The 280248-nt window shown below is 42.6% G+C and overlaps 1 protein-coding gene and 2 pseudogenes across 1 annotated transcript; 1 reads left to right on the top strand and 2 right to left on the bottom strand.

Moving 5' to 3' along the window:
* Window positions 1–27711: 27711 nt before the first annotated feature.
* On the bottom strand, window positions 27712–211686 carry LOC126272524 (cytochrome P450 6k1-like). The gene is made up of 8 exons (XM_049975440.1): window positions 211396–211686; window positions 138987–139213; window positions 111152–111390; window positions 97039–97301; window positions 85868–86061; window positions 81810–82031; window positions 56523–56774; window positions 27712–28294 (listed from the first exon to the last, which is right to left on the bottom strand). Exons 2-8 carry the CDS (start codon window positions 139204–139206, stop codon window positions 28128–28130), a joined length of 1557 nt encoding a protein of 518 aa, XP_049831397.1. The 5' UTR covers window positions 139207–139213; window positions 211396–211686; the 3' UTR covers window positions 27712–28127.
* LOC126274344 (5S ribosomal RNA) lies at window positions 166661–166778 on the bottom strand (annotated as a pseudogene).
* LOC126274475 (5S ribosomal RNA) lies at window positions 209213–209330 on the top strand (annotated as a pseudogene).
* Window positions 211687–280248: the final 68562 nt, after the last annotated feature.

Consider the following 280248-nt stretch of genomic DNA (forward strand, 5'->3'; position numbering starts at 1 on the left):
TGCGAATGGTCCTCGCCGATACCCCAGGAGCAACAGTGTCCCTAATTTGCTGGGAAGTGGCGGTGCGGTCCCCTACGGTACTGCGTAGGATCCTACGGTCTTGGCGTGCATCCGTGCGTCGCTGCGGTCCGGTCCCAGGTCGACGGGCACGTGCACCTTCCGCCGACCACTGGCGACAACATCGATGTACTGTGGAGACCTCACGCCACACGTGTTCAGCAATTCGGCGGTACGTCCGCCCGGCCTCCCGCATGCCCACTATACGCCCTCGCTCAAAGTCCGTCAACTGCACATACGGTTCACGTCCACGCTGTCGCGGCATGCTACCAGTGTTAAAGAGTGCGATGGAGCTCCGTATGCCACGGCAAACTGGCTGACACTGACGGCGGCGGTGCACAAATGCTGCGCAGCTAGCGCCATTCGACGGCCAACACCGCGGTTCCTGGTGTGTCCGCTGTGCCGTGCGTGTGATCATTGCTTGTACAGCCCTCTCGCAGTGTCCGGAGCAAGTATGGTGGGTCTGACACACCGGTGTCAATGTGTTCTTTTTTCCATTTCCAGGAGTGTATATTCGGGCTGTTTGCCCTCGTTTTTGAGCATGAGCACGACCTTGGGGAATAAGATTGCACGCATTCCCATATATACTGTCACATCATCGCCTTGTCTGTTGTTTTATCTGTCTCTGAAACGCGCAGACATCGAGACTTCGATAGCCGGAACGTAATGGTCGGCTTCAACCACCTCTCCGGCGGTAGTATGGCATGAAAGCTGTGGCCCTGAAATGTGCATGGGCTGGTAAAGACCGTCTGTTTGCACAGCGAGCTGTGTCGCAAATCTTTTCCACTGTAACGCTGCAACTAGGGGCAACGGCTACCCTGGCCCCAGAGCCAGTGTCCCGCGGTATGTAGGCGTATGTGAGGTATGGAGGGTGGGGGTGGGGGTGGGCAGAGAGTGAAGTAGATATCTAAGGGACTGGAAAAAGAAGGGCTGTTCAAGACCGGGTACACTCCCCTAGCACAAGGCGGGGAATGCAGTACGAGTCCAGAGGGGAAGGAAGTTGTGTGGAGGTATGGCTGAGTATAGCGATGCCTGTGGAAACAATCGATGCCTAAGTCCGTAACGTTTACACATAACTACAGACGTCAATAATAGACTCTCTTTCTCTATTTACAACAGTCTGCCAGCGCTGAGGTATTTCTTCATTTCTGCGAGTGCAGAAATCACATGGTTTTGAGGCGAAGAACGCTTCGAACCACGTTCGGAGCGCATTTTGATCCGGAAAGGAACTTCCTTGAAATATGTTCGACAGACAGTGCAAAAAAATGAAAACCGTTGGCGCAAGATCAGGTCTGTAAGGTTGGTGTGGAACGACTTCCCAACCGATCTCTGGCACACAATTTCTTGTCTATCAGAATGCGGACCGGCGTTATCGTGGACTAGCATCACCTCAGTCAGCCTTCCTGGTCGTTCTTCTTGGATTTCGTCTGCAAGACGTCTCGGTTATTGACAACAAATGTCAAAAATGATGGTTAAAGCTCGGGGAAGCAATTCATAGCTCACTACAACGTCGCTGTTTCAACGGATGGATGACATTATCTTTTGTGGATGCGTACATTTCTCTGCTGGTTGGTTGATTTTGGGGAGAGGACCAAACAGCAAGATCATTGGTCCCATCGGATTACGGAAGGATGGGGAAGTAAGTCGGCCGTGTTCTTTCAAAGGAACCAACTTACCATTTGTCTGAAGCGATTTAGGGAAACCACGAAAAATCTAAATCAGGTTGGCTGGACGCGGGTTTGAACTGTCGTCCTCTCGAACCGGAGTCCAGTGTGCTAACCACCGCGGTACCTCTCACTGTGCAGGTCCTTGTACGGGGAATTCCTCTCTTTTCCTTATGTTAACATAAAGACACCATTTCTCGTCACCAGTAACTATATATGATATGAATCGCCTTGTACGGGAAATTCCTCTCTATTCCTTATGTTAACATAAAGACACCATTTCTCGTCACCAGTAACTATATATGATATGAATCGCCGGTGTTGTTCGAGCCAGTTGGTGACGAGCGAGCAGAGATGTACATATCGCCACCTGCTGTTTTTTGTGTTTTTGGCCTAGAGAATCCAGTACCCGTACAGCCGATTTTTGAAGCTTCCACATGGCATGCAAAGGTCGCACGATGGTGGTATGATCACAGGCCATCACATTTGCTAGTTCTCGAGTATAGTGAAATGGATCATTGTGTATTAATGCGTTTAAACAATCTTCATCAAATCCCGAACGTCTTCCTCAAAGTAAAGAGTCACTAATGTCAAAACGATCCTCCTTAAAATGAGAAAACTATTTTCTTTCCGTGTTATGTCAGGTGGCATTATCCCAAATACGGCAGTAGTGTCCGTGTCTGCCTCCGTTGCTGCCATCCCTCTGTTGGACTCAAACAGACGAATATGTCGGAAATGTTCACATTTCTCCAGTTGGCGCTCCATTTTATAGCGTCCACAGCTCCACTCATTATCACAAAGCGACAAGCGACAAAATGTCAATATATAAACTGAGATAGCGACAGTCAACTGCAAATAAAAAATGACAATCGATAAATAAACCCTTAGCAACCGGAATATCAACACGAACTTATCGACTAACCTAATAGTTTGTGTATCGTACAGTTCAGACGGGAAAAGAGAAGTGGATGAGTTACGAGGTCGATGTTGCCAGCAGAAAAAATAGGTTAATATCGACAAAATCAACAAAGAAAGGTAACGGTTAAATTATAAATTACTAAAATAACAGTGACTGCAATTTTGTTCTTGTTACTTTAAACCAAAAAAGGTGAGTCAGTAATATAACTATTACAAACGCACATGGAACGGAACAACGACAACAAATAATTTTATGCTTGCCAAAGGAACGCTGCGACGTACGCAGTCCCGCTTTGCACGAAGCACCGCGATCACCTGGACAGATGCTATTAGTAGGCGAAATGTGATTGCACAGCTGAATGATGTAGTGAACTATAACTGACTAATTTCAATGTAAGTCTTTCGGCGACAAGTCTGTGTTTCTGAACTTCATTATTGTGAATTCAGGCGGTTCGGGTAGACTTGATCTTACACAGTATTCTGAAGGAGTCGTGTTCGAATCTGACGTGAATCACAGATTTTAACACTTATCAAAAGATATCCTTTAACTCTGTCGAAGCCAAGTGAAGAACACCGGGCTCGTTGTTCGTAATCCCATTTGAACATCGTGTCTTCATGCTGCCAACTAGAGTTAAGTCTGTTTAGGTTACACCATGACAGAGCTGCGTGTTGCAGCAAATGGAAACTCCTTCAGAAGGAACTTAATTCTTATGTCATTACTGACTAACAAGGAAATTTAAAAAAAATCATTATCTAAAGAGATTCGTTTGGTGCTATGCAGTTCCGTTGCTTGTCTTAGTATTCAGATTCTTTCAAGGTTGCAGGATAAGAAGGTGAATGACTACAATAATTTCTCTGCATTGTTTGCGACGCTTCGGTATTACTGTAATTAAATATCCATATTTCTTTGTAGGACCAAAATCCAGCGAGAAGTGTAGAGAAATGCGACGAATACGTGATAAGGGCAGGTCGTGAACCATCAAAGGTTGAGTTTGCTGACCGATATTACGTCAGCTGGTCTGAATTAGTAAACAAGCTTATCTTTCGACCAGTATAAGCTCTGAGCTGTCATTTTAGTTAATCGTTTCTGTAAGAATTTGGCCCAAGTAAGCTATCATATAACTAGCATGAATCATTTAATAAAATGCCTATTTTGGATCAATTAGGTGCTGCAATAGATTGTCAACATTTTTAGTTGTTGATATTAATATATGGTGTTATACAAGTTGCGGGCTGAAAGTTTTTACTCTCATTTCAGGAATTAGAAAACTCGTTTCTCTTTTACTTTGACTCTGTAGAGGAGATTTTAATAAACTAATAGATTTTGTAACCTGTGACTCAAAGGCACAAAAGAACTGAAGACATTAGCTGTTCGAGGGCACCGATTTATATCAGTGGGGCAAGTTGAAAATTTCTGCAAGACCGGGATTCCAACTCGGGTCCCCTGCTCACCAGGCAAAAATACTGACCTCTACGCCATCCGGGCACAGCGGTTACCACATCTGCACAGACTACACAAGCAAGCCTCCTGTCAGACCCAAATTCTCAACTTATACCACGCACTATTGATGTCGTGTGCCTGCTCAATAGCCTTATTACTCGCGGCATCTCGACGATTCCCGCAAGAGTTTGAGCTTGGTGTGATCTGAAGTTGGCTCCTCATTTTTCTTTGGGTACCATTAGAACGATTGTTTTCACAGTGATCCATGACACCTGGTAGATTATGGTGTTGCCCGCATTTCGTGGTCGTGCGGTAGCGTTCTCGTTTCCCGCGCCCGGGTTCCCGGCTTCGATTCTCGGCGGGGTCAGGGATTTTCTCTGCCTCGTGATGGCTGCGTGTTGTGTGTTGTCCTTAGGTTAGTTAGGTTTAAGTAGTTCTAAGTTCTAGGGGACTGATGACCATAGATGTTAAGTCCAATAGTGCTCAGAGCCATTCGAACTATTTTTTTTTATTATGGTGTTAATAATGTATCTATAAAGGCAATTGTCAGCAATCGCCGGCCGCAGTGGACTATCGGTTCTAGGCGCTCAGTCCGGAACCGCGCGGCTGCTGCGGTCGCAGGTTCGAATCCTGCCTCGGGCATGGATGTGTGTGATGTCCTTAGGTTAGTTAGGTTTAAGCAGTTCTAAGTTCTAGGGGACTGATGACCACAGATGTTAAGTCCCATAGTGCTCAGAGGCATTTGAACCATTTTTGTCAGCAATCACATCACAGCTAGTTTATATTTGCCTTACCCTTCAATTAATATTTTAGTTGTTACGTCTACTGTAAGTATTAAAGACTAGTGGAGACGATAATCTACATCCACATCTACAGCTATACTCCGCAAGCCACTTGACGGTGTGTGGCGGAGGGTACCTTTGAGTACCTCTATCGGTTCTCTCCCTTGTATTCCAGTCTCGTATCGTTTGGGGAAAGAAAGATTGTCGGTATGCCTCTGTGTGGGCTCTAATCTCTCTGATTTTATCCCCATGGTCTCTTCGCGAGATATACGTAGGAGGGAGAAATATACTGCTTGACTCCTCGGTGAAGGTATGTTCTCGAAACTTCTACAAAAGCCCGTAGCTAGCTACTGAGCGTCTCTCTTGCAGTCTTCCACTAGAGTTTATCTATCATCTCCGTAACGCTTTCGCGATAACTAAATGATCCTGTAACGAAGCGCGCTGCCGGCCGGTGTGGTCGTGCGATTCTAGGCGCTTCAGTCTGGAACCGCGTGACCGCTACGGTCGTAGGTTCGAATCCTGCCACGGACGTGGATGTATGTGATGTCCTTAGCTTAGTTTGGTTTAAGTAGTTCTAAGTTTCAGGGGACTGATGACCACAGATGTTAAGTCCCATAGTGCTCAGAGCCATTTTTTGAACGAAGCACGTCGCTCCCCGTTGTATCTTCTCTATCTCTTCTATCAACCCTTTCTGGTACGGGTCCCACACCTCAGAACAGTATTCAAACAGTAGGCGAACAAGTGTACTGTAACCTACTGCCTTTGTTATCGGACTGCATTTCCTTAGGATTCTTCCAATGAATCTCAGTCTGACATCTGCTTTACCGCCGATTGATTTTATATGGTCATTCCATTTTAGATCACTCTTAATGCCTACTCCCAGATAATTTATGGAATTAACTGCTTCCAGTTGTTGACCTGCTATATTGTAGCTAAATGATAAAGGATCTTTCTTTCTATGTATTCGCAGCACATTACACTTGTCTACATTGACATTCAATTGCCATTCCCTGCACCATGCGTCAATTAGTTGCAGATCATCCTGCATTTCAGAACAATTTTCCACTGTTACAACCTCTCGATGTACTACAGTATCATCCGCAAAAAGCCTCACTAAACTTACGATGTTATCCACAAGGTCATTTATGTATATTGTGAATAGCAACGGTCCTACGACACTCCCCTTCTGCACACCTGAAATCACCCTTACTTCGGAATACTTCTCTCCACTGAGAATGACATGCTGCGTTCTGCTATCTAGGAATCGTGCAATCCTAGCATCTGTTTGAGCCAGTGAGAGCAAACTGACACGCAGTACTCCGAAAATTGTTAGGCCCTGTGACCTCTATTGACTGGTAACAAAGCAGGGTCCGTCTTGTGTGCCCTGACTACGAATAATATTTGCTAGTACTGATCCAGCTGGTTAGCAGCTTCCGTTTTAATTAAATATTTGACAGTCAGGAGCAACAGGAAAAAAATTATCTTTATCTTAGTGCAGCCGCAAGTGCTATATTTAGACATAACATGGTTTACATGCATACATAAAGTCATGTTAATGCAGATACAGAAATATGCCCACAGCAGTCTCATCATTCTCTGAAGTATTATTATCTGTATCTTAGTGACACACCAAATGTCCTTCTCCACAGTGTGGTGTGATCAAGGAGAGAGATAAACTTGAAGTACTCGCTGCTCTCGACAGCTTGCTATCCGCAATCTGATTCACGGAATTCCATGTGGTGTATATGAGGCAGTTTGTCTGACCTGTACATCCCAAGTCTTACTGCTGCATTCTTTCACTCAGACTACCGTGACTGAGTTGTAGGGGAACATGCGTCACTCGTGAACAGCTTAAAGCGCTGTGAAAAAAAAAAATGAAGATCTGTTAGTGTATCTGTTTACGAAATCCACATCACATACTCAAAACATCGCGCAACATTGGTGCTCGTAGGCGACAATTTTAGTTTCACCTCCTATAGTTCAAGAAAATGGGCCTTTTTGTTAAACAGTTTTTGCTTCATATTCGTATCTTCTAATGTCCTGAATTCGGTCCAGTTGGCATCTTTTTTTGTTTTGTTTCTACATATACATATATACTCCACTAGCCACCAAGCGCTGTTTGGCGGAGGGCACAATTTGCGCCAAAGTCATATCCGGGGGAAAAACGACTATCTGAACGCCTCAGTATGTGCTCTAATTTCCCTTATCTTTGAATGGTGACTGTTTGAAAGTTGGTGGCAATAATATATGCTCTACATCCTCAGCGAAGATCGGATTTCGGGATTTAGCCCGTCGTCTATCTGCAATTGTGTTCCACATCAAACTTTCTATTAGATTTGTACCGCTCTCGCGATGTCTAAATGTACCAGTCATGAGTCTTGCCGATCTTCTTTGGACCCCTTCAACCTCTTGAATGAGACCCAACTGGTAAGGGTCGCATACAGACGAACAATACTCTAAGACTGGACGAACTAACGTATTGTAAGCACTTTCCTTTGTTGAAGGACTGCATCATTTCAGGATGCTACCAATAAACCGCAATATAGAGTTCGCCTTGACCATTACTTGTGTAATCTGATCATTCCATTTGAGATCATTTCGAATAGTCACACCTAGATACTTGACGGATGTTACCACTTCCAAAGACAGTGAATGTAGTTTGTACTCGTACATTAATGGGGATATTCGCCTTGTAAGACGCAGTAGGTTACACTTACTAATATTGAGAGATAACTGCCAGTCATTAAGCACGCATTTATTTTCTGCAAATCCTCTTTGATTTGTTCACAACTTTCGTGTGATACTACTTTCCTGTAGACAACAGCATCATCGGCAAACAGTCTAATGCCGCTGTCAATACCATAAAACAAATCATAAAAAGGAGCGGACCTATTACGCTGCCTTTGGGCACATCTGAAGTTACGCTTGTTTCTGTTGAAGTTACCCCATTCAGGACGACATACTGCTCTCTGTCGGTTAGAAAACTTTCTATCCAACCGCATATATCATTGGATAAACCGTACGCGCGCACTTTTTGGAGCAAGCGACAGTGCGGAACTGAGTCGAAAGCCTTTCGATAGTCGAGAAATATTGCACAACCTGGGAGCCTGTATTTAGAGCCTGTTGTATATCATGCACAAAGAGGGCCAGCTGAGTCTCGCATGACCGCTGTTTCCTAAAACGGCGCTGGTTTCTGCAGATGAACTTCTCACAGTCTAGAAAGGTCATTATATCTGAACACAAAATATGTTCCATGCTTCTTCTATAAATCGATGTCAGTGAAACTGGCCGGTAATTATGTGCGTCCGATTTTCTATCCTTTTTATAGATTGCTATAACGTGGGCCTTCTTCGAGTCCTGTGGAACTTTCCGCTATTCCAATGATCTCTGTTCCCGCAAGCTGGACACACGTCAGATGACAGTACTATTTTGATAGGATTGTGTCTCCTAGCCTGTTATGCTGTATAACATACAGTTAAGCTCTGCAGGTCAGCATACTGAAAAGGCGATAGTTCTCGCTTATTCTGTCTCTTACTTACAGGGTGGAGAAATACACTCCTGGAAATGGAAAAAAGAACACATTGACACCGGTGTGTCAGACCCACCATACTTGCTCCGGACACTGCGAGAGGGCTGTACAAGCAATGATCACACGCACGGCACAGCGGACACACCAGGAACCGCGGTGTTGGCCGTCGAATGGCGCTAGCTGCGCAGCATTTGTGCACCGCCGCCGTCAGTGTCAGCCAGTTTGCCGTGGCATACGGAGCTCCATCGCACTCTTTAACACTGGTAGCATGCCGCGACAGCGTGGACGTGAACCGTATGTGCAGTTGACGGACTTTGAGCGAGGGCGTATAGTGGGCATGCGGGAGGCCGGGCGGACGTACCGCCGAATTGCTGAACACGTGTGGCGTGAGGTCTCCACAGTACATCGATGTTGTCGCCAGTGGTCGGCGGAAGGTGCACGTGCCCGTCGACCTGGGACCGGACCGCAGCGACGCACGGATGCACGCCAAGACCGTAGGATCCTACGCAGTACTGTAGGGGACCGCACCGCCACTTCCCAGCAAATTAGGGACACTGTTGCTCCTGGGGTATCGGCGAGGACCATTCGCAACCGTCTCCATGAAGCTGGGCTACGGTCCCGCACACCGTTAGGCCGTCTTCCGCTCACGCCCCAACATCGTTTAGCCCGCCTCCAGTGGTGTCGCGACAGGCGTGAATGGAGGGACGAATGGAGACGTGTCGTCTTCAGCGATGAGAGTCGCTTCTGCCTTGGTGCCAATGATGGTCGTATGCGTGTTTGGCGCAGTGCAGGTGAGCGCCACAATCAGGACTGCATACGACCGAGGCACACAGGGCCAACACCCGGCATCATGGTGTGGGGAGCGATCTCCTACACTGGCCGTACACCTCTGGTGATCGTCGAGGGGACACTGAATAGTGCACGGTACATCCAAACCGTCATCGAACCCATCGTTCTACCATTCCTAGACCGGCAAGGGAACTTGCTGCTCCAAGAGGACAATGCACGTCCGCATGTATCCCGTGCCACCCAACGTGGTCTAGAAGGTGTAAGTCAACTACCCTGGCCAGCAAGATCTCCGGATCTGTCCCCCATTGAGCATGTTTGGGACTGGATGAAGCGTCGTCTCACGCGGTCTGCACGTCCAGCACGAACGCTGGTCCAACTGAGGCGCCAGGTGGAAATGGCATGGCAAGCCGTTCCACAGGACTACATCCAGCATCTCTACGATCGTCTCCATGGGAGAATAGCAGCCTGCATTGCTGCAAAAGGTGGATATACACTGTACTAGTGCCGACATTGTGCATGCTCTGTTGCCTGTGTCTATGTGCCTGTGGTTCTGTCAGTGTGATCAAGTGATGTATCTGACCCCAGGAATGTTTCAATAAAGTTTCCCCTTCCTGGGACAATGAATTCACGGTGTTCTTATTTCAATTTCCAGGAGTGTATTATGTCACGAAATTTTAACCCTAGATAGCTGATGCCAGTAGGAACCAAAATTACTAATGTTGCGCAGGCCGACAACGCACGATTTTTTAACTGCGAGAACTTGGCGCCTCGCGCTCCGAGTGGCCGCTGGATTGCGCTGTTGCCACATGCTCTGGACAACGCGTGATCGCGAACGCTTTGCCTGCCAGAGATCGCGATGTATCCGCAGCGGCCCGTACGCTTGGTTGTAGTGCGCCAGCCTTCCACTCTGGTGACCTGGGGCGAATCCGTCTGGGTCCCAACACATCCATTGTAGTTTCATGACAAGACGTATGGGGACAAACCCGTCAACTGCTGTTAGTTCACGCACAGAAAGTCTTTTACAAATTGTGTCGGCCCTGGAAAGGTTTTTTTTTTTTTTTTTTTGATAGCCGGGACATTGTTTACTTAAAGCAGGTGCTCGAACTGCGATCCTCTGACGCGACACAAGCTTGGTAACGTCGAACGGTGTTTTGTCGAGCTCCTTAGAAGATTCCTGGCATTGCCCTGATGTGATTGGCGGCATGTTGAATGCAATCCATAAATTCCTCTTCGTTTCTAGGTGGTTCGTGTCTGGGTGGGTGAACTAGAACCTTGAAGAATCCCCACAGGAAAAAGTTCGGGGGCGTCAGGCCTGGTGATGGCGGGAGCCACGTCCTACGATCACCTCTGGCAATTATCCGGCCGTCGAAGAGTTCATTTAAATATCAGCACACAGCACGACTGTTATGTGCGGGCGCTCCATCGTGCTGCAACCACATGCGTAGCCGTATGTCCAGGGGAACATCTACCAGCAAGCTGGGTAGAGTTTCTTACAAAAAGTGAAAGTAATTTGCTCTGGTAAGTCGAGGAGGTAGACGGACCGGCCCAATGAGATTGTCACTCATAATGCCTGCCCTAATGCTGAACGAAAATCGTTCCTGGTGTTCAAGGACGTACGTGACTTGACAATTTCCTCTTGCACAGTAATGAACGTTTCGAGTGTTGTAAAGGTCATTATAATGGAAGGTGCACTCGTCAGTAAACAACACAATGGCGGGGAAATCGGGATCTCGTGCAACACGTCGCAGAAACCACCGACAAAACCCGAGCCTGTGTTCATAGTCCGCCACAGGACTTAGACCTTAGGCAGGGTGGAAACTAAATGGATGTTGGCTGTCATCCCTCGAAAACTCGCAGACTGACCGATGAGTGACTCCCTTGTCGTGTCCAGCCGCTCGAGTACTTGTCGTAGGTGCTTCCGCGAAGGGCTCGAGAACAGTCTCTTCAAATTGAGCACCCCGTTTTGTTCGACTTCTTCCAGCATCACCATAATATCCCGCTAACGAGCTTGTTTCGCCAAGTTGCCGGTGAATTGCTGTAAACGTTTACAGGTGTGAGTGGCGTCTTAGTGGGTACCGTTCCTCATCCAACCGTCAAGCTTCATGCGTATTACCGTCGGTTAGTCCATAAACAAAAACCATATCTCGTTGTTCTTCAGATGAATACTGTGCCGCCATGAATGCTGTATGACTAAATCACAGGTGATGTGTGTGTGCTTCGAAGCGAAGCTTACCTGTGAATGCCTCTGACTTGGGGTGGAGACAAACAGCAAGACCTATTCGACACGTGTGCGTACCATGTTGGGGCAATGACGGGGCGAGGGACGTTTGTATGTGTGAGCTAACAACCATAGCTCTGCCCGTCAACCGACGAACGGCAACATAGCAATCCCACGGCCAATCGGAGCGCGTGGCGCCAAGTTTCTGTAGTTTAAAAATGGTGCGTTGGCGACCTACACAACATTAGTAATTTTGGTTCCTACTGGCATCAGCTATCCAGGGTTAAAATTTCGTTCAAATGGTTCAAATGGCTCTGAGCACTATGGGACTCAACGTCTGAGGTCATCAGTCCCCTAGAACTTAGAACTACTTAAACCTAACTAACCTAAGGACATCACACACATCTACGCCCGAGGCAAGATTCGAACCTGCGACTGTAGCGGTCTCGCGGTTCCAGATTATAGCACCTAGAACCGCTCGGCCACCATGGCCGGCTAAAATTTCGTGACACAACTTTTCTTCACCCTGTATAGTTATTTTGCTGATCATTGCCACTTGAGAAAGATTTGAAACTTTGGGTTGCTGTAGCTTACTGACGTGTGTTAAGATATGGACGCTCAAGATTCTAAGACAGCTGATCTTGAACTGAACTGTGTGTGAATAACTTTGCAGAGGAATGAAAAAGTAAGTTAAGCAGTGTTGTGTTCAATATTTAATGCGAGTTCATCACAATTAGTAACAACACAGAGCGGATTAAAGCAGAAATTGGGAGGCAGAGGACATGAAACAGTTTGGTAAGTTACAACTATTGAGGCATCTCAGGCTTTTGTCACTGGGGCTGCAAAGTGATTGGATTCTTTCTCATCCATCGGCGTTCTCATCTGTTCCGCCTCGTCTACAGCTTACAAGAAAACTCTACTCCTATATTGATTAATGGCTACTGCGCTTCAATGCCTTGAGAAATCACTCGCCAGATATTGAAACCCTTCACATGATTGACGCTGTTTGGAATAAGGGGAATCCCCGCCCTCGCCAATCACTTTAAGGTTGCCAATGCTATTCCGGCTGATAAGCAATTTATAATGCCTCATGAAAATCCTGCTGCTGTTTGCGCAATGCAATTGAAGCACCTCTGCACTGAATAATCTCTTCTTTGATATCTGTCTCTGCCGGCTTGGAAAATCTAGAAGACAAAACTCTTGCGAGACCTTATAACAATTCCGCCGAAAGGGCAATGTTACGTTGATCTCCTACAGTTCCAACCATACTTTGGCCTTTCTCAAACTGCAGGGAAAAGTCCCTATTTTGCTGAACATAACTACTGGGTGATCAAAAAGTCAGTATAAATTTGAAAACTTAATAAACCACGGAATGGTGTAGATAGAGAGGTAAAAATTGACACACATGCTTGGAATGACATGGGGTTTTATTAGAACAAAAAAAGTTCACAAAATGTCTGACAGATAGCGCTGGACAGCAAAACGTCAGTGACTGCGCATGACTCAGTCCGTGCGATTATTGGCTTTGGGGTTACCTGAAGTCGCAAGTGTATCGTGATCGACCGATGTCTATAGGGATGATGAAAGACAACATCCGACGCTAATGCCTCACCATAACTCCGGACTTGCTTTACAGTGTTGTTCATAACATTATTCCTCGATTACAGTTATTGTTGAGGAATGGTGGTGGACATATTGAACATTTCCTGTAAAGAACATCATCTTTGCTTTGTCATACTTTGTTATGCTAATTATTGCCATTCTAATCAGATGAAGCGCCATCTGTCGCACATTTTTTGAACTTTTGTATTTTGTTGGTTCTAATAATACCCCATGTGTGTCAATTTGTACCTCTCTACCTACATTATTCCGTGATTTATTCAGTTTTCAAATTTATACTGACTTTTTGATCACCCAGTATATTGCTTTCATAATACTGTGATATTTTTCAACGAAAATTATACGTTTATGCAGACAAAAAGGCTGTAATTTGGAACAGACATTTACGTTTGGTTTTCTTATTTGTTCCACGAAAACGAGTATTGGAAACACATAATGTCTGAAAACCACATATCTGTCACAAATTGCCTTTTTTCACAGTGAAACTTTAACTCAGCCAAAAATCCTCACGAAACCCGATCTAATACAGAACGTTCTATATGAAACAATAGCAAATGACATGATGTGTCACTACACACATATTTATGCACCCACATCTTATTGGTGCCCACAGCTGCAACTCTGCTTCACTATTCGAATCTTATAAAAGATTGTGATAATTAGATATAACATTTTAGAACTTGACGAACTATTGTGTATGACTATCGACACACGCAGCCACAGGAAAGAACGAACTCAATGAAAATATTTTCAGCAGTGTGTGTCACATACCAGGCAAGACACTAAAGAATATTGAGCTACCTAAAACACTAGAAAGCCTTAGACTACTACGTGGACCTGAAATCACTGTTGTTCTTTCCAAGTGTTTAGCACTCCCTGAAAATTTCAAGCTTCACGAACTCTGGATATCTGAATGCCTGAATGCCGCAAGCAAGACATTGCTTTCCATATCCATTTACCCTCCCTTGTGTTCTTTATTAGCTGATAAACTCCCAATATCCGTTCAGACTCCCGGAACACCTTCTCCTGTTATGTCTCCCATAAAATCAGAATTTCAACCTCGCACTGTATCCCCAGTCATTAAGAACTCTGCCCTCTTGACGTACATCTACCATCATGTCCCACCTTCCTCACACGCTCCAAGTGCTTATCCACGCTAATTTCAACCGCTTCCTCTCACAGACCATGAAATTATTCCTGAGAGCTATCCAGCCTACCAACTGTGTCGAATATGCCATATATATATATATATATATATATATATATATATATATATATATATATATCTTATTTAGCCTGACCATAAATAATAACTAGCAATCATAATGATTGCCATACTAATAATGATGATAAAATAATGGATAAATTAAGAATGATATTGATTAGTTTAGCACTTTTTAAGTCTTGTTTGGTATTAGAAGTGGAAGGGATAATGCAATATGAGAGGGCTGAAATTAAAGTGACAATGGCCGCTAGGATAGAAGAGAATTTCAACAGAAAACTTTTTAGACATAGGGAGGGAAAAGTGATGGGGGAGGGAGGTTTGATGAAAGTGAGAGTTTGATGAGAGTGAGCTGCAAGAAGAGGTAGCTGTTGGCATAAAAGGTGTGCCATTAGCTGTCTTTTGAAGTCTGAAAGGATTTTAATTTGTCTAATATTTTGAGAAATATTGTTCTAAAGTCTGGTTCCTGATACAGAACCTGGTAGTGTTGTTTAGTGGTACAGTGAAGATTTTCTGTTTTGAGAACAAATATTTCTGCTGTGTTGTTCAGATAGTAGTGTCAGGATTGATGATAAATAGGAAGGAGTGCGATGATTGAAAAGACGGTACAGCAAACACAGGGTGTGATGATCTCTACGCTTGTCGGCATGTATCCATGATAATTATTCTGTGGCAGTAGTGGTATAGTCTAAATAGCGTACATCACAAATGTATCGCACGCAAACATTCGTCGTCAGTTACAGCCAATGTGAGCTCACGTGTCAAAGCCCTAGGAGAATAGGATCACAATATTCGAGAATGGAGAGTGTTAGTGACTCTACAAGTTACATTTTAAGCTGGAGAGGAAACCTTTTTTATATTTCTGTAAGGGATGAAGTGATGCTCACAACATCTATAGAGTGCAGTTGCGTGTTCAAAAAATGGTTCAAATGGCTCTGAGCACTATGAGACTTAACATCTGAGGTCATCAGCGCCCAAGACTTAGAACTACTTGAACCTAACGAACCTAAGGACATTACACACATCCATGCCCGAGGCAGGATTCGAACCTGCGGCCGTAGCGGTCGCGTGGTTCCAGACTGAAGCGCCTAGAACCGCCCGGCCGCACCAGCCGGCAGTTGTGTGTTCAGTCCAGTGTAGGTGATGCTCCAGTAATATCCCCAAATTCCTCACAAAAGAAAGAAAGGTGATTTCTGCGGTGTGTAGGATTAAGGGTAGAAGAGATTCTTTGAAATAAGGAGTAATAATTTTTCTGTGAGCAATTAAGATTGCTTGAGTTTTATATGGGTAAGTTTCAAACCTATGTCCTGCTCCCATGCTGATAAAGCAAGTTAAGTTAGTATTTTCATTCTGGACGGCTACGTTCAGATTTACTGGGCTTGTAATTAGCTATAACTGAAGGTCATCAGCGTATAAATGATATTTTCAGTTGGGGACAATAGTGGGCACATATTAATACATAATGAGAAAAATAAGGGTCCATTGTTGATGGTTATGGAGCCTCAGATACCACATTCTTCCACTGTGACTTCTTTGTTTCGCTCATTACTCACTGTTGGCGGTATGTAAGGTATTAGTGGAACCACTGTACAGCATTTGAAGCAAAGTTTTGACTTTCGATTTTAGCACGTAGAATATCAAAGACGATAGTGTCGAAAGCTTTGCTGAAATCCAAAAAGCACACAATAGTCGCCTATTGTTTATCCATAGCTTATTTCAATTCGTCAGTTACGTTTATGAGTGCTGCCGTCGTGCTACGATTTTTCCTGAAACTGGTTTGGTATTCATCCGGAAGGTTATAAGATCTTAAGTAACTGGTAAGCTCGTCAGGAACTATGTACTCTAAAGCCTTAGATAATTCTGGTAGAATGCAAATGGGCATGTAGTCGGAAGGTTCTTCGGCAGATTTCGTTTTGGATGGAGGTTTCATGAGCCCCTTTTTTGAAGCTATTGGGAATAGGCTGGAGGCCAGAGAATTGTCAAGAATATACGTTATTATCGGCAGTAATGGATCGACGAGGAAAGGGATCATTTGTATTGTAATATTGTCGTGTCCTGCGCCTGCAGAATGAATTCATGCAATTGACTTTCTGCCCGTGTTAAGGGTTACCGGGCGTAGAAAAAAACTGATTTGTAACGAGCGTAGATACTGCAAGGGATTCGATATATTGCGTCCTTGTGCATTGGTCAAGTAGAGATGTAGGCTTGGCGGAATATTCGTTTAGATCTGCAATAGGAACGAGAGGTTCAGCTGCAGATTGAGGTTTGCATATTCCTGGCCCTTCTAGATTTTTCCACAAGACGGAAGGACTGTAAAAGTAGTCGCTTGTAGGCGAGATGATTCTCGGAGTTAGGGTGTGCTGAGTCTCTGATACTCATAAGTTCTTTGAGTTGAGGTATGGTGCAGGTTTTCCTTTGACTCATACAGTTTTTATCGGAGAGGGTTTATCATATTAATTGCTGAGTCTCTGAGTGAAATTAGGTACTTCATTAATTTAGGACAAATTTATTTCATGCCGTTTGCTGCCAAGAGGTATCAACGGCGTCGGCTTAAGCTCAGACATGCTTATGCTTAAAATCTCTAAAAATGACCAACTGTAGTTTGTTCTTTGGACATTGCAACGAATAAATGTCTCTGAGCACTATGGGACTTAACATCTATGGTCATCAGTCCCCCAGAACTTAGAACTACTTAAACCTAACTAACCTAAGGACAGCACACAACACCCAGCCATCACGAGGCAGAGAAAATCCCTGACCCCGCCGGGAATCGAACACGGGAACCCGGGCGTAGGAAGCGAGAACGCTACCGCACGACCACGAGAAGCGGGCTTGCAACGAATAATTCATGAATATTACATCATGGGAAGATAAGTAAGGTACAGAAATTTGATTTGTTCTAATTACTCTGGAGAGTTAGTTGCGAAAATATCGATAGAGTTGTGAGTATCTGCTGTATGATGAGTCGGAAAGTGGAAGCAGTGTAGGATTTGAGCGGGGAAGTATACGAATGAATTTTGAAAGTGCAGGACTGTTGCTTACAAAATTTATGTTTACATCTGCGGCTGAGATTATGTGTTCGTACAAAGATTCAGGACCTGAGAATGCGGATGCAAAGCTAGAAAACTGTCCACTTTTGAATGGATTGTATGTTACACGGATAAGACACTTTCTATTCAGATGCTTAATTTCAGGTCCTTTGTCCTCGTTTTTGGAAGTGAGCACGACATTGGGGAGTATTTAGGGTGTCTCTCCGAAGAGTCGCCAGCCGCTTTTTGTGTTTCGGCGGATATTTCCAATTTCGTTTTTTCCAATATGTAGCTAGAGGCGGCCCAAACAAATATTGTGTCGACGGAAAGCGTAGGTTTGTTTCCTGTTACAAACGGAATTACTTTTAAAGGGGAATTTTATGTACCCAATCTACAGAGCAGTGCAAAATTAGTCTAGTGCGTTATTTGTTTTATGGATATGTACGGGGTGTTCAAAAAGTCTCTCAGCAGTGCCGTATGATTGTTAGCCGCGCGTACCGTATGATTGTTCGCCTGTCTGTGTTAACTTCCCTACAAGTGGACTCTCCCAACTTTCCACCGTTTCGTTTATCTCAGCCAGCGTCAGTAGTATCGTTGGTGTGTGTCGTTAGTGTTGACGTGAACGTTTGAGTTTAGTTCCTTTGTTCGTTTGTTTCGTTTTTGTCACTGTTAAAATGCTAACCATTGAAGAACGAGTGTTTTAGTCGAACAAGTGTTCAAAGCTGGCGGTAAATACATAGTTGCAGTTCGTCAAGCATTTAATTCAGTTTTCCCGGAGACAACACTCTCACACGCGATACTGTGCGAGATTTGATTAACAAATTTCGAAGTACGGGTTCAGTGACAGAGGTGCCGAGAAGTAGTCGTCCTAGCGTTTGTCTGAGGATTAACTACTCGATTTTTCTGATAAAAATGTCCTTGAGTCCGAACAAATGGTTCAAATCGTTCTGAGCACTATGGGACTTAACCTCTGAGGTCATCAGTCCCCTAGAACTTAGAACTACTTAAACCTAACCAACCTAAGGACATCACACACACCCATGCCCGAGGCAGGATTCGAACCTGCGACCGTAGCAATCGCGCGGTTCCAGACTGTAGTGTCGGAACGGCCCACAAAGCTGCAAGGAAATATTTAGAACTTTACCTATACGAAGTGAAAGTCGTGCAAGAACTGAAAAATAATAATCATGGGAAGAGACTGCATTATTGTCAATGGTTCAAAAATTTCGTTCAACAAAATGGAAGGGATATTCTTAATGAAACGTTGTTCACTGATGAGGCGTGGTTTCATTTATCACGGTACATGAACTCGCAAAATTCTCGTATGTGGAGTACTGCAAATCTATTGTGTATTCATGAGGAACCACTTCATTCTGTGAAAATAGGACTTTGGATTGCAATTCCTAGACGTCGGATTGTGGGGCACTTATTTTTCAACGAAACCATAAACGCACAACGATACTGCAATGATATTCTGTACCCATTCATAGGAGAACTTGTGTTAAGTCAAATGCTGAACGGTTATTTTCAATAAGATGGTGCAACCGCGCATACAGCTCGCGTTTCAATGTCACTGCTTGCTGATGTTTTTGGTGATCACATAATTTCACAGGGACTTTGGTCTCCACGATCACCTGACCTAACACCACCTGACTTTTTCTTCTGGGGTGCAGGGAAAGCAACTGTCTATAAAAACCGTCCAAAATCCATCGATGAATTGAAAACTGCAATATCCACTTTCGCTGCTTCTGTTACAGCTTGTGTTTTGGAAACATGATTAGACGAATTGAATTGTGTATTCAACAACAGGGGGGACACTTTCAACATTTAATGTGAAAATTTGTAAGTAAAAATGAATATTCAATAAATTAATAACTTGTATTTCACTGAGCTTTATTTCGGTATTGTTATGTTACGGTGCTCGCTTATTTCCAAGTCCGTATCGATCTTAGTGCTGAGTTTTCACTCAGACGGCGCTTTGGCGTTAGGCGGTTGTTTCCGCGTGTGATCGCTGGCGGCAGCTTAGCTGGAGGTGTATGAAGAGGAAAGAGGTGGCTGCCTTGGCGTGGAGTCAGTTTGGCTCGGCGGGGGTTTGTTTGCGTCTGTACGCCGGGTGGGGCCTGATGGGAAGACCGGACCGTCCTTTTACGGTTAATAGTGTGGACAGCGGCGTGGTGTGCCGTTTAACTTGGTTCGCAAGGGGAGCAAAATCTCGCCTGTTGTAGTTTGTCGCGCCTGAGTTTGAAATACCTGCTATGCGCGGCGAGATGTCATTTCGTTCTCCTGTCTCTCCGTCGCTGGGATTGCTATCCTCGTTTACCGTCCCATGGATGTATATCGATGCTCTCCGTACTCTACTAGACGCTGGTGATGGAAGTGCATCGTTAAGCCGCACGTCAGTCTGGGTGCTTTATGTTTGATCTTCAAGTGCATAGTCTTCGAGTGGCACTCCTTAGAGTTTTCCTTGCGCAGTTAGATTGGAGTTTATTTTGTCTTGTGGTGCTTCCGCTTTCCGTTAGCAAGGGTTAAGCTTGTTTCGGCACTCCATACGACGCTTGGCACCTCAGCAGGCGGGTCGAAGCCACCATCGTGACTAAGCGAAAGCTTTTGGACTGAGAGGTCTTGTGTTTTGCATATTGTTCATAAATTGTCGTTTTGGTAGTAAGTTGGCTGAGGTTTCTTATGGATATCCCGGCATTTGGTCTGTTGTCTGGCCCAGGCTAGGTCTCATTATTTTAAAAGTCGGTCCTTGTTTTGGCTTGGCACGATTTTGGTTTACTGCCTGGTGGTTCTGATAGTACGCTGGGTCACTGTGGTTGTGTTGCATTTTGTATGGGGCTGTGTGCTCGGAGCCGTGGAGTACCATTTGTGTGAACTGCTTCACTCGGGAGTACTGATCGGGCTATTCTGGGTCATTTACTGTATGAAATGAGTTTATTATTATTTTGAAGTAACATTACCACTTAAATGATTTAATTCTTGTTGCATTAATTGCAACTTGGGCACTAAGAAATTTAGTAGTGTAATTACGGAAGATTTAATAGTGGCACATGCCCCTTTACCTGTTTTGTAATCTGTTAATTACCGAAAGACCTAAAGCTCATATGATGTGATTTTCTTAAATTATTGTATTTTTATGTCATGTTATTGTCTTTTTTTAATTTGCTGATCACTGGTGTACTGTTACAAGTATTAAAATGTTTCAGGTAGCTATTACCTGGGTGGAACACGTGGAACCGCAACGGAATGAGTAGTTTCGTGCCTTACGTGTCCGTTGTTGGCGCGGCCTAGTGTCTGTTGTTTGTTTTGGTGCACCTGAGTTAAGTATTGTGTTGCCTCCTCCCTTGCGGACCCGTCGTGTTCTTCTCATAAGCATTTCCTTCAAGGCATTTTAGTTAATTTTTTTCTAGTATTATTTTAATTTCTTACATTGCTAAAATTGTGCTGCCTTCATTATGCACACTGTTTGTCATAGCAGAGTTGGTGTGACATTGTAATTTATTAAACTCCATTGTATGTGCCCTTCGTGATACATATTGTATGTCATAATAGACTGGAGTATGCCACTTGTAATGTTTCATATATCATGATGTGCATGTGTAATGGTGCAGTAAATGAATGATTGTTATTTCTCTTTTGGCGCCCTTCATGCCTCCTTTCTTGTCCCTATTGGTACGCTATCTTTGTACATGTGTTGGTAATCCACATCAGGTATATTCACTGCGGCATACGTCACGCACGGCTAGTAATCATACGGCACTGCGGAGAGACTTTTTGAACACCCCGTATTAACGGGGACAGTAAAACACGGATAACCAGTACCTCCAGAAACGACAGAACCACCCAGACTCGCACTGCTACTGGCATGCAGCAGCGCTGCTCATTCCTTGCTGGAGTACTGATTATTCTTCATGTTTTACTATCCCCGTTAAAGAATATCGATAAAACGAATAACGCACTAGACTAATTTTGAACGGCTCTATCTATTGGTCCCGCTTTAATAATCGTTTTGTTTCTAACGTGAAACAAACCGACGCTTGCCCTCGACACTCAATGTCTCATAAAAGATTTTAAGAGCAATATTCGTTCAGGCCTAATTAGTAGCTACACATTGCAAAAACAAAATTGAAAGCATATGCCGAAGCACCAGAGAAAATGTATGTGCCGACTCTTAAATTACAACGTAGCACTCACCACATTCATCTACATCTACATTTATACTACGCAAGCCACCCAACGGTGTGTGGCGGAGGGCACTTTACGTGCCACTGTCATAACCTCCCTTTCCTGTTCCAGTCGCGTGTGGTTCGCGGGAAAAACAACTGCCGGAAAGCCTCCGTGCACACTCGAATCTTTCTAATTTTACATTCATGATCTCCTCGGGAGGTATAACTAGGGGGAAGCAATATATTCGATACCTCATCCAGAAACGCACCCTCTCGAAACCTGGACGGCAAGCTACACTGCGATGTAGAGTGCCTCTTGCAAAGCCTGCCACTTGAGTTTGCTAAACATCTCCGTAACACTATCACGCTTACCAAATAACCCTGCGACGAAACGCACCGCTCTTCTTTGGATCTTCTCTATCTCCTCTGTCTACCCGACCTGGTACGGATCCCACACTGATGAGCAATACTCAAGTATAGATCGAACGAGTGTTTTGTAAGCCACCTCCTTTGTTGATGGACTACATTTTCTAAGGACTCTCCCAATGAATCTCAACCTGGCACCCACCTTACCAACAATTAATTTTATATGATGATTCCACTTCAAATCACTTCGTATGCACACTCCCAGATATTTTACAGAAGTAACTGCAACCAGTGTTTGTTCCGCTATCATATAATCATACAATAAAGGATCCGTCTTTCTATGTATTTGCAATATATTACATTTGTCTATGTTAAGGGTCAGTTGCTACTCCCTGCACCAAGTGCCTATCCGCTGCAGATCTTCCTGCATTTCGCTGCAATTTTCTAATCTCTGTATACTACAGCATCACCCGCGAAAAGCCGAATGGAACTTCCGACACTATCTACTAGGTCATTTATTTTCAAAAGTAATCACAACACGCCTTAAGACATTTATTCCATTGGGAGACGAGAAGATGAATTCCTGTTTCGTAGCACGCCGTCGACCGCTTAGACTGCTTGCACATAACACGATTTTGTCCGTACGGGGAAAACCCGTACAGGTTTAAATCGTAGTCGGTTGATTTTCACACTGAACGATTTTAAACGTCAAACAAGAACATCAGTTCCTTTCAAAGTGTGACCTGGTATAGTTCTTACTAAGGATCGTGAACAAGTCATTGCGTTATGGATACTGTATCGACGTCGGAGAAGACGAAGGCGCAATCGCCTTCATTTGGTTCATCCAATTAATCTGAGACGTGAGGAAGTCGGGGTTTTCCACACATTATTTGCAGGCCTGAGAAACGACAACAGAAAGTTTTTTAACTATTTTCGTATGGCTCCTTCGATGAATTACACAGGAGTCTGAAGAATGTTCTGCAATGCGCAATTCAGAAACTGTATACAGTCTACTGAAATTACTTTAAGGTAAGTTTTTAAATACAGCTTTTTGTTACTGGTGTTTCAACAAATATGCCATTGAAGCTAAATAATGTCTAAAATATAATTTGTCAAATGTGAAACAGAAGACTATATGAAGTGTCTCTTCTGCAGATAGAAAATCAGTCTACTGTAGCCTTCGTGAAATAATTTGCTTTTTTAAACTTTTAATACTGTTTTATTTAGTTAGCCTAGTTATACCTTGACCACTTTATATTGAGGGAATAAGTACCCCACGTTTTTAATTATTTACTTATTTTTAATTATTTGCTTAAGAAAATTTACGGAACTAACTACTAGATGGTAAAATTATGGGTATACCAACTACACACGGCCGTAATTCTTTATAAGGAAAAGTAAAATGTTATTCAGCTATAATACAAGTAAGTCTTTGCAAATAAGTATTTACGTTGCTTAATAGGAAGTACTTAACAAATGCGTTTTTTTCTGTATCACTAATGCTCTCAAAATGTGGATTGAGTGCTGAACATACCTCTTCACAGGCTTTTCTTGTTGCGTTTCTATGCTTATAAATAACTAAATTTTTGCCCCATAATACAGGTTTTGATTCAACTAGCGATATCAAAATTTCAGCGTCAATTCCTCCCATAATGTGAAAATAAGCCAGCGACACACAAACTGAAAGCACGGAAAATCGCAACCTGTTTGAAGAAATAAAAGAATGGTTCATCATAAATAAAGTGAAGATCAATGAAGAAAAAACCCAACATTTGATATGCAGTCTAACCAACATTGAAGAGCAAGAAAACATGGAGACTGTCAGACTACTGGGCTTCAAGATTGACAGCAGACTCTCCATGAATGATCACACAGCATATGTATGCACCAAACGTTCTCGTGTAATATACCTCCTGAGGAAGCTGAAGAGGGTAATAACTGACCAGTTTCTCACAATAGTCTACCATGTACTCTTCCACAGCCACATTAGCTATGGACTGTTGTCGTGGGGACACTCCTCAGGCTGCAAAGATGTGTTGCTATTACAAAAAAGGCCATCAGGATCATTTCCTCTAACAAAAGATTGGACCACTATAAGCCTATTTTCACCAGGCTAGGCATAATGACTGTTTTTAGCCAGTATGTGTTTTTCTGCCTCATTTATATAAAAAAAAGTCTAAGGAATTTTAGCATAAGACAAGAAATACATAATCATGACACTCGCTGTAAGAGGAACATTGAAGCGCCAAGGTGTCGCCTATCAACCACACAAGACAGCTTTCCAACAGTCGCCCTAAAAATGTACAATCAACTGCCTCCAAAAGTGAAATCCCTGCCACCTGAATTATTCCGGAAAAAAATGCTCGGGACTTGAAACAACATCCACTCTTTTCCTTGGAAGAGTTTTCAACAGTGGTTCTAGTGAATGGAAAAAATAATAAATATTGCTATGTTTTATATATAATTTTGCCTAAATTTAATCTTCTTTTTATGTTCTCAGTTAACTGCACATTTAATTTTGTGTTTTACTTAAAGCACATATTTTGCCAAAACGAAACTTTATGTGTGTGATCTACATGGTTTGTAAACATTTTGCTTTATGGCATTTTCATTTTCTGCTATGAAGTTTTACTTTCCTGTTTAGTTATATTTCATTTTCTCTATGTTCTATGTGGTTTTGTGCACTGCATAAATATTTTCTATTATTTGTAATATAAATTTTGTATTTAGTGTTGTATAAATGTTAGTTGATAAACATTGTATTTGTGACGCAGTCTGTCCAGCCATGGCTGGTAAACGACGAAGATATAGAATAAAGTAATAAAATGAACGGAGTGGAAATAACACTGGGGCAGCTCCCGTACGACTGAAATCGTGTAGTGTGGGCGGCCACTGAGCCGAGAGTACGGCACGGTGCCGTGTGGCGGCAGTGACTCTGGACGGGTGCAACACGACTAAAAATCGTGCCCTTGTTGTAACCGTACAGTGTAAAGGGTCTCATGCTCTTCAACAGTCGACAAAGAAAATTTGCCCGTACGGTTTTTGCCCGTACGGGCGAAATCGTGTAATATGCAAGCAGTCTTTACGGATATGCAGCCGCATCCACTCTTGCACCTGCTCGTCAGACTGAAACCGACGCCAACGCGTGCGTTTCTTCAGGCTGCCAAAGACGTGAAAATCGCACGGTGAAAGATGCGGAATGTGCGGATGTTGTTGCAGCGTTTCCCAAACAAATCGCTGAAGCTTAGCCCACGTCCGATTGGCAGTACGGGGGCGGGCGTTATCATGCAGGAGGATGATTCCCCCGACAGCATTCCTGGGCGTTTTGATTTTATGGAACGTCGCAGTTTTCGCAAAGCGTCATCATAACGCTGCACACTGGTGTGGTCCCATACTCGAGGAACGCAAAGAGTGGAGGAATAATCCTGTTGCAATACAACGGCCGGCAGTACACTGCCAACCAGATGAATCAGTGATTTGGTTGGGAAACACTACATCATCCCTACAGATCGTTCACACTGTGAATTTCACATGAAGAAAGACATGCGTAGACGCTGGTTTCAGTCAGACGAGGACGTCCAAGAGTGGATGCGGTTGTGTATCAGTGGAATATTTCCTGAATTGTTGAAATATGCTGAAGTTAAGCCACTGTTTAAGAAGGGAGATGGCATCAAATCTCCGTCCAATTTACTTTTGCAGCATTCTCAAAAATTTTTAGAAAGACTAATGTACAATCGGCTTTATAACCATGTTATCTCAAATAACATACTGTCAAAGTCGCTATTCGTATTTCTAAAAGGTTCTGATATTGAGAAGGCTATCTACACTTACAGTGAAAATATGCTTAATTCATTAGACAAAAAATTGCAGGAAACTGGTATATTTTGTGATCTGTCAAAGGCATTTCAGTGTGAAAATCACAATTCCTTTTAAGTAAATTAAAATATTGTGGTGTAACAGGAAATTCTGCGAAATGGTTCAAATCTTATATCTCTGGCAGGAAACAAAGTGTGTTATTAGGAAAGAGATATGTATTAAGTTATCAGGCATCATCCAACTGGGAACTAATTACATGTGACGTCCCACAAGGTTCCTTTTTCTTGTGTATATCAATGACCTTTCATCAGTAACATTACCAGACGCCAAGTTCGTTTAGTTCGCCGATGATACAAACATTGGAATAAATAGCAAATTAAGTGTAGTCTTAGAAAGATCAGCTACTAAAATATTTGTGGACATTAATCACTGGTTCCTTGCCAATTCTTTGTCACTATGGAAGAACACACGACATGCAGTTCAGAACTTGTAAGGGGTGTTCCACGAGTATATGCCTAACATACGATGATAAGCAGATAGAAGAAGTGGACAGTGTTAAATTCTTGGTATTGCAGCTTAATAATAAATTCAACTGGGAGGAGCACACCACAGAACTGCTGAAACGTCTTAACAAATCTCTATTTGCAATGCGAATTGTGTCAGACATAGGGGATATAAAAATGAAAAAGCTGGCATACTATGCTTATTTTCATTTCATAATGTCATATGAGTTTATTTTTGCGATAATTCATCAAACCAAGCTAAATTTTCCGGGCACAAAAACGTGCAGTAAGACTTATATGTGGTATGAACTCAAGAACATCCTGCAGAAGCCTGTTTAGGGAACTTGGGATACTAATTCCTGCTTCCCAATGTATTTATTCATTAATGAAATTTGTCATTAAAAATATATCACTTTTTGAAACCAACAGCTCAATTCATGGAAGCAGTACTAGAAATAAGAATCATCCTCACAAGGATTAAAAGTCACTTACTCTTGTACAAAAAGCTGTGCATTATTCAGGAACGCACATTTTCAATAACTTTCCAGCAGCCATAAAAAGCTTAACAACCAATGAAATTCAGTTTAAGAGGAGCCTCAGTGTGTGTGCGTGTGCGTGTGTGTGTGTGTGTGTGTGTGTGTGTGTGTGTGTGTGTGTGTGTAAGTAAGTACAATCTAACTTCTGCACAATTTGAGTGCAGTAATCAGTAATGTGTTCATTGTAAATAAGTATTACAGTAGTTCTTTTGCATGTTTATTACCTTATAAATAAAAAAAACTTTTTTATTTTAAATTCAGTGCATTAGTGTTTGTAAAATGATTCTTTCGTACAGTGTTCATTAAAAATGACGATCATTCCACTTGGGACTTGTGGAAGGTACATTAGCTTATTTGTTTCTGTTGTAAATATTTGTCATGTATTATTGTTTTTCTGAGATATTCTACGTCCTGGAGGACCTCCTCACTACGGATCAATTGGAATGAAGGTAAATCTTATCTAATCTAAAAGCGGCCAACTGCGTTCTACGAAGCAGGAATTGGTCGTCTCATCTTCCAGTGCGATAAATGTCTTAAAGTGTGGTGATTACTTTTGAATGGACGATTCCAAGGTCCTGTTGTGGCAAGCGCTCGTTTTTCATTTGACTGCCCTTTATATGTACCTCTACACTTACTATTTTTCAAGGAATGAGAAGTCTTTATTTTACGTTTTGTTGCATGCCACTCCTGACTTTTTACATCTGGTTAAACAGCGATGTAACACGAAATTCGAAACTGCTAATTTTGAAAATAGTAATTTGAACGTATCCACACCTCAAGGTTTCAGCTCCGAAAAGGCAGACAACGCTAAAATTTTAATTTTTTTGTTTTTCAGAGCGTCTAACACTGAAGTCTAAATGACGAAACATTCTAAAAAGAACTTGTCATTACTGGTTCCACGTGATAACATCCAATTCTAATTCACTATCAGACTCAAAACAGAACAAAAATTAAAATTTCAACCCAGAGATGGAGCATACTTCTAACGCATATCTTCATATTGATGTATACTGAAATCTATGCATATTCTTTCTTTCGCATCAGAGTACATTACATATTGTTTGCAACCTTTATTTATAAACAAATACAAACAGTCTATAGATTTTTTTGTGTATCTGATCGTAATGAATTTGAGTACATGTCTATAATACATAGGTATCATGGTTAAAAAGTGTTTTTAGTATTTAGAATGTCTTGGCAGAGCACAATATACACATTGTTAATTATTGTTAAGTCTAACCTGAAACAATTTGTCAGATCATAACAATAGTGCGGGGTCGACTCAAATTAAATCTTGAGGTGCTCTTTGAAAGTATAGTAAAGTATTACACAGTCTGACAATGTTCTGGTTTAGGTCTTTCGCGCGAATGATTCCTATAGAGGTATCACAAGTCACAGTAAGTTCACAAACACAAGCGTTAATTTCAGGGCAATATCAGACTCCAGTAAAACAGTTTCCGTGTCCCTGTTGCTAGCACCTCTTTTCCAGTCGGAGCTGAATGCCGCCGTTGGGTACGAGAATGATGCTCCTGGCGTTGAAGTCCAGGTCCACCTGAGTGGCCTCTGTCGTCCGCACGCTGTACTTGGACAAGATGTACACCAGGCCAACCTTGGTCTGCAGCAGGCCCAGTCTCATACCTGCAACATTATTAGAGAAATCCAAATAAAATCCATTCCCCTATTGACACAAAAAGTTCTTAATAAATATTTCTTCTCAATATTTTTGGCGGCAACTGGTTTCTCCTTGCCCAGATTAGTTAATAAATTAGCTTCGGGCATTATACTTTTTCACCATAAGAATAAACTTGATGTAAACGTTACGCCATGTATTCTACCGTATTTGCTCGAATATCATTGGATTTCTTTTCATGTGGAGCGGAAGCCAAGCTATGACCAGTACAGTCAAGTACGACCATAAGGATAGTGTCATGCTGTGTTACACACACATAGACTGAGCGATAATGCGGGACAACAGCTTCATCGGCGCATTAAACTTGGGCAGCACAGGCCACCCAGCTGGTCCGACTAACCTGCGATGGTGTGAAGAGTTGCAGTTCAGACGGAAAAAGAGACGAGCAGAGAAACAATATAGCTTCGAATGTCATTTAATTTTTAAAGAGAATGAAATAATATTCGAAGAAACTCCAGCGCGCTTCTTAGGTGACCAGAGGGAAAGCATTAAATGCAGTCGTTCTCAGCTGATATAGTATTTTTCTGAGCGAGCTGTGTGTAATGTAAGAGCATACTGCAGGGACTTCACCGTTCTGTTGAATACTGAAGCCACTGAAGGTATTAATTACAGTCAGTCGTCTGGTAATCTCTTGGCTCCTTCCTTGGCCGAATCCGGAAATACATTTCAGTTCTGGAACTGTTACCTGCTACGCTGATAACGAGCCTACCAACAACAGAATCCACAAAGCCAACCAGGCGCCGCATTTTTTCTTCCTCTTTTATGATGAGCCGTTCGATATCCCACCAGCGTTCGGTAGTGACATTTGAAAAAGCAGTATGCGTTAGTCCAGTATGTCTGGCAGCTTAACAGTCTTCTTACTTTTCGGGCCAAGTCCCGCAACTTGGCTCCAGATAAGTTCTGTTGGGCTCATACTGTAATTATACAGTAGCAAATGCAAAAATACAGCATTTGTATGATGTGCTCGATGCTGTGAAGATGATAGTTTTTCATGTTTCTACGATCCTTATCTACCTCTGTGGTGTAAAACGATGGACATAGTCCAAATAATGAGGATTTGGTTTTTCATTTTTGCCTTAAAATGATTATTTTTTTAAAAATTTAAGCATCTTTTATGAACAGTCTTTTATAAAGCATCTATAATTAAGAATTTGTTTTTGAAATGAAAACACGAATTTCGCGTCCAATATGTAATTAGAAACAAGAAGACGTGCATTATTCACAAAAATGATGATGAGGTTTATAATTACGAGAGGTAGGTATTTCAATTTGAACGAGAAAAAAAATGATGACGAGGGGATTCGAATCTTCAACCGTTTATGTATAATATCCCATTACGCTACCGACTGCGCTAAACTTTCAACATTAAGAGACGTATCAATTGTATTACATACAATAGCTTGGAAAACTTCCAGCCTGATTATCTCCATCAATTTATGACAAACATTAAAAACAGCCTATTTCTCGGCGCTTATTTCACAGGCGTGTTTCACTACGCAACAGAAAGCAGCCTCAGCCATTTTCATACTGCGCAGTTACAGCGAGACTATCAGATCACAACGATGCAGAGGCTGTGACTGTACACGACTTCTGAAATAAAAACTACGCACCTAAAGTGTGATTAGGAAAAACATTGATGGCTGTTAATACATTTGAATACCTTAAAGTTTCATTTAACGTAACTTAATATACCTAATACATAAGTAGAACCTACTTCCAAGAGCGTGACATCACCAGCGTACGTGGGGATTCTGACCAATCATCGCCTTTGTATTTACAGCAGGTTTATTCGTATGATGAATGGATTATAGTTTCTTCTGGCTTTGCAACAAGTATTAAATGTGAGTTTCGTCGAGAGCCTTACGGCGAAAAAATTAGTAAGGGGAGGTAGAGCCATACACCATTGACCGTTCCACTTGGGCAGTTTGTTGGCCCAAATCCAGTCTCTGTGATCTCAACCTCTTACTAACACATTAAAATACTTGGAATGAACGTTTGAGGTTAAACTAACGTGGAGTGCACACTTCCATACCAACATGAAGCCTGAAATCAATTACAACTACTACCATGCTACACTTGGTGTTTACATACGTCTAGCAATATTCTCACATGTAAATAAGCGAGTGTAGGGACGATATAAGAGCGCTCAAGGTCACGTGCCGTTTACAAACATTACGTAACACGCTTAATAGCCTCTGAGGCCAATGCTCACAGAATGTACAACACGGATTCGCCACCCACAGCACCCCCTAACTAAACCACCATAATACATTTGTCAATAGATACTCTATGTCATCAGGATACTGTGTTGAGAACCATGCGGCCCAGAGAACCCAGGAGCCCAAAGGTGCTACCAAAGAAAACAAATCACTTGTCAGCCATTGGCAAGATAAATGTCTGTTTTTACTAACCTTTATTATTCACTTACAGTAGATAAATGATACATCACCAAGAACCTTAATACTTTTACAATTTAAATCACTTTTAAACCAAATATAAACTGCCTCAGACTCATTTATCTTATGACGGTTCCTAGTCCTCAAACCAGAGGCTGCTTATCCGTTCCTCCTGAATTTTTCAAATTCCTCTAAAGCCTCGAGAGAAATTCACTGTGACCGGCCTTCTAAATTCATCTGTCTTCGGCAGTTCGCGTCGTATTTCATTTCAACCACTTCCAATGTGTGATCTGATATTACGGTAATTTCAGTTACCAGAGACAGATAATGTTCTGATGACTCTAGTAAATGTCTAATACGTCATTCTTTTCGAATCTTTTTACAGTGCCGACATATTTCTAAAGTGAGAAATTCTATCTACAGTTATACACTAAAATTGAGCAATGATTACTTAAATCGCCTCCTTGCAAACTGAGTACACTTAACACGGCCTATCAGTGCCTTACCACTGTTTTAAATCGGCCGCGGTCCGTTAGTATACGTCGGACCCGCGTGTCGTCACTATCAGTGATTGCAGACCGAGCGCCGCCACACGGCAGGTCTAGTCAAGAGAGACTCCCTAACATTCGCCCAGTTGTACAGCCGACTTTGCTAGCGATGGTTCACTGTCTACAGACGCTCTCAATTGCAGCGACGACAGTTTAGCATACCCATCAGCTACGTCATTTGCTACGACCTAGCAAGGCGCCATATTCAGTTACTATTGATATTGATATTGTGAATCATGTACCGTCAAGAGCGACGTTCATCATTAATGGATTAAAGTTAAGTATCAAACTAGTTACGTCAGCTTTCTGAATTCTAACTCCTTGTCATGTTCCAGACCTCACGTCAGTACAGTTCTTCCCTCCTCACGCCAGCCTGCGTGAGCTAAAACGCGTGCCTTTCGGCCTCCTCTAGTAACATGGTGTTGGCTCTCCTGCCAACACAAAAAAAAAAAAAAAAAAAAAATGGAAACCGGTGTGAATTTTTTCAGTTTTTTGACACAATCTTCGTAATAATAAAGTGTAACAACGTCACAAATTAGTCTATGATTCAACACAATATAATTTTAGTTGGTCCAAATGGCTTCAGTTGGTTTTATTTAATTCCAATGCAAAATGAACAAATGTTTCTGATGTAAAATAGGTACAGTTGTATCTTGTCTAGCTAAACAAAAATACTTCTATTGTTATTTATTAATAGATGCGACTGTATATTACGAAATTTAATATTTCGTAATTATATATAAAACATGGGCTTCATTCGGGAGCGCCAAAGATGACCTCAGTTTGCAAGGGATTCTGTGACCATATGGCACTCGTATACAGGGTGGTCCATTGATAATGACTGGGCCAAATATCTCACGAAAAAACTACAAAGAACGAAACTCGTCTAGCTCGAAGGGGGAAACCAGATGGCGCTATGGTTGGCCCGCTAGATGGCGCTGCCATAGTTCAAACGGATATCAACTGCGTTTTTTAAAAGTGGGAAGCCCCATTTTTATTACATATTCGTGTAGTACGTAAAGAAATATGAATGTTTTAGTTGTACCACTTTTTTCGCTTTGTGATAGATGACGCTATAATAGTCACAAACGTATAAGTACGTGGTATCACGTAACATTCCGCCAGTGCTTCGTGATACATTATCCGTGTTAAAATGGACCGTTTACCAATTGAGGAAAAAGTCGATATCGTGTTGATGTATGGCTATTGTGATCAAAATGTCCAATGGGCGTGTGCTATGTATGCTGCTCGGTATCCTGGACGACATCATCCAAGTGTACGGACCGTTCGCCGGATAGTTACGTTATTTAAGAAAACAGGAAGTGTTCAGTCACATGTGAAACGTCAACCACGAGCTGCAACAAAGATGATGCCCAAGTAGGTGTTTTAGCTGCTGTCGCGGCTAATCCTCACATCAGTAGCAGACAAACTGCGCGAGAATCGGGAATCTCAAAAACGTCGGTGTTGAGAATGCTAGATCAACATCATGTATCTATGCAACAGGAATTGCATGGCGCGGACTTTGAACATCGTGTACATTTCTGCCACTGGGCACAAGAGAAATTACGGGGCGATGACAGATTTTTTGCACGCGTTCTATTTAGCGACGAAGCGTCATTCACCAACAGCGGTAACGTAAACCAGCATAATATGCACTATTGGGAAACGGAAAATCTACGATGGCTGCGACAAGTGGAACAGCAGCGACCTTGCCGGGTTAATGTATGGTGCGGCGTTATGGGAGGAAGGATAATTGGCCCCCATTTTATCGATGGCAATCTAAATGGTTCAATGTGTGATGATTTCCTACGTAATGTTCTACCGATGTTACTACAAGATGTTTCACTGCATGACAGAATGGCGATGATGGATGTCCGGCACATAGCTCACGTGCTGTTGAAGCGGTATTGAATAGCATATTTCATGACAGGTGGATTGGGCGTCGAGGCACCACATCATGGCCCGCACGTTCACCGGATCTGACGTCCCCGGATTTCTTTCTGTGGCGAAGGTTGAAGGATATTTGCTATCATGATCCACCGACAACGCCATGCATCAGCGCATTGTCAATGCATGTGCGAACATTACGGGAGGCGAACTACTCGCTGTTGCGAGGAATGTCGTTACACGTATTGCCAAATGCATTGAGGTTGACGGACATCATTTTGAGCATTTATTTCTTTAATGTGGAATTTACAGGTAATTACGCTGTAACAGCATGCGTTCTCAGAAATGATAAGTTCACAAAGGTACATGTATCACATTGGAGCAACCGAAATAAAATGAACAAACGTACCTACGTTCTGTATTTTAATTAAAAAAACCTACCTCTTACCAACTGTTCATCTAAAATTGTGAGCCATTTGTTTGCGACTATTACAGCGCCATCTATCACAAAGCGAAAAATGTGTTCCAACTAAAACATTCATATTTCTTTACGTACTACACGAATATGTAATAAAAAATGGGGGTTCCTATTTAAAAAACGCAGTTGATATCCGTTTGACCCATGCAGCGCCATCTAGCGGGCCAACCATAGCGCCATCTGGTTTTCCCCTTCAAGTTAGACAAGTTTCGTTCTTTGTAGTTTTTTCGTTTGACGCTTATTTCGTGTGATATTTGGCCCGGTCACGATCAATGGACCACCCTGTATATTGGACAAACAGAGCGCACCGTCGAAGGTCGATGCCGAGAACACCAGCGGCACACTCAACTAATGTATCCTGACAAGTCTGTTTGGCTGAGAATCATGCAATGGAATGGGCATATACCAGGATTTTTGCACAAACTTCGAAATACTGGGACAGCATCGTTATAGAGGCTATCGAAATTCGCTACAGGAACAGTTTCATCAGCTGAGACTGCGGCTATCGTCTCAGCAACAATTGGGAATCAGCACTGTGTCTAATGAAGAAGACAGCTAATACAACGATCTGGCGACTAGGGCGGACGCAGCATATACAGTGGCGCTGGTGCTACTACCGCCGACGTCGACGCCTCCCCTCCGCAGTCGCCGATACGCGCCCTGGGATGCAGAAGGCGGCGCTGAGAACGGTTCGCAGGGCCAGGGGCTAATATAAATTGACCGCGCACCCCCAGAACCTCAGTTCGGGTTCGCACCTGACGATGGCGACATGTCTGATGGTCGAAACATTGTGCCCTCTGGACACTTTGGACTGGCGGTACACCTATCGACTGTTAGATCAATGTTAAGTTACGTCCTTTATCAGAGTTGATGCGAATTTACATGAAAAGGGGGGTGTTATCAATGTTATGGGCCATCATTAATAATGTTCACGTTCTGTAGTAAGTTCTTTACTGAAATTAGTTTTCCGTGTCGTTCTAGGCGCTTCAATCTGGGACCGCGTGACCGCTACGATCGCAGGTTCGAGTCCTGCCTCGGGCATGGATGTATGTGATGTCCTTAGGTCAGTTAGGTTTCAGTAGTTCTAAGTTCTAGGTGACTGATGGCCACAGATGTTAAGTTCCATAGTGCTCAGAGCCATTTGGACCAACTAAAATTAATTTTATATTGTGTTGAATCATAGACTAATTTGTGACGTTGTTACACTTTATTATTACGAAGATTGTGTCAAAAAACTGAAAAAGTTCACACCGCTTTCCATTTTTTTTGTGTTGGCAGGAGAGCCAACACCATGTTACTAGAGGAGGCCGAAAGGCACGCGTTTTAGCTCACGCAGGCTGGCGTGAGGAGGGAAGAACTGTACTGACGTGAGGTCTGGAACATGACAAGGAGTTAGAATTCAGAAAGCAGACGTAATTAGTTTGATACTTAACTTTAATCCATTAATGATGAACGTCGCTCTTGACAGTACATGATTCATAATATCAGTATCAATAGTAACTGAATATGGCGCCTTGCTAGGTCGTAGCAAATGACGTAGCTGATGGGTATCCTAAACTGTCGTCGATGCAATTGAGAGCGTCTGTAGACAGTGAACCATCGCTAGCAAAGTCGGCTGTACAACTGGGCGAATGTTAGGGAGTCTCTCTTGACTAGACCTGCCGTGTGGCGGCGCTCGGTCTGCAATCACTGATAGTGACGACACGCGGGTCCGACGTATACTAACGGACCGCGGCCGATTTAAAACAGTGGTAAGGCACTGATAGGCCGTGTTAAGTGTACTCAGTTTGCAAGGAGGCGATTTAAGTAATCATTGCTCAATTTTAGTGTGTAACTGTAGATAGAATTTCTCACTTTAGAAATATGTCGGCACTGTAAAGAGATTCGAAAAGAATGTTTTATCTGAATAAAAAAAAGCACATCCCATATACGTCAAAGGTCGAGCGGGGTAGTGGCGCGGTCTATAGGCGCCTTGCCACGGTTCGTGTGGCTCCCCCCGTCAGAGCTTCGAGTCCTCCCTCGTTGTGTTGCCGTTAGCGTAAGTTAGTTTAAGTTAGATTAAGTAGTGTGTAAGCGTAGGAACCGATGACGTCACATAGGAACTTACCACAAATTTCCAATTTCCTATATACTTCAAATAACTTATGAGATGTTACTGATACTTAACTTGCAGTTCTTAGAACAACTAACTTTTCCGTTATCGTTGTTTATTGCCAAGGTCCTCAAATAGTACAAACGACAATAGAGAGTTTTGAAATATGGTGTTACAGAAGAATGTTCGAGATGAGAATGGCACAGGGATGTAGTAGTACAGAGGCGCTGAATGGAATGTACGATAATATAGCTTAGTGGCAGAACTAGACTAAATGAATGGGCATGTCGCTAGGACACATCTTTAGACATCAAGGAATCGTTAATTCGGTAATGGAGGGGAGCGTGGGGGTAAAACTCGTAGAAAGATACGGTTCTAGGCGCTTCAGTCCTGAACCGCGCTGCTCCTACGGTCGCAGGTTCGAATCCTGCCTCGGGCATGGATGTGCGCGATGTCCTTAGGTTAGGTAGGTTCAAGTAGTTCTAAGTTCTAGGGGCTGGTGACCTCAGAAGTTGAGTCCCATAGTGCTCAGAGCCATTTGAATCATTTTGTTGTGTACTACCTCTAGTTCTTCATCGCCTCAAAACTGCTAACGTCGTTTCATTACCATAGTTAATTGAAATGTTTTACATCTGTTACCATCATCACCGTTATATCCTAATAGTACCTCAACATGTTTTAACGGTATTGTGAAGTGACCATTTGTATTAATGATTTGTTAAATTATAAACTTTGGATAATTGCTAAAACCAAATTAAGGCCGTACTTACTTTAATGATAGAAACTGAAGAAATGGACAAAAAAACTGTGCCATGGCCGGGACTTGAACCAGGGTCTCTTGCATACTAGGCAATTTATCTAATCTTTTTATTTTATACGTCTAGTTCTGTAGGACCAAATTGAGGAGGAAATCTCTAAGGTCATGGAACGTGTAACATCATGAAATTACAACGCGAAATTAATAACAGATAAAATAGAATGTTTATGAACCCAAAAAAAGACAAGACAGAAGATTATGGAAGTGCAATCAACAATGTAACACAGGAATCAGCTTAATTTTTCTAGGCACTCCTCGACAGAATAGAAGGAATGACCCAATGACCCATGAAGAACTCTTCAACTTCAATTTGAAAGCCTGTAGATTACTGCTCAGGTTTTTGAATTTTGTGGTAGCTTATTGAAAATGGACGCTGCACGTCCTTCCGTGCCAAGAGTCAAGGAAGTCCGATTCAAATGCAGATTAAATTTCTGCCTAGAATTAACCGAGTCAAAACTGCTAATTCTTGGTTATAAACTAATAGTGTTAACAAGAAACGACAGTAAGGAATAAATACACACATCAAAAAAAGTTTTGCTTCATCTCGGTTCCGATTGGAATAGAGATCAACATAAATATTATTTCCGCCCTTTTTATTGCTCATGAAAACCACACATTGCATGTTGTACCACCATATAGCGAGACCTTCAGAGGTGGTGGTCCAGATTGCGGTATACACCGGTACCTCTAATACCCAGTAGCACGTCCTCTTACATTGATACATGCCTCTATTCGTCGTGACATACTATCCACAAGTTCATCAAGGCACTGTTGGTTCAGATTGCCCCACTCCTCAACGGCGATTCGGCGATTTAGCGTTAGTTTATTTTCTACAAGCCATGAAATTATGTCTTGAACTGCACTATTTGAAACAGTGCCAGCCTTGCACACAACATCCTTTACTGCCAAGATAGTGTCATCAGCAAACAGAAATATTTTAGGATCACCTGTTATACTATAAATGTGCTAACCATTACACCACCATAGCAGCAGGGCTAACACGGCTGCATGAACTACCTGAGTCCAATGCTCTCCCCAACACAAACTTCAACTCACACCTACTTAATGGTTAGCACATTTGTCTGGTAACCAGGAGACCCCGGTCAAGTCCTAGTTGTAGCACAAATTTTAATTCATTTCTTCAGCTACTATCATTATCGAAGGTAAAGTTGAGACTCATATGTCTCAAGGAAATTGTAATTCCATCAGCTCGCTCTTTCCTTATTGTTTCGCGTTATTCAAACGTCTAAAACATGTTGCACTGCAGAATGATTTTATCACTTATCAAGCAGTACCTTCGTGAGGTGCTGGAAGAAGCAAATGGCGTCTCAAAAAGAATGTCAGAAATGTAGATAAGACGATAACAACAGGAGGGCTAGGAAGATTTCATACTTGCCAAAAAGTGTACAAGATTAAAGAAAACTCTGGGAACCAACATCGAGCTATTTTACATGGACTTACGCCTGGAATTAATTCATGCTAGCAACAGAAGTCTGCAAATTTGCCAACAGGTATTGTTAATGTTCACTTATTTTTCCACCGCAAAACTGCCATAGGGGTCACAACTCTTCATCAAGAAGAGTGCATAACTACAGTCTGAAGGTGTCCTAGTAAAGGGGGAAACTGGTTAACTAAATAAATCAGTGTCGTAGAACATACAGATTTTTGTGCTTTTGATTTACATAATAGATTTTATTGACTAGAATCAACTACATTAGTGCGGGAGTGCCAAGAGAATGCAAGGCTTCAAACATGTTTCCCGGACTGGATATTAGATGGGAGCAGAAAAAGGGCAACCACCTCATATCTACTAGCAGAGGTGTTTGTTTAAGAATTACAGCGACACAGCACGTATTTTGTCTCATGAAATTTGTTGTAATAATCGATGCTCAAAAGAAATAATGACGGCCATAATTTCACTACTAGAAGAAAAAAAATGACCTTTAGTGATACAGATATCAGGTCAGAAATGCGTGAATACCACTGCTACCAAAAACTTTTATTACTTATCCACTGATATTATGTCTGATACACTTGACAGTAAGCTGAGAAAGTTCCTTCTGAGCAACTCTCTCGACGCCACTGAAGAATTTGAACTTAAAAACCAGTAGTTTAGCTGGCGACGAAAATGTTACATGGTTAGGAAGGCTAAATATTATTTTCTGTTATATGATCTCATCAGCTAACCAACAACATGCAGACATATTTAAATACTAGTTGTGTTAACATTCTGTAAGCCGGCTCGTCCACGTCATTACGAAATATGGCGCAAAGTGACCCGCAGAACATGCACAGGGTGACAATTATTGACCTATATGAAATAAAGTCGTTATAACTTCTGAAAGGTTTGCACCAGGAGGTTCAAACTGCACTGTTGGCCGCAGGGCATGATGGTAATTAATATGGTTTGGTTTAGCGACGAAGCCCACTTTCATTTGGATGGATTTCGTCAATGCCGCGCGGGATTAGCCGAGCGGTCAGGGGTGCTGCAGTCAGTGACTGTGCGGCTGGTCCCGGCGGAGGTTCGAGTCCTCCCTCGGGCATGGCTGTGTGTGTTTGTTCTTAAGGATAATTTAGGTTAAGTAGTGTGTAAGCTTAGGGACTGATGACCCTAGCAGTTAAGTCCCATAAGATTTCATACACATTTGAACATTTGGATTCGTCATTAAACAAAACTGGCACATTTGGAGGACAGAATCTGCATTTCGCGAACGAGAAGTCTTTTCACCCTCAACGGGTGACTGCGTGGCGCGCAGTGACCCGTCATTGAATAATCGGTGCGATATTCCTTGATGGCATGGTGCCTACACAACAGTACTTGAAGATTTTGGCAGATGATTTCATCTCCGTTAGCCAAAGTCAGCCTGATTTCGAAAAGAGGTGGTTCATGCAAGACGGAGTTCGAACGCATCGGAGGAGGAAACTGATGTCCTGGAGGAACACTTTGGGGACAGCATTCTGGCTCGGAGGTACCGAGAGGCCACTGGCATGGGCCTCAGTTGGCTGCCATGTTCTCCGGATCTAAACACATGCGACTCCTTTTTGTGATGCTATAGTAAAGACAAGGTGATCAGCAATAAACCCAAAACCATTGGCTTAGCTGAAAACAGCCATTAAGGAGGTCAGCGACAGCATCGATGTTCCAACATTTCAACGAGTCATGCAGAATTTCGCTAACCGCCTGCGCCACTCGTCGCCTATGACGGCAGGCATATCGAGCATGTTATAATCTAAATCCGAATATCTGTAGTGAAGTTTACATGTTGAATAAAGTGTGTGCACTCCGTAGTTTGTAACTAATTTTCGTTTTTTTCATACTGTTCCGCCGGCCAGAGTGGCCGTGCGGTTCTGGCGCTACAGTCTGGAACCGGGAGACCACTACGGTCGCAGGTTCGAATCCTGCCTCGGGAATAGATGTGTGTGATGTCCTTAGGTTAGTTAGGTTTAATTACTTCTAAGTTCTAGGCGACTGATGACCTCAGAAGTCAAGTCGCGTAGTGCTCAGAGCCATTTGAACCATATTGTTCGTAATTGTCAGTCTGTAACTAATTAAAGGAGGTAGCAGAATATTTCAGAAAAGTTACAGAGGAATAGAAAAGAGAGGAAGAACGGAATTGGATACGATCTATAGTTATAAATATTGGTCAAATCCACAAATATTGTGTTTCTTGAGACTTTTCTGATGATATTGAAGAAATGGTTATCGGGCGAAACATTAACTGTCATCATGAAATCACCTAAGCACTTCATCAGCACAACTGACTGAAATCTTTAGGTGTGACGAACGAGGGAGGTGAAAATCACATACGGGCTTCCGTTAACAAGACCTTGCTTCACTGCCAGGCCACCTGTGGTGCTGAAAGTTTATCAATAAATCATCTCAATTTTTTACTGACTGATTTAAAGTGTTACATATTTGTTTTCGTTTAGTAACTAACAGAAGCTGGTTTCATTACGTTGTGTTCCTGATTACGACTTATTGTGCGTATCAAGCTCTTTGAATTATATTGTGAAGTTGTTGTTCGTGTTCTGCATTGTATTTGCTCGCACCTGTTATATTGCGTGGAGGAAATGATTCCATATTTGTCTTTGTTTCATGTAAAACAGGAGCTTGTTTCGTCAAATAATGTTCGCTGGACATTTAACCCTTCATACGGATCAGCGTATGTTAGTGCCCATCTCAAATGCGTTGTAATTTTATCATTCCTGTTCTACTTCATTTTATATCGCATCCTTCTTTTGTACTTTCTCGCTTTTAATGAAGAACTCCATGTTAGCAGCTTTTTACAGAATTGGTATTCAGCTTTATTACATCTTGTCACGGAATGAGTGTGTATTTATTCTTTGAATGGTGTTGCCTCTTGATACCTACTATGCCTAACAGTGTGGCAGAGAACTTAGTTATTCCACCGGGTACTGTTATGCGTCCAAAATATTCTGTACTGAAGTGCATTTTTGTACACTGAACCGTGGGGTGTAGTGTGAAAGTACTTCCACGTTACTGATCGCTACTGCATTTATTAAACGCTAGTTATAAAGAATTCAGTAGTAGCTACAATGAAGAAAGCACGGGAGTGTGTATTAATTGCTTCTAAATCTTAATTTGAATAGGAGAATGAGTGTGGTACACTGATTTCTGTTTACATGTTATTAACAGGTACTACAAGCAAACGGAATGTGTCTTACTGTCTAAGCCATTCTTCCTCGTGAATGCTAAGAACAGAACTGTAGCTATGCAAATACGTTTAACAGAAATCAGCCATTCTTCCTCGTGAATGCTAAGAACGGAACAGTAGCTATGCAAATATGTTTACATGTTATTAACAGGTACTACAAGCAAACGGAATGTGTCTTACTGTCTAAGCCATTCTTCCTCGTGAATGCTAAGAACAGAACAGTAGCTATGCAAATACGTTTACATGTTATTAACAGGTACCACAAACAATACATTTTAACATATTTGCATAGCTACTGTTCCGTTCTTAGCATTCACGAGGAAGAATGGCTTAGACAGTAAGACACATTCCGTAGCGAGAAGTAATACCATTCAGAACAGAAATACACACTCATTCCGTGACAAGATGTAATAAAGCTGAATACCAATTCTGTCAAAAACTGCTAACAAGGATTTCTCCATTAAAAATGAGAAACTGCAAAAAGCGGATGTGTACTAAAATAAAGTAAAATACGAACGGTATACTCAGGACACATTTAAGTCGAACAGTTAACGCACGGATTTGTAAGCAGGAAGTTCATAGAACACTAAGTGAAGAAACCAGTTTTTGTCAACTTACTTCACCCAATAACATGGATGCGATCAAATATATAGCAGAATACGAGCAACATATTCAAATGCAATTAAAAAAATGGTTCAAATGGCTCTGAGAACTATGTGACGTAACATCTCAGTTCATCAGTCCCCTAGAACTTAAAAGTACTTAAACCTAATTAACCTAAGGACATCACACACATCCATGCCTGAGGCAGGATTCGAACCTGCGACCGTAGCAGTTGCGCGGTTCCGGACTGAGCGCCTAGAAAAAGGCAATTCGAAGAGTGTAATACACACAAGAAGTCGCAATCAGGAGCAGAATGCGATGAGACCAGCTTTTCTGCGATATCATGCCAGACGATCTTTGGGTTCTGACATGTGTTAAGGCGCAGTTATTTCCGCTTGACAACGGCCACATGGTTTTACAAAGAAATACTTATACAGCCAAAAGGAGACCACGAAACAATTTACAAAATTTTACATGTCTCTTAATCCCAGCTGCAAGAAGTTAATCTTAGTTACTGGGCCGTGTGGTTTGAGGCACCTTGCCACGGTTCGCGTGGCTCCCCCCCCCCCCCCCCATCCCCCCCGTCGGAGGTTCGACTCCTCCCTCGGGCATGGGTGTGTCTGCTGTCCTTAGTGTAAGTTAGTTTAACTTAGATTACGTAGTGTGTAAGCTTAGGGACCGGTGACCTTAGCAGTTTGGTCCCACAGGAACTTACCAGAAATTAAAAAAAGATTAGTTATTGGTATATTACTTTGCAAAGTCAAAAACCTTCAATTTGCAGGCACGCACTTTACTATCAGAGTACGAGACCCAACCATAAATTGCAAATGAAGAATATTGTCATCTAAGTGGCGTATTTACAATTTGAAATACGGACTTCCGTCGCATGTTTTCTCGTATTCATAATTAACTGCCAGACCACTAGAAGCGCTGCTGACGTTACCTGCTTCCGTATCGTAACGCGGGTCTTGTGGATTGTATATCTTGCTGTCCTACGGGACAAACACACTAGTGAGTAATTATTGCAGCCTCCCGTTTATGACAGTCTATGTAGAAAACGCGAAGGCGTGAAGACACCAAATTCGCCGACCAATAGCGTAGAATTCTTGATCGGTAGCTGAAGACCACTATGCCACCAGACTGACTTCAGCCGCGGCCTTTGTCACTCGCGGGAAGGGCGTTCGTGCTATGCACTGGCGCCACATATCATCAGCGGCCGGAGTAAACCAACCGAAGCGCCAGTCGTTGCAAAATGAAAAGTATGTCTCTTCCGTGATTTTAACGTACACTGCGAATAAAGTCAAATATTTGTGACACGGAAGAGATGAAGGTTATTGCTTCTAGAATCACTCGCAACAATTTAAGCTGTCCTCTAAGGTTCCTGCCTTACCATACACTCGGAAATCGCCACATATTAGAAAAGAAACAGCCAAAGACACTGAGGTGACAAAAGTCACTGTATACTTCCTTTTGCCGGTGGTAGTGCAGCAATTTTGCGTGGCATGGACTCAACAAACCCCTGCAGAAACATTGGCTTTGCTGCCTCTATAGCCGTCCATAACTGCGAGAGTGTTGGCGGTGCAGTTTTTTGTGTTCGAACTGAGCTTTCGATTGTGTCTCATAAACATTCGATGGGATCCATGTCGGGGGAACTATTTGCTTGAACTGTCCTGAATGTTGTTCAAACCAATTGCGAACAGTTATGGTCCGGCGACGTGGTGTATTTTCATCCTCAAAAATTCCATCGTTGTTGGGGAACATGAAGTCTTTGTATGGCTGTAAATGGTCTCCAGGCAGCCAAACATAACTATTTCCTGACAATGATCGGTTCAGTTAGACCAAAGGACCCACTCCATTCCTTGTAATCACAGACTATAACATTATGGAGCCACCACCAGCTTGCCCAGTGCCTTGTTGACAATTTGGGTCCATGGCTTCGTGTGGTCTACTCCACACTCGAATCCTGCCATCAGCTCTTACCAATTGAAATCGGGACTCATCTTACGAGATCATGGTTTTCAAGTCGTCTATGGTTCAGTTGATATGGTCACGAACCCTGGAGGGCCGCTACAGGCGATGTCGTGTAAAGACACTCGCATCGGTCGTCTGATGCCATAGCCCAGTAACACCACGTTTTGCAACACTGTCCTCACGCATACGTTCGCCGTACGTCCCACGTTGATTTCTGCTGTTGCTGGCCGCTGTGGCCGAGCGGTTCTAGGAGCTTCAGTCTGGAACCGCGCGACTGCTACGGTCGCAGGTTCGAATCCTGCCTCGGGCATGGATGTGTATGATGTCCGTAGGTTAGTTAGGTTTAAGTAGTTTTAGGAGATTGATGACCTCAGATGTCAAGTACCATAGTGCTCAGAGCCACCTGAACCATTTCTGCTGTTATTTCACGAAGTGTTGCTTTTCTGTTAGCACTGACAACTGCACGAAAACGCCTCTGCTCTCGGTCGTTAAGTGAAAGCCGTAGGCCACCGCGTTGTCCGTGGTTCTCGGCTCATTCTTGACATTGTGCATCGCGGTATATTGAATTCCCTAATGATATCCTAAATGGAATGTCCCATGCGACTAGCTCCAACTACCATTCTGTGTTCAGTCTTTTAATTGCTGTCGTGTGAGCATAATCACGTCGGTAAGCTTCTCACATAACTCACTTGACTGCAAATGACAGCTCCGTCAATGCACTATCATTTTATAGCGTATATACGCGACAGTACCGCCGTCTATATATCGATGGTAGACAATGAAAACCACATAACTCCATCTGTGGGCCGGCTGGAGTGACCGAGCGGTTCTAGGCGCTGCAGCCTCGGGCATGGATATGTGTGTGATGTCCTTAGGTCAGTTAGGTTTAAGTAATTCTAAGTTCTAGGGGACTGATGACCTCAGAAGTTAAGTCCCATAGTGCTCAGAGAGATTTGAACGATCCATCTGCGTGAAAACCTCTAATTCCAATAACAAGTAACTCAATTATCAAATATAGATTTCAAAACGGCTGGATTTCTCTCTTCCGTCAATAACTTGGCTTCTACTGTTTAGTTACACATGTAGGAATTTTGTCAATATCACTTCATAATTTTTTTGAGAAACCGTTTTAGCTTCTCTTGTAAAATTTTGCGAAACCGAGTAACGAGGTTTTCATTGGCTACCATCGATATGTGCATATTACTATCCCATGAATTTTGTCACGACAGTGTATTTGTTTCACCCTTCGTTTCCAAATAAGACGAAAACGTACATAACGTCGAATATTGCAGACGATATTAGCTACATTCGTAAGGAAGTCACAAAAAATGTTAAAAAATCCAAGATGGAAAAAAACAACTGGGAAATAACCAGACAGAAACCTACTTCACTCGACTCTCTAATCCATATTCACTTCGCTAAGCCAAAGTCATGGATTTTTCGTCCTTTGTCTCTGTTATCATATACTCTCATGAAGGCTTATATCATAGATGCATCATTAACTGACATTTACTGATAAGGGTTACGAGCTTGCGAAAAATCCTCAATGCACCACTGTCTTGAAATGGCATACTACTAGTTATAATACAAAACAACTGAATACGCCGAAATGGTGTCGGTGTAATCGAGTCAAAGACAGTACCAGTACGGTGTAAATAGTCTGTGACCCTAAACGGAAGTGGTGTAATTCTGCCGTTAACTTGTACTACTGGCACCAAGGCGCACCAGCCTCCGCTATTGGGAGCCGCATGGCAAACTACAGTATGCATCTCCGGTTGCGTGTGGCCAACCTCGCCACCATCACCCGAAAAGTTAACTTGCCAACAACCCGTCTTTCTGTAATGATACAGATTCCCATTTGTACACATAGTAATTTTGTTTTTGTGTTACGTACATTACCATACTTAAAGTACACCACTGGCCATTAAAATTGCTACAGGAAGAAGACATGCAGATGCAATTTCGGTGAATAGATCCTGAGAAATCATTACCCAGAACAACCACCTCTGGCCATAATAACGGCCTCGATATGCCTTGGCATTGAGTCAAACAGAGCTTGGATGGCGTGTACAGGTACAGCTGCCCATGCAGCTTCAACACGATACCACAGTTCATCAAGAGTAGTGACTGGCGTATTGTGACTAGTCAGTTGCTCGGCCACCATTGACCAGACGTTTTCAATTGGTGAGAGATCTGGAGAATGTGCTGGCCAGGGCACCAGTCGAACATTTTCTGTATCCAGAAAAGGTCCGTACAGGACCTGCAACATGCGGTCGTGCATTACCCTGCTGAAATGTAGGGTTTCGCAGGGATCGAATGAAGGGTAGAGACACGGGTCGTAACACATCTGAAATGTAAAGTCCACTGTTCAAAGTGCCGTCAATGCGAACAGGAGGCGACCGAGATGTGTAACCAATGGCACCCCATACCATCACGCCGGGTGATACGCTATCAGAATGGCGATGACGAATACACGCTTCCAATGTGCGTTCACCGCGATGTCGCCAAACACGGATGCGACCATCACGATGCTGTAAACAGAACCTGGATTCATCCGAAAAAAATTACGTTTTGCCATTCGTGCACTCAGGTTCGTTGTTGAGTACACTATCGCAGATGCTCTTGCGTGTGATGTAGCGCCAAGGGTAACCGCAACCATGATCTCCGAGCTGATAGTCCATGCTGCTGCAAACGTCGTCGAACTGTTTGTGCAGGTGGTTGTTGTCTTGCAAATGTCCCCATCTGTTGACTCAGGGATCGAGACGTGGCTGCACGATCCGTTACAGCCATGCGGATAATATGCTAGTGATACGTGGGCGTTGGGATCCAGCACGGCGGTCCGTATTACTCTCCTGAACCCACCGATTCCATATTCTGCTAACAGCCATTGGATGACCAACGCGAGCAGCAATGTCGTGATACGATAAACCGCAATCGCGATAGGCTACAATCCGACCTTTATCAAAGTCGGAAACGTGATGGTACGCGTTTCTCCTCCTTACACGAGGCATCACAACAACGTTTCACTAGGCAACGCCGGTCAACTGCTGTTTGTGTCTGAGAGATCGGTTGGAAACTTTCCTCATGTCAGCACGTTGTAGGGGTCGCCAGCGGCGCCAACCTTGTGTGAATGCTCTGAAAAGCTAATCATTTGCACATCACAGCATCTTCTTCCTGTCGGTTAAATTTCGCGTCTGTAGCATGTCATCTTCGTGGTTTAGCGACTTTAATGGCCAGTAGTGTACTTTAAGTTCCTCTGTATTAGCAACTAAGTTTGTAGAGTCTTAATAGAATTAAATAAAGTGGCGTCTAGTCTGTGCTGCTCCCTGTAGAGAAAATCGTTAACTTCCTATTAATAAGTAAAATATATAACAATTTGTCCATTTTATTTGGACTGTTGAGCTCCGTGGCCGTGGATAATGATATTTCACTGAAAAAATACGGCAACCAGCCAGTTTTTAATGCGTTTTTTATTTACGCCAATATGCATTTCGGGTTTGCACCCATCTTCGGCTGGCAAATTACATGGATCTTCAGTTATTACAGTAGTATAATCTCGACAGCAGTTTGGATGCTGCAGCAAGCCTGTGCAAAGCAACGACTCCTATCAGTTACTTCAATTTCGCGAGTTTAAAGTCACACACTATCAGCTGTTCATTTTACTTACTTTCTCCTCTCCTTGTTTTTTCCTGGCTTTTCTTCTTTTTTGCAATGACACAAACACTTTTTATCACGTATTTTGCACAGGCGCACTGCGTTATCCGCCATGTTGTCGACTGACAGTTTTTGTTTACATACAAATGGTTTATCTATGGACAGAGTTATATTATTACGAAAGTTTTGAGGTTCTAAGATAAGCTATTGTTTTCTAAATATTGACTTGGCTGATAGAAGTAGTCTAACATAACACATTTATACAAAGCAGTAATTCATACATTTACAATATAACAAAGATATAATTAAGATATTAGAATTAAGATTTTTATGTTTTTTACATGCATTTGCTGGGTTTATAACAGATTATGTTGTTTGTTGATTGTGCTTAGTAAGTGGTTTGATAAGTAGAGTGTGGAAGTTTTTTAGAAATATTCGGTTAGGCAGCTCTGTTTGGTCGTTAAGTATGTCAGAAGGGGATGCATGTTTATGTGAATAAATTTCGATTTCTTCTAGGAGGTTCATTCTTTTTCCTTTGTTGGCTAAGTGGAGAACTTGTAGGTTATGGGATATGTCTGTTACTTGATGTTCTTCTTCTGCTACATGTTGGGCGAATGTGGATTTATTTAAGTTTTTTAAACGAAGAGCATCCATGTGCTCTCGAAACCGTATGCTGAAGTTTCTCCCTGTTTGGCCTATGTATGTTTTTGGACATGAGTTGCAGTTAAGTTTGTATATTCCTGATTGATTGTACGGTTTGGTATTATTTTTAATGTTATGGATAGCTTTATCCTTTATTTTGTTATTTGTATAGTAGCTGATTTTGATATCTGTTCCTCGGAACAAGTTTGATATTTTATATGACAGCTTTCCTACAAATGGCAAGCTTACATATTTTTCTTTTGGCTGTGTTGTGGTATTCTTTAATGTAGTTTTGTTATTGTGTTTGTTTACATGGGGATTTATCTTAGAGTTTAGTTCATCTATTAATTTTGGATTGTGTTTAGTTCTTCTATTTGGTCAGCTGGTTGTAGTGGTATTTTGTGCATTCTGTTTAGCATTGCTCTGTATGAAGCCGTCTTATGTTGATCTGGGTGGCAGGATGACTTATTAATTGTGTTATCTGTGTATGTTGGTTTCCTGTATACTTGAAATTTGTGTTTGTTGTTGGAGCTACTTATGCAGAGATCCAGAAAATTGAAACCTACTGCTGTTTGGTGTTCTACAGTGAAGATGATGTTCTGATGCATTTTATTCATTTCTTTTGCAAGGTTATCAATTTCTTCTGCTGTGCCATCAAATAAGACTATTATATCATCAATATACCTTCTGTAATAAATTATCTTGTTTACCATCTGGGGGTTTTCTTTAAAAAATTTACATTCTAAGATATTGATGAAAATATCTGCTAGCAAACTGGCAAGGCAGCTACCCATAGCCAGGCCCTCTTTCTGCTGGTACATTTTGTTATTAAAAGAAAAATAGTTGTGTGATAGTACTAGTGTTAATAGATCAATGAATTCATATATTTCTGGTAATGCCAAATTTTTATGTTTAAGTAAATTGTTTTTAATTATTTCTATTGTTTCTTTGACGGGTATGTTTGTGTAGAGGTTTGTGATGTCAAGTGATGCAAACCTAGCAGTATCAGGAATCTGAATTTCCTTTAGACAATTAATAAGTTCATAACTGTTCTTTACTGTGTATGTCTCTTCAAATTTGAATGTGTTGCTAAGGACCTCATTTAGTTTCTTGCTGATTTTATAAGTTGGGCTGCTCCGAGAATTAACAATTGGACGTATGGGACAGTTAACTTTATGGGTCTTAGGTTGTGCTCGTAGACGTGGTGCATAAGGGTTCATAACAGTGCATTCATGTATATCTTTTGCATTTAAGAGGAAATTACTTTTTTTCATCATATTTTTAAGTTTATTCTGTAACTTAAGAGTGGGATCAGACTTAATGTCTACTATATTATTATTACTGAAAAATTCAATGGTTTCTCTCATATTCACTTTCATACATTACAACAATAGCATTGCTTTTATCTGCTTTTACTACTAAAGCTTTACTGTCACTTAGTTTCTTATTAACACTTTTAAGTATTGTTCTGTCATGGTGCTTTATACTATTATTATTATTTGCTTTCTCTATTTGTTTGGTGATAAAATTTTTAACTTTGTGGCCTATGGCAATCTGATCATTCTGAGTTAGTTTTGCAGTATCACAGGCTATTTTGGTGCCTACTATTAATTCTTTAATATTATTTTCAGTCAGAGATGGGGTGATATTATGTTGAAGCCCTTTATTCAGCAAACTTACTTCTTTATCACTGAAGATGATGTTAGTTGAATTTACTAGACGTTTGGAGAATTTATGATTAGTGTTAGGTAATTTGTCATTCACCTTTGGAATTTGTGACATAAGCTTTTTCAACTTATTGTTATGCCTACATCTGACTTTATGCTGTTCTTTCATAGCTATTATAGTGACAAAATCTAAAGCATGGTTGAATTGTGTAGGAGTAAGTTGTTTACCTAGCTCTAAATGTAATCTATATAACTGGTGGTTTAAAAACTGCTTCTTTCTGTGTTGGTTTCGGACTTCAGATTGGAGCCATATAATTTCACTTCTTTCTTTAGCTATTTTCGCTGCTTTGCTTTGACTGTTGATGTTCACTTTCACATATTTTGGAGTTACATTCGCACTTAAACACATTTTATTGAACTTGATACTAAGAATTGTTCTTTCTAACTTAATTTTGTACTTTCTGAAGTCATGTAAAGCTCTTAGTACCTGGCTAGGTAGTGTCAATAACAATTTGTCCATTTTATTTGGACTGTTGAGCTCTGTGGCCGTGGATAATGATATTTCACTGAAAAAATACGGCAACCAGCCACTTTTTAATGCGTTTTTTATTTACGCCAATATGCATTTCCGAGGAACAGATATCAAAATCAGCTACTATACAAATAACAAAATAAAGGACAAAGCTATCCATAACATTAAAAATAATACCAAACCGTACAATCAATCAGGAATATACAAACTTAACTGCAACTCATGTCCAAAAACATACATAGGCCAAACAGGGAGAAACTTCAGCATACGGTTTCGAGAACACATGGATGCTCTTCGTTTAAAAAACTTAAATAAATCCACATTCGCCCAACATGTAGCAGAAGAAGAACATCAAGTAACAGACATATCCCATAACCTACAAGTTCTCCACTTAGCCAACAAAGGAAAAAGAATGAACCTCCTAGAAGAAATCGAAATTTATTCACATAAACATGCATCCCCTTCTGACATACTTAACGACCAAACAGAGCTGCCAAACCGAATATTTCTAAAAAACTTCCACACTCTACTTATCAAACCACTTACTAAGCACAATCAACAAACAACATAATCTGTTATAAACCCAGCAAATGCATGTAAAAAACATAAAAATCTTAATTCTAATATCTTAATTATATCTTTGTTATATTGTAAATGTATGAATTACTGCTTTGTATAAATGTGTTATGTTAGACTACTTCTATCAGCCAAGTCAATATTTAGAAAACAATAGCTTATCTTAGAACCTCAAAACTTTCGTAATAATATAACTCTGTCCATAGATAAACCATTTGTACGTAAACAAAAACTGTCAGTCGACAACATGGCGGATAACGCAGTGCGCCTGTGCAAAATACGTGATAAAAAGTGTTTGTGTCGTTGCAAAAAAGAAGAAAAGCCAGGAAAAAACAAGGAGAGGAGAAAGTAAGTAAAATGAACAGCTGATAGTGTGTGACTTTAAACTCGCGAAATTGAAGTAACTGATTGGAGTCGTTGCTTTGCACAGGCTTGCTGCAGCATCCAAACTGCTGTCGAGATTATACTACTGTAATAACTGAAGATCCATGTAATTTGCCAGCTGAAGATGGGTGCAAACCCGAAATGCATATTGGCGTAAATAAAAAACGCATTAAAAAGTGGCTGGTTGCCGTATTTTTTCAGTGAAATATCATTATCCACGGCCACAGAGCTCAACAGTCCAAATAAAATGGACAAATTGTTATTGACACTACCTAGCCAGGTACTAAGAGCTTTACATGACTTCAGAAAGTACAAAATTAAGTTAGAAAGAACAATTCTTAGTATCAAGTTCAATAAAATGTGTTTAAGTGCGAATGTAACTCCAAAATATGTGAAAGTGAACATCAACAGTCAAAGCAAAGCAGCGAAAATAGCTAAAGAAAGAAGTGAAATTATATGGCTCCAATCTGAAGTCCGAAACCAACACAGAAAGAAGCAGTTTTTAAACCACCAGTTATATAGATTACATTTAGAGCTAGGTAAACAACTTACTCCTACACAATTCAACCATGCTTTAGATTTTGTCACTATAATAGCTGTGAAAGAACAGCATAAAGTCAGATGTAGGCATAATAATAAGTTGAAAAAGCTTATGTCACAAATTCCAAAGGTGAATGACAAATTACCTAACACTAATCATAAATTCTCCAAACGTCTAGTAAATTCAACTAACATCATCTTCAGTGATAAAGAAGTAAGTTTGCTGAATAAAGGGCTTCAACATAATATCACCCCATCTCTGACTGAAAATAATATTAAAGAATTAATAGTAGGCACCAAAATAGCCTGTGATACTGCAAAACTAACTCAGAATGATCAGATTGCCATAGGCCACAAAGTTAAAAATTTTATCACCAAACAAATAGAGAAAGCAAATAATAATAATAGTATAAAGCACCATGACAGAACAATACTTAAAAGTGTTAATAAGAAACTAAGTGACAGTAAAGCTTTAGTAGTAAAAGCAGATAAAAGCAATGCTATTGTTGTAATGTATGAAAGTGAATATGTAAGAAAAACCATTGAATTTTTCAGTAATAATAATATAGTAGAAATTAAGTCTGATCCCACTCTTAAGTTACAGAATAAACTTAAAAATATGATGAAAAAAAGTAATTTCCTCTTAAATGCAAAAGATATACATGAATGCACTGTTATGAACCCTTATGCACCACGTCTACAAGCACAACCTAAGACCCATAAAGTTAACTGTCCCATACGTCCAATTGTTAATTCTCGGAGCAGCCCAACTTATAAAATCAGCAAGAAACTAAATGAGGTCCTTAGCAACACATTCAAATTTGAAGAGACATACACAGTAAAGAACAGTTATGAACTTATTAATTGTCTAAAGGAAATTCAGATTCCTGATACTGCTAGGTTTGCATCACTTGACATCACAAACCTCTACACAAACATACCCGTCAAAGAAACAATAGAAATAATTAAAAACAATTTACTTAAACATAAAAATTTGGCATTACCAGAAATATATGAATTCATTGATCTATTAACACTAGTACTATCACACAACTATTTTTCTTTTAATAACAAAATGTACCAGCAGAAAGAGGGCCTGGCTATGGGTAGCTGCCTTGCCAGTTTGCTAGCAGATATTTTCATCAATATCTTAGAATGTAAATTTTTTAAAGAAAACCCCCAGATGGTAAACAAGATAATTTATTACAGAAGGTATATTGATGATATAATAGTCTTATTTGATGGCACAGCAGAAGAAATTGATAACCTTGCAAAAGAAATGAATAAAATGCATCAGAACATCATCTTCACTGTAGAACACCAAACAGCAGTAGGTTTCAATTTTCTGGATCTCTGCATAAGTAGCTCCAACAACAAACACAAATTTCAAGTATACAGGAAACCAACATACACAGATAACACAATTAATAAGTCATCCTGCCACCCAGATCAACATAAGACGGCTTCATACAGAGCAATGCTAAACAGAATGCACAAAATACCACTACAACCAGCTGACCAAATAGAAGAACTAAACACCATCAAAGCAATTGCTTACAATAATGGTTACAATCCAAAATTAATAGATGAACTAAACTCTAAGATAAATCCCCATGTAAACAAACACAATAACAAAACTACATTAAAGAATACCACAACACAGCCAAAAGAAAAATATGTAAGCTTGCCATTTGTAGGAAAGCTGTCATATAAAATATCAAACTTGTTCCGAGGAACAGATATCAAAATCAGCTACTATACAAATAACAAAATAAAGGACAAAGCTATCCATAACATTAAAAATAATACCAAACCGTACAATCAATCAGGAATATACAAACTTAACTGCAACTCATGTCCAAAAACATACATAGGCCAAACAGGGAGAAACTTCAGCATACGGTTTCGAGAACACATGGATGCTCTTCGTTTAAAAAACTTAAATAAATCCACATTCGCCCAACATGTAGCAGAAGAAGAACATCAAGTACTGTAACAGACATATCCCATAACCTACAAGTTCTCCACTTAGCCAACAAAGGAAAAAGAATGAACCTCCTAGAAGAAATCGAAATTTATTCACATAAACATGCATCCCCTTCTGACATACTTAACGACCAAACAGAGCTGCCAAACCGAATATTTCTAAAAACCTTCCACACTCTACTTATCAAACCACTTACTAAGCACAATCAACAAACAACATAATCTGTTATAAACCCAGCAAATGCATGTAAAAAACATAAAAATCTTAATTCTAATATCTTAATTATATCTTTGTTATATTGTAAATGTATGAATTACTGCTTTGTATAAATGTGTTATGTTAGACTACTTCTATCAGCCAAGTCAATATTTAGAAAACAATAGCTTATCTTAGAACCTCAAAACTTTCGTAATAATATAACTCTGTCCATAGATAAACCATTTGTATGTAAACAAAAACTGTCAGTCGACAACATGGCGGATAACGCAGTGCGCCTGTGCAAAATACGTGATAAAAAGTGTTTGTGTCATTGCAAAAAAGAAGAAAAGCCAGGAAAAAACAAGGAGAGGAGAAAGTAAGTAAAATGAACAGCTGATAGTGTGTGACTTTAAACTCGCGAAATTGAAGTAACTGATAGGAGTCGTTGCTTTGCACAGGCTTGCTGCAGCATCCAAACTGCTGTCGAGATTATACTACTGTAATAACTGAAGATCCATGTAATTTGCCAGCTGAAGATGGGTGCAAACCCGAAATGCATATTGGCGTAAATAAAAAACGCATTAAAAACTGGCTGGTTGCCGTATTTTTTCAGTGAAATATTAGTAAAATATATTTCTGAGTAATTGCATTATTTATTTTTGTTTTGTATGTGGAAACTTAATATGGGTTTCATGAAGTATTGCAATACATGTATTTACGTAATTTGTATGAGAGGCAGACAATATCGTTAAATATAGTCACTGTAATTGATTAAACACTGGCAGCAGTGAAGGAACTGTTACAGGAACTCTGACGATGTTGCTGTGAGTAGAACTCGGAGTCGGGGGTCGTGTTGTATGAGTGAGGAGCGAAGAAGTCTCCACAGACAGATTTAGATTTGAGAAAGCACATTCTGTTGTGATATCACTACTGGAAAATTCCTGGTATTACGTACAATGACAATGAAAAGGGATGAAGAGCAGAATAGCAGGCTTAAGCTGGAATGATTGATTTACGACATAGGAAAATGGCGTGATCTCCAACACAACTGTTATCAGGTGATATCTGCGTTCTATTAACTGTTTTCAAATGGCTTCTAAAAGTCAGATACTGTAAGTGCAACCCCCAGTTTAAATTCTTCTTTTGGTGTAATTGTGTATAGTAACTCAGGCAAAAGATGTGTATTGAGATGTACCTTATGGAGAATTTGAAAACCTATTCTTATTTTCTTCTAAGAGTGTTACGTTTTGAAAAGACGGTATAACTATTGTGGTTACTATTTCCTCCATAACTAAACATACTAATGACAGCAGTGAACTGAACTAGAATGTATTAATGAGCTGCTTTATTTCATAGTGTGCTTTGTTTGTTTTATACCATTGTCTAATTATTATAAGTAATGAAATCATGTGTATATTAAATCTCTCAGTGCTATCCGTCCTGTAGTCTATGAGTAAATGACGGGTCGATTAGGAGAGTGAATTTGAGATTTGTAATTTAACTGGTATCTTAGACTGGGGAGTAAAGATAGTGAAAGAATTTCATTTGCACCTCGTAGTCTAATTGCCAGGTCATTATACAAAACCATCTTGGTCCACAATAGAGAGATTCTTAAATCAACGTATCTTTGCGTGATGGGAGATTCGTTGTCTAGTTTCTGGCTGCACGAAGTGGACCATATTTATTTGGTGAACCAAACAGCTCGTGATCTCGCGGTAGCGTTCTCGCTTTCCGAGCACGGGGTCCCGAGTTCAATTTCACGGGGGGGTCAGGGATTTTCACCTGCATCGAGTTGACTGGATGTTGTTGTGTCGGCTTCATCATCATCATTCATCTGCATTACGGTCGGAGGGAGGCAATAGCAATCCACCACCACTAGGACCTTGCCTAGTACGGCGGTGTGAGTCTCCCGCGTCGTTCCCCTACGCTCTGTCAAGGAGTATGGGACGTCATCATCACACAAGAAACCTGTATCTCTGTTTACAAGGTTTGTTCAATCGTGAATTTCGACCGCTTCGTTAATTACGCTGTACCAGTACAAAAGTCTGGACGGGAGAATTTTAGTAATCATGTACAGAGACAATGAATTGTCACTGCCGCTTTCTTTGGATGGTCCAGGCATATGCATCATCGATGTCCAACATATCTGTCTCCCACGGTGCAAGTATGTTTGACGTTACCACGTGCCGCAGCTACTACAAATATTATAAACACTAGGCCTTCTGAGGGAAAAGTGTCCTTAAGCGAACCTAAAAGAGCTCTAAGTTTCGTAGGCGGAATGAAAACTCGTTTAATTCTTTGTTCCATCGGTAAATATTGTTGTACCAAAAAAGAAAATATTATTATACGAGAAATATGTATACTTGTGATTGAGATTTCTTTGTTCCTTCGGTAAATATGGTTATGCAAAAAGAAATAATGCTATACCAGAAATATGTATACTTGTGTTCGAGAATGTGTCAGTCATGTAAGATAAAGAGACAAGAACAAAACAACTGCATGCAATAAAACGTCAAGTAGATACCGACCTATGCAGTTGCGTGGTCCTTCTCCGAAAGGTAAGTAGACGTAAGGGTGTCTGTGGGCCTTCTGCTCTTCGCAGAACCTCTCAGGGTCAAATCGCTCTGGTTCCGGGAAGTACTTGGGGTCGTGGTGGAGGCCCAGCACCGATATGGAGATCGGTGTTCCTTTCTCCAGCACAATGTCGCTGTCTGGAATTTTGTACTCCTGGTTGCACTCGCGATTCAAGAGTGGCAGTGCCGGATACTTCCGTAGCGTCTCTGCAATTTCATAAAAGATTGGGGTCTAGATTAGATTAGTTGTATTTTTTGTTTCCATAAATGAGGAAATCTACAAAGACGTCGAACATGACACAGAACAAAACACATAACAGATTCTTACCGAAAAAAAGAGATTTTTAAAATCTCTTCCCCTGACAGATGTGGCATAAACCGAAAATTGTTTAAGATATTCTCATTTAAGAAGAAATAATAAACTTATCACAAAATATGACTGAAGTGAATATATATCTTAGGCAATCATCAAAGAGAAAATCAGTTCACAAAACTTATTTACACACATTATATTATGCCGCTGAAGACTTGCACAAATAATATATTTCTGCAACACTCATTTTATTTGACATTCTTAGTAATCCATAAACATCAATCAGTTCTGCTAAGAAATTCGCCAAAGAAGTCGAAGGAGTTGGCCTCAAATCAATCCTTTAGGCTTCTCTAAAACTAATTATCAGTACTTAAACTTTTTTTGGTTGCTGCCAAATTATTGAAAATGTGTTCTCGAATATTACACTGGTTTCTGGACCAAAATAACTGACTTCAGAGTAGATATTCAGTGGTAACTCTGCATAGTAGTTGACCCTTGACCCTAAGGTTTCCCACATTCATGGCCACACATTAATGACTTACAACCTTTTACTTTGACCTTGATATCGACTTCATGGCATAACCACACCCCTCCCGCCCACCCCCCCTGCCATCCTACTGTCTCCAGCATATCGTAGCGTAATACTAAAATTGAAATGACACATCAAAAAATCCAAGATGATGGCAACAGCGCAATTGTGTCAGCTGGAAATTAAAAACCTGTCCTCCCCAGTTCTTCTCTTATTGCCAACCAATAGTAATATAATTTTTTACAATTTTTGCTGAAACCTATGTGATTGCCACTATTGAAAATACCCACTTTCTACAGCTTTTCAAGAATCATGCCACGTTTGCCGTGAAACAGATTAGTTATAAATTGCACAGATATGTTTAAAAGATACCACAGAACAGTATTTAAACAAATACACTCTTATTACATACCAGTTTCACTATGTGGACAATGGGGATTATTTTGCGCACATTTGATTAGTATCAGTTGCACTGTAAACAAAGTACACAGACATCCCATGTTTCCACATTCAAACAATTCCCCACCACCCAGTTGTCAGCCCACTGCGTTAGGACCCGAACAATGGTCTTTATATGAATGTGTGGTGTCCGTTCTACTGGACATATCCGAAAGAACAGATACCACACTGAATCCGCAGCTGTGATACGTATGTGTAAATTGAGGGTGGAGGGGGAAGAAAGGAAATGAAGGAAAGAAAAAGAAGTATTAATGTCAGCTACATCGCAACTTTATGCGGAATCAGCAGCGAAGAGTGAAAATAAGTGCTCGACTGGGATTCGAACCTGGATCTCCTGTTTACGAGGCAGTTGTGTTAATCACTGCACCAACAGGACACAGTGCTTATCGCAGTTGCACAAACTATCTCGATATGTCACCCAGCGCCACCTATCCACAGTCCCCATACATGTCCTCCATGCATGCTACCTTGATATTTATGGAGAAGGTCGAGCGTAATTGTGGATCCGCACTGAAGGTGGTGGATTCATTGCCCATCGGAGCGGATCAGTTATATTAATGTACGAAAGAATAGACACCATGCATTCGTATAACTGGTTCGCCACATCTTCTGTGTGGATGTCCGCAGTTCGTGGTCTTGCAGTAGTGTTCTCGCTTCCCACGCACGTGGTCCCGGGCTCGATTCCTGGCGGGGTCAGAGATTTTTCCTGCATCGAGATGACTAGGTGTTGTAGTGTCATCTTCATCATCATCATTCATCCCTATTACGGTCGGAGAAAGCAACGGCAAACCACCTCCACTAGGACCTTACCTAGTACAGCGGTTCGGGTCCCCCGCGCCGTCCCCTATACTTCTCGGAGTATGGGACCTCATCGTCATCAGTGTGGATGCACAATTACATTCTACCCCCAGTGGGAATCTCAAAGTAGCGAGCATCGAAGGCATGGACAGGGAATGAGGTAGGTGGCGCTGGGTGGGAATGTGGGTCGTCTGGCAGGCGTTCCGAGACAGTCTATGCAACTGCGATAAACACTGTGCCTGGGTGAAGTAGTGGTGAACGCAACTAGTAAACAGGAGATTCCAGGCTCGAAGCCTAGTCCACTCACCGCTGCTGATTCTGCATGAAGATCCGATTCAGCTGACATCAGTTTACAGAATAACGTTATTACACTCCTGGAAATGGAAAAAAGAACACATTGACACTGGTGTGTCAGACCCACCATACTTGCTCCGGACACTGCGAGAGGGCTGTACAAGCAATGATCACACGCACGGCACAGCGGACACACCAGGAACCGCGGTGTTGGCCGTCGAATGGCGCTAGCTGCGCAGCATTTGTGCACCGCCGACGTCAGTGTCAGCCGGTTTGCCGTGGCATACGGAGCTCCGTCGCAGTCTTTAACACTGGTAGCATGCCGCGACAGCGTGGACGTGAACCGTATGTGCAGTTGACGGACTTTGAGCGAGGGCGTATAGTGGGTATGCGGGAGGCCGGGTGGACGTACCGCCGAATTGCTCAACACGTGGGGCGTGAGGTCTCCACAGTACATCGAAGTTGTCGCCAGTGGTCGGCGGAAGGTGCACGTGCCCGTCGACCTGCGACCGGACCGCAGCGACGCACGGATGCACGCCAAGACCGTAGGATCCTACGCAGTGCCGTAGGGGACCGCACCGCCACTTCCCAGCAAATTAGGGACACTGTTGCTCCTGGGGTATCGGCGAGGACCATTCTCAACCGTCTCCATGAAGCTGGGCTACGGTCCCGCACACCGTTAGGCCGTCTTCCGCTCACGCCCCAACATCGTGCAGCCCGCCTCCAGTGGTGTCGCGACAGGCGTGAATGGAGGGACGAATGGAGATGTGTCGTCTTCAGCGATGAGAGTCGCTTCTGCCTTGGTGCCAATGATGGTAGTATGCGTATTTGGCGCTGTGCAGGTGAGCGCCACAATCAGGACTGCATACGACCGAGGCACACAGGGCCAACACCCGGCATCATGGTGTGGGGAGCGATCTCCTACACTGGCCGTACACCTCTGGTGATCGTCGAGGGGACACTGAATAGTGCACGGTACATCCAAACCGTCATCGAACCCATCGTTCTACCATTCCTAGACCGGCAAGGGAACTTGCTGTTCCAACAGGACAATGCACGTCCGCATGTATCCCGTGCCACCCAACGTGCTCTAGAAGGTGTAAGTCAACTACCCTGGCCAGCAAGTTCTCCGGATCTGTCCCCCATTGAGCATGTTTGGGATTGGATGAAGCGTCGTCTCACGCGGTCTGCACGTCCAGCACGAACGCTGGTCCAACTGAGGCGCCAGGTGGAAATGGCATGGCAAGCCGTTCCACAGGACTACATCCAGCATCTCTACGATCGTCTCCATGGGAGAATAGCAGCCTGCATTGCTCCGAAAGGTGGATATACACTGTACTAGTGCCGACATTGTGCATGCTCTGTTGCCTGTGTCTATGTGCCTGTGGTTCTGTCAGTGTGATCATGTGATGTATCTGACCGCAGGAATGTGTCAATAAAGTTTCCCCTTCCTGGGACAATGAATTCACGGTGTTCTTATTTCAATTTCCAGGAGTGTATTTAAAACAAACAAAAAAATGTGAGGAGGAGACCACATGTGTCATCGTGTCTGTGATCGCGCTTGCCTCTTCCAGATGTCAGCCGCGGCTGCCAGGACAACACCATGTAACAGATAGCTGTGGTCTAATGGCTACCTGTTTGCTTCTAAGGGGGCGACCCAACAGCGTTCACGTGCCGGCCACACGTGTGTACACTTATCACTCGCTCGGGAGGAGAAGCAGCGGACCTCTGTCTGTGGTTGTACAGACAATCGATTCAGTATGCAGCATGGTGCTGCTCGTTTAAGGGCAAAGCACTCTACAGGGTGCGACTCTAATAAATGTTATAACTCTGGTATTAGTTATTGGGGACATTTCGATAAATCAGGCTTTATTAACATTTCTTCACCCTGACATTTTTTTTCTGTGGCAGGACCTGCCCAGTAATAATTTTTACGTCAGCTGTTCCATGTACTAAAAACTCGTCATTCTCTTACGGCATACTCGCACACTATCCAATCAGAAGCGTCCTGATACCTAATAGCGAACATTGGATGAGGGACTGCTAGGGACATGAGACTCGGTACGACAACATGCTTTGCAGTGTTTCCTTGTAATGTGCTGGGGGAAGGCAATGTAGCTGTTACAACATCCTGTTATGGCGTATAGTCAAGCACCGGCACGGCAGTCGGGAAGGACAAAGCAGAGAAGGCTGTGAGAAGAAGCCAGCCATTCGCACGTTGACCTTCCTCCAGGACGACAACGCAACAGCAGCGGCCAGTATGTGAAGAGGACATAATTTTTGTTAACAATATTTGCAGATTTTATATTTATATACCATATATATTTAAAAAACATGTAGCTTACGTACGTAGTTTATTAGAGTATAGTATAAAAATTCGAGTTACATCAGTCAAGAACTTTTCGAGACTTTGGTAACAAAGTTTCCCCTTTAAAATTTACATATACATTATATATATTAAAATATATATATATCCTGTGTCTGCCTGAATGTTCATTAGAGTATCTTGTAAAAATTTTGGTAACACTGTTCCTCAGTTATACTATTATGTAGTACTGGACGAAAATATACTCTTCAGTGCAACGATATATATTAGAAAACCTGTACATTATCGTATAAAAGTATATAACCTGTGTCAGTCTGAATGTTTATTGGCCAAGATGGTTTTGAAATTTTTGATAACAACGTTTCAATTTATACGCTTTACACTAATAAACATTCAGACTGACACATACCATATCGTTTTATGCTACAATATACAGGCTTTCTGTGAATGTCGTTAAAATCTGAATTAAACTGATCAATGTACTTCAAATTTTTACGCTTTACACTAACGAACGTTCAGACTGACACATACTATATCGTTTTATGCTACAATATACAGGTTTTCTGTTAAAACTGACTGCGACAAAGAAAATGCTATGCTGTGCTGAGAAAATGAGCGGTTTCGATTTCTTTCTCGCAGTCAGTTTCAATTATGATTGGAGGGACTAATTGTTTCTCCTTTGTACGGGGTGTTCCAAAACTTCAGGAATAGATTCCCCATATAACAAGAAGGAAAAAAGTCTGGCAAGCATGGGCTCTAAAATTCATATCTCAAGTGCTATCAGCATCTCTTCATTTTCGATACTGTGAAGCAAGCAAGCTCTTTGCTTTCCGTATTTTGAGAGGAGGTAGTGTACACCGAAACAAGAAACAGATGTTCAGTAAACATATGCTCAAAAATGCGTAACTTAATAGCTATGTGAGCTGGCTGATTTTTGCTACTGTAAAATACACTCTTCTATTGAACAAGTACTCACAGCTGTCAATGTATGCGTTTTAGAGCCAACGTTTAATGGACATTATTTTCTTGTTTTGGTTCATATCACGACCTCCCCAAATACTGAAAGCAAAGAGCCTGAAGTAGAAGCGCCGTGCTTTACAGTATCGAAGACAAACAAGTGCTCATACTTCGTAAAGCATTTTAGAGCCTACGTTTAATAAGCTTTTCTTTCTTCATCTTGTCGAGTTCTGAAACTCCCGTACATTCTTATTCCTTATATACAATTTCAATCAAAAATTATATACATGAGACTGTGCTATTTTGTTTTCTCCCACGCTGTCGATGTTACAGAAAACACGGAAACCGTATTTATGGTTTATCGGTTTATGATTAGAATGCCACTACAGAATCTGAATCGTTCGAAACCTTGTAATCCTACCCATTTGCGTACTAAAACTGAGCAGAACACTGCCTCTGAAGTTATTGTCATCAGAGGCCTACCAGCTGGACGGGTCTTGCTCATACCTCGTATACCAATGATCCCAACTGATTACCCATTCATATTAAGCGACTTCAGTTTCCAATCAATATTACGTTTGCAATTGCAATAAACAGGCCTTACAGTCAGAGAGAGGAGTAAGAGGACAGAGAAAGGTGGAGGAAACGGAAATAGGCTGTGGGGATCACGCACGGTGAAAACGTGAGCCAGGAGGTGTTCAGAAAGGGAGGGAGAGGAGGAGGAGATGGACAAAGACTGGGGTGGGGGAGGGGGGGCGGGGAAGAACTGGGTAGGGAGAGAGAGGAAGTAGTTTATGATGTACGTCCAACGAGTTAAATATTTAGCAACTGTGCAGCATTGCCTGGTTCACCAGTTACGCACTGAAGAGCCAAAGGAACTGATACACGTGCCTATTATCCTGTAGGGCCCCCGCGAGCACGCAGAAGTGCCGCAACAGGACGAATAATGTCTGAAGTAGTGCTGGAGGGAATTGACGCCATGAACCCTGCAGGGCTGACCATACATCCGTAAGCGTACGAGGAGGTGGAGATCTCTTTTCAACAGCACGTTGCAAGGCATCCCAGATATGCTCAATAATGTTCATGTCTGGGGAGTCTGGTGGCCAGCGAAGTGTTTACACTCAGAAGAGTAAAATTACCAAATAAGCAGCAACCAGTCGCAAAATTATGTTTTCTTTATTTACTTTTGCAAATCGATTTCAACTGATAACAGCCATCATCGGTGCTTTCAACGAATATGCCGCCTGACTAGTAACACTGTCTTAAGAAGAGGTCAAACATAAAGGGAACCACATGGAGCCCACCATTCACTCAGAAGAGCGTTACTGGAGCCACTCTGTAGCAATTCGGGGCGTGTGGGGTGTCGCATTGTCCTGCTGGGAATGCCCAAGTCCGTCTGAATGCACAATGTACATGAATGGATGATTAGACAGGATGCTTACGTACGTGTCACCTGTCAGAGTCGTATCTACACGCATCAGGGGTTCAATATCACTGCAACTGTACTCGCCCCACACCATTTCAGAGCCTTCACCAGCTTGAACAGTCCCCCACTGACATGCAGGGTCCATGGATTCACAAGGTTGTCTCCATACCCGTACACGTCCATCTGCTCGATACAATTTGAAACGACACTCGCCCGACCAGGCAACATGTTTGCAGTCATCAGCAGTCCAGTGCCATTAACGGGCCCAGGTGAGGCGTTATCCTGTGTATCGTGCACTGCTTTGTGTCGTGGGTCCACGAGTGGGCCTTCGACTCCAAAAGCCCATATCGACAATGTTTCATTGAATGACCCAATATTGAAATCTGCTGCATTTTGCGGAAAGGTTGCACTTGCGTCAAGTGGAACGATTCTCTTCAGTCGTCGTTGGTCCCATTCTTGCAGGATACTTTTCCGGCCGCAGCGTTGTTGGAGATTTCATGTTTTACCTGATTCCTGTTATTCACTGTACGCTCGTGAAATGGTCGTACGGGAAAAACCCCACTTCATCGCTAACTCGGAGATGCTGTGTCCCATCGCTCATGCGCAGACTACAACGCGACGTTCAAACTCACTTAAATCTTGATAACCTGCCAATGTAGAAGCAGTAACCGATCTAACAACTGCGCCAGTCACTTGTTGTCTAATATAGACGTTGCCGACCGCAGCGCAGTATTCTGCCTGATTACATATCTCTGTATCTGAATACACAGGCCTATACCAGTTTTTTAGCGCTTCAGTGTATATACACACAAAGAATTGTTGCTGTTTTTTAAAATGAGACATCACACATTGACAGTCTTTGACACGGATAATATCTAGATAGGTCAGTATAATTATATCATGATCTTAACATTCCTTGGAAAAAATCAGCCCACGTTAAGGAATCACGACTTTAGTGCTAAACTGTAAAACTAACAGACAACACCACGATTTGTCGATGCGGAAGTTTCTCCACGGCGTTAAAAAGACGCAAACTGTAATCCTCAGACAGAAAGAAAGGTAAAGCGTTGAGGACTGTATCAGCTGTTAACAAGTGCTTTGCGCTGTGGAACAGCCTGCCAGAGGCAGCTTGTACTGCACACTGCTCTACAATAGTAGCGTCACGTGTGTGTCTCTCGTCACGGAAATGGAACCGCATAATATTGTGCAACGGTGTGCCATTTCTTTTTGCATTAAATTGGGTGAAAACGCGACGTCAACTTACGGTAGCTTCAGAAGGCTTTTGGAGAGGAGGTTATGACAAGAGCTCAAGTTTTTCGTTGGCATAAAATGCTTAGTGAAGGGAGAACCAATGTTGAAGATGAAGACCGCAGTGGACGACCATCGACCTCACAGACAGATCTCAACTTGGCCAGGGTACGATCTGATCGCAGATTATCCGTGAAAATGATTGCAGAAGAAATTAACATCAATCGAGAAACGGTTCGTCTAAAAATAACTGAATATCTTGGTATGAGACAGATTTGTGCAAAAATGGTCCCCAGAAATCTCACACCACAACAGCGAGAAACACGGAAAAATGTAGCAGCCGATGTGTTAGAGCAAACGGAAATCAATCCAGAACTGTTGAGCGGTGTTATCACTAGTGATGAAAGTTGGTTTTTTCAGTACGACCCACAGACAAAACACTAAAGTTCGCAATGGTGTTCAAAGGGATCGATCAAAAAAAGCTCGCATGCCAAAGTCAAAAGTGAAATGCATGCTTGGGTGCTTCTTTGATTGCAAGGGAATTGTTCATAGAAAGTGGGTGCCTCCTGGACAAACAGTTCACCAATATTACTACAAAGAAATTTTAGAAAGACTTCGTGAAAGAGTTCTTCGTGACCGTGCCAACATAGCTGATAATTGGATTCTGCATCACGATAATGCGCCATCCCATAGTGCTCTGTCAGTACAGCAATTTTTAACCTCAAAACAAATTTCATTACTACCACAGCCACCTTATACACCAGATATCGCTCCGTGCGACTCTTTTCTATTTCCAAAAGTCAAAACGGTGGTCAAGGGACACCATTTTCAAACAACACAAGATGTCCAAAAAGCTGTGACGAGGGTCTTGGAAGATATTACAGAAGATGAGCTCCAGAAATGTTACCATCAATGGCAGAAGCGCTGGAAAAAGTATGTGCAATCAGAAGGAAACAACTTTGAAGGAGACAACACGGTAATCAAAATTTTTTTCACATGGGTCTCATTATTTTATTGTCACACCCCGTACACTTAGCAAAAAGTATTATACAGAGGGAGTAATCGGAATTACTGGATTAATAGTAGCAGTTGTAAATCTTAAAGAAAGTACTGGACTTATGAGAGGGATGTGTTTTAATAAAGGAAAGACTCTCCTAGAGACATGGTGTCAAGACGAAACATCCATATACCCCCATGTGGGCAGTCCTGCATCAACAATAGGCATAGTGGAAAAAATTTAGCAGTGTGCCACTGACAATCATTTCGTGGAAATATAAAAATCCCATAGTTATGTCACATAAAGTAGGGTTGGCCGTCGTTAAAAAACATTTTCTTATGGGTCATGTGCCTGGAATAATCTATCAGCTTCATATAAATAATTATCACCGTAAGGATTTGAGAATAATGCAAGACTGATGGGATCTTTGAGAAAATGGAGATGAGTGACTACCTAACATTAAACCATGACTTCTGTATGCAAGAGGAAAACTATCAAGGGAGTAGTAATGATGTAAAGAATGATGAGACTGTTACATCTTCTTTCGATAAAGATCATGGTGTTATCATACTAGAAGCTACGATTTCTAACTATGGAATCGACTGTGTGCTTGGCTCTATAGAAGCCTGCGTAAATGTACTAAATAGTAAGAACTATATTTCTTCAAAGTGTGCTTACGATATTTGATACCAGCCATCCTTCATCTGTTGGCGTAAATTATAATGCAGACTCCAATAAAGTGGAGAAAGGTGAGACATGTATTATACAAAAGAGTCATATTAAAGCTGGAGAAATATATTTTTTCATGTGAGGATACTGTTCTCCACAATACTATCAAATAAAAATATTACCAAATTAGGACTGGTCTTACAAACAATATTATTCTGTGGGGCTTAAGAAAAATAGACCAATTAAAGCATTCCATATTAAACATTTCGGCACAGAACGTATACGTAACACCAATATTATTCTGCACTTTGTCTACAAGGGTAATACAAATACACGTAGTTTGATCTGTATAGTAGTAAACCTTCCACACAATCACGACTAAGCAAGAGATATAAACTATGCTCTGTCTGGGTACAGTTTTAATTATTTACTTGTAAACCTTACATAGTCCCCATCCAGTTCCATTGCTCTGCTTGAGTGTTGGCTATTCTTTGTACGCAAATTGTATTTCAAAATCAGGATAATGGAAGTTGTCGGCTGTTAATGGCAACAGTCATTACTTAACAGCAGTACTCTACTAAAGTAGGGGCCTGATAGGCGTAGCGTAGACAATTTTGTTGGCATAGACTCCTACATAAATGCCATAGGTATTACACATAAGTGCTATATTAAAGTTGGGGAAGTATAATTTTCTCAGCCCATAAATCCGTTAAAGTGATGTATCACAGATCAAGATTTTACATCACCATGGATAACACATACATGAAAGATTGGGTCGAGCAGACATAAAGCATTCTTTACTAAGGATATTGTTCTGCAATTTGTCTACTAGGGGGTTAAAAGGGACACATGAAAGATGACAAGTGTAGGAGTACATCTCCCAGACAATCAAGACTGAGAAAGGCTTATAAACTATGCTGTGTCTGCCTATAGTTTTACTTCTCTAACTGTAAACTACAAATATAGACTACAATAAAGATGATATATGTATTATGCATAATGGCATACTAATTCTGATGAAACATATTTCTCTCTATGCATGACCTTGTGAAACTGACATACCACTACCATAATTCTGTATGGGTACAGGTTATAATTAAAGGAACCGATGTGTCAAGCAGACTTAAACCATTCCTTATAAAAGATTTTCTTCTGCGAGTTGCCTATGGTTGGGTAATACGGATGCACGAAATTTGACTGTTGTAAAAGTACACCTTCCAGACAACGAAACTTGAGGAAAAGGTTATAAACTATGTTCTGTCTACCTACAATTCTAATTCCCTACGTGTAAATCACATAGAGGTTGTTAATACATCTCTGAAAAAGACAATATCTGTATTGTACAGAAGTGTTGCATATTAAAGCTGGAGAAACGTATTTTTCTCAATCTAGGATATAATTCTCCACAGTACCGTCAAATATAAAAGTTGGAGAATTGTGGGTGATTCATGTTATTCTACATATCTGAAGAAAAAATATATCGAACAGACTTAAACCATATCCTAATTTAAAAAACCAAAACTGAAGTATGTGGCGAAATTGGTTTCCACGAAGGAGGAATATAAACTATTATTTGAAAAAGAAGAAGCTTTTGCAGATGTGCAGGCAAAGTTCAGATACATATGGGAAAAGCCTGGATATGAGGAGTGTATACAAAATATCGGCGTTTACTTAAATAGGGATGTAAAGTAGTCATACATTCGTATTCTCACAGAAGTCATTAAATCATTAGATTTTACTATATTAAAGGATACACGAAGTTTTTGTAAAAACATAAGCACCCATTTGTATCGGCTTAAGAAGGGTGGTTATATTGAATCTAAATGTGGTCGACTGCTTTTTATGCATCATGCAATAGAAGTGCCTTTCCGAAATTGATAGAATAGCTATATTTAACAGCCATTTGTTTGGAAAAGTTGGAAACTTAATGTTTTCAATGGGAATTCCTAAATAATGTGGACTAGAACAGCTGCCAACACACATGCAGGTAGAACTGGAATGTTTCAACAGTAGTGTAATATAGGAAATAAGAGACAACATTAAATATTCCTGAATGCTGCTGGCTATAAGAACTGCAAGAAGTAACAGAATTGTTAAATCCACAAAAGAGATACTATACAGAAAAAATTTAGATAAGTATTATAATTCGAGAATATACATGCACTGTCTTGTCAATTTACTAGTTGGAAAAATACTATATGATTAGTATTTAATGTTATATCATAAGTAAAAAATTAAGCTCGATATTGTTGAAACTACATCAAGCAAACATAAAGAAAGAGTTGTTTTCGGCATGTAGCTGTAAATGCAAAAATTAATAAAGTTTTTGCTCCCTGATATTTGATTTTTTATTCGGTAACCTGCCAAAATAAAAGAATCCCTAAATGTGTCCTATTTACAATGATGTAGATGTGTCTATTGGATGGCTACGTTGCACAGTAGTGGAATGTCAGTTCTTAGAACCAAATGCAGTTGTTTTCCTACTATCTATGAAACTTGGCATCACTCCTACAGTATAAGGACTGTTTCACAGCCAGAGGAAAGTAACCAATGTATAATTAAAGGTGTCGCAGCGAGGCTTATATGATCATTGATCTGAAGAAACGGTAATCTGCACCCCTTCCCTCCTCATATTATCGCCACTAAAAAGTTATTGTGTTCCAGATATACAATATTTCTCTTTCTGAAATTATTACAGTTTGGCGATTGTCTAACAGTGTATACATCCTCTACATAGTGACAATTACTTCACACTTCAACGCTCCATTTAGCATGCAAGCAGCCGTAACATTCGAGTAACTACTGTGACTAGAAGAAAGTAATCCATAAAAAAAGAGGAAAAAAAAAACAAAGAAGAACGTGAAGCGTTGTAAGATAGTTTGATGTCATTTATAAAACATACCAATTAAAGTAATTTTGCGTATTTAAAACACGATCTGCAGTATTTTGTTTCACTCAACTCTAGCTACAAATTGAAAAAACGAAATTGTAAATATATACCAAATCACTTGAAGAAATCCATCTGATAGCTCTTATGAGGGATACTCTGTATCTGCGATCAGTAAGATTACGGTAGGTGTCTGGATCCTTTTGATAAGATAGCGTGTTGCACTCCATCTATGGGATGTTGTAACAGTTACAGTGCCTTCCTCCAGCACAATACACGGAAACACTGGAAAGCATGTTGTCCTGCCGAGTCTCACATCATATCGGCAGTCTCTCATCTAATGTTCGCTGTTAAGTGTCGGGACACTTCTGATCAGATAGTGTACAAGTATGTTCAACGAGCTTCATCCCTGTGGCTATTGTATGAGCAAGACTCTGTTCCTTGCTGCATTATTTGTAACGAGTCTTCGTACGTTTGGAGAAATACAACCTAAGCAAATCTTCTCTTTGCTTTGTTAACTTATTCGCTAAATATTTCTGTTCATGTCCATCTTTCCTACGATGACAGATGCCATACCACTCTGCAGCCCACCTCTCCTGACCGTTATATATGAAGTTGTACACAACACATGCCACAAGTACTTTGCCACCCAGGTAACCGCTTTCTTTGTGTGGTTCACGCCTTCGTCATTGAGGGGATCTTTACAACTCTCCAACCAATAGAGGAGATCAGGAAATTCGTATCAGAGATCGCCGTAGAATCGTCCTAGCCTCTGATTTAAACCCTCCACTCGGTTCCAAACCGGAGGGCCGCAATCGACTATGGCTACGATCCTGCAAATACTGAACTGTGCTTGCATCCCACCTGTGATGATAGCAGCCTTCGTCCACCTATGCAACCGCCTGAAGTCACCGAGGATGGCGACATTCCACTGAAACGTGCTACAGTTAGCAGCTGACTGCACCCGTTGCGTTCAACGGCCACCAGCAGAGCCTCCTCCACTTCTCGGACACGACCTCCCAGCAAACATATCAACTCCCAGTGACCAGCATACCCACTCTCTACGCTTCTCCATACACAGCAAGAAAACCAGCCACTGGTTCAACAGATGAGGCAACACATGGTGGCTCAGATGTGTTACCAACACAAAACAACACCTCATACCTGCCGCTGAGGCCTAAGCAGGCAGTTGTGTGTCCAAGTTCCATGTTCTCCCTCTGCTCAGAGATACGCAAACGTGCTACTATCTGGCACTCACCTCTGAGTGAGGACAAGCTGATTAGATACTGCAAATCAAAAGGTGCAGTCACAGTCGGCTTTCCAGCTAACTTCAACGACGCCAAAAGAATCACAGATTTTTTCATTCATGATTCAACGTCGCTGCAGCTTAAGAGCATCAGCCTGAAGCTTGCCAACCACGGCGAGTGCAGCTGTTTCCGGGCAGCGACTGGTTCTCCTTGAGTTCGCAGACTCTCATTGTGGTACTCGTTATCACAGTACGTAAAGCTTCAGAGAGCTTTGAACACGCATTATCATTTCTAAATACGTAAGCACGTTACTTCCTTATACACTGAGTCTGCTTAACTATTAATTAAACTAGGGCACACTCTTCATCAGTACTCTATATCTGCTGCTGGGTATGTTTTGGGCTCGAATTTCCGATTTCGGCATCTGAGGGACCCCATGTGTAACCCAGCTGTTATCTTCCAGTATCTCCTGGTTCTTGCACTTATATCTCCATTTCTGATTTTGAAATACTACATTTACTATTAAGATGTGATACTCATCGCAGAACTCAAGTAGTCTTTCTCCTCTCTCATTCCTATTGACCTATCCCATATTCCCTCTCACATTAGCCTTCCATCCCTTCCTCTACAGAGTTCAGATTTAACATGGTTATTACATTTTCATTATATTTTATACAGTGAGTTACTCTTTCATTTTCCTCATGTGCTCTCTCTATCGCATCATATTCTGCTTGCGATGTCTTCATACAAACGTGAACTATAGTTCTTGGCGAATTTTGTATCGATGTTGATGAGAATAACCTCGTCGTTCAACTACTTGAAGTAACTCACCCTTCACCTCGCTTTCCTGTACATAACGAATCTTACTAACATTTTACAATTTCCTGATACTGTTGGTATTATCCTGTATTCGTTTGACCAGAAATCTTTATCTTCTTTCCGTTTCACTTCACAGAGCCTTACAATTTCTAAATTTGGACAATATTTCTCTTTTAGATTTCCTAGCTTCGTTACCATGCTTAGAGTTACGACATTCCACATACTTATTTTCAGTGTATTACGATTTTGTTGAGTTTTCGGGTTTTTTCCCGTGGTCACCTTCCAATTTACGGTCCGTTCCCAGAGATCTGAATGGGGCTCAAATCTGGAATCTTCTACCATTGGAAAAAAATGTCATAACATTTTTTCCCTCCTCCCATGAACCATGGACCTTGCCGTCGGAAGGGAGGCTTGCGTGCCTCAGCGATACAGATAGCCGTACCGTAGGTGCAACACAACGGAGGGGTATCTGTTGACAGGCCAGACAAACGTGTGGTTCCTGAAGAGAAGCAGCAGCCTTTTCAGTAGTTGCAGGGGCAACAGTCTGGATGATTGACTGATCTGGCCTTGGAACACTAACCAAAACAGCCTTTCTGTGCTGGTACTGCGAACGGCTGAAAGCATGGGGAAACTACGGCCGAAATTTTTCCCGAGGGCACGCAGCTTTACTGTATGGTTAAATGATGATGGCGTCCTCTTGGGTGAAATATTCCGGAGGTAAACAGTCCCCCATTCGGATCTCCGGGCGGGGACTACTCAGGAGGACGTCGTTATCAGGAGAAAGAAAACTGGCGTTCTACGGATCGGAGCGTGGAATGTCAGATCCCTTAATCGGGCAGGTAGGTTAGAAAATTTAAAAAGGGAAATGGATAGGTTAAAGTTAGATATAGTAGGAATTAATGAAGTTCGGTGGCAGGAGGAACAAGACTTTTTGTCAGGCGAATACAGGGTTATAAATACAAAATCAAATAGGGGTAATGCAGGAGTAGGTTTAATAATGAATAAAAAAATAGGAATGCGGATAAGCTACTACTAACAGCATAGTGAACGCATTACTGTGGCCAAGATAGACACGAAGCCTACGCCTACCACAGTAGTACAAGCTTATATGCCAACTAGCTCTCCAGATAACGAAGAAATTGAAGAAAGGTAGAATGAAATAAAAGAAATTATTCAGACAGTGAAAGGAGACGAAAATTTAATAGTCATGGGTGACTGGAATTCGGTAGTAGGAAAAGGTAGAGAAGGAAACGTAGTAGGTGAATATGGATTGGGGGTAGGAAATGAAAGAGGAAGCTGCCTGGTAGAATTTTGCACAGAGCACAAGTTAAAAAAGCTAACACTTGGTTTAAGAACCATAAAAGAAGGTTGTATACATGGGAGAAGCCTGGAGATACTGACAGGTTTCAGATAGATTATATAAGACAGAGATTTAGGAACTGGGTTTTAAATTGTAAGACATTCTCAGAGGCAGATGTGGACTTTGAGCACAATTTATTGGTTATGAACTGTAGATTAAAACTGAAGAAACTGCAAAAAGATGGGAATTTAAGGAGATGGGACCTGGATAAACTGGAAGAACAGAGGTTCAAGGAGAGCATAAGGGAACAATTGACAGGAATGGGGGTAAGAAATACAGTAGAAGAAGAATGGGTAGCTTTGAGGGATGAAGTAGTGAAGGCAGCAGAGGAAAAAGTAGGTAAAAAGACGAGGGCTGCTAGAAATCCTTGGGTAACAGAAGAGATAATGAATTTAATTGATGAAAGGAGAAAATACAAAAATGCCGTAAATGAAGCAGGCAAAAAAGAATACAAACGTCTAAAAAATGAGATCGATAGGAAGTGCAAAATGGCTAAGCAGGGAGGGCTAGAGGACAAATATAAGGATGTAGAGGCTTATCTCACGAGGGGTAAGACATATGCTGCCTACAGGAAAATTAAAGAGACCCTTGGAGAAAAGAGAACCACTAGCATGAATATCAAGAGCTCAGATGGAAACCCAGTTCTAAGCAAAGAAGGGAAAGCAGAAAGGTGGAAGGAGTATGTAGAGGGTCTATACAAGGGCGATGTACTTGAGGACAATATTATGGAAATGGAAGAGGATGTAGATGAAGATGAAATGGGAGATACGATACTGCGTGAAGAGTTTGACAGAGCACTGAAAGACCTGAGTCGAAACAAGCCCCGGGAGTAGACAACATTCCATTAGAACTACTGACAGCCTTAGGAGAGCCAGTCCTGACAAAACTCTACCATCTGTTGAGCAAAATGTATGAGGCGGACGAAATACCCTCAGACTTCAAGTAGAGTATAATAATTCCAATTCCGTAGAGAGCAGGCGTTGACAGATGTGAAAATTACCGAACTATCAGTTTAATAAGTCACGGCTGCAAAATACTAACGCGAATTCTTTACAGGCGAATGGAAAATCTGGTAGAAGCCGACCTCGGGGAAGATCAGTTTGGATTCCGTAGAAATACTGGAACACGTGAGGCAATACTGATCCTACGACTTATCTTAGAAAATAGATTAAGGAAAGGCAAACCTACGTTTCTAGCATTTGTAGACTTAGAGAAAGCTTTTGACAATGTTGACTGGAATACTCTCTTTCAAATTCTGAAGGTGGCAGTGGTAAAATACAGGAAGCGAAAGGCTATTTACAATTTGTACAGAAACCAGATGGCAGTTATAAGAGTCGGGGGACATGAAAGGGAAACAGTGGTTGGGAAGGGAGTGAGACAGGGTTGTAGCCTCTCCCCGATGTTATTCAATCTGTATATTGAGCAAGCAATAAAGGAAACAAAAGAAAAATTCGGAGTAGGTATTAAAATCCATGGAGAAGAAATAAAAACTTTGAGGTTTGCCGATGACATTGTAATTCTGTCAGAGACAGCAAAGGATTTGGAAGAGCAGTTGAACGGAATGGAGAGTGTCTTGAAAGGAGGATATAAGATGAACATCAACAAAAGCAAAACGAAGATAATGGAATGTAGTCGAATTCAGTCAGGTGATGCTGAGGGAATTAGATTAGGAAATGAGACACTTAAAGTAGTAAAGGAGTTTTGCTATTTGGGGAGCAAAATAACTGATGATGGTCGAAGTAGAGAGGATATAAAATGTAGACTGGCAATGGGAAGGAAAGCGTTTCTGAAGAAGAGAAATTTGTTAACATCGAGTATAGATTTAAGTGTCAGGAAGTCGTTTCTGAAAGTATTTGTATGGAGTGTAGCCATGTATGGAAGTGAAACATGGACGATAAATAGTTTGGAAAAGAAGAGAATAGAAGCTTTTGAAATGTGGTGCTACGGAAAAATGCTGGAGATTAGATGGGTAGATCACATAACTAATGAGGAGGTATTGAATAGGCTTGGGGAGACGAGAAATTTGTGGCACAACTTGACTAGAAGAAGGGATCGGTTGGTATGACATGTTCTGAGGCATCAAGGGATCACCAATTTAGTATTGGAGGGCAGCGTGGATGGTAAAAATCGTAAAGAGAGACCAAGAGATGAGTACACTAAGCAGATTCAGAAGGATGTAGGTTGCAGTAGTTACTGGGAGATGAAGAAGCTTGCACAGGATAGAGTAGCATGGAGAGCTGCATTAAACCAGTCTCAGGACTGAAGACCAGAACAACAACATTTTTTCAGTTAAGGTCCACATTCTCTGTGCACACGCATTTGTATCTTTAATATTATGACTTTTATTGCCGTCTACATCCTCCTGTTGCTGGTTATTCCTCATTCTTCCGTCTTCATGGGCACTTCCCACCTAAAGGGGTAATTGGTGCCGCCTGACAAGGCCGTTGGCAGAATGAGAGGCACTGCAGCGCGTATCAAAAAAATGATCTGATTAAAAATCTTTATATGTATTGACGGTAACACCTTGTAATATACTCACAAAATTTTAAAGCTTTTAGTTAAATTACTACAAATTCTCTACGTGCCCACCAGTAGCAGCATGGACCATATCTAGGAGACAGGTAACTTCATCATAAACTGTATGTAACACATATACATTGACACAAGTCACTTCAGCTCTCACTTTGTCCTTCACTTTATCCAGGTCACGAGGTAAACTGCGGATAAAAACACATTCCTTCACGTTTAGTCTCAAGAAAATATCATATTGGTTCATGTCCGGAGATCTTAATACTCCAAGAATGTAGTACAGTGTCTTGGGGTCCCATGCGACATATCCAACATTTGGGCACCGCGTCACTGAGGGATTCTCGTAATGTGTCGTACGTCGGAGTTCCATCCTGTTAGAATTGAAGTCATTAGAGCCCTTTCAGGTTGAGGGGAAATCCAAATCTTCAGTATTCGATGATTCTTTATTCCGGTCATTGCGTTTTCCTAAGAAAATGGCGAATCATATACTTTTTTCATAAGAAACGAAACAAAAGAGTTCACTTGACGCGAGTTTTTTTCATGCTCAACAATTACGTGGTGGTTCTGAGGTCCCCACATGCACACAATCTGTCAGTTCGTTTTACTGCTAACATGTAGTGCAGCTTTATGACTGACAGCCAACTGTGATAAAAATCTACCATAGTGCATGTCTTCCAGGAGAGTATTGATGAAGGTCTACAAGTTTCCCTATATCACCAACCTGAGTAGCTTGCACTAACTGCAGCCCTCATGATTTATACACAAAAGGTCGCTTTGACACTCGTCGAACAGTTAGTTATATGAGGAACTGCAAGTTCTCTATTTGCACGGTGAGTAGACTTCCCTGGAATTTGCGCAAACCTTTGTCAAATTCTGTCTGCCTCTCGTTTACCCACCTGCAGCATTATGTGGCTGATTGCAGTGGGATAGTACTATGGAACGTACTACCTTCTTTTCAGAAAATCTAAGACAAGACATTCGTTTATGGAGCGCTGGCTCCATTGGTTAATAATTCGCTCTGCCTTCCATAAGAATGAACACGCTGCTGTATATTGAGGATCACAAGAAGCCGTCTGATTTTTTTGCCATTCTTCGAGTATAGTTGTAAAGTGGGGTATAAGGCGTTTCTTAACTATAGTGGAACAAATTTCCCGTTACAGTTTTCTTTTCTTAACCTTTAACTCGAAACACGGTCTTTCAGACCAATCACTCATTTTAAACACCAAGTGTGGTAGCACTGAAAAAAATCGGCCCCTCTTTTTCAGTATATTCGTCTTAATACTTGAATTTTCATTCAAGACTTTCTTTCGCTGAATCATTGCATTTTCTATGTGGTAGTTCTCTTCTACTGCGAGTTTTTAATAGAAGCTATTGCTTTCTCTGAGTATCTTAAGACCAGTCTCAATGTTGTTTAGGTGGTGGATTTCGAGTATGAGATGATCTGAAAAGTGGAGTTCGTACTGCCACTTTTTAAGGCTCTGGGTTGTTAAGGGTATCTCATTTCAAAATATTTGCATAGTTAGTCCGGGTAGAAACATTTCTATTAACAACTGGTTATCTGACAGAGAGTGCAGCTCTGGAGAATTGGGTTATCAAGATGTTTCTAGTGTTTAGATTTTCCGGTACTGTGTTGTATGTGTGGAATGACATTTGTAGTGCTTGTTAACTCAGGATGTTCCTCATCCTGTGGAGGTTTTTATTGCTGTGTGTTAGTATGTGCCACTCAGTGTTCTCTGTAATGCATTCTGGCAACTTTTCGTCTGCCAAGTATTCATGTTCCTGGTTCTATGCTGTTGCTGGTAATTTGCTCATGGTTTGTTCTTTTATGCTTTGATTTTTAATTTGTTATTCAGCTTGTTTATTATTTGTGTGATGTGCCCATTCTCTCTGGCTGTTCGGTGGATTGTGTTTAGCTACTGTGTGTAGTTGCGTTTGTCCAGTCGAGTTGTGTTGAGCCTGTGTTTATGTCACTGTTAATTGTTTTGTCTGGATGGCTGTTTTGTCTATCAAGAAAATTATGTTCACACAACAGTGCCAATATACAGCCTTGTATTGTTTCGGATATATAATTTAATTGAATATTCGTATTTTGTTTTTAGTTTGTTTCAGAAATGTGTTTACAAGTAGACTACTGATGGGTGAGCCCATTGGAAAGTCTTCTTTTTGTAGACGGAACTCTTTGTTGATAGTGAAGAAGTTCTGTTCTATTATAATCTTTGGGATGGCTTCAGTTTCATCTATGTGTGCATTTGTTTTGTTCCCTTGTTTCCGTCGTTGTTCTCTAATAATATCACATCCATGTACGCAAATGTGCCAGTGGTGTCAAGAGATGAAAGGTTTGAATTTGATGGAATATTTAGGTCTTTTACCTTTTCTATTAATTCCTTGGTGTTTTTTATGTTTATGTTGTTTGTGAAAGTGAACAATTTCTGTGGTATGGTACTGTATGTGGATGGTTTAGTAGGTGATAAGATGGTGCATTTTCGAAGGTAATTACCATTGTAATTGGACATTGGCGTTTATGTATTTTGTTAAACTATTTAGATTATTTCTTTGGATTCTTTTGTGTCATATAGTTTGCTTGAGCTTCTGTGATGGCGATTTTGAGGGTGTTCGGAAGTTTCTGTACATTTCTTTCATACCTCATGGTAGTAACTATCACTCGTTAATTTAAGGATGTTGCTCTCTTCTATGAATTCTTCTGTTTTGTTGATGTCTTCTGTCTCACTCACAAGAACCTGGTACTATCTTTATCCACCTCAGTGATGACTGCTTTGAGTTGTTGTAGTTTTTACTTTAATTTTTTTGGATGTGTTTTGTTCTGTTATTTTTGAGGTGGTATGGGTCTTGTTCTTCTTGATTACCTGTTTTCTCATTTCTGCTGCTAGTTCCCTTGTCAAGTTGGCACTGAAACTGGGGTTTTCCAATTTATCTTGTTGTGTTATATCTTATGTTTCTTATACTGGGTTTTCTATTGTGTTTATGATGTATTTGTAGCTTTTTGAGTACCTCTTTTTCTTGCTTTGTTAATTCTATGTCAATAAAATTGTCGTATCAGTCAGTCATGGAACTGGTGTTGAGGACTCATTCTGTCTTCTTTATTCTCTGGTGTTGGAGATTCCAAGAGCTGATTCAGTTATTTGAGCTTCTTTCTTACTTTTTTTAGTGTTTCTGTGTGTGATTTGATTCCTTCTGTGTCATCGACATGTTTCTATGAGATTAGGTAATTTAGGTTGCGTTTTACATAACTGAACACTGAGCTGCTATTTTTCAGCAAATAGTAAACGAATTGCTTCTTTTAACCAAATAATTTCTTCTTTTCTTTTGGCTACTTGTCAAGAAGGTAACTTGCTGTTTACATTGTCTTTTAGAAAACCAGGCATTATATTGTTACTTAGGCAGACTTTGGTATCCCTTATGTTGAGGATAGTTTTGTGCAACTTTTGTATCCTTTTATGCGTTGTAAAGCTTCGTCGGAACTATTTGGCATGGCTCTGAGTGAATGATCTTGCTCCTGCTGACATTTTATTTCGTATTTGTGATTCAAATTCAGGGTTTTTTAAACTCTGCCTTGTGCAAAACAAAGTTTATTTTGTGTTACACAGCAGAAATCTTTTGAGACCTATATATGTCATCTTCTGTGGATCAAATTTATTTCTATAAAACATAACACAAAGTCCATTTCTGTTCATCTATTTTTGCCTGAAAATTATAATGTGCATTTTATTCAGTTTGTTAAGATTATTCATCTGAAAATTATATTGCTAGTGGGAATACATTTTTATAGAAATGCTTTTTTGTTCCCCTTTTTTCAGGTGAACAACCGAAAAAACCAAACAAAATGCACATGTCATAATTTTATCGACTAAAAGCGTGACCTTGCTATCATGTTTACAGAAATAAATACGGAAATAAATGTTGACCCAAAGAAGATGATGTATAGGTGTCGAAAGACGTCTTGTGAGTAAAAAAATAAATCATGTTTTCAATAAAGTGGAGTTTAAAAAAACCCTAGATTTCAACTGCAAAAAAAATGAAAAAAAGACGTGAACAGGAGATTCTAGCCCAGCAAGATAATTCTCTCAGTGTAATGCTAAGCATTCCCCAAGAAGCTCTACAAGAAATTAAAGAATATAACAGTTGCACAAAACACTCCCCAACATCAGGTTTAACAAAACATGTCTGAGTAATAATATAATTCCTTATTTTGTAAAAGTCAGTGTAAACAGCAACTGCGCCAAAAGAAATTACTTGGTTAAAAGAAGAAATTCGCTTCCTCTGTGCTGTAAAAAATAGCAGCTCAATGTTCAGTTACATAAAACGCAACCTGAATTAACTTATTTCATAAAAAGTCAGCCCATTTCGATGACAGCATACAAGAAACAAAATAATACACAGAAGCACTAATGTTAAGGAAGAAAGAAACACAAAATAAAAAACTGAATCACTGTATTACCACCTGTCTAGACACATGTGTGCAGTACTGAACTACAGAAATAGCACACTTTCACGTGAAATGGAAATGTATGAAACACCAATGAACTGTTACAAAAAAAAGATCTAAATATACCATCAAATTTAAACATTACATCTTTTGACATCACATTCATGTACATAAATCTGCCAGTAGGACAAACAATCAGCTTTGCCAAAGCACTGCGGAAACAAGGGAACACGACAAATACAAACATAAATGAAATTTAAGCCATCCTAAAGATCGTAACAGAAAAGAACTGCAAGGAATTTTATCTACAAAAACAAGGCGTACCAATGCGTTCACCCATCATTGGTCTACTTTCAAACATATTTCTGAATCACATTCAATGAAGTTATAAATGCAGAACAATACAAGGTCATATACTGATACTGTTGTGTAGACATCATTTTCCTGATGGACAAAACATTCACCCAGACAAAACAATTATGCACTGACATAAATACAGTTCACATTAAAGTAAAATTCACAATTGAGACAAAGCAGAGACGAAACTTAATTTCTTACAGATCACTACACACAGAAAAGAATGTAATTGTGGAATATTCAGGAAACCTACAGCCACAGGTACAACCATTCACAACCTTTCCAATCACCCCAGGCTCAACAGAACTTCACTGGACAGTCTCAGGTACATTCATGAATGAAGTACAATCCTCCAGATAACCAGAGCAAAAGGGGAACAGGACACAAATAATAAAAATGCTGAACAACAAAATGAGAAACAAATTATGGAAGAAAAATCATGAACAAATTACCAGCCACATAATAGAACCGGGAACACAAACATGTGACAAAAGCAGGGATCCAGGAAACTTTGTGAAGAACACAGCGTGACACATACTGACATACAGCAACGAAAATCTGCACAGGATGGGGAACATTCTGAAGAAATAGTGACTATGAATATTATTTCACATTCAGTACAGAAAAGGTTAATCACAAGAAACGCCTCCACGGACAAATTCTCTGAAAGAGGAATCTATCTGCTAACTATAGTTTACACCAGTCTGTCTATATAGCCCAAACATGCAGAAATTTTAAAACGAGATATTCTGCACAACTCAGAGCCTTAAGAAGTGGCAGTACAAACTCCACTTTTACAGATCATTTCGCACAAGAAAACCACCACCCAAACAACACTGAAACTGATATTAAATTCTCATAGAAAGCAATACTCTCTATCAAAAATTCACAACAGAGTAGAACTATCACATACAAAAGCTTGAGCAGCAACAATAACAGAGTGTCTCTCAGTGAGGATGGAGAGAGAAGCATCTGCTCAAATCACGTTTTCTGATACACGTGAAGAAAAAATTGAGAATGAAATTATATTAAAACGGTGTGACAACAGTGTACACAATAGCAATAGAAAAACATATCCATCAGAGATACACAACAGGACGGAAAATGTAAGTACAGTAATGTAAATAACCACTACCTGCAAAACGGTATTTGGAAAATGCACAGGATTCTTCTTGACAAGTTTGCAGATGGCACGCTGACAAAACGATAAGAACACGACATAAAAAAGCCGATCTGTAAACGTAACTTTTTACTCGCAATGTAATATTCAGGTGAACAACCCCAACAAACAAAACAAAATACATGCATTATCATTTTTAGTTATGGAATTTTACGAAAATAAATGTGATAAATAGAATGTGACACTTGGATATTGATACATGTCTGGATTAATAACAAAAAGCAAATTCTGCTTTGCATAAGACAGAGTTTAAAAAAAAAGACAGTCATGACTATGAGCCTGCTAACGCAAAGTACAGTGCCTGCTCTACCTCAACGCCAACACTAGAGCAATGAACTAACTATTAATTTAGTGGGTGACAATTTGAGTACCAGAAACAAGTATTAGTGTTCAGCATACTTACCAGATACTACCTTATCAAGGTAAGACATTTTGGAGAGAGCATCATAAGTGATATCTCTACCAGTTTCTTCAAGAACAGAATCGATTTCGTGTTGCAACTTCGTTTGGCAATGAGGGTGGAGTGCCAGTTCATGGAGAGCAAAGCTCATAGTTGATGAAGATGTTTCAAAGCCCGCTCCAAAGAAGATAAACGCCTGTGCAGCCACATCTTCCATTGTGAGCTCTGTGGAAACAACAACGTAATGCTCAAACATTCAAGATCACAGACACCAAAATCAAGCAAATTATTTTGAATCTATGGTATTGTCTCATAAACAGCACGTGCTATATATTATTATTGTTATTAGAAAATTAATGATAAAAGTTCATCTTTTGTCTTCTCAAAACTTGTCTTTGCAATAGCGTGTCTTATGCAAGAACTCCTCAATGTTCAAACATAAATGGCAAATTTAAAATTATCTGTATATCCTATTATAATGTTTAGATCTATTTACATGTATTCATTTAAACTCCAGTGCAGCCTTCACGTCACATTAACATCACAGTGAAGGTCAAGTCTGCTATGAAATTTACATTTGTAACACAGTAAGATACCCTAGAAACATAAGAGGGACTTTATCAATCATTTTTCAATGAATTCTACTGTCCCAGTTCATCTAGAAAAGCTATGGGGCCACCATAAAATTTTATTACAGTTACTTAGATTTAAAAAAAATTACTGTTCTAATCTCTTGAATGCATCCAAAATTAGCAGGAAGCTATGTTTAGGAACATAATGAAATTTACTTTTATTTTAAATTCAATATTTCTAGCTCTGTAGGACCAGACTCAGGAGTAAACCTCCATGAACATGGAAAGAGTCAATACATGAAATTTAACCACAGTTAATAACACATAAAATAAAATATGCATGAGTCCTCTGCAGACTGTAAGCTGCTGTGTAGATATATGTATAATCAACTTTACAATACTGAAATTAGCTTAATTTTTCCCATGAAGATCCCAGCAGAATAGAAGGAGTGAGTCGTGAGGAAATTCTACTGTTCAGACTTTAAAGTGCCAAGATTACTGCTAACATTTTTTTAAAAATTATTATGGTAGCTTATTAAAAATGGATGGAGCAAAATAATGCACACCTATTTGTAGGGGAGTCAAGGAGGTGCGATCCAAATGCTGACTGAATTTCTACTTAGTTTTAACCAAGTGAAAGCTGCAAATTATTCCGAATAAGCTTATATTATTAATAACAAAGTACATTAAAGAAAATAGGTTTTAGGAGCCAATTTCACAATTTGCAGACTCCTGAACAGGGAGTTGGCAAACTTACACCACATATTATCCGAACTGCCCATTTCTGAGCCATTGGTGTACTTTGTGAATGGGAAGAGTTTCCCTAGAATATAATGCCACATGTCAGATGTGAATGAAAATTGGCAAATTAGACTAACTTTTTTGTTGGACCCTCATTTATTTATTGCACGTACTGTTCTAAGGGAAAATATAGCAGCATACAGTTTTTGAATTAGATGTTGAATATGTACATTCCATGACAGCTTACCATGTGTCTGAACATCTAGGAATATGTGTTGTTCAGACTCACTAATCATATGCCCACTCTCTTTAATCAACATTTCAGCTTTGATAAAATGGTGTTTAATGGAATCTTAGTACGATTTAGCATAAATTTACTTTCTACAAGCTATATGTCTTGATCTGCATTATCTGACATTATCTATTTTGCATTCAACATCCTTCACTGTCAAGCTAGTGTCATCACAAAAGAAAATATTTAAAAATTATCTGTCATATTGTAGCGATCTCAACATTGGCCCATGATGCACCTCCCCAAACAGACACCACCCCAGAGTCAGTATTATTACTGTGGAGAACGACGTTTTGCTGCCTGTTCTTAATGTATAAGAAGAACCAGTTGTGAGTTACTCTTCTTATTCCATAATGGTCCGATTTCTGCAGCAATATTTTGTGATTAAAACAATCAAAGGCTTTTGTTAACCCAAAGAAGACGTCTAATATTCATCACTTTTTGCTTATTCTGTCCAATGCCTGACACATAGAAGAGAATGTAGCATTTATAATTGTTAAACCGCTTTTGAAACTGGACTGTATGTTTGCCCAAATTATGTAAACCAAAAAGATCACTTATCCTTATATATACAGTCTTTTTAACAATTTTTTCGATTAAGAATGGCACAGAAAAGGCTCTAAATAGTCCAAATTACACATTCTCCATTTTTATAAAGTGGTTTCGTTATTGAGTATTCTTATCGTTCAGGAAACTAACAATTCCTAAATGAAAAATAACAGATGCAACTAAATTCTGGACTAACATCTACAGCACAGTGCTTTAATCTCCTGCTAGATACCCAGCGATATCCATGAGATACGAATAACCGAACATCACCCACTGGGATATTTTGTGAGCTCTCAAAGGCTTTTGATTGTGTGAATCATGAAATTCTTCTAGATAACTGGAAAATGCAGAAGGTTGAAATTAACAGTACATATAGTCTACAAAAACCAGCAGAGTCCTCTAACTGTGGAGGTATAAAGAATGGTGTCCCACAGGGTTCAGTCTTGGGTCCCTTATTGTTCTTAATATTTATTAATGACTTGCCACTCTATATTCATGAAGTACCAAAGTTAGTTCTTTTTGGTGATGATACAAGTATAGTAATCACACCCAAGAAGCAAGAATAAGGAGAGGAAATTGCTAATAATATCTTTCAGAAAATTATTAAGTGGTTCTCTGCAAATGGACTCTCACTAAACTTTGAGAAAACATAGTTTATACAGTTCTGTACAGTAAATGGCATAATATCGTTGATAAATATAGACTATGAACTGAAGTCTGTTGCTAAGGTAGAATACTCAAAATTTCTGGGTGTGTGCATTGATGAGAAGTTGAATTGGAAGAAACATTGATGATCTGCTGAAACGTTTAGGTTCAGCTACTTATGCTATTAGGGAATTGCAAATTTTGGTGATAAACATATCAGTAAATTAGCCTACTATGCCTATTGTCATTCACTGCTTTCATATGGCATCATATTTTGAGGCAACTCATCATTAAGAGAGAAAGTATTCATTGCATAAAAGTGTGTAATCAGAATAACAGCTGGAGCCCACACAAGATCACTTTGCAGACATTTATTTAAGGAACTCAGGATTCACAGTACCTTCGCAATACATATATTCACTTATGAAATTTGTCATTAATAACCCATCCCAATTCAAAAATAACAGTGAATTGCATAGGTATAACACTAGATGAAAGGATGATATTCACTTTTCTGGATTAAATCTCACTTTGACACAGAAAGGGGTGAATTATGCTGCCAAAAAAATCTTGGGCCTTTTTCCAAATAGCATTAAAAGTCTGACAGATAGCCAACCAACATTTAAAAGCAAATTAAAAGAATTTCTCAATGACAACTCCTTGTACTCAATAGATGAAGTTTTAGGTATGAAGTAGTAAAAAAATAATTAATTAATTATTTTATGTAAAGAAAACTTTTGTTAAAGTGACATGTTCCATATCATTATAAAATGTTGTATTCATGATCTATGGAACAAGGATTAATGTATGTATGTATGTATGTATGAGAGCCTTCAGCAGTTTAATTACAGACTTAATTTTTCTCTTGTTTTAATTTTATTCTTGATGATAATTTCTTATATCATGAAATGACCGCCCATGTTCGTAGTTCGTATGGCAATTGCTAATTTAGAATAATTGTTTGTGTGGTAGGCAGTTTTGTGTTCATTGTACCTATACTCCCAGATTAGTCAATCTTATTTCTTCTTAAGACTGTGGTGGGAAGATTGTTTAGTATCTGTGATTGAAAAATAATAATTCATGTCTTTCATTGATACCACTGATGTTTTACAGGTTGCTAGTGAAGGCATGTGAAAGTAGTCACTAATGTCTAACAATAGAGTAGGTTACAGCAACGCAGGTGGACCTATTCTATGAAGTGTAACGTAAACGAAGGCTGTAAAGAGATAATACGTGATTTCTACCTCATATAACATACTTACTCGTAGGGGACACTTCCTTGGTACCGCCCTCTCCATTCTCTGGCTTTTCGTCTTCGAGATACCCCTTGTTTTTGAGTTGGATCATAAGATCCATGAAATCTTTCCTGCAAACGTTGTTCTCCTCCCTGTATGCAACTGTCTCCGCTACCATACGTCTAAAATACGTACTGACAGCAGCGGTTCCGTCTTTGAGTCTGCAAGGAAATGACAATCGTGAATCGATAACACACATTGGAGTAAAACAGAACAGTTTTGGCATTTTACAGTATGATGTGCATAGTGATGAAAAAATGATGAAACTTCTGCACATAATTTAGTTCATGATTCTTCGTGTGTTAGCAACCATAATTTGCCACTTAATCCTATCCCACTACAGCACAGAATGTGTCAGTCAGCGCCCATAGTGAACTCAGTAGCTGCAGGATGCCGCAGCAGTAATTCATAGGAACTTCTATTAAACTGTAAAGAAGAACAGTGCAAAATTTTTCTTCAGTAGACTGCTAGCAACTGTCTTACATATAACTGGGTATGACTCCACTTCATTCATCCAGCACTGCAAAGTTTTTCGTAGTACTTTTAAAGTAACTACTTTGTACCGCACTTTTCTTTTCTTAGCCGCGCGGTCTGGGGCGCCTACTCACGATTCGCTAGGGTCCACCCAGCGGAGGTACGAGTCCTCCTTCGGGCATGGATATGTGTGTTGTCTTTAGTGTAGTTAGTTTAAGTTAGATTAAGTAGTGTGTAAGCCTAGGGACCGATGACCTCCGCAGCTTGGTCCCATAGGAACATACTACAAATTTAAAAAAATCGTTCTTTCAAATATGTGTTATCAACAAATTAATTGATTTTTGTGATAATGTTTGTGCTTCAGTGACGGGAAAACACAAATAAACATAAGAAAGAAATGTTAAATATACTATAATAATAATTTAGTGTCTATCAAAGATGAAGTGCAAGTCTTTCGATTGGATGTCACTTCATTGAATTGTGTGTCCTTAAACTACGCCAGTTATCCAACCAGGGAAAAGGGAGCTACAGTTTAACGTGAAGTCTGATCCATGTGTCGCTTCTAGCGAATCTCCACATCACTGAAAGTTGAATGCTAGGGTAAAATGCAGACTAAACAATGCGTGGTGCGAATGGGATCCGGTCCTGCAGTCTTTGGGTTTCGCACTTTACCGCTAGACCATAAGGATTCTGCAGGACGTCCCACAAGTGTTGTGACAAACTTCGAGGGGCTGTAGAGGGTGTCTAGAGGAACAAATCGGGGATAGGGAACCTGTGTCCAGAAACGTCATCCAACGATACTACAGAGTGTCGGAAGTCAAAGGCACAAGCGCCTGCCACCAGGCTACCCATTCGGCAGCAAACATCACACTGTACGCTTGCGGACCATGGGTGGAACATCTCGCAATGTTCTTTTTCTTATTACGTGATCGTGACTGATTGCCTCGATCACCAGTGGAGAAGACAGGGCTCTGCTGCTTAGGCAGACCATGTTTCTTATAAGTGTGATGCTCTGTTGCCTTGGTGGGTGGCGGCTTTGAACATGGGGCTTCCATCTGCAGTTTATTTTTCTCCTGTGAACCGAAACACAACGGAGATTTCAGACGGTTCCCTGACAAAGATGAACTGGAGATGGAAACTCTTTTTCGTCATACACTTTAAAGTGTTATACTTGTGCATCCCCTCAGTGGTCGCTGCTAATAGCGATATGTACTGTATGGGAATCTCACAACTGTGGCACCTCTGGTGGCCCTCACATCTTGCCCCTCCCCCCCCCCCCCCCTCCCCTACTAGCAGCTTGTGCTGCATCGGCCTTAAACCTGCGCTGAACATAGCGTAGCAGAGCAACACCACCCGGACTGTCGCTAGTAAGCCCTGCACACGCTGAAAGTGATAAGGGTAGTAACTGCCGGTGGGTGTGGCCGATCGGTTCTAGGCGCTTCAGTCCGGAATCGCGCTGCTGTTACGGTCGCAGGTTCGAACACTGCCTCGAGCATGGATGTGTGTGATGTCCTTGGGTTTAGGTTTAAGTAGTTCTAAGTCTATGGGACTGATGGCCTCAGATGTCGTCCCATAGTGCTTAGGGCCATTTGAACCTTTTTTTTCTGTGGTAGTTACGATTGTCATGGAGAATGTTCCACACGATCGTCTGGTTTACCCTGTAGTGGCAGGCCAACTGCCTTGCACTGACACAGCAGTTGCCTTTCGCAGTGTTAATCACATCTTCCTCCAAATACCTACTTCACGATTTCCTGCTTACTGAAACGGCCCTCTCCCAGACAAGCGGCGAAAAACTGTCACGAACATGGAATGCTGTGGCTGTTGTCGGCGGGGATAGGTCTCCTGATACACCCTGACGGCAAACTGTCGATTGGAATACGGAACCATTGTGTACAACGCTGTATCACATCCATTACGAGGTGAGTCAGCAAGAGAAGTGGATCGGACAAAACATTAAAAATTAATATGGCAGTGGGCGCTAGGGCGCGACGTACGGGGGACAGTAACACCCTCATACTGTACCTGTGGCTGCATGGTACAGCGCGTATTAGACCGCAGTCTCTCTAACACTGTATGATTGAATGTATGGTCTCTACCATGGAACCCATGCATTTCCGGACATAACTTCATTAGACCTTTTAATTCCGTGTCCTCTATTGATCAATCCCGAGAATTTGTATAAGCCTGGAAAAAGTCACCCTGTAGATATAGATTAGCGTAGTCACATAACTTACGTGACCGCAAGCAGTCTGATTGGACATATGAAACACTGACACTGGGAACCAGAGAAATGCTGCAGATGTAACGCACATAAGCAATCACAGTTAGTTCTTACCATCATAATAGCGGGCTTTGTTAGATCAAGTGATTGCGAAAGTTGACGTTTCACATCCTGTGGAATATAGAGGTAGCAGAGGCAAGCAGAAATCTTTCGCATGTAGTGACAATATTTTCCAACTAACTGAAGCGCGGCTATGTCAAAACTCTTCGGCGTTTTCTGCTGCGGTATTGGGATACCGTCGAGAATAACAGCAGAAGTATTTAATTTCTTACGGGATACAAAAATTACATGGGACTTTTTGGCGTTAATTCATGTCCTAGATTTAGCACCCATCTGACCACAGAAGACAGACAGTTATTGATCTGGCCTTTACAAAGGAAACGAATTTGAAGGGAATATTATAGAAAGGGAAGAGGAGTTAGAGAAAGATGAGGTGGGAGGCATGATGCTGCGACAGGAATTGACAGAGCACTGAAAGATTTAAATCAAAACAAGGCCCCTGGAGGAGATGAAACTTTCCAGAGCAGCTAAGAGACTTGGGAAAGACAGCCATGACAAAATTATTCGACATGGTACCGAAAATATATAAGACGGACGAAATACCCTTAAACACCACGAAGAACGTAGTAATTCCAGCAGCGGAGAAAGCAAGTGCCGATAGGTGCGAATGTTACTGGACTATCTGTTTAGTAAGCTATGATCGAAAAATATTGACACAAATTATTTACAGAAGAATGGGAAGACCGGTAGAAGCTGAGCTCGGAGAAGATCACTTTTGGTACTGGGGAAATGTAAGAACACACAAGGCATAAAGACCCTTCACCCTATCTTAGAAGATAGGTTAAAGAAGTACACACCTACGTTTATACAGGATGTTTCCGTAAGAGCGTGCAAAAGTTTAACAGGACATAGAGGATGCTCCACTGAACAATTTGAGGTAAGGAATCTGGGGTTAGAGAAGTCAGCTCCGTACTTTTCTATTTACATTTGTTAGTGTTAACTGAAAATACAATCACTGACAAAATGGAGGTTCCATTTATACTGTATTTTACAAAATGTATTGAAACTGACAGCCATTAACCTCAATGCAAGCATAACATTGGCGAACCAGATTATGACGCACCGTGACAAATATCCCCTGGTGTGTTTCGAATGATTCAAATGGCTCTGAGCACTATGGGACTTAACATCTGAGGTTATCAGTCCCCTAGACTTAGAACTACGTAAACCTAACCAACCTAAGAACATCACACACGTCCATGCCCGAGGCAGGATCCGAACCTGCAACCGCAGCAGAAGCGCGGCTCCGGACTGAAGCTTCTAGAACCGCTCGGCCACAGCGGCCGGCCCCTGTTGTGTTTCGAATTACATCACAGGCAGCTACAAGTCTGGCAAATATTTCCATTTCCATATCCACTGGCGTCTCACAAACAACCGACTTTAGATATCCCCGAAGCCGGCCGGTGTGGCCGTGCGGTTCTAGGCGCTACGGTATGGAACCGAGCGACCGCTACGGTCGCAGGTTCGAATTCAGTCTCGGGCATGGATGTGAGTGATGTCCTTAGGTTAGTTAAGTTTAATTAGTTCTAAGTTCTAGGCGACTGATGACCTCAGAAGTTAAATCGCATAGTGCTCAGAGCCATATCCCCGTAGGAAATAATCAAGGAGATTCAGGTCAGGTGACCTCACAGGCCATGAAATAGGACCTCCCATTCCAATCCAGTAAATTAAACACAAACTGCATTCGTGACCTCCTAGTTAGGCCCGTCCTCCTTGTGTCCTTGCAGGAAACAAAGAACATACATGTAAATAGACAGCACAGGACGTGTAAACTTGTATGCATGTTAGCAGTAAATACGCTGGAAAACAGTAATGATAGACAAAGCGGCAGACAAGTTTAATTAACTATATCCTTAAGCTGCCTTCTCCGATCCCACGTTCCCAACCTCAAATTGTTCAATGGAGCATTCTCTACGTCCTGTTACATTTTTGCACGCGCTTACGGGAACATCCTGTAGAAATAGGTATTAAGTGGGGATTATGAACAACAATGACCTTGAAAACTGCAAATGTTCGAGCAAATTTCCTACATGCAGGGGAAATCTTATCTGTGATGTCATCACCCTTATCGGTGATAAACCGTGCTCCCTTTCCCACTTCCTGTTACCTCCCCTTTCTTTCCCCCTATCTCCAACCAGTCACCACTTCTTGCAGAAATATATTGTGACGTCTGTTCTTCGACTGATACGTAAGATCAGCGACCTTTTAGGTTCAATAAAGCATGATCGTCGATTGCATAAGATTGTTGTTTACCGTATTCCTCGCAGTTATGGCATTTCATATAGTGGTCAGATTATCAGGACCGTGTACTGAGCATAAGCGCCACACATGTTTACTACAGCGGATAGGATCTGTTACAAGAAAACATTGTCTTGGCACCAGTCATCCTATGAAATGTAACAACGTGGAGATTCTGGCATGCGTTCCAGCTATTGGGATATTAAAGCAGCAGTTGAGATAAAAGTAACTTGATAAATAGCGACGCGGGGTTTTTGTTCAAATTCCATATGGGATCCTGCTCTCTCCCCTGTGAAGAAACCGAGGGGCAGATTTAATGCTCCTTCCTCCTTGCTTACTAATTTTTCACTCTCGATAACTTCTGATGCCGGTTATCTTTGGTTTGTGATGGTGCTGGTATGTCTGTGTGCGTGGTATCTTTCAGGAATTGGTCTGTAAAATCCCCTTGCGCATTGCTTACTCGGAACAGTTTTGCACTGAGCGTGACAGGATGTGCACTTGTTGAAATATCAGCAGCAGTCGACGACGTCAGGCGGCTAAATTCTCATAACTTTTTTGAACAAGTTATCACTGTTAGCATTCAACCGCGATTCTTATATTTTAACAACGCGTTTCAAGAGACAATGCTCTCATCATCAGGTTGTAAAGTCTATGTGATGGTATTTTGTCTTTTTAGTCCGTTTAATTTCATGACATAGACTTTACAACCTGATGATGAGAGCATTGTCTCTTGAAACGCGTTGTTAAAATATATGTATAAGAATCGCGGTTGAATGGTAACAGTGACAACCAGTATAACGGCAACTGCTACCTCGACTCCATAATGGATTATATTAAATTTTTTGAACAACATTTCTTGTTTAAAAAATGACCTGCGGCAATTAGTAAACGATGGGATGGCAACAGGTGCTCGGTGGCTGTCAGATAGCTTTGCCGCCCTGATGTGGGCGACAGGAGTGCTCGTGATTGGTGCAACTCTGGAAACAAAAAATGGTTCAAATGGCTCTGAGCACTATGGGACTTAACATCTGTGGTCATCAGTCCCCTAGAACTTAGAACTACTTAAACCTAACTAACCTAAGGACATCACATACATCCATGCCCGACGCAGTATTCGAATCAGCGACCGTAGCGGTCACGCCGTTCCAGACTTAAGCGCCTAGAACCGCACGGCCACACCGGCCGGCCTCTGGCAACCGTCCAGAGCCACAAGACTGCGGGAGTCCATAGGTAGGCACCGGAATGAGTGATGTGCTGTGGCGTTGCACATTGACGTGACAAAAGTCATAGGATACTTCCTAATATCGTGTCGGACCTCCTTTTGACCGGTATAATACAGCAGCTCAACGTGCCAGGGAGTAAAAAAGTCGCTATAAGTCCCCTGCAGAAATATTGAGCCATGCTGCCTCTATAGCTGTCCATAATTGCGAAAGTCTTACGAAACTTTTTGCGCGAACTGACCTCTCGTCCCATATATGTTCGATGGGATTTATGTCAGGCGATCTAGGTTGGAAATCATTCGCACGAATCGTCCAGAATGTTCTTCAAACCAATCGCGAACGATTTTGACCCAGGCCACAACTGTTAGCGCCAAAGGAAGTGGTATAGGCATGCGTATTCAAATGCAGAGATGTATAAACAGGCAGAAAACGGCGTTGGGGTCGGCAACTATATAAGACAAGTGTCTGCCGCAGTTGTTAGCTCGGTTACTGCTGCTACAATGGTAGGTTATCAAGGTTTAAGTGAGTTTAAATGTGGTGTCACAGTCAGCGCACGCCATTTCAAGGGTGTACCGTGAATATCAGGAATCCGGCAAAACATCAAATCTCCGACATCAGTGCGTCCGGAAAAAGATCCTGCAAGAACGGGACTAACGACGCCTGAAGAGAATCGTTCAATGTGACAGAAGTGCAACCTCTCCCCAAATTGCTTCAGATTTCGATGCTGGTCCATCAACAAGTGTCAGTGTGCGAGCCATTCAACGAAACACAGTCGATTTGGGCTTTCGCAGCCGATGACTTGAAACATATTACCTGGTTGGACGAGTCTCGTTTCAGATAGTATTGAGCGGATGGATGTGTACGGGTATGGAGACAACCTCATGAATCCATGGACTCTGCATGTCAGCAGGGGCTGTTCGAGTTGGTGGAGGCTCTGTAATGGCGTGGGGCATGTGCAGCTGGAGTGATACGGGATTCCAAATAGGTCTAGATTCGATTATGATAGGTGAAACTTACGTAAGCATCCTGTTTGATCACCTGCATCCATTCATGTCCATTGCGCTTTCCAACGGACTTGAACAATTCCAGCAGGACAATGCGTCACCCCACACGTCGAAAATTGCTACATATTGGCTTCTGAGTTTAAACACTTCTGTTGGACACCAAACTCTCCAGATATGAACATTATTGAAGATATCTGGAATGCCTTACAACGTGCTGTTCTGAAGAGGTCTCCACTCCTCGTACTCTTACGGATTTATGGACGGCCCTGCAGGATTCGTGGTGTCAGTTTCCTCCAGCACTACTTCAGACACTAGTCGAGTCCATGCCACGTCGTGTTGCTGCACTTGTGCGTGCTCGCGTTACGCTACACTATATTAGGCAGGTGTACCTGTTTCTTTGGCTCTTCAGTGTATAATCCTACAACGTCATACTCCTCTAAGGCAAACTTACAGTGATATCACTGTTTTTTAACACGTTGATAACCAGCGGGTAATTTTCTACTTGACTTGATACTTTTTGTCGCAGTGTACTATATTTTTGACTTGGGATATGGATGTATTTGTTAAAATGACTCACTGTGCTATTTGTTTAACGTCTATATCGGTGTATTTGTTTAAATATTGCATTGTGCTAATTGTTTGATATGAGAATTTGTTGTGTTTATGTGCTTCTTTGACTGATGAGCTTGAAAAGCAGGTATTTGTGGAATACTCGGGGGAAAATAGGAAAAGAAAAGATGTAACAAATTCTAAATAGCAATGGGAGGCAGTCATTCATTGGAGTTCTTACAGAAAATTTCATGATATCATTAACTTGCATTAATTCAGCTGTTCCCCAGTCAGTCACTACAATGTCAAAATGGCTTACTTCATTAACTGTGATAGTATTATGCCAGAGTTACGTATGTGCACACAATTATAAAATGGCTCTGAGCACTATGCGACTTAACTTCTGAGGTCATTAGTCGCCTAGAACTTAGAACTAATTAAACCTAACTAACCTAAGGACATCACACACATCCATGCCCGAGGCAGGATTCGAAACTGAGACCGTAGCGGTCGCTCGGCTCCAGACTGTAGCGCCTAGAACCGCACAGCCACTATGGTCGGCACACAATTATAAATTGACACCATTTTTCCACATTATTTTAATACTTTGCTGTGACTGGTTGGAGCTGAGGAGGAAGGAAGTTGGTTTTTAATTTCCCACTCACACAATTTGGCTATTTTTGACATCTTTAATTTTTTGTTTGGTTTGTTCCTTTTTAAGACATCACCGTGATTAGTTGGAAATGGGGGGTAGGGAGGGTTTTTAATTTCTCACTAATGCAATTCGGCTATTTCTACCATCTTGAATGTTTTGATTTGTTCTTTCCTTTTTAATAGTTTGCTGTAATTTGTCAGAGACAGGGGAAAGGGAGAGGCAGATAAGGAAGAGCGCGGAAAGAGGCTGCGACTTGTCAGTCATAAGGATGATGACGTCACTCATAAGATTGTTCCTCCCTGAAGACAACTGTCTCGAATACTTCCACTTTTTAAGATCATTTTAAGTCTGGGATGCGCACTTAATACTTTTATGTACCACCTGTAGATTTAGAGGAATCTTCTGACAGTGTTGAGAGGATGCATTCTTTGAGATTTTGAAGGTAGCAGGCATAAAATAAAAGTAGTAAAAGTTTATTGATGACTTTTACGGGTAGGAAGCGGTAAAGTAAATAAAATAAATTGCAGAAGAAATCAATGTTAACATAGAAGAAATAAAAAAAAGTTTGCCGATGATATTGTAATTATGTGAGAGAGAGCGTCTTGGAAGAGGAGGAAATAGCACAGTAAAATTGGCAGACGAATGCCACTATTTGGGTAGCAAAATAACGTCATCATGGCTAAACTATATAGGACTGATTTTAGCAAGAAAAGCATTTCTGAAAAAGAGGAACTGTTAGAATGTGATATGAATTTAAGTGTCCGGAAATCTTTACTGAACATGTGTTCTGGAGAGTAGCTTTTACGGAAGTGAAGCCGGCCGCGGTGGTCTCGCGGTTCTAGGCGCTCAGTCCGGAACCGCGCGACTGCTACGGTCGCAGGTTCGAATCCTGCCTCGGGCATGGATGTGTGTGATGTCCTTAGGTTAGTTAGGTTTAATTAGTTCTAAGTTCTAGGCGACTGATGACCACAAATGTTAAGTCGCATAGTGCTCAGAGCCATTTGAACCATTTAAATGGAAGTGAATGGGGACCAGTAGCAGTTCAGGCGAGACAAGAACAGACGCTTTAGAGATATGGCGTTAGAGAAGAATGCTGAAGAATGGATGGATATACAGGATGTTACAAAAAGCTGCGGCCAAACTCTCAGAAAACATTGCTCACACACAAAGAAAGAAAATATGTTATGTGGACATGTGTCCGGAAACGCTTACTTTCCATGTTAGAGCTCATTTTATTACTTCTTTTCAAATCACATGAATCATGGAATTGAAACACGCAGCAACAGAACGTACCAGCGTGACTTCAAACACTTTGTTACAGGAAATGTTCAAAATGTCCTGTTAGCGAGGATACATGAACCCACCCTTCGTCGCATGGATCCCTGATGCGCCGATGCAGCCCTGGAGAATGGCGTATTGTATCACAGCCGTCCACAATACGAGCACGAAGAGTCTGTACATTTGGTACCGGGGTTGCGTAGACAAGAGCTTTCAAATGCCCCCATAAATGAAAGTCCATAGGGTTGAGGTCAGGAGAGCGTGGAGGCCATGGAATTTGTCCGCCTCTACCAATCCATCGGTCACCGAATCTGTTGTTGAGAAGCGTACGAACACTTCGACTGAAATGTGCAGGAGGTCCATCGTGCATGAACCACATGTTGTGTCGTACTTGTAAAGGCACATGTTCTAGCAGCACAGGTAGAGTATCCCGTATGAAATCATGATAACGTGCTCCATTGAGCGTAGGTGGAAGAACATGGGGCCCCAATCAAGACATCACCAACAATGCCTGCCCAAATGTTCACAGAAAATCTGTGTTGATGACGTGATTGCACAATTGCGTGCGGATTCTCGTCAGCCCACACATGTTGATTGAATCGAGGAAGTACAGTACATACTGACGAAACTAAAATGAGCTCTAACATGGAAATTAAGCGTTTCCGGACACATGTCCACATAATATCTCTTCTTTATTTGTGTGTGAGGAATGTTTCCTGAAAGTTTGGCCGTACCTTTTTGTAACACTCTGTTTAGTTAATGTAAAGGTACTAAATCGACTTAAGAGAAAAGAATTTTATGGTAAAACGTGACTTGAAGAAGCATGAAGGAATCGTCAGATTGATATTAGAGGTAAGTTTCGGGGGTGGGGGGAAGGAGGGGGTTAAGGGCAAAAAGTATAGAAGTGTGGAGTGAGATCAAGGGATCAATTCAGTAAGCAGATTCAGAAGGATGTAAGTTGCAGTAGTTATTCAGAGATGAAATAGCTTGCACGGGATAGAGTAGCGTGGGCAGCTGTATCAAACCAATCTTCTGACAGAAGATCACAACAACAACAAGTATGCAGTCTGTTGATGTCAAACATATTCCAGGGCTTTGGATGCAACGAATAAGATACTGGTTAATCAGTAATGACTTCGTGATTGTGGGTCAGGCTGAGCCTATTTTCCATTGAGTGAAATGTATTGTCAAGTTATATACTCATTGTTGAGAAACATCTAATACGATGATTATAACGAGGATGATGATGACGGTGATGACGACGACGATAATGATGATGATGATGATGACGATGATGTCGACAACGATGAAGATGATGATGACGATGACAGTGTGTTGATAATGATGATCGGAACCTTAGATGTGTCAGCGACACTCACTTCAGAAGTTTTCCCAGCGTCGGGCTGACGACGGCGAGCATGAGGTTGAGCCCGGTCTGGAGGGTCGGCTGGAAGATCTTGCGCCCCCATTGGCGGAACTCGTTGTCCGGCTCTCGCTGGCAGGCGACCTCGATGCCGAAGGCGACGGACGCGATGACGTCAGTGGAGTACCTGGCCACCAGCTCGCGCATCTCGACCACCTGCCCACGTTCTGCCGTGCTCTCCAGCACCTCCGCCATCTCGCGGCCGCAGTCCTGGAGCGTCTGGCAGTACAGCAGGTATTACATTCAGCACCGCTCGCAGTTAATCAGAAAGTCGGGCAAACAAGAATCTCGAAATCGTGCTGGATGATGATGGCAATGCTTGGTTTGTGAGGCGCTCAACTGCGCGGTCGTCAGCGCCCGTACAATGTCCCGATTTTTACACAGTCCAATTGTAAGTAGGCTGTTTAGGTTTTTATGTTGGTAACGCCACGTAGCGCTCTGTATGAAAATCACTGACTGTGCTGTGTGCAGCCTGTGGCTGGTTTGCATTGTTGGCATTTGCTATTGTAGTGTTGGGCAGTTGGCTGTTAACAGCACGTAGCGTTGGGCAGTTGGAGGTGAGCCCCCAGCAGTGGTGGATGTGGGGAGAGAAATGGCGGAGTTTTGAGAGTGGATGACGTGGACGTGTGTCCATCTGAGACACTAAAATTGTAAGACTGGATGTAACGAACTGATATATATATATATAATGACTTTTAACACTATTAAGGTAAATACATTGCTTGTTCTCTATCAAAATCTTTTTATTTGCTGACTATGCCTATCACTAGTTAGTGCCTTCAGTAGTTTGAATCTTTTATTTAGCTGGCAGTATTCGCGCTCGCTGTATTGCAGTAGTTCGAATAACGAAGATTTTTGTGAGGTAAGTGATTTGTGAAAGGTATACGTTCATGTTAATCAGGGCCATTCTTTTGTAGGGATTATTGAAAGTCAGATTGCGTTGCGCTAAAAATATTGTGTGTCAGTGTAGTGTTGATCGGAACAGGTAAAGAGCGAAATGTCTGAGTACGTTCAGTTCTGCTCAGCTCTTTGAAAATCAAATAATGTAAGGGGTTTACCAGCACAATCATTCATTAAGTTTTCTAAGGGGACGATTCAGAATTTTAGTTACGTTCACGAATGATGAAATGATGGGGACAACACAAACACCCAGTCCCCGGGATCGCGCTAGAGTTGTAACACCTAAACTTCGTGTCACTCGTACACTTTACTGATCGATGTATGTGGTCGATAATTCGAATAGTAACTATGCAGCAGGGAAAGCTGGAGGGAAACCTCTCCGTGTTACGGAGGTAAAAAGGAACCGCAGAAAAAGCAGCAGGGTGTGAAAAGAGCACACCTTCTGACAAGGGAAGGCCACGACGTTGACATCACAGATTTACTTTGTACGCCTTTTGTGGGCCATTAAAACAACATAATGTGCAAGTAGTAACGCGCACTACTCTAGCAATTCCGAGAAAATCGCAAGAGGAGTTTTACGCGTTTATTATGTAACTGATGTATCGACAACACGACAATTTTGCTTCTTCGAGTGAGGGTTAATATAAATAAATACCGAGCGAGGTGGCTCAGTGGTTAGCACACTGGACTCGCATTCGGGAGGACAACGGTTCAAACCCGCGTCCGGCCATGCTGATCTAGGTTTTCCGTGATTTCCCCGTATCGCCTCAGGCAAACGCCGGGATGGTTCCTTGGAAAGGGCACTGCCGATTTCCTTCCCTAATCCGAACTTGTGCTCCTCCTCTAATGACCTCGTTGTCGACGGGACGTTAAACACCAATCTCCTCCTCCTCCACATGGCCGCAACTTATCACGCAGAAGTGCATATTTATTAAGGAATTAATTAGCATTTATGTCGGCACCGTAGCTCAGCGTGTCAGACGGTTAGCTGCCCTCTATAATTAAAAAAAACTGAGTGCTTGGATCAACGATGAACTTGAGCATGTGTCATGGAACGCCCGTCCCAAACAAATACAATGACCATTCACGAACAAAACGAGAAGAAAAAAAAAAGCGGTAAGTGATCGCGCTTTGGAAGCAGGTTGTGATCGAGGCGATGGTGTGAATCCTGCTTCCACTTACATTTTAATCTACACTACTGGCCATTAAAATTTCTACGTCACGCAGATGACGTGCTATAGACGCGAAATTTAACCGACAGTAAGAAGATGCTCTGATATGCAAATGATTAGCTTTTCAGAGCATTCACACAAGGTTGGCCCCGGTGGTGACACCTACAATGTGCTCAAATGAGGAAAGTTTCCAGCGGATTTCTCATACACAAACAGCAGTTGACCGGCGTTGCCTGGGAAACGTTGTTGTGATGCCTCGTGTAAGGAGGAGAAATGCGTACCATCACGTTTCCGACTTTGATACAGGTCGGATTGTAGCCTATCGCGATTTCGGTTTTGTCGTATCGCGACATTGCTGCTCGCGTTGGTCGAGATCCAATGATTGTTAGCAGACTATGGAATCGGTGGGTTCAGGAGGGTAATACGGAACGCCTTGATGGATCTCAACGGCCTCGTATCAATAGCAGTGGAGGAGACAGGCATCTTATCCGCATGGCTGTAACGGATCGTGCAGCCACGTCTCGATCCCTGAATCAACTGATGGGGACGCTTGCAAGACAACAATCTGCACTAATAGTTCGATGACGTTTGCAACAGCATGGACTATCAGCTCGTACTCCATGGGTGCAGTTACCCTTGACGCTGCATCACCGACAGGAGCGCGTCCGATGGTGTACTCACTGTCGAACCTGGGTGCACGAATGGCAAAACGTCATTTTTTCGGATGAAATCAGGTTCTGTTTACAGCATCATGATGGTCGCATCCGTGTTTGGCGGCAACGCGGTGAACGCACATTGGGAGCGTGTATTCGTCATCGCCATAGTGGCGTATCAGCCGGCGTAATGGTATGGGGTGCCATTGGTTATACGTCTCGGTCACCTCTTGTTCGCATTGGCGGCACTTTGAACAGTGGACGTTACATTTCAGATGGGTTACGACCCGTCGCTCTACCCTTCATCCGATCTCTGCGAAACCCTACATTTCAGCAGGATAATGCACGACCGCATGTTGCAGGTCCTGTACAGGCCTTTCTGGATACAGAACATGTTCGACTGCTGCCCTGGCTAGCACATTCTCCAGATCTCTCACCAACTGAAAACTTCTGGTCAATGGTGGGCGAGCAACAGGCTCGTCACAATATGCCAGTCACTACTCTTGATGAACTGTGGTATCGTTTTGAAGCTGCATGGGCAGCTGTACCTCTACACGCCATCCAAACTCTGTTTGACTCAATGCCCAGGTGTATCAAGGTCGTTATTACGGCCAGAGGTGGTTGTTCTGGGTATTGATTTCTCAGGATCTAAGCACTCAAATTGCGTGAAAATGAAATAAAAAAAAATGGTTCAAATGGCACTGAGCACTATGGTTCTTAACTTTTGAGGTCATCAGTCCCCTGGAACTTAGAACTACTTAAACTTAACTAACCTAAGGACATCACCCACATCCATGCCCGAGGCTGGATTCGAACCTGCGACCGTACCGGACGCGCGGTTCCCGACTGTACTGCCTAGAACCGCTCGGCCCCTCTGGCCGGCAAAACGTAATCACATATCAGTTCTAGTATAATATATTTGAATACCTGTTTATCATCAGATTTTTTTTGGTGTAGCTATTTTAATGGCCAGTAGTGTATATCTTTTCGCCACTGGTCACATTATTTAATTTATATGACATTTGAGAGGTAATATAACGAAAAAAGAACCACGTGCATTTTCATGAAGCTGTAGTGAATTTCATTTGACTATTTGCTATGTGTAATTAAATTTTCACGGACGAGGGACAGGTTTGGAAAGCCCAACTCCAACCTCGATAAATGATGATGCGAATGACGTTATTCACACTCAGTAACATGGTAAGCCACAAGTGCCAGACCACAAGAGTAATGTACGAGGGTCGTTCAATAGTAATGCCCCACATTTAAAAAAACCATTAACGTACATAGACTAACGTACTTGTTGGTGCTTCACATTTGATGTTTGTTCTGTGCGCCGGAGAAGTTTCGAACCATTCTGGCAGATGTCAGAGTCGCAGTAACGCGTCATCTGGCGTCTACACGTTACAAGCAGCGTGCTGTTATTGAATTCTTGTATGCAGAAGCAGAAACCGTAGTGAGCACGCATAAACGTTTGCGTGTAGTGTATGGCGATTCTGCAGTTGATAGGAGTACAGTTGGGCGATGGGTAAAGAAAGTTACAGCCTCAGGAAATGCAGAAACAGAGCTCCATGAGCAGCCACGCTCGGGACGTCCTGCCACAGCCACTGCTCCAGACATGCTAAATCATAAGGAAGCCATTATTCGTGCCGATCGCCGCATCAAAACTCGACGTCCGCAGCTCGTGGTCTAGTGGCGAGCGTTGCTGGATCACGGGGTCCCGAGTGTGATTCCCGGCCGGGTTGGGGACTTTCTCTGCCCGGGAACTAGGTGTTTGTGTTGTCTTCATCAATTCATCATCATCATAATTTGTTATTGCTGATGACCACGCAGTTGAGCTCCCCACAAACCAAACATCGTCATCAATAAAACTCGACAATTAGCTCTACAGTTGCCGGTCAGCATTGGAACTGCGTCTCCAATGCTGGAGACTCTCGGACGTTCAAAGAGGTCCTCGCGATGGGTTCCATGAATGCTCACAGCGGACCACATGATTCAAAGAAAGGCCAATTATCTGAATTCCGTCTCTTTGGGTCTCTTACAGATTATCTACGGGGAACACAATTTGAAAATGACGAGAGTGTCAGTCACGCAGTGAAAACATCGCTACGCCTACAGGACAAGAGGTTTTACCACGATGGGTATAGTAAGTGGTGTAGGAGCAAAATTCAAACCTTTATCAGTGGAGTAGAACAGGCGGTGCGGCATCTTGCACAGGACGACTCCGACGAAGTGGGACTTATTACCAGTCACTTTTTGGACTCAGCTAAGCCTCCCAGATCTAATGTCAGTAGAGAGGAGAGGGGGGGGGGGGGGGGAGGGCTTCGTTTACTTCGGAAGGATGAAGATCTTGTCATATTAGCAGCTGACAAAAGAAATGCCACCATGGGCTTTAATACTACCGAATATCATAGTAAAATGACATCACTGTTGGAGGAAAGTACGTATAAATGTCTTACACGGGACCCAACTTCGACGTACAGCAGAAAAACCATGAAGCTACTGAAGAATTTCGGGCTGCCAGACGATGTTACAAAAAATCTCAGAGTCCGAGCTCCTAGATCGCAAAAGTTGTACGGACTATCGAAGATGTTTCCATGAGACGTATTGTCAGTGTAATTGGTTCTCCTACTTACAAGCTGGCCAAATACCTAACAAAGTTGATGACTCTTATAGTCGGCCGGTGTGAACATCACATCAGAAACCCCCAGATGTTCATTGAGAAAATCAAACAGATTAGAGCTGGTCCAAAGGACATTTTAGTCAGCCTGTATGTGGTATCGCTGTTCACAAAAGTTCCTGTGGAGGACACTTTGAAAATGCTGTCGGATCTTTTCCTCTTGAAACTATAAAGTTGTTTCGGCACTTGATGACTACCACCTACTTCTTGTATGGTAACAAATTTCATGAAATGACGGACGGTACTGCAATGGGCTCTCCGTCGTCTCCATCACTGGCTAACTTTTTTGTGGAGAATTCTGAGAAACGTGCATTAAATTCAGCTCCCCTCCGTCCATCCTTATTTTATCGTTACGTTGACGATACATTTATGATCTGCCCACACGGCGCAGAAGCTCTCGAACAATTCGTGGAACACATGAACAGCATACATTCGAGCATCCAGTTCACTGTCGAGATGGAGAAGGAAGGGAGACTGCCTTTCTTAGACGTTTTAGCACAACGACAGGCGGACAGATGTCTTGGCCACTCTGTATACCGTAAGCTGACGCATGGCGATTTATACCTGAATGCACAGAGTTTCCATCATCCTGCTCAGAATAGAACCGTTTTGAACACGTTGGTATATAGAGCAAAAACTGTTTCTGACGAGGATCAGTTAAGGTCCGAGATTAACCACCTGAAGTACGTGTTCTGAAAGAATGACTATGGCGCACGCGTTATAAAGGCAGCGTTCTCCAAAAAAAGGAAACGTGAAACTGCTGCATACTCACAGGATGAAACATCGATTGCGGTTCTTCCTTCTTGTGGCGCTATTTCCAGCAAAATAGGAAAAGTCCTGCGTAGACGGGGTATAAGTCCGATCTTTCGTCCTCCTAAGAAAATTACTGCCTACAGGAAAATTAGAGACACCCTTGGAGAAAAGAGAACCACTTGCATGAATATCAAGAGCTCAGATGGAAACCCAGTTCTAAGCAATGAAGGCAAAGCAGACAGGTGGAAGGAGTATATAGAGGATCTATAAAAGGGCGATGTATTTGAGAGCAATGTTATAGAAATGGAAGAGGATGTAGATGAAGATGAAATGGGAGATATCATACTGCGTGAAGAGTTTGATAGAGCACTGAAAGACCTGAGTCGAAACAAGGCCCCGGGAGTAGACGACATTCCATTAGAACTACTGACAGCCTTAGGAGAGCCAGTCCTGACAAAACTCTACCATCTGTTGAGCAAAATGTATGAGACGGACGAAATACCCTCAGACTTCAAGTAGAGTATAATAATTCCAATTCCGTAGAGAGCAGGCGTTGACAGATGTGAAAATTACCGAACTATCAGTTTAATAAGTTACGACTGCAAAATACTAACGCGAATTCTTTACAGACGAATGGAAAATCTGGTAGAAGCCGACCTCGGGGACGATCAGTTTGGCTTCCGTAGAAATACTGGAACACGTGAGGCAATACTGACCCTACGACTTATTTTAGAAGCTAGATTAAGAAAAGGCAAACCTACGTTTCTAGCGTTTGTAGACTTGGAGAAAGCTTTTGACAATGTTGGCTGGAATACTCTCTTTCAAATTCTGAAGGTGGCAGGTGCAAAATACAGGGAGCGAAATGCTATTTACAACTTGTACAGAAACCAGATGGCAGTTATAAGAGTCGAGGGACATGAAAGGGAACCAGTGGTTGGGAAGGGAGTGAGACAGGTTTGTAGCCTCTCCCCGATGTTGTTCAATCTGTATATTGAGCAAGCAGTAAAAGAAACAAAAGAAAAATTCGGAGTAGGTATTAAAATCGATGGAGAAGAAATAAAAATTTTGAGGTTCGCCGATTACATTGTAATTCTGTCAGAGACAGCAAAGGACTTGGAAGAGCAGTTGAACGGAATGGACAGTGTCTTGAAAGGAGGATATAAGATGAACATCAACAAAAGCAAAACGAGGATAATGGAATGTAGTCGAATTAAGTCGGATGATGCTGAGGGAATTAGATTAGGAAATGAGACACTTAAAGTAGTAAAGGAGTTTTGCTATTTGGTTAGCAAAATAACTGATGATGGTTGAAGCAGAGAGGATATAAAATGTAGACTGGCAATGGCAAGGAAAGCGTTTCTGAAGAAGAGAAATTTGTTAACATCAAGTATAGATTTAAGTGTCAGGAAGTCATTTCTGAAAGTATTTGTATGGAGTGTAGCCATGTACGGAAGTGAAACGTGGACGATAAATAGTTTGGACAAGAAGAGAATAGAAGCTTTCGAAATGTGGTGCTACAGAAGAATACTGAAGATTAGATGGGTAGATCACATAACTAATGAGGAGATATTGAATAGAATTGGGGAGACGAGAAATTTGTGGCACAACTTGACTAGAAGAAGGGATCGGTTGGTATGACATGTTCTGAGGCATCAAGGGATCACCAATTTAGTATTGGAGGGCAGCGTGGATGGTAAAAATCGTAAAGAGAGACCAAGAGATGAGTACACTAAGCAGATTCAGAAGGATGTAGGTTGCAGTAGGTACTGGGAGATGAAGAAGCTTGCACAGGATAGAGTAGCATGGAGAGCTGCGTCAAACCAGTCTCAGGACTGAAGATCACAACAACAAACAAGAAAATTAAGGAGGTGATCCGCCCTGTTATGGACAATCTCTGTCTCAGGGTCCCTGGATTTTATAATATCCCCTGTGTGTGTGGAAACAATTATATATGTCAGTCCATTAGTACCGTTTCCGACCGCTGTGCAGCTCACCAACGCTATGTTAAAAATAGAGAACTGGAGGAATCAGCAACTGCGGAGCACAGCCACACGAACAAACATAAAATATTGTTGGATGAAACAAAAATTCTGTCCCATGCCTCCACGTACTGGGATTCTGTTATTAAGGAGTCTGTTGAAAAAAGAATGAGCCAAAAGAACTTTACCCGCGATAGCGGATACCATCTGAGCAGTGCATGGAAACGAGCGCTTGATGCAGAGAAGCAGCAGAGACCTTCCTTCCAAGGTTTACGCTCCAAGGGAAGCGGTGGCGCCGTCGGCGCACACACTGACACCGTCTGCGACACCAGTACGTAATCGCCGACCAATCATAAGCCGACCAATCAGAAGCCGTCCATGGGCTATAAAAAAGGCTACCACAGCAGCAGTGAAGACAGTCAGTTGCTCCTGACGATGACGATGGAGGTAATCGTCGAAATCTTGAGATTTTATCCCTAATTTCCGTGGCAAGAAAACCGCGAATGTTTTACATGTAAGTGTCGTCGTGAAAGACTTCGTTCCCATTTATGGAAGAGAACCACAATTGTAACTTTTTTTAGATCATAAGATGGGATTGTCTTGTATACGTGTATAATCGGTTTAAATAAAACTTTCTCAAACTTTGCATGTGTGCTAATTACTTTTTATTATTGTAAAAGTAAAGATAGCTCAATATATCTTTAGCGCCCCCTACTTGAGGTTTTTCTGTATCCGCCATTGGTGTATGGAGGACTCTCAAATGTAAAGACGTGTTGTATCTGAGTGTGCTGGATATATACTTACTTGCTACGGGCACTAATGATTTTTTATTTGCAAGATACCATACTGGAAATAATTAAGGTAAAGAAAGTTGTTTTGTTACCAATGCAATGCGCGTATTCAGGTGATGGCTGAGACAATGTATAGCACTCTCATCTAATGATTCTGTAAAGCTAATTGTTAATATATAATCAGTTTATTGTGTGTTCATTGTGAGCGTTATTAATATTTAAAGAGTCAAAATACAAGTTTTAAAGTTAGTGCCATATTGTTACTTACCACAAGTCATTACCAGTTCCATATCGTTTTTGATTAACTATTTTGCTCAAGAAGTTATTGTCTCAGACAAAAAATGGTCCAAATGGCTCTGAGCACTATGGGACTTAACTTCTGAGGTCATCAGTCCCCTAGAACTTAGAACTACTTAAACCTAACTAACCTAAGAACATCATACACATTCATGCCCGAGGCAGGATTCGAACCTGCGACCGTAGCGGTCACGCGGTTCCAGACTGTAGCGCCTAGAACCGCATGGCCACCCGGGCCTGCTTGTCTCAGTCACATTAGATTTAATTAAAATGTATGCTTAGCAACAGCCTTGCACAACAGCTGTTTGCTAACTACAGAATTTAGTGTACCATTGCGCAGATAAAGGTGAGAAATTTTATTGTTTCAGGGATAGCATTCATTAAGCACAGGGACCATTATTTTCAAACTGATCAAGTTTTATTTTATTACCAGGGCCAATTTCAAATCAATAATGGTGCATCAGATGCAGTTTTTGTGTTACTTAGATTCATGCAGTTCTGCTTTGGTTTAAGGTTTTTGACAGTTTATTTCCTCGCAGTCAGAAAAGTTCAGTGCAGGGGGAAGCGCATAAGAGACGAGATAAATTGCACGGTCGCATGCCATTCACATTCTAACAGGTGAGTTACAGGCTGCTGTCAGTTACGTTACTACAAAAGTACGTGCTTCATAATTTCTAACAGGTGAGTTACAGGCTACTGTCAGTTACGTTACTACAAAAGTACATGTTTCAAATTGTACGTAAAATACAGTTTCGTTTAATTATATAAATAAAAATTTCTGTAGGAAAAGACATTCTTTACTTTCCAAATGCCGCTCATATGCTTTATTGTGGCTGATTCCCAGTTGAGAGCCCTCCCACATTACACAGAACGAGCCACAGGTCGTCCAGATTGAATTTGGTTGATAGTCCTCGTCTCCCTGGAGAAAATCAGGCTGTCGACCCAGACACAGAGTATCAGTCAAAAATATCCGGACACCTCTACAAAACGTCGAACTGACCAGTATATGTCACCAGAGACGGATCAGCCTGTGTGAAAAGAGGCGGGGAGTATTGTGTCACCAGAAGAGAGGCAAAAACAGCGGAACGAGACGGTCAAGAGAGCTAAGTGACTTTGAAGGTGGACTGGTCTGCGGATGTCACCTGAGTAACAAATCCAGCAGGGACAGTTCGACCCTTCTAAAGCTGCGCCAGTCGACTGTTGGTATAGTGACTGTGAACTGGCAAGGTGAAGACACAACAAAAGGAAAACCAACACCAGGCAGACCTGATGTACTGATGGACACGGATCGTCGAGCATTGAAGAGGATTGTTGTGAAAGGTCGCACCGAATCAGCAGAAGAAATCACTCTTGACTTCCAAAGTACGATCAGCAGTCCAGCCCGCACAGTCAGAGTGGTTAGGGGATTAAAAAGAATGGGATATAGGGAGAGAGCAGCTCCTTATAAGCGACACATTTGTGCTGTCAACGCTAAGCGACGGCTAAGGTGGAGTAAAGGGAGACGCCACTGGTCAGTGGATGACTGGAAACGTGTAGTTTGGAGTTATGAATCACGCTATGCCCTGTGACAATCTAATGGAAGGGTTTGGGTTTGATGAATGCGTGGGGAACGTTACCTGCCATCATGAGTGGTGCTAATAGTTCTGTACAGACACAATCTTGCGGTGTGACAGCAATTTTCGTGATTGGTGTGTGACCCCCTTATTGCGCTTAAGAAACGCTAAAAGGGGAAAGACATGAATATGCATTACACCATTGTGTAGTGTGTACAGCAGAGGAGGAGTTCGGAGACGATGATTGTTTGTGTCAGCGTGACAACACACCCTGTCATGAAGCTGGAAATAGAGCACCTGTGAGGCAATGGGTTGTGAACACTAAAATTTCTGAAATGGACTGGACTGCCCAGACTTACCAATAGTATACCGTTGGCACGATGGCTGGGTGTTGTGTGATGTCCTTAGGTTAGTTAGGTTTAAGTAGTTCTAAGTTCTAGGGGACTGATGACCTAAGATGTTAAGTCCCATAGTGTTCAGAGCCATTTGAACCTTTGGCATGAATCAGAACGTCGACTTCGCTCCAGAATCCAGTTTTGGCTCTTCATCCAGAAATGACCAACTATTATTGTTCAGGAATTGTTATAGGCCACAGAAGGAGTTGTTAAGGAGGAACATCTTTTATGTATATCTCAGACATTTTATTTCTACTGTAGACTGACGAAGAGATTTACATATGCACATTTTACTCTTTTTGATGCCGAAACTAGATTCATTAAAGGGTAACTCAGATAATTTTTCTTTCTAATGTTGTATGTATGAATGTCAAGTGAAATGAACTCCAAAAATGAAATTGCTTAATTTCTCAAAAGTTGAAAAACTTGACCCTGAGAGCATTATTTTTTCTCTTTGCTAATAAACGATCAAACATATAGGTATAAACTAGCCATACCCGGCAAACTTCGTACTGTCTCTGAAAATCTTTATATGTCATAGCTGGCTCGGCAAACATTGTTTTGTCATATAAATTATCGCTAGTCTGTAAGAATAATGTAAACGTGTAACAAAATAGCGGTTGTCGGCGGAAGCTCGTGACGCAAACAATAATAATGGCCGAAAACTGTGTAGGGAGTGAGAAAAGCCTTAGGGGGAAGTCCGGCAGTATCTGCCACTATTAGTTCTAGCGTTTCTACGGTAGATCGCGCGGATTTAATATTTGCAGCCGATACACGGCTCGTTCATGAGGATACAAACATAGCGGCAACTTCGTGTCAAATCGTGTTCGCCAGCATTATGAATAAGGCAAAGCGCACACGCATCGATTTTTATCGTACGTAAAAATATTGTACGATTAATTTGTTTTAGAGGAACAAAGAAGAGCATAGGAACTTTTTTGTTCCACTAAAGAAATTTGATGGTAAGATATATTTCCGTACGATAAAAGTCGATGCGTGTGCGCTAGGCCTAAATCTCGGTTTGGCGAATAACGCGTGATACCTAGTTAAACTTAGGGTTGTGTGTATTTTTTAATGAAAGAATGAGGAAAGTCCACTGGATCTGACGGGATACCAATTCGATTCTACACAGAGTACGCGAAAGAACTTGCCCCCCTCCTTATAGTCGTGTACTGCAAGTCTCTAGAGGAACGAAAGGTTCCAAATGATTGGAAAAGAGCACAGGTAGTCCTAGTTTTCAAGAAGGGTCGTCGAGCAGACGTGCAAAACTATAGGCCTATATCTCTGACATAGATCTATTGTATAATTTTAGAACATGTTTTTTGCTCGCATATCATGTCATTTCTGGAAACCCAGAATCTACTCTTTAGGAATCAACATGGATTCCGGAAACAGCGATCGTGTGAGACCCATTTCGCTTTGTTCGTTCATGAGACCCAGAAAATATTAGATACAGGTTCCCAGGTCGATGCCATTTAACTTGACTTCCGGAAGGCGTTCGATACAGTTCCGCACTGTTGCCTGATAAACAAAGTTAAAGCCTACGGAATATCAGGATAGCTGTGTGGCTGGATTGAAGAGTTTTTAGCAAACAGAACACAGCATGATGTTCTCAATGGAGAGACGTCTACAGACGTTAAAGTAACTTCTGGCGCGCCACAGGGGAGTGTTATGGGACCATTACTTTTCACAATATGTATAGAAATCACCTAGTAGATAGTGTCTGAAGTTCCATGCGGCTTTTCGCGGATGATGCTGTGGTATACAGAGAAGTTGCAGCATTAGAAAATTGCAGCGAAATGCAGGAAGATCTGTAGCGGATAGGCATTTGGTGCAGGGAGTGGCAACTGACCCTTAACTTAGACAAATGTAATGTATTGCGAATACATAGAAAGAAGGATCCTTTATTGTATAATTATATGATAGCGGAACAAACACTGGTAAAAGTTACTTCTGTAAAATATCTGGGAGTATGCGTACGGAACGATTTGAAGTGGAATTATCATATAAAATGAATTGTTGGTAAGGCGTGTGCCAGGTTGAGATTCATTGGGAGAGTCCTTAGAAAATGTAGTCCATCAACTAAGGAGGTGGCTTACAAAACACTCATTCGACCTATACTTGAGTATTGCTCATCAGTGTGGGATCCGTACCAGGTCGGGCTGACAGAGGAGATAGAGAAGATCCAAAGAAGAGCGGCGCGTTTCGTCACAGGGTTATTTGGTAAGCGTGATAGCAGACTCTGCAAGACAGGCGTTCTGCATCGCGGTGTAGCTTGCTGTCCAGATTTCGAGAGGGTGCGTTTCTCGATGAGGTGTCGAATATATTGCTTCCCCCTACTTGCACCTCCCGAGGAGATCACGAATGTAAAATTAGAGAGATTCCAGCGCGCACGGAGGCTTTCAGACAGTCGTTCTTCCCGCGAACCATACGCGACTGGAACAGGAAAGGGAGGTAACGACAGTGGCACGTGAAGTGACCTCCGCCACACACCGTTGGGTGGCTTGCGGAGTATAAATGTAGATGTAAATGTAGAAAGAAATAAAAATAAAAAGTTCTGTCCAAAAAATAAGAAAAATGCTTTGGGGTGAACCACACTTATCACTTAGGGGTATGAAAAAGACGACGACCGATTCTCAGACCTACCGAATATACGTGTAAAATTTCATCAGACTCGACCGAGCCGTTTCGGAGGAGTATGGCAACTAACACTGTGACGCGAGAATTTTATATATAAGGAAGGATAAAACGAACATTTTTTGAGGAAAATTATCTCAGGTCTCGAGAGTATACTTAAACGCTAAGCCACGAAAAGCTCGAAACGGTAATAGGCCTATGCTCTACACACATGTACACACGGACACGAGCTGATAGTTGACCAGTAGTAGACGCTCACCTTGAACATGCCCTTCAGTTTTCCCGATGTGAATACTGGCGTCAGCTTCGTTCTCAGATGGCGCCACCTGCTTCCATTCAGAGCGAACAGGTGCCTGTTGAGCGGTTCTTCTTCATTGAAGAACAGTCCCCTGTCGTGGAACGTTCCGAAATCCTTCACGAGTATTTGTCTGATGATGTCAGGGTCGCGGACCAGAAGTAGAGGACGACGGAATCCGTAGTGTCCCACAAGTCGCGCACCTGAAAACGAAAGTACCGTTAACAACTATGAAGCCAGCAGACGATGTAGAAACATATTGAACACTCATACACAGATGTGACATGGACTTGAAGAGAACGAAAGATTTTGATATTTGGTGGTTTAGGAGAATAGGAATCTGACCATTGACGGTCAGGTTGTCTACATAAAGGGACAGGGGCAAACACGTGACGCCATCATGTACCACTCCTCTCCTAAGGCACACCTCCTTCCTAAGCCACACACTTCTTGCACCCCCCACACACTCCGCCTTTCCCTCCCCTCACCCCTTTCCTAAGCCCCTTCCATTCCCTTTCCTACACTAGACCCCCTTTTGTAAAGTAGGTCAATCAGAGATCTTCTAAGCTCATTCAGTCACATTTTTCTACTCCTTTTTAAGCCACGCCTCTTTTTGAAAGTAGGCCAATCAGTGAGTTTCTAAGCAAGCACGCTTATTTTACTATCTACTCACAAGCCTGAAAATATTCCTCAGATAAAAACCGAAGAACCAGGCAGGGAAAAGGTTAATAACAGACACAGCCAGTGTTGCCACATGGAACATACAGGGTCTGGGGACAAACAACACTGAGCTTAAAATATAATCAATGATTATGATAAAAATATAGCAATGTTTACAGAAACAATAAAGAAGTTGAAAGTTACTAAACATGTAGAACGCTACTTTAAGTTAGGCCTACACAGTGGAGTAGAACCTGAGGAAAGAGCATGTAGTGGAGTCGCAGTACTGTCAGAAAATGAGAAGATAATTGTATGCATTAGTAAACGAGACAGTGACACTGAAAATCGATAGAGGACATCCAACTGTTTTGGGAACATATGCACGTGAGGAAGGAAAGGAGCAACTATGTCGAATTACAGAAACACCTAAATCAAGTAAACAACAGCGACCATGTCATTCTGGCAGTAGACCGAAATGCAAGAAATGATAAAGAATCCATCTAACAGTTGATCATCAACAATGAAGAACAGTTGATCATCAACAATGAAGAATTTACCAATAATAACAGTGGTATTAAAGTGATAAAGTTTCTTGTATTTAATGAACTGAAACTAACTAATACATTTCAAAAAACAAAGATACATATATAAATACTCATTGTGTGGTGTCACCGCCAGACACCACACTTGCTGGGTGGTAGCCTTTAAATCGGCCGCTGTCCGGTAGTATACGTCGGACCCGCGTGTCGCCACTATCAGTGATTGCAGACCGAGCACCGCCACACGGCAGGTCTAGAGAGACTTCCTAGCACTCGCCCCAGTTGTACAGCCGACTTTGCTAGCGATGGTTCACTGACAAATTACGCTCTCATTTGCCGAGACGATAGTTAGCATAGCCTTTAGTTACGTTATTTGCTACGACCTAGCAAGGCGCCAGTATCCGTACTATTGATATTGTGAATCATGTACCATAAAGAGCGACGTTCTCCGTTAATGGATTAAAGTTAAGTATTCCACCAGCTACGTCCGTTTTTCTCATTTCTAATTCCCTTGTTATGTTCCAGACCTCACGCCAGCCTGCGTGAGCTAAAACGCGTGCATATCGGCCTCCTTTAACCATACGGTTGGCTCTCCTGCCAACCACAACACATTGTCTCTACGAGACCACAGATTATTGGTTCTCTACATTGACAGGCTGGTCAGGGAATGGAAGAAATACACAATACATGAAGTTATATGAATTACGATGCTTTTTGCTGATGAGGAAGTAATTATAAAAGAAGCGATGACCAGGTTAAACGGCATAAGCTTAAGTTATAACCAGAAGATATAAACACTAGAAACAAAAACAATGGCTGTTTAAGGAAAATACCCCGAAAGAGCTAAGATAATCATTAGTATTGTAATGAAGGAACACATGTCCTATTCACAGTATCTGGAATGTGAGATAATTCTTGAAGAAAAGAAAGACGTAAGTAAGAAAATTAACACATATCAACATATATGAGGAACAGTGAGAAAACGATAAAACAAGAAGGGAAACCCAAAGGAAATGTTACAAGGTGATGGCACTACCCACAGGAGCAGATGGTTGGACATTGAGACCAAAAGACATTATACGTCTTGAAACAGCAGAAATGTAGTTCCTTAGACCTGTGGAAGGCTCCACAAGAGAAAACAACATGAGAATTGAAGAAATTAGGAAAAAAATGGGGGTTCAGCAATGAACTGAAAAAGTTATCCAACGAAAGTAGGACTGTAGAGAGCATGTATGGTGTGGTGTATGACACCTCAGAAAATACCTCTATAAGTGAAGGTATATAATCCTAATGGAAGAAGTAGTGTGGGAAGGCTGAGGAAGAGATGGTGCTTCTGGAACAGATCATAAGGCTTGAACCTGGCTTAGCAGAAGAAGAATAAAAGCAGATAATCCAATGGCATTTCTTATCTCCTTCTGAAGCCACGTCCCCTTCTCGGAAACAGGCCAGTCACAGGGCTTCCTACACCAAGTATGGGCATCATTCTCGTACAGCAGTGGCGGACGTACTCGCACCCCGTGCCTAACTTACTTCCTTTTCTGCATCACAGCGGTTAAAAACGGTGAAGCATTATATAATCAGTTTGAAAGGATGTTGTTGCCTCATTTTGTTTATTTTGTGTTTTTGATATAGAGTTTGTGAGCAGTATGTGCCTAAAAATATGTGCGTTATTCTTGCAGGCGTCGCAAGCATATGGTAGCTGTATTACACACTTAAAAATTTTGCGCGGAAACAAGATTTGAAGCTACAGCCGTTTCCACAGGGACACCAACAAACTTCGTGTATTTTGCTATATATGAAATTGAGTTTTAAGTATTTAAGAGGTAAATTTAAAAAAAAGGCTTGTTTTCTTACTATGTACTACAGTTTTGCACTATTAAGACATTATTTTCCAATTTAAACGAGTTGAATTTGGATTATGGTGTTTTCGGCGATGAGGGGACAGCGTCTGTTATTCAAAATAATGTTCAAGGAACCGTGGGTACAAAAAACGAAATATCATAAGCGGATGTTTTTAGAAGTTTCTCAGTAAAGATTCACTTCACAAAACACCATTTCAGGGGAGATGACGATGATGCATAATCTTCTACACTAGAAAAATGAAACTGATGTTATTGACTGGCTAATATAGCTTTTTATTAGTTTCGATTTAGGACTAGTTGAGGCTACGTTCCACAGAGGTGGATAACATTTGTTGTCATCTATGTGATAAACATAATCGAAGTAGCAACTGAGAAAGAATGGTTGCAAATTTTCACAGTAATATTACTGCCTGTCAAGTATTTGCATCGCCGAACAGTAGCATACAAGAAGACTCTCATCCATCTCCACAGGACAAGAAACAACATGAAATTCAACAAAACGTGTGATCATTATCATTTGGCTCCAAGTTACATGTATGTAGAGCTAAGCAGTGATTCTCACGTAACAAACAAAACCCAAGTTAACCTCTGACGCTTGGATAAAATAGTGAAATTAGGTAACAGAGTGCAAAAAGAGCTGAACTAAACAAAATCTATACAATTTGCTCCTGCACATAGCAACTTAAAAGAATAATAGTCCTATGGCACATGATAGATAAAGCAGAACAGGTAGTTAAGAAAATGTCAACAGAACAGCACAAAACACAGAAAAGGAATTAAATGTGCTCATGAGAAACGATAGCAGAAGAACGCATTCACACACACACACACACACACACACACACACACACACACACACACACACACACACACAGGTTCACATAGCGAAGCCTTGCAAACCCCATTTTGACCAAGAACAATGAATCTCACAGACAAACGGAAGCAGAAAGCTAATTGTTACAGAAATATCTGAGAAATAACACTAATAAGAGCAAATTAACAAATGCATACATTAGGGACATCATGTTAGAAACAGAGAATATTGTTGCACGAGAAGGAATAAAACAAGACAATGTTATAAATACAGGACTTACTGGGAGCAGAAGGGACCAATTGGGAGGAGGGATAATTATAGTAAACAAGTAAATGGCTTCAATGAAAAACAGAAACAATTAGAAACAGTCAGGAAGATAACTGAAAATCACTAAACAAAAATAAGGTCAATAAAGAACATATCAAGTAAAAGTGGAGAGACAGATAATAGTTACAAAATCAGACAACACCAAGACTTTATCGCTCCTGAATGCACAGGTGTATTTGAATAAAACAAAGACCTTTTATTAAAAAAAATAATGTTGCAGAACCACAGCCCAATCCAACTGTTAGATTCCAAATGAAACTCATAATCAGGTATTCTGTGTAGCGAACATCCAGTGCTTCTATGTGTAAAACTCCGCGACAGAGAAACTGATATGAATGAATTGATAATAAAAATGAAGTAATAATTATTTCCTAAGTTGTGAGATTCTATCACAGGTTGAGCGTCGTTAACTGCTACTTGTTTATTCTACAATAAATGCTAGATGAACTCAGAGCTGTACTTCAGATTTTGTTACGCAATGCTATTGTGGTCGTTTTCATTTGCATTAGGGAAGGAAGGAAATTCCTTCTCTTCATCAAGCTATAGCTGCATTAACTTCAGAAAATGACCGCCAGGGCACACTAGTAGTGAGTGTGCTGAAGTGAACACTCCCTCATTCCTGTAGCAGTAGCTAAGCCAGAGAGAGAGGAAAATTTCTTTGTAGTAAGAAATGAAACAAATTGTAATTTAAGCATAAAATTACGTCCTAGCATTCGAAAAATTTTAAAAAATGTAAGATTGTCACATCTGACGTAAGAATTGTTCAGAATATTTCATCAAAGTAACCAAATAAACCGTCAAGTGAATTTAGTAGTATAATACTGTGTCACTAGAGAAAGTAAAGTGACGTTCACGAAGATGCAAACATATTCTGAGCTGCTGTCAGTTTCAGCTGCTCCAGCAACAGGAACAGCTTTTGGGATGTACTCTAAACGTATTGCACAAGGGAGGATCGCTGTGTTGTTCACTAAAGACGTTTTACTCCTTCCCATCAGACCCTCCGCAGAAACCCTTGGCCTGTGATGAGAGTGTGCGCAGCCAAGCAAGGTCGAACACCGAGGATGAGTCGAGAAATAATGAATAAATGTTAAATCAGGTGATATATCCTGGGTATTTTCATGATCCCTGCATAGTTCAATTGACTCTGAGCACTATGGGGCTTAACATCTGAGGTCATCGGTCCCCTGGACTTAGAGCTACTTAAACCTAAGGACATCACACACATCCATGCCCGAGGCAAGATTCGAACCTGCGACCGGAGCGGTTGCGCGATTCCAGAATCTAGCACCTAGAACCGCTCGACCATAACGGCCGGTCTACACCGTATCTCCTTCAGACCTGTACCTGACATCCGAGAACGAGCAAAGGAGTCCCTGCATTGGTTGAAGTCAAGCAGCAGCCGAACTAGAGAATTGCCGTCCCATTCGTAGGCGGCCATTAACACCAGAATAGAAACGTCTGCGTTTGGAGTGCTGCCATAACCGGGAATCATGCAGTGGTAATGAAAGTCGCGCAGTGTGTTGAGCGATGAATCGCAGTTCTGCTCTACCCCAGATGGTTATCGTCAGTGAGAGGTCCCACTCTGCGGAGAGGCACAGTAGCCTCACGGTGTGGAGAGTCAGGGCTACTCCGAGCTGGTCTGACTATTTTCTGCTGACCGTAAATCTTGTAAAGTGTCTTAGCAAGTGATAATCGCTGTTGAAAGCATTCGTGTGCAACTTTTTTACTGGGAGCTACAATACTGGCCATTGAAATTGCTACACCACGAAGATGACATGCTACAGACGCGAAATTTAACTGACAGAAGATGCTGTGATATGCTAATGATTAGCTTTTCAGAGCATTCACACAAGGTTGGCGCCGGTGGCGACATCTACAACGTGCTGACATGAGGAAAGTTTCCAACCGATTTCTCATACACAAACAGCAGTTGACCGGCGTTGCCTGGTGAAACATTGTTGTGATGCCTTGTGTAAGGAGAAAGACATGCGTACCATCACGTTTCCGAATTTGATAAAGGTCGCAGTGTAGCCTTTCGCGATTGCGGTTTTGTCGTATCGCCACATTGCTGCTCGCGTTGGTCGAGATCCAATGACTATTAGCAGAATATGGAATCGGTGGTTTCAGGAGGAACGCCTTGCTGGATCCCAACGGCCTCGTATCACTAGCAGTCGAGATGGCAGTCATCTTATCCGCATGGCTGTAACGGATCGTGCAGCCAAGTCTCGATCCCTCAGTCAACAGATGGGGGCGTTTGCAAGACAACAACAGTCTGCACGAACAGTTCGACGACTTTTACAGAAGCATGGACTATCAGCTCGGAGACCATGGCTGCGGTTACCCTTGACGCTGCATCACAGACAGGAGCGCCTGCGATGGTGTACTCAACGACGAACCTGGCTGCACTAATGGCAGAACGTCATTTTTTCGGATGAATGCAGGTTCTGTTAACAGCATCATGATGGTCGCATCCGTGTTTGGCGATATCGCTGTGAACGCACATTGGAAGCGTGTATTCGTCATCGCCATACTGGTGTACTACCCAGCGTGATGGTATGGGATGCCATTGGTTACACGATTCGGTCACCTCTTGTTCCCATTGACGGCACTTTGAACAGTGGACGTTACAGTTCAGATGTGTTACGACTCGTGGCTGTACTCTTCAGTCGATCCCTGCGAAACCCTACATTTCAGTAGGATAATGCACGACCGCATGTTGCAGGTCCTGTACGGGCCATTCTGGATACAGAAAATGTTCGACTGCTGCCCTGGCCAGCACATTCTCAATGTGTCTCACCAACTGAAAAAGTCTGGTCAGTGGTGGCCGAGCAACTGGCTCGTCACAATACGTCAGTCACTACTGTTGATGAAGTGTGGTATCGTGTTGAAGCTGCATGGGCAGCTCTATCTGTGCACGCCATCCAAGCTTTGTTTGATTCAATGCCATAGGTGGTTGTTCTGGGTACTGATTTCTCAGGATCTATGCACCCAAATTGCGTGAAAATGTTATCACAAGTTAGTTCTAGTATAATATATTTGTCCAATGAATACCTATTTATAATCTGCATTTCTTCTTGGTGTAGCAATTTTAATGACCAGTAGTGTATGATAAAAATCTGGTGTCACGTTATGCTCAAGTTCTTAAAACGTATTGTCCAGAATAGCCGACGGCCGGCTGGTGCAGGCTTCAGATAGCAGAAACTGGGTAAAATGTTCGGAGTCTGACCCAGAAATTGTTCCTCTTGCGGAACGGCTGAAACTGGAAATACGTCGGCAACTCTGGGAGGATCAACTTGTTTCCCAAGTGGCACACAATTATCCCAGTATTCATTTCACAATTTCTTGTTATCCCGATGAAACATGTAAACATTTCTTAAGTAACACTGGCAACGAGTTAAAAATTTCAATTTTTCGACTACTACAACGTAATTTTGCATGTAAATTACAACCCTTCTTATCTCAAACTAAGCAAGTAATTTGCCTCTCTCTGGCTTAGCCAGTGCTACATGCGTGGGAAGGTATTCACTTCAGTGCACATTTGCAGAAGTTAATGCAGTTGTAGCCATGCATTCGAAACTCGATGAGGAGGTAGTGTACTTAATGTCAGTTTTTTTCCTTCCTTCGCTAATGACACTGAAAACGTCTGCAACGAAATTTGGTAACAAATCTTATAGAAGGACTCTGAGATTGTTCTACATTTGTTGTAGAATAAACAGCCAGTATTTGTTAATTACCATCCTCTGCTAGAATATCACTCCTTATAATAATTTTATATATATAGACTGAAGCACCAAGTCAAAATTTGTACCAAGGCCAGGAATCGAATCTGGCTCTCTTGCTTACTAGGCACCTTGGCACAGCGGTTCACACAACTGCGCGGATCACCCTGCCCCGCCTCCCTCTCTGAAATTGTGTCATTTCATTTTTCTAATAATTATTACTAGATCTTTTTAATTATTAATTCGTTCATATGACTTTATGTTTCACATACTATGGAGTATGTGTACTGCATGTTCGCTACAGAGAATAGCTGATTATAATGAGTTTCATTTGGAATATAACAGCTTGATCACGCTCTAGTTCTTCAGCTTTATTTTTATAAAAGATTTTGTTTTATTCATATATACATGTACATCCATGAACACTGGGGTGTTACTTTGTAGTTAGTACCCGCCTTACCTGTAGATTTTCTATGTTTGCATAATACACTCCTGGAAATTGAAATAAGAACACCGTGAATTCATTGTCCCAGGAAGGGGAAACTTTATTGACACATTCCTGGGGTCAGATACATCACATGATCACACTGACAGAACCACAGGCCCATAGACACAGGCAACAGAGCATGCACAATGTCGGCACTAGTACAGTGGATATCCACATTTCGCAGCAATGCAGGCTGCTATTCTCCCATGGAGACGATCGTAGAGATGCTGGATGTAGTCCTGTGGAACGGCTTGCCATGCCATTTCCACCTGGCGCCTCAGTTGGACCAGCGTTCGTGCTGGACGTGCAGACCGCGTGAGACGACGCTTCATCCAGTCCCAAACATGTTCAATGGGGGACAGATCCGGAGATCTTGCTGGCCAGGGTAGTTGACTTACACCTTCTAGAGCACGTTGGGTGGCACGGGATACATGCGGACGTGCATTGTCCTGTTGGAACAGCAAGTTCCCTTGCCGGTCTAGGAATGGTAGAACGATGGGTTCGATGACGGTTTTGATGTACGGTGCACTATTCAGTGTCCCCTCGACGATCACCAGAGGTGTACGGCCAGTATAGGAGATCGCTCCCCACACCATGATGCCGGGTGTGTGCCCTGTGTGCCTCGGTCGTATGCAGTCCTGATTGTGGCGCTCACCTGCACGGCGCCAAACACGCATACGACCATCATTGGCAACAAGGCAGAAGCGACTCTCATCGCTGAAGACGACACGTCTCCATTCGTCCCTCCATTCACGCCTGTCGCGACACCACTGGAGGCGGGCTGCACGATGTTGGGGCGTGAGCGGAAGACGGCCTAACGGTGTGCGGGACCGTAGCCCAGCTTCATGGAGACGGTTGCGAATGGTCCTCGCCGATACCCCAGGAGCAACAGTGTCCCTAATTTGCTGGGAAGTGGCGGTGCGGTCCCCTGCGGGACTGCGTAGGATCCTACGGTCTTGGCGTGCATCCGTGCGTCGCTGCGGTCCGGTCCCAGGTCGACGGGTACGTGCACTTTCCGCCGACCACTGGCGACCACATCGATGTACTGTGGAGACCTCACGCCCCACGTGTTGAGCAATTCGGCGGTACGTCCACCAGGCCTCCCGCATGCCTACTATACGCCCTCGCTCAAAGTCCGTCAACTGCACATACGGTTCACGTCGACGCTGTCGGGGCATGCTACCAGTGTTAAAGACTGCGATGGAGCTCCGTATGCCACGGCAAACTGGCTGACACTGACGGCGGCGGTGCACAAATGCTGCGCAGCTAGCGCCATTCGACGGCCAACACCGCGGTTCCTGGTGTGTCCGCTGTGCCGTGCGTGTGATCATTGCTTGTACAGCCCTCTCGCAGTGTCCGGAGCAAGTATGGTGGGACTGACACATCGGTGTCAATGTGTTCTTTTTTCCATTTCCAGGAGTGTATATGTTGGTTTGTTTAGGTAAGTTGCTATCATTAATTGCAAACTTTGGAATACAGTTAGCTAATGCCATTCTTGTAACAAGATCTTCATGCCCATAACTTAGCTGTATGAGCTACATGATAATCACTACCCTCTACAGAAATGTAATTTTGAATTAATGATAATGATTTCACTTTTTGTTGAATTTCAAATAGTCTCTTATCCCGTAGAGTTGTATGTGTTGGATGTTTTACAGGTCTGTGATGGAAATATTTAACAGGCAGTAATAGGCCTAATATTGTGAATATTTGCAGCCATCCTCAGTTGTTATTTCAGCTATGGTTCCATGGAGATAAAAACAAATGTTATCAGCTCCAATGGAACACTTCAGTTGCATTTTTTTGTGTAGAACGTTATGCATTGTCATCTTCTCTTCTAAAATGGTTTTTAGTTACCGAAAAGCTTCTAAAACCGTTAAGTGACGATGGTTTTCTAGGGTACCCACCGTTCCTTGAACATTATTTACAGTAGCAGATGCTACCCAATATCGCAGACAACATTATCATAAAAATTCATTACGTTTAACTTGAAATATAGCGACTCAACAGTGCAAAACTGTAGTGTGCATTAAGTAAACAAACCGTTTTGAATTTTACTCGTAAATATCGAAGACTTCTATTCAAATATACCAAAACAAATATATGTTATTCATTTCACTATGGAAATGGCTGTAACTCCAAATCTTATTCATCACAAAACGATAAAATACAAAATAAAGTCACCATCTGTTTGTGAGGCCTACAGTGTTAACATGTTTATGCACATAGTGCTCACAATAGCTATACCAAAAACGGAACATCTAACAAAATAAACCAATAATATCATTTCAAATGTCTGATAGAATTATTTTTCACTGATTTTAGCTCCCAGAGTGTGGAAAACGAAGGCGTGCATTTGTTCAGTTCCACGAGTAAATTATGCAAAATCTGAATCACAAGATGAGAATGTTATTAGGTTGGCCCTTGCCTTACCGAAGGAAGCTCTCTGTCTGGCCTGTTTCCATGAAAGAGCCATGGCTTTAGAAGTAGTTGTAAAATGTCACTGGACGAGCTGACGTGACAGCAAAATACTAATATGTGGTTGTACGTTGGCTTAGAAGCGCCGCTATTGGTTTATTACCAAAACTGGGCGTGGCTTGAGGAGGAGATGAAAAATGTTATTGAACAAGCTAAGATGGCAGAAAATACCTAACTAAAAATATGGAACTCAACCAGCTTAGAACCTCTTTGACAGGCCTTTTTCCTAAGAAGTTGTGTGGCTTTGGATAGGGGACAGGTGAAGGTTCCTGGCTTAGGAAATGGTAGGGGAGGGGCAGGTGTGGCTGAGAAAGGGGGCATCACTTAGGAAAGGGGTGGGCCATGATGATGTCATTTTAGTCCCTGCCCATGGATGTAGGCAACCTGGTGGTCAAAGATCAAATTTTGTCCAGAGTTGCTAATTCATTGCTATGAGAAGAATGCTGAAGATTAGATGGTTAGATTGAATAACTAATAAAGGGGTGCTGAATAAAATAAAGGAGAAAAGCGCTTTATGACACAGCTTGACTATAAAAACTTTGCTCACTCCACTTGCTGGGTTCCGTCGTGCCTCATGTCCTCTGTCATTTTATGGAAGACAGGTGCGCTTTTGTATGACAGTTTCAAGAAAGAAGGTAGGGGATGTCTATTATTCATCGTCATAAGGATCTAATCACAACTGATGGTTCACCTGTTTTTCCACCTCAAGAGGTAACTTTATTGTCGCTAAACAAGTTGTGTTTGAGTGATTTATAATTCAATACCTTGTAATTGTTGCGGTTTTAATAGTTGAAATGGATTACTACAGCTGTGGTCACCTCACATACCAAGTGATGTGTGATTTCAACATTCTTAACTTAATACAGTCTTCTAAATTTTGGGGGAAAAGTGATAATGCTGACCAATCAGTGGTGAGCTGAGCTGGAAGAAGGGTGACAACATCACTCTTCCATCATTCCAAAATATCAACAAGCAGTATAGCTAGCATGTAGCATAGCTCAATTTGCACTTAAATAAAGTGAAAAAGTGCAGTTTGCGTATGTGCCAGGGAAAAACACGCCATCAAGAGGACACTGGTGGAAAATTTAAAAATGAAAGTGGATGGTGGCATGAAATTTAAAAATCCAAAATGACACCGGCAGAAAATGTAAAACTGTACAAAATGGTGGAGGTGGAAAATTTATTAAACACAAGATAGCACTGGAGTGATATTTTAAACTCTTTTACCATCCATTAAAATGAAATAGTTTATCTCAGTGCAGTATTTTTACCAGACGTTTAAACAAAACAAAATGGCTTTGGTGGGAAAAATTTTTTAAAAACAGTTTATAACATCCAGAAAAATGAAACCGCCAATTGTAGTGTAGTATTTTTTGATTACTCATCAATAATTAAGTAAGCGTGCACCACACACACACAATCGCCTTTTCCCTCATGGCATTGCCCGCATTAGTGTTCACCACATATATTTGACACACCTCCTCCTCCCCCCTCCTGGGATCTGTCTTCTCCTGACCCTCTTTTCCTTTCCCCTCCTTCTCTTCTTCCTGATCATCTCCTTCATCCCCCATCTCACTCTCTTTCCATATCCTTCTCTCATCTCTGACTATCACTAACTTGTATCTCCCTCTCACCATCCCCTCCTTGCCCCCATCTCTGCCCATCTACTCCTCACCTCCTCCCTGCCAATCTCTTTCTTCCCACCTCTCCGGCCTTTTCCCCTCCACTCAGCTCATGTCCTCCTCTCCACTCTCTCTCTGTCATACTCTCTGTCTCCCTTTCTATCTCTTCCTCTACCCATCTCAGCCTTCCCATAGCTGTAGCCCCTACCTAACAGTTCATGAATCAGATCGATACTACTCCCACAATATGCCTGCCATGTGGGGCAGCCTACTGTCAGAGACTTGAAAACCATTTATTTCCTACTGACATGTAGGGTGCCATTCAAAGCAGCTGTATAGGGCAGGCCAATGCTACTCCAACACATAGCACCTACTGTGCAGGGCAGCTTACATGACTGGGGCTGGAACATTGTGTCGTGCCCCTTACATGTAGGCTGCCCTGCAAAGGAGGTCTATAAAGCCAACATATGCAATTCTACATCTACTTCTACATACATACTCCGCAAGCCACCATATGGCTTGTGGCAGAGGGTGCCCTGCACCACTACTAGTCTTTTCCTTTCCTGTTCCACTCACAAATATTGCGAAGGAAAAATGACTATCTATGTGCCTCCATCGTAATTTGTTGTATCTTATCTCCATGCCCCTTAGACACACTGTATGTAGGTGGCAGTAGAATCGTTCACCAGTCAGCTTAAAACGATGTTAGTTCTTTCAATTTCTCAGTAATGTTCCTACAAAAGAATGTCGCCTTTCCTCAGGGTTATTTGAGTTCCTAAAGCACCTCCGAATCTGAATTGCTTCGATCTCTTCTTTCAATCCGACCTGGTAGAGATCTCAAACATCCCATCAATACTCAAGAATAAGTCACTCCAGCGTCCTACACTGCGTCTCTGTCACAGATGAACCGCACTTTCCTAAACTTATCCCAATGAACTGAAGTCGACAATTCGTCTTCCATACCACAGTTCTCACAATCTCGTACTATTTCATATCGCTTTGAAACGTTATGCCCAAATATTTAAATGGTGTGACTGTGTCAACAGTGATGTTGTATCCAAACGTTACGGGTCTGTTTTTCCTACTCCACATTAACCTGTATTTTTCTACTTTTAGAGCTATCAGCCATTCATCACATCATCTAGAAATTTTGTCTAAGACATCTTGTATCCTCTTACAGTCACTGAACATCGACACCTTATTGCACAGCAGAATCATCAGCAAACGACCGCAGATTGCTGACCACCCGGTCCGCCAAATAATTTACATATATAGAGAACAACAGCGGTACTATCACACTTCCGTAGGGCTCTCTGGACGATACCCTTGTCTCTTCCTTGTGTCTGATGAACACTCGGGGTCGAGTACAACTTACTGCGCTCTATAACTTAAAAGTTTTCGAGCCAATGACATATCTGTGAACCTATTCCACATGCTCGTACCTTCGTTAACAGCCTGCACCACACTGCGTCAAATGCTTTCTGGAAATCTAGAAATGCTTCTTGCCCTTCATCCATAGTTCGTAGTACATCATGTGAGAAAATGGCAAGCTCAGTTTCGCGCGAGCGATACTTTCTATAACAATGCTGATTCGATCACAGAAGCTTCTCATCCTCAAGAAAATTTATTATATTCGGAATGAGAGTATGTTTAAAGATTCTGCAGAATACCAAAATTAGGGATAGTGTCTATAATTTTGTAGTCGTTTGGGACTTTGTGCTGGGCCAAAAATTCGAGATAAATGCAAGCTAGTTAAGGGGCCAATGCCACAGATTACTCTTTGTAAAATCGAACTGGGATTCCATCCGCACCTGGTGATCCATTTGCTTTCAAATCTTTCAAGTGTTTCTCTAAGCCAGGCATGTTTATTACTACGTCGTCCATACGAGAGTCTGTCTGATGATCAAATAACAATACATTTATATGATTCCCCTGTGTGATTGGTTTCTTTAACGTGAAATTTAGAACTTCACCTTTCAGTTTGCTGTTCTTAACCGCCACACCAGTCTGGTCAACAAGGGATTTTATGGAAGCCTTAGACCCGCTAAGGGATTTTAGATGGTGTTGTAACTGCGACCCAACGGTCGCGGGTTTGTCGTGAAGGAAAGCGTGGCAGGACCCATGGAGCGTGAAGAACAACACAAACGGGAGAGGGCGGACGCAAACAATGGACAACCGAGCGAGATCTTACGGGTAACAACAGGCAAGAAACAACAGAATCACTAGGAAACATAACGAATCAACCACGTCCACCAGTACACGGAACAAAGTAACTTAAATATGCTGTCTGAGGCAAGATGTCGATAGACGCACGCAAAGATTAGACTGACTGGCTTAGCATTTTGTTTCCTTTTTTTCTTTAATGTGATTTCATCCCCCCACCCCATATGGGCAGGGGAGGACTGTTGGCGGCACAATCTGCCACTCTTTAGCTGAGTGACATGACAACTAAGACAAGAATAAAATGTTATATATATAAGGCGATAAAAAAGGGGAACATAAAACAGAGTAAGGGGAGATAATGGAGGTAAAAATACACTGACATGGAGATGTTCATTGGGGGACAATTAAAAAAGTCGACATAAAGTTGAAAAACACAGTTGGCGATTCTTAAAACACAAAGAAGATACTGAAGGCACACGCACAGGTTAAAAGTCGGCCACAGTATTAAAAACACTCCAGAACAGCACACTTTAAGCCCACTTGGCTCACACATGATGAAGGGTAAAACTGCCAGGTGGGACATGCCGAGGGAGAGGCCGGAGAGGATGGAAAAGGAGGGGAGAGCTTGGGGCAGCAGGGAAGCCGGCAGGATGGAAAGAGTCAGCGGGTACACTAAGAGGCAGGAGACTCGTGGGGCAGGAGATGCAGAGGGAAGACAAGGGAGGAGGGAGTGCAGAGACGCTGAAGGGTAGCACAAGAGAGGGAGGGGGAGTAGGGGGAAAGCCACTATGGAGAAGGGAGGGGGAGGAGAGGGAGCCCTGAGGAGGAGGCAGGAGGAAGATGGGGTTAGAGTTGGTACGAATGGTAGATGTCAGGGCGGAGCTCATCATTCGGGAGGGGTAGAAGGTGGAGATTGTGTTGGGAAAGGAGGCAGAGGGTGTGGAGATGGAAAGAGGGTGGGACACACCGGTAAAGGCGTGGCAATGGGCTGGGGGTGTAGAGGAAGGGAGACACCGGGGGATGAGGGGGATCAATGTGGCAAACAATATATAGTGTGTGGAAGTGTTCAAGGAAAAGGAGAAGGTGGGGGAAGGGGATGAGGTCGTAGAGGATGCGTGTAGGGGACGTAAGGCGGCTGCAGAAGGCGAGGTAGTAATTGTTGTATACTTCATGCATAGATCTTTTCATAGGTGCACTAATCTCTACCACCCTTTGCTTGTCGTGATTTGTGTGGTCTCTTTTGAACCGAGAGTGCAACAGCCTCTGCTTTTTCAGCATCATCCAAATTTCGTTATTAAACCATGGTGTGTTTTTTCCGTCCTTAATTCACTTACTAGGCACATAACTCTCCAGACTATGGTTTACAATCTCCATAAACTTTGCCCGTAATTCCTTTATGTCCATATTACTGGAACTAAATGATGCCAACTCACTGTCTAAGTGTGATGCTAACAATTTTTTATCTGCTCCTAGCCTTCTTGATTGATTTATTAACTTTCGTAATCTTAGTTTGCTATAATGACATCATGGTCGCTAATCCCCGTTTCTATAATGTCGTTGTCGATAATGTCTGGTTTATTTGTAGCTATGAGTTCTAAGATATTTCCATTGCGTATATGCTTTAGAACTAGTTGCTCAAGACAGTTTTCAGAAATCGTGTTCAAAAGTACTATGCACGATGGTCTGTCTGTATCTCCGCCTCACGGAATGTATACAAAGACATCCCAGTCTATATTCGGTAGGTTTAAGTCGCCTCCAACTTACTAGTCTCTTGGTATTTATGCGCTATTGACCGATGACTTCCTTTGAATGACTAGAACTGTCACAGCAGAATAGGATGGCCGGTAAAAAATCCAACAAATAACTTTGTTTCATAGACACCTGTTACACGCAACCAGATAACTTCACTTTCACATTCAACTTCGACCTCACTTGAGGCAGTATTTTTGATGCGGCAGTAAACAATCCCCCTTCTGTGGTCTCTAGTCTGTGTCTCCGGTATACAAGTATGTTCTACAACTCTCTAAATATCTCAGAGCTTTCCACTTCACGTTTGAGCCAGCTCACGCTCTCAAGAATCATTTGAGCACGAGAACTTTCCTGGAGGGCAGTAAATTCTGAAACTTTGTGACGAATACTTCGACAACTTACTGGTTACTCTCGCTGCATATCGACTGGCGAGTTTTCACCAGAGTACCTCAAACTACCTTCTAGCCTAAAAAAACCTTCATGCGCACTCCACAAGCACCCTGCTACCCGAGTAGCTGCGTCCTTTGTGTAGTGCATGCGACCTATCAAGGTGAACCCACAAATACCCACCTGATAACGCAGGTCTGGAAATCTGCAGCCAAGACCGTCGCACAGTCGACAAAGCCTGTGGTTGCGACCTCCGCTCAGCTCCAAACCAAAGAACCCCGATTACCTCTGGAAACAAGGCTGCAAATTACGAGCTCCGTTTGCACTCCATGTGTGAGACCAATAGTCTTCTCCACTTCCGCCAGCCGCCTGTATGAACTGGGAATGGCGTTCAGAAATCATGCAAGAGGCGTCGTTGGTGCCGACATGAGCCACAATTGCAGACGGCTGCACCCTAACACTCGATAGCCGTAGGCCGGGTCGCCTCCACTCTCGGATGAAGCCCCCTGGCAAACACATCGAGTGCACATTGGCTTTCTTTCCAGGCCTGAACGGTATCTGCCCTAGTGGCTCCATAACACGTCTATTGTTGAGGCTCCCAGTAACTCGTAAACCTGTTCCCCTGTGTGCCTGTTCGGCTCCTGCTGAAGCAGCTGCCACATGTCCACTCACAGGGTGAATGGGCAGGGACAGATGGCCAGGCTCCACATTAGCCCTCCATCTTGAGGAAGGTGAACGTGTTACCGCTCTCTCACCCTGCAGTGAAGGCAGATCCTTTGCATCGAGTACACTAGGAGGTGCCTCAGCAGCACAACTCGAGGGCAGAACAAGTGACACCGGATGCATCCCATGTGATTGGCCAGCTTCTTGACCACCTCTACACCCTGAGGCAGCAGCGTAAAGGTCACTGATCATAGCCAAATGCGCATTCAGATGATCGAGAACTGCGGCCAGCTCCTCCAGTGTACATACAAAGTATGCATACATTCTATCCATCTAGCAAGTCTAACTGTAGAAGTTAACTATAAAAGCAGATAGAATACTGCATATGCAACGTGCTGCCCTCCTGATGTGTCACCAATGGGCGCTGATGCTTTAATGAGCTGGCTGTACAGAACAAATGAAAATAGCGCTATAGACTGAATGAACTTACACTTACAAAAAATGCGAGATTAAACCTCTTAACAGATAACATACACGAAATTGAGGAACTATCTACGAGGAAAACGCAGGGAAAGATAAATACTTGACATGTCGCTCTGTAGAAGTGCGTCAGCCGAGAGCTGGGGGCTGACACAATGGGTCTGTGGTGCACGGCAGCCTATATACCAGGGGCCAGGGAAACATCTTTTTGCCCATTTATACTGGGTGATCAAAAAGTCAGTATAAATTTGAAAACGTAATAAACCACGGAATAATGTAGATAGAGAGGTAAAAATTGACACACATGCTTGGAATGACATGGGGTTTTATTAGAACCACCCCATATTGCTAGACGCGTGAAAGATCTCTAGCGCGCGTCGTTTGGTGATGATCGTGTGCTCACCCGCCACTTTCGTCATGCTTGGCCTCCCAGGCCCCAAGACCTGTGCGATTATTGGCTTTGGGGTTACCTGAAGTTTCAAGTACACTCCTGGAAATGGAAAAAAGAACACATTGACACCGGTGTGTCAGACCCACCATACTTGCTCCGGACACTGCGAGAGGGCTGTACAGGCAATGATCACACGCACGGCACAGCGGACACACCAGGAACCGCGGTGTTGGCCGTCGAATGGCGCTAGCTGCGCAGCATTTGTGCACCGCCGCCGCCAGTGTCAGCCAGTTTGCCGTGGCATATGGAGCTCCATCGCAGTCTTTAACACTGGTAGCATGCCCCGACAGCGTCGACGTGAAGCGTATGTGCAGTTGACGGACTTTGAGCGAGGGCGTATAGTGGGCATGCGGGAGGCCTGGTGGACGTACCGCCGAATTGCTCAACACGTGGGGCGTGAGGTCTCCACAGTACATCGATGTTGTTGCCAGTGGTCGGCGGAAGGTGCACGTGCCCGTCGACCTGGGACCGGACCGCAGCGACGCACGGATGCACGCCAAGACCGTAGGGTCCTACGCAGTGCCGTAGGGGACCGCACCGCCACTTCCCAGCAAATTAGGGACACTGTTGCTCTTGGGGTATCGGCGAGGACCATTCGCAACCGTCTCCATGAAGCTGGGCTACGGTCCCGCACATCGTTAGGCCGTCTTCCGCTCACGCCCCAACATCGTGCAGCCCGCCTCCAGTGGTGTCGCGACAGGCGTGAATGGAGGGACGAATGGAGATGTGTCGTCTTCAGCGATGAGAGTCGCTTCTGCCTTGGTGCCAATGATGGTCGTATGCGTGTTTGGCGCCGTGCAGGTGAGCGCCACAATCAGGACTGCATATGACCGAGGCACACAGGGACAACACCCGGCATCATGGTGTGGGGAGCGATCTCCTACAGTGGTCGTACACCTCTGGTGATCGTCGAGGGGACACTGAATAGTGCACAGTACATCAAAACCGTCATCGAACCCATCGTTCTACCATTCCTAGACCGGCAAGGGAACTTGCTGTTCCAACAGGACAATGCACGTCCGCATGTATCCCGTGCCACCCAACGTGCTCTAGAAGGTGTAAGTCAACTACCCTGGCCAGCAAGATCTCCGGATCTGTCCCCCATTGAGCATGTTTGTGACTGGATGAAGCGTCGTCTCACGCGGTCTGCACGTCCAGCACGAACGCTGGTCCAACTGAGGCGCCAGGTGGAAATGGCATGGCAAGCCGTTCCACAGGACTACATCCAGCATCTCTACGATCGTCTCCATGGGAGAATAGCAGCCTGCATTGCTGCGAAAGGTGGATATCCACTGTACTAGTGCCGACATTGTGCATGCTCTGTTGCCTGTGTCTATGTGCCTGTGGTTCTGTCAGTGTGATCATGTGATGTATCAGACCCCAGGAATGTGTCAATGAGGTTTCCCCTTCCTGGGACAATGAATTCACGGTGTTCCTATTTGAATTTCCAGGAGTTTATATCGTGATCGACTGACATCTCTAGGGATGCTGAAAGACAACATCCGACGCCAATGCCTCTCCATAACTCCAGACATGCTTTACAGTACTGTTCACAACATTATTCCTCGACTACAGCTATTGTTGAGGAATGATGGAGGACATATTTAGCATTTCCTGTAAAGAACATCATCTTTGCTTTGTCTTACTTTGTTATGCTAATTATTCCTATTCTGATCAGATGAAGCGCTATCTGTCGGACATTTTTTGAACTTTTGTATTTATTTGATTCTAATAAAACCCCATGTCATTCCAAGCATGTGTGTCAATTTGTGCCTCTATAGCTACATTATTCAGTGATTTAATCAGTTTTCAAATTTGTACTGACTGTTTGATCACTCGGTAAATCCAATAGTGCTGATATTTGTGAGGTCTGTTTTTTTTTTTTTTTTTTTTTTTTTTTTTGTTTTTTTTTGTTTTGCAAAGCTTGGTTTCATTCGAGTCGGGGTCTGGAAGGACATCCCAGACATATGCACATACACTCTTTAGGATAAACCATTTGTTACAGTTTGTTTCTATATTTGTCATCACATAAAGCTGCTTTACTGTTCTGATAAAAATAGTTAGAGCTTTATGGTAGCTACTTATGCATGGAAAACAAGTTTCTCTCCATTGGCGTATTTCAAACTTCATTCGTGTTACCGAGAAATAACTACGCAAAACAAACGTGTAATTTTACATCAAAAATGGTTCAAATGGCTCTGAGCACTATGGGACTCAACTGCTGTGGTCATTAGTCCACTAGAACGTAGAACTACTTAAACCTAACTAACCTAAAGACATCACACACATCCATGCCCGAAGCAGGATTCGAACCTGCGACCGTAGCAGTCGCACGGTTCCGGACTGCGCGCCTAGAACCGCGAGACCACCGCGGCCGGCTAATTTTATATATTACTTCTTAAGACAAAATGTAAACTAACGGCATTATACAAAGGTCACATAACAGTCCTAGTTTGATGTTGGTGGTGTGCACAGTGGGCTATTCTCTCTCGACAGATAGGTTTACTCAGTACACAGTTGCAATGGAATTTGCTGCATCTATATGATTTCGTTACTTTTTCATTTATGGACACTCCTCACAACGAATACACTATCTTGCCTGATAGAACATCATCACATAACATACACTTCATATGGTAATAAATTTAAGTGATCTTATAGGCACAAGATCCAGTAGCTGACAGCCAGTGCACATACACACTGTGAGCTTCCGGTGTTGGAATGCTATTTAAGATTCAGTAGCTGGCACCTACTTTCAGTTTTGGGAAGATGTTGTTTCAAGTCTCGATGCATATTTGTTTGGAACTGTCAACCACCTCTCTCTTGCCTGCTTAGCATATTATTTTGTATCAGTTTTCCAGCTTTAACTCGACATGGGAAAAGAAAACGGAAAGAAGATTCTCCGGCACGAAGAAAATCAAACGCTTTAAGCTTGGGAAGCTGTAAAACTGAGATTCCCGTAGTAAGTGCTAGAAAACTGTACAAATTTCCCACAATAACTCTGATGTACAAGATTTTTGGAAAACAGATGGTTCCCTTCTGTGTACTGGGTGAAGAATGTGAAGCTCAGTTAGGTAATTCTTTTGCAGGCGCATTTTTTTGTAACAACTCAGTGAATTTAATCTTATTGTATAGAATTAGCATTGATATACTCAGAAAATTGTTAGGACTACAGAAGAATGAAGACAGGAACTGGAGAAAGAAGAGAAATGAAGATTTATACAGAAACACAGAAACAATCACAGACACAATAACGCAGAGAAGGTCAAATTTTTTCGCCTATATTCACAGAATGAATTAAAATAGCCTAACAAAGAAAATTTTCACCTCAATTTCCAGAATAAAAAACACCATGGGGAAGAGATAAAATGGGATTTGAGAAGACTTAGCGTCAGAGAAGACAACATACAGGAAAAGGATAATTGTAGGCTATGATCAATATTGCAAAATTTCGCATCCAACAATAAAATCACAACCAAGGTGAGCAATGTCAAATGAACAGAGGCAGGCCATCAGCCAACGCATGAAGAAGTTCTGGGAAAATAAGGAGAACAAGTTTCTACCACAGTTTCAGGTCTTAGCACGTGAGGACTGTGGTAGGAAGGCGAATGCCGACTTCGATTTATTGTGGAAATTCTAGGAAAGTGTGGTTCATCTGTAAAGGATATAGCATATAGGGTGCTAGTACGACACAAAGAGTACTGTTCGAGTGCTTGGGACCAGTACCAGATCGGATTAAAGGACGACATCGAAGCAATTCAGAAGCGAGCTGCTGGATTTGTTACTGGTAGTTTATAACAACACGCAAGTGCTGTGGACATGCTTCAGGAACTCAAATGGGAAGGCGACAGTCTTTTCTAGGAAGGCTATTGCGAAGATTTATAGAACTGGTGTTTGAAGCTGACTGCAGAACGGTTCTACTACATTCAACATACAGTGCGCGTAAAGACCACGAAGATGAGATACAAGAAACGGTGGCTCATAACGAGGCGTGTAGACAGTCGCTTTTCCCTCGCTCTGTTTGCGAGTGGATCAGGAAGGGAAATGTACCCTCCACCACCCGCCGCACGGTGGATTATGGAGTATCGATGTAGATGTAGATGCAGATGTAGGCGTAAGCGGTATAGATTTGGACAAATTCTGTAATAAAAAAAGAACTGTTATTGCCTGACTGTATTTTTTTATAATTATATTCTTATGATTTAGGACCAAAAACTTCGGTGCCGTGTAAACCTCCCAGGCACTATTATAATTATCGATAAATAATCTCTCATCAGAATAACGTCCGCAGCCAAGATGCGCTTCAGGGAAATCAAAGAGGGTTTAACGTGGCCACTTTTGTTTCTAAAATCTACTACACTACTCGCCATCAAAATTGCTACACCAAGAAGAAATGCAGATGATAAATGGTTATTCATTGGACAAATATATTATACTAGAACTAACATGTGATTACATTTTCACGCAATTTGGGTGCATAGATCCTGAGAAATCAGTACCCAGAACAACCACCTCTGGCCGTAATAACGGCGTTGATACGCCTCGGCATTGAGTCAAACAGAGCTTGGATGGCGTGTACAGGTACAGCTACCCATGCAGCTTCAACACGATAACACACTCCATCAACAGTAGTGACTGGCGTATTGTGACGAGACAGTTGCTCGGCCACCATTGACCAGACGTTATCAATTGGTGAGAGATCCGGAGAATGTGCTGGTCAGGGCAGCAGTCGAACATTTTCTGAACCCAGAAAGGCCCGTACAGGACCTGCAACATGCGGTCGTGCATTATCCTGCAGAAATGTAGGGTTTCGCAAGGATCGGATGAAGGGTAGAGCCACATCTGAAATGTAACGTCCACTGTTCAAAGTGCCGTCAATGCGAACAAGAGGTGACAGTGTGGCGATGACGAATACACGCTTCCAATTTGCATTCACCGCGATGTCGCCAAACACGGATGCGACCATTATGATGCTGTAAGCAGAACCTGGATTCATTGGAAAAAATGACGTTTTGCCATTCGTGCACCCAGGTTCGTTGTTGAGTACACCAACACAGGCGCTCCTGTCTGTGATGCAGCGTCAAGGGTAACCGCAACCATGGTCTCCGAGCTGATAGTCCATGCTGCTGCAAACGTCGTCGAACTGATCGTGTAGATGGTTGTTGTCTTGCATACGTCCCCATCTGTTGACTCAGGGATCGAGACGTGGCTGCACGATCCGTTTCAGCCATGCGGATAAGATGCCTGTCGTCTCGACTGCTAGTGATACGAGGCCGTTGGGATCCAGCAGAGCGTTCCGTATTACCCTCCTGAACCCACCGATTGCATATTCTGCTAACAGTCTTTGGATCTCGACCAACGTGGGCAGCAATGTCGCGATACGATAAACCGAAATCGCGATAGGTTACAATCCGACCTTTATCAAAGTCGGAAACGTGATGGTCCGCATTTCCCCTCTTTACACGAGGCATCACAACAATGTTTCACCAGCAACGCCGGTCAACTGGTGTTCGTGTATGAGAAATCGGTTGGAAACTTTCCTCGTATCAGAATGTGGTAAGTCTCGCCACCGGCGCCAGCCTTGTGCGAATGTTCTGAAAAGCTATTCATTTGCATATCACATCATCTTCTTCCTGTTGGTCAAATTTCGCGTCTGTAGCACATCATCTTCGTGGTGTAGCAGTTTTAATGCGCGACTATTGTTAGCTCTCTTGTCCTGTTTTCTGCGCTCTGAATAAGTCTAGCTGCGGCGTGCGATATAGCTTGCCTTTCCGTGTGATAACGTACGGAAGGGATCAGGGCATTTTTGCTAAACTGCAAGAAAATTGACTATAATTAATTTATACGGGACAGGCTTTTGTCATAAGGCCACGGACTACGAATATCTTGGGAATTGTGTGCGCGAGGAAACGTAGCGCTCAGTATTAAATTCTATTACATGCCGAATAAACGACAGCAGGATCTGTGGACTATACGAAGGGACGTTAAATTTAATATAACAATGGAACTGGTCACTTAGCTTTGTGAAAGTAAAAGCGTACGAAGTTTGAATGACTGTATCGAAGTATAGTAACGGACCGTAGTCCTTGCTATAATATCTTTGAGAGACGAACTGTAAAAATCACGAGCTTCTTAGCTGCCGTAATTGGTGAGAGTAATTGTAGGATCAACCCTCATTTTTCCTATATACAAAACGCTATCATTCATGAACATTCAATTATTATCAGATGTTGTTAATAAAAAAACTAAAGTGATTTCCACAATAGCATGTTTATTAGTAAATAATAAGTAACTTGCAAAGACTTTATTAACTATTTTGTCTTCGGTAACGAAGCAACAAATGAAGAGTCATCAACTGAGCAAAAAGTTAGCATTAATTATTAGTATAAAAAAGGGAAATTTGGTCGCCTTTACAGTGAATATGTTTGTGGCTGATCCATCTGAGGTGTAGATACTCGTATAACGAAGAGTCGGGCATATGCAGTAGATAACAACATCGATATCTTCCGCCAGAGAAATCGATGACAGCAGATCGACATCTGTGGTAACATCTTGTGGTAACACCAACGCTATACCAGATTGCAGCAGTCTAACAAGTCGGCAGTCGCAGAACATTACCTGCCACAACTACACGGAATGGACTGTAACTACCCCAAGGTACTGGCACAGGCGTCCAAATTCTGGGACTGTGTCACTAAGGAATCTACTGAGATTCGAGTAAGGGAACTGCTGACGATCCAAGGTGAAAAATCACACATCACATGCGGTTTGCAGTGATTTATTGTGTGAAAATAAAAACAAGTAACACGTCAATTGCATCTTATTTCATCTGGAAGTTCGTTCATTTTAACAGGAGGGTAATTGTTAATCTGACAAATTATATTGTCAACAGAAAAATCATTTTGGTAGACTTGAGGTAACCTGTGTAAAATGATACTGCCCACAATTAGTGGTTTTTATTGAAAGAGTTAAGCATATAACATAGTAAAAAAATTGAATTTACTGATGAACTGATGAGGCTGCAGTATTTGACACAAACTTGTGTGTGTGTGTGTGTGTGTGTGTGTGTGTGTGTGTGTGTGTCTAAGATTTTATAAATAATATTATACTTTTAAACATAGCGCCGATTTATGCATTTCAGGTGAATCTTACAAAAATTTTTGATATGTAAATACCGAAGTATTGCGACATATAATTGGTTACTTCTGGGCATTGAGGTTACACACTGACTGGTCGTTTAATTTCAATGTCTGGTAAAATACTGTACTGTCATTGGCTGTTTCATTTTAATGAAAGCTAAAAAATTTTCCACCAGGGCCATTTTTGTTTCATTCTAGTGTCTGATAAAAATACTACACTTTGATTGAATGTTTAATTTTAAAGGACGCTAAAATATTTATTTTTTTAAATTTCTCACCAGTGCCCACTGGGATTTTTAAATTTCCTGGAACCTCCATTTTGTAGTTTTAAATTTTCCGCTAAGGTGATCTCGATTAAGTGATTGCCCCTCGCATATAGGGAACCCACACTAACTATTGCACTTTTCTTCATTTAAGTGCTAAGTGATCTAGAGGCCTCATAACTACGTTACTTCTATAGATCCTACGATCTCACTAAATAAGACTTTTGAAAACCCTGTTATACATTAAATTTCAATCGAGTTTGAAGTAATTTTATTTAGTGGCCCATTAAAGTGAGTGTTATTTGCCCACGATAGTTAATAGTGACTGGAAAGGAGTCAATAGCCATCAGCACCACTCAGTTTCTGTCGATTCAGCTACTCCAGCCAGCTTTTTCACCTGAAGTCCTTTTAAAGTGCTCGTATAGTAGAATAAGCGAGTAGTTATTAACCCCCACCTTCTATTACAGGCCGCCGAGGTTACTTCTACATCTACATCTACATGATTACTCTGCAATTCACATATAAGTGCTTGGCAGAGGGCTCATCGAACCACAATCATACTATCTCTTTACCATTCCACTCCCGAACAGAGCGCGGGAAAAACGAACACTTGAACCTTTCTGTGAGAGCTCTGATTTCTCTTATTTTATTTTGATGATCATTCCTACCTATGTAGGTTGGGTTCAACAAAATATTATATTTTCGCATTCGGAAGAGAAAGTTGGTGACTAAAATTTCGTAAATAGATATCGCCGCGACGAAAAACGTCTTTGCTTTAATGACTTCCATCCCAACTCGCGTATCATATCTGCCACACTCTTTCCCCTATTACGTGATAATACAAAACGAGCTCCCCTTTTTTGCACCCTTTCGATGTCCTCCGTCAATCCCACCTGGTATGGATCCCACACCGCGCAGCAATATTCTAACAGAGGACAAACGAGTGTAGTGTAAGCTGTCTCTTTAGTGGACTTGTTGCATCTTCTAAGTGTCCTGCCAATGAAACGCAACCGTTGGCTCGCCTTCCCCACAATATTGTGTATGTGGTCTCTCTAACTGAAGTTGTTCGTAATTTTAACACCCAGGCACTTAGTTGAATTGACAGCCTTGAGAATTGTACTATTTATCGAGTAATAGAATTCCAGTGGATTTCTTTTGGAGCTCGCATGGATCACCTCACACTTTTCGTTATTTAGCGTCAACTGCCACCTGACACACCATACAGCAATCTTTTCTAAATCGCTTTGCAACTGATACTGGTCTTCGGATGACCTTACTAGAAGGTAAATTACAGCATCATCTGCGAACAACCTAAGAGAACTGCTCAGATTGTCACCCAGGTCATTTATATAGATCAGGAACAGCAGAGGTCCCAGGACGCTTCCTTGGGGAGCACCTGATATCGCTTCAGTTTTACTCGATGATTTGCCGTCTATTACTACGAACTGCGACCTTCCTGACAGGAAATCACGAATCCAGTCGCACAACTGAGACGATACCCCATAGGCCCGCAGCTTGACTAAAAGTCGCTTGTGAGGAACGGTGTCAAAAGCTTTCCAGAAATATCGAAATACGGAATCAACTTGAGATCCCCTGTCGATAGTGGCCATTACTTCGTGCGAATAAAGAGCTAGCTGCGTTGCACAAGAGCGATGTTTTCTGAAACCATGCTGATTACGTATCAATAGATCGTTCCCATATTAGATTCATATTGTTTGAATGTGGTATATGCTCCAGAACCCTACTGCAAACCGACGTCAATGATGTAGGTCTGTAGTTCGATGGATTACTCCTACTACCCTTCTTAAACACTGGTGCGACCTGCGCAATTTTCCAGTCTGTAGGTACAGATTCGAAAATAAGTAAAGCGAAATGCGAACTGTGTATTTACAGATGTCTCAAAGACGGGCTATAGACAAAATTAAATTTCGACTGCAATTAAAGTTGAACTTAATCTTTTAGTGCCTGATGTTTGCTGCTGTTTAGAGCTTCTTACCAGGTAGCTGTCTGTACATGTCGTGCAAGAGTTCCCCAATGGACTTTTGCCCCAGGGCGACGGGCCGAAAGTTCCCAAAGGGGAACGCCGGTTCCACGTAGGGCACGCCCTTTGTCTCCCAGTAGCGATAGCTGCGCTGGAACCACAGGTAGGCTGCCAGCACCGCCGCTGACAAGACGACCACCAGCTCGGCGATCCACGAGTCGAGGAAAACGGCCATCGCGAGCCTGCAAACACAAACACCGTGACTTTTCCACAGAATGAGAACAGAGTTTCATACATTAAATCCAGGTAACATGACAGCCTCTTCACTTTCACTTGTCTTTTACTAGAAAGTGCGGTGTGTAACAACGAAAGCAAGGAGGACATGAGAGGTAGACAAGCAGAAGGAAAGAGCATTCACCGTCAAAACAAAGTCTACTGGTATCAAAGAAAGGATTTTAGGGAAACGATACTGAGAATGTAAACTATTTATGGAGCGTGGCATTGTGTGTGCTGATGCAGGAGGATACTTGAAGCTAGAGGCAGCCATATGTACAACAAATAACTGAGAATGTACCTTGTTAATGTCACTCTGAGATGAAGAGGTTAACACAGAAAAGTAAACTGTAGTACTGAAAAACTTGAAACTAAACTACACCCTGAACACGCCATGAAGGGCCAAGGGTACTGACTGGCCGCTGTGTCATCCGCAGCTCATAGGCATCATCATTGGATTTGGATATGGAGGGGCATGTTGTCAGCGCACCGCTCTCCCGGCCGTAGGTCAGTTTCCGAGACCGGAGCAGCTACTTCTCAATCAAGTAGCTCCTCAGTTTGACTCACAAGGGTCGAGTGCACCCCGAAGAAACTGTAGTAGGCCACAAATAACAATCAGAAGACTTATGAAGGCAGAGAAATTTGAAAAAAGTTTCTGTAAAAAGAAACACTCATTAACATCCAAAACTATAAAACTCGAGACAAGAAAAAGACGAATGGAAGGCTATTTTTGGAGCAAAGCTCTGTGTTGGCCTGCAACATGGGCAACGAGGAAGACATACATGAAACAGTTAGCGGCCTTTCAAATGTGATGTAACTGAAGGCTATTGAAGACAAGAATAGATGAATTTAGGAAATAAGACGTCCTGTGATGATTCAAAGGCGTAAAGTGCCCAAAAAAACACGACGAATCAAATAGAATTGTTGCGCTTATATCACTGTATTATTCGTGGCTGAATATTTTTCTAAAATGAACACACCGCTACTTGACTGTCTTGTTTTTTTATTTTGGTACAGCCCAAGTTTCGGCCTTTAATGCTATTTTCAAATATTTGCTAAAAGCAAAAATTGCGTACAATAAGACCAGGTAAAATTTCGAAAGATGTAAAATGTCTTATACAATGAATGTAAAATGGTGTATAATTACGAAATATGTACTTACATTTTATGTATTTAACGTATGTTGCTGGACACTTGCATGTTGTCAAGCTCAAAGTTGGCCACAAATTAAGAAAAATATTGGCTCCCCACGAAATGTCAAATGTAAAATCATCATCTTTTAAAGGTCAGTACATAATCATGGGACAACGTCATAATTAGTAAAAACAGGCTTACGTTGGTAAATAAAACGTAATGATGGTGAAATCAGAGAGTACGAGTAATAGAACAACTGAATACCAAAACGACAAAGTGTCATAGATGTATGACTGTTAAATATCTTCAGACTAGTACCCAGCACACACACCTAGGAACAGTTACAACAGCTGTGGGACTAATTCTCTCTGGAGAGGGTACGACGGCTTTATTACAGCTTTCCAAGAGAACCAGTTGGCGTATCCAGGACAGAGGTGGTGCAATGCCATATCGATTAGTGGGCTCATACTGCCAAGTTCTTAGTAAATGTGACTCAGTTTTGTAATCACAGAACTAACGGCACATATCCTCTCAAACTGTGAAGTTTCTGCTCCTCTCTTTGGTGGTCCATTTCTCTCTTCAGGCAGTGCATATAAGGCAGATCTGTGGTGTTGTGCGATGTACTGAAAAAAAGGGCAGCTCACTAGCAACAGGAGTAAAACGCTGTAGCAAACTACTCCTAGGGCCGATGACAAAACCGACAGTATCAGTCAACTCGGCTGCCCCTCCTACTTTCCAGCCGGTGTAACATTTCAGCTGTAAAGGTAGGGAAGAGAAGAGTGATGTAGTCTCATGAAACTAAAGTAAACGAAACTCCGTCCGAATAGGCGTCGGAAGGCCCAACGGTACCGACCGACAGCCGTGTCGTCTCTGGATACGGAGGGGCATAGGGTAGCACACAGCTCTCCCAGGTTTTCTCAGTCAATCAGCTCCTCAATTGGCCTCACAAGGGGACGGTCACTTGTATAGTGCTAGCCAAGCCAAATAGCGTTGAACTTCGGTGATCCGGCGGGAACCGGTGCTACCACTGCGGCATGTCCGTTACCAGTGTAGTCTTATACTACTAGCCATTAAAACTGCTACACCACGAAGATGTGCTACAGACGCGAAATTTGAAGAAGATTCTGTGATCCGCAAATGATTAGCTTTTCAGACCACTCACACAAGGCTGGCGCGGTTGGCGACACCTACAACGCGCTGATATGACGAAAGATTCCAACCGGTTTCTCATACGCAAACACTAGTTGACCGGCGTTGCCTGGTGAAACTTTGTTGTGATGCGTCGTGTAAGGAGGAGAAATGCGTACCATCACGTTTCCGACTTTGATACAGGTCGGATTGTAGCCTAACGCGATTGCGGTTTATCGTATCGCGACATTGCTGTTCGCGTTGGTCGAGATCCAATGACTGTTAGCCGACTATGGAATCGGTGGGTTCAGGAGGGTAATACAGAACGCCTTGCTGGATCCCAACGGCCTCGTATCACTAGCAGTCGAGATGATAGGCATCTTATCCGCATGGCTGTGACGGATCGTGCAGCCACGTCTCGATCCCTGAATCAATTGACGGGAACGTTTGCAAGACAAGAACCATGTGCACGAATAGTTCGATGACGTTTGCAACAGAATGGACTATCAGCTCGGAAACCGTGGCTGCGGTTACCCTTGACGCTGCATCACAGACAGGAGCGCCTGCGATGGTGTTCTCAACGACGAACCTGGGTGCACGAATGGCAAAACGTCATTTTTTGGGATGAATCCAGGTTCTGTTTACAGCATCATGATGGTCGCATCCGTGTATGGCGTCATCGCGGTGTACACACATTGGAAGCATGTATTCGTCATCGCAAAACTGGCGTATCACCGGGCGTGATGGTATGGGGTACCATTGGTTACACGTCTCCGTCACCTCTTGTTCGCATTGACGGCACTTTGAACAGTGGACGCTACATTTCAGATGTGTTACGACCCGTGGCTCTACCCTTCATTCGATCCCTGCGAAACCCTACATTTCTGCAGGATATAGCATAACCGCATGTTGCAGGTCCTGTATGGGGCTTTCTGAATACAGAAAATGTTCGACTGCTGCGCTGTCGAGCACGTTCTCCAGATCTCTCACCAATTGAAAACGTCTGGTCAATGGTGGCCGAGCAACTGACTCGTCACAATACGCCAGTCACTACTGTTGATGAAGTGTGGTATCGTGTTGAAGTTGCATGGGCAGCTGTACCAAGCTCTGTTTGATTCAATGCCGAGGCGTATCAAGGCCGTTATTACGGCCAGAGGTGGTTGTTCTGGGTACTGATTTCTCGGGATCCATGCACCCAAATTGCGTGAAAATGTAATCGCATGTCAGTTCTAGTATAATATATTTGTCCAATGAATACCCCTTTATCATGTGCATTTCTTCTTGGCCAGTAGTGTACGTGAGGAGAAATTTGGGCTCTTCTCTTCGCGATTGGAATTTTACTTGTTGTTAGGGGAACTGATGTTCGGAAGGTTGTTTATTTTGTTTGTTCTCATTCGCTGATGTTGGTTGACGTTACATTGTGGACAATTCACAGCATTCAAGAGGGAGATTCTTTTCTCAGAAATGAGACACCGAAGTACATTGTGGTTCATGAAATGATCCTACGTTTGCTATGTTCAGAGTCATTTGCTTCTTTCACAACACACGGCGTGTTCGATATGGTTACCATCGTGTCTAGCAGCGTTATGAACACGAGCGCCAAAACTCTTGATATCGACACAAAAGTTCTATTACGCCGTTGCAGACTAAAATGATTAGGAGTTACTACTGTTCCACTACTGCATCTGGTTTAGGATGGCACTGAGATATTTTACAGTATCTTAAACCTCCACTCACACACACGCACACACACACACACACACACACACACACACACACATACTTAGATAGTAATGCCGAGAATTACAATAAATAACATCGCACTTCATTTATCCGTCAATTTCAGTTACATCAAGTGGTTGCTTTATCTTGTGTACATACAACACACAATGTTCTCCGTTATACGTTGCTTCCAATATTCTTAAATTACTATACGCTATTCTGTAAATTTTTTTAAGGTTTTAGAAATCAAACGTATCCTCAGGAATAACATGGTAGTTTACAAATTTAGCTCACTTTGTTCATTTCCGTTGACAATCTTTGCACCCAAGTAACTCGTGTTTTATATATTCTTTTTCACTTGAAAAGCCTGTTCACACCTATTTGGAACAAGTCTTTCTTATAGCCTCAGTTATTAAATGTCGCTATTGAAATAGCTGTAATAGTACTTATATAATATACGGTCGTCAGTTACCACTGCTGTCGCCGTACCTGGAGTCTGACGACTTCATCTGCATTACGTTTTCCATTCACCTGGCCACTTCTCTTTAAGTTTTTATTATCATTATCATGCTCTGAACAGCTATTCGCCACATGATTTGTAGCTTGCTCTGTCGCCTCGTTGTCTTTGATGTCGTCCATTAGCTTTACGTCTTTGAGTAACATCTTTTTTCCTCTAACTTTCAGATTGAAAATACTCCATACGTAAATGTTATTGTGATCATGGCGAAAGTGTTTTTTAACAGGGGAAAGAGAACTGGCCACCCCATCAGTCATAAACTTGGGGCTATAGGAAGGAAGTGAACTTCAAGACAGAATTACACAGCGTGGAAACTAATAAAACGGACAAACTGCAGGGACGGATTCCTGACTGAAATTGGAGGGGAAAAAAGTCCTATGGGCATGTGTTCAGAAACGCACCGTTGCCACGGTAGATGGCGCTGACGAATGAAAGTTCCTCTGATCACGTGCTGTGTGTTCCTTGCCCGTTGCAGGCCGTGAGATTGACGCAGCATACTATAAGCAGCAGAATGGTCCGGTATTCATATGGGAAACAATCTGAGATGTGTTTGTGTACGGCCAAGCAGATGGAAACGTTCGAGAGGCAGCACGGCTATACAAAAACAAGTGCCGCCACAAATACCAAACACATCACACTCACACGACACAAAAAAAATATAAATAAATAAATAAATAAATAAATAAAATAAAATAAAAAAATTCAATTGGCTATGAGCACTATGGGACTCAACTTCTCAGGTCATCAGTACCCCTAGAACTTAGACAGAACTTAGTACCACTTAAACCTAACCATCCTAAGAACATCACACACATCCATGCCCGAGGCAGGATTCGAACCTGCGCCTAAAGCGGTCACGCGGTTCCAGACTGTAGTGCCTAGAACCGCTTTTTTATTTAATTCACCAAAAACAGTAACAAATATGGTTACAATGAAATGACATAAATAAGGTGACAAATAATTGCAGTCATAAATTACAGCATTCAAAAAATTAGTCTTTAGCAGTAGCACAATTTAGCACCTTCACTGTCACCTTCAACTGGTGGCAGATCAACAGCACATTTTCTTCTTCTGGAGCCGGTTCCTCACCATTATTTCCCAGACCCAAATTAATCATTCAGTAAATCCTTGACGTGTGTTCCTTCCAGGGTAAATTACATGGACAGAAGAGAAGTCCCGAACAGCGACATCGCAAAATATTTCACTGCCTTGTTATTTTTGTCAGTTCCAGCCTTCTAAACTCATCTGTAGGGAGTTCAAGATCTTCCTTTATATCAGACACCAGATGTTTCTCGCCATATTCTTGCATCTGCTGTGCTACTGATTTTTTTTCATGTGTGACTTGCAGATGAGGTTAGGGTCGGGAACGTGACCCAATCCAATCCCTCTCTACTAGGAATCCAGTTCCTAACCTATACCCATTCGGTTGAAGACAATTCGGAGCATGTTACCATATTTCTTATTGTGATTCTGATATTTAAGTATTTTCTCGAATTCATTTTCCATATACATCTTGTATTCAATATGTTCATCAATCCCAATATTGTTAAAAACATAACTTGTATATTTGCCCATTAACCAAATCTGTGCGTTATTTTTTGCCTGAGGGTAGTAACTTTCCTCTGGTCTGAAGAAAATCTTTGTCGGTACATTGTTAGCTGAAGTTCTAGTATTTGAGCAATTTTCTCCCTGATCCACCTCCAGTTGATAATCCCATCTCCACAAGTGTAACGATGAGGCACACTATCAACGAGGTTGCATTTGCTGCAGAGGTTAGTGTCACTTAAACCGATGGCAAAGAGACGCTCATTAGTGCTGATGATGTTGTTGGCTACCTTGTACCACGCTGTTCTTACGTCAAACGAAAGAACATCACTACTGATGTTTTCCAGACCACATTCCATGCTATTCCAGCATATTTTGTTTCTATGTTATTTTTCCTTTCATGTTTCCGTCTTTCAGCTAAAATCGCCTTTGCTGTAACGTTTTTGGAGTTTAAAAGCTTTTTGCTGAGGTAACTTAGTTCAAGGTAATAGTCCCTAATGTGTTTCAGCTTAAAACTTATTTTTTGTGTATTTATCGGCGGCTCTACACTTTCTGGCCTGACAATATCATATAGGTTTGCTGTAATGCACCCTGGATCATTACACATTATGCTCCATGTTCGTTTGACATACAATGCCATCGCTTTAGACTTGATGTCGGTTAGACCCATTCCTCCATTGTTTGGTTCCAAAACTGGTCTCTTCACCGGCACTCGAAACAATTTCCCTTTCCACAAGAACTTTGCTAAGGTGGACATGATCGTCTTCGCCACCATTGATGGATTGGGGAGAACCTATGCTATGTAGTCGGCCTTGAATAAAATATACGTGCTGATAATCAGTATTCTCTGGAACTGGGAACCGCTCGGCCACCCCGGCCGGCCATCACACGATATTTCAAGCCCTTTTTGGGCGCCTGCGTGACCGTGGGTCCTTTCAGACAGACTAACGCGCAAGGAGGGGCCGGTCTGAGCCTGCACCAGATTTGGAAGACCACGTTCTACAGGATATGCGGCTTTTTGATCATTTACATCTGCTTGGCCGTACACAAACAACACACATGGAACACACGGCGCGTGGTCAGAGGAACTTTCACTCATCGGCGCCATCTACCGTGGCAACGATGCATTTCTGGACACAGGTCCATAGGACCTTTTTTCCTCCATTTACCTTGTCGCAGTTTATCGGTTTTTACTAGTGTTCACCCTGTAGAAAGGAAAAAAAATAACTAAATGAAGATGTGGAAGATACGCCGGTGCGGGAATCTGGCAAAACATTGAAGCCGGCCGAGGTGGCCGAGCGGTTCTAGGCGCTACAGTATGGAACCGCGCGACCACTACGGTCGCAGGTTCGAATCCTACCTGAGGCATGGGTGTATGTGATGTCCTTAGGTTAGTTAGGTTTAGGTAGTTCTAAGTTCTAGGGGACTGATGACCTCAGAAGTTAAGTCCCATAGTGGTCAGAGCAATTTGAACCATTTGAAAACACTGAAATACCGAAGTCGAAACAAGGTCCTGGAGCAAACGACATTCCCTCAGAATTATTTAGATGCTTCGGAGAGCCTACCATGAGTAAACTATTGCACCTAGTGTGCAAGATATATGAGACGGGCGACATTCTGTTAGACTTTAACGAGAATGTAATAATTCAAATTTCAAAGGAGGCAGGTGCTGACGGGTGTGAATACCACCGGATCATCAGTGTAACAACCCACCGTTGCAAAATACTGACACGAATTATTTGCAGATGAATGGAAAAACTGATAGACGCCGACCTCAAGGAGGATCTGTTTGGGGTTCTCGAGAAACTAAGGAGCACGTGAGGCAGTATTGAACCTACAACTCATTTTTAAAGATAGTTTAAAGAAAAGTAAACACACGTTTAGAGAATTTTTCGGTTTTAGAGAAAGCTTTTGACAATGTTGACTGGACTACATTCCTTGAAATTCTAAAGTTAGCAGGAATAAAATACAGTGAGTGAATTGTTATCTACAATTTGCACAGAAACCAGACCAAAGCTGAAGGGCATGTACGGAAAGGAGTGGTTGAGAAGGTAGTTAAGAAATAAAGAAAAGAAATAAAAACTTTTAGGTTTACGAATAACATTGCAATACTTCCATAAACGGTAAAGGACTTGAAAGAGCAGATAGTTACTTAGTTAGTTTGTTTCGTGTCCCATAAATGCTTGATCGTAATGACATGGAAGAAGTCATTTTACATTTACATTACACGTACATATGTAAATATGGCTACATTATTACTACAACATTTTTAGTACGGTTATGAGTTAGTAATTCCTACCCACCACCTATTACACATTAGAAAAACATAAATTCTTCTACGGAATAGTAGTTGTCAAGTACAAACTTTCTGAGTTTGTTCTCAAATTTAAATTTGCTGTCTGTCAGACATTTTGTGTTATTGGGTACGGCATCAAAAATTTTGGTGGCGGCATTGTGCATCCTTTTCGTGCTGAAGACAACCTCAGTGTGGAGTAATGAATGTCATTTTTTGTTGTGGTATTGAGCCCGTGTACATCACTGTTTCTTTTGAATTGGAGAGGATTGTTTAAAACAATCTGCATGCGGTAATAAATATAATGTGAGACAGTAGTCAGAATGCCCGACGTCTTAAACAGATGTAGGCAATATGGAAATTGGTTGAGCGTCACACACGGGGTGCGTGAGAAAAGCAATGAGACTGTGTAAGTAGGCAGTTTAGGTTTTTTTTATTGGTAACACCACATAGCGCTCTGTATGAAAATCACTGGCTGTACTGTGTGCACTCAGTGGCTGGTTGGCATTGTTGTAATACTCGCCAATGTAGCGTTGGGCAGTCGGCTGTTAACAGCGCGTAGCGTTGCGCAGTTGGAGGTGAGCTGCCAGCAGTGGTGGATGTGGGGAGAGAGATGGCGGAGTTTTGAAATTTGTAAGACTGGATGTCATGAACTGCTATATACATTATGACTTTTGAACACTATTGAGGTAAATACATTGTTTGTTCTCTATTAAAATCTTTCATTTGCTAACTAATCCCTATCAGTAGTTAGTGCCATCTGTAGTTTGAATCTTTTATTTAGCTGGCAGTAGTGGCGCTCGCTGTGTTGCAGTAGTTCGAGTAACCAAGATTTTTGTTAGGTAAGCGATTTGTGAAACGTATAGGTTAATGTTAGGGCCATTCTTTTGTAGGGATTTTTGAAAGTCAGATTGTGTTGCACTAAAAATACTGTTAAGCACAGTCTCGTACTGTATAATTATTAAAGGGGACGTTTCATATGTCGACCCTTAGCCAAGGATACCTCACTGGAATCTTCTGATTTTTTTTCTTGTAATTTGTATAATTAGTGTAGATTTTGTTTATTGCTAGCGCGTAATTGTAGAGAGAATCTCCTTTGTAGTTGTAGTCTTCATTATTGTACAGTAAAACAGTTGTGGCATGCATATAGATTTGCACCAAGTATTTCGCAGCTGCGCTTGCAATTAACTAGATATTATTTGCTATGTTAATGTGTTCTCTTATTTTTGCTCTTCAAATTTTTTCTGTGTTGTCGTGTGAAATATTGTGACAATAATGGCGTGTGGAAAACGTAATACTAGGCTCCAAAGTAAACTGAGAAATGACAGTGAAGACGAAAGCAGTGTGTTAGCGCCACCATGTAATGAATTAACTAATGTTCAAAGTAGTAATTTGGTAATAGTGCATAGGGAAATGGAGCGGGCTGCAAATAATAGTGTAGGCAGTGAAAGAATTAGTGAACAGGGAAGCATTATCGATCGATCGGTCGGCAACAGCTCACGTCAGGAATCCGAAATGACAGGACACAATCTAGGAAATACTGTACATTCAGGTTTTGCGTTCTCACCATTCTCTCAAATAAGTCAAGACACATTTTCTGCTTGTCAAGATGTGAATGTTGCCGGTGCAAATGCACTGCCAAAAAGCATAGAGAAACAGATTCCAGACACTAATACATTATTATTGCAATTAATGCAACAAATGGAACAAAATCAGAGACAAACAGAAAAGCTCCAAAAGTTAGACACAATGGAACAACACCAGAGACAAACACAGCAAAAGCTTCAAAAGTTAGACACAATAGAACAACACCAGAGACAAACACAGCAACAGTTAGACACAATGGAACAAAATCTTCGGAAGTTAGACACCACATTTGAACAAACACGTGAAGATTTAACTACTGAGTTACATAACATTGAATCGAAATGTCAAAAAATATGTAATGACGTAAAAACACAAATTTGTTACCATTTTCAACCTATTTTTTCGCGGCATGAAAATGCATTACAGAATCACGAAGCAGCCATAAAAGAACTGCAAACTATTGTTCGTGAAAATCACGACACCTTGCAAGCTAAAATGGACTCAGTTGCATCCACCGATTCGGTTACACAGCTTGCAAGAACTCAGGAAGACTTAAAGGACACAGTAGATTCGATTTCAACACAAATGGACACTCTGAAACTTGGTTCAGAAAAACACACTGAGGAAATGTGTCCACTATCGGAGAAAGTAGCCGAACTTTCGAATCAATTCACTAACTTATCTACAAAGGTAGATGATGATCTGAATGACACAAGACCTGTAGCCTTCACTGACACAGAAGAGTGTGAACAAATTAGAAAATTCAAACAAAATCAAAATCAAATCAATACACAATACAAAAGAGAAATCCGGGAAGTACAAGATCAGTTGACGCAGGTAATACAAAAATTACATATTTCAGAGGACACTCGCGCACCAACACGGGAAGAGGGACTTCGAAATACGGAAAAGGGACAAAATAATAACACAGGGCATTTCGGAAATCATGAAAGAAATTGGCAAGGTGCACCGAATTTTGAGATGGAACCGCCGACACGACGTAACAATGTCCGATATGCTACACGCCGACACGATGATTTTGACTAGAAGCTGTCCATTACTGCATGTAAATTCAAAACATTTAAGAATTCTGGCAACGACATTCATCCACAAGCGTGGCTCCATCAATTCTGTCATTGTTTTCCTCCTAACTGGTCATTAAAGCACAGATTAGAAATTATGTGTGGCTACTTGGAGAATGAACCAGCTGTAAGAATGCGATCGGTCATTCACGATTGTCACAGTGAAGGAGAATTTTATCATGCCTTCCTCTCAGCATATTGGTCTCAAGCTACACAAGACCGAGTAAAACATAGCATTATAATGATGAAACATTTCGAACAATCTGAATTTTCCAGTCTTGTCAAATATTTCGAAGACATGTTACATAACAATCAGTATCTTTCAAACCCATACAGCCCCTCAGAACTCATCCGCATTTGCTTGATCAAATTACCTGAACATTAACGACAGATTATTTTAGCAGGACGATGCAAAGACGACACTGAAGCTTTTCAGGGACTGTTACAAGAACTGGAAATTGACACTGACAATCGCGGAACGCGAAAACAGGAGCACAACAATTACAGGTCACACCTGTCACAATTCCGCGATGACAGAAATAATACACAACAAGGCTATTCGTACAACGTAAATCGTGACCATAACAGACACCAACCGTATGACAACCCTTGGCAGAGTAGTAATAATTACAGGGAAAGATCACCTCTCCGCGGTCATGACTATCACGGAGACTACCATAGAAACAGACAATATGGGAACCATACAATTATTATTACGGGAGACAGAATAACTTCAGACGCAAGGGTCCACCGTGCAGTGATAATTCAGGGAGAAATTCTCCACCACGTGACCGACAATTAATTACAGAAATTACCGACATGACGACAGACGATATGATCGTAACGACAGACCTGAATTGCATCAGAACTGGCGAGCTTCAAACAGGACAGGGCCTTCTCGTCAAGGTGAATTTGTAGAAGTTAGGTCTCCTAATCCCAATAACGACGCGCGCCAACAAAGAGACAGACAATGACTCGCACCGCAGGCAGCCACGTGCGCCGGCTGGCTCAGCGAAAAACAATATAGACGCTAACCTTCAGAAAAATTTTAGCATTCCTTACCGACGTATACAACATGATAACTGCTTTGAAGTTGAAACTCTGCGCACTAGAAAGTAAAGGATTGCACCACATTTCACATGTAAAACCATTTATTGAAACATAATCTGCTTTTTAACTTTGTCTTTGCCATATAACTTTTCACTTTACATTACCAGTATGCTTTGTCAGACTTAGAATCTGTTAACATGCAACAATGTTTGAAGTTAAATATCCAGTCAAGAACCAAGAGAACTTATTTAAACTGAAATTATGAATGCATTGTTATAGTGAACAGACGACACAGTGTTGTATTTGTACATTCTTGCTTGTTAGTTGCACGATTACGTAACGACTATCAGGCTTACATACTTAGAACATATACTGGTACTGCTAACGAGATTTTAATGCAACATTTTGGTTTACTTGAGAACACATTCTGGGTTTAAAGTACTTTATGTGAGATTAAATATGACTTAGAACTTGGTTTGTTTGACAGCTACACGATTATATCACGACGCTACTACTGAGTGACAATTTAAAATGTTGCTTTTGCGGTGTATTTGTTTTATATCTGCACAGTTTTTCTGAATTCTTCTGGAAAGTAGAACATGTTTTAGTAGTAACTTTTGTGGTATAGCTACAAGGAGACAGCCTTTTCCGTAGCACAACAATATGTTACAGCACAGTACTTTCTTCATCACGGCAATAAGCGTATCCTCAGGGGGGTACACGCTTACTTTGTGTACCATGTGTTCGGCAAGCACAAGGAGCCCTTGCTAATATGGTATTTGCTTATACAACTTTACACTTCGGTACCATATTTCTCTAACACATAAATTACACAGCTATCTGATCATTTAACTGAGAGAGACAAACATTTATTTTACTACATCAGTGACAGATGCTTACATAATTACACCTTTGGATAACTTCACACTTATAAAATTGTATTTTGTCTGTACTTTGTGAACTGTTCATATTTTTTTGGAACCATTGTGATACTATGAGACCTTTGAATGATGTATTTGGTATGGGATCATGATTTTTAAAGTACGTTTGAGGCAGATGACACTTTTGACATGAGCAGAGAATTTTTTTTTTAAGTTTTGAAATTATTGCAGAAGCTACGACGTTTTTGAGATTTGGCTGAGTTTTTATGATGTTATTATTACGATTACGAAGTGTATTATGCTGTTGAGGTATGTTTATGATCAATAAGCTGATGCTATATGAGGAATTGATTATGCTACGTATTTATTATGATGAAATATTGAAGAAGTCTCGACGAATATGTATATGTGTAATAAGGTAAGGAATAATGAGTAGTGGTTAGGCACTTTGGTTTGTGAAAAAGGTTGTTGGAAACCATGAATCGTACTTTAAGAGTTATGAAATGTGTGTATATGCGTGAATGTATCACTATGCTGGCGAAAATTTTTTGGACAGTATTATATTTAAAGGATTTCGTTTCTACAGATTTTAAACGAAAATTCTTGACCTGTGAATTTTTTTATATGAGACTGCCACTGTAGCGGAAACTGGTGTCGTAAATATTTCGGTAAGAAAGTTAAGTGACCACCTGCACGTAATGCGTCGTGGGCACCCAGCTGGGCGACAGCCACCTGGAAACAAGCCATCAGTGTGTGCCTTTCAGAGGCAGAGGTGGAGAAAAAAAAAAGAGGCCATTATCCTCGCTATTGACATTACTTTGTAGAAAGCACCGCAAATAAGACGTGCTCATTTCTTGGAAACATTCTTACATGTGCACACCTGATTATGACAAGTGTCTTTCTACGAGAGTTGAGAGAACTTCTACTGACTTATGAAATGCCACATTGCTATTGAATGATGTTTTTATTCTTTGCTTTGCATAATTGCTTATTTCATTTGATATCTGTTTTCCAGCTGTGTTACAGCATTGGTTTTATAAAATAACATTAAATGCATTTGCTAATGTGAAAACCTTCTGTCAACAGATCTGTTAAATAATAATTTTATGATCCACATTCTTCAAAAAATAAAAAAATAAAAGGAGCACTTGGAAAGGAAAGAACAGTAAGAAGGGACTAATAACAGTAACTGCATACATAATTTGCTTTTCAAGTACTTGCTAATTTTATGGTAGAATACGTTGTGGTGCACCACTTTAATTACATGGACATTAAGATGTGAATATACATTTCCCTTATCTGCATTGTTGTCTTTAGTGTAATATTTTTTCTGCTTGAGCTTTGTCATATTTACATATAAATTATTGCATTTGCTGTGCTGTTTGCCAGGCATAGTGTTACTGAATTTCACATTGTATTACTCTGTTAAGCCAGTTTTACTACGGATTTATTTTTCTTGTTTGTTGCACAGGGCCTTATATTAGTTATAATATTGCAACTGCTTAGCCAATTTCCATTTTTTGTCCTTGTTGTTTGTGTTAATTGTTTTGTGCTGCTGCATTGCCTCGTCCCTTAGTTTAGCATCTGAGCTCAGTAGATTTAAGTTAGCTGAAGAGGGGGTAGACTATATTAGAGAATGAGTTATGATGAATTGGAAGAAATGCATTGAGAAGTTATACAAAAAAAGTACAGAAAGCAGGTATAGATAGGACTGTTTGGAAATAATGAAGAACGAAGGGAGATCTCCGAGAAGTAAAGAAAGTTTTGTTTGCAAAATACTGCAGTAAAACAAACACTGTCCTTTCCTTGTGTTATCCCACTATGTGTTTGTGTACCCTTGGGTATTTGTGTTCTTCCTGTCTTTATGTGTTTATCTGATTAGAGTTACATTGTAGAATTTTTCAAATACTATGTTATTTTCTTTGTAAAGATGTTTACACATTATTTATTCTGTTTTGTTCTAATGCTCATGTGTGAAGTTCATGTTTCAAAAGTTATTCTGATCTTTTATGTATGTACTTATGTCATAATTATTGTAACACTGAGGCATAGTATATGGACAATATTTAGAAGTAGGGACTGATAGTGTTTGCACGTGTGTTAACAATTCAGCAAAGAATTGGATAACAGCATTGCTGGTTCTAAGGACATTTCAAACAAATTCTTTGTGAGTGGACAAGTGGTGGTTTATGGACTTGCTACATTGTCCACAGGACTCTTCGATGGTGATTGTGCACCTGCACAGCCGCAACAGTTGGCTGCTAGCCACCTCTACAAGGACTACAGTGGGTCTAAACCTTTGATGGCTCACAAATACCATTATTTCTACAAGGACAGCAGTGGCTCTGCACCTCTGGTGGCCCACCAATACCATAATCTCTACCAGGACTACAGTGGGTCTGCTCTGTGATGACCTACCTACCAATAGTCTTCAACATCGACTGACTCTGCTGTGGGTTCGTTCTGTTGTGGCCCATTACCTGTCTGCATGTCAAGAGTCAGCACTGTCTTTCTGTTGGAAGGACAACACTACTTCTTCAAGACTGCATGGAAATCCAGTACTTCCATGTGCATTTTCTTTCACTGCTCAGACATTGAGCAAAAACACTGCTATTTTACTGTGATGAACGATCAGGACTGTCTTTATGGATTGTGAGAAAATTTTAGCTTTTGACCAACATTGTATCAATAAGTGTGTGCATTTGATATCTTTGTTATTGTAAATATGAAAATTTTTTTCAAATCTCTATTGGCCACTGCCCAAAACAATTTGTAAAATTTTTTGTGGGGAGCATAGGGGCTATGTAAGTAGGCTGTTTAGCTTTTTTTATTGGTAACACCACATAGCGCTCTGTATGAAAATCACTGGCTGTACTGTGTGCAGTCAGTAGCTGGTTGGCATTGTTGTAATACTCGCCATTGTAGCGTTGGGCAGTTGGCTGTTAACAGCGCATAGCGTTGCGCAGTTGGAGGTGAGCCACCAGCAGTGGTGGATGTGGGGAGAGAGATGGCGGAGTTTTGAAATTTGTAAGACTGGATGTCATGAGCTGCTATATACATTATGACTTTTGAACACTATTGAGGTAAATACATTGTTTGTTCTCTATTAAAATCTTTCATTTGCTAACTAATCCCTATCAGTAGTTAGTGCCATCTGTAGTTTGAATCTTTTATTTAGCTGGCAGTAGTGGCGCTCGCTGTGTTGCAGTAGTTCGAGTAACCAAGATTTTTGTTAGGTAAGCGATTTGTGAAACGTATAGGTTAATGTTAGTCAGGGCCATTCTTTTGTAGGGATTTTTGAAAGTCAGATTGTGTTGCACTAAAAATACTGTGTGTCAGTTTAAGCACAGTCATGTATAATTATTAAAGGGGACGTTTCATAACTGGCAACAGTGTGAACGATCTGGCAACGCTGTGTTGTTCTACTTGTGTACAAATAGTGTGTTCATTCCTTCCAGATTGTATTGTATTGTATGTTAACTGTGGACCTAGAAACGACGGAGAGGCTCCGTTCCCGCTGCAGCCGAAGTTATCCACAACCCCACGACGGCTAACACAGTCCACTTCAGCCCTCCGCCGCCCCACATCGAACCCAGGGTTATTGTATGACCGCTCGGCTAACCGGGCGGGTTTTCCTTCCAGATATTCAGCTCGAGTTTCTGCTCCTTTCAGTCATCATGTGATTTTTGAGAGCACAATCAGTAAACTTGTGTTTCTGTTGTGTGGAAAATGGAACAGCGGAATTTAGAGCAATGTTATGCCACGATGTTTTGCATTAAGTTTGGTAAATCGGCGAGTGTGCTCTTTGAAAAGTTGAAACATGGCTACGGGCAACATTCTTTATCAAGAGCACAAGTTTTTCGTTGGCACAAAATTTTTAGAAGATGAACCATGCTCAGAAAGATTGTCAACTTCAGAAACAAACGAAAACGCCGATCGTCTGTGTGCTCTTCTAAGATCAGCGTGACGTTTAACAAACAGGACAAACTTGTCAACCAAGCGTTTTATGAAGATGTTCGTTATAGGCTCAAGAGAAAGATGAATCCAGTGAGACCGGATATTGCAGACGTCCCATGACACATGGCCACTTCCACCGCGGAATTTTTGACCTGAAAAGGCATTCCTGTTGTTACAGAGCTCCCCTATTTGCCTGATATGGGACTTTGTGACTTTTTTCTAAATTTGAAAAAAATGTCTTAAAAGGACTTCATTTTGGGACTCTGGAGAATATTCAAAAGATTGTACCGAAAGTACCCTCTGCAACACACCATTACGTGGCTTACAGAGTATGATGCATATGTAGATGAATGTGACCGAGATGTTAAAGGCCCTACCAGTTGAAGCCTTCAGCATTGCTACCAAGAATGGGGTGGATGAGTCCGCCAGTAGATACCTGCCGAGGGGAACTAAATTAAATGGGAAAATATTGTTGTTTGAATCATCACCATTTAAGACTGATTATGCCTTACAGCGTTCAGTCTGGAGCATAGACCCCTTATAAAATTCCTCCATGATCCCCTATTCAGTGCTAACATTGGTGCCTCTTCTGATGTTAAACCTATTACTACAAAATCATTCTTAACCGAATCCAGGTACCTTCTCCTTGGTCTGCCCCGACTCCTCCTACCCTCTACTGCTGAACCCATGAGTCTCTTGGGTAACCTTGCTTCTTCCATGTGTTTAACATCACCTCACCATCGAAGCCTGTTCGCCCTGACTGCTACATCTATAGAGTTCATTCCCAGTTTTTCTTTGATTTCCTCATTGTGGACACCCTCCTGCCATTGTTCCCATCTACTAGTACCTGCAATCATCCTAGCTACTTTCATATCCGTAACCTCAACTTTGTTGATAAGGTAACCTGAATCCACCCAGCTTTCGCTCCCATACAACAAAGTTGGTCGAAAGATTGAACGGTGCACAGATAACTTAGTCTTGGTACTGACTTCCTTCTTGCAGAAGAGAGTAGATCATAGCTGAGCGCTCACTGCATTAGCTTTGCTACACCTCGCTTCCAGTTCTTTCACTGTGTTGCCGTCCTGTGAGAATATGCATCCTAAGTACTTGAAACCGTCCACCTGTTCTAACTTTGTTCCTCCTATTTGGCACTCAATCCGTTTATATTTCTTTCCCACAGACATTACTTTCGTTTTGGAGATGCTAATCTTCATACCATAGTCCTTACATTTCTGATCTAGCTCTGAAATATTACTTTGCAAACTTTCAATCGAATCTGCCATCACAACTAAGTCATCCGCATATGCAAGACTGCTTATTTTGTGTTCACATATCTTAATCTCACGCAGCCAGTCTATTGTTTTCAGCATATGATCCATAAATAATATGAACAACAGTGGAGACAGGCTGCTGAAACTACTCTGAACCAAGAACTCAATTTACCGTCAACTGCTGCCTGACTATCCATGTAAAGACCTTTAATTGCTTGCAAAAGTTTGCCTCCTATTCCATAATCTTGTATAACAGACAATAACTTCCTCTAGATCTATAAAGCATAGATACAAATCCCTGTTCCACTCATAGCACATCTCCATTATTTGCCGTAAGCTAAAGATCTGGTTCAAATGGTTCAAATGGCTCTGAGCACTATGGGACTCAACTGCTGTCGTCATCAGTCCCCTAGAACTTAGAACTACTTAAACCTAATAAGCCTAAGGACATCACACACATCCATACCCGAGGCAGGATTCGAACCTGCGACTGTAGCAGTCGCACGGTTCCGTACTGTTTGCCTAGAACCGCGAGACCACCGCGGCCGGCTAAAGATCTGGTCCTGACAACCTCTAAGAGGCCTAAACCCACACTCATTTTCATCCAATTGGTCCTCAACTAATACTCGCACTTTACCCACAATGCTGATTAAAGAGATACCTCTGTAGTTGTTACAATCTTTTCTGTTTCCATGTTTAAAGATTGGGGTGATTACTGCTTTTGCCCAGTCTGATGGAACCTGTCCCGACTCCCAGGCCATTTCAATAATCCTGTGTATCCATTTAAGACCTGGCATTCCACTGTATTTGATGAGTTCCGACTTAATTTCATCCACCCCAGCTGCTTTATTGCACTGCAATCTATTGACCATTTTCTCCACATCCTCAAATGTGATCATATTTCCATCATCATTCCTATCCCATTCTACCTCGAAATCTGAAACTTTACTGATCGTATTTTCACCTACATTGAGCAACTCTTCAAAATATTCCCTCCAGCTGCCCAAGGCATCCACAAGATTCACCAGCAGTTTTCCTGACCTGTCCAAAATACTTGTCATTTCCTTCTTACCTCCCTTTTGAAGACTGCTAATTACACTCCAGAATGGTTTTCAGCAGCTCGATCCATAGTCTCCAACCTGTTTCCAATGTCTTCCCAAGATTTCTTCTTGGATGCTGCAATTATCTGTTTGGTTTTGTTTCTTTCTTCAACATAACTTTCTCTGTCTACTTGTGGTTCATGGTGTGGGTTCCTGTAGTCATGTCCTAGTTCATGAACCACGGGCAACGTATGAGTGGCCAAGTAAGTGGTCCTGACAGTCGGGATACCAGTTACTTTGGAATAAGGCTTGGCATCTCGGACATATTCTGAGTAGTGGTCACCTTTGTGCTCATACGGCAAAGACTACCAAATCCACCGGTTAGTCCCTCAACTGTTAGGGGTAAAAGCCAATGGGACTCGGGGCAAGTAAGACTAGCAACCTGCTTCCCTGGTACTTTAAACATGATGCTGGCAACAATCAGAGCAAAATGCCTTGTTGTTTGAAAAAAATAAAAATTTGGTAGATAAAAAATCAGTCTTATTATTATACCTGGTATTACTCTTAGCATGTTTTTGAGCAACGAACACTTCCTTAAAAATGAGGCATCCCAGAACATTATTCCATATGAACGTTAAATGGAATAGATATTGTCTTGAGAAGAGGTTAGGAGATGGACATCAACAAAAGAAAACAGGGATAATGGACTGTAGTCGAATTAAATAAGGAGCTACTGAGGGTATTAGATTAGGAAATAAAACACTAAGTGTAGTCGATTAGTTTTGTTACGTGGGCAGCAAAATAAGTGGTGACGGCGGAAACTGATAGAATACACTCCTGGAAATGGAAAAAAGAACACATTGACACCGGTGTGTCAGACCCACCATACTTGCTCCGGACACTGCGAGAGGGTTGTACAAGCAATGATCACACGCACAGCACAGCGGACACACCAGGAACCGCGATGTTGGCCGTCGAATGGCGCTAGCTGCGCAGCATTTGTGCACCGCCGCCGTCAGTGTCAGCCAGTTTGCCGTGGCATACGGAGCTCCATCGCAGTCTTTAACACTGGTAGCATGCCGCGACAGCGTCGACGTGAACCGTATGTGCAGTTGACGGACTTTGAGCGAGGGCGTATAGTGCGCATGCGGGAGGCTGGGTGGACGTACCACCAAATTGCTCAACACGTGGGGCGTGAGGTCTCCACAGTACATCGATGTTGTCGCCAGTGGTCGGCGGAATATGTACGTGCCCGTCGACCTGGGACCGGACCGCAGCGACGCACGGATGCACGCCAAGACCGTAGGATCCTACGCAGTGCCGTAGGGGACCGCACCGCCACTTCCCAGCAAATTAGGGACACTGTTGCTCCTGGGGTATCGTCGAGGACCAATCGCAACCGTCTCCATGAAGCTGGGCTACGGTCCCACACACCGTTAGGCCGTCTTCCCCTCACGCCCCAACATCGTGCAGCCCGCCTCCAGTGGTGTCGCGACAGGCGTGAATGGAGGGACGAATGGAGACGTGTCGTCTTCAGCGATGAGAGTCGCTTCCGCCTTGGTGCCAATGATGGTCGTATGCGTGCTTGGCGCCGTGCAGGTGAGCGCCACAATCAGGACTGCATACGACCTAGGCACACAGGGCCAACACCCGGCATCATGGTGTGGGGAGCGATCTCCTACACTGGCCGTACACCTCTGGTGATCGTCGAGGGGACACTGAATAGTGCACGGTACATCCAAACCGTCATCGAACCCATCGTTCTACCATTCCTAGACCGGCAAGGGAACTTGCTGTTCCAACAGGACAATGCACGTCCGCATGTATCCCGTGCCACCCAACGTGCTCTAGAAGGTGTAAGTCAACTGCCCTGGCCAGCAAGATCTCCGGATCTGTCCCCCATTGAGCATGTTTGTGACTGGATGAAGCGTCGTCTCACGCGGTCTGCACGTCCAGCACGAACGCTGGTCCAACTGAGGCGCCAGGTGGAAATGGCATGGCAAGCCGTTCCACAGGACTGCATCCAGCATCTCTACGATCGTCTCCATGGAAGAATAGCAGCCTGCATTGCTGCGAAAGGTGGATATACACTGTACTAGTGCCGACATTGTGCATGCTCTGTTGCCTGTGTCTATGTGCCTGTGGTTCTGTCAGTGTGATCATGTGATGTAACTGACCCCAGGAATGTGTCAATAAAGTTTCCTCTTCCTGGGACAATGAATTCACGGTGTTCTTATTTCAATTCCCAGGAGTGTATAATATGCAGACTAGTAATAACAAAAAAGCATGTTTGAAAAAGAAAAATATTTTAATAGCGAATGTATATTTATACACGCCTAATATTGTGTAGGGCCCCAGCGAGTTCGCAACCTGACGTGGCATGGACTCGACTAATGTCTGAAGTAGTGCTGGAGGGAATTAACAACATGAATCCTGTAGTGCTGTCCATAAATCCATAGGAGTACGAGGAGGTGGAGATCTCTTCTGAACAGCACGTTGCAAGGCCTCCCAGATATGACGACAAGTATCACGGGTCCCATATCACTCCAACTGCACACGCCCCTCACCATTACAGAGTATCCTTCAGCTTGAACCGTCCCTGCTGACATGCAGGATCCATGGATTCATGAGGTTGTCTCCATACAGGTACACATCCACTCGCTCGATACAATTTGAAACGAGAGTCGTCCAACCAGGCAACATGTTTCCAGTCATCAACAGTCCAATGTCGATATTGATGGGCCCAGGCGAGGCGTAAAGCTATGTGAAGTACAGTCATGAAGGGTACACGAGTGGGCCTTCGGCTCCGAAAGCTCACATCGATGATGTTTTGAATGGTTTGCACACTGACACTCGTCGATGGCCCAGCATTGAAATCTGCAGCAATTTGCGGAAGGGTTGGAATTCTGTCGCGTTGAACCATTCTCTTCAGTCGTCGTTGGTCCCATTCTTGCAAGATCTTTTTCCAGCCACAGTGAAGTCGGAGATTTGATGTTTTACCGGATTCGTGATAATCACGGTACTCTAGTGAAATGGCCGTACGGGAAAATCCCCACTCCATCACTACCTCCCATTGCTTGTACGCCGACCATAACAAAATGTTCAAATGTGTGTGAATTCCTGAGGGACCAAACTGCTGAGGTCATCGGTCCATCGACTTACAGACTACTTAAACTAACTTACGCTAAGGACAAGACACACACCCATGCCCAAGGGAGGACTCGAACCTCCGACGTGGGGACCCGCGTGAAGCGTGGCTAGACGCCTAAGACCGCATGGCTACCACACGCGGCGCAGCGCCGTATTCTGCCTATTTACATATCTCTGTATTTGAATACGCATGCCTACCCAGTTTCTTTGGTGCTTCAGGGTACATTAGAAAGCACTTTCTGAAGTCATTTGTCTGGGGCGTAGCTGTGTACGAAAGCGAATCGTAGACGGTAAACAATACAGGCGAGAGGAAAATGAAAACACTGAAATGCGGTGCAACAGAAGAATACTGAAGATTACATGGGTAAATACTGAAGAAAACTGGGAAGGGAAAAAAAGGCATAACCTGACTGAAAGAAGGCGTCGGTGGTTTGGGCACATTTTGACGCATCGAGGAAGCGACTATTTCGTAATGCGTGGAAGTGTAGAACGGTACACACTGTACGGAGAGACCAAAGTTCGAATACAGTAAGCAGGTTCAAATGGTTGCAGGTTGCAGTCGTTACACGGAGAAGGAGACTCCTACACAAGGTTAGTAGCAAGCGTGATGAGAGTTCGGTATTACCACAGTAGCATCTTCTGCTTCTTCTCCGGCGCATTTCAGTGCCTCTAAGACTGCTACCAGCTTCGGTGACGTTATTGTAGTCGCAGGTGGAAGTTAGTGCGCTGAAAATGGCGTGTTTGCTCCAATACATGGAACTGCATCCGTTCGGATGATCAAATTTTTAGCCGTCTGTGCCTAAGAATCACTATTCGCAAGCTGCATACACTGTCTGATCAACAGTATCCTGACATCCCTTTGTAATGCGGAACTGACCACTAGATGTCACGAGAAGTGGACCTGCCAGTATATAAGGAGGCGGGGAGCCTTGTGTTCCCAGCACAGAAGAAGTGACAATAGAATGGATGTGACAGAAGAGCTCAGTGACTTCAGATGTGGACTAGTTATTGCACCTCACCTGAGTAACAAATCCATCAGATCTTCTAAAGTTGGAAAAATCGACTGTTGGTGATGTTACGGTGAAAAGTAAACACGAACGAAGACCAGGCGGATCTCGTGTGCTGAGAGACTGGGGCCTAGAGCACTGCAGAGGGCGGCTGTAAACAACCGCATGAAATCAGCGGAAGGAATCACTCGAGAGTTCCAAAGTGCTGCCAGCAGTCCAACTAGAACAGTGAGTGTGTAGGGAGTTAAAAACAATGTGGTACAACGGTGGAGCGGCTCCTCGGAAGAAACACATTTGTGCATTCTACGCTGAGCGACGCTGCAGGTGTTCCAATTGTAAGTAGGCTGTTTAGGTTTGTATGTTGGTAACGCAACGTAGCGCTCTGTATGAAAATCGCTGACTGCGCTGTGTGCAGTCTGTGGCTGCTTGGTCTCATTATTGGAATATTCGCTAGTGTAGTGTTGGGCAGCTGGATGTGAACAGCGCGTAGCGTTGGGCAGTTGGAGGTGAGCCGCTAGCAGTGGTGGATGTGGGGAGAGAGATGCCAGAGTTTTGAGAGGTTACTATGAGCGGACGATCTGGACGTGTGTCCGCCAGAAAAAGAAAATTTGTTAGACTGGATGTCATGAACTGATATATACGCTATCGGCCATTAAAATTGTTACACCGCGAAGATGACGTGCTACAGACGCGAAACTGACAGGTAAAAGATGCTGTGATATGCAAACGATTAGCTTTTCAGAGCATTCACACACGGTTGGCACCGGTGGCGACAGATACATCGTGCTGACATGAGGAAAGTTTCTAACCGGTTTCTCATACACAATCATCAGTTGACCGGCGTTGCCTGGTGAAACGTTGTTATGATACCTCGTGTAATGAGGAGAAATGCGTACTATCACGTTTCCCACTTCGATAAAGGTCGGATTGCAGTCTATCGCGATTGCGGTTTATCGTATCGCGACATTGCTGCTCGCGTTGGTCGAAATCCAATGACTGTTTGCAGAATATGGAATCGGTGGGTTCAGGAGGGTAATACGAAACACCGTGCTGGATCCCAACGACCTCGTATCACTAGCAGTCGAGATGACAGGCATCTTATCCACATGGCTGTAACGGATCGTGCAGCCACGTCTCGATCCCTGAGTCAACAGATGGGGACATTTGAAAGACAACAACCATCTGCACGAACAGTTTGACGACGATTGCAGCAGCACAGACTATCAGCTCAGAGGCCATGGCTGCGGTTACCCTTGACGCTACATCACAGACAGGAGCGCCTGTGATGGTGTATTCAACGACGAACCTGGGTGCACGAATAGCAAAACGTCATTTTTTCGGATGAATCCCGGTTCAGTTTACAGAATCATGATGGTCGCATCCGTGTTTGGTGACATCGCGGTGTACGCACATTGGAAGCGTGTATTCGTCATCGGCATACTGGCATATCACCCGGCGTGATGGTATGGGGTGCCATTGGTTACACGTCTTGGTCACCTTTTGTTCGCATTGACGGCACTTTGAACAGTGGATGTTACATTTCAGATGTGTTACGACCCGTGGCTCTACCCTTAATTCGATCCCTGCGAAACCCTATAGTTCAGCAGGATAATGCACAACCGCATGTTGCAGGTCCTGTATGGGCCTTTCTGGATACAGAAAATGTTCGACTGCTGCCCGGGCCAGCACGTTCTCCAGATCTCTTACCAATTGAAAACGTCTGGTCAATGGTGGCCGAACAACTGGCTCGTCGCAATACGGCAGTCAGTACGCTTGATGAACTGTGGTATGGTGTTAAAACTGCATGGGCATCTGTACCTGTACACGCCATCCAAGCTCTGTTTGAATCAATGCCCAGGCGTATCAAGGCCGTTATTACCGCCAGAGGTGGTTGTTCTGGGTACTGATTTCTCAGGATCTATGCACCCAAATTGCGCGGAAATGTAATCACATGTCAGTCCTAGTATATTTGTCCAATGAATACCCGTTTATCATGTGCATTACTTCTTGGTGTAGCAATTTTAATGGCCATATATATACTGAGTTTTGAACACTATTAAGGTAAATACATTGTTTGTTCTCTACTATCAAAATCTTTCTTTTGCTAACTATGCCTATCAGTAGTTAATGCCTTCAGTAGTTGGAATCTTTTATTTAGCTGGCAGTATTGGCGCTCGCTGTATTGCAGTAGTTCGAGTAACGAAGATTTTCGTGAGGTAAGTGATTCCTGATAGTTATAGGTTATTGAAAGTCAGATCGCGTTGCGCTAAAAATATTGTGTGTCAGTTCAGTGATGATCAGAACAATTAAAGAGAAAAATGTCTGAGTACGTTCAGTTTTGCCCGGCTGTTTGAAAATCAAATAACGTAAGACTTTTTGCAGCACTGTCATTTTTTACGTACAAAAGGGAAGTTTCACAATGTGCGGCGGCACTGGACAGCAGATGACTGAAAAACAGGTATGTGGAGTGATGAGTCGCCCTGTGTCCTGTGGCGATCCGATGGAAGGGCTTGGGTCTGAAAGATGTCTGGAGAACGTTACCTCCCATCACGTGTGGTGCCAACAGTGAAGTACGGAGGCGGGGATGTTGCGTTATGGTGGTGTTTTCTGTGGTTAGTGTGTGGTCCCCTTGTTGCGCTTAAGTGGGGGGGGGGGGGGGGGGAGGGGGTAGGACATCAAACGGGCCGTTTTGGGAGCAGGAGAGGCACCACAGGAGAGTTTAATTTCCAATGTCTATACTTCTATAAATAAATTCATTAAACTTTGTCAGCATGGCCAGGAAAGATTCAGGATTCACACTCACAGCAGTGGAAGTTTAAAAACAGCAAAATAATTTTTTTTTAACATGTGAAATTTCATTATTTTTCACTGTCTATTGGCTGCATTTGTTGCTACAGGTATACTTTTCTTGATAAGGAGGAGAGACTCTTGAACAGCATACAAACCGTACTTACAGCTGTGTGAAACTCTAGAATTTATTTAATTTATGAAAAAATGAAAGAGTTGTTACATTTTGAACTTCATGTTTAGAAAAAACTCAAAATATGTAGTTAATTATCTCAATTTTTACTACAGTTTTTAACAGATTTGGAAAATTATAGAGTTTAGCGTTAAGGAGTTTTTGTTTAAAAAGCATATCAGGTTTGAAAGTAATAGGATATTTATTTTGGATGTTACAAATACCTAAGCAAAGAAATTTCTGTTTTGTGGAAAATGGACGTTAAAAATTTCTGTTTGTATTTGGATTGTTTTAGAACTGTACAGCACCATCAGCAGGTCCTTTTTTCATTTTTAAAATCAGTTTTCTTCCTTTTCACATTCCTATGAAGCACTCTTCTTCATTTTATCACCCCCCAAAATGATTTATCTACTTTCACTATGCACTCTCTGTCTATCGCTTACAAAGCTTTGATGCAGTTCACTCCGGGCTTAATTACCATTTTCTCTAAAACATATTTCCTGCTTTGCACACCATCATTAAAAAATGAAACTGCATCATAAACACCAATAGCAAGTGCATTTCTTCCCTCAAAAATATGTTTTGGTAATCTTTCCCATACACATTGGTTAAAACTTCCATTTGGATTTTGGGTACCGCTATGAAGACATTTCATCAATAAGTTCTCATTTGCAAGGTCCCTCAATATAGGTTTTATGGCTTGCATTACAGCAGTTGGTAGAGAATTACTGTGATTATATTCTTCACTTACGTATGACAGAAGAATGCTGTGAAAAAGGGTGTTCTGCATCTTGGTACACTTACGACCAAATAACGTGCCTTATAATCTCTCAAATATGTATGTTTTATACATCAAGCTATTCCGGAAGGTGTGTGCTGTAAAACAGGCATGCACTCCGTCTTCAGGCCACAAGTGGCCCATCGGGACCATCCGACCGCCATGTCATCCTCAGTTGACGATGCGGATAGGAGGGGCGTGTGGTCAGCACACCGCTCTCCAGGTCGTTACGATGGTTTTCTTTGACCGGAGCCGCTACTATTCGGTCGAGTAGCTCCTCAATTGGCATCACGAGGCTGAGTGCACCACGAAAAATGGCAACAGCACATGGCGGCCCGGATGGTCACCCATCCAAGTGCCGGCCACGCCCGACAGCGCTTAACTTCGGTGATCTGACGGGAACCGGTGTATCCACTGCGGCAAGGCTGTTGCGCAAAACAGGCCTAATTTTGAATAATCGAATTGTTTTAAATTTTTTACGTCCTACCCCCCTTAAGAAAACGCTAAACCACTGTGTACTGCTTACAGTAGAGAAACAGTTTGGAAACGACGACTGCATAGCATTAGAGTGCAACCCGTGCTAAAGCAGCGTCTATGGGGCAATGGTTTCTGGATAATAACATACTTGAAATGGGCTAGCCTGACCAGAGACCCAACCTTCTCTGGTTTCGGCTTCTTGAGGGAAAATGAGCTGCTATTCCTGCATAGACATTCAGACAACTCATTGAAAATGTCTTCGTAGAGTTGAAGCCGTTATAAAAGCGGAGGGTAGACACACCCCACGTTAATGCTCTCCTGTCCGGATACTTTTGATCAAATAGTGTAAAAGATCTCAGCCAACGGCCTTGACGCAGTGATAACACCAGTTCCCGTAAGATCAACGAAGTTAAGCGTTGCGGGCTGGGCTAGCTCTTGGATGGGCGACCGACGGTCTGCCCAGCGCTGTTGGCAAGCGAGGTGCACTCATCCCTTGTGAGGCAAATTGAGGAGCTACTTCATTGAGAAGTAGCGGCTCCGGTCTCGTAAACTGACATACGGCCAGGACAGTGTGCTGACCACATGCCCCTCCACATCCGCATCCTGTGGCGCCTGTGGTTGAGGATGACACGGCGGCCGGTCGGTGCCGTTCGGTCTTCCAAGGCCTGCTCAGACGGAATTAGTTTTTTTTACTGTAAATGACCTCGGTATAGTTCGTACTGCCAACCCACACAGCTGCTGCGCTACGAGTGTTCGAAGCGGAGCTTATCGATTTTGCTGCAGTACTCTCTGGAGTTGTGAGTAGCATACTCTCTGGAGTTGTGAGTAGCATCACCAAAGATGATGCTTCTGTAGACAGTGGAGAGAAGCATAGTCGAAGGATAATCACACAGGATATGCATAAAGTGAGACTCATAGTATTCTAGCCTAACAACGATCGACCTATGGAAGAGCTACTTAATTTCAATATATGGTAATCGAAAATTTAGAGTCAAAATTATGTAGATGACAGAGGTTCCATAATCGAGTATCTTGAGATAAAGAACCAATGATCAGTTATGAATGTTTCAGGCGACGTAAGGTAGCTGTATATAAAGTAATTACGTGTCATAACAACTGTCTTCAACCTGCCTCAAGGTCAGCAAGTTCGCTGGTTCTCGCTCCCATAGATTTGTTTGCTGTTGGCGTGCATGAAATCTCAGTGGAAGCAGGGGGGACTTGGTTGGTAGGTGCCTAGCTGCCTTTGTTATTCTACAACTGACAGCGGTCGTCGCTTTCAGCAGTTGTTATGAGTCTAAGTTGCTATTGAGGGCCGCGCGGGATTAGCCGAGCGGTCTCAGGCGCTGCAGTCATGGACTGTGTGGCTGGTCCCGGCGGAGGTTCGAGTCCTCCCTCGGACATCGGTGTGTGTGTTTGTCCTTAGGATAATTCAGGTTAAGTAGTGTGTAAGCTTAGGGACTGATGACCTTAGCAGTCAAGTCCCATAAGATTTCACCCACATATATATTTCTTTCTATTGAGGAATGCGTTTGTTTAGGCCTCTGTTTCGAAAGTTTCTTCAATACGCTTTGTATCCGGAAGGTGTTCTTTACTCTAATTTGACGACGCGTTCTCTCATTTACCCCGCGCACATATATAGCTCTGTACTTGATATATCCTGCTACACAAGACACTTTGCAGGCCTGACGGATGTACTTCACGCCAGTGTCTGAAATTTTCTGTTCTGTCAGTCGCGTATGATAGGAAAGAAAAACAACTATCTATATGCCTCGATACGTAAGCTCTCTTATCTTATTCTGATGATCCCAACACGATGTATGAAACGCAATTGTCGAGCAGTATCCATCGAATATCGGTTATCCAAACATAACCGTCAGGGTTTCGGGGAAACAAAATAGCCTCTTTTTAATAGATGGAAGAAAGGAAGATTAAAGTTTAACGTCCCGTCGATATCGAGGTCACTACAGACGGAACTCAAGCTTGAAATGTTTCAAGAATGGAGAAGGAAATCGGCCGTACCCTTTCAAAGGAACCATCCCAGAATTTGCCTAGAATGATGGAAAACCTAAATCTGGATGGTCGATAGTGGATATGAAACATCGTCCCCCCAAACGCGAGTCACATTTTATAACTGCTGCGCCACCTTGTTCTGTTCTCTTTCTCTACAGTTTCTCTACAGAATTGCATTTCGCTTCCCTGAACTTCTCTCTTACACTTAAGGGGCGCAACATATCCGTCACAAGTACATCAGCAAGGAGAACGTCTGTGAATTCCTTCGATGTCTTCTCTGGTAACAATATCGCACACAGTTATATATCTGTCACTGCCCGTTCTTGTTTAGCAGCATTCTGTGTAAACGTTTTTATCTTATTGTATACAGTACATTATGTGTGTCACCACTTTTACTGATTAAAGTCGTGTAGGAACAAATTGTGAGTACAGAGGTGTGGAAAATATTCGGCTCAACCGTAAGTTTTGCGAAAAGAATGTTTTTGTATTGCGTAATTGTTTATTTCACAATTAAATGGCACGCCAGAATTTAGTATGCATGTGTTACACCTTTATTAACAATTCACTCCCCTACATATGCTTTCTATGGAAACTGGGTAAAAGATGATTAATTTCCTCATCAGAGTGACAAATTTCTATAAGCCCCTCGCAGAGTTGTGTCTTTCATGATAGTGGTATTCTTTAAACTTTGCTGCACCGTTGCCCACAGATTCTCCGTCATGTTGATGTCAAGGCTGTTCCCATGCCATGACAAAAATTCCCATCATTTTCAGCCAAGAATTGTGTCACTGATGTGAATTATTGTACGGTGTCCCATCGTGCATGGAAACAAAGCCACATCAGAAAACAACAGCGTCATCTAAATTAAATGTTTATTTTCCTCAGAACATTCAACAACATAGAGCTTGTACAGTGTATTTTCTTGGGAAATAAACTATTGCCTCAGTTGAAGGAGTGGTATCCTGATGTGACTATTTTCATGCTCGTTGGATCACCATGACTTTAAGTCATATCAGTGACATACTTATTGGTTTACATTTTGGTCATGACATAGGAATAGCGCGGACGTGAATCAGATAGACAGTCTATTGGCACTAGTGAAGGAAAGACTGAAGAAAACGATCATTACAACGAAGGCGCAACTCAACGAGCAGCATACTGAAATATGGCACTCTGATGAAGAAATTAATCATCCTCGCCCAGTTCCCATAGGAAGTATGCCTAGGGGACCGAATTGTTCCTAAAGGTGAAAGACATGTACACCTTCACCTGTTCATATTCATTTATTACTTTCAAGAAAGTGTGTGTGTGTGAACAAGGTTAGCCGTATTTCACACGTGTTTGACTGTAGGCTCCGAATGCGAAGATGCACGCACGCAACTACGAAGGGCCCCTTTTTGCCGCTGCTGGAATTCTATCTCTTCCCATTTTTTTCCGGCTGTGGTCTAAAATGAGAGACAGGCGTGTGATAACAACAGATGACATGAGGTCACGGCCAACTCGCTGAAACCTCGTTCAGCCGCTGGCTAGCTACAGAGGACAACCATCCACCCGTAGTTTCCGACACAGTAAGTTTCTCAAGAAGTGTTCCCGTCAAATACTGACGACATAGTGACTTGTACGTTGTTACGCTTAGGCTATTTAGAGCCATCAAGGGCACTCTGAGGCAGGAAATGAGAGACACAATGAAGAGAGCAGGCAAAAGTTGTACTGTTTAGGCCACCGGAGATAAACAGTAACACCAAAGTCCTGAAAACTGCAGACACTCTGGGCAGCTTTCCCAGGGGAGAAGTTTCATTTCAGAGAATTAACTCGTAACTCCACTGCCTAGACGCTGTTGCAAAGCGTCACAGTAGAAGATGGTCACGAGAAGGCACGCCTGAGCAGAGGCAGCGAGCTTGATTCTTGTCCCTGAGAACTGCAACGTCAGTGGGTTTACAAAGTTTAGAATACTACTGCAGCAGTCTTCACTCACAAAAAGGCTGAGGACGGGGGCAAGTGACGTAAAACACTGTTGTTTCTCGCTGTAATCGGAGTGGCAGTGTCGTTTAGCTTACAGCTGAACGCTGTTGATACCAGACTTGGGAGTTTAAATGATAATTAATTGAAACCCTCAGCTGCCGACAGGTGTTGTTGATACATCTCGATGGGGACATCTGAAAATGTGTGCCCCGATCGGGACTCGAACCCGGGTCCTCCCGCTTACAGGGCAGACGCTCTATCCATTTTTTCTAAAAATCTCATTTTGTTCGATTTCGTTCATGGTATCTGCTCGGGGCGGAATTCGCAAGACACCCGTTTCAGTTCGTATTTGCTGCATTTACTCAGTTTTTTTTTATTACAAAGGGCAGCTAACCCTCTGACCGAACACGCTGAGCTACCGTGCCGGCATCTGAGCCACCGGGTACATAAATGAATAGCGCGACTTCAGGGACTTATCCCTTGTACGCTTCTCGTGAGACCCACATTCCCAATTATCCACAATCTACATACGTAATAGATATTTGCCCATCCACGCATTACTCGCGCACACTAAGGTAGCGGTGTACCGTAGGTCTCTAGAAGAGCGAAGCGTTCCAAAGGATTGGAAAAGGGCACAGGTCATCCCCGTTTTCAAGAAGGGACGTCGAACAGATGTGCAGAACTATAGACCTATATCTCTAACGTCGATCAGTTGTAGAATTTTGGAACACGTATTATGTTCGAGTATAATGTCTTTTCTGGAGACTAGAAATCTACTCTGTAGGAATCAGCATGGGTTTCGAAAAAGACGGTCGTGTGAAACCCAGCTCGCGCTATTCGTCCACGAGACTCAGAGGGCCTTAGACACGGGTTCACAGGTAGATGCCGTGTTTCTTGACTTCCGCAAGGCGTTTGACACAGTTCCCCACAGTCGTTTAACGAACAAAGTAAGAGCATACGGACTATCAGATCAATTGTGTGATTGGATTGAGGAGTTCCTAGATAACAGAACGCAGCATGTCATTCTCAATGGAGAGAAGTCTTCCGAAGTAAGAGTGATTTCAGGTGTGCCGCAGGGGAGTGTCATAGGACCGTTGCTATTCACAATATACATAAATGACCTGGTGGATGACATCGGAAGTTCACTGAGGCTTTTTGCAGATGATGCTGTGGTGTATCGAGAGGTTGCAACAATGGAAAATATTACTGAAATGCAGGAGGATCTGCAGCGAATTGACGCATGGTGCACGGAATGGCAATTGAATCTCAATGTAGACAAGTGTAATGTGATGCGAATACGTAGAAAGATAGGTCCCTTATCATTTAACTACAAAATAGCAGGTCAGCAACTGGAAGCAGTTAATTCCATAAATTATCTGGGAGTACTCATTAGGAGTGATTTAAAATGGAATGATCATATAAAGTTGATCGTCGGTAAAGCAGATGCCAGACTGAGATTCATTGGAAGAATCCTAAGGAAATGCAATCCGACAACAAAGGAAGTAGGTTACAGTACGCTTGTTCGCCCAATGCTTGAATACTGCTCAGCAGTGTGGGATCCGTACCAGGTAGGGTTGATAGAAGAGATAGAGAAGATCCAACGGAGAGCAGCGCGCTTCGTTACAGGATCATTTAGTAATAGCGAAAGCGTTACGCAGATGATAGATAAACTCCAGTGGAACACTCTGCAGGAGAGACGCTCAGTAGCTCGGTACGGGCTTTTGTTAAAGTTTAGAGAACATACCTTCACCGAAGAGTCAAGCAGTATATTGCTCCCTCCTACGTATATCTCGCGAAGAGACCATGAGGATAAAATAAGAGAGATTAGAGCCCACACAGAAGCATACCGACAATCCTTCTTTCCACGTACAATACGAGACTGGAATAGAAGGGAGAACCGATAGAGGTACTCAGGGTATCCTCCGCCACACACCGTCAGGTGGCTTGCGGAGTATGGATGTAGATGTAGATGTAGATGTAGATTCCCGTAAGAATTAGGGCAACCTGTGAGCATTCGCACAGACTTGGAGTTTGTTAATGTAAAATCCAGAAGCCTCCCCACCTACCGATTAGGAGTAGGTTGGAATCTAAATGTGGTTGTCCAGAGGCGCCCTGGAGGTACAGAACGACATGCCAGACTCTTTGTAAAGTGCCGGTGGATTGGAGGGTTGACTATATGAAGAAGAAATGGTGCGCCGCCACGATTCTTCTAAAAAAAAAAAGTTTTTGTATTACTGAGAGGGAGTTCTCAGTCAGATGGCTTGGGAGCGACTCCGTGCCGCTCTTGGCCGGCCTCGGTAAGCCCCATCCCGCTTGTTTTCCTCACTTGGAGTGCTGCTCTCGAGTTTGTATGTACCGTGCTGCTGGTGTTCGCTACTTCTGTTAGCACTGGGTTCTGTTGTGCAACCAGTTGCCTCCTTCGTTTTTCTCACGTTTAGAATTAGCCTTCAATATAGTAGTTACTCTGATCACAAATGAACAGTGTCCATCAGATCCCTGAATTCCACTAGTCTGCTGCTGCAAACATCGTTTCGAGTCCCAAAATCCGCATCTCTCGTAGGTGCCCTGTGACAGTTTTTGGCGCTGATGCAAGTCGCCAACCTGCCTTCACTGGGAATTTGTCTTTCTGCATTTGCTTCTCATCGCTCGGAAATTGCAGTCTCACCTTAAACCCCTGTCTTTCCTCTATCCTGTTCCAGGACATGACATTCCGTCCAGAGAAGTAGTAGAGTTTTTCCAAGAGTGTACACTTTCCGCTATTAAACAGAGACATCTTCTGTTCAGCTAGCACCTTGTTTGTATAGATCTCAATACCTGGATAATAGATGTCAACGGTGAGCATGATCTCCACTTCCGCAATTCGAAATTTATGACTACAGGGCACCCGCAAACTGGAATTTACTCTTGAGAAGTTGTGACTTTTTGTATAATGACATGATTCTTCGATGCTTTTGTGTGTGTAATGATGTGCTGTTTGTGATTTCGTTACAAAAGGTACCAAAATTTTCATCCATGTGCCTTACCTCTAACATACTGCTATATATTTACAGGTTGAGTCTTCCATCTTGAGACAACGAAATAACTCAAAAACTACGCGTCGAATTAGAAAAAGGAAAGGTACGTGTTTGGTATTTTCAAAACAGCTATCCAGCGATACCTATACTGATACCCCTCCCCTGTCCCCAGTCGGTGGGGCGGTGGGAAAATTTTAAATTTCAAATAGAAACATCCTCTTTTTATTGCACATTCGGATTGTGCGGCCAAAAAGACATAACTTTTATAGGTAACACTTTTGTCTTTGCGCGATAGATGGCACTGCAGTCGACAAATAACGCAATTTAATTCCGAAGCAGTATTATCTGGAGAAAAATGCACTGGATCAAAACAAGGAAATCAGACGTGTTCAGTAATTGTGGAAAAAGCCTGTTTGAGGTGCGCCCCCTCACCTCTCGCCAGCGGGGTGCTTTCCTGTAAGAATAGTTTTGCGGTAAATGCTCATAAATGTCGCCGCCCACTTCGGTGGGGTTATTTATCTGCACTTGGAATGACTCGACACAACTAAGAAGTGTGTTGACGTCTATTGGTGATTCGGTGCATCGGGTTATCGCACGTTGTTGGCATTTCATCGTGAACTTCGCTCTTCAAGTTTCCGCACAAACAAAGGTCAGGACAAGTAAAATCTGATGACCTTGCTGGCCAAGACACAAGACCGCATCTTCCGATCCACCGACAATTGTACACGCAATATAATACTTCCTGTGCTGTTAGAGAATAACGAGTTGGACAACCATCGTTTATCACAAGTCCAAAGGAAGTTCTGTAAGCAATACAGGAAAATCGTCCTCCAAGAACGTTCGACACTTATCAGCATTTAAAGGGCCTTGTATAAAGACTTGACCAATTATTCCACACTAAATATTCATATTCCACCAACACAGATGTTCAACTTAGCGTAACACGTGCGGGTCTTCCACATTCCAGTAAAGCATGTTGTGTCGATTAAATCTCAGAGAGCAATACCCGAGAAAAGAAATAGGAGCCGGTCTGTACAAATTGGAGCGGCCACTGGTAAAATGTTACTCCGTTCTGTAAATCACTGTCATGAAGTTTCTGATGGAGGGAAATATGAAACGGATGATATTTCCTACGTTCCAAAATTCGACAAACAGTGGTCTGACTAGAATGAGATTTTAAGTCTGCAGCGGAGTGTGCGCTGATATGAAACTTCCTGGCAGATTAAAACTGTGTGCCCGACCGAGACTCGAACTCGGGACCTTTGCCTATCGCGGGCAAGTGCTCTACCATCTGAGCTACCGAAGCACGACTCACGCCCGGTACTCACAGCTGTACTTCTGCCAGTATCCGTCTCCTACCTTCCAAACTTTACAGAAGCCCTTCTGCGAACCTGGAGAACTAGCACTCCTGGAAGAAAGGATTTTGCGGAGACATGGCTTAACCACAGCCTGGGGGATGTTTCCAGAATGAGATTTTCACTCTGCAGCGGAGTGTGCGCTGATATGAAACTTCCTGGCAGATTAAAACTGTGTGCCCGACCGAGACTGGAACTCGGGACCTTTGCCTTTCGCGGGCAAGTGCTCTACCAACTGAGCTACCGAAGCACGACTCACGCCCGGTACTCATAGTTTTACTTCTGCCAGTATCCGTCTCCTACCTTCCAAACTTTACAGAAGCTCTTCTGCGAACTGGCAGAAGTAAAGCTGTGAGTACCGGGCGTGGGTCATGCTTCGGTAGCTCAGATGGTAGAGCACTTGCCCGCGAAAGGCAAAGGTCCCGAGTTCGAGTCTCGGTCGGGCACACAGTTTTAAACTGCCAGGAAGTTTCAGTGGTCTGACTAGTTCTTGATTCACGACTTAACTGACGAGTACTAATATGGGGATTGTGATTTACTACAGCTAATGTCACAGTTTCATTATTTTTCCACTCAAATGTTCTTCGAAGCCTTTTTTCTCGTCTTTGTACAGTTCCTTCTGCGGAGAACTATCGAATAACCTTGCTAAAAGAAGCGTGCGGGCACACACCGTTTGGAAAACGTTGCGCCTAAAGGGTTGCAACATTATCTACGACCATACCACGTTCCCCATAAAGTATACAAGATTTAAATTTCCTGTTCTATCGTAATATCTCGTATTCCAACTAATGGTGTAGTCAATTTTTTTTCCTTTATTGTTATTTCACCCCTCTGGCCCCGTTCGGACGGTGTGGGGGAGGCGGAGAGTTAGGCTGCCAGCGGCACAGTCAACCCCCCTTCAGCCAACTGACAAAAAATGAGGTGAAAAACACTAAACAGAATAGTATTTAGAATGAATTAAAAAAAATTAAAAGTAAAACTAAAATGAAAATGTTTGTACATAAAAGTAAATGTCTTCCATCGCTTTTAGTTAAAAACAGTAGTTATAAAAGGTAAAAACAGAAACCTAGTTATAGTACATTTAAAAAAAACATGATGCAGAACATTGATGTTAAAAAGAAGCACTTCACTGGCTCTAAAGCTAGAAGGACTGCCCTGGGATAGATAGTCTGTTGTTGGAGAGGAAAAAATTGGTCGTTGAGGAGGGAAGAAGAAGAGAGGTGGTATATGGATGAAGGGAGTGGCTGTTGATGTACGAGTGGGCGCAGAGGACAGGGGGTACTGGTGAGCCTAAATTTAATGGGAGAAAGGGGCTAGGGAAGGAAGGGTGGAAGGGGAAAAAGGTAACTAGTGAAATATGGCGAAGGGAGGGAGAGGGAGCCCTGACGGGGTGGAACAGGTGAGGTGGGTTTGTAGTAAAAAATGTTCAAATGTGTGTGAATTCCTAAGGGACCAAACTGCTTAGGTAAAGGTCCCCAGTCTTACAAACTACTTAAATTTAAACTAACTTACGCTAAGAACACAGCCATGCCCGAGAGAGGACTCGAACCTTCGGCGGGTGCGGCCGCGCAGCCCGTGACATGGCGCTTCAAACCGCCGCGATGGGTGAATGTTGGGATGAAGTTGGTGATCTGGGAGAGGGAGACGGTTGAAGCTACTGTGGGAGAGTATGTGCAGGGTATGCAAATGTAAGATTGCTGGTAAGTGTTGGTAGATCAGCAGCAGCGTACTAGGATTGGAAAGTAGAAGGGGAATTACACGACTAATGAAGTCGAGTTTACGGATGGTATAGGTTGTTGGGAAGTTTTCAGTGTGGGTGACGAGAGGTGGGAATTTCATTAGTTGGCAAAGTATCTGTATGGGAGAAGGTAACTGAATGCGTAAGGCGAGGCAGAGAGCGTAGTATTCCATATCTGTAGGCACTTAAAGAATGTATAAAATGCATATTTGAACCATCAGCTGTTTTTATTTTAAACACAGACATCTACCGGTTTCAGTATTGGACCATCATCATGGGTGAAGGGTTAAAATGGTTTAAGCTACTATATTGCATTAGTCATCACTTAAAATGTGTTGTGCGTCTCATGAATGTAAAAATACGAGGCAGGACTTTAAAAGCAAACAAACGAGCAGTACTGATCTGTATACATTTACACTACTGGCCATTTAAACTGCTACACCACGAAGATGACGTTCTACAGACGTGAAATTTAACCGACAGGATTAGCTTTTCAGAGCATTCACACAAGGCTCCGGTGGCGACACCTACAACGTGCTGACATGAGGAAAGTTTCCAACCGATTTCTCATACACAAACAGCAGTTGACCGGCGTTGCCTGGTGAAACGTTGTTGTGATGCCACGTGTAAGGAGGAGAAATGCGTACCATCACGTTTCCGACTTTGATAAAGGTCGGATTGTAGCCTATTGCGATTGCGCTTTATCGTATCGCGACATTGCTACTCGCGTTGATTGAGATCCAATGACTGTTAGAAGAACATGGAATCAGTGGGTTCAGGAGGGTAATACGGAATGCCTTGCTGGATCAAAAAAATGGTTCAAATGGCTCTGAGAACTATGCGACTTAATTCTGAGGTCAACAGTCCCCTAGAACTTAGAAGTAATTAAACCTAACTAACCTAAGGACATCACATACATCCATGCCCGAGGCAGGATTCGAACCTGTCACCGTATCGGTCTCCCGGCTCCAGGCTGTAGCGCCTAGAACCGCACGGTCACTCTGGTCGGCGCCGTGCTGGATCCCAACGGCCTCGTATCACTAGCAGTCGAGATGACAGGCATCTTATCTGCGTGGCTGTAACGGATCCTGCAGCCACACCTAGATCCCTGAGTCAACAGATGGGGACGTTTGCAAGACAACAACCATGTGCACGAACAGTTCGACGACGTTTGCAGTAGCACGGACTATCAGCTCGGAGACTATGGCTGCGGTTACCTTTGACGCTGCATCACAGACAGGAGCGCCTGAGATGGTGTACTCGACGACGAACCTGGGTGCACGAATGGCAAAACGGCATTTTTTTCGGATGAATCCAGATTCTGTTTACAGCATAATGATGGTCGCATCCGTGTTTGGCGTCATCGCGGTGAACGCACATTGGAAGCGTGTATTCGTCATCGTCATACCGGCTTATCACCCGGCGCGATGGTATGAAGTGCCATTGGTTACACGCATCGGTCACCTCTTGTTCGCACTGACGGCACTTTGAACGGTGGAAGTTACATTTCAGATGTGTTACGACCCGTGGCTCTACCCTTCATTCGATCCCTGCGAAAACCTACATTTCAGAGGATAATGCACGACCGCATGTTGCAGGTCCCGTACGGGCCTTTCTGGGAACAGAAAATGTTTGAGTGCTGCCCTGGCCAGCACATTCTCCAGATCTCTCACCAATTGAAATCGTCTGGTCAATGGTGGCCGAACAACTGGCTCTTCACAATACGTCAGTCACTACTCTTGATGACCTGTGGTATCGTGTTGAAGCTGCATGGGCAGCTGTACGTGTACACGCTATCCAAGCTCTGTTTGACTCAATGCTCGGGCGTATCAAGGCCGTTATTACGGCAAGAGGTGGTTGTTCTGGGTACTGATTTCTCAGGATCTATGCACCCAAATTGCGTGAAAATGTAATCACATGTCAGTTCTAGTATAATATATTTGTCCAATGAATCTGCATTTCATCTTGGTGTAGAAATTTTAATGGCCAGTAATGTATTATTTGTTTGTTTGTCTTTAAAGTCCTGTGTCACATATTTACAATCACGATATGCACTACACAGTTTACTCTACAGCCTTCCATAAAGCGAAAGCGTTGCCAGGGCAGAATTTTGTGCACGAACTGACCTGTCGATTATGTCCCATAAATGTTCGATGGGATTCATGTCAGTGTGGCCAAATCATTCGCTTGAATTGTCCACAATGTTCTTCAAGCAATTGTGGCCCAGTCCCATGGCCCATTGTCATCCATAAAAAGTCCATCGTTGTTTGTGAAGTCCACGAATGGCTGCAAATGGTCTCCAGACAGTCGAACATGATCACTTCCAGTCGATGATCGAGTCAGTTGAATCAGAGGACACAACCCATCCTATGTAAACACAGACCACACCATTATGAAGCCACCACCAGCTTGTTGACAACTTGGGCCAGTGACTTCGCGAGGTCTGCGCCACACTCGAACTGTACCATCAGCTCTTGCCAACTGAAACGAGGACTCATCTCATCACGCCACGGTTTTCCAGTCGTCTAGGATCCAACCGACATGGTCACGAGCCTAGGAGAGGCGCTGCTGGCGATGTCGTGGTAGCAAAGACATTCGCGTCTGTCATCTGCTGCCAGAGACCATTAACGCCAAGTTTCGCCGCATTGTACAAACAGATACGTTCGTCTTACGTCCCACATTGATTTCTGCGGTTTTTTCACGCAGCGTTGCTTGTCTATTAGCACTGACAGCTCTAGCAGATGCTGCTGCTCTTGGTCATTAAATGATGGCCGTCGGCCACTGCGTTGTCCGCGGCGAAAGAAACTTGGTATTCCCGGCACACTCTTGACACTGTGGATCTCGGAGTACTGCATTCTCTAAAGATTTCCGAAATGGAACAACCCATTCGTCTAGCTCCAACTACCATTCCGTGTTCAAAGTCTGTTAATTCACGTCATACAGCATAATCGCTAGCGACGAGAATGTACCGCCCGAGTACGAATGACAGTACATTACGTACGCCATGATACAGCCATCTGTAGAGTATATGTGCATATAGCTGTCCCATGAATTTCATCACCTCAGTCTATAATCACAAACTGCTGTACATTGCTTGACGGAGGGTACTTCATAACAATATTGTCACGAGCAGTAGTGCACGCAGTGTGGCGCAGGCTGTAGCGTCACTCCCAGGGGGTGCTGTGGGCAGCCAGTTCAAACCCGACCACTAGCAGATACTTGTTTAGTGTTTGTTATTTATGGAAGGTTCTCTACATATCTAATATTTGTATTTTTAGGAATAGTCGTTAATTCTGTAAATAGCAACATTCTCCGTCCAGGAGTTCAGCCCTGCTGTGGCTGTTCTTTGGAATTCGTAATAAATGCGCTTTCGGTTTTAAGTACCGTATTTAATTGACGGATTTGAGCTTGGGTGTGACATTGTTTGGTGAAGATGCCGAGTATGTCAAAACAATCATATCACCATGTCTCCAATTAGGCAATATAAAAGCCGTCACCTACACGGACAAGAACCAGAATACGAGCAGTGCATCCTTCCCAGTGCCCATATATTCAGGAGACCAATGCTTTAGGTGCTGCTCATGACCAGACGAAACGGCTAAAATGATGCGATCGAGTCGTCAGACACAACAGGTGAGATGACATGATGTGTTAGGAAATTTGTACTTGTACTCGGATAGCACACAGCAGCGGTTCGCGAACAGCGAAGGGAAACTCAGTAGCAGGGTCAAACTCCTGGCTGAACCGAAGAAAACAGCTGGCGACAACCAGCAGCAAGTCTGCTTACCGGAAATTCAAGTGAAGAGCAGGACCCAGCGTCATAGGGAAACGACACAGTCCTAGATACAGAATGCTCTGGCCCTATGCCGCATCGTGAAACCAAACATGACAAACGCTTAAAAAGTCTCACACTTGCTGAAAGGCGGTGCAAAAGATTTGTATCAAGCTCTTCTGGTAAAAGATGTCACAAGAAGTTAAGAATTCATGCAGTAGTACCAAAGCGTGGAGGAAATGCCGCAGAAAGACAAGAAAGTGTGATCAACTCCCGAATGTGGTACCCACTGCAATTGTGGAAGATCTGCACGACCTCGCCACTGTCAGACGCTAAGAAGTGAGAAAAGAGATAACAGCATTTTGTACTGCTTAGTTATAATGCGAACCTTTTATTAGTTACAAAAAGCTACTCAAGCTCACAGAAGAAAGCTAGATACCAGCAGTTTAGGTGGTCAAAGACAAGTTTGGATCGCTAATGTCATGAGTAGTCACAACTCATCCCTAGAGGAGTGTGCAAAGGGACAACCGAACCAGTAAGGAAGGGCAGCTTATTACCATCGAAGAAGAACCGTGCTCTACTACCACAGCAGACAACGTAGGGGAGGAAGCTACTACTGAACTGCCAAGAGGATCAGGTCTGGACGAAGAACATCTGCGAATGTTACCCACTCTGGGTCAATTTTCTGATGCTTTCAAATCCAGTACAGACAAATGACAGACCAAGTGGACCGTGGGAAAACACTGTATCAAAACGGGGTATCATCCGCCAATCAGCAAGCGCTCGGATACCGTGCCACCCGCTGAACGACGGGTGATCCAGGTGGGAATGGAGAAGAGGCTGCAAGATGACATAGCTGAACTTGGTACTCTCCTGTGGTTCTTGCGAAGAGCAACGACGAAACCAGGCGTTTGTGTGTGGGCTATTGACGACGGAAGAAAATCACGGAGAATGACATCTGCCCTTTGCCTCACTTTGATGGCATCCTAGGCTGCTTAAAAGGAGCAAAGCAACTACGGACATGCTGATAGGCTACTAGAAAAATCGAGGTTGACGATGCTGACCTGGTAAAGACTGTTCTCATAATACTTGTTGACCTCTGTTAGTTCTAAGTTGTGCTGTTTGCTGCAGCCACCTTTGAACGTATGATAGATAACCTGTTTCGACACCTGAAGTGGACGATATGTCTTTACTATCTGGATGAGAGTGCTGTTTTTTCGAAGACATTTTAAGAACCTCCAGGCCACAAAACAACCTGCTGAAGCGTGTTCACTGGACAGGCCTTCACCTGAAGTCAAAAATGTGCCCGTTCTCTACCCAAGGAATAAATATATTGGGTCATCTAGCGAATGGCGATGAAGTATGCCCCAGTCCAGAGAAATAATAAAAGCTGTAACTGACTTTCCGACACTTAAGTGATGTTATACGTTTCCTCGGAATTTGCTCGTAATACTGGCGATTCACAAAGGACTTCAGTATCAAGGCATGTACCTTGCAAGAACTACTGCAAGGATGTGCAAAATGTTCCTGGAATGAGTTGCAAAAAGATATTTCCTTGTTTTTAAGAAGGCGGTAAGATCTTCTTCATCGTCAGGATTGAGGTGACAGCCTATGCTTCCAGAGCGAGGTGCCATAGAGGTTAGCACACTAGACTCGCATTTGGTAGGACGACGATTCAAACTCGCTACTGACCATCCAGATCAAGGTTTTTCATAATTTCCCTAAAATGCTCCAGGAAAATGCCACGATGGTTTCTTTGAAAGGGCATGGCCTATTGCCTTCCCCATCCTTGACAGAATCTGAGCTTATGCGCCGTTTCTAATGAACTCGATATCGATGGGACATTAGACTCAATTTTCCTTCCTTGCTTCCTGAGCACTATCGAAGTCCAAAACAACTACTTTACAACTGAAAAAGAGATCCTTGCAGTTGTTTGGGCCATCAACAAGTTCCACTTGTCTTCATTTGGCCAGTCATTCCCTGTTATGAATTCTGAGTGACTAGGCTGAATGATCCATCGGGTCGACTGGCGAGATGGGTGCAGAGGCCTCGGTGGCATGGCATCACGGTGGTATACAAAAGTGGACACAAGGAGAAGGACACTAGCTGCCTTTCAAGGAATCCTTTGGTGGAACACAGCAGCAAAGATGACATCTCAGGCGCCATTGCATTGAATGGCATTCCTGCTGAACAGAAGGATGATCCAGCACTGCTGAAAACCCTAGAATTCTTGAAGAAGGAGCCACAAACCAAAGTGAAATTCTAATTAATAAAGGGTATATTGTATAAGAGGAGCTATGATCCAATGGGAACTATATCATCTGTGGCCACTTATGCTGAAATACACTCTATGAGAAAAAAAATGGGCCGGAAATCGATAGTTGTGATACACATGTAATGATTACAATTTCAGAAAAACTTGTCGTTTTTTTCAAGGGCAAGAGCTTCGCAAATTCAGTAAGTCGATAGTGCGCTGGTCAACCTCTGGCCTTTATTCAAGCAGTTATTCAGCTTGTCGTTGATAGCTTTGCTATACGTCCTGCTGAGGGATATCATTCCGTATTCTGTCCAATTGGAGTATTAGATCGTCATAATCCGAAGCTGGTTGGAGGGACCTCCTCATAATGGTCCAAACGTTGTCAGTCGGGGTCTGGCAAGCATGAATACAACCGATAGAAACTCTCGTCTTGGACAGGTGGGCATTATCGTGCTGAGATGTAAACCCAAGATGGCCTGCCATGAAGTGCAACAAGATGAGAATAATGCCTACATACCGCTATGCTGTGGAGGAATTATCCGAATGGGACAGAAATCGATAGACGAGATGCACATGCGCATACAGACCGTTTCAGAAAAATTGGATGATTTATGAAAGAGAAAGAGAGTCGCAAATTGAGCAAGTCAACAACGATTGGTCACCTGTGGCCTTTATGCAAGCAGTTATTCGGGTTCATGTTAACTCACAGAGTAACTGGATGTTCTCCTGAGGGATATCATGCCAAATTCTGTCCGATTGGGGCGTTAGATCGCCCAAATCCCGAGCTGGTTGGAGGATCCTGTCCACAATGCTCCAAACGTTCTCAGTTTGGGAGAGATCCGACGAGCTTGCTGGCCAAAGTGGGGTTTGACAAACACGAAGACGAGCAGTAGAAACTCTCGCCCTATGCGGACGAACATTATTTTGCTGAAGATGCCGAGGATGGCTTGACACGAACTGCGACAATATGAGGCATAGAATCGTCCAATCGTCCATGTACCACTGTGATATAAGAGTGCCACAGATGATGTATAACAATGAAAAGGGTCGTGATATGAAAAGAAATCACACCAGATTACCACAACTGGTTGCTGGGTCAAATGGCGGGCGACAATCAGCTTGATATCCCACCACTGTCCAGAGCGTCTCTAGACATGTCTTCGGCCTGAAATCTCATTGAATGCAGTACACCAACTGCAAATTTTGTCCAAGTCTTTCTGCATTGTCTTGCGATCGTTCAACGGTGAGACTTTCCACGATACTACCGAGCCGTCAGCGAGCGGTCCTGCAGTGTTGCAGCTCTTCCAAAAGAAACAGTAAATATTTTAGGATGCTGCAGTGTAAAGGACTGAAATAACATCTCCCATTTAACATGTGCTGATTTTCACTGGTTACAAAGATACATCTCGTTATAGAATTTCCACGTTGAGTGTTGGTATTCAGTTTATTGGATTTGTTTATCGATTCTCAGTTTTGTTATAAAAATCAAATTGTTTAGTTGCGCCTGAGTTTCTAGAACTGTATTTCTCAACGCTTGTTATATAAAATACTAGCGAACACGGAAAGCTTCACAATTGCTAAATACAGGGTGATTCACGAAGGTATGCAAATGCCTTAATATGTTATTCTACAAGTAAAATAAAGAAAAAAGTTCTTATAAACATAGGTCCGCAAATGTTTAGTTACGTAGCTGCGGCAAATAAAATTTTTTGCCTGAAATTTAACAACTTCGTTAATATGAAGCCATCGCAAAACTGTACAAGGTTAAAGTAAAGCACGAGTTCCATTTATTTTGTTGTTATTGATCTGGTGAATCTAATAAAACATGACCCAGAGGTATATCTACACTAGTTTTCCAGGACATCCAGAGAAGCAAAGACGTAATTTCGTAAAACTTTAATTTATTAATTACTTGGCCCACTTTGTTTTTTAAATTCCAGACAACTGCACAAAGTTTTGAAAAGACGTTGTAGAGAATTTAATTTTGGAAGAATGATGGTAATAATGTAATGAATGTGAGAATAATCAGCTTTTATTAATACCATAGCACGCATTAAACTAGAAACAACAAAGCTCAGTGTTAAGGAAGTTGTGGAGTGTACATACAATTTCACAATACATTCACAATAAATGTTCAAAAATGTCTCCTCCGAGTTCAATGCATTTAGCTGCACGTGTATAAACAGATGTGTTGCTCATTTCAGTTTCACAGGGTTGTTCTTAATTTCGGCTATTGCATTCATAATGCAAGCAAGTAATGCCTCACATGTATTGACTTTATGCTTGTTATTATGTTCTTTCACTGAAAAATACAGAAAACTAACTCGTTTGAAGGTTAGGAAACGACTGAGACAACTCCCTAACAGTTGCCAACAATGGCGTAAACGTTTCTACATTGTTAATGCAAAGTATTCAAATTTACTTGTATAATAATCTTTGCTTCTCTGGATGCTCTGTAAAACTACTGCAGACACACGTCTGGAACGTGTTTTATTAGATTCAACAGACCAATAACAACGAAATACATGTAAATATTGCTTTGCTTTAACCTCGTACAGTTTTGCGATGGCTTCGTATTAACAAAGTTGCTAAATTTCAGGCAAAATCTTTTATTAGCCCTAACTCCGAACTAATCATTTGCGGACGTATGCTTACATGAACTTTTTTCGTTAGTTTTGTTTGTAGAATAACATATTAAAGTATTTGCATATGTTCGTGACTCACCATGTATGTATAGGAATCAGATGTGCGGCCTAATCTCTTTCTTCACCATCCCTCTATCATTCTTCTCCTGCCCCTCTCCTTGTTTATCTGTTTCTCCTCCTCCCTCTCTCTGTCCATAACCTCCATCCCCTTTCACTATCCATCCCCTCCTCCCTCTCTTTCTCCTTCTCTGCTTCCTACCTCTCTACATCCATCTCCTCCTTCCCTCTCTACATTTCTTCCTCCCTCTCCCCCCCCCCCTCTCTCTCCACTTCCTCTTTCACCTTCTCTCTGATCCTCTCTGATCCTGATCCTAGTAAACGAGACCGTGATAGGGAATTAAAGTCGCTTAAAATGAATGGATAAATCAGTTGGGATCACTGGTATACAGGGTATGAGAGAGACTTCTCCCGCTGCTGTATCTGTGCAAATAGTATCTTCAGTGACAGTATTCACATAGTTTTAGCCTGCAAACCGGTAGGATTACAAAGTTTCAGACGATCCAGATATTGTAGAGTGTGCGTTGTTAAGAAGAACGACGCAATGTTCCTTCAGACATGTATGCATGTCCGAAGGAAAAGGCGCTGTGGTGACAGCAGCCGTTACGAAATACGTGAAATGTATTCGCAGTCGCGAATACGAAAAACCCTCAGCTGTGGAAGGGAATGACGACAAATGAAAATTTGTGCGCGACCGGGACTCGAACCCGAGTTTCCCGCTTTCTGCGAACCCGAGTTTCCCCCTTTACGCGAACCCGAGTTTCCCGCTTTACGCGAACGCGAGTTTCCCGCTTTACGCGAACGCGAGTTTCCCGCTTTACGCGAACCCGAGTTTCCCGCTTTACGCGAACGCGAGCTTCCCGCTTTACGCGAACCCGAGTTTCCCCCTTTACGCGAACCCGAGCTTCCCGCTTTACGCGAACCCGAGTTTCCCGCTTTACGCGAACCCGAGTTTCCCCCTTTACGTGAACCCGAGTTTCCCGCTTTACGCGAACCCGAGTTTCCCGCTTTACGCGAACCCGAGTTTCCCCCTTTACGTGAACCCGAGTTTCCCGGTTTACGCGAACCCGAGTTTCCCGCTTTACGCGAACCCGAGTTTCCCGCTTTACGCGAACCCGAGTTTCCCGCTTTACGCGAACCCGAGTTTCCCGCTTTACGCGAACCCGAGTTTCCCGCTTTACGCGAACCCGAGTTTCCCGCTTTACGCGAACCCGAGTTTCCCGCTTTACGCGAACCCGAGCTTCCCGCTTTACGCGAACCCGAGTTTCCCGCTTTACGCGAACCCGAGTTTCCCCCTTTACGTGAACCCGAGTTTCCCGCTTTACGCGAACCCGAGTTTCCCGCTTTACGCGAACCCGAGTTTCCCGCTTTACGCGAACCCGAGTTTCCCCCTTTACGTGAACCCGAGTTTCCCGCTTTACGCGAACCCGAGTTTCCCACTTTACGCGAACCCGAGTTTCCCGCTTTACGCGAACCCGAGTTTCCCCCTTTACGTGAACCCGAGTTTCCCGCTTTACGCGAACCCGAGTTTCCCGCTTTACGCGAACCCGAGTTTCCCGCTTTACGCGAATCCGAGTTTCCCGCTTTACGCGAACCCGAGTTTCCCGCTTTACGTGAACCCGAGTTTCCCGCTTTACGCGAACCCGAGTTTCCCGCTTTACGCGAACCCGAGTTTCCCCCTTTACGTGAACCCGAGTTTCCCGCTTTACGCGAACCCGAGTTTCCCGCTTTACGCGAACCCGAGTTTCCCGCTTTACGCGAACCCGAGTTTCCCCCTTTACGTGAACCCGAGTTTCCCGCTTTACGCGAACCCGAGTTTCCCGCTTTACGCGAACCCGAGTTTCCCGCTTTACGCGAACCCGAGTTTCCCCCTTTACGTGAACCCGAGTTTCCCGCTTTACGCGAACCCCAGTTTCCCGCTTTACGCGACGCAGGAACGACGATGTATGAAAGTTTTCGTCTGGCCGTGAGTAGTGCTCGGGTAGCCAAACGCTGAAGACGACCGCTCGCGTAAAGAGGTCAAAAACTTTTCGACATTTTTGCTAACAACGTTGAACAATATCTTGACTTTAAATAGTTGTATGATAATATTATGGAAAGGGTATTTGCTACTAACCATATAGAGGGCACAGTGAGTACCAAAGAAACACCACACAAAGACTCCTGTATACATAAGCTTTCGGTCAAAAGGCCTTCTACTAAAGTAGAAAACACACACACACATTCATACATGTACAACACACAAACGTCACGAATGTGTCTGGCTGCGCAGGCCAGAGACAGTGTGTGTGTGTGTGTGTGTGTGTGTGTGTGTGTGTGTGTGTGAGAGAGAGAGAGAGAGAGAGAGAGAGAGAGAGACGTTTTCTACTTTAGTAGAAGGCCTTTTGGCCGAAAGCTTAAATGTATAGCAATCGTTTTCGTTGTGCGTGTCTGCTGCTCGACGTCTGCTCTATATGGTGAGTAGCAGTCCACCCTTTTCATAATGCTGTCGTTACTCCATCCTGGATATTCCACTAAAATAGTACAGATATACTTATATAAATCGAATAATTCACTAAATGAGTTTTCTTCTTTGCTGTTGCCAGAAACGTTTTCTTTTCTTAATATACATATATTTTTAAATGAATTGTAGCTTCATGTGACCCACTTAAACGTAGAGCTCACACCAGTAAAAATGATGTCTCATTAGGTTTGTGATTTAAAATTCAAAATACGCCTTCCTTGTGAGTTTTTTTGTTTTTAGTTTTTTTTTTTTTGTTGGGGTTAACTTCACCTACGTGAGAACCCAGGCCTTTATCTTGCCTTATTAACCAATTCCTGTTTCTGAGAATACTATATGTGGCATATTTCCATAAGTTTACTTATTGCTGGAGTATCTTTCAAATCCCTCAATTGCGTTAATTGTTTCATTGTTGGCGACTAGAATACTGACTATTTTGTACCACAATACCATGACGTCTGATGTACGAATTCGATTGCTTATATTTGTCGGTACTGGAACCAAGTTTATATCAGGATATTTTTCCTCATCGAGCCACCGTGTCATCGAACCACTTATCAACCTCTAAAAAAAGAAATTCTCAGAAACTTATTCCACAGCCACCATTACGATATAATGATGATGTAATGGCAGTTGCGGGGAAGGCGGATAGACGTCTTCGGTTCATTGGTAGAATTTTGGGAAGATGTGGTTCATCTGTAAAGGAGACCGCTTATAAAACACTAATATGACCTATTTTTGAGTACTGCTCGAGCGTTTGGGATCCCTATCACGTCGGATTGAGGGAGGACATAGAAACAATTCAGAGGCGGGCTGCTAGATTTGTTACTGGTAGGTTTGAAAATCACGCGAGTGTTACGGAAATGCTTTAGTAACTCGGGTGAGAGCCTCTGGAGGAAAGGAGGCGCTCTTTTCGTGAATCGCTACTTAGGAAATCTAGAGAACCAGCATTTGAGGCTGACTGCAGGACAATTTTACTGCCGCCAACTTATATTTCGCGGAAAGACCACATAGATAAGATAAGAGAGGTTAGGGCTCGTACAGAGGCATATAGGCTGTCATTTTTCCCTCGTTCTGTTTGGGAGTGGAACAGGGAGAGAAGATGCTAGTTGTGGTACGAGGTACCCTCCGCCACGCACCGTATGGTGGATTGCGGAGTGTGTATGTAGATGTAGATGTAGATGTAGATGTAGATGTAGATAATTACGGCGCGGAGTAGACGCGCGGTCTCAGGCGCCCTGTCACAGTCCTTGCGGCTCCGCCCGTCGGAGGTTCCAGTCCTCCTTTGGGAATTGGTGTGTGTGTTGTCCTTAGCATAAGTTAGTTTAAGTTAGATTAAGTAGTGTGTAGGCTTAGGAACCGATGGCCTCGGCAGTTTGGTCCCATAAGACCTTACCACAAATTTCCAACTTGATGTAATTAGGGAAAACCGTTAGCACGAATAAGGAAACATTGGCTGAGCATACAAAAATAAAAACATACGTGGAAAAGATAAGCAGGAGATGCTTCAGATACGTATCCAGAAAATGCTAAGTGGGACGATTAGAAACCTATGCAGAAAAGAACGTGAGTAAGAATCAATAGTGAAGGATGACGGCTGGAAATAGCGCGCTGGAAGTCTATCAGAAAGGCTAGAGCTATATCAAGCATTACAGATATTCCGTACGTGCGGTCTGACGTAGACCAAAGAGATGGAACAAATCCACCTACGTCGTGTTAAATGAAACGTTAGTGAATGAAGTTCTAAACTCGTGAAACTTCCTGACTTCCTGGCAGATTAAAACTGTGTGCCTGACCGAGACTCGAACTTGCCTTGAGCGGGCAAGTGCTCTACCGACTTTTTCTTTCTTTTCTTTTTTTTTCGCACCGGGACTCGAACCCGGATTTCCTGCTTACCGCGAGCGGTCGCCTGATCATTTTATTTTTGTTTTTGTATGTTGTAGATAGTGACAAAGCAAATAAAAATCTCTGTTGTTCTAAAGTAAATGGCGGTCTTCTTCATAAAACAAAAACAAAAAACAAAAAATTCTTGGAAGAGAAAATAAGTATACTTTTTCACCATCCGTTTTTTTCAGATCATGTGTCATTACAATTTTTTTCTTTTTTGTTTTTGTATTATTCGTTTAGATCACGTAGCACGCCCTCATTCTGGAAACATCCCCCAGGCTGTGGCTAAGCCATGTCTCCGCAATAACCTTTCTTTCAGGAGTGCTAGTTCTGCAAGGTTCGCAGGAGAGCTTCTGTATAGTTTGGAAGGTAGGAGACGAGGTACTGGCAGAAGTAAAGCTGTGAGGAGGAGACGTGAGTCGTGCTCGGGTAGCTCAGTTGCTGCCGGAACGGTAGCTCAGCATGTTCGGTCAGAGGATTAGCTGCCCTCTGTAATAAAAAAACTGAGTCAATCAATCGACAACGAACTTGAATGGATGTCTTACGACGTCCGCCCCGAGCAGATGCAACGAACAAACGCGAACAAAATGGGATAAAAAAAGAGAGGGTTAGCTGCCCTCTGTAATAAAAAAAACTGAGTTAATAGATCAACAACGAACTTAAAACGGATGTCTTACGACGACCGCCCCGAGCAGATGCGACGAGCAAAAGCGAACAAAATGAGATAAAGAAAAGGTTGGTAGAGCACTTGCCCGTGAAAGACAAAGGTCCCGAGTTCGAGTCTCGGTCCGGCACACAGTTTTAATCTGCCCGGAAGTTTCCTAATGGAGATGTTTTTAAAATCTTTACTACATACAACCTGCTGTGAAAGCTGGAACGCCTACCAGTGAGCGGCTGGGAGCATGTTGACTGCCACTGCCTCAGGGTGATACTATAAAGCGAGAATGATCAAATAATTTTCATCTTATGTGGAAGACTACAATAAATTTGTATCGCACTATTTGTAATGGAATTGTTGTAGCTCGTGTCCTTACTGACCGTGTATCGAACTTTACTTGTTGCTTTATAATATGTCCGTTGGTACTGAAGTTTTTGTTTATGTTTACTCTGCTGCAGACAGAACACGACTAACATATTGAAGAGGAAGGACATGTACGTTCTATCAGAGCTGATGCAGCATTTTTGCGCCCGTCTGTTTCGTAAACGAAATGTGAGTTTTGCGAGTCATTTCCAGCCGGTAATTGCCGATGGGGCGCGCTGCGATCGCATATACCAGTAAGCCCTGAAATGAAGAAAATAGCGATAATCTTTTACGTCTGGATTGCCGACAACTGAGCACTGCCATGAGTCAGTTTAGAGTCACGTGATACAAGGCAGCCATTTTGGATCCTAATAAGAGGGAGAATTGATCTAATTAGCGGTTGTTTGGTATATAGAGGTGTGAGAAGCACATAAACTCACTTTATATTAATTTAAGAGCCTAACGAAACGTGTCAACCTTTCTGTGATGAAGAATGCCACGTTGCTGTGCAGTAAACTGCTATTCTAGGCAGGTGAATGAATTGAGAAGCATGCAAAATATAGCTGCATCGAACTGGAAGGAAAGATATGTTTCCATGTGAGTATGCTAGTCTATGTGCAAAAAGTAAACATTTATCCTATTGTGGAGTACTAAACAACGAACTTATATATCCCATTACGTAATACCTACAACAAGTCATCTCCTCTAGCGTAGTTGGTGGCGGGCTGGACTTCTATTACAATATTCCCACGATCCACTTCACTCAGCGCAAACTTTTTTTCGTTCTTGTTCTCTTCGCTTAATACCAACGTCTTCTTAAGTTATTATTATGAATAGTAGCCAGCTACACTGCTCTGTAATTTTTTTATTTTGTACCATGGACCATGACCCATTTCGGCATATTGGCATCATCAGGTGCTCTGTAAATACGTAAGTAAGCGATGGTCTTCATATAATGGTCTGTATCTATGATCAGAAAAGCTATAATACATCGTTAGGCGTTTTTACCTTACATGTAACATCGTTGCTGTTATGTCCTGGCTTTTTCTAGAGTCGTTATTTTCTCCTAGGTGCGCACTGGAGATGTACATCTCATTTTAGTTGGTTTCCATGTATACTGCTTTTCTGACAGCTTGGATGACAGTAAATCAGATATACAACATGTTTACATAGCTACCATTATAAATAATGTTTTAAATTCATTATTTTTGTTGGTTTGATTCTTATTATGTTTTTGCCTGGATTTTACTTTAGTTTTATCCGAGATTTTTATTTTACATTTTTAATTTTTTCATAACAAATTTGTTATTGATTATGATTAATGTTGGTGTTACGTCTCTGCTTTATACTCTTCATGTTGTTATCGCTGTAACTGTGGATATGTGTAATTTAGTGTCTCTGATTTATTGCTTTACCTGTTCTCTTGATTTATAATAAGAATAAAGGTTTGTATGTACTTTCTGTGCTTTAGGTCGGTTTGTTCGTTCAGTAAATTTATTGAGTTGCTGTATGCATATGCATGTGAATATATGTCTACCTCCTCAAGGATCTTCATGAATGTTCCCTTCTGCGTAATATGGAGGATTTCTAGTGCTTCGTTTATAGGCTTTACGTCGCATTTTTCTTTTTGTAGATGGTGAAAAAATATGGATCGGGTGTTTCCAATTTCTCTGGTGTGCCCTTTATATCTAATTTTGAAGTTTCTAACGGTTTGTCCTACGTAGTATTTTTGGCATGTATTACACGAAATTTTGTAAATGACGTGGTTGTTGTGCATGAGAATTTTCGACCTGTTTTTGTGAATTTTGTGTTTGAGACTTTGTGTGTTTTGATATGCAGAGGCGATGTCGGTTTTGTTGTATAATTTGTTAATTTTGTTCGAGATGTTTCCTAGATAAGTTGTGGTTACCTTGTTTTCTTCTTGTTCGTTGTGTATATGCTTAGTTTTCCATATTTATGTATATTGTGCCTCGTCGTTGTGTTTTACTGTAATATAATTGTTTTACAATTTTGAGGTCTGTTCTAAAGCTATATGATTTTTGACAAAGAGAGAGACATTGAACATTGCTTAGAACCAACGAGGAAATGTAATAAGGCCAGGTCATTATGATAAGATGGAAGTTGGTCCTGCTTAAGCACTTTTAAATCAAATGATAATTAAATCTGCAACCTAGCTGCAAACAGGCGTGGATATACAACATTGGGACATGTTGAGAGTGTGTGCCCCGACCGGAACTCGAATCCGGGTCATCAATGGTATCTGTTCTTTCGGGAACAGATACTACCTTCATATACACTTTTAAATCAGAGTGCTTCAGCAGCAATTAAGTAGCAGTAGAACAACAGATACTTTAAATTAATTACCTGGAGGAATAAAAAAACTGCAGTGTCTAAAGTTGTTAAAGACAAACACGATCACGCTCTGCAGTTTCTCCATGAGTGTTACAACGCTTTTTGAAAATTGGAAAAAGGGGTCCCTGAAAACGACAGTCGTTCTGACAACAGCCACAGAAATTAACAATCAGCATTAACTTCTGACTGAAAAAAGTTTCCACTGCGTTTTGTTGTGGGGGCTTTCAGAAGACCACCTGGAAAAACTCATCGCCATGGTTCGATCAAATAATACAGTTTAATCTCAATACAGCGGCTTATTGCTGTGTCAAAGTGCTTTCGTCGCAGTCACCATAACACATGTCAGACAGAAATTATTATAGTTAATTCCTCATCGGCGACACAGAACACAAGCGTACTTGTAGCGAGTCACAAAGCAGCAACGATCCCAGCCGTGCCTCTAAGTGCAAATTTAGATTTAATCGACGTAAATTAAATTTCACACGGTGAAGATCAGTCTCTGAATTACCTAGCCGGTAGAACTGTAAAACAAGTTAAGCAGAAATGCGAGTTATGTGATATGTTACGTGTGCCACTTTCAGCATGTGAATAATGTGAATGAGAAAGAGTTCGCAGATTAACCGAATTTAAAATCACACGACCAATGACAGCTTAGAACGTGTATCGGAATCCGTGTTAAATATTATTCAAATGGCAAAAGCAGATTCCCTTGTCGATGAAAAATAAGTTCTGGCATCGAAGTTGTTTCAGGTACTCAAGGGAGATTGATGTGAAGCACACAAGAAACTTAGTCATAGTATTCCGTTTTGTCTCACTGTTACATAGAAGACTGTACATATATTGTTGACAAAAGCAGAGATGAGCGACACTGTAAAATGTAGTAGTAAAAGTATAAGCATAATAAATGCGATAAGGATATTTATGAGGTAGTTACCAGGCATCTAATTTATTTAGTGTATATTTTTGCTAATTACGTTGATGTAAAAAGAGCAATAATCTGCAAAACAAACAGTAACATTAAAAAAGTTAACATCTAAAGAGAAGTATGGATTTGTGTTTCAATATGGTCTTCAATTCTCAAATATCTCTCAAACTAACTGAATGGGTACCATATGTTATGCTACTACATATAGAGAATATATTATTTATCACAAAAATAAGTGCGAGGAAGTTTTATCCGTATTAAGAGGAAAATAAAAGCCATATTTTTAGCGACGGGCTTACGAAAGTTGTAATTTTTTCCCTTTATATTTGCGGTAGAAACAAGGGAACAATTGAAGACATGCGCGGAAAAATCAGCTCAAATGTAGAAGGTTAGAGATAAGTGTTGCCATCTGCTACTGGGTGCGGGAACTATCAAAATTTACTTGGCCTCGCCCCTAAATGGCACATTAAGTTATTTAGGGGTGAGACCAATTTCAGTTTTGATACGAGGGTGACTGCAAAAGAAATGCACACTATTTTTGTAAAAATACAGTTTTCATTCTGCATGAGTGAAAGTTTTACAGTGTGTAGATACATCCTTCCCGCTTGTTTTCAAACTTACTTCAACCTGTTCCTGTGGTTGGCGCCATCACAGCATGTCTTGAAGATGGCTGCTACACTTGACGTTCGTCAGAAGCAACGTGCTGTCATAGAATTCCTGTGCTGTGAAAACGAGACAGTGGGTAACATCCACAAGAGATTGAAAAAGGCGTATGGAGATGTTGCTGACGATCGCAGTACAGTTAGTCGGTGGGCAAGCAGGTTACGTGATGAAAGCGGGCACGGCAATATCGAGGACTGGCCTCGCAGCGGCAGGCCTTGTACTGCACACACTCCAGATAATGTGAGGAGAGTTCACGAATTTGTGGCTGCTCACATACGCATCACAGTGAACGAATTGTTACGCTACGTTGGGATAGGGGAAGGAAGTGTTTGCAGAATACTGAAAGTGTTGGCGTTAAAAAAGGTTTGTGCCAGGTGGGTTCCCAGGATATTGACAGTGGCTCGGAAAGAAAAAAAAAAAAACAGTATGCACCGAACTTTTGGAAAAGTACGAGAATGATGGAGATGAATTTATTGAAATAATTTTGACGGGTGATGAAACACGGCTCCATCATTTTTCACCAGAGAGGAAGAGGCAATCAATGGAGTGGCATCATGCAAATTCACCCAAGAAAAAAATGTTTTAAACCACACCTTCTGCTTATGGCTACGGTGTTTTTCGATTCCAAAGAACTCTTGCTTGTGGACATCGTGCCAAGTGGAACCACAATAAATTCTGATGCATATGTGACGACACTGAAGAAACTTCAATCTCGACTGAGTCGTGTTCGACCACATCGGCAAAAGCAGGATGTTTTGCTGTTGCACGACAATGCACGGCCACATGTCAGTCAAGAAACCATGGAAGCGATCACAAAACTCGGATGGACAACACTGAAGTACCCGCCTTACAGCCGTGACCTGGCTCCCTGTGACTATTATCTCTTTGGGAAACTGAGAGACTCTCTTCGTGGAACAAGGTTTGAAGATGATGACTCCCTTGCGCGCACTGCCGAACATTGGCTACAACACGTTGGTCCAGAAATATACCTTGTGGGTTACAGGTGCTGGTTCCAAGATGACGTAAGGTAGTTGAGAGGGATGGAAATTATGTAGAGAAATGACAATATTGTTCCTAAAGGATGTATCTACACACTGTAAAACTTTCAAACATGTAGAATAAAAGATGGATTTAAAAAAAATAGTGCGCATTTCTTTTGGAGTGACCCTCGTAGTTCCCGTACCCAGAAACAGATGATAACACTTATCTCTATAGTGTGTTTAAAATTAGTTGCGACTTCTGACGTTTGGCTCACCGGTGGTGACATGACGCCGTTGTCCAGGTAACACCAATGGCGAGCCGTCTTTCCCTACCACGCCACCAGCAATTCGCTTGGTAAAATGCCACCGTTGTCACGCCGTGGATAAACAGTACGACGTGGTGTCACGCTTTAGAGACACCTACACTCATCTGCTCTCGTAGTAAAGTGATATTTTCTGGTGTTGAAGTGTTCTATAACTGTCAGGTATTGTGAACGAGTCTTTCGTGTTGGCGCTGCACGCCACAGCTCAATATGTCAGTTTTGGACAAAATAGCATTAATAATAACAGTGCAGCACGTCTAAACACGAGATCTGCAATAAAAGCGATCGTTCAAGAACATGGTCATCGGCTGTGAAGAGAATGTTCTGCTGCAAAATATTCCTCAGAATTGCACAAAGCAAAGGTCAGTGGCCAATACCACTCGTTTGTGATTGGTACAGCTCCAACAATGCAGTGGAGGAAAGCAGCTATTTTTCTTTAGGTACAAGTTGAACCTAGCTTGTCTAAGGCGAAGTTAATGGAACTTGTAGTACAGTACGAGCCAAAAACTCCGCGCTACCAGATCGATGAACTGGCTAACGCTAAAGGGCATAGTTTAAATCAGGCTTCCTCCGCATCATGCTCATTTAAATCCGACTCAGAATATATGTGGTGAAAAGTAATGTGACAAAATCAAGAAATTAACGCTCAGTGACGTTGAAATCTTGACAAAACAAGTCATTGCAAATGTTACATCACAGGACTGGTCTCAAGTTGTCAGCCATACCAAGAATGTGTTTAAGGAGATATAAATTCATGAAGGACTGTCTTGAGTTCTGAGTAATACGTTACTTCTCTTTTTGCTTTATTGTTATTGTTGTGGTCTTCAGTACGGAGAATGGTTTGATGCAGCTCTCCATGTTACTCTATCCTGTGCAAGGTTCTTCATCATTCTGTGCAAGGTTCTTCATCTCCCAGTACCTATTATAACCTGCATCCTTCTGAATCAGCTTGGTCTCCCTCTACGTTTTTTACCCCCCACACTGCCCTCTAGTACTAAATTGGTGATCCTTTGATGCCTCAGAACATGTCCTATCAACCGATCCCTTCTTCTAGTCAAGTTGTGCCACAAGCTCCTCCCCATTTCTATTCAATACCTCCTCCTTAGTTGTGCGATCTACCCATTTAATCTCCAGCATTCTTCTGTAGCACCACATTTCAAAAGCTTCTATTCTGTTCTTGTCCAAACTATTTATCGTCCATGTTTCACTTCCATACATGGCTACACACCATACTTTCAGAAACGACTTCCTGACACTTAAATCTATACTCTATGTTAACAAATTTCTCTTCTTCAGAAACGCTTTCCTTTCCATTGGCAGTCTACATTTTATATCCTCTCTACTTCGACCTTCATCAGTTATTTTGCTCCCCAAATAGCAAAACACCTTTACTACTTTAAGTGTCTCATTTCCTAATCTAATTCCCTCAGCATCACCAGACTTAATTATCCTCGTTTTTCTTTTGTTGATGTTCATGTTATATCCTCCTTTCAAGACACTGTCCATTCTGTTCAACTGCTCTTCCAGGTCCATTGCTGTCGCTGACAGAATTACAATGTCATCAGCGAACCTCAAAGTTTTTATTTCTTCTCCATCGATTTTAATGCCTACTCCGAATTTTTTTTTGTTTCCTTTACTGCTTGCTCAATATACAGATTGAATAACATCGGGGAGAGGCTACAACCCTGTCTCACTTCCTTCGCAACCACTGCTTCCCTTTCATGTCCCTCGACTCTTATGCTTGCCATCTGGTTTCTGTACAAATTGTAAATAGCCTTCCGCTCCCTGTATTTTACCCCTGCCACCGTCAGAATTTGAAAGAGAGTATCCCAGTCAACATTGTCAAAAGCTTTCTCTAAGTCTACAAATGCTAGAAACGTAGGTTGGCCTTTTCTTAATCTAGCTTCTAAGATAAGTCGTAGGGTCAGTATTGCCTCACGTGTTCTAATATTTCTACGAAATCCAAACTGATCTTCCCCGAGGCCGGCTTCTACCAGTTTTTCCATTCGTCTGTAAAGAATTCGTGTTAGTATTTTGCAGCTGTGACTTATTAAACTGATAGTTCGGTAATTTTCACACCTGTCAGCACCTGCTTCCTTTGGAATTGGGTTACTATAAGCTTCTTCGAGTCTGAGGGTATTTCGCCTGTCTCATACATTTTGCTCACCAGATGGTAGAGTTTTGTCAGGATTGGCTCTCCCAAGGCTGTCAGTAGTTCTAATGGAATGTTATCTATTCCTAGGGCCTTGTTTCGACTTAGGTCTTCCAGTGCTCTGTCAAACTCTTCACGCAGTATCACATCTCCCATTTCATCTTCATCTACATCCTCTTCCATTTCCATAGTATTACCCTCAAGTACATCGCCCTTGTATAGACCCTCTATATACTCCTTCCACCTTTCTGTTTTCCCTTCTTTGCTTAGAACTAGGTTTCCATCTGAGCTCCTGATATTCATACAAGTAGTTCTCTTTTCTCCAAAGGTCTCTTTACTTTTCCTGTAGGCAGTATCTGTCTTACCTCTAGTGAAATATGCCTCTACATCCTTACATTTGTCTTCTAGCCCTCCCTGTTTAGCCATTTTGCGCTTTCTGTCGATCTCATTTTTGAGACGTTTGTATTCCTTTCTGCCTGTTTCATTTACTGCATTTTTGTGTTTTCTCCTTTCATCAATTAAATTCAATATTTCCTCTATCACCCAAGGATTTCTACTAGCCCTCGTCTTTTTACCTACTTGACCCTCTGACACATTCACTACTTCATCCCTCAAAGCTACCCATTCTTCTTCTTCTGTATTTCTTTCCTCCATTCTTATCAATTGTTCGCTTATGCTCTCCCTGAAGCTCTGTACAACTTCTGTTTTAGTCAGTTTGTCAAGATCCCATCTCCTTAAATTCCAACCTTTTTGAAGTTTCTTCAGTTTTAATCTACAGCTTATAACCAACAGATTGTGGTCAGAGTCCACATCTGCCCCTGGAAATGTCTTACAATTTGAAACCTGGTTCCTAAATCTCTGTCTTACCATTATACAGGGTGGTCTATTGATAGTGACCGGGCCAAATATCTGACAAAATAAGGATCAAACGAGAAAACTACAAAGAACGAAACTCGTCTAGCTTTAAGGGGGAAACCAGATAGCGGTATGGTTGGCCCGCTAGATGGCGGTGCCATAGGTTCAGATGGTTCAAATGGCTCTGAGCACTATGGGACTTAACTTCTGAGGTCATCAGTCCCCTAGAACTTAGAACTACTTAAACCGAACTAACCTAAGGACATTACACACACCCATGCCCGAAGCAGGATTCGAACCTGTGACCGTAGCGGTCGCGCGGTTTCAGACTGTAGCGCCTAGAACCACTCTGGCCGGCGGTGCCACAGGTCAAACGGATATCAACTGCATTTTTTAAAATAGGAACCACTATTTTTTATTACATATTCGTGTAGTACGTAAATAAATATGAATGTTTTAGTTGGACCACTTTTTTCACTTTTTGATAGATGGCGCTGTAATAGTCACAAACGTATAAGTACGTGGTATCACGTAACATTCCGCCAGTGCGGACGGTATGTGCTTCGTGATACATTACTCGTGTTAAAATGGACCGTTTACCAATTGCGTAAAGGGTCGATATCGTGGCTATTGTGATCAAAATGCCCAATGGGCGTGCTCTATGTATGCTGCTCGGTATCCTGGACAATATCATCCAAGTGTCCGGACCGGTCGCCATATAGTTACGTTATTTAAGGAAACAGGAAGTGTCCAGCTACATGTGAAACGTGAACCACGACCTGCAACAAGTGATTATGCCCGCACATCAGTAGCAGACAAATTGCGCGAGAATCGGGAATCTCAAAAACGTCGGTGTTGAGAATGCTACATCAACATCGACTGCACCCGATCCATAATTCAGCAACAGCGGTAACGTAAACCGGCATAATATGCACTATTGGATAACGAAAAATCCACGATGGCTGCGATAAGTGGAACATCAGCGACCTTGGCGGGTTACTGTATAGTGCGGCATTGTGGGAGGAAGGATAATTGGCCCCCATTTTATCGATGGCAATCTATATGGTGCAATGCATGCTGATATCCTACGTAATGTTCTACCGATTTTACTACAAGATGTTTCACTGCATGACAGAATGGCGATGTACTTCCAACATGATGTATGTCCGGCACATAGCTCGTGTGCGGTTGAAGCGGTATTGAATAGCATATTTCATGACAAGTGGATTGGTCGTCGAAGCACCATACCATGGCTCGTACGTTCACCGGATATGACGTCTCCGGATTTCTTTCTGCGGGGAAAGTTGAAGGATATTTGCTATCGTGATCCACCGACAAGGTCTGACGACATGCGTCAGCGCATTGTCAATGCATGTGCGAACATTACGGAAGGCGAACCACTCGCTGTTGAGAGGAATGTCGTTACACGTTCACAAGTTCACAAAGGTACATGTATCACATTGGAACAACCGAAATAAAATGTACAAACGTACCTAAGTTCTGTATTCTAATTTAAAAAACCTACCTGTTGGCAACTGTACGTCTAAAATTGTGAGCAATATGATTGTGACTACTACAGCGCCATCAATCACAAAGGGAAAAAAGTGGTCTAACTGAAACAATCACATTTCTTTACATACTACACGAATATGTAATAAAAAATGGGAGTTTCTGTTTTAGAAAACGGAGTTGATATCCGTTTGACCTATTGCAGCGCCATCTAGCGGGCCAACCATAGCGCCATCTGGTTTCCCCCTTCAGGCCAGACAAGTTTCGTTCTTTGTAGTTTTTTCGTTTGACGCTTATTTCGTGAGATATTTGGCCCGGTCACGATCAATGGACCACCCTGTATAATATATCTGAAACCTGTCAGTATCGCCAAGCTTCTTCCATGTATACAACCTTCTTTTATGATTATTGAACCAAGTGTTAGCTATGATTAAGTTATGCTCTGTGCAAAATTCTACCAGGCGGCTTCCTCTTTCATTTCTTGCCCCGTATCCATAGTCACCTACTACGTTTCCTTCTCTTTCTTTTCCATCTATCGAATTCCAGTCACCCATGACTGTTAAATTTTCGTCTCCTTTCACTATCTGAATAATTTCTTTTATCTCATCATACCTTTCTTCAATTTCTTCGTCATCTGCAGAGCTAATTGGCATACAAATTTGTACTACTGTAGTAGGCGTGGGCTTCTTGTCTATCTTGGCCACAATAATGCATGCACTGTGCTGTTTGTAGTAGCTTACCCGAACTCCTATTTTTTTTATTCATTATTAAACCTACTCCTGCATTACCCCTATTTGATTTTGTATTTATAACCCTGTATTCACCTGACGAAAAGTCTTGTTCCTCCTGCCATTGAACTTCGCCAATTCCCACTATATCTAACTTTACCCTATCCATTTCCCTTTTAATTTTGTAACCAACCTGCCCGATTAAGGGATCTGACATTCCACGCTCCGATCCGTGGAACGCCAGTTTTCTTTCTCCTGATAACGACGTTCTCTGTGCTGTGTTAATAACTGTTTATTTTGCCTAAACACAGCAGAGTTTACAGATGTAAAACTCACTAACATTCTACTGCAGTCGAAATAGTGACAGAATCCTAAAACAGCGTATTATTAAACTACAATCTGAGGGCGAAACATATCATTCGTTATGAGAAAGCCCATTCTCAGTATAAAAATAAATGTGCAGCTACTTCATTTACATTGGTGCAAAACCCGCAGCAATCCTCGTTTCGCAGGCTACTGACGCTCCTTGAAAAATACATTACTTCATTTTAAAACATCTGTAGTTGCTTGAATACTGTGGTAGACATGGAAGTTTCGCATATTAACCATATGACAAAATACTCTGCTCTTTGCGTGCTACCAGTTGCCAAAATCTTGCTTCGATATCTGGCAGTTTATGAGATATGGGGCATTTATGAATATTTCACTCTGGCTCTTTCACTGGAGTGTGTGTTCGTGACGGAGAGCTTTACACACATCCCATTTTCTGAACGTTGTAGATAGTTAGCGATATCCTTCGAGGTTTAATGAATAATTCAATAGGTTACCTAAATTTTATATGCAGCGACATATGACGTAACACACACCAAGCGCAAATTCGTAGCGATCCCTATTGTTCATTACAAATTTCATCTCGCAGCAGTTTAGCTGATACCCAACTATCAAAGTAACTATGACCATTAATGAAATAATAGGTAATTGATCATGAAGTTGACCAATGAAGCTATAAGGTGTGCTTGACTCAGAGTTTATTACCGTATAGATTCTCTAAAATCGTTAGAGAAAGACTGTATATCGACCAGCTTGCACAACTGACAGGTTACTCTCTGGCAATTACGTCTTTTCCACTCGGTCGGTACTGAACTGTCAAAAGTTACAACTAATTTAAAAACACACTATAAGTTTATATACACTCCTGGAAATTGAAATAAGAACACCGTGAATTCATTGTCCCAGGAAGGGGAAACTTTATTGACACATTCCTGGGGTCAGATACATCACATGATCACACTGACAGAACCACAGGCACATAGACACAGGCAACAGAGCATGCACAATGTCGGCACTAGTACAGTGTATATCCACCTTTCGCAGCAATGCAGGCTGCTATTCTCCCATGGAGACGATCGTAGAGATGCTGGATGTAGTCCTGTGGAACGGCTTGCCATCCCATTTCCACCTGGCGCCTCAGTTGAACCAGCGTTCGTGCTGGACGTGCAGACCGCGTGAGACGACGGTTCATCCAGTCCCAAACATGCTCAATGGGGGGACAGATCCGGAGATCTTGTTGGTCAGGGTAGTTGACTTACACCTTCTAGAGCACGTTGGGTGGCACGGGATACATGCGGACGTGCATTGTCCTGATGGAACAGCAAGTTCCCTTGTCGGTCTAGGAATGGTAGAACGATGGGTTCGATGACGGTTTGGATGTACCGTACACTATTCAGTGTCCCTCGACGATCACCAGAGGTGTACGGCCAGTGTAGGAGATCGCTCCCCACACCATGATGCCGGGTGTTGGCCCTGTGTGCCTTGGTCGTATGCAGTCCTGATTGTGGCGCTCACCTGCACGGCGCCAAACACGCATACGATCATCATTGGCACCAAGGCAGAAGCGACTCTCATCGCTGAAGACGACACGTCTCCATTCGTCCCTCCATTCAAGCCTGTCGCGACACCACTGGAGGTGGGCTGCACGATGTTGGGGCGTGAGCGGAAGACGGCCTAACGGTGTGCGGGACCGTAGCCCAGCTTCATGGAGACGGTTGCAATTGGTCCTCGCCGATACCCCAGGAGCAACAGTGTCCCTAATTTGCTGGGAAGTGGCGGTGCGGTCCCCTACGGCACTGCGTAGGATCCTACGGTCTTGGCGTGGATCCGTGCGTCGCTGCGGTTCGGTCCCAGGTCGACGGGCACGTGCACCTTCCGCCGACTACTGGCGACAACATCGATGTACAGTGGAGACCTCACGCCCCACGTGTTGAGCAATTCGGCGGTACGTCCACCCGGCCTCCCACATGCCCACTATACGCCCTCGCTCAAAGTCCGTCAACTGCACATACGGTTCACGTCCACGCTGTCGCGGCATGCTACCAGTGTTAAAGACTGCGATGGAGCTCCGTATGCCACGGCAAACTGGGTGACACTGACGGCGGCGGTGCACTAATGCTGCGCAGCTAGCGCCATTCGACGGCCAACACCGCGGTTCCTGGTGTGTCCGCTGTGCCGTGCGTGTGATCATTGCTTGTACAGCCCTCTCGCAGTGTCCGGAGCAAGTATGGTGGGTCTCACACACCGGTGTCAATGTGTTCTTTTTTCCATTTCCAGGAGTGTATTTGAAGGTTAGTTCGTTTTTCGGCGCATGTCTTCAATTAAAAGATTCATTGTTTACTTTACACAATAAGATATCACATGCATTCCTAGTCCCGTTCCCTTCTTCACAAATGAGAATTTAAAAGTTCTGTCCATAGCGCTGCTGTAGCTACTAGGGTCCAAAATGGCGGCCACCAACGGGTTAGCAGAACTTCCTTCATTCAGTGCTTTAGTATACGGCATTGAGACACGCGTACCGTATGTGCACAAGCCGCCATCTTTTCTGAGTGTTCAGCAGCACGTTGAAGTCGGCACACTCAGCGTTGGCCTTCGAATGAACAGTCCGTGTGCCGACGACGTTACGGCATCGGTGGGAACAGGAAACGTGTGATTATTGTAATGGCGATGACATTTGGAGAAAATTGCCGGCTACTCTACGAAACGAGCACACTTTTTGCTCGTGGCGGCAGCAACGAATGACGAGAAATGGGCCGTCACTGAGTAATTTGTGTTATCCTGATCGCCGACAAGCGTAGCAAAAGAGGGGAGACGTCAGTGTAATGAATGAGAGCTATTGTAACAGATGATCATACCTTGAGGATTGCAACGTCACCTCTCACACAATATAGCAACAGGGGACGGGCTAGTGGTAAGTCGAAGGTTTCAGAGAATCCATATCCGCCCGGAACAGGGTCAGTTTTCCGGTCCGAGGTGGAGTTCTAACTTGTTACATACTAGGACATGCTGAGAAGTAATTTCTCGGAATGTTTTATTCTGTTCTCAATATCGGTTGGGGTATTACATATCGTGCATATTACTCTGTCGAATTTCCCGCTTCGCTGACTCAAGTAGCAACGCTCTGCCGCTAGAGGCCTGTGAGCTGTAGTGTGCAACATGGCGGTGTGTAGCGTGTTTGTGCCGGTGCGTGAGAAACAACGTGCTGTAATCGAGTTTCCAACCGCAGAACGCGTACTTCAAATTGAAAGTCCTCTCCCTCAGCACTACCATGCCAGACAGCACACGAGCGCTGCGACATCTGCAACGATCCGACGCCGACAATCCGATCATCCACTAAATTACAGGCCCATATCGTTAACGTCGATATGCATCAGGATTTTGGAACATACATTGTGTATGAACATTATGAATTACCTCGAAGAAAACGGTCTATTGAGATACAGTCAACATGGGTTTAGGAAAACACCGTTCCTGTGAAACACAACTAGCTCTTTATTCACACGAAGTGTTGAGTGCTATTGACAAGGGATTTCAGATCGATTCCGTATTTCTGGATTTACAGAAGACTTTTGACACGGAACCATACAAGCAGCTCGTAGTGAAATGGCGTGCTTATGGAATATCGTCTCAGTTATGTGACTGTCAGAGAGGTTATAGTTCGTAGTAATTGACGGAAAGTCATCGAGTAAAACAGAAGTGATTTCTGGCTTTCCCCAAGGTAATGTCATAGGCACTTTGCTGTTCCTTGTCTGTATAAACGATTTGAGAGACAATTTGAGCAGCCGTCTTCGGTTGTTTGCAGATGACGCTGTCGTTTATCGACTAATAAAGTCATCACAAGATCCAAAAAAAAAAAAAAAAACTACAAAACGATCTAGAAAAGATATCTGAATGGTGCGAAAAGTGGCAGTTGACCCTAAATAACGAAAAGTGTGAGGTCATCGACATGAGTGCTAAAAAGTACTCAAACTTCGGTCACACGATAAATCAGTCTAATCTAAAAGCCATAAATTCAACTAAATACCTAGGTATTACAATTACGAACAACATAAATTGGAAGGAACACACAGAAAATGTTGTGGGGAAGGCTAACCAAAGACTGCGTTTTACTGGCAGGACAGATCTACTAAGAAGACTGCCTACATTACGCTTGTCCGTCCTCTTTTGGAATACTGCTGCGCGGTGTGGGATCCTTACTAGATAGAACTGACGGAGTACATCGAAAAAGTTCAAAGAAAGGTAGCACGTTTTGTATTATCGCGAAATATGAGAGACAGTGTCACGGAAATGATACAGAATTTTAGATGGACATCATTAAAAGAAAGGCTTTTTTCGTTGGGACGGAATCTTCTCACGAAATTCCAATCATCCACTTTCTCCTCCGAATGCCATAACCGACCTACATAGGGAAGAACGATAAAATAAAGGAAATCACAGCTCGTACGGAAATATACAGGTGTTCATACTTTCCGCGCACAATACGAGATTGGAATAATAGAGAATTGTGAAGGTGGTTCGACGAACCGTCTGCCGGATACTGAAATGTGATTTGCAATCCATGTAGATGTAGATGTAGATTAGATCCTCTATACAATCCGACTTGGCACAATCCGATTTTCGGCTGTTTCTTAAATTTAAAGATTACTTTCTAGGACTTTGATTGGGATAAAGGGGTGCGACTAGTGGTGAGGTTGTGACTCCGTCAACAAATTGAAACATTCTACACTGACGGTATCAACAAAGTGGTGTCTCGTGGGGAGAAATGCGTTCGTCGCCAGGGTGAATATATTGAGAAATAGATATGTAGACATCAACAATTAAGACGTAGAAAGTTAATTAAGTCTGTTTTATTGTAAAAAAAAGCTACAAGATTTTTCAAATAAGAAATTCGTAGTCGCTACTTTTCAGCACGCCCTCTTATAATATACGCAGTGATACTCCTACCCTGAAACGAAAAACGGAATTGCAATTCGACTTACGCAGTGTATCCAAGTTGAAAGCAGTCCTTCGTCAGTAATACTCACATTCAGTCACGGTAAAACCACTGTGTTGTATTGAAAGCAGAAAATACTTTTAAGAAACTGGCCCGGTGCGAATAGCGGGACTGGCGCACTGGGCGTTCCGTACAAACTTCAATCCATCCCAGGAATCGAGCATTTCGACGATTTTCGCCTGTTATCGACACTGATTTGTTCAAAATATCGGTGCCACGGGTAGCAAGACTTTCGAGAATGTTTCAATTTGAAGTTCGAAGTTGGAAACAATAAGCAGAAGAAAAAATTGGTCTTGTGATATAATTACAAATCACCATTTCTCTGAATTTTTCCTTTTATATATATTGTGGAACCTTCTTTTTAATGGGGTTTTAATTACTGAATTTGTGAGTATCGAAATATGTGACATAAATGGCCTTATCTTTTGATTCGATTCGCTTAGAAAAATTTGGAAATTTGTGGTAAGGTCTTATGGGACCAAACTGCTGGGGTCATCGGTCCCTAAGTCTACACACTACTTAATCTAACTAACTTACGCTAAGGACAACACACACACCTATGCCCGAGGGAGGACTCGAACCTCCGACGGGGGAAGCCGCGTGACCGTTTTTACACCACCAAAGGACTGTAGACCTCAGTAAGCGAAATAAATTTCAACTTGATACATCTACCCGTTCCGGAGAATAATGGTTTCGAACAGTCGAATAGACACACACACACACACACACACACACACACACACACACACACAGCTACCCACCCACCCTCTCTCTCTCTCTCTCTCTCTCTCTCTCTCTCTGTCACACACACACACACACACACACACACACACACACACACACACACACACACAGAAGGACAGCAAAGTTATCCTATAATGGTTTCATTTTTACCTATTGAAGAATGAAACCTAGCATTACTACAATATAAAAATTACATGTGCTGAAAATATTACGAATATTACGAAACTTGATTCGCAAATTGCAAAGCAAAATTGACTTCACCTGTACCATTTATTGGAGACACACGAAAATGTTTGCCGGACCAAGACTCGAACCCGCATCTCCCGCTAACCGCGAGCAGTCGCTTTAACCACTTCTTTTCTTTTTTTATCGTTTGCTGCACTTATTCGGGGTGGACATCCCATGGCACCCGTTCAACTTCGTGACTGATCCATGCACTCAGTTTTTTTATCACTTTTACAAAAGGCAGCGCCGGCCGCGGTGGTCTCGCGGTTCTAGGCGCGCAGTCCGGAACCGTGCGACTGCTACGGTCGCAGGTTCGAATCCTGCCTCGGCCATGGATGTGTGTGATGTCCTTAGGTTAGTTAGGTTTAAGTAGTTCTAAGTTGTAGGGGACTAATGGTGGTGGTGGTGGTTAGTGTTTAACGTCCTGTCGACGACGAGGTCATTAGAGACGGAGCGAAACCTCGGGTTAGGGAAGGATTGGGAAGGAAATCGGCCGTGCCCTTTCAAAGGAACCATCCCGGCATTTGCCTGAAACGATTTAGGGAAATCACGGAAAACCTAAATCAGGATGGCCGGAGACGGGATTGAACAAAAGGCAGCTAAAGCTCTGATCGAACACACTGAGCTACCATGCCGGCACACTTTGGCTCTCTGAACACGCCATCCGGACTCATCTGAAACCTCCATATGTCATACTTGTCCACATTTCCTAATGCACACACACACACACACACACACACACACACTCTATTTGATTCCCACAACAAGTCTGTACTATGTCTGTGGTGGCAATTCATATTATACGCAGTGTTACCAGTTCCATTACGACTGTGACTGTGGAAAAAATTATGAATTTTGTTCACAAAATCACCGTATGTATTCAAAATAATTTCGCCCTGAACCAGTTCACAGCTAATATTGTTTTAAAACTGTTTTGAAACATCTACATCTACACGGATACACATTTAAATGCTATAGTCTTTTTTTGGTATTGGATTTAATACTACACCACAATTTTCTTATATGTCCTCTGTTGCATTGTAACTGTATTCTTTCATTAATCATTTTAGGGAACAAGTAGTCGGCAGGAACCAAACCCGGCGAATACGGCGGGTGATCCAGGACTATGAACCACTTGCTGGCCAAAACCGCGAACAGTATTTACTTCGTGGGCTGGGTCATTGTCGTGAAGGAGAAAACAGCCTTTCGGTGTTCGTGTCGAATACCACAAACGATAGAAGACTCAATAAACTTAGTTTTCCCTCGCTGCTCCACCGCCTGTATTCCGACATGTTTCAGACAGCTGTCGTTAAAACTTCAAGGATCGTAATGATACAACTCACTACGAGATAGGACTGCATTTTGGAATATCACGTAAGCAGTCCTAACAGCAGCCAACGGCACTGCCGCAGTGGCAACACCGGTTCCCACCAGATCACCGAAGTTAAGCGCTGTCGGGCTGGGCTAGCACTTGGATGGGTGACTATCCGGTCTGCCGAGAGCTGTTGGCAAGCGGAGTGCACTCAGCCCTTGTGCGACAAACTGAGGAGCTACTTGATTGAAAAGTAGCGGCTCCGGTATGACATACGGTTGGGAGAGCGGTGTGCTGACTACATGCCCCTCCATATCCGCATCCAGTTACGCCGGTGGCCTGAGGATGACACGGTGGCCAGTCGGTATCTTTGGGCCTTCATGGCCTGTGCAGGAAGAGTCCTAACAGCACGAGCACATACTGTGTCAGATATGTCTGAAGGAACGGTGTATAATATGACTTGTCCACACAGACAAAATAATAAATGTGTCGAAAACGGTCGCCCAGCGTCTCTGCTCACTTCTGTGCTCGTAAAATCACATTATAATTTCACGCAGAACGGCACCATCAGTTGCTTAAATACTCCTAACTGAGTCATTCTTCAAATGGTCCATACTTTTAAGGTGTTTTTTCGGACACGTTTCGTTTTAAATATCACCATGGACAAAAATCACAAGAAAACAAGTCCGACAAACGAACCGACAGCAAACGTTTTCGAAGGCCTCACGAATACGAGGGGGCAACTGACGCGACACCGTGAATGCAGCTTCAGAGTGCTGAAAGATTCAGTGGCTTACTCTTCTTCATGTTGCTTTGAGACCAGAAGTTCTCTAGAAATTTAAGGATAAACGTAACGTTCGACTGGTTTCAAACAACATACGGTCGACAATTCGACTATGAGATACCTCGCCCCAAAAATAATTTTTTTGCCTTTGAGACGGTTTTGATAAGCAATGTTAGAGTCCCCGGCGGACTATTCCGGTTATTCACATGCCTAGAAAGGTGCACCCAAGCTTCATCACTCACAAACTACACTGCTACGTTAGTTCACCGTCCAAAATTCTTTTTAAGCAACCACTCGCAATATGCATCTCTCTTTTATGTATCAGCTCAAAGCAATACTGGAACACGTGAACGGCAGCAAGGTCTCTGGTGTAAAGACTGGAATTTAGAATGACAACATCCACATTTGACACCATGGAAATGCCGCTTTACAGGTCTTTTCCGGGCTAGGAGTGTATTTCTGCAAACTGTTTGTAATCACCTCCGGAATTCTTATATTTAGGTTTAGAATCGTCGACGTTGCCCAAAAGCATAGCTGAGCTCAAGACAGCCATTCAGGATGTCAGCGACAGCATCGATGTTCCGACACTTCAGCGGGTCATGCAGAATTTCGCTGTTGGTCTGCGCCACATTATCGCCAATGATAGTAGGCATGCCGAACATGTCACATTCTAAATCCGAATATCTGTAGTGTCGTTTACATGTTGAATAAAGTAGTTTGTAAATAATTTACAATTTGTTGTGGCTCTATGGCCTGGTGAAAGTTTCTACTGGACGCCACTTCAGTGAATTGCGACAGTGTCCCTGACCTGCTCCAGTTATACCATCTGACGACAGGGGGCCAACAGTTTAGCGTAAAATCCGAAGCGTGTCTTCTTCTTGGCGACTCCTCACATCGTTGTGGGGTGAAGGCTGGGTTACAACGAAAACTGAAAAAATCTGTAGTCTCGGCGAGATTCCGTCCCGCAACCATCCCTCCTTTTCCACTCACCCAGATTACCACAAAGACCACAAACACCCACACGCAGATAGATAGTCCACCTATTCGTTTTGAAGATTGGGCTTGTATCGAAAAATGTGACATAATAGTCCGTATATTTTGATTGTACTAACTTAGTAGCTTAAATTTTTCACACGCCTACGCGACCATAGACCTTATAGGTCAACCCCATTCTGAGAAGAAATGGCCTTAACTGTCGGACTGACAGACACACAGACCAGCTACAACGTGATTGTATAAGAGTTTTATTTTTACCGATTGAGGTAGGGAACCCTGAAAATAGTAAATGTAGTTGACTTCCAGCGCAAACTAGAAATCAGGATTAACATGGAAAGAAGTAAGAAATTACATGAGGTAGAGAAGATAAAGGATTGCCGAAAAAACTGGAAACAGCATAGAAAGCACAGCCAATGAACATGTTACGTGATACGCGTTGGTCGATACGAAGGAACAAAGAAGAGAGGCGTTTACAGAGACTGACCTCTCGCTGTGTGGTGTCCGGTCGCGCACTGGAACGTCGCCCGCCTGCACTGCCAGCGAGCTGGACAACACACAGACCCAGACCTCGCCTAACTCCGCACGCTATGTGGCTCGGCCGTCACTGTTCCCCCTGCTGACTCGGCACTTCTGTCTGACAAACAGGGCGCGATAAACAGAGTCCGTGCGACGAGGGCGGGCTGTGATTTTGCAACGTCCCGGCACGCGATCTGCGGAAAGTTCCCTGGCAGGCTGCCCGCTGTGAGCACGTAACGTATGCACACACTAGAATGAAATTTTCACTCTACGGCGGAGTGTGCGCTGGTATGAAACTTCCTGGCAGATTAAAACTGTGTGCCGGACCGAGACTCGAACTCGGGACCTTTGCCTTTCTCGGGCAAGTGCTTTACCAACTGAGCTACCCAAGCACGACTCACACCCCGTCCTCACAGCTTTACTTCTGCCAGTACCTCGTCTCCTACCTTCCAAACTTTACCGAAGCTCTCCTGCGAAACTTGCATATTGCGGAGACATGGCTTAGCCACAGCCTGGGGGATGTTTCTCCGCAATATCCTTTCTTTCAGGAGTGCTAGTTCTGCAAGGTTCGCAGGAGAGCTTCTGTAAAGTTTGGAAGGTAGAAGACGAGGTACTGGCAGAAGTAAAGCTGTGAGAAGGGGGCGTGAGTCGTGCTTGGGTAGCTCAGTTGGTAGAGCACTTGCCCACGAAAGGCAAAGGCAACACAGGTGTTCGAGTCTCGGTCCGGCACACAGTTTTAATCTGCCAGGAAGTTTGATATCAGCGGACACTCCGCTGTAGAGTGAACATTTCATTCTAGAAACATCCCCCAGGCTGTGGCTAAGCCATATCTCCGCAATATACTTTCTTTCAGGAGTGCTAGTTATACAAGGTTCGCAGGAGAGCTTCTGTAAAGTTTGGAAGGTAGGAGACGAGGTACTGGCAGAAGTAAAGCTGCGAGGACGGGGCGTGAGTCGTGCTTGGGTAGCTCAGTTGGTAGAGCACTTGCCCGCGAAAGGCAAAGGTCCCGAGTTCGAGTCTCGGTCCGGCACACAGTTTTAATCTGCCAGGAAGTTTTATGCACACACTGATCACACAATACTTGCATCACGTCTGCCCATCACGAGAGCCGTGTTGCGGGCACGTGGCGCCTTAAGGAAAACCTGTACGTCGAGCAGAGACGAAAGCGGAATCCCTGTACCCACAACACGAGCCGCAGATAGGGAAATGCACAGGTGACTTTGATGAAGGGCAGATAGTTGTCGCCCAATGCCTGTGAAAGAGCATCTAGTACGCTTCAAAGCTGTTCCCCTGCTACTGTCGTGAGCATCAGTGGCAAGTGGTTGAGGCACCGTGGGTCCACGAGGAGACGAACGCACAATAGGTGACGTTTACAGCGTACTCGCTTAAGAATCGCGAGCGGGCACCGTGACGTCATATCCGAAATCGCCGTCTCCGTACGCTCGAAGACGCTATGATTGCCTGCCGACAGGGTGAGAAGGGAGGAGAGGAATCGGGACTGATTATGACATGAGGTCACAGTCAGAAATCATTGACGCCTCCCCATGAATGGAGGCAACCCGAAGGTCACGTCAGTTTGAATCCAGAGTCGGTACTGAATTCCAACTACACACGTCAAAAAAAGTTTTGCATCACCTCGGTTCTGTGATTTCCGGAACCTCTACTGAACATTGGAATAGAGGTCAACATAAACATCATTTCCGTCCTTTTTATTGCCCATGAAAACCACACATTGCCTGTTGCACCACCATACAACGAGACCGTCAGAGGTGGTGGTCCAGACTGCTATACACACCAGCACCTCCAATACCCAGTAACACTTCCTTTTCCATTGATGCATGCCTGTATTTCGCGTGGCATACTATCCACAAGTTAACCGAGGCACTGTTGGTCAAGATTGTCCCAATTCTCAAAGGCGATTCAGCATTGATCCCAGAGAGTGGTTGGTCGGTCACGTCGTCCGTAAACAGCCGTTTCCAATCCATCCCAGGCATGTTTATGTCTGGAGAACATGCTCACCACTCTGATCGAGCGATGTCGCTATCCCGAAGAAAGACATTTACAAGATGTGCACGATGGGGGCGCGAATTGTCGTCAATGAAGACAAATACCTGGTCAGTATGTGGCCAATATGGCTGCACTATAGGTCGGAGGATGGCATTCACGTATCGTACAGCCGTTGCGGCGCCTTCCATGACCACCAGCGGCGTACGTCGGCCCCAGATAATGCCACCCCAAAACAGCAGGGAGCCTCCATCTTGCTGCACTCCCTGGAAAATGTGTCTACGGCGTCCAGCCTGACCAGGATATCTCCAAACACATCTCTGACGATTGTCTAGTTGAAAGCACATGCGACACTCGTCGGTGAAGAGAATATGATACCAATCCTGAACAGTCCGTTCAGCATGTTGTTGGACCCATCTGTACCGCGCTGCATGGTGTGGTGGTCGTAAAGACGGACCTCGCCATGGACGTCGGGTGTGAAGTTGCGCATCATGCAGCCTATTGCGCACAGTTTGAGTCACAACACGACATCCTGCACGAAAATCATTATTCAACATGGTGGCGTTGCTGTCAGGGTTCCTCCGACCTATAATCGGTAGGTAGTGCTCATCCACTGCAGTAGTAGCCCTTGGGCGGCCTGAGCGAGTCATGTCATCGAGCCGGCCGGTGTGGCCGTGCGATTCTAGGCGCTTCAGTCTGGAACCGCGGGACCGCTCCGGTTGCAGGTTCAAATCCTGCCTCAGGCATGGATGTGTGTGATGTCCTTAGGTTAGTTAGGTTTAAGTAGTTCTAAGTTCTAGGGGACTGATGACCTCAGATGTTAAGTCCCATCGTGCTCAGAGCCATTTGAACCATTTGCACCATGTCATCGGCAGTTCCTGTCTCTCTGTGTCTCTTCTATGTCGGAACATCATCGCTTTGGTTCACTTCGAGACGCCAGTACACTTCTCTTGTTGAGAGCCCTTCCTGGTACGAAGTAATAATGTGAGCGCGATCGAACCACGATATTGACCTTCTAAGCATGGTTGAACCACAGACAACACGAGCCGTGTACTTCCTTCCTGGTGGAATGACTCGAACTGATAGTTTGTCTGACCCCCTCCGTCTAATAGCCGGTGGTCACGTTTGGTTGTTTACATCTTTGGGCGGATTTAGTGCCATCTCTGAACAGTCAGAGGGACTGTGACTGTGACACAGTATCCACAGTCAATGTCTGTCTTCAGGAATTCTGGGAACTGGGGTGATTGAAAACTTTTCTTGATGTGTGTGTTATCACGTGTGACTGAACCCTGTCGGATCGTGCAAAGCTATTACGTTCCAATCTTTGGAGTTTAGAATCAGCTGTAATTTTGTCTCTGTGGATTCCTTTTCTTGCTTCGGTCGCTTTGTCCCTGGTTTGGTGCTGACTTCATTTGTGGCAGTACTTGTTAATTTTTTATCTGTGTGAGCTTCTGTTGAAAATATCTCTCGGACTTACATGAGCCTTTTCTAAATGTTTTTGGACCTGACGGATCCGCAGTTATGCTTCGAGTTGTTATATACACTGGTGTACAAAATTAAAGCAACACACGGAAATATTTCAAGGTTGCATTTATTTTGCTACATAACAGTATACACATATGGTAGTAAAGTAGAAACAATGAAACGAATACAGAAACGAAAAAAACTGCAACCTGCAAAACGATGTACAAAAATTGTTGTTTGTTTTTTCCAACCTTACGGATTTGTCCACACATTCCGACAACTGGTTAACGTGCTCATTATGTGGTGTGACCACCTCTGGTAACAATACAGGCATGACAACTAGAGGGAATGCCAGTTGATGCAATAAGACTCGTTCCTCCAGCAGAGCTGCTCAGAAGTATTCGAAAGTGGTTCTTCAATAGCTTTCAAAAAATTATCACCTAAACCTTCACTTCCTTGCTACTTTGCTCAGGAGCATAAACAACAGGTAGATCTTTTTTAAATTTTTCATAATCAGTTATTGGTTGTTGTTCCATATTTAAACTCTTCTTTTAATTGTTCTTTTACTTTTATATTTCGTTCATACAGTAACAATTTTATTTTATTTTACATTCGATGATTCTATGTTCAACATTCTTATGTTTAATGTTAAAAAAATTCTTAATATATTCTCTGTATTTAACATTATTAATTTTGCTAGTCATATCTATTGTTACAAAACCAAATTCATCTTTCTTCCAACATTTACTACACATCTCTTTAAAATCTTCAAATTTTAAATCAGTCCCAACAAATTCATGAAAAATATGATTTAAGTTTGTATCATTTTGTCTGAAAATATTTAAATTTGTAGATTATCTCTAACTAATTGTTTTGATATTTTTGAATAAGTTTGAGCCAAGAAAAAACACCGATTCCTTTATGTCTACATGTAGTAAAATATTCTCTAAGTCTTGATTGAAACTTCCTGGTAGATTAAAACTGTGTGCCCGACCGAGACTCGAACTCGGGACTTTTGCCTTTCACGGGCAAGTGCTCTACCGTCTGAGCCACCGAAGGACGACTCACGCCCCGTACTCACAGCTTTACTTCTGCCAGTATCTTGTCTCATACCTTCCAAATTTTACAGAAGCTCTCCTGCGAACCTTGCTGAACTAGCACTCCAGAAAGAAAGGATATAGCGGAGACATGGCTTAGCCACAGCGTGGGGGATGTTTCCAGAATGAGATTTTCACTCTGCAGCGGAGTGTGTGCTGATATCAAACTTCCTGGCAGATTAAAACAGTGTGCCCGACCGAGACTCGAACTTGGGACCTTTGCCTTTCGTGGGCAAGTGCTCTACCATCTGCCAGGAAGTTTTCATATCAGCGCACACTCCGCTGCAGAGTGAAAATATCATTCTGGAAACATCCCCCAGGCTGTGGCTAAGCCATGTCTCCGCTATATCCTTTCTTTGAGGAGTGCTGGTTCTGCAAGGTTCGCAGGAGAGCTTCTGTAAAGTTTGGAAGGTAGGAGACGAGGTACTGGGAGAAGTAAAGCTGTGAGGACGGGGTGTGAGTTGTGCTTGGGTAGCTCAGTTGGTAGAGCACTTGCCCACGAAAGGCAAAGATCCCGAGTTCGAGTCTCGGTCAAGCACACAGTTTTAATCTGCCAGGAAGTTTCATAGCAGCACACACACTCCGCTGCAGAGTGAAAATCTCATTCTGGTAAGTCTTGATTTCCAGGAATGGAATCTTCAAAACGTACAAGTGTATTATTTTGGCAATCATCTAACAGAATATTTGAATCATTATTTTCTATGAAATTGGTAACCTTTTCATTAATTTTACCTTCAATTTTTCAAATCTTTTTATAAATTCTTGATGTTTTTGTTGATCTGAACTTTTAGAATAAACATACAAATGATTATTTTTTTCCAATTTAACCTTCCTACTGCCAGAATATAATTACCAATCGTTAATGCTGTTTTTCCATAACCACTTACTCTTATTATTGAACATCAAATGAAATTAGTTAAAGTGTACCATGTTTATATTTTAGTTTTTTTCAGCGATTTTTATTTTTGGTTCCCAATCAGTCATTTATTTACATAATTTTACTAATATATATGAGTCTATTATTTCAAGTGAGCAATAATTCATTTGTGCTAAAAGAATTAACTGTTCCAAGAAAGGAGACTTATTAAAATTTTTCATTATTTGGTTTTTATTCAGCTTTCTTAATTCCAAATATTACATCCAAAATAATAATTTTTATCCTATCGAAGAAACGATGCAAATTCCTGTTGATCATAGAGTTTCAAAAATTTTGAAAAATTTGTTCAATCGAGAAAACCTAACATACACAGTCACAAAGATAAAAATTTAATCTGAGTTACCTCAAAAGTGATTAAATTATTTATGAGTAAAAAGATTTTATTGGCCAAATTTTAGGATTTAATTATCAAATTATTGAAGCTAATGAACAAGCAATTGCTAATAATATTCCAAAAATTATTCCATTTGAATTAATGAATATATATTTTAATCTAGCTGATGGAATGTTTGTTGATCATTATTATTATTTCTTCATTTAAACCAAAAGCTGAATCTAGAGGATCAATAATTTATGTACCAAATATCCTATAAATATTGCATTTATTTGGTACTATTCAAAATTTAATAAATGCTATCAATGATGTAACTGGTAATTTGATTCATTTTAATGGTGCATGAGTAACAGTGATTTCAAAAATGAATTAAACATTTTTGCCTTAATGGATCATGAGTGAAACTGAGAGTTATTAATTATATTTTTTCCTGTTAATAAGAAAACAGTAAATAATTTAAATCTACCTAATAAAGGAACAGAAATTAGTATAAATATTAGCAATGGATGGATTCATCCTAATTGTTCAGAACTCTATATGACATTCGATGCTACTCACACAGATGAAAACGATTTTTTTGCATATAATGGTATATCGAATATTAAAATAATTGATTATTATGTGTTAAAATTGTTTTATGTTATTACAGTTAAAAAGGAAACAAAATTTTAACTAGAAGAGAATATCCATTTTGTGTGATTAACTTCATCTCTATCAAATGAATTAACTGTGGAAGAACACATTCTCAACAGAGATAAAATGAAATACAAACAATATTAAGCATTTTATCCATTAAATTTATTTTGTGGATTTTTAAGCATTTTAATGATACAATTTTGGAAGGAGATTTAACTGTAATTTTTACATGTAGTTCAAGGAAAGATCAACAAAATTCTGTTCTTTGATGGATTACTAACAATGATAATAGTACATTTCCTAAAGAAGTAAAGTTGTTGTAAAAAGTATGGAAATTCGTGTTCCTGTTGTTAAATATGAACCAGAATATTCGCTTGAACTAGAAAGATCCAAAATTTCCAAATTCTTTCTTTGAACTACAAAGAACTGAATTTGCTGCATTAAATGGAAAAAGAAATTTTGGACTAGATATTAATAATTTTTATAATTCTGCTGAATATGATATGCCTTACTTTATTTTCAAACTAATAGAAAAATAAGGAGTTAAATGATTTTTCTCCATTTGATAATCTTAAATTACAAAATATTTATCTAAAAAATGGAGGAAATGCTGTACTTCCCTAATAACTATGAGGCCTTGATCCTTAAATAACGTTTTAAATGCTTACAATGCTTTTAGAGATTTTGACGAAATAACACAATTAAATAACGATGCAAATGTAAATTCATTCGATTTTATTCAAAACTATCACATATATGTCATAAACATGACTAGAAGAAGGAAAGTTTTAATTACTCAGAAAACAACTTTTAAATTATGTGAATTTTTGAATGAAAATACACATAATGATATAGTTGCATGTATAATTGAGTATTGCTCAAAGAATTTACACAACACAGAATTTTAACTAAGAATTTTTAATTACATAAATGAAAAAAATTTAAAAATTATAAAAACATTACCTTACATGTTTTGAAATTTTTTCAGAAAGATAGAGAAAATAAAAACTAAAAGGATTACGTTTTCAGATATTAAAACATATGATAAATATTTTACTTTAGAAAACTTAAACTTTTCTATAGAAATCGAAACCAAACAAGATGAACATGAATAGTAGTGTTCACTAAATTATCAGAACTTAAAAAAGAAAATCTTAGAATATTTCAGAAGCTGAAATATGGTGAAAACGTTTTATTAGCCTTAGATGATAAATATGAAATTCATCTTTCAGATCATTAAACTAAAATCAGTTCAGAAGACGATGACAATTAAGAGAAAACTGTTGGAGCAAAATTTATTTATTGAGGTAAAAACCAAAAAACAGATAAATCAGTCCATGCTACTGAATTTTAATAAATTTTTTTTGTATTTTTTTATTAAATAAAAATATGGTTCACAGATATAGATAACTTTTTAAATGTGGGAAACAGCGAAACTAAAGTCTTGATATGCTGTAGTATAGTTGGTGACTGGATAGTCAAGTTCCTTTATTAAATGTTACAGTCAAGCTGCAGTTGTACTGCCACCAGAAAACTTGTAATTTCCATTTCAAAGTCACTAAACAGGTGTTTAAATACATTAAGTTGCCAGTAGAAGAACTGAATATACTGACAGTATTCCATTAGTTTTGATCGTTTGTCTCAATAGTACTTACTTACTTATACATAAACAATATCTGTGCTTCAGATAATAGCAATATCACATACTTGAACCTCATCAATGAACCATTTTATACTAGTAATTTCAATGGTGGAACCTTCAACTTCCAGCAACATTGAATATGGAAAGGTGATATTATACCCCTGTTAAAACACACACCATGTTGTCGTTGATCTAGGAAAATATCATTTAGAATAAAAAAAGACACATCAAGTGTTTGGTAATCACAATATAGAATGAAATCTTACACAAAATGATTTTGTTGTCACTGCATAGAATGATCATTTTTTTGTATTGACAAAGTATAGTAATAAAAATTTTTCATCCAACTTTCAGAAACTATATCATTTGTATTTTTAATGGAATGCAGCAAATTTTTTTCTGGACACACACCAAACAGTTAAATGTTTTTTAGTAAAATTTATTTTGTTTATGACTATACATTTGCTACAGATCCAAACTTTCAAGGATTCTCAAACTACCATATTTGTAGTGTTGTGTCACACTGTAGGGTCCAGCACCAACACAAACAAGGGAGGAGAGAAGTTGCAATAGCTGCTGGTTGGAATCCAAAATGATCTGTACATACGCTTGCAGATTAATAGAATTTTTTATTTCTAAAATGGAAGCAAACTAACTTAACTTGTCATTATGAGGTGGCTTGATGTGCTTTCTGCCCCTCTTACATGCAGTTTATCCACTATTACTAATCGCAGAACGCAGTCTAAGCATCGTCTTCCTATTACCCAGTACTCATGCTCTAGAAGTCTGTGATCGAACTGGGCCCTGCCAGCGATGGGCTGCTGATTAAGTCAGCGTTGACAGGGGGCGTTGAGCTATCGTCTGCCTGGAGGTGTGGCGCTATCCGCTTTTTCCACTGGCCATTTCATGGCACTGCACTGGTCAGTGCGCAGTTGATACCTTAGGGCTGCACATGTAACACCTGGTTTTGTGTTCCTACACACACGATATACTGTACAATTGTTGCTAACAAACACAGTAAGTACTCCAAAACAAAAAACAACAAAATTTTTTACATGAAAAGCGAAACATCAAAAAGGTGCTTCGAAATTTCCCTGAGATATAGCAGTTGAAAAACGGTAACCATCAGTGACGGAAGGAAAGTGGCATTACAAAGTTAAAGGGACTTTAACTTTTGTGGCTTGGCTAACAGTGGCAGCACTCTACTATCACCATAGGAATCTGGGTGTTTCCACAAGCAACTTCTGTTGTGGCATCACTTCTGTTGCATGCAAAAACCAAGCTTGAAAAGTGAGACCCCCTGGCCGCTACCTGGGTGATGTCAATGAAATTGCATGTGGAAACACCCTAATTCCTGTGGTGCCACTCCAATGATACAACTTTTAACCATGCCACAAAAGTTAGTCGCTTCAACTTTGTGAGACCACTTTCGTTCCTGTATCACTAATTAACATCATTCAACTGTCGCTTTGTGGCTGAATTTCAAATAATGTCACAATATTTTGGTTATTGTGTTAGCAATTTTCTCGTGTTTGTGTTTTTCAGTACCTACAAATGTCTAAAAGGTTGTTATCAACAACTGTACAGCCTGTTGAATTGTACAACGAGCAATCTCGTTTATGGAAACAGAAAGACTAGTGCCACGATGGCAGATATCTAGCATTTGTTCCCATTGTTGCCATACTTGTGATATATGGGCTGCAAAAACTAAAAGAAAAGAAGAACAATAGAATTTGCAATGCAACTAACATGATTAATCACACAGTGATTAATAAAATTTTGAGACAAGATCAAACATTTCGTTAATTGTTGATTAGAGAATAGTAATTACTCAGTTATTATCTTGAGCAATTTATTTACAAACCATACTCCTTGACATGAGAAGGCCCACAAATATTTTCATTGTTTTAGTTTAACTGAATAGTGCTACTGCTGAAGGTATTTGTAATATGTAGCTAAAATATTTGGAAGCCATTAGGTTTTATAATGAATGCCCTAAAAAGAAAAAAAACTGTTTTTCGGTTTCAACAGGCGCAGTAGTGATGATGGGAAGAAAAAAAGGAGTTGTTGCATTAATGAAAGAGCATTCCCCTCACGTTCTGTTTTGACATTGTGCTAACCATAGATTTGAAATGTCAGTTGGTTATCTAATACAAAGAGGCTTCGCATCACATGTGAATCACTTCAGGTCTTTCTTAGATAAGGTATATTCACTGCACTGCTAGGCACCAAAGTACGTTCGAGAATTAAAGCAGCGTGCATAACTACTTGAAATTTAACTTCTGTAGAGAGGCAGAATCAAGGGCTCCAGGTGGGTATCATCGAGCTTCAGAGTGTATCAGCAGTGTGCACAAAATTTAAAGCTTCAGTTGCTCGCTTTACAGCTGCAAAAGATGTTCAAAGCAGAGAGTTAACTGACAGAGATATGCGCGACAGTTTATTGAAGTTCATCACTGAAGTTGATTTCATTCTCGACTTAGCTTTAATGTGTGATACTCTTCAAGAATCTTCAAAACCACATCTTCAACTACAGTCACGAGGAGTTACATTGTATTCTGCCCAACAGAAGATCAGAAATCAGCTGTTGATGTTCGAAGAAAGGAAACTGAGCAGTGGTCCTCTTTATTGTGAACCTTTCAAAACAGTAGGAAAGCTGAATTTCAGGGGAATTATACTGGAAAGGGACACAAAAAGCAGAATTCTTGAGCGCAGCGAATTTTGTGGTTGTCTATGGACAATCGTCTTCAGCAGACAGAGGATATTAATATCTCAGAATATGTGAAAGCTTTGGACCTACCAATCTGGCCCGAAAATCCTGGAATAACGTATGATGATACAAGTATGAAAACCTTCCAGAGAGAGTGATGATAGAGGATTTCGAGTTATTGGCGGAGAAGAAAATGACAACATCGGTCCTTCCTCCTCTCAATGCAGTGAAACGTGTCTTCCTACCTACTGGTGAACGTGAACAATGGTTTTCTCAAATAAATCTCATTATCACACCTGGAAGAGCCACATTAGATCTTTCTACTGACAGCTACCTGATATTCATGAAACTGGTTGGTCCTCCACTGCAGTTGTTTCATTCGTGGTTTATGTAAACTCTTGGTTTGTGAAAAGCTGACATCTTGTGTGCAGATACAAAAAGTAATGAGCTAGCCATAAGGGCACCCATACGATAGTTTGTAGGGGGGATGCAGATCTGGGAGGGTGGAGTATTTTTAATATTTTAGAAGACGAATGGCGAATTGTAAGTAGCCATAAAAAGTTTGTTCCAAATGTGTAAAAACCTTGTGTAACACCGACTTTCAAATTATTTTCTTGGGAGTAAAAACCTGATTAGACTATGTTTATTCCTTTCCCTGAGAGATAGGAGGGCAGGGGTGCCCTCCTCCCCTTGCCCTCGGGTATGAACGGCCCTGAGCACCCATGACCTAGTGTTAGTCTGAAAACTGTTAACGTGCTAGGTTATTTTAACTACATTGTAGTTTTGTAGTTAAATAAATTTTTTCCTGAATAGTTTCTGAATTGATAAGGTAATGGATTAACATCTGATTCCTTTTAACACTCTTCCACCAAATTTGCATCCTTACCCCCCACCATCAGCAAAAGGATGTACCTAACTTGAGCAACTGCAGCTGCGTTATATCTAGTATGAGAGTCTCCCATACTTTCTTTCTTTTTATTTTTTAGAAAAAGTATACTGATAATGTCATTATGTATGACGCTTATAACCAACTCTGACAGCATGATGTGTGTGTTTTTATTCTAAATGGTATATTCCCAGAACCATGACAACACAGTTTGTATTTGCACAGGAACATAATACGTGTTAGCCCCCTGCGTTCAATATTGATGGTTGTTAATGGTTTTGTCATTGCAGTTATGACCACATAATCGTTAATTTATTTTGTGAGAGTATATGATGTTTCAATTATACAAGGTGGTGCACAAAATAATCCAGCATTTGTTTCTGTAAAAAAAGAAATATTTTCTATTAGTTGGAATACATAAATGAAAACTACATTGTGTTAACAATACATCTGAAGATTATGTCCTGTTTATGACGTGTTGAATATGACCGCCCTCACCTTTTCCAACTTCTCTCACATGAACACCTCGCCTCCGGTCCAGATTGTATACCAGTCAGGTTCCTCTCAGGGTATGCTGATAAAATAGCTCCATATTTAGCAATTATATACAACCACTCCCTCACAGAAAGAGTCGTACCTAAAGACTGGAAAATTGCGCAAGTCACACCAATACCCAAAAAGGGAAGTACGAGTCATCCGCTGATTTACAGGCCTATATCACAAACGTCGATTTGCAGTAGGGTTTCAGAACGTATACTGTATTCGAACATTGTGAAGTACCTCGAAGAAAACGATTTATTGACATATAGTCAGCACGAATTCAGAAAATATTCTTCTTGTGAAACACAACTAGCTCTTTATACTCATTAAATAATAAGTACTATCTACAGGAGATATAAAATTGATTCCATATTTTTAGATTTCCAGAAGGCTTTCGACAGCGTTCCTCACAAGCGTCTTCTAACCAATCTGCGTGCCTACGGAGTATCGCGTCAGTTGTGCGACTGGATTCGTGATTTCCTGTCAAAAAGGTCACAGTTCGTGGTAATAGATGGAAAGTCATCGAGTAAAACAGAAGTAATATCCGGCGTTCTCCAAGGAAGTGTTATAGGACCTCTATTTTTCCTGATCTATTTTAAAGATATAGGAGACAATCTGAGTAACCGTCTTATATTGTTTGCAGATGATGCTGTCATTTACCGGCTTCTAAAGTCATCAAATGGTCAAAACGACTTGAAAAATGATTTAGATAAGATATCTGTATGGTGCGAAAAGTGGCAATCGACCCTGAATAAAGAAAAGTGCGAAGCTATTCACATGAGTACTAAAAGAAATAAGCTAAATTTAGATTACGCGATAAGTCACAGAAATCTGAGGGCTGAAAATTGAACTAAATACTTTGTTGTTGTTGTGGTCTTCAGTCCTGAGACTGGTTTGATGCAGCTCTCCATGCTACTCTATCCTGTGCAAGCTTCTTCGTCTCCCAGTACCTACTGCAGCCTGCATCCTTCTGAATCTGCTTAATGTATTCATCTCTTGGTCTCCCTCTACGATTCTTACCCTCCACGCTGCCCTCCAGTACTAAATTGGTGATTCCTTGATGCCTCAGAACATGTCCTACCAACCGATCCCTTCTTCTAGTGAAGTTGTGCCGCAAACTCCTCTTCTCCCCAATCCTATTCAATACCTCCACATTAGTTATGTGATCTACCCATCTAATCCTCAGCATTCTTCTGTAGCACCACATTTTGAAAGCTTCTATTCTCTTCTTGTCGAAACTAATTATCATCCATGTTTCACTTCCATACATGGCCAAACTCCATTCAAATACTTTCAGAAACGACTTCCTGACGCTTAAATAAATACTCGATGTTAACAAATTTCTCTTCTTCAGAAACGCTTTCTTTGCTATTGCCAGTCTACATTTTATATCCTCTCTACTTCGAGAATCATGAGTTAATTTGCTCCCCAAATAGCAAAACTCCTTTATTACTTTAAGTGTCTGATTTCCTAATCTAATTCCCTTAGCATCTCCTGATAACGACGTCCTCTTGAGTAGTCCCCGCCCGGAGACCCGAATGGGGGACTATTTTACCTCCGGAATATTTTACCCAAGAGGATGTCATAGTCATTTAATCATACAGCAAAGCTACATGCCCTCGGGAAAAATTACGGCTGTAGTTTCCCCTTGCTTTTAGCCTAAATACTCAGGGATTACAAATACAAATAACCTAAGTTGGAACGATCACATAGAGCAAACCAAAGACTGCGATTCATTGGCAGAACACTTAGAAGGTGCAACAGGTCTACCAAAGAGACTGCTTACACTTCGCCTGTCCGCTCTATTCTGGAGTACTGTTGTGTGGTGTGGGATCCACATCAAGTGCGACTGACTGATGACATCGAAAAAGTACAAAGAAGGGCAGATCGCTTTGTATTATCGCGAAATAGGGCAGATAGTGTCAGACATTATACGTGAATTGGAGTGGCTATCATTAAAACAAAGGCGTTTTCGTTGCGACGGAATATTCTCGTGAAAATTCAATCACCAGTTTTGTCCTCCGATTGCGACAACATCCTGTCGGCACTCACCTACATAGGGAGAAATGATCGTCACGATGAAATGAGAGAAATCAGGACTCGCACTGAAAAATTTAAGTGCTCGTTTTTGCCGCGTGCCGTTCGAGAGTGGAACGGTAGAGAGACAGCATGAAGGTGGTTCATTAAACCCTCTGCCAGGCATTGTGAATAGCAGAGTAATCACGTAGATGTAGATCTACAGGGTGTTACAAAAAGGTACGGCCAAACTTTCAGGAAACATTCCTCACACACAAATAAAGAAAAGGTGTTATGTGGACATGTGTCCGGAAACGCTTAATTTCCATGTTAGAGCTCATTTTAGTTTCGTCAGTATGTTAGAATATTGCTGCGCGATGTGGGATCCTTACCAGGTGGGATTGACGTAGGACATCGAAAGGGTGCCAAAAAGGGTAGCTCGTTTTGTATTATCATGTAATAGGGGAGAGAGTGTGGCAGATATGATACGCGAGTTGGGATGGAAGTCATTAAAGCAAAGGCGTTTTTCGTCGCGGCGAGATCTATTTACGAAATTTCAGTTTCTCTTCCGAATACGAAAATATTTTGTTGAGCCCAATCTACATAGGTAAGAATTATCATCTAAATAAGAGAAATCAGGGCTCGAACAGAAAGGTTTAGGTGTTCGTTTTTCCCGCGCGCTTTTCGGGAGTGGAATGGAAGGGAGATAGTATGATTGTGGTTCGATGAACCCTCTGCCAAGCACTTAAATGTGAATTTGAGAGTAATCATGTAGATGTAGATGTACTGTATGTACTTCCTCGACTCACCGCCAGTTGGCCCAATTGAAGGAAGGTAATGTTGACTTCGGTTCTCATGCGACTCATTGTTCTACAGTAGTAGCATCAAGCACATCAATACGTAGCATCAACAGGTTAGTGTTCATCACGAACGTGGTTTTGCAGTCAGTGCAATGTTTACAGATGCCCATTTGATGTATGGATTAGGAGGGGGCAATAGACGTGGTGCGGTACGTTTGTATCGAGACACATTTCCAGAACGAAGGTGTCCCGACAGGAAGACGTTCGAAGCAATTGATCGGCGTCTTAGGGAGCACGGAACATTCCAGCCTATGACTCGCGACTGGGGAAGACCTAGAACGACGAGGACACCTGCAATGGTCGAGGCAATTCTTCGTGCAGTTGTCGATAACCCTAACATCAGCATCAGAGAAGTTGCTGCTGTGCAAGGTAACGTTGTAATTTCTAAGACTTTCCCGGCGATTTGTTGACATCTCGTAAAATCGGGTGTACTGCCGGTGGTCCGCGTCTTCCCAACACGATATTTCGACGTCGTAACTCGGCGTCTTCATCAGGTGTTCCCTGAGACTGGTTGGCGAGCTGACCTTGTCCCATATTTATGCCTGGGCAGTGTGTGGTGCTCCCTATGCCGTCCGCGCCCGCTGTGGCCATTTCTGTCGGTGGTATCAGGCTCTAGGCGCTTCCTCTTCGGTCCGCGCCCGTTTGCGGCTCTCTTCTGAGGTATCGGACGTCCCAAGGCGTTCCCTATTGGGTCCGCGCCCGATAGGCGCGATCCTAGCACTATCATGGCTCTGCTGAAGCTCCTTAAGCTGTCCGCGACCGCGGCGAGTTTCTCTCGTGGCCGAGCCATTGTCCTGGCCTTCTGAACCCGGTATGCGCCCAATTGTCAGTAATATCGGCGCAGCCACCTACCCTACAGCCTCCCACCTTAAGAAGATGTTGCCACCATATGTGGGAAAGTGTGTCCACCACATCCGCAACTCCTCGGACTTTGTGGAACGTCTCAACAACCTACGGATCTCGGACACAGACATCATGGTCAGTTTTGATGTGGTGTCTCTGTTCACCAGGGTACCACTTCAGGACACACACGATATTATTAGTGAGAAATTTGATGGAGCCTTGCTGGATCTCTTCAAGCATATTTTGACATCGACGTACTTCCTTTGTGGAGGCCAATTTTATGAGCAGACTGAGGGAGTGGCCATGGGCAGCCCCTTATCTCCGGTAGTGGCGAATCTGTTTATGGAGAAATTCGAGGATGAGGCACTTACAACTGCTGCCTACCAGCCGACGTGTTTCTTCAGATACGTTCATGATACATTCGTCATCTGGCCACATGGCAAGAGAAGACTGGATGAGTTCCTGGACCATCTGAACACAAGACACCCCAATATCAAGTTCACCATGGAACTAGAGAGTGATGGTCAGCTCCCATTCCTCGATGTCCTGGTAAAGAGGAAGGCAGACGGCACCTTAGGCCACAGTGTGTACAGGAAACCAACACACTGACTTATATCTATAGGCTGACAGCTGCCATCACCCAGCACAGAAGCATGGAGTGCTGAGAACACTCGTGCACCGAGCCAAAACACTCTCTGACCCAGACAGCCTGACAGCGGAATTAGAACATCTACAAAGAGTGTTCACAGACAATGGATACTCCACCAGGGACATCCGCAAAGCGCTCCGTCCCACCAGACGACCTGAGGCAACAGAAGAGGAGCACGAAGAAGAGACCAGGAAAGTAGCCTTTCTACCATATGCGGGGCCTATATCTGCCAAGATCAGCAGAATCCTGAAGAAACACAATATCAAGAGTGTGTTCTGCCCACCTAACAAGATGAGGACGCTCCTTGGAACTGTCAAGGATGATTTGGGGTTAAGGAAACCTGGTGTCTACCATATACCGTGTGAATGCGGGATGGCTTACATCGGTCAAACTACAAGAACAGTTGAAATAAGATGTAAAGAACACCAGAGACACACCAGGTTACGACAGGGGACTAAATCTGCAGTAGCAGAACATTGCCTTGACCTGGAGCACACCATGGAGTATGACAAAACTAGGATCCTGGCTCAGACCCCCCGATTCTGGGCTAGTGTCATTAATGAATCGATTGAAATCAAGATGACGGAGAACTTGATCAACCGAGAAGCAGGATATCAGCTTAGTACTGCGTGGAATCCTGCTTTGGAACTACTACAGAAACAATGGAAGGAAGTTCCATCCTCCAAGAATGAACAACAGACGTCCAAGGGTATAAGTAACGGAACAGAAAGGCATACGCGACACCAGGCGGCTGCAAGCTCCTTGGAGGATGGCCATCATAATATGCAGCTCCAACAACAGCCGGATGCTACAGGAAGCGCACTTCACAGGCGCATACTGGGTTCAGAAGGCCAGGATAATGGCTCGGCCACGAGAGAAACTCGCCGCGGTCGCGGACAGCTTAAGGAGCTTGAGCAGAGCCATGATAGTGCTAGGATCGCGCCTATCGGGCGCAGACCCAATAGGGAACGCCTTGGGACGTCCGATACCTCAGAAGAGAGCCGCAACGGGCGCGGACCGAAGAGGAAGCGCCTAGAGACTGATACCACCGACAGAAATGGCCACAGCGGGCGCGGACGGCATAGGGAGCACCACACACTGCCCAGGCATAAATATGGGACAAGGTCAGCTCGCCAACCAGTCTCAGGGAACACCTGATGAAGACGCCGAGTTACGACGTCGAAATATCGTGTTGGGAAGACGCGGACCACCGGCAGGACACCCGATTTTACGAGATGTCAAGGTAACGTCGACCACGTCACTGTATGGAGAGTGCTACGGGAGAACCAGTTGTTTCCGTATCATGTACAGCGTGTGCAGGCACTATCAGCAGCTGATTGGCCTCCACGGGTACACTTCTGCGAATGGTTCATCCAACAATGTGTCAATCCTCATTTCAGTGCAAATGTTCTCTTTACGGATGAGGCTTTCATTCCTACGTGATCAAATTGTAAATTTTCACAATCAACATGTGTGGGCTGACGAGAATCCGCATGCAATTGTGCAATCACGTCATCAACACAGATTTTCTGTGGACGTTTAGGCAGGCATTGTTGGTGATGTCTTGATTGGGCCCCATGTTCTTCCACCTACGATCAATGGAGCAGGTTATCATGATTTCATATGGGATACTCTACCTGTGCTGCCAGAACATGTGCCTTTACAAGTATGACACAGCATGTGTTTCATGAGTGATGGAGCTCCTGCACATTTCAGTCGAAGTGTTCGTACGCTTCTCAACAACATATTCGGTGACCGGGTCGGACCAATTCCTTGGCCTCCACGCTCTCCTGACCTCACCCCACTTGACTTTCATTTATGGGGGCATTTGAAAGCTCTTGTCTACGCAACCCCGGTACCAAATGAAGAGACTCGTGCTCGTATTGTGGACGGCTGTGATACAATACGCCAATGTCCAGGGCTGCATCCGCGCATCAGGGATTCCATGCGACGGAGGGTGGATGCCTGTATCCTCGCTAACGGAGGACATTTTGAACATTTCCTGTAACAAAGTGTTTGAAGTCACGCTGGTACGTTCTGTTTCTGTGTGTTTCCATTCCATGATTCATGTGTTTCGAAGAGTAGTAATAAAATGAGCTCTAACGTGGAAAGTAAGCGTTTCCGGACTCATGTCCACATAACATATTTTCTTTCTATGTGTGTGAGGAATGTTTCCTGAAAGTTTGGCCATACCTTTTTGTAACACCCTGTATAGGGAAGCCAGCGTATCAGGATGGCGGATTCCAGCCTCCACGTCGGATATGGGAAACCGGGCTTTTGCGGTATCGCACCAGGAATACGGCGCGTGTTGGCACGTGTGTCTGCGTGCTGGCGGCGGAAGCGCCGGCGGCAGAGAGATATCCGCTGCGGCAGCCGTCCGTCCGGTGGCGACTGTCTGCGCCGCTCGCTCTTCCTGGTCGCGCGATCGAAGCTGCGACCGCAAAGCGCTCTCCCATACCCTCGTCCTGTTTCTTGGCTCTTCGTGTCTTCTAGTCTATCCATACCGACACTGAACTCTACGCTTCCTATGCTCGGGGCTGTTCCGGTGGGCCACGTCCGGTCTTCACCGGCGGACCGTCGCCTCGTCGTCCGTGGAGTTCCTCCTCTGTGAGACCGCTAACAGTAAAAGATGGGCTGCAGCTTCCAGCACCGCCTCTTGCTGTTCTACTGACCGCATCTTCGTCGTAGATGTCCCTCACTCGATTTCTTCAGACAATAAAAACACGCTCCACTAGTGATTTTTTACGCTACTGGTCATTAAAATTACTACACCAAGAAGAAATGCAGATGATAAACGGGTATTAATTGGACAAATATACTATACTACAACTGACATGTGATTACATTTTCACGCAGTTTGGGTGCATAGATCCTGAGAAATCAGTACCCAAAACAACCACCTCTGGCCATAATAACGGCCTTGATATGCCTGGGCATTGACTCAGACAGAGCTTGGATGGCGTGTATTGGTACAGCTGCCCATGCAGCTTCAACACGATATCACAGTTGATCGAGATTAGTGACTGGTGTATTGTGACGAGGCAGTTGATCGGCCACCATTGACCAGACGTTTTCAATTGGTGAGAGATCTGGAGAATGTGCTAGCCAGGGCAGCAGTCAAATATTTTCTGTATCCAGAAAGGCCCGTACAGAACCTGCAACATGCGGTCGTGCATTATCCTTCTGAAATGTAGGGTTTCCCAGGAACCTAAAGATGGATAGAGCCACGGACCGTAACAACTTTCAAATGTAAGGTCCACTGCTCAAACTGCCGTCGATGCGAACAAGAGGTGACCGAGTCGTGTAACCAATGGCACCCCATACCATCATGCCGGGTGATACGCCAGTATGGCGATCACGAATACACGCTTCCAATGTGCGTTTACCGCCATGTCGCCAAATGCGGATGCGACCATCATGATGCTCTAAACAGAACATGGATGCATCCGAAAAAATGACGTTCTGCCATGCGTGCACCCAGATTCGTCGTTGAGTATACCATCGGGCGCGCTCCTGTCGGTGATGCAGCGTCAAGGGTAACTGCAGCCATGGACTCCGAGCTGATAGTCCATGCTGCTGCAAACGTCGTCGAACTGTTCGTGCAGATGGTTGTTGTTTTGCAAACGTCCCCATCTGTTGACTCAGGGATCGAGACGTGGCTGCACGATCCGTTACAGCCGTGCAGATAAGATGCCTGTCATCTCGACTGCTAGTCATACGAAGCCGTTGGGATCCAGCACGGCCTTCCATATAACCCGTCTGAACCCACCAATTCCATATTCTGCTAACAGTCATTGGATCTCGAACAACGCGAGCTGCAATGTCGCGATCGATAAACCGCAATCGCGATACGATAAACCGCAATCGCGATAGGCTACAATCCGACCTTTATTAAAGTCGGAAACGTGATGGTTCGCATTTCCCCTGCTTACACTATGTGTCAAAACAACGTTTCACCAGGCAACGCCGGTCAACTGCTGTATGAGAAATCGGTTGGAAACTTTCCTCATGTCAGCACGTTGTAGGCGTCGCCTTCTGCGCCAACCTTGTGTGAATGCTCTGAAAAGCTAATCATTTGCATATCATAGCATCTTCTTCCTGTCGGTTAAATTTCGCGTCTTTAGCATGTCATCTTCGTGGTACAGCAATTTTAGTGGCCAGTAGCGTATATGTGGTGTCTGTTGTTTCTGACATGTCCAAAAGAATAGACACCAGTTTGACCCAACAGCGACTATGTATTAAGACACAAATAAATTACGAACTTCTCTGTCCTTAATCTACCATCACCTTACGCGTACTTCCTTGTGACCATGCACACGTGGTAGAATTACACCTATAGTATGAAATGAATCTGATGGTTCAGGCACAGTCAGGAGAGCAAGGAACAAGGTTCTGTCTCTTCACAACCTTTTATGTACCGTGACAGGACTTTGTAGTCATGTCGACAACTGAAACGAATGGCTCTGAGCACTATGGGACTTAACATCTGAGGTCATCAGTCCCCTAGAACTTGTTGTTGTTGTTGTTGTCTTCAGTCCTGAGACTGGTTTGATGCAGCTCTCCATGCTACTCTATCCTGTGCAAGCTGCTTCATCCCCCAGTACCTACTGCAACCTACATCCTTCTGAATCTGCTTAGTGTACTCATCTCTCGGTCTCCCTCTACGATTTTTACCCTCCACGCTGCCCTCCAATGCTAAATTTGTGATCCCTTGATGCCTCAAAACATGTCCTACCAACCGATCCCTTCTTCTAGTCAAGCTGTGCCACAAACTTCTCTTCTCCCCAATCCTATTCAATACCTCCTCATTAGTTACGTGATCTATCCACCTTATCTTCAGTATTCTTCTGTAGCACCACATTTCGAAAGCTTCTATTCTCTTCTTGTCCAAACTAGTTATCGTCCATGTTTCACTTCCATACATGGCTACACTCCAAACAAATACTTTCAGAAACGACTTCCTGATACATAAATCTATATTCGATGTTAACAAATTTCTCTTCTTCAGAAACGCTTTCCTTGCCATTGCCAGTCTACATTTTATATCCTCTCTACTTCGACCATCATCAGTTATTTTACTTCCTAAATAGCAAAACTCCTTTACTACTTTAAGTGTCTCATTTCCTAATCTAATTCCCTCAGCATCACCCGATTTAATTTGACTACATTCCATTATCCGCGTTTTGCTTTTGTTAATGTTCATCTTATATCCTCCTTTCAAGACACTGTCCATTCCGTTCAACTGCTCTTCCAAGTCCTTTGCCGTCTCTGACAGAATTACAATGTCATCGGCGAACCTCAAGGTTTTTACTTCGTCTCCATGATTAGAACTACATAAACGTAACTAACCTAAGGGCATGCCCGAGGCAGGATTCGAACCTGCGACCGTAGCAGTAATGGAATTAATGTTCCAACAGCTACAAAATTAATACAAAGTACAAAAAAGATGAAGCGCTTTTCGACTTTTGGCATCCAGAGTTAAAAAAAAAGAGTAGAATGGAAAGGTAAGAAAGAATTGTCATTTCAGAGTGTGAACATGTCCTCTATTCTGACTTCCTGAAAAACTGTCTGGATGTTTCCAGAAGTAGAGATGAATGGCTGTAGCTGTGATTGTGGACATGAAGTCGCCTGCAGCATATTTCACCTGCCGATCAAAACGCAATTAATAGCATACACTGTGCCTCCTGCTCACCCCCTCCCCCTTCCTAGTCGAAGCAAGTTATTAAAAAAAAAGGGTCTAAGGAACAAACCAACTTTGAAACCATGTTTACAAACACACTACAGAGATGTCAAATAGCTGTAGTGACACCAGTGCGCCATGTGGTAGTAGGGTGACAAGGTCAGCACCAGCTCATTGTTAGTGCAGGGGCAGGGGCAGGGAACCTATTGTTCCTTTTTGATTGACAGGTACTTAACCTATTGTTCCCCTTTGATTGACTGGTACTTAACTTAATGTTCTGCTAAAAGCATCTTTCATTTTGATTGACAGGTCCTTAATCTGTTTCTTCCCCCACTACCCTCCCACTCCCCTCCCCCCTCAGGTAACCTCAACCCACCCTGTCCACCTCGCTGCTACAGGTGAACTTTTAGGTCTAAGATATCGGAATAGCCCCTCTGACGCTTATCAATTTGACTGACTACTTAATTAAATTGATCAATTAATTAACCTTCCCTCTCTGGTAAACCCCCCTCCCACCCTCCCTCCTGGAAATTGATGGGAAAAAGACTCAGCTTATCGGTCATCTGGAGGGAATTCGATTGCAGTGCATGGAATATTGTTAAACTATTTAGACAAAGGGTAGAATGTTACTTATTTAAACAATTTATGGGATTCAAGGCAATGTATGGAATATATGGAGGCTCTGTCGTGGAAAGGAAGGATCTCATACAGGAAATTCAAGGGTATATTGATTATTTATAAAAAATTGAGTTTGCAGGGGTTGAAAATCTCTTGTTCTTCATTTTCAGCTGTTTGGAAAGATGAAGGTCTTGTACGAAGTAATTTCATGGGGCATACAAACAGTAGTAGATGTTATGCTGGTCATAAGAAGTATACACTAGCTTTTTCAGATCTCTAGTGGTATGCTTTTGGTAGAAATGCTGTCAGGGACTTGGAATCAAGCTTTTCCATTCAACCAAATACCTGCATTGGATCCCATGCAGAAGTCCTTTACTGATTATTGCCACAAGTGAGTCATATTTCTAGTCTCTCATGTCTCAAAACGAGTCACATTTCTCGAATCTATCTGCTACAGTAATATTCCAACGTGATTTTAGGTTGTCCCTATGCATCTTGCTACTGCCCTCAGACTGTGCTACCGCTCCTGCAGCTTTGTGCATGTGATCATTCCAATGTAAGTCAGAACTGAGTAGAAATCGGAGAAAGCTATATCTACCACTTTCTGCGTCCTGTGTAGGAACAGGCTAAGCGTAGTTACTGCGACAGGACTGTGTTCATGATGTGTATCGTCAGTGACAAATGAAGGCTGCTCCTGCAACACGAGGTAGTATAAAAGGCAGTACGGGAACTGGGTGGGGGGACGGGGGGGGGGGGGGGAGAGGAAGTGGATTTTGCTACTGCATTGTGATGCATCTCCAAACTGCAAAGAGGTACTACAAATCTGTGTCCCTCAGGGCCCATTCACGTCTATCACCCCAACATTCTATCATGGCTATTCTGTAGCATCCAACAGAGAAGAATTATGAAGTATAAAAGCTCCAGTTAACTTCATCCAATAGCGAACTCAATAAGATTTTTATCACATCTCTCTCCTCCCATATATGGAAAACAAAAACAGCGAGAGTATGTGACAATCCTATTAAATGTACATGTACTGACCCATTGCACAGACCAGTTTAAAGTTTCATCACCAGTACGGTAGGCGGATGACCATGTCCCACAGACTATACTGTAAGTCGCAAGGGATGCTCCCTGTGACCCTGTATCATTGTTTGAAACATTGTTTTCATTCTGCTGCAACAAGCTTTGTACACTGCCACACATTTTGTTTTTCTGCCATGACTTTGAGGTCTGTGTCAGGTTCTAAACTGACATTAACACGTTCTGGTCTATTGCCTCTCGCAGAAAACTACATGTTGCATGGTGTAAATCATCTTGTTACTGCGGCTACCGTGACACACCACACACTCTGAGTGCTTTTAAATAAAAGGCAGTTACAACATTAGGAAACTGGAAGAGTTTTACGGCATTTGCATGGGTTTACAAACTACATTTAAACTCATCTGTCACACTGGCCGAACAGCTGATGGCTCTATGTTACATTTCGACTGATTCCTCGTATTGCAGTCATGTACGCAATCATTGTTTCTGTGCTAGTCATCCCCGGAAGGTGTTTCCCCTCCACAAAGCTCCTTCTCCAACTCAAACAAGCGCTGTCAGTCAATCATTATGTCATTACCAACAGCTAGTCAGTGGGCGGATGGGATGGAAGAGACATCCTCGATTTACTGTAATAATAAGTATCACAGTTGATAGTGTGAACAATTGTACAGCAATTTCAACACCGACCAATGATTCGACAGCATGTTTCCCAATTTCAGTACATAGCTAAACCGCCCCTTGGCTGCTTTGCGAGTATAATTGCGAATGTACACTCCTGGAAATTGGAATAAGAACACCGTGAATTCATTGTCCCAGGAAGGGGAAACTTTATTGACACATTCCTGGGGTCAGATACATCACATGATCACACTGACAGAACCACAGGCACATAGACACAGGCAACAGAGCATGCACAATGTCGGCACTAGTACAGTGTATATCCACCTTTCGCAGCAATGCAGGCTGCTATTCTCCCATGGAGACGATCGTAGAGATGCTGGATGTAGTCCTGTGGAACGGCTTGCCATGCCATTTCCACCTGGCGCCTCAGTTGGACCAGCGTTCGTGCTGGACGTGCAGACCGCGTGAGACGACGCTTCATCCAGTCCCAAACATGCTCAATGGGGGACAGATCCGGAGATCTTGCTGGCCAGGGTAGTTGACTTACACCTTCTAGAGCACGTTGGGTGGCACGGGATACATGCGGACGTGCATTGTCCTGTTGGAACAGCAAGTTCCCTTTCCGGTCTAGGAATGGTAGAACGATGGGTTCGATGACGGTTTGGATGTACCGTGCACTATTCAGTGTCCCCTCGACGATCACCAGAGGTGTACGGCCAGTGTAGGAGATCGCTCCCCACACCATGATGCCGGGTGTTGACCCTGTGTGCCTGGGTCAAACGCAGTCCTGATTGTGGCGCTCACCTGCACGGCGCCAAACACGCATACGACCATCATTGGCACCAAGGCAGAAGCGACTCTCATCGCTGAAGACGACACGTCTCCATTCGTCCCTCCATTCACGCCTGTCGCGACACCACTGGAGGCGGGCTGCACGATGTTGGGGCGTGAGCGGAAGACGGCCTAACGGTGTGCGGGACCGTAGCCCAGCTTCATGGAGACGGTTGCGAATGGTCCTCGCCGATACCCCAGGAGCAACAGTGTCCCTAATTTGCTGGGAAGTGGCGGTGCGGTCCCCTACGGCACTGTGTAGGATCCTATGGTCTTGGCGTGCATCCGTGCGTCGCTGCAGTCCGGTCCCAGGTGGACGGGCACGTGCACCTTCCGCCGACCACTGGCGACAACATCGATGTACTGTGAAGACCTCACGCCCCACATGTTGAGCAATTCGGCGGTACGTCCACCCGGCCTCCCGCATACCCACTATACGTCCTCGCTCAAAGTCCGTCAACTGCACATACGGTTCACGTCCACGCTGTCGCGGCATGCTACCAGTGTTAAAGACTGCGATGGAGCTCCGTATGCCACGGCAAACTGGCTGACACTGACGGCGGCGGTGCACAAATGCTGCGCAGCTAGCGCCATTCGACGGCCAACACCGCGGTTCCTGGTGTGTCCGCTGTGCCGTGCGTGTGATCATTGCTTGTACATCCCTCTCGCAGTGTGCGGAGCAAGTATGGTGGGTATGACACACCGGTGTCAATGTATTCTTTTTTCCATTTACAGGAGTGTATATAGATGACTATGCAGTATGTCCATTCATTGTTAATTCTCGAACACATACATCATCAACATATACCAGTAAGTGCGCTAGCACCTCGAGCATAGTGCATAATTTACGATCTATGGAGGGCACAGAGCATTCTCAGTCTTAGACACTGCTCTAAGACCCACTGCATTCATGGACTGTGAGGCTAGTCCTGGCGGAGGTTCGAGTCCTCCCTCGGGCATGGGTGTGTGTGTGTTTGTTCTTAGGATAATTCACTCGAAGTAGTGTGTAAGCTTAGGGACTGATGACCTTAGCAGTTAAGTCCCGTAAGATTTCACACACATTTTAACATTCTAAGACCCACACAGGAACACACAGTTGTATACGAGTCGAGAGTAGGCTATGTCACACAACTGATTCATCCTGACAGAACATCAGGAAAAAATGGTCAAATGACCTGCAACAACTCCCCCCCCCCCCCCCTTCTCTCTCTAGATTGCATCATCAGTCTACCATTAAATCATACCTTGTTACAACTCCATCTCAACCGACCACTGCATCCACTCTATGTTATGCTTTAATGCAGATGAAAGTAAGTTTAGATGCAGATGGCTCTCTGTCTTCCTGAAAAGCGTCAAATACAGTAGTCAACTCGCGTGTATCACTGTTACCTCAATAGACATAAAGCAGAATGCTGTCTCGACGGAAAAAAGTGACTGTTTCCAAGGCCCACTTCGCTGCCATTTCGACGTTTTCTCGGATTCCTCTTACTGTCACATACTTGTTCCCATGTACAAGAATTGTTCTGCGCCATCCAGAAGATACACAAGTACTTCCTCAATTTCCCCGCATTTTGGTGTATATTCCCTCAATTCATACATATTTTCCACAATTCTATCGATTTTCCATGTCAGTTCCACTCATGCGTTCATGACACTACTGATCAAAGACATTAGAACAACACTTTAAATTTGATAGCGTAGTTGATTTACATGAAAAGCTTTGAACTCCATCTGTCTGGAGCTCCATCTTGCATAAAATGCCCATTTCTTGATCTTCTTAACCGTCTGCTATTATATGACAACACTTTCAAAGTTGTTACTATAAATCGATAAGGAGTGCTAGCCTCCTCGACACGGATGCATCTGGAGAAATCTTGTGTGCTTGGATGGGCGAGGACTCTGCAAGGTCCATTCATTCACGAGACTCAGAATATAGCAGTCTACTTCTGGACAGCTGCAGATTAAATCGGTAACAGTGCTGCAGGGTAGGCTGGTCAAAGACAGTGCGAGTGGGCCTTTCAGTCTCTAATTTTATCCTAAGATTGCGAGTATGCCTTGAGACTCCTATGTGCATAGAGATAGACCGTAAATTATGCACTATGCTCCAGGTGCTAGAAATGTGTAGAGTGCTCTCTGGTATATTCTGATGATGTATGTGTTCGAGAATTAACAATGAATGGACGTACTGCACAGTCATCTATCTACATTCGCAATGATACTCGCAAAGTAGAGAAGGGGTGGTTTAGCTATGATACTGAGATTGGAAAACATGCTGTCACATTATTTGTTGGTGTTGAAATTACTGTAAAATTGCTAAAATTGTTCACATTATCAACTCTGATGTATGTCTCTGTCTAGGGGTGCGTGACGCACCAGTGGTGGCCTGTGGTGGGAATGAGTCATGTGTCCCATTAATGGTAGCAGCTGTCTGAATGGAGAGGTGTGTTGGGGTGTAGGAATGCAGCTGACTTAATGTGTCGTCCTCTAGTCGTCCGAATAACGAACTAATACTTAGTATGTGTCAGACAGCTTTCGAGATCACGTGGAAATTTGAGAAGATTCAATATGGACGTGTGTTTGTGCTGGAGCATTATTCTCTCCCATCTCAATTGTCATGTTGACTGCTTCTGCACATTTTGCGCCTTTATTTAGTTGAGGGAACATCGATTGTGGTGTATGCATCTAGCAAGTGAAAGACAGGTGGAAGTTGCGTTTTCTGCTTATCTAGAGATGAGAAACACCTTTGTTGACTTTGTAAATTATAGGAATGATTTGGGATATGTTACAACACTGACATCGGTTTTGTGAGTGGAAAATCAGTTTCCTCTACTTTTTCTTTCTAGTTTTCATGTAAAGGTCTTTGCAGATGGGATAAGTTTCTAGTTACTCAGTGGTTTACAGCATGCTACACCTCTCTAAGAGAAATAATTTCCAGTCTATAGCTATGGAGTTATGTTGCATGAGTGGTACTGCTATGCAAGCAATATTTTTATGTGCTTGATATCGAAAAGTATCGTGAAAATGGTATGATATTCTGACAAACCATGTGAAATTACATATGTTCTTGTAATCACAAAGTCTGATGGGTGTAAAAAAACAAGCTAGCAAGCAGGACCAGAAACAGTAAGGTCTTTGTGTCGAGGGGCACCGACCTAGCCTTTGTACAACTGTTCTGAGAGTGACTTGGGTCCACTGAGGGTGCTCTGGTCATGCACTGGGAGTGGATAACTGCCCAACCTCGCGGGAAATATCTAGTGCAGCGGTGCATGTCCTTATGCTGCCTGTCTTCCCAGTATATGCACGAGTGTCTGATGGTTGATAGCTATACTATTGATGTTGAAAGGGGGGATTCTGTGTGGTGCGGGATACGAATTGTATGTGTACTACATCGACACAGTATGTGGTGATATACTACCAGGTTGGAGATCGATTTCACGCTCTACTATTCAAACTCCCATCCTCAGTGGCAGAGCAGTGTAATTGAGTAAGAGTCTTTCCGTATTTGACGATCTGTAGACCACTTTGCAGGGTTTAATTGTCAGTGCAATATGGTGATCTTTACAAAATAGTTGTTTGCTGTTGAAAGTCTTGCCTGTAGAAAGAAAAAAAATTTGGACAGTGCTTCCACATTGGCGGTATCAGTAATTCGGTGGGTAAATTCAATAAGAGCCCATCATAATGCTCCATTCGCTCACAAGACATCGATTGTGCCAGGATGTAGGAGTGTCTACAAACTGATTCAAACAAGATGGAGGCAAGGTATCTACAGAAAGTTCTGAGAAAGCAAGTATTCAAAGACATGTAGAAGCAGACTATCCATCTCTGGTGGGGATGCCATCAGTTATCCGCCACTGTGGCATTAGGACATCTCCAGACCAGTTGCTGTGGGATACCGAAAATTCCCAACATTTTTCTCTTATGTAATACAGTGCTTCGGATTCTGTTTGCGTGATTGTTCTGATTTCCTCCTGTCTGTGCTTAGGCAGTGCTCTCTTTCCAAACAACAAGTCTGCTTTTATGATTAATGGTGTTTTTGTGAGCATGCACAGAAATGATGGAGGCTTTTAACTGTGAGAACGTTTAACATTTCTGAGACGTTGGTTAACAGCGGCATGAACATTTCACAGTGATGCGTCAGCCACACTGGGCAGGTAAGCATGCGTGCATGGGTAGACACAGGTCACTTGTCCTGTTAGATTCAAATGCTTCAAATGGCTCTGAGCACTATGGGACTTAACTTCTGAGGTCATCAGTCCCCTAGAACTTAGAACTACTTAAACCTAACTAACCTAAGGACATCACACACATCCATGCCCGAGGCAGGATTCGAACCTGCGACCATAGCGATTGCGCGGTTCCAGACTGAAGCGCCTAGAACCGCTTGGCCACTCCGGCCGGCTGTCCTCTTAGGATCGCTAGGAACAATGCACCCTGTGCTATTCTGGGAAATATTGGAACAGATTTCTATAGTGTGACCTGTGACGTCAGTATCCACAAGTATCACGGCTGCAACGGTAACTACGCATGCCCAGAGGTGACTCGCGTATGGCACCAGTGTGAGCGTGGCACCCGTCGAGTGCGTCTTGGAGTTCTGTAGCGGAGCAGTTCACTGACACTTCGCAATGGATTATAGTTCGAAAGTATTTTTTACATGCACAGATTGTTTGTGCTGCACTTTATTTTCTGCTGTTTAAGCATTGTGAGTGTGTTGGCAGAGCGTTATATATGCCTTATTTTGTGAACAGGTCTGTAGGCATGCATGTTTGAAGAGCCTTTTACACGCATTATTTTGACAATTTACGAGTTGTTTGCGTCTCTACACTTCATTGTACTGCGTTATTTAGTTGATTTACGAGTAGTTTACAGGTCTGTAGACTATTTACTGTGACCTACAGCACGCCAGGGTCAGTGTTTTGTATCAGTGTAATAAATAAAGTAGGTGAAATCCGTCCCTAAATAAATGGTATGCACTATTTCGGCAGTTCATAATTAGTGAGCATATCTGCACTTAAGTGAACTGCATTATTTCGGTGATTTATGAGTAGTTTACAGTTCTGTAGGCTGTTCAGTGCATTATTTCGACAGTTTACAATTAGCAGGCGTGTTTCAAGAGCATTATACATGCATTATTTTGACATTTTACGAGTTGTTTGCGTGTCTGTACGTCAGTGTACTGCATTATTTCGGTGATTAACGAGTAGTTTGCTGGTCTGTAGTCCGTGAATTACGACCCCAAGCATGTCAGAGGGTGTGTTTTGTATCAGTGTAATAAATAAACATCGTGAAATCCGTCCCTAAATAGTTCCAAAATAAATAAAGTACACTCCTTCTTCTGTCCAGCAGCCCAGCACAGGCTGAGTCCTTTTCCCGCCATTTTTCGTCCTCCGGCCCGCCATCTTGGATACATCACAGAAGGGACAGCAGCGCCCTCTGGTGGTGGTACTGTGTACTAAGTCAGTTGGACTCCAGACCTCATAGTGAACACACTGGATAGAGGTACTGCTTGTAATTACTTAAATAAAGGCTGCCTGTAAAATAAAGACTTATGTCATCCTATCCAGCACTGGGTGGGTCCTTTTCTCACCAATTCCTAGGAAGAGGTGGTGGTCTGAAGACTTATGTTAGTGGAGGTAATCCAAGTGCACTTTGCTCCCGCCATGGCGTGTTTCGTAGTCCTGCTGGAATTTGAACTTCCTGCCATTTCCCGGAGTAGGGGAAGGGGAAGGAGACCGGGAGAGGGAAGGGAGGGGAGTGGGAGAGGAGAGGTTTAGGTTAGTGGAGGTAGGCCAATTGACCTATCTTCCCGCCAAATTTTGAACTTCCCACCATGACGTCATTGCGATGTTGCCATATCTATCACTGCCATCTCGGATCCGCCATCTTGAATAAATTTGGCAACAATGGAGAGTGAGGCCGCACACCTGTTGCCCTACTACTCCCCTGACAGAACACAGAGGTGCGTTATATTTTGTTACAGTATCTCCTGTCCCCCATGAAGCGTACAACTTTGTTAGCTGTTAACCCACTGTCCTCAAGTACCTGGGTTAGGGTGGCAGATAAGCCAGTAGCAGATGCTCTGTAAGAATACTGGCTGTCGCAAGATGACAGCTGCAGCTGCACTGGGGGGACTCCACCTGATGTAAAAGGAACTCATGGGCAGGTCTGGTGCAGCCGATTCGTAGTGGGTACACTATGACGGCGTCTCTCTGAGGGAAGTGTGCCACGCCATGTCGGTCCCCTTCATTGCTCAGAGCTCGTCGAGGGTTGCAGCAGTCTGCCGTTCCGTATCCCAAGTTTCAAGTATCTGATTTCGCAGCTGAAATCGCAGGGCTGTGCCCGGTATTCTGTGCTCAAATTTGGCCCCTGTGGTTGCCTCTTTAGCTAATTCGTCAGCCAGCTCATTTCCCGGATTTTCCACATGGCGCAGTGTCCAGATAAAAACTAAGATGCTTCCAGACCTGTGGATGTCAGGTAATAGCTCTCAGATGTGGGCAACCAGAAAGTTTCCAGCGTAGCACTGAGGTATTACTTGAAGCAGCTGAGGGTGTCGTTACAAACCAATAAGTCCTGTGTTGCAAGAGTTTTGATGTATTTCAGAGCCCTATCATCAATATCTGCATATTCAAACTAACTGGCATTTTACCACAGAAAAATCACACACACACACACACACACACACACACACACACACACGGTAGCTCACTACCCACTCTCCCTCCCTCCCTCCCTCCATCCCCACTCTGCTCTAGTCTCAGGCTTTAAAGCTCCCAGGATCGCTCAGTCAGCCCTGAAGCAGAAGAGCAAGAGCATGTGCATAATGCTACAGCGTGTACGTGATGTGCAGTTAAATGTTGAAATGTGACCTGCTATCGATAAAAACCTGTGCTCTACTACGTAGTACATACAGAAGAACATACGAATACCTGAAAAGCGCATAAAGATGAATGTAGATGTAAATAGTTAGATGACTGAAACCAGCAGCCAAGAATCAGTTCATATGTCTTATCTAAATATGTATTGTTATCTATTATAGATGACAGACAATGCCTACCATGAATGGGCGAAAGACGGATGTTTTTCCTGTCTGTATGACGTAGCGTAATTGTATAACTCGTCTACCACTAGTCTTTACTAACTAGAAAAGAAATAAGTAGCTTATGCTGCTCTTCATGTATACATCAGAGCGACGAATAAACTTCGCTAACAGCATGTATTAGTGTCTGGAAGAACGTAGGGACTGCCACTGTGAATTTATGATCATACTTTCGTATAGTGAAGCACAGTAAACATTCGTCGAGTTTCGATTTAAAGAAATTTAATATCTTAACAGCAAGAATCAGGCCGTGTCCCCAAGTTGCAAAATACTGACTTATCGTGTAGTACTCAATTTTACTCCACAGCCGGTTCCCACGGTTGCTCTGTTGTTTCAAAATCGCCCTCCAATCGAGGATCGTGAATGGGAGGACGTGTGTAACAATAACGGACATTCTGCAAGAGCTTCTTAGAGGGGGCCTCAACGTAACTGGAATGACCAGACTCAGGGTGAAAGTTTCTCTGCCTGTACAGAAACCTCCTCTGACAACCCTCTCCTCCCTTTCCTGCAGACGCCGTGGTGGCTTTGTCTCCTCATCAAACGGTCTGAGGTTGAAGTTTTCTTGCAACTTCTTACCATCTCACTACCTCAGTGCACTTAATTGTGTCGCGTGCCCGCAACGCTACGTGATGGCACTTAACTTCATAATGGCCAGCTGTCATGACATTTTCTCTCATTCGTGTATTTTCCACATAATACACTACTGGCCATTAAAATTGCTACACCTAGATGAAATGCAGATGATAAACGGATATTCATTGGACGAATATATTATACTAGAACTGACTTGTGATTACATCTTCACGCAATTTGGCTGCATAGATCCTGAGAAATCACTACCCAGAACAACCACCTCTGGCCGTAATAACGGCCTTGATACGCCTGGGCATTGAGTCAAACAGAGCTTGGATGGCGTGTACAGGTACAGCTGCCCATGCAGCTTCAACACGATACCACAGTTCATCAAGAGTAGTGACTGGCGTATCGTGACGAGCCAGTTGCTCGGCCACCATTGACCAGACGTTTTCAATAGGTGAGAGAGCTGGAGAATGTGCTGGCGAGGGCAGCAGTCGAACATTTCCTGTATCCAGAATGGCCCGTACAGGACCTGCAACGTGCGGTCGTGCATTATCCTGCTGAAATGTAGGGTTTCGCAGCGTCGAAAGAAGGGTAGAGACACGGGTCGTAACACATCTGAAATGTAACGTCCACTGCTCAAAGTGCCATCAATGCGAACAAGAGGTGACCGAGACGTTTACCAGTGGCACCCCATACCATCACGCCGGGTGATACGCAAGTATGGCGATGACGAATACACGCTTCCAATGTGCGTTCACCCCGATGTCGCCAAACATGGATGCAGCCATCATGATTCTGTAAACGGAACCTGGATTCGTCCGAAAAAATGACGTTTTGCCATTCGTGCACCCACGTTCGTCGTTGAGTACGCCATCGCAGGCGCTCCTGCGTCAAGGGTAACCGCAGCTATGGTCTCCGAGCTGATAGTCCATGCTGCTGCAAACGTCGTCGAACTGTTCGTGCAGATGGTTGTTGTCTTGCAAACGTCCTCATCTGTTGACTTAGGGATCGAGACGTAGCTGCACGATCCGTTACAGCCATGCGGATAAGATGCCCGTCATCTCGACTGCTAGCGATACGAGGCCGTTGGGATCCAGCACGGCCTTCCGTATTAGCCTCCTTAACCCACCGATTCCATATTCTGCAAACAGTCATTGGATCTCGACCAACGCGAGCAGCAATGTCGCGATACGATAAACTGCAATCGCGATACGCTACAATCCGGCCTATATCAAAGTTGGAAACGTGATGGTCCACATTTCCCCTCCTTACACGAGGCATAAAAACAACGTTTCACCAGGCAACGCCGGTCAACTGCTGTGTTTGTGTATGAGAAATCGGTTGGAAACTTTCCTCATGTCAGCATGTTGTAAGTGTCGCCACCGGAGCCAACCTTGTGTGAATGCTCTGAATAGCTAATCATTTACAAATCATAGCATCTTCTTCCTGTCGGTTACATATCGCGCCTGTAGAACTTCATGTTCGTGGTGTAGCGATTTTAATGGCCAGTAGTGAATGTTAACCATCAGTAATTGCGATTAACAAACTTATTTTTTCTAAAAGGGTAGTTATCTTCAATCTGGCTCATTTCGCAATTCGGCACTAAAACAGGTTAGGACTGGCGATTTTTGTGTGGGTAAACCAGCTCACCCAGCCCCCTCCCACAAGTCTGTTGGCGGAAGTCGCTGTCACCCTAAGAGGCCTGTGCAGACGTGCGCACGAAACGAACGAAGACTGTGTGTCGGCAGCTGGCCACTCTCACACCAAACAGGAACGTGGCTGTGATCCAGACCAGAGACGCCACACTTCCTGTGGTCCAGCCATCCGGCGGTAGACTTCCGCTGCCCTTTTCGTTATATTGAGCCTGCGCTCCCCGCGGTGCGCACAGCTCCCGTTTGCTCCCCAGCATCGGTATCAGACAATGCATCCGACGGGCGTCGTTGCATCGCTACTCGCTCTGCTGGTAACAAATGGGACCTCGGTGCTGGACTGCGTCTGCGTCCACCTCAACAACGTTACCGACTACGGTACATGCTATGAAAGTCGACTCAGTCTCGGTGAAAGTCGGATATTGTGGGCGTACTGTCAAATATTGGGTAAGTGATTTATCGTGCAGTCCGGATTCACGCGACGCCACGCATTGTGCAGTTTTGAACCACTCAGAGGCATCTTTGTTTGCACATGTTATTACGAGGCGTGTTTTTTAAGTAAGTACCGTTTTGAAATTAAAAAAGACGTGCTAAGATATCTTAATAATTTTATTTTTACATGAAAGCCTGCACCTTAATCTACGCACTGTCGCCATTACAGTCTGATTTTTTCCTTGTTAGGCTGCCGTGGTGGCCGTGCGGTTCTAGGCTTTCCAGTCCGAAGCCGCGCTGCTGCTACGGTCGCAGGTTCGAATCCTGCCTCGGGCATGGATGTGTGTGATGTCCTTAGGTTAGTTAGGTTTTAGTAGTTCTAAGTTGTAGGGGACTGATGACCTCAGATGTTAAGTCCCATAAAGCTTAGAGCCATTTGATGTCCTTAGGTTAGTTAGGTTTAAGTAGTTCTAAGTTCTAGGGGACTGATGACCTCAGATGTTAAGTCCCATAAAGCTTAGAGACATTTGAACCATTTCTTCCTTGTTTACGTTATGTACTGAGTGTTTAAAGTGCCTCCCATAATCGTGAGACCCACCGACTGTGAAGTACGGGCTGTTATAAGATTTCTTAGTGCTAAAGGCCTAAAAGCGAACGGTATTCATCGTGAGATCTGTGCAGTTTACGGAGAAAACATTATGACTGATGGAATGGTAAGTCAGTGGGTGAGAGCATTGAAAGACGGCCGTACAAATGTGCATGATGAACAACGGAGTGTGCGTCCTTCGGTCGTTAATAAACAATTAGGTGAGAGAAAACAGACCTTTTACGATTACCTCCTTGCGGGATGACTTTCCTAATGTTTCTCGTAGTGTTTTGTATGGCATTGTGACCGAGCACTTGAATTACCGAAAATTGTGTGTACGTTGGGTACCGAAAATGTTGGCGAATGTGCACAAAACCAAACGTTTAGAAAGTCATTGACTTTCATTGAGCGGTACCACAACGCCAGTGATGATTTCTTACGCCAAATTGTTACGGGGGTGAAACATGGGTGGCCTACGTCACACCAGAATCAAAGCAACAGTCCATGGAAGTTGAGCAAGGGCACCGTTTTGCTGCAAGACAATGCTCCTCCGCATATGGCGAATCAGACCAAAGATCTCATCACATCTTTTCGATGGGAAACTCCAGATCATCCTCCGCACAGTCCCGATCTTGCACCCAGTGACTACCACCTGTTCCTGCACCTGAAGAAACACCTGGGTGGTCAGCGTCTTCAAGACGATGACGAAGTCAAAACAGTGGTGATGCAGTGGTTAACAAGTCAGGCGGCAGACTTCTATGAGGAGGGTATTCAAAAAGTGGTACAACGTTATGACAAGTGCCTCAATATTGACGGAAATTATGTAGAAAAGTAGATTAAGGTATAGGCTTTCATATAAAAATAAAATTATTGAGATATCTTTGCACGTATTTTTTTAATTTCGAAACGGTACTTACTTAAAAAACACGCCTCGTATAAAAGATCAAAAGTTTTCATACCTGACAGTGAAGGACTATGTTTACTAGGAACAAACTGCACCTCATTTACAGCCTTTTCGGTCAATGGGTTTTGTTCGCCAGTTTACGACTGACAAGGTATGACGAAATACGATTCGGAAAAACTGTAAATTAACCATCTACACCTCTTAATTGAGCCTAAAACGTTTTCCAGATGTGTGAGAATAGATGGAAGTAAGGAGTTGCCACGTATAATGAGTAGGTTCTGTATTACCAAAGCACTTTCGTGCAAAAGTTGTGACGTACCTCGTCATAATCGCTCCCTTTACCTATTTCCTGTAGTTATGTTTTCTGCATAATTACGGAAACTGACATTACAATAAAAACAATTCAAAATGAATATAGCGACGACAAACGGCTGTTACTATTTAACGTATTTACATCGATAAGAAAGAGAATAAAATAAAAACTAAGCACAAAATTTTGATGTTTGCGCAAGCACAGCGAAGAGTGGAAAGTTCCGTTTGATAAGGGAAAACGGCGGACGGCATTCTGCGTTACAGAAATTAACAATCACCTTTCTGTCATAATGGGGCAGTACAGCGCAGCCAGTGGCGGCTGATGCCTAAAGTGGCTGGGACGGGTTCACTACCTTTACTGCACTGTATAATTTATCTTTCCCAATAATTTAATTTTCTACATTATTTAAAATATTTTTGTAGCTCTAAAATTACCATACGACGTTCATGGGCTTAAGTCGCCTGTAGACATATCGAGAAAGTCCGTTCACCTTTCCTTTTTCGTCATGGATAAATGACTCTGTCCTTGAAATCTGGAAGACTGTGGGTCGTTTCCTTTTCAATAGAATTGAAAGGGGAGACAGCCTATCATCATCTTTGGTAGCTGTAAGAAACGGTTTGATCCGCACCAGTGGCGAAACACCTTGCTGTTTCACACGTTGTCATTGGAATAGTAGCCGCTAATTTCAGCAGATACATAACGACACCAAATTTTCTTACATGCTATTTTCAATTAAAATCTTCATAATGGCTAATATGCTTTTCTTTTCTTCAAAATTATGTAGACAATAAATGATTTGTGGCTCTGTTTTTAGCTTAGCTTTTATTAAAAAGTGGTTAGGATTGCGCAACAGCAGAAGGAATTTTTTCAGGAAACTTATTTTCCAGCGAAAGGAAGAAGTGCTAATTAAGTAAATCAGAGACCAAAAAGTAGGTGGAGAATTCAAAAACCTCTGATTCCTCTGCTGAATTATCACATCGCATACTTGCTCTGCCGTTGTATTCCTTGTTATATAAGAGGGTAAGACAATTACTGTCCGCAAAGTAGTTATAAAACTTTATTGTAATCGAATAGGAAACTTACAAAAACATTATTTGTCGACATAGTCTACTTGCGTTTAACGAACTTGGTCCATCTTTGTACAAGCGTCCTGATGCTCTCATAAAAGAATGTTTTCGGTTGAGCTGCGAGCCAGGAATGCGCCGCTTCTTTCGCTGCTTCGTCCGAGGCAAATCGACGGTCCCTTAATGCCTGTTTGAATGGACCAAACAAGTGATAGTCAGAAGAGGCAAGATTGGGACTATATGGAGGATGATCCAGTACTTCAAATTTGAGTTTCTGGAGCGTTTCAGCAGTGTGGGCAGCAGTATACGGACGAGCATTGTCGTGCAACAACGCAACACCTTTTGACAGCAATCCCCTGCGTTTGCTTCGAATTGCAGGCTTTAACCTGGCAGTAAGTATCTCACTATAACGTACACTGTTATTGTTGTGCCCCTTTCCCCATAATGTTCCAGTACTGGACCTTGTGCTTCCCAAAAATCGTAAGCATCAGTTTTCCTGCGGGCGGTTGGGTCTTAAACTTTTTCTTGCACAGTGAATTTGTATGATCTCATTCCATACCGTTTACTCTCCGGCTCGTAATGATGGATCCATGTTTCGTCACCAGTAATGACCCTGTCTAAGAAGTTGTCCCCTTCGTTACCATAGAGATCCAAATGGTTTTTGCAGATGTCCAAGCGGGTTTGTCAATGCAACTGTGTGAGTTGTTTTGGTACCCCTCTTGCACAAACTTTATGAATCCCAAGTCTGTTGTGGATGATTTAGTAGGGAGAACCGTGAATAATTTGCAGACGATGTGCCCCTTCGTCAACAGTTAATCGCCTGTCTAAGAGAATCATTTCACGTGAACGCGCAATGGTTTCTTCATTTGTGGCGGTAAACGGTCGTCCGGCTCCTTCATCGTGCGTAACACTTGAGCGATCATTTCGTAATTTTTCAATCCATTCGTAGACACTCTGTTGTGACAAAACACTGTTCCCGTTCTGTACCGAAAATCTTCGATATTCGGCCCCTGATACGTCTTCCGATCACAAAAAACGGATCACTCAACGTTGCTTTTCTTTGGTGCAAATAGACAGCGGAGCAGCCATGATTTACAGCACAACAGCGATAACTAAAACTAACCTAAATTGCAAAGATATAACAACAAATAAACAAAGCATGCGTCATCAACGTAAAACGACAGTACTACCAAAATAAACAAAAATATAACTAAATTGCGGATAATAATTGACTTACCCTCGTACACGTCCTAGCATCTTCTTTTTGCTCTATCTGGTTCTTTCTCGATAATGGTATCAACAACTTTGTTTCTAATTAAATGTCGGTTTCAACTGACGCAGCTGCTTGCTTTATTGAGAAGTGATCAGTGGTGAGTTTTTGGAATTGGCTGTATTATCTGTGTGGGTGTTCCACATCCCCTCGTGAACCGATTTCAACCAAACTTGGTACACACGTCCCTTCCTGTCTGGATACAATTACTGTGGGGGTAAGAACTGCTTATCTATCATAGTTCAGGAGATATGACGTCATAAACAGTGAGAGCCGCGACAAACTGTCCAGTCAAACATGACGTTCAAATTTATTACTTCTTTAATACTACCTCTGTTCGCAACACATTTTGCAGAAGTACCGACATTCGCCGCTGAAAGTACCTACAAAGTCATATCATTATATGACACTTGGCTCAGGAGATATGGCGTCATGAACACTGAGAGGCCTGAAAAAATGCCGCATCATGTATGAAATTTTAATAAATCCATTCTTTATTACTAAGACACGTATACAGGGTGGTCCATTGATCGTGACCGGGCCAAATATCTCACGAAATAAACGTCAAACGAAAAAACTACAAAGAACGAGACTCGTCTAGCTTGAAGGGGGAAACCAGATGGCGCTATGGTTGGCCCGCTAGATGGCGCTGCCATAGTTCAAACGGATATCAACTGCGTGTTTTAAAATAGAACCCCCCATTTTTATTACATATTCGTGTAGTACGTAAAGAAATATGAATGTTTTAGTTGGACCACTTTTTTCACTTTATGATAGATGGCGCTGTAATAGTCACAAACATATGGCTCACAATTTTAGACGAACAGTTGGTAACAGGTAGGTTTTTAAATTAAAATACAGAACGTAGGTACGTTTGAACATTTTATTTCGGTTGTTCCAATGTGATACATGTACCTTTGTGAACTTACCATTTCTGAGAACGCATGCTGTTACAGCGAGATTACCTGTAAATACCGCATTAATGCAATAAATGCTCAAAATGATGTCCGTCAACCTCAATACACTTGGCAATACGTGTTACGACATTCCTCTCAACAGCGAGTAGTTCGTCTTCCTTAATGTTCGCACATGCATTGACAATGCGCTGACGCATGTTGTCAGGCGTTGTCGGTGGATCACGATGGTAAATATCCTTCAGCTTTCCCCACAGAAAGAAATCCGGGTACGTCAGATCCGGTGAACGTGCCGGCCATGGTATGGTGCTTCGACGACCAATCCACCTGTCATGAAATATGCTATTCAATACCGATTCAACCGCACGCGAGCTATGTGCCGGACATCGCCGTTTGGTCATGCAGTGAAACATCTTGTAGTAACATCGGTAGAACATTACGTAGGAAATCAGCATATATTGCACCATTTACGTTGCCATCGATAAAATGGGGGCCAGTTATCTTTCCTTCCATAGTGCTGCACCATACATTAACCCGCCAAGGCCGCTGGTGTTCCACTTGTCGCAGCCATCGTGGATTTTCCGTTGCCCAATAGTGCATATTATGCCGCTGTTGGTGAATGACGCTTCGTCGCTAAATAGAACGTGTGCAAAAATTCTGTCATCGTCCCGTAATTTCTCTTGAGCCCAGTGGCAGAACTGTACATGACGTTCAAAGTCGTCGCCATGCAACTTCTGGTGTTTAGAAATATGGTACGGGTGCAATCGATGTTGATATAGCATTTTTAACACCGACGTTTTTGAGATTCCCGATTCGCACGCAATTTGTCTGCTACTGATGTGCGGATTAGCCGCGAAAGCAGCTAAAACATCTACTTGAGCATCATCATTTGTTGCAGGTCGTGGTTGACGTTTCACACGTGGCTGAAAACTTCCTGTTTCCTTAAATAACGTAACTATCCGACGAACGGTCCGTACACTTGGATGATGTCCAGGATACCGAGCAGCATACATAGCACACGCCAGTTGGGCAGTTTGATCACAATAGCCATACATCAATGCGATATCGACCTTTTCCGCAATTGGTAAACGGTCCGTTTTAACACGGGTAATGTATCACGAAGCAAATACCGTCCGCACTGGCGGAACGTTACGTGATACCACGTACTTATACCCTTGTGACTATTACAGCGCCATCTATCACAAGGCGAAAAAAGTGGTCCAACTAAAACATTCATATTTCTTTACGTACTACACGAATATATAATAAAAAATGGGAGTTCCTGTTTAGAAAAACGCAGTTGATATCCATTTGACCTATGGCAGCTCCATCTAGCGAGCCAACCATAGCGCCATCTGGTTTCCCGCTACAAGCCTGACGAGTTTATACATCCAGAAATTCTGCACATTTCTTTGTACGACTATTTCGTAATTTCAAGTTTTTTCACGAATACATGTAAATGAAATTTTTTCGATATTACAAACACAGTTCAATTCCTGTTTTAATTTCTAATATAAAATTGTCAAATGAATAGCCGGCATTGCCGAGTCTGGTCAGTTAGTTATTTTAGAAAATACCTCCAACCAAATCTAAAATTTTAAGTGTTGGCGTTTCAACTGTAGACCATATGTTTGATTCACAGTTGTCGTCTGGTTGCTGGTATCTTGGTTGCGTTGAAGACAGTCTAGAATGGCCTCTTTATTCTCATGGAATTTTCTCGATTTAAAGTTGCATCTTTTGGCTAATCCATGGGGGATTCTGCATTTCGCAGTTGAACCTGGAACAGCCATTTTTCGAGGTGAATGATAGAAAAATATTGCTAACTCTACAATTGTCCTGAAAAACAGTTTTACTTGTTTTGGCTTGTAACTTGGGCAAAAATTAAGTTCACTTTGTATTCACAGTAATGCCCATAATGCACGAAATTATACTCTTCTCTTAAAATTGCTTGGATTCCTGTATGTTGGTCGCGGATGACGCAGGCCCCATCATAAATTTGAGATTTTACGTTTTCTTCCTGTTCTTGGTGATAAGAACTGATGGGACGTGATGGCATGCAATGGAGTGCGAAACAGTCTGTCGTGGAGCTTTTCGTGAAACTGGCTAGCCTTTAAGGTGTAGCTGCAGATAGTTAGATCACATTTTTTATAGGCACGGAAAAATCAAACATCCAGAGGCTAAATTTGTCCAGTGGTACGAACTCCAATGTCACTCACTTTCTAGGAGGAATAGTTTGTTCTTTAGGAGTATGATTTTTATGCGCAGAACAGGAATCAAGCGAAAGCAAGCTATTTTGACCAGCTATTGGCAAAAAGCAATGGTCATACCACAATTGTCGTTCTCTTATGGCTAGTTTCCCACTCTTGCTTCCTATGACGTAAGGATTCAGTATTGTCCTCGTAAGATCACATACATGAGGAAGAATCATAGGGGGCAGAGCGCCTCTTACTTCTCGTAGCACAATAAATAGCTTTCCAACCAATTTACCATCCGGATTAAAAGTCGGCATAATTGTGTACAAAAGTGTTGGGGCATTGATTTTAGTTGATCTCGATACAGCTCTCTTGGTACCTCTAATTTACGGGGTTCCTTTCTTATGCGTTTTATCTTCGATTGCCGATTGGTCGGAGCTGAAAACAAACGATGGGATAAGTTTGTTTATCTCATCCACAAGTTTTCACACCGATTCCGAAGTTTGCTGTGCATCGACAAGTTGATGCTTTGTTTGAAATTCGTTATCTTACGTCTTCCAATTGTGTATCACTGTTTGACGTTATGCAGCCGTCCACTGCTTCCCTTGAAAACGCTGCAATCTATGTCGCGCGCAATTTTATGTACATAACGTTGTAAATCACAATCATGCACGTACCGTAAACTGTATCGAGCATCCTCGAAACGCGCAAACACCAGTTTTTATAACAAATGTGGTTTGTCCTGCCTTGAATACCCTAGTTTTTCTTATGCGCTATTCGGTCATACTGCTGCAGACTTATTCGAAATCTCTTTATGATTCGTTTTTTTTATTATATTATGAGTGATCTTTCTTGTATATAATTGAGTTTAGTACCCGCTCCTTGAACAACGATTGTTCTTTAGTACGTTCACTATAGACGGGATTTGTGGTCCCCTGTCCGATAAGGACGACAAACTACATGGCTCTACACCTGTTTCAATATCACTTTCATTTGTCAAGCACCTATAGTCCTCCTGTACATTGTCTGGTCTATCGAGTGTATACGGCACCACACAATCCACTCATCTTGCAGAAATGCTAATATTTCATCTGCAAAATCTTTCTCACAGTGACATTCCTCGGCTGCCTGTCTGACGAGATGTCAACTTCGGCAATTGCTGTTGTAGATATAATGCAGTGTTTGCTTCGTTTATCGTTGCCATTACTCTGCTTTGTGTCAATAACATTAGCACTGTCGCACTGTTGTGAGTTACTCACCGACTAAGCAGCTGAGCTATTCTTCGTATCCTCATGCTGTGCTCACCATTGGATACATCAGTCCCGCCCCCTGTTGGTATTAGCAGCCAGTGTTGTGTTTGCATCGTAGGCAATGTGTAGGGCGTCCAATTCCGTAACGGCGTTCCTAGTTAGATCTGACACGCCAGTGGATGTCCAGCCTGCATCTTTACCCTTAGCTAATAGCAAACACGGAAAACAAAATACGTTAATGGTAGGCAGCAGCCCGAAATTTCAGTACTCTACGGTAACTATTCTTTTGTGTTGTGATTTTTTTCCTACCAGTGTACTATTGGCGACGTTTCCCCTCGCCCCTATATGCTGAAGGATCACCCATAAACTTGCTCACAGAAGTACAGAAGAGAAACTGAACCTTAGCAGTGCCCGGGGAACGCTTTTACACATACGCATGCCATCTGAACAACATAAAGGTTTTTTATACGATAACAACTGAAACATGGACCTTGGACCTTGCCGTTGGTGGGGAGGCTTGTGTGCCACAGCGATACAGATAGCCGTACCGTAGGTGCGGCCACAACGGAGGGGTATCTGTTGAGAGGCCAGACAAACGTGTGGTTTCTGAAGAGGGGCAGTAGTTGCAGGGGCAACAGTCTGGATGATTGACTGATCTGGCCTTCTAACACTAACCAAAACAGCCTTTCTGTGCTGGTACTGCGAACGGCTGAAAGCAAGGGGACACTACGGCCGTAATTTTTCCCGAGGGCATGCAGCTTTACTGTATGATTAAATGATGATGGCGTCCTCTTGGGTAAAATATTCCGGAGGTAAAATAGTCCCCCATTCGGATCTCCGGGCGGGAACTACTCAAGAGGACGTCGTTATCAGGAGAAAGAAAACTGGCGTTCTACGGATCGGAGCGTGGAATGTCAGATCCCTTAATCGGGCAGGTAGGTTAGAAAATTTAAAAAGGGAAATGGATAGGTTAAAGTTAGATATAGTGGGAATTAGTGAAGTTCGGTGGCAGGAGGAACATTACTTCTGGTCAGATGAATGCAGGGTTATAAATACAAAATCAAATAGGGGTAATGCAGCAGTTGGTTTAATAATGAATAAAAAGAATAGGAGTGCGGGTAAGCTACTACAAACGGCATAGTGAACGCATTATTGTGGCCAAGATAGACACGAAGCCCACGCCACTACAGTAGTACAAGTTTATATGCCAACTAGCTCTGCAGATGACGAAGTAATTGAAGAAATGTATGATGAAATAAAAGAAATTATTCAGAAGGTGAAGGGAGACGAAAATTTAATAGTCATGGGTGACTGGAATTCGGTAGTAGGAAAAGGGAGAGAAGGAAATGTAGTAGGTGAATATGGATTGGAGCTAAGAAATGAAAGAGGAAGCCGCCTGGCAGAATTTTGCACAGAGCACAACTTAATCATAGCTAACACTTGGCTCAAGAATCATAAAAGAAGGTTGTATACATAGAAGAAGCCTGGAGATACTGACAGGTTTCAGATAGATTATAAAATGGTAACACAGAGATTTAGAAACCAGGTTTTAAATTGTAAGACATTTACAGGGGCAGATGTGGACTCTGATCACAATCTATTGGTTATGAACTCTAGATTAAAACTGCAGAAACTGCAAAAAGGTGGGAATTTAAGGAGATGGGACCTGGCTAAACTGAAAGAACTAGAGGTTGTACAGAGTTTCGGGGAGAGCAAAAGGGAACAATTGACAGGAATGGGGGAAAGAAATACAGTAGAAGAAGAATTGGTATCTTTGAGAGAAGAAGTAGTGAAGGCAGCAGAGGACCTAGTAGGTAAAAAGGCGAGGACAAGTAGAAATCCGTGGGTAACAGAAAAAAAACTGAATTTAAGTGATGAAAGGAGAAAATACAAAAATGCAGTAAATGAAGCAGGCAAAAAGGAATACAAACGTCTCAAAAACAAGATCGACAGGAAGTGCAAAATGGCTAAGCAGGGATGGCTACAGGACAAATGTAAGGATGTAGAGCGTTATCTCACTAGGGGTAAGATAGATACTGCCTACAGGAAAATTAAAGAGACCTTTGGATAAAGGAGAACCACTTGAACGAAGATCAAAAGCTCAGATGGAAACCCAGTTCTAAACAAAGAAGAGGAAGCAGAAAGGTGGAGGAAGTATATAGAGTGCCTATACAAGGGCAATGTACTTGAGGACAATATTATGGAAATGGAAGAGGATGTAGATGAAGATGAAATGGGAGATACGATACTGCGTGAAGAGTTTGACAGAGCACTGAAAGACCTGAGTCGAAACAAGGCCCAGGGAGTGGACAACATTCCATTAGAACTACTGACGGCCTTGGGAGAGCCAGTCCTGACAAAACTCTACCATCAGGTGAGCAAGATGTATGAGACAGGCGAAAACCCTCAGACTTCAAGAAGAATATAAGAATTCCAATCCCAAAGAAAGCAGGTGTTGGCAGACGTGAAAATTACCGAACTATCAGTTTAATAAGTCACAGCTGCAAAATAATAACGCGAATTATTTACAGACGAATGGCAAAACTGGTAGAAGCTGACCTCGGGGAAGATCAGTTTGGATTCCGTAGAAATGTTGGAACACATGAGGCAATACTGACCCTACGACTTATCTTAGAAGCTAGATTAAGGAAAGGCAAACCTACGTTTCTAGCATTTGTAGACTTAGAGAAAGCTTTTGACAATGTTGACTGGAATACTCTCTTTCAAATTCTGAAGGTGACAGGGGTAAAATAAAGGGAGCGAAAGGTTATTTACAATTTGTACAGAAACCAGATGGCAGTTATAAGAGTCGAGGGCTATGAAAGGGAAGCGGTGGTTGGGAAGGGAGTTATTCAATCTGTATATTGAGCAAGCAGTAAAGGAAACAAAAGAAAAATTCGGAGTAGGTGCTAAAATCCACGGAGAAGAAATAAAAACTTCGAGGTTCGCCGATGACATTGTAATTCTGTCGGAGACAGCAAAGGATCTGGAAGAGCAGTTGAACGGAATGGACAGTGTCATGAAAGGAGGATATAAGATGAACATCAACAAAAGCAAAACGAGGATAATGGAATGTAGTCGAATTAAGTTGGGTGATGCTGAGGAAGTTACATTAGGAAATGAGACACTTAAAGTAGTAAAGGAATTTTGCTATTTGGGGAGCAAAATAACTGATGATGGTCTAAGTAGAGAGGATATAGACTGTAGACTGGCAATGGCAAGGAAAGCGTTTCTGAAGAAGAGAAATTTTTTAACATCTAGTATTGATTTAAGTGTCAGGAAGTCGTTTCTGAAAGTAATTGTATGGAGCGTAGCCATGTATGGAAGTGAAACATGGACGATAACTAGTTTGGACAAGAAGAGAATAGAAGCTTTCGAAATATGGTGCTACAGAAGAATGCTGAAGATTGAATGGGTAGATCACATAACTAATGAGGAGGTACTGAACAGGATTGCGGAGAAGAGAAGTTTGTGGCACAACTTGACTAGAAGAAGGGATCGGTTGGTAGGACATGTTCTGAGGCATAAAGGGATCGCCAGTTTAGCATTGGAGGGCAGCGTGGAGGGTAAAAATCGTAGAGCGAGACCAAGAGATGAATAAACAGATTCAGAAGGATGTAGGTTGCAGTAGGTACTGGGAGATGAAGAAGCTTGCACAGGATAGAGTAGCATGGGGAACTGCATCAAACTAGTCTCAGGACTTAACAACAACTGAAAATGCTGATAAAATATCTCGTACGAGGAGGCAGTATCGAAGAATGATTGTTTAAGTAGATATATTTATAATCTACACGAGCGACTGCTTTATGTCCGTGTAAAGGAAGAACCTAAACTGTTTATCTCTTAAATGTTGTCCGTGTGACCCAGGGCAGTCATACCCAATTAACTGTGCAAATTTTTTAAAACTTTCTTTTAGTTTCTCTACAGTTAACCCGCCAGGATAGCCGAGAGTGCTAACGCGCTGCTTCCTGGACACGGGTAGGCGCGCGGGCCCTGGATCGAATCCGTCCGGTGGATTGACGACGACGTCCAGTGTGCAGGCCAGCCTGGACGTGGTTTTTACGCGGTTTCCCACATCCTACTAGGTGAATACCGGACTGGTCCCCACGTCCCGCCTCTATTACACGACTCACAGACATTTGAAACACATTCACACTATTTCACGATCAACACTCGACGCAGACAGCTGGGGTACACTAATTCCGACCTGGGAGCAAGGGGTGGCGGCAAGAAGGGCATCGGGCCAGCCCTTAAAATTAACATGCCATATCCGATTAACCATGGCCGACCCTGCGTAACCGCGGGACAAGGCGCAAGCGATAGATAGTTTCTCTACAATTGTTACTGTTGCATCACTAGACATTAAATGGTTGCAGACTTTTACCATCGCTACATTCATTTTAAAGAGCTGTGTGTTTTGTCGAGCAGCAGCTCATGTCGTTTCCAGGCTGTGGTGGGAGTGCGTTCCCACGGCCGGAGCACGCGAGCGGCCCACGTGGAGTCGTTCAGTGGGGGGAGGGGGGTGCGGACCGTGGCTCTCTACATGGGAAGGCATCCTGCCTGCAGTCACACAGGTCAGGGAATACCCGGAGAAGGCGGGCCGAACAGTTGTAATTACAATTTCGGGTGCTATTTGGTATAGTTTCCTTTCTTTACAGAAATATTCAGGTAAAGCCACTCACTCATTGACCATAATTGTGGCATTATTCGAGTGCGGTAAGCTTCAAGTATCGCTACACAATCTCTCGCGAGAATATACGAGAAATACTAAGTCGTACAAAAGTACAAGGGTCATTCAATAAGAAATTCCACACTTTTTTTAAAAAGAAGAAGCCATTAATATAGATAGACAAACGTCCTTGTTGGTGCTTCACTTTTGACGTTTGTTCTGTGCGCCGGTGAAGTTTCGAACCGTTCTGGCAGATGGCAGAGCCGTAGCACAGCGTCGAAATGGCGTCTACATACGACTCACGTTACAAGCAGCGTGCTGTTATTGAATTCTTCTGTGCAGAAAAAGAAACCATGGCGAACATCCATAAATATTTGTGTGCAGTGTATGGCGATGGTGCAGTTGATAGGAGTACAGTTGGGCGGTGGGTAAAGAAAGTTACAGCCTCAGGACATGCAGAAACAGAGCTGCATGATCAGCCACACTCGGGATGTCCTGTTGCAGCCACTTCTCCAGACATGCTAAATCATGAGGAAGCCATTATTAGTGCCGACCGGTGCATCACACCTCGACAATTGGCTCTACAGTTGTCGGTCAACACTGGAAGTGCGTCTGTAATGATCGAGACTCTCGGATATTCAAAGAGATGCTCACGATGGATTCCAAGAATGCTCTCAGCGGACCACAAGATTCAAAGAAAGGCCATTTCATCTGAATTGTAGGAGCGTTTTGAGACAGACGGAGAGGTCTTTCTGTCACGGATCGTTAGGGGGGCATGAAAGGTGAGTGCACCACTTTGTGTCGGAAATAAAAAGACAGACCATGGAGTGCACATCCCCATTCACCACAAAAGAAAAAAATCAAGACAGCACCTCTGCCGGAACAGTTATGGTGACACTCTTCTGGGGTTGTGGCAGCGTCATTATCGTGGATGTGATGCCAAGAGGATCAACCATCAATTCAGAGGCATATGTGAGTGATCTACATCTACATCTACATGGATACTCTGCAAATCACATTTAAGTGCCTGGCAGAGGGTTCATCGAGCCACCTTCACAATTCTCTATTATTCCAATATCGTATAGCGAGCGGAAAGAACTAACCCCTATAGCTTTCCGTACGAGCTTTGATTTCCCTTATTTTATCGTGGTAATCGTTCCTCCGTATGTAGGTCGGTGTCAACAAAATATTTTCGCATTCGGAGGAGAAAGTTGGTGATTGGAATTTCGTGATAAGATTCCGCCGCAACGAAGAACGCCTTTCTTTTAATGATTTCCAGCCCAAATCCTGTATCATTTCTGTGACACTCTCTCCCATATTTCGCGATAATGCAAAACGTGCTGCCTTTTTTTTGAACTTTTTCGATATAGTCCGTCAGTCCTACATGGTAAGGATCCCACACCGCGCGGCAGTATTCTAAAAGAGGGCGGACAAGCGTAGTTGTAGGCAGTCTCCTTAGTAGGTCTGTTACATTTATAAGTGTCCTGCCAATAAAACGTAGCCTTTGGTAAGCCTTCCCCGCAACATTTTCTATGTGTTCTTGCCAATTTAAGTTGTTCGTAATTGTAATACCTAGGTGTTTAGATGAATTTACAGCTTTTAGATTAGACTGATTTATCGTGTAACCGAAGTTTAACGAGTTCCGTTTAGCACTCATCTGGATGACCTCATACTTATCGTTATTTAGGGTCAACTGCCACTTTTCGCAAAATTCGGATATTTTTTCTAAATCGTTTTGCAGTTTGTTTTGATCTTCTGATGACTTTATTAGTCGATAAACTTGAGCGTCATCTGCAAACAACCGAAGACTGCTGCTCAGATTGACTCCCAAATCGTTTATATAGGTAAGGAACAGCAAAGGGCCCATAACACTACCTTGGGGAACGCCTGAAATCACTTCCGTTTTACTCGATGACTTTCCGTCAAATACTACGAACTGTGACCTCTCTGATAGGAAATCGTAAATCCAGTCACATAACAGAGACATATTCCATAAGCACGCAATTTCACTACGAGCCACTTGTGTGGTACAGTGTCAAAAGCCTTCCGGAAATCCAGGAATACGGAATCGATCTGAAATCCCTTGTCAATATCACTCAGCACTTCATATGAATAAAGAGATAGTTGTGTTTCACATGTACGATGTTTTCCAAACACAAGTTGAGTGTGTGTCAATAGACCGTTTCCTTTGAGGTAACTCGTAATGTTCGAACACAATATGTGCTATAAAATCCTGCTGCATATTGACGTTAACGATATGGGCCTGTAATTTAGTGGATTACTCTTACTACCTTTCTTGAATATTGGTGTGACCTGTGCAACTTGGTACGGATCTTTCATCGAGCGAACGGTTGTATATGATTGTTAAGTATGGAGCTAATGCATCAGCATACTCGGAAAGGAACCTAACTGGTATACAGTCTGGACGAGAAGACTGAATAAACTCAAGAACTGTTTCCGAAGTGTTCGATCGGACAAGAATCCAGAAGAAATCTTGCACCGACACGTAAATGCACTCCCACACTCAAGTCTGAGAACCTGGGAACACATCACCAAATTGGGTTGGTCGTCATTGCCTCATACACCCTACAGTCCAGACCTGACACCCACAGGCTTCCATCTCAATGGGCCGCTTAAATATTTTCTATGGCGAACAGACTTTGAAGATGATGTTTGTGTCAGTCATGCAGTGAAAACATGGCTACGCCTACAGGACAAGAGCTTTTACCAGCAGGGAATACATGGTCTTCCACAACGTTGGCATACAGCCGTAGAACGTGATGGAGACTACGTAGAAAAACAGGTGATTGACAAGTCATGTTGATGTATATTGTCACCCAATTCTGACTCTTAACAATAAATATGTTCCGAGAAAAAAATGTGAGGCATTACTTATTGAACAACCCTCGTACACTGAATGTTAAGGAGGGCGCCAAGTGAGTCTGACGGCCTTAGACATGACGAGGCCGAGGTCTCCGTGTTGGTCAGTGGCGTGATCTTTTCTCTTGACGAGATAATTACGTTTATTGATATCAGGTGTGTACTACTCTAAGGCTCAAGGTGGTTAATTACAATATACGTACCGTAATGGAATCCCGATCTTTCGGTTAATAGTGACAGCTGCCTGCAGTCCTATTGGAAGCCACTCTCTCTAAGTTTACAGCGTGATGGCCACACCGACTGCGAGGGACATAGAATAAGCAGCATCACGGAGCAGGTACGAAACTGTTTAAATGCTTGCTGACGAGACTAGCTCACTGCCGAGCTAACCCCACCGTGGATCCCCTCAGCCGAGTGGATTTGCTAAGCGTAGCTGTGCGGCTCCGAGCTGACTCCTCGCGCATTAACCGTTCGTTTCTTTACAGACACGTTAAGTTTTCTTCTTCTTTCCTTAACTTTGCAGTCTGCAACTCTCACTGTAGGGTTTTTCACGCATTTGCTCAAAAATATTCGAGTCACCCTCGTCAGTTATTGTTTCGTCATCTGTAAGGGAATTGGGGGGGGGGGGGGGGGGAGAATACCTTTTGTGTGTCCAGAAACCCTGCCAGTAAACTTTCTGGCAGGTGGAAACAAATCAAGACTTTTTAGTGCAGAGGCACTCACTGCCACTCAGTGCCTTCATTGCCGCTTCATTTGCGGCGAGGAGCCGTTAGTCAACCCCACTACCAAACCGACAGTTTCAGCTCGATTATTTCTAAAATATCCGAACATTATTGCGTAATTAGCTATTGTACTTGTTTTCTCTCAGCTCCGTAAATGATAGCGCATCTGTTACGTACCCGGAGAAATACCCTCGGTAAGATCCATATTACTTATTAGCCAGCCCATATTCCCCATTTCGCCAAACAAATCATCTAACGATAAATGTATTTTTGACTTGAATAACACTCTCAGCGCCTATCCAGGTACATTCCACGTTTCTCTGGTAGCACTTGTTTCAGGCTGTGCTGAAGTTCAGAACCAACAGACAGTGACTAACGGCTGTACATGTTTCTGTGCGTCGACAAACGTAGAAATGCTTCAGTTCTCTGTGATACTGTTCAGTGACAGCTGTGAGTATTCGAACTATCTGTCAGAGACTATCTGATACTTGGTGCTTACCATATTGAACAGTCCAAGTACCTCGAACAGAATGACCTCTTACATGCCAACCAGAGTCTGAATGACGTTAATCACGTGAAACCAAAATAGTGCTTTTCAGACAAGCCATTCTAAAAGCAACGATTCTACTCCATCAGGTGGAGTATTTGTTAATTTTCGAATAGAATTTCTCTAATTATCACACGATTGTTCAGTAAACTGAATACTACCCTACGTGATATGGAATGAAATTTGTGACTGGATTGAGGTAGGGACGATGCAGTATGTATAGAGTCATGAGACCGTTACTTTCCGTGTTATACGTAGTTAGCTAGCACAAAATATTAATAGTAACCTCACGGGATGGAGTCATCTATTATGAGGTGCTACCTAAGTAAAACTTCTTAAATATCCAACGAGATACCGATTCGATTTCAAAGCGAAACAAACATTGGTAATAAGCTTTTAATGTTCAGAAATCTAAAAAAAATGTGCTTTTCATTAACTGGAACGAGTGTACTGATAGAAGTACCTTGGTGTAATAGTTTGTGGAAACAAAATGGGATGATGACAGAGGGTCAGTCATAGATGAAGTAGATGGTGCACTACGCTTCATTTGTAGAATAGTGCGAAAATGGCGGTCATTATATGTAGGAGCTTTAGAATATTATAGTGTAACAGGAAATGCTGCAAAATGGTTCAAATCTTATATCTCTGGCAGGAAACAAACGGTGTTATTAGGAAAGAGACATGTATCAAGCTATCAGGCATCATCCATCTTGGAACTAATTACATGTGGGGTCCCACAAGGTTCCATTTTAGGGCCCTTACTTTTTCTTGTGTGTATCAATGACCTTTCATCAGTAACATTACCAGATGCCAAGTTCATTTTGTTTGCCGATGATACAAACATTGCAATAAATAGCAAATCAAATGTAGTCTTAGAAAGATCAGCTAATAAAATATTTGTGGACATTAATCACTGGTTCCTAGCCAATTACTAGTCACTAAACTTTAAAAAAAAAACTATATGCAGTTCCAAACTTGTAAGGGGTGTACCAAGAGTAATAGCCTGACAAACGATGACAAGCAGATAGAAAAGTGTACAGTGTTAAATTCTTGGGATTACAGCTCGATAATAAATTCAACTGGGAAAAGTACACTACAGAACTGCTAAATCGTCTTAATAAATCTCTATTTGCAATGCGAATTGTGTCAGACATAGGGGATTTAAAACTGAAAAAGCTAGTATACTATGCTTACTTTCATTCCATAATGTCATATGGGATTCCTTTTTGAGGTAATTCATAAAGCCAAGCTAAAGTTTTCCGGGCACAAAAACGTATAGCAAGAGTTATATGTGGTGTGAACTCAAGAAAATCCTGCAGAAGCCTCTCTAGGGAACTCGGGATACTAACTACTGCTTCCCAATGTATTTATTCTTTAATGAAATTTGTCATTAAAAATATATCACTTTTTCAAACCAACAGCTCAGTTCATGGAATCAGTACTAGAAATAAGGATAATCTACACAAGGATTTAAAGTCACTTAGTCTTGTACAAAAAGGTGTGCATTATTCAGGAGCACACACTTTCAATAACTTGCGAGCAGCCACAAAAAACCTTAACAACCAATGAAATTCAGTTTAAGAGAAGCCTAAAGGATTTATTAGTGGCCAACTCCTTCTACTCCATTGATTAATTTCTCAGTAGAACCAACTGATTTGTATATATATACAGGGTGTTTCAAAAATGACCGGTATATTTGAAACGGCAATACAAACTAAACGAGCAGCGATAGAAATACACCGTTTGTTGCAATATGCTTGGGACAACAGTACATTTTCAGGCAGACAAACTTTCGAAATTACAGTAGTTACAATTGTCAACAACAGATGACGCTGCTGTCTGGGAAACTCTATAGTACGATATTTTCCACATATCCATCATTCGTAGCAATAATATGGCGTAGTCTCTGAATGAAATTACCCGAAACCTTTGACAACGTGTCTGGCGGAATGGCTTCACATGCAGATGAGATGTACTGCTTCAGCTGTTCAATTGTTTCTGGATTCTGGCGGTACACCTGAGTCTTTCAAGTGTCCCCACGGAAAGAAGTCACAGGGGTTCATGTCTGGCGAATAGGGAGGCCAATCCACGCCGCCTCCTGTATGTTTCGGATAGCACAAAGCAATCACACGATCATCGAAATATTCATTCAGGAAATTAAAGACGTCGGCCGTGCGATGTGGCCGGGCACCATCTTGCATAAACCACGAGGTGTTCGCTGTGTCATCTAAGGCAGTTTGTACCGCCACAAATTCACGAAGAATGTCCAGATAGCGTGATGCAGTAATCGTTTCGGATCTGAAAAATGGGCCAATGATTCCTTTGGAAGAAATGGCGGCCCAGACCAGTACTTTTTGAGGATGCAGGGACGATGGGACTGCAACATGGGGCTTTTCGGTTCCCCATATGCGCCAGTTCTGTTTATTGACGAAGCAGTCCAGGAAAAAATAAGCTTCGTCAGTAAACCAAATGCTGGCCACATGCATATCGCCGTCATCAATCCTGTGCACTATATCGTTAGCGAATGTCTCTCGTGCAGCAATAGTAGCGGCGCTGAGGGGTTGCCGCGTTTGAATTTTGTATGGATAGAGGTGTAAACTCTGGCGCATGAGTCGATACGTGGACATTGGCGTCATTTGGACCGCAGCTGCAACACAGTGAACGGAAACCCAAGGCCGCTGTTGGATCACCTGCTGCACTAGCTGCGCATTGCCCTCTGTGGTTGCTGTACGCGGTTGCCCTACCTTTCCAGCATGTTCATCCGTCACGTTCCCAGTCCGTTGAAATTTTTGAAACAGATCCTTTATTGTATCGCTTTTCTGTCCTTTGGTTACATAAAACCTCTGTTGAAAACTTCGTCTTGTTGCAACAACACTGTGTTCTAGGCGGTGGAATTCCAACACCAGAAAAATCCTCTGTTCTAAGGAATAAACCATGTTGTCCACAGCATATTTGCACGTTGTGAACAGCACACGCTTACAGCAATGGCGAACCCACAGACTGCGTTGTCTTCTATATCTTTCACATCACTTGCAGCGCCATCTGTTGTTGAAAATTGTAACTACTGTAATTTCGAAAGTTTGTCCGCCTGAAAATGTACTGTTGTCCCAAGCATATTGCAACAAACGGTGTATTTCTATCGCTGCTCGTTTAGTTTGTATTGCCGTTTCAAATATACCGGTCATTTTTGAAACACCCTGTATGTAAGTGCAATATAAGTTCTACACAATTTCAGTGCAGTAATGTGTTCCTAACTTCTGCACCATTTCAGTGCAGTAATGTGTTCATTGTAAATAAGTATTATAGTAGTTGTATTACACGTTTATTACCTCATAAATTGGACTGGCATTCGGGAGGACGACGGTTCAATCCCGCGTCCGGCCATCTTGATTTAGGTTTTCCGTGATTTCCCTAGATCGCTCCAGGCAAATGCCGGCATGGTTCCTTTGAAAGGGCACGGCCGACATCCTTCCCCATCCCTAATCCGATGAGACCGATGACCTCGCTGTCTGGTCTCCTCCCCCAAACAACCCAACCCAACCGTACAAATAAATAAATAAAACTTTATTTAAATTCAGTCATTAGTGTTTGTAAAATGATCCTTCCATATAGTGTTCATTAAAAAATGACGATCATTCCACTTGGAATGGTACATTAGCTTATTTGTTTGAGTTGTAAATATTTGTCATGTATTGTTGTTTTTCTGACATGTTCTACATACTGGAGGACCTCCTCACTACGGATCAATTGGAATGAAAGTAAATCTGCTCTACTCTGCTCTACTCTACTCGAAAGACCATGCCAGGAAAGCTTTAAGAGCGAAAATGTCAGATGACAGAAGTCTACTAGCCTGTGAGACTCTAAAGTATCAAGAACTAGTATCAGGTGAGGAGTCTGGGATTAAACTAGAACCACTTTCACATCACTGCCTTAGCGACTGGGACGACCATATTAGAGTAATTAATGCACACACGAATGGAAGGTCAAAAGGCTAAGGATCACTAGTAGGTAGTACAGTGGAAAGCACCCTCTGCCAAGCACTTGACAGTGGTCGCCAAACTATGGGTGTGCAAGTACGATACAGCTGCAACACCACAAAGGACAGACAGTAACGAAATTTCACATATAGTGTATACACAGTAGAGTAGGCAGAAAAGATGATTATATTTATATTTAGATACAGGGTACAGAATTTAGTACACGGTGCTACCACGAGTGCCATCAATAACTGCTCTAATCCGGTTCAGTAAGGTGGCAGATACGATTGCGTCATTCTATGCTGCTTCAGATCTATGCCTGCATCGAGGGAATAGTGAATGGTGGTATGGCCGTCTCTCTGCAATCAGTGACGAGATGTTCACAAAGGCTGAGAGCTCCACAGGACATACCGGTATGGACAAAAGTCGAACATTGACTCTATCGAGGTAGGGCAGAACAGCATAGGCGACATGTGGTCTCGAATTATATTTTGGAAAGCTAATGCCCCATAGATATCTAAAACAGGGCAAGCGAGCGTTCTCAAAGAGTCAGAAATTTAACAGCTCCTATCTAGGTTACCGGATATTGGATATGTACTGTACACCGAGTGGCTCCCGATGCAATGACGCCAGGTTCAAAATGTTCAAATGTGTGTGAATTCCTAAGGGACCAAACTGCTGAGGTCATCGGTCCCTAGACTTACACACTACTTAAACTAACATATGATAAGAACAACACACACACACACACACACACACACACACACACACACACACACATGCTCAGGGGAGGACTCGAATCTCCGGCGGGAAGGGCCGTACAGTCTGTGGCATGGCTCCTCTAACCGCACAGCCACTCCGCGTGGCTGACGCCAGCTGATGGGCAACAATGAGAACAACGAAGACAACCTGGGAACCTCCACTCAGTTCGGAGCTTCGACACACGGATCGTCCATTATGATACTGTAGATCAGAAAATGGTTCAAATGGCTCTGAGCACTATGGGACTTAACATCTGAGGTCATCAGCCCCCTATAACTTAGAAGTCAGTATAAATTTGAAAACTGAATAAATAACGGAATAATGTAGATAGAAATGTAGATAATGTAGATAGAAATTGACAGACAGGCTTGGAATGACATGATGTTTTATTAGAACCAAAAAAATACAAACGTTCAAAAAATGTCCGACAGATGGCGCTTCACCTGATCAGAATAGCAATATTTAGCACAACAAAGTAAGACAAAGTAAAGATGATGTTCATTACAGGAAATGCTCAATTTGTCCACCATCATTCCTCAACAATAGCTGTAGTCGAGGAATAATGTTGTTAACAGCACTGTAAAGCATGCCCGGAGTTATGGTGAATCATTGGCGTCGGATGTTGTCTTTCAGCATCCCTAGAGATATCGGTCGATCATGATACACTTGCGACTTGAGGTAACCCCAAAGCCAATAATCGCATGGCCTGTGAGGTGTGGGGACCTGGGAGGCCAAGCATGACGAAAGTGGCGGCTGAGCACACGATCATCACCAAACGACGCGCGCAAGAGATCTTTCACACGTCTAGCAATATAAGGTGTTTATTTTTTTTTTTGGTTCTAATAAAACCCCATGTCATTCCAAGCATGTGTGTCAATTTTTACCTCTCTATCTACATTATTCCGTGGTTTATTAAGTTTTCAAATTTATACTGATTTTTTGATCACCCGGTACTTAAACCTAACCTAAGGACATCACACACATCCATGACCGAGGCAGGATTCGAACCTGCGACCATAGCAGTCACGCGGTTTCGGACTGAGGCGCTCAGAAAGAGGGCTACTCTGAAAAGACGACACTGTGTCCAGTGTGGCCGGCCGCTGTGGCCGAGAGGTTCTAGGCACTTCAGTCTGGAACCGCGCGACCGCTACGGTGGCAGGCTCGAATCCTGCCTCAGGCATGGATGTGTGTGACGTCCTTAAGTTAGCTAGGTTTAAGTAGTTCTAAGTTCTAGGGGACTAATGACCCCAGATGTTAAGTCCCATAGTGCTCAGAGCCATTTGAACTGTGCCCAGTGTTGTCATAGGACAGAGTACTGCGGCGCACTTCTCTCCACTTCCTCATCACGGGGAACCTCAGCAGTGACCGCTGTGCTGAGATGCCGATCATTAGGTTGTGAAAGTGTGTAGCACACCTTATGCCGTGTCGACTATCGTTGACTGCTGCTCTCTTTGTGTTTCACTTTCCATTGCTGCTAGTACTGATGTGGATAGGAGTATTCAGTGAAAGCTTGCGTGACTGGTCGGAGCGCAGACTTCGAGGTAACTGAGCAGCATCTTGCAGGGCTCTACACACTGACTGGAGCGTGCTGGACCCTGGAGCCGCCGTCCGCTGGGGTGTCAGCTGTTGCCCGCCTTGCAGCCAGCATCCACAGCCACACGCCGCGGCTGCTGCTCGCAGAGGAGGAGACATGTGCCGGAGCCCTGGCGCACCTCCGGCGTCTCACGTGGTCCGAATCTGAGCAACTCCTTATGGAGCTGGGTTGCCGGATCGCTGCCGACTCTATCGACTCCTGCTCTGCACTAGGGTACGTACGCTACTCGACGCTGTAACTGCTAACCGTATAACTGATCCTCTCCTCCTGCCGTTCAGTTTGTTCTGTATGCTGTATCACCTACTTTACCAATTTTCCGAGACTATCTGCCTCGCGGGATTAGCCGAGCGGTCTGGGGCGCTGCAGTCATGGACTGTGCGACTGGTTCCGGCGGAGGTTCGAGTCCTCCCTCGGGCATGGGTGTGTGTGTTTGTCCTTAGGATAATTTAGGTTAAGGAGGGTAGGACGTAAAACGGACCTACTTGGAGCACGAGACATTTTAGTGACCAGTGTCAATACTTTTACAAATAAATTCATAAAACTTTGTCAGCATCACCAGGAAGGATTCAGAATTCACATTCATTGCAGAGGAAGTTCGAAACAATAACGAAATAAATTTTTTTACGTGTCAAATTTCATCATCTTTTTCATTTGCTAATGGCAGCATTTGTTGCTATAGGTACACTTTGCTTCATACGTTAGATCGATTCTTCGATGAATTTTGCACAGCATACATACTTACAGGTGTATGAAACTAGAATTTATTTAATTTATGAAAAAACGAATGAGCTGTTGTATTTTAAACTTCATGTTTAGAAAAAACACAGTTTTTAGTTAATTACCTCAATTTTTACCACAGTTTTTAATATATTTTGGAAATCCTAGAGTTTCATACACCTTTAAGTATGATTTGTATGCTGTGCAAAATTCATCGAAGAATCTCTCTTACTTATGAAGAAAGGAAAAAAATGATGAAATTTCACATGCAAAAAAAAATTATTTCGTTATGTTTTCGAACTTCCACTGCTATGGGTGTCAATTCCGAATCCTCCCTGGTCATGCTGACAAAAGTTTTATGAATTTATTTGTAAAAGTATAAACAGTGGTCATTAAAATGTCCTGTGGTGCCTCTCCTGCTCCAAGTCGCCCCGTTTGACGTCCTACCCCCCTTAAGTAGTGTGTAAGTTTAGAGACTGATGACCTTAGCGGTTAAGTCCCATAAGATTTCACACACATTTTTTGAGACTATCTGCAGTAAGTAGATATTGATTAGACCGAAGGCGACAGCACGCTACTATCCTATGCGGCTGCCTCGTCCACTGACAGGGGTTACCGAGTAGTCAATGAACGCTCCTTGTGGCATAATCTAGCAAAGCTTGCTGTCGCTCTACAGGAGACAGTCAACGGTCTTATGATGACAGTCAATGGTTGAAACCAGTAACCATCAATGAAACATTATGCAATCGAGACTGACTGCCTTACTAATCCTATTTCTCAACCATGTTATCAAAAATCAATAAAAGTACAGTGTCATTAGATATGACTACAGAAGCGCCATACCTTGATGTTGACATTAGAAGTAATAAGTTAAAAAGTGAACAAAAAACACCATCATGGGCAAATTAATTGCTACGCAAAAGCAGCAACTGTGGATGCAACAGCCTGCACCGTAAGATAGTACTAATGCTCGACATCATCTGCCATACATACGTCATTAAAATCTTGAACATAGCAGCAGTCAGCAACTGTGGAATTATGGAAGCCAGAGGAACCGTACCGCCAAGCATTGGCACATCAAAAGTTTATTCAAACTTTTACCTATGTTTACTATGGCTATACAAATGGTTCAAATGGCTCTGAGCACTATGGGACTTAACTTCAGAGGTCATCAGTCCCCTAGAACTTAGAACTACTTAAACCTAACTAACCTACGGACATCACACACATCCATGCCCGAGGCAGGATTCGAACCTGCGGCCATAGCGGTCACGCGGTTCCGACTGTGGCGCTTAGATCCGCACGGCCACACCGGTCGGCTAGAAAACAAACACAACTAGCTCTTTACACACACGAAGTGTTGAGTGCTACTGACAAGGGTACACACATGAACAGAAAGCACGTGTACCACCACACACTGCACTGCACTGCTTGAGAGGAAATTGATTTTACAGTTAGTAATTCTGTATGGCAATTGTAGCGCTCTTCCTGTGACGACTACCTCTCCCTCCGCAAGCGTTGCTCTCTTCTGTTTACAGAAAGACTATAAAATCATTCGTTTTGTTGAGTTGAATAGAAAGGCTCCATTATTCGATCTGTTCGAGGAATCGTCAGATGATATGCCCATTATTGTTATTAGGACATCTGGCAAGGCAGCTCCCACTTACCTTTACGACCAACTAATGTGATTGTGGCACAACTGGCGCTCTGATGATCGACCGAGGAAACACGGCGCGGACGTTAGTATTAAGCCAGGCGTTCACATGCGACGTCAGAAAGTGGCACAGGGCCGACGGGAAATTAGAGCCCGCAACGAACGCGTGACGTCACGCCACCAGCTGACATACAACGCGAACGCTCGTCTACGTCCGGGGCCAGGTGGAAAATCTGTGTGTCATCGAAAAGATACCAAATAAAGCCCCTTAAAAACTTAAATTATCGTATGGCATTGTTTACCTGGAGGCACCACCCACGGAAGTTCGGTAGCAGGATTGCAATTCTTATTTCAGGTGACGCCACGTTGGGCAATTTGCGCGTCGGTGATGATGATGATGATGATGATGATGATGAGAGGATGATGAGGACAGCACAACTCCCAGTCCACGGGCGAAGAAAATCTCCAACCCAGCCGGGAATCGATTCGAGACCAGCTACATGGTAGGCGAACACGTTACCACTCAGCAAACCAGGCGGACGATAAAGTCTTAACTTCGTCACGTGTTACTGAGAGCGCGAGTCTATCTAAACTGCTGTTTCCACACATCCATGCCCGAGGCAGGAATCGAACCTGAGACCGTAGCGGTCGCGCGGTTCCAGACTGAAGCGCCTAGAATCGCTCGGCCACCCCGGCCGGCTATGGCTATACCTTAGCATTTATAAGCATCATTTTACTGTTGACTGAGCCTTATGACTTCGTTTCTGCTTTCACACAACGTGTAACACTTGTTATTAGTTCTTCCGAGGAAGATAGGTTTGTATCTGTTGAAACCTAGGTAAAAGTTTGAATAAATTTTAGATGTACAACTAGTTGGCTGTATGATGCCACTTGTTTCCATACATCATTAAGTCATAGTAAGATAACCAGCTTCAAGCCAGGTTTTGCTTGAAGGTTTACGCAGTGACAATACGATATTACCGCTTCTAGCCTGTAAATTCTGCCAGTTTGGCGAGGAAGAGAATACCAAAAATTTCTTCAGACTACAATATCTACCTGAGGCCTCCCACTGATGATCAGTTCCTGTAGAGCTACCAGTCTGTGGCTGCCGTGTCTTAGCTGCTGTTCCAAACAGCACCAGGCGTCTGCGGCACAAAGATCGGGTTATCTAGTGGCCGTCTCGAGATGCTTAGGGTGCCTGAGTTCTCGTGTAACCAGGAATGGATGAACGCAGCCCTGCCATGGTCTTCTACAATGCAAGTGGCCACATCATACACACAGAAAGATATAGAAGGTAGGCCAACACTTCCTCACCGAGATGTTCAAATTAACGTTAATGTGAATCTGAAAAGCACGTTTACGAGTGAATCCAAGCCATGGTAACAGAAACACCCCCATAACACCATGTAACTACCACTGGTTTCAGTTACATCTTCTACACAATGCAGCTAAAACACCTCATTAGGCTGTTGGTCCAATCGACACCTCGATAATTTCAGAAGAGGCGAAATCGCTACTCATTTGACGATTTTACGCACCTCAACCCAGCCACACCCCGTCTCTGTGTTGTTTGGCCACTCAAGATGCGCAGCTGTGTGTGTCTCTGTGAGCGACAGTCGCCGACTCGAAATGTCGATATGATATGATTGCTCGGCAACTGCTTCATATGGACCTTCTTGCATTCACTGGCAGTGGCTATTCATGTCTGGTTTGAAACCGATCATCAGTGACTCGGGGTGCACACGTCTCCAGTCCCTGTCAGCTAAGATCTCTTTATGCCACTGTTATTACGCTCCATTACATCACTACGACTGTTACACTATTCCTTGTAGATACTTGGACAGCCCACATTGATATACCAACGAGTCGTGTAACTTTACTTGTGGTGCGATCGTGGACATGTCGAAACGCGTAGTTCCCTTCTGCCATCCGTCAACATCTCCACACCAATCCTTCTGACTGTGCCGATTCCACATGAGCGACGAGCAGGTACACACCGTGATCAGCACCTCACTGTCACCAGTGGTGACCATGCTGATTCCTTCTGAGCAACTGCCACATACACTCTGTCATCACTACTTCACTGTCAGCACTGACTTAAATGGTGGAGGGTCACAAGACTGGCCTGGCACCTGTGTGTATGTGCCAGTCGCATGGATGGAATCAGCACGGTCACCATCGGTCAAAGTGAGTTGGTGATCACGGTCTGTACCTGCCAGTCGCTCATGTGAAACCGGCACAGTCAGCAGGGTTGGGGCAGAGGGCACTTCAAATGTGTCTACGACCACATCACTACATCCAACGCTCCAAAGCGACCAATGTGTTCAATTAAATGGCGGACTAACATTTTGTCTGAGGAGCTTATTTCATGCTTCTCAGAAGATTTGGGCGTCGTAAACTTTTAGGCTATACTTAATTCGCCTAAGAATAAGCACCAGCTTGGAAAATCAAGTTCCGATTGGCGACTTGAAGCATACTTTATTTGTTCTTAATGTCACTCATAAATGGTGTACCCTCATCAGTGGATTAATTTCTTTCAACAAAAGACATGTCGTTTTACAATCACCACGCAAGTGGTGTTATTACTGTTAGATGCCTGTGTGTACTGTTCACCGAATATTTTCAAATGCCAAGTCTTAGTTCCTGATTTGCATAGAACGTTGTTTTAACATCATAAAGGAAAACTTTTCTGATGTTCTGCTACTACTACTTACTTAATCACAAACTGGGGTTCAGCTTCTTATGTTAGCATCAAGTGACAACATGATGGGTTGTGATTAAATTAGTAAAAGCTGCACAACAACAGGAAAAATGTTTCTGTTACGACATTATATTCATGTTCTGTCAAGCATCGAAAGATAATTCAGTTTTTCAGTTTCATTTTCTGTCATATTAAGTAGCGAAATAATCTTAACATATCCATTACTTATGAAGGGAGCTAATAAGACTGCTGAAAGGTTGACCTGTCACATTCAAAAGGATAGAGAAATTACAAAATAAGATACTAAAGCAGTAGATGAGTTGTCCTATTCGGACAGCAATGTAACAGCCGAAGAAGGCAGTGTATAAAACATAGACTGGCTACAGCTCGAAATGCATCTCTGGAAGAGAGGAATGTATTAACGTTCAATATAAATTTGACTGTTAGGAAGTCATTTCTAAACGTATTTGTCTGAAGTGTAGCCTTCTGTGGAAGTTAAACATGGATGATAAGCAGTTGACACAAGCAGAGAACAGAAAATATTTAAAAGTGCTAGAGCAGACTGCTGAAGAATAGGTGGTAGATGGCCTAATTAATGAGGAGGTACGGAATCGAATTAGCAACAGAAAATAATATGGCACAACTTGACTAAAAGTTGGGTTCAGTTGACAGGACACCTGCTGTCCCTTCTCGTAACTGAGTAAAAATGTGAAGAGTAAAAATTGTAGAGAAACCCAAATGATGAGTACAGTAAACATCTGTCACTGAATACAGGTTGCAGTAGTTATTTGGGGATTAAGGGGATTGCACAGGATAGTGTAGCATGGAGAGCTTCATCAAACCAGTCTTTGAGCTAAAGATAACAACAAATAGCAACGACAATTATAATGATAATGGTAAAAAAGATATTTCACATTAATATATATAAGAAATGGAACAAAGGAAAATCTGAATCTTGGTGACAGATGAAACTCTGTGTCAGACAGGTATTCAAACCCATTCCTCTTCTTTTTGCGGGCATTGCTCTCACGAGCTGAAATATCGAGACATGATCCACGACCCCTACTCACGGCTTCAATTCTGACATTACTTTATCTCCAGCACTTCATTCTTGAAATGGTAACATGTCAGCCATGGCGTTGTAGTACGCACGTTCCCAACATCTCCTTGGAGTGATTTGCACAAACGGCAGAAAACCCATGTCAGGATAGTGGGAGTAGGTATGTTTGTTTGATAAACAGTTTGCGAGCTTTTCAATGTACTTCATTGACTTACACTTTTTGAGGCAGACATGAAGCACTCAGGTATCAAATTATTTTCATCTTTTCGATTCATTTAAGTTAGTTATAGTCACACAACTCAAGTGGAACTGAAGCACTTCTGCAAGAAATGAGATATTGCCAGGAGAAATCTTTTAGCTTGAGTTTGGAGAATTTAGTTCGACACTACCTGACCTCAGTTCCTTCTTTTGTCTTCCCTGCTTTGCATGCCTACTATTATTCCTTTCAAACAAGTGGACACTGGCATCCAAAAATCTTTTGAGAAATTAAATATACTGTGATGTCAGAGAGAGAATGTCGCTATCACTAAATGAAAGTGTATGTGATACATGTGAATTACACCATAAACGGTATCGATAGCTCGCTTTTGGGCTAGAATATCATTCTTTACTTACATGAATTCTTTTGAAACAGTATCTCACATAATGTGATGGTGAACAGTGTTCTGTAAAGTGCAGGTGCTGTGGACAGTCCTTTAATAGTCAGTGCACCTTTATTCAGCCTTTCGATATGTGACTTTGTAGAGGTTACAATATACGTTCAGTCACAGAAACTCAATGTGTTGTGATGCATTAATTGCACCACCACTTTAAAATTTGAATGCCAGCAAGGACTTATTTGTTCATAAGGAAGTGGATGTACAAAGTTTTATTCTAATGAAGTGTGAGACTTACCTCCCTCCAGAACATGATTTACTGTCTGTCAGCTCCTAAATTGGATGTGTAATGATACTGTTCGTGCAATTCCAACATTGTGTCGGTATCAGGGTCAGCAACTCAATATATTTGTATTTTATTAGTTAACATTTTTGTCAGAGTTGCAAATAATATTTTTATTAGTGACTAGTTTAAACATTTTTGTTCATTGCCAAATCATTATCTGCATTTGTAATGTTTCACTGTACATAATATATTTAGCTTACGTCAGACCAACGTAACGGCGATATTTGACCGAATTACAACTCTCTTGAGAGACATTAAAAATTCGATAGACGTGTTTAGTTGTTTATACATAAAAATTCGTCAGTTCTGCTCATGAATATGGGACAATATCTATCAAGGAATAACATATTTTCTAATGGGACTCAAGAGACCAGTAAAGGAGATTGTTTATAGGAGCGGTTAGTAACTAGCTGTATTTGTGTGCTAGTTACATTCCTTAGACAACACAGTAGAGGTTTGGTAAACAATGTAAGACAAGTAAATACTAATAAAATACCTCTGTCATTTCCTACTCACGTTCACACTATGTTTCCTTTTTAATAAAAATACTAACATCTTTCTGAGTTCAGCATTTCACTCATTATGGAGCGATGAGAGGTCAGTTTTTCAAGCAAGTCAACGAAAAAAGTGAAACCAATCATCATCGTCGTGACAGTGGCGTCTGCTGATGGTATGCATGTAGCGTGTATAGAGTGTGTCAAGAAGTGAGTGAACAGTGTAGCACTAGATTTTTATGTTATGAACTAACTTCATTACAAGAATACATGCATAAACAAATATTGTGCATTAGTGGAAAATGTAACGATGTTGCTCTGTTTCTGACACACTACCCTTGTATTCATGATGATGCTGGCTATAATTCCCATCCAGGTATCCTGGTTTTGTTATTTCGTGATTTCCCTAAACTACATTAGGAAAATATCCGGATGTTTCCTACTATGGCTTCACAGCCGACCGCCTGCCCCATCCATGCCAAACTAGACTTGTGTGGTATATACAGACATGTGGACACATACATGTCTTCAGTCATCAACTTGTAAAGCAACCACATGTCCAGCTTTCTTGAAAGATTGATCCTCGGGTGAATAAAACTGTACTACAGTTGTTACATGAACCGGGATGAGCATGCTTGAGACTGGCTGATAATGTCGGTGTGTCGTCATGGGAACCCACTCAACATTCGTCAGCTGAGCTCGCGCGGACTGCCGTCTAAGACTGTGGCGGTACGGGTCCAAGAAGCGGCGGCTCAGCCACTTTGTGGACAGCACACCGAGGGTCCCTGGCTGGCTCTGTTGGGCTCTTGCTGTACACATCCTATATTAATGGTCTAGCAGACATAACTAGTAGTACCCGCCAAGTTGGCCGAGAGCACTAGCCCGCTGCTTTCTGGACTCGGGTAGGCGCGCCGGCCCTGGATAGAAGGAGGGCAGGTGTGCCGGCCAGCCTGGATGTAGTTTTTAGGCGCTTTCCCACATCCCGCTAGATGAATTCTGGGCTGGTTCTCACGTTCTGCCTCAGTTACATGCGTCGCAGACATTTAAAACACGTCCACACTATTTCACGATTTACACTGGATGCAGACAGTTGGGGTACACTGGTTCCGTCCTGGGGGGGAGGGGGGGGGGGGTACGGGGTGGCGGCAGGTAGGGCATCCGGCCATCCCTAACACTAACATTACCAAATCCGTTGTAACCACGCCAAGCCTGCGATCGCTGCGGGACTATGGCCTAAGAAGACCTTTGTCAATGATTAAAAGAACACCATGGCTGTACATTTATAAACGAAAGAGAAAAGAAAAACACAAACAGTACATATGTACAAAGTCACAACCACTACTTAATGGTGTACGCTCTGCCCCACACTGGTCTATGTTCGTTGGGCCATGACCCGCCATAAACTCAAATGTTTATGGCGGGTCATGGCCCATCGAACATTGGCCGGTGTGAGGTGGAGCTTACACCATTAAGTTAAATAGTGGTTTTGACTTTGTACATATGTACTGTTTGTGTTTTCCTTTTCTTTTTCGTTTATAAATGTACAGCTGTGGTGTTCTTTTAATCATTGACAAAGGTCTTCTTAGGCACTTGTGGGTTTTATTGTTTTTCTGAAGAAGGTGTAGTTATCTACACCGAAACCTGGGTTAACACTTAGCACTAGGTGCTTTTTTCGCTATCGAGGATGGTTTTTAGTATTAACCAACGATTGCTGATCCGCTGCGATTTGAAGGTTTTACAACACATGTGTTTGTTACGTCAAATTTTGCTTTTGTCAAATCCTTCTTAACTTCCGTTACTCAAGGCATAGATGCTTTAAGGGATGTCACATAGTCCAAAACTTAAACATTTTATAATTAAAAGAAAGTAAATCTAACTACTACACAGCAAATCTTGGCCGAATTTTATCCCAGTTTATTATAATTACTATCTGTAAGCATTCTCATAAAAAAGAAAGCAATAGTTACTCATTAACCCAATTAATAAAACACAAGGTAAAAACAAATGCGAATTATGACTACTGAAAAAAAATTAAATCAGAACTAGATTTATTTGGCGAGGCTTGCAAGAAACAGTGAGGCAGGAGTGGTTGCCATCTTTTGGGGTCCCCCAGTGGCCTGTTTCACCCCATTTGAAACTTCCAGAAAACGGCATCTGAATCTTTAACTCACCCAATAAGCTACCTTCTCACACCACGTGAAGTGGCATTCAGCTGTGGCACTACCACCACCTCACTGAGAAAGCAAAGATGAGCTGCTTACTGACTGCATCAACGAGCCCACAACTTGACACCAAACTGAATGAGTACATTTACAAATAGAGACTCCAGCTAAACCCAAGTAAAACAGAGCTCACAGCGTTCCATCTCTATAATAAAGAGGCACACAGCACAGGCAGATATACGTGCTCCTAGATAGGACCAAAGTTTCCCACAACTACTTCCTCAA

Source organism: Schistocerca gregaria, chromosome 5, assembly GCF_023897955.1.
Source record: "Schistocerca gregaria isolate iqSchGreg1 chromosome 5, iqSchGreg1.2, whole genome shotgun sequence".
Classification (NCBI taxonomy): domain Eukaryota; kingdom Metazoa; phylum Arthropoda; class Insecta; order Orthoptera; family Acrididae; genus Schistocerca; species Schistocerca gregaria.

Coding starts and splice junctions, on each gene's coding strand:
- LOC126272524 (XM_049975440.1), bottom strand. CDS start 139,206: ATGGCCGTTTTCCTCGACTCGTGGATCGCCGAGCTGGTGGTCGTCTTG. Junction 97,302..111,151: donor AACTGAAGGGCATGTTCAAG/GTGAGCGTCTAC, acceptor CTGTACTGCCAG/ACGCTCCAGGACTGCGGCCG. Junction 28,295..56,522: donor AGGACCACGCAACTGCATAG/GTCGGTATCTAC, acceptor ATAATGTTGCAG/GTATGAGACTGGGCCTGCTG.